The following is a 207,058-nucleotide window of genomic DNA, read 5'->3' as shown; positions in this document are numbered from 1 at the left end:
ATGGCGGATGGTTGGTTTCCCTTTTTTCCCGCACACTTCCACGGAGCGGGAGCTTTGCACGCTGTAAAAAATGTCATGTTGTTGCTCCTGTTGGGTTTATTTAACGTACAGTTCAGATCTGAATTGATGGTTTTCCCTCAAAATGAGACCCTTAGTCAGAAAGGAATGGACATCTCTAAACTGTTATTCAGCGTGGTGAAATTGGTTAGTTTATTCAAATGTGCATTAGTTATAAATTAAGACAAAACATATATATTTTTTACAGCACAGCCGCTGCCATTCGTTATAAAATCTCTCTGCAGAGGGGTGCTGACCCTTTCAAAAGTCACATTAATCACCCTTCATTGAAATTACAATATATGGTATAGTTATTAAAGATTGCACATATTTAATTTTGCAATAATCCAGAGCGGGAGAATTGGCCTCCCAGAAAGCACCTTTTTGTGCTGGAAATTATATTGTAAAGTGGCCATCATTAATCCCAATTTGAGATGTTCTGGTTGTACTAGTTCAACACTTTATCTTTTGGTAATTTATGAAGGATTGGTTTCACTTAAGTTCACGCGGGATGAGAACAGCCTCAATCACATACAAATCGAATGACTGGAATGCACAGAATACCGACAGTTTTTTTTTATTTGTTATGTAAAAAAATAATTGAGCCCCCATGATGATGTCTTTACCCAAGTGACAACTGATTAAAAATTGTTTGTGAACTGAATGTATCGGTTTGGAGCCAACGAAGTGTCGTCAGGAAAAACAAACAATAAGTGCTGACAAAGCCAAAACATCCTAAAGGCCTTTACAAGCTCACTTTAGAGGAAATAAAACAAAACCCCTCTATTTTAACGACTTAGGCCCAACAAAAATAAATGTAATTTATTGCCACTGTAATAAGCCCCACCGTTGGCTGAAACCGTGCCCCGATGTGCGCGCCCCTCACGTGTACGCGCGCAAGACTTGAGTTCAAGGGCAGACCTTTTCCACTCCAAATCCTACAAAGTGCTTTGAATCAATGGGATTTTGAACCGCATAATAATAATAATAATAATAATAATAATAACAACAGTAACAATAACAATAACAACAATGACAATAATAATGATAATAATGATAATAATAATAACAATAATAATAATAATATCCATAACGTATGAAGATGCATGATGCCTACTACGGGTTTTAAAATGACCACTCCTTTCCAAATGTGTTAATTTAATTAGGATCATGTGTATGGTGTCACGAAGCGTATTACCTATTTTTGAGGAGAAATACCAGTTTAGTGTTTTAGGATAATCATTTAAAAAAAAAAAAAAAAAGAGCATTTTACGGAGGAGCTATTCGTGTGACACTATAATGCTTAACAGAGTGTAGACTGCTAAATGTACTGAATTATTACTTCTAATTATTCATTCATCCATCCACCCAGCCATTAAAAAAGTAAATTAAGGAATTGGCCCATTGTTTGACTGGTAAATGCAAAACTTCAGTGAGCTAATGCAGTTTCGATACCATTGTGATTTACATATTGGCACATTGCACTTTGCAATTACCATGTAAAACAACAGAGGGGGCTCTTGCCCTTGCAGAAGCAGCATGGAATTTTTTAAATATGCAATCATATTTAATCATTGTAGCTTGTTGAACCTGTATGAGTCAGTCGTAGACATGCTTTAGGCTATACTACCCTCTAGTGTATGTTTTGTGTAATGTTTGAGATTGACGACCTGGAGATGAAAACAGGGCCGTAAAATGCAAGTTAATGTATATTGCAGCAATTCAATACGCATTAAAGCAATGGTTTCCCACAGTCTTCTGTTGTCACATTTTAAGATATAAAAACATTAAAACTGAAGGTTATCAAGTAGAAGGAAAGAACCATTTCACACACAAGGAGCTGGTACTGGAGCACCACATCTACTACCCACGCCCTGTAACTTTTTTACTACCTTTCTGCACCGATCCATAATGGATCTGCTACCCACATTTGAGTGGAGACCCATCAGTTGAGGAACGATGCATTAAAGTAAGCACATATTTAAAAATGTGGCATTGTTCATCTTACATGTATAGGTGAAATGTATTTTTTAGTGTTTGTAAATGATCCTACCAAGAAAATTTATAGAACATTTTGATAGTGTGTGGTAGTGGACGCGCGCACACACACACACGTTAAAAACTCATCCCCATCAATCTAGCTAGCTGATGCTCCTGTTGCATCAGCTCTGTGATCTCAGAGACATTTAAGACATGAAATCAATAAGACAATCGATCAGCTTTATTTACCTTCGTTTCCAGTAACAGAGCAAAGAAAAAATCCTAGTTAAATTCCCGGTTGCGGGCTAGTAAATACTACTTACAAATTGATGAGATACTTCCTGCAAAGAAGCTTTGTGTCACATCATCAGTGATTGATAAACACACAGAGGGTGCTAAAAAACATCTTCTTAATCAGAGCAGGGCATTCCGCCTATGTGACGGAGAGGTCCGTCTATCCGCCTGTGGCGGACGCCCGTTTTGTAAGCGATAAACGAAAGACGGTAACCTTAAAAAAAAATTCCGTCTGAATTTCCGTCTATGTCATGTTTAGCATCTATTTTCGCAGTGAGGATTCAATGGCCAGGGCGGGTTTCCTTTTCCCGTTGGCCGCAGCCGAGGCTTCTGGGTCCTAAAAGGAGCCCCTTAATCCGGCCGCGGATTACGCTTCCGTGCCGCGGTGAGTCTTTCGTTTCAAATACCGCTTGATGGCGGGAGTGCGAGTCTAAGTTGGTCAAAGTTTTTTAGCCTGAACCGCAAACGGAAGCTCGTTTAAAATGGTAGGCGGACCGGCCTATAGGCGATTACTATTTGTTCCGGCCGGACAAGAAGGCAGATAGACGGACGGCGGAAGGATACCCCGGCTCCAGGCGATTAACGGACCGGGAAATTTTAGTAAAATGCCCAACTCTTATTCTCTTCTTAATGAAGCTATTGCTTGCGTTTTGTTCATTGCATTACAACACAAAACATTTTTCACCTCTTGAGTGATACAATGATGGTCTCTAGCTATGTTTACAAATGACGGCAAGTAAATATTTGTACATTTTCGGGATTGGCTGCGACAGAGACACTTGGATGGTTGATGAAGTCCTTAGCAGAGGAGGCAAATGTCCTGTTCGCCACATTCTGCTTTTTCCGCTTCCTCAAATTCAGAGGCCAGCATTGCGGTAACTCAGTCCCTGATCCTTTTATTGTACCTCTTTTTGCCCTGCAAAGAAGCACATGATGGCTTTGCATCTAATATCAGATCATTACTGGGTCACGTTACACCCATGCCAAGAGTCACACTTACGTAGTTGTGGCGACAGGACCAGTCTGGATGCTGCTGGGCGTGAAGTCTCCTTTCTTCTTCAGCTAGCTCATAGTACTTGGCCTTCTCTTTATCAGGTAGCAAATGCCACTGCGTTCAAATGACACATTGAGAATGGAGCACAGAAATTATGTCAGGGAGGAATACTTTCCACATATGCTGAGATCTGTAATTACCTATTTGGATACAATGATATATATCTTTAAAAAAAAAAAAGGAAATTACTTGAGAGATGTTCTTCGACATTTTCACTCATTTTGAATACTTTATCGCCGAGGGGAATAGTCTTTACTCTGGATAGGTCTAGGGCTGGTTACAGCCGACAATCAGACCAAATTGAAGCATTTTCGCTCTTTTGCGTGGCAGACAACAGAAATGATGTTCAATATTTCCACTTGCAAATGCCTATTATAAGTGATCAACGCAAGAGTTTGGCCGACCCATGGACTGACTACACGACTGTGATGTGAAACGGAATAACAGCCAAATAGGAAGCAACCTGAAGCTCGCACTGTTGCAGGACAAAAATAGAGGAGCAACCAAGTCATTCACCTCAATAAACGTGACAAGGAGATGTATGTGTATTTTCAGATTTTGTATTTTCAGGTTTGGATGTACTGTTTCGCCATGCTGCCTTTCACAGGCCAGTCTTGGTATTACACATTACAAGAGCAGAAAACACACATTGGCTATTTTTTTTGCCTTGTTAAGAAATAAAAACATTATTATGTGTTAGCGTGATGAAGAGCAAGTTTATTGCAGTGTTCGTGCATTTTCGTTAACATAAAGGCTTGAAAATGCGGCCATCAAGGCCATAAGACTGGTCCTTACAGCCTGAGTTGCTGCCACTAGTGATGGACAAATGAAGCTTCATGAAGCAGTTGTGATCATTTTTGACTCCTCTAGATGGCGCTCTTGGTTTAAAGATGCCAGACTAGCCAGAGCACCATCTAGAGGAGTAAAAAAATATCATAAGTGATTCATGAAGATTCATTTTTTCATCACTAGCTGACACCCCTTAAATTTGCTTAACAAGAGTGTGAGCTCTTACCATCTTTCCTAAGGTCTCGTTTATAACAGCAATATTTGTTGAGGCAGACTTGGCTTTGACTGCTTGTCTATGTTCTTTTGAGAACAACATGAAGGCATTTAGAGGCTTCTTGACATATGTTTGCTCTGTGACGTGGTCTTCCACTTTTTTAGTTTTCTTCCTGAAATAGAGAATTACATTGTCAGATACATATGTAATGCAATGCTCAAACTAATAATTTCAGGCAAATAAAAAATGGCACAACTTTAAAAACTAAAAGTCTATCACAGTCATTGTCAATAGGTGGGTCACAGACCCATTTTAGGTGTGTCATGGACAGCTATTAAAAAAATTACATGTATCTGTAGTCTGATATTTTTCATAACAGTACTGAGACGGACCAAGTTCTCACATGTAACGTAGAATATCAGATATGTGTCGGGAAATGTTACACACTTGTGGCTTTACTCACTAGCTACTCTGTAAACAAATACATATTGTTTTCAGAGGCTGTTTTTAAACAACAACAAAAATGCTTTATTGTTCTTAAAGTTTATAAAATGGGTCACGACTCTGCAACAATAGAAAGATACGTGACAACAGTTGCTGGTCTAAAATTTTTTTTTTTTTTTTAAGAAAACCATCTAACTAACAGCCCTGGGGGAAATCCATTATAATATTTATATACAGGGCTATTATTGTATTTCCTACTACTAATGGCAAAATTATCTTACTTTATCTTGGGAATGCTGGCAGGAAGGGGAGCAGCAATGTTAGGAGGAGCTGTAACTTTGTACAAAAGCTCTCCATTCCTAAACAATGAGACACAGACACACAGATAACTGAAACGTTTGTCTAAAGCTGCAGTGACTATTTCAATACTGGTCTGTACTTACAGTAATCCAACAGGACGCATGTTCATGCCATTAGGCAGCAGCACCTCTGGTACGAAGTTAGTCTAACGGTATAACAGATATATAACAGGGTCATTTAAGCCCTTGTAAATATCATGAATTGTATTGTATTCCTTGTATTACCATAACACAAAATGTTAGATTAAATATTACCTGATGTCTCTCCAAATATATAGCACTAAAATGTGGAACATTAGATCCAGAATTTACAGTACGCTTTTTGCACGAATTGAAGTGACACTGCCCTCCTATAAGTTAGGTGTGCACAATTATTGCCAGAAAAAAAAGATCGTATCACATATGTTTATATAGAGTATACACTAAATATATGAATATTTACACTAAGAATTGAACCCAGTGCAGTTACATTAATCATGTATGTAGTAGTTAGTGAACATGAACTGATCAAAGCAATAGATATTGATGGTAATCAATTCCAACCACAGGGAAGACTGTGTAAACTTAAGTGGCAAAAAAGACTGTAAACTCATGATATTCACATTATTGTGACTGTCTCATAAAGTTTCAGTTCATTGGTTTAAAAAAAACCCACGAAGACAACAAACAACTTCCAGACATCTGCCTTCAAGCTTGTTGACGCTAATTTCAGCGCTTCCGCCATGTTGTTTTAATACATAGTGACGCGATGTCACGTGATGTAAGAGATCACATGAATTTACGGGAAAATATTGTTTAATAGTTTTATGATTCAACATCGCGCAATGAAAAGGAAAATCGATTAGATGTTTTTTTTAACCCAGCCCGATATAAAAGTGGATAGATGGTGACAAATAAACCTTAAAAGTGGCGGGACTATCACACGCAAACCTGCTGGAGAGGCCACCGCTTTAAGTAAATCAAACCGTTAGCTAAATAATGACATAATATTAGCATTCATGCACTAACCCCAGCTTTGTTGTCAAGCACGATATGTCAAACATATTTTGCTGTATACAAAATACTCTTACTAGTTACACACATTACCACGTGCATGGATGAATAGTACATCAATAGTGTATAAAGAAAACACATTATTAATCAGAATACCCTGTTTCAACATTCTTGAAAAAAATATGTTTGGGTTGAGTTCCACTTTAATGTGTAGTAAGGTAATGAGGACGGCGTATGTTTTTTCATATGACTCGCCTCAACATTAATTGTTGAAAGTGTATCCCCACGAGGAGGCAATGTTAGAATCACTCAGGGTAGAATTAGTGTTGTTTTGACATTAACTGAGTGATACATCTCCTTCATTTGCGATGAACGGATCCACAAGTCATATTTGCTCAGGCATCAACCGTCCCTGCCCTCCCTGATTGCACGATGCCTCCATCGTTCTACGTAGATTCACGAGTAAGTCACAGAATGCTACTGCTAAACTCAACTGACCTGATAAAGGAACAATTCCAACATTCCATTCAGTACATTTACTGAAAAGATTTGTCCGTTTGAACAAAACGTTCATGAAGGACAACAATACTAGCCATTGTGCATGTGCAAAGTCTCATAAACTGGTTTCTTCCCTCATCACTTAAAGCAGTGGTTATCAAGCCACTATTACAGGCATATTTTTCTCAGAAATGTATCTCCCATACATTCCCTAATACAAGGCCTCAGTGACATTAATCAATGATGTCATTTACGTTTTTACAACTTTAACAAGGACAATAGGGAAAAACTCATCTTCGGTGCACAGGCTGACAGATTTAAAATCACAACACTTTTCAAATCCCTAAAAAACTGAGGCACAAAATCTTAGTGTAATCATTGACAGCAAGCTTAATTCAAGGGTCATCAACTGCATCACAAAATCATAACTTTACCATCTGAAAAATATTTTCAAATTAAGGTCGGACTCAGCTTCAGAAAAAGTAATTCACACATTCAAACCAAGCAGATTAAATTACTGCAGAGGCAGGTAGTTGCCCATGACAGAAAGTTTGACACCCCTCGCCTATAGCATGTAGGTACTCGAAAAGATGCACATTTGACAGTTTGCCTTATGATTGCCTTATATTATCACATATACACAACACATTAATGGATTACGTTTGGACATCAGAAGCCAGTAAAAACAAAACAAAAACAACTTTCATTCTACAACTTTTCAATATAAAAGGGGTGTTGGTAACATGCTTGCAATATCTAAATGTTATTAAAAGTGAAGGGAATTATGGGTGTAGTGCAATTTATGTGCTATAAAACATAGCTATTAAAAAGCCAATACCGGTACTTTATCAATAAACTTAGTCAACTGGAACGGTCATTTTTTCTGTTAAGCATTATGCATCTGTTGTTGTTAAATATGTAATACATTTCCTGTACCCTCATTGATGTTTTTTCTGTCAACAGAGGATCCAACCCAGAGAAGCTGAACAAGCACACTGACTTACCAGAAATCTACAGAAAACAGAAAATCTCCTTCTCTGATGAACCTCCAATGAAGAAAGCAAAAAAACAAATTCCATCCGTTTTTATTTTAAATATTTTATTTATCATTAGTTAAATATTTGGACAATTTGTACATGTATTCTTTTTTTGCTCTGATGAAATAAACTATCATACGTTACTCACCATTTGCTCAGTACTTGAGTAGTTGTTTCACTGAGTATGTATTTATTTTCACTCAAGTAATTATTTGGAGCACTACATTTTACTACTACATTATTAAAAATAACACTACTCTTACTTGAGTACAATATTTGGCTTCCCTACCCACCTCTGCAGGACTGTAATGGTTTATTCACTGGACTCCCTAAATCAAGTACATATTCACAGCCTACAGTTAATTCAAAGTGCAGCTGCAAATATTCTCGCTGACCCAAAGAAATCGCAACAGATCACAGTTATTCTCAAATCACAGCTCTGGTTACCTGTCAAAACAAAAACCGATTAAAAAAAAAAATCTTGTTTTATAAAGACCAATTAAAAAAAAAACATCTCATTTTATAAAGCTCTATATGGCCTAGCGCCTCAGTACATCTCAGCTGATATTGTCATCAATTACACTCCACAAAGAACACACAGCTAAAGTCACAATTGCGGTCTATTCCGTGCAATAACACTTGGTAAGAGGAGGCAGCTTTCTGCATTCATGCAGAAAGAAACAGCCTGCCTGAGACGGTCAAACTGGCAAAATCAGTATCCACAAAAGCAAATGAAACACTTTCCTCTTCACAACTGCATTTGAGTAAATCTTACATATGTGTGTGATTATGCTCATGTACTGGGTATGTATGACGTAAAATGTGTATGCGATTGTTTTGCTTTGCCACGCCCCTTTTCTTCCTGTTTTTTTTTTTTTTCTTTCTTTTTTTGGAGAAGCTCTGAACTATTTTTGTTGTTTGTACTTTGAGGTCTGACTTTGCTTTGAGTCTGCTTGGTGAATGAAAAGTGCATCCTACAGTGATTTGATCAATTGATTAATAATAGTTTTATCAAACCAATCAATGTCTTCTATCTTACCTGGCCATGGATATGGGCAAGTGTCTCAATGCTCTGGGGAAGCGGCTGGAGATTCTGGTGAGTCATTGGTACAAAGTGCATGCTGGGAGCAGCCATCACCGGAGTTGGCTGCATATAACTGTTTTGTATGGGAACAAAGCCATTATAGTCCCTGTGCTGGCTGCCTATTGCCTGAGGGTTGGTGTTGTACCTTGGCCCATCAGGTCGTGACGGTTGAGCAGCATTTTGAGGAAGACATTTTGATGTAAACCCAGGCATTTCCATATCCCTGCAAACACAAAAAAACGCACCATCCCATTGTTAAAATGTTCCTTAACGTTTTACTCGGGAGTTTGGGTTGGATTGTTAACGCAACCCTACAATTTTCACTTATGACGTGTTACACACATTTAAAGTAAATGTATGAGTGCAGCATACAGTCTGAATGGACCTGTGAAGATTTGGTCACCCTGTGGTTACTTTGTCAAGATTACGTGGGAACAGACATCTTCATATTCACACCACTAACTCTAAATGGGATGGTGGCCTTCCAGTGAAACAATTATGTTTTGTTGTAGGTCACTGTCTTGTTTAAAGAAGACAAAAATCTTCACCCTAACCCCCGGTATATTTTGTTGACTGACTCCATTTGAGAAAATATATATGGACTTCTCGGTCTAATGAAATCACAACATTTCCCCACTTTTGTGTTATTAATAGCGGCTTGGATGTTATTCTAAAAGGCTTCTTTGGCACCATCATAGGCCACAGACATTGTTGGCACATCTTATACTTTCACATCTATCATAAAGTTTATGTCAGCCAAGGGGCGACATCTTTGTAAGTCTTAACTGCAGACAGTTTGCGCTCACCATACCACCCAACCCCCCCAAAAAATCATTCACAGCCTTCAGTCAGTATTTTAGCGTAATTAGACCAATTTCCAATTTTCCATCATAAAAAGACCAGATTTCTTTGTAAATGTATTTTCAAATATCACAAAAACATTGTCCCCCTCCTCCCCCCACAATGCTTCCAGAAATAAACGTTGTGACACTGCAATGAACAAACAAGCTCAGTGAGCCATTGAGCCATCACAGTTGGCCAGAACATTGTAGACTGCATATGCAGTCAACATCTAAGGCAGGCAGGTGACTTTCAATGCATATATTGCAACTCTGTAATGTTTTATCTCTTTTTATTGAATTATTTTCCTCTATTGAAATGTAATGTTCCCAAAAGGATATACCGACGCACGCACACACACATTTGCGCTAAGGCACTCATCTGAGTGGATCCTTTTGATGCTTTACATGTTCTTTGAACCATGCCTTTGTAAGATCCTATCACATCAGGGTGAAATTTACCCAAAACAACATAGGATTCCAGTTTGGCATTTATTTTCAATTCAATATGTGTGAGTCCTGAAATATAATCACCAACTTCTACAAACGGGGACTGCAATAATTGAGTGAACTGGGTGATGTATCCCATTCAAAGCAACCTATTTTTTACTTTGATTTAGAAACGTGTGTTTGATGATCACATGAAGCATAAACACTTTGCATACGCATGTGACCTCTACCCCAATCCTTGTGTCAGGTGTCATTATCGTTTAAGATTATTTGTCTTTCATTTCAAACAGTTAGATAATCGCAGACATTTCTGAGATTTGGTGCTTTGTTTTAGGATTGCTTCATTGTTTCGGGTAATTGCCAACATTAAGACAATTACAGAAATCCAGCAGAGGGACTATTTAGAGGTGATAAAATCTAAACGGAGATGTCAAGCGCATATTTATACATATTATGTGATAAACAGTTGCCGCATTTAAAGTACAACTGCTTGGACTGCATTTTAAAATTTTGAGGCATACATTTTCATTTCTACTTGCACTCAATTATCAGTAATTGTGAAGTGTCAAATGATTCTTGGAAGCACTTACTCTGGTAGTTCCCAATGTAAGCTTGGTACCTTACTTCAACTGTTGGATGACTTTGCCTGATTTGCCTCCAAATCCATCTGCTGTTGTGTTGCTGAGACTGTGCCTGGAAAGCCTACTCACTGATATCCAACACTGTCAAACTCAGACTGCCGTCAAAGGCTTCAAAGCAGTGATGGCCTTTCGTGTGTGGTCTTGGTGTACTTTGAGACATCATGCACATGATGCTACAATTCTTTACATAAGTATGATGTGCCACTTTCAAATATTTTTTTTTGTTGAGTTGGGGTCAAAAGGTTGCTTGCCGCTGGTAACCCGTGGATGGCTGAATTCATTTAATAATAACTCTCAGACGTTGCTCTCATTCAGATGCAAAGAGAGACAAATTGTGATTTTTTTTTTTTTCACAATTGAAAATAATCCTCAGGTGACTTCTTTAAATATCTCTGATAGTCTTTGGTAAAAATGCACAAAGGTTAAAGAATTAAAGCATGCTTATCATCCACCTTATTTCAAATGAGTCCGTTTTGGGTGGTTGGTTCTGTCGCAAGCAAATAGGCCCATGTTCACACAGACCAATATAAGGGGCACTTAGGCATTGTGACTATGCGAGCAGCTCAAACAGCAAAGAGTCTGAAATGCAAAGGCGAGTAGGAAAATAGTAGCTGAGGCCGGACATTTTTCCTTGTGAAGGCAGCAATTCATCACCAAGCCGCCTCACTGTCATGTAATGTGCTCATCCGTGCATGTGGAACATTAAGCCGACACATGGTTTTGATGTGCAGTGCCTTTGGAATTAATGATTGAAGGGGAAAATATATCTTCTAGGAGAGCATACGTTGTTGGGTCTCGTGTTTCATCTTTCTTTTGACAATACCGACTATGGTGTTGAGCTTTGGCAGGCGGCCAAGTCCTGCAAGAAAATGAAATCAGCATCTCCAGAAAAGAAAGAAGCATGGAGTGTTCAATAATTACCCGGTAGATGGCTGTGTAGACTGTGAGCTTCAGAAAACACGGTATCATGTTCTGTCTGAGTTGTTTGTGCTGTCAGCTGTTTCTCACTTGTACTTTTTCTTGCGTCCGTTAGGCGGTGCGGTGAGTTGAGCATGTTCTCCTCATGCCTGCATGGGCTTACTCCGGTTTCCTCCTACATTCCAAAAACATGAATGGTTGGTTAATTGGACACCCTAAATTGGCCCAGGGTATGGTTATGAGTGTGAATGGGTGTTTGTCTCTGTGTGCCCGGCAATTGGCTGGCAACCAGTTCCGGGTGTACCCCGCCTACTGCCTGAAGACAGCTGGGATAGGCTCCGGCACGTCCGCAACCCTTATAAGGATAAGCGGTTTGGATAATGGATGGATCGAAACATTGGACTCCCTATTCATGTAATTCCAATCAGTTCGGCGCGGCCCTGCATATCACCAATTATACAGAAATTGAAGTAAGTAAATACATTTTTGTATCATCATTCATACATAGGAGGGGTGTAAGATGTTGTTTTAACAGTTATTCAATTAGTTCAATGATTTGCGGTGGCCAGGACAATGGTTAATTTAGAACACAATTCAGTGGTTGGAAATCAGTTCAGTAAAATTTCTGCCAAAAATTCACTGTGATTTTGAAATAACTATTAAGAGTTCTGCCATGCCTCAATTCTATACATTATTTCCTCGTACCAATACGATACAATACATCCATCCATCCATTATCTGTACCGCTTCTCCTCACAAGGGTCGCGGGGCGTGCTGGAGCCTATCCCAGCTGTCTTTGGGCAGTAGGCGGGGGACACCCTGAACTGGTTGCCAGCCAATCGCAGGGCACACAGAGACAAACATCCGCACTCACAATCACACCTAGGGGCAATTTAGAGTATCCAATCAACTTACCATGCATGTTTTTGGAATGTGGGAGGAAACCGGAGTGCCCGGAGAAAACCCACGCAGGCACGGGGAGAACATGCAAACTCCACACAGGGAGGCCGGAGCCGGGATCGAACCCACGACCTCTGAACTGTGAGGCGGACGTGCTAACCAGTCGACCACCGTGCTGCCCGATACAATACAATACAATTTTATTTATATAGCGCATTTCATAACAGCTAGAGCTGTAACAAAGCACTTTACAAACAATACAATAAATCGAACAAAAACAAGAAAATGCTGTGATACATGTATTAATAAATATAGATATAAATAATATATAAAATATAAATAAAATTGGAAATAAATAAAGTCAATAAATTGACATAAAACACTATGTACAATTGACACCTGAAAAGAGACGAAAATTTCAGTACAAGGCACGTGATTGGTTCCCGGCACGAGATCGACCAATGAGAGCATGGTTAGATTTTTCCTGTGAACTGGTTGGCTGCGTATCATTGCAGCCTCACCCGGCATTTCCCTTGTTGTGTCTCACCAGTCTCGTCCACGCTAATATACGAACAGCATTTTTGAACAACGTTCTGTTCGGAAACTCATAACGACACACCTTTAAGGCTATATGTACCCATACTTTTCTTAAGCGATATTTATACGTTATTTTTCTGTGCTTCTGCCAAATTTTAAGTATTATTTGCTAAACATTGTATTTGTTGTTTCAGAATGGATCGACCAAAAAAAAAGAGCTCTTGATGGTCAAAGCCAGAGCAGTCAAAGGCCTCAAGTGGCAATTTATTGACAGCGGCAGTAAGGTCTCCATGACCTCAACAATGGAAAATACATCAGTGGTATTTTCAGATGGCACCGTTGTGTTCAAAATGGATTCATTTCCACCGCTATCCATGAGGGTGTAAAAGGGAAGGAACTATGTGCTATGCACCAACCTCCTCTTCAGCAGACCAAAGACTGAAATTTTTCAAGGAAAGAGGTATGACAAATTCTTTTAACTAACAGCTAGACTCGTTTTGACTAGTCATAATTAGCTGCCTTGAAAGACCATTCTGACCATTCTGACCAAAGACCATTCATACTGAAAATGTAATTTTAACTTGCAAGAAGGACATTGTTTATCTGCTAAATGTGGACAGCAAAACTTTGCTTTGAAATACTGATTGATGATTAGTTGATAAAGTACTGGCTGAGCCCACAGATGGACGGCTCATCACCATGGAGGGTTGCATAATTGCGGTGTGTTTTATTTTAATGTATTTCTGATCCAGATACTTACCATTCAACTTGTGGCACACCAGGGAGCCCAGCCGGTGCCATTACGTTCAGTCGTTGTAAAACAAGCATGATTCCTCAATTCAACCTAGATTGTGAGCTTCACACATCCATGCTGAAATAATTTGCATTTTTTTAAAGAAAGATTACATACTGGTAGGAGGTCAGTCTTGTGAATTTAAGAATGGACTTTCCCGATTTACCCACCTGGGGGAAAAACTGAGCGATTTGGGGTTCCACTTGACAAATTATTCTCAAATCACAGTGAGTAAAAAATTTTTACAATGTTTTTTTTTTAATGCCTAACTTCAAGTGGTGTAACAATTTTGTTATATCAACAATTTGACTTGTTTTTATGATTCTCAGTGTCTGCCATGCATCATTTCATAGTATAAATACAACTGATAGCATACTACAAAAAACATTTTACATGAATATTCTCTATCCAGAATGCCAACTTTTTGAGCACAGATCTATGTAATTGGATCATACACATAAATCTATCAATTATGCAGGTGAATTATACCTCGTTATAACTAGCATTGCTTTGTTAGACATGCTAAGTTTTGGGGGGGTTTCTGTTCAACAGGAATGCAGCACTACGGAGTGTATTCCATTTACGGGATACAGCGCAGACATGATTTTACTCACTACAGATGGGCAACATTGGTTAAACTGTGTGGAAAACATGCTTGCCACAGGACTCTGTCATCAGGAATGAGGGACTACAAATAGAAATGCAACATAAATATGGTGTATTTTGTTGCATCTCCAAAAAACGAATAAATAAATGAGAACATGTTTGCATTAGGGGCGGCACGGTGGTCGACTGGTTAGCACGTCCACCTCACAGTTCAGAGGTCGTGGGTCCAATTCCAGCTCCAGCCTCCAAGTGTGGAGTGTCAGCTACCTTGTATGTTGTGTAACAAACGACACAATTATTTTTTTTAAATATCCGTGCATTTGCAAATTTGCATGTACCGAACTTCGAATATGCATCAACTGTAGTTTTAAACTGTAATATCGCCATTCAGAACGAGATATGGATCTTCACAACGCATGTCTCGCCAGATGAACTGTGAGTGGTCTGTTCTCTGGTAGTAGGCGAACTTGATGAAACATTGCTTGGTGTTGAGTGGAATAAGAACACCAACTGATGAGGGTCTGGTTATTCATGGATAGCACCTGATGTTGAAAGGAACAGTCAAAAATGAAGCGTGGTTTATTGTTGAAATACGATATGGTGGGTAAAATGTGCATACTGCAGACTGCTCTACTTCTTCCGATTTAAGTACCTTCACATACCCGACTTCAATAATCTTACCAATCTCAGTCGAGTAGCTCGCTGCATTCTCCGGTTCCCTTGTGTGTCTGTTTCATGTAGCTCTTATAAGCCATTTCTGCATGTGAAGAACTGTTGACCTTAGGCGCTCCAATATTCCTTAATAGAGGGGTTGAAAATCGGTTGACTCACTCAACTGAGACGTTGTGTGTTCATGTCCAGCAGACTCAGTCTCCTGGTCCTCGCATGAACGGACAACCACTTTCTCATTCTGGAATTGTAAGACATTGAGTTTCCATTGCTTTTTAACATTCTGGTACAGATCTTTAGGATTAGTGACTGAAGTGAAAAGGCACTTTTGGGGTCTGTTCTTTACTATGCCCCTGTGCACCTTGCAGCGCCCAACCAAGGGCAGTTTGGACGAAAGGGATGCACCTTTGGCATCTCAGTGGGTTGGGTCTGTAGTAGTAATGAGGTGTACCTAATCTGAGCCAAGCAGCACCAATGGCCGTACATTTTACAGTGCTATTCCTTTCAGGTGTTTCTGAAGGGCCCTAATTAGTCTAAAAAAACATGTGAGAATAGCTCATTTAATGTGATTTGTCAATATATAAATTTATGTAGCAAGCATACAAAAATAAAACTTTGTTTTTCGACAATTTGTGACTGTTGAATTCACTATACATCAAACAAAAGACTACGATTAAACAGCAAAAATAAACATTTTACAAGAATTTAAAAAAATGTGGGTGGGGAGAGATGAGGTACACGTTGCATCAATTTGGCATTTATGGTGGGGTTTTTTGTTCCAAAGAGAATTGTTCAGTTGTTGAATCCACTGACAAAGAAGCAGGGCTTTCTTCGTCGTCACTGTCTAACTGTCCTGGTTCCTCCTGAAGTTCAGATGTTGATGTAGCTGTAGAAATCAAACTGCTACTTATATAGGGAATACATTTCACATAAAACATGTAAAGGGTCCTCTGTGACAGTAATAGTATATGATCAGCTAGTAGCATAATTCGTCATCATGCGACATAAAAAAAGCACGCTGTTACTGCCATCCTTACTTTTTTCATCTGTTTGTTTTTTATTTGTTTTTCATTCAGGTATTGTAATTATGACTACTGCTGTGTTAGTGTAGGCTAGTAATAGACAGAGGTGGGCATTTTACTCAATTTTGCCAATCCGTCATCCATCGGCGGCCTGGGTATCCGTCCGTCATTCATCCGTCCGTCATTTTTTTCAAGCCGAACCGAACTGTAATCGTCAGTTGATCAGTCTGTCAGTCCGTTGGTTGAGTGTCAGTTAGTCCATCAGAAGACCGTCAGTCCGTCCATCAGTCCATCCCCCCACCCCAAAAAAAACACATCAGCAAAAAAAAGCACTGATGGACTGAGAAATCCTTGACCCGGTTAGTGACATTCGTCAGTCATCAGGAAAACAGGCATCTGTCAGTGAGGGACTGGTCCGCCAGTCTAAAGGAATGCCCACTTCTGGTAATAGACTAACACATTTGGGTTTGTGATTGCGGTAGGAACAGTATTCCATCATAAAGCGATGATTCACAATAATATAAACTGTAACAGCTGCTATTGCACCACATTTTACTACTATTCTGGCCTAATCTGTAGACTCACTTTTGTCACACAATTGGATGTGGCCCATATATGGGGCAAAGAATCAAGCTTTAGTTTCTGATAACTGAATCAGGGCCCAAGTGCTTGTCTCAAACTCTGGATAGTCCCTGACATTAACCAGCAAATCTTGACAAGCATGACCTGGTGGTCCTACTGGTTGACCAAAAGAAACATCGCCATCTTTTTGCACACGTTCTGCATCCCCAACTCTTGCACACAGATGGTCTGCAGACTCCTTGTTGAAGATGGGCTTCTCCACTGCTTATATTCTTAGCTGTGTTGAGCATGACAGGCTATCCACAGTTGGTGTTACCATCCACCTCTTCACAACTGTTTTTGAAGTGCTTTTCATGATTCTTTGCTCCATGTTTGTGCCTCCTCCAGTTGTGTGAAAAATAAATCTAAAGGGATGTAACTCCTGGCAAAAATCATGGCATCACCTTGCATTCTCAGAGGATGTGTTGTTTAAAGACCAAGTGTGAAGTAAACTTGACCAACCATATTTTGAGTAATGCTAAAGGCTAAAACTATTTTAAGCATACTTTTGTTAGTTTTTATGACACAACCCACCCAGATAACGCAAATGCATACCCGTCAACCTGTTTTCCCCGTATTTTATACGTTTTTTGATCATTTCAAATGGTGTACGCCGTATAACAATTTTTGTATGGGGGAAAAAAAAAATAACTCGTTTTTTGTTAGACCAATCTCGTCTTGCCCATTTCGGCTCTAATCCGGAGCGTCCGCTAGCGATTCTGACTGCAAACTTCGGCCGACTTTCACAAGCAAATTTCACCACCCGTTGAGCGATAAACACTATGTAAGATTATATATAGATACTGTGTAAGATTATACACAGAAATGTATGGGCAAATTACAACTTTTGTGAGATTCAGTACAGCCCGGGGTTGACAGGTATGCAAATGTGCTGCAATCTCCGGTAGTTTTCGGCAAGTGATGATATTTGAAGAGATCAAGTCACCGGTCACCCATTGTACTGCATTGTTGATTTCAGTGCAGTGATAGCAGAATAAACAGACTAAGTTATCTATCATGTATAACTTACAGCACGACACAGCATCAAATTTAAAAAAATAATGCTAGGCTAATAACCATAGCCTATATAGCTTACCATTCTTACATTCTGAGTCTCGTCTCCACTCCATGTCCGGTCGATCGGGCACAACACGTACCTCATCCTGAGCATCTGGCTCGTACATGTATGGTCCAACATACATCATACCAACATCCTCCTCTTCCCCCAGCTCATCAAACACCTCGATCGCCTCAGATGAGTTTAAAATATTGCTTTCAGGGTCTATTTCTGATTGGCTTTGTACACTTTCCGTGTTGTGCACTGCTGTTGTTGTCCTGACATGACGTTACACTTCCGGGTTGCCGCTCGCCAGTATCAAACTTCGGAAAAACTATTACTTTGTCGAATATACCAAATAGAAATGATTTTTTCATGCTTAATTTTTTTGTATTATGTTTAATTACCTTACTTAGACTTAATTTGGCATTTTCTGAAATTACTTCACACTTGAGCTTTAAATTTGTAGAAAAAAAGCTGATCAATGACATGACACAGAGCTTAACTCATTTCATATGGAAACGTTCTGGCTTTAAGAAACACCAAAAGAAATCAAGAAAAAAAAGTGATTTGATCATTTTTGCTCAGGGTTGTACAGTAATATGCCATCCTTTAGTATACATTCCTCTCATATATTCTCTTGGCAGATTTCAATTACATTTAATTATATTATAAATATTGCCTTACCCTGCACACTACCCGTTGTTAAGTCCCGAATCCTTTTATTGTACCTTTTTTTGCCCTACAGTTGGGGGGGGGGGGGGGGGAACACATGTAACGATATAGGTTCAGCTACAGAGTGCAAGAATAAACCATGTTTAGTTTGCTAGTTTGGTATATTGGTGTATGCAAATGAGTCAAACCCACATAGTTGTGGCGACAGGACCAGTCTGGATGTTGCTGGGAGTGCAGTCGCTTCTCTTTTTCAGCCAACTCATAGAACCTGGCTTTTTCCTCCTCTGGTAGCAAATGCCACTGTGTTGATGTAACATCACATTTTAGAATTAACATACAAACAACTCCAGCATACTCGGTGCAGTCACATCTGAGTATTACATTTATTAACTGTATGGACAAACACAAATAAGTGCATGTTTTGCAAAGTTACGGGATCTATTTCATGTTGGGGTTTTTCTCAATAAAAAATCATCATTCATTTCATTTAAATCAGAGGTGCCCAATATACTCAACCGAAAGGACCGCACTACCTGAAGTCAGGAGAACAGATGTGCAGAACAGCTACAAATACTAAAAAAATAAAATAAAATATCCAGGAGGAAACAATAGGCCAACCCAACCTATGTCCCCCCGGGACAATCTGCTTAGTGAATGCTTCAGGCAACAGACATCCAGTAAGGAGAAGGAGCCAGATGGACCGTCATGGAAGAACAAGCCCCTGCATTGCTGTACGACCATTGACAAGTTGAAGTGGCTGACAAAGAGAAAACATACGTACCAGTGGCTGGAAAAGGCTAGACTTAAATATAGCACGGAGGCACTAATCAAGGCAGCACAAGAACAGGTACTAAACACAAGATCAATAGACGCTGGGATCTACCACATCAGGCATGACCCGAGGTGCAAGTTGAACCAAAAATCTCCAAAGACTGTGCAGTGTATCACAGCAGTGTGTAAGATACTAGCAGGAAAGGCATACATTGAGTGGCATGACCAGGAAGCAGGAATAATGAATAGCAACATCTGCAAAAGAGAACATGAAAAGCTTGAAAAATACCAAGGACTGAAGGAAGGACTAAGGAAAATGTTGAATGTAAAGGCAACAGTGGTGTCAGTAGTGACTGCAGCACTAGGGCAGTAATTCCCAAGCAGTGTGGATGGCTCCGGCAGATAAACAGAACAACAACGTGTAGAGAAGAGCAATAGTGGGAAGAGATAAGATCCTGTGCAGAACCCTCAAGCTCCCAGCCCTCTGGTAGCCCACCAAGGTGGGCGAGGAAATTTATATATATACATATATTTTTTTTTTCTATGCAATTTTAAAAAGAAGAGTTTATAGGTTCTTCTTGAAGGTCTCCCAATGTATATGATAAACAGCTCGCAAGGCAAAAGTGTGGTCACCCCTGATTTAAATGCAGTATCTTTTTTTTTAAAAAGCAAATTAGTGTCACACTTACCATCTTTCCTAATGTCTCATTTATAACAGCAATATTCGTTGAGGCAGACCTGTCCTTAACTGCTTGCCTATGCTCTTTTGAGAACAACATGAAGGCATTTAGAGGCTTCTTGACATATGTTTGCTCCGTATATTGGTCGTCTACTTTTTTAGGTTTCTTCCTAAAATAGAACATACCAATTTGAATTTGTGAGGCCATTATGAGAAAAATCGGTATGTTGTATTTCCACAAATTCAGAAAGCCAACCCAATTAACATTTCTTTTAAAAATGTCACCCCTCAAAAAGAAGCTCCCTGTTTTCCTTCACGGACTAAACTAACTAATGTTTCAACTAGTTAGACGTAATTACCTTTTACAAGTATAGGTATGTTTCCACTGAGCAAGTTCAGTTCGGTGTTAGGCCCTGTTCCATATACAGCACCCTCATTGGTTTGCATCCAGTTTGAAGGCATGACACAGTGGCACAGTAGTGCCATTAACATTTTAAATAGCGCCATAACCTAGCAGCATGAAGGTGTGTAATATTGGTATTTTAAACTTATTGGTATTAGAAAACTTGACCTGCAGTGCTTTATGTGGACATTATAACAACAAGAAACCCAAACACCTTTAAATTTACTTTCCTTAGTAAATCATGGTAATTTTCAAATGGTGCCCTTGTTTTTCCTCACATTATGCAGTGTAAAGTAACACACAAACCCAGTTTAAAAAACGGGGTTTATACTTTAGAGTAGGAGTATTCAAATACACACCCTAGAAGGCCGGAATTTTTTTTCCAGTTAGTCAAAGGTCCATTTATCGTGGTTGGTCAAGTGACATGCGAAAATGCTGTAATGTCAAAACCAAAATGTCCTTTTCATTCAAAACAGCAAAAATAAGAACCGAAAAAAAAATTTATTTGCATGTTGACATAAATTTAACATAAACAATTGAATAAAAAAAAAAAAAACATGCCTGACGATGCCTGTGAGAACAATACTGCGGGAAGGGAACGTACATGAAAAAGAGCACTCTACAGTATTGTGCAGGCTTAGTTATGGCTTCTCCGTGGTATCGCGTAAGATAACAGTGGCCTTTCTTTTTAAAAGACCCCAACACAACAATTCGGGACAAATTAAGGGAGGGATGAAAACCCACTTTTGTTCTTGCTTATTAGTCCGTCCTTTTTTAAAAAAAAGACTTCTCTTCCTCTGCCCTGCCGTCCACAAATAGGGCATCCGTCCGTCCACGGAATGACCATCTCTGGTGATTCTATTCTATAGTCTGGTACAAACGCAACTGACCGAGTCACAACCCTTTGCTTCCAGGCAGTCGCCGTCATGTGACTGCCCATGCACAAACGAAGTGAATTGGTACACTTGAATAACAAACAATAAACACGCCTTAACATATTAACAATGAATTAATTAGGGGACATTTCTACAGGATGTCTGTGTATTGTTTTCATGGAGACAAGTCCTGGTATAGACATGTTTAGACAACCAAAGCACATAGTGAAGGAAAACGGTTTTCAATCGGGACGCGCCAGGCACATGCTTGACATCAATCTCATGCCACAATCGTCACATACACAATGAAAGGGCTGGTAGACTGTACATGAAACGTGGCTAGGGGTCATACTATATTATGTGAACACCCAAGCTTGTCTGATCAACCGTCACGCTGATCCCTGCTTTTCGAGAAACCATGGCGTGAGAATTGGGTTGCAAAGAAGCCAATCTCTTGCACAGCAAACAGAATACAGATCACCATGGTTTTACAGTCATGCAGACAGTGCATACATGAATAGACGTAACTTTGCCAGAACACTTCCAACTGCCAGTCAGCGGAATACATTGTGTACAACTAAATGCTTCCTCTCAAATGACTCCTTGGTAATTACAACACTTGAGTAAAACACCCCGTCTTTTCGCTTGATATTGATATTGTTGCACAATGCAGTATGCCAATATATTCCAATTAAAACTTTCACCGAGGAATTTTTGAAAAGATATCTTCCCCGAGCAGTCAAACAGCTGCAAATGAAATAGCAAGATCTTACTTTGGCTTGGTGATGGTGGGTGGAAGCGGAGCTGTGAAGTTCGCGGTTGTAACCTTGTACAACAGTTCTCCATTCCTTCATAAATTCAGACAGTAGGTGTAATTAGCTAGCGTTCTAATATTTCAGTATTGGTACTGTACATTTGCATTACTTACAGTAACCCAACAGGACACATTTTCATGCCATTAGGCAACATAACCTCTGGTACAAAATTAGTCTAGAAACAAAGAGAGATGCAAGTTGCTTTTGTGAAACAATAACAAAACTGCAGGAGTATTTTTCCTTCGAGTGACTCTATTCTCTTAAAACTGCATAATTAAAATTGATTGTAATTTTACCTGTCCAGGAATGTGTGGACGTGTCTCAATGTTCTGTGGAAGAGGTTGAATATTCTGATGGCTCATTGGTACAAAATGCATGATGGATGGAGTCATTACTGGATTCGGCTGCAGGAAATTGTTCTGTAGAGGCACATAACTGTTTTGTATGGGAATAAACCCATTATAACCTCTGCTCTGGCCAACGGGCCGAGGGTTTGTGCTGTAGACTGGCGTCGCAGTTCGAGATGGTAGAGCAGCGTTTGGAGGTAAACGGTTGGAGGTGAAACCTGACATATCCTTGTCCCTGTAAAAAACAAACAAAAAAAGCGCAACCTCCCTTGTTATATGCAATTAAAACCGTTATACCATGCATGCTCAGTGCTTGTGTGATATTTCAACAGTTATAAACTTTATTCCAACACCTGAAGACAATGCCAGGGATTATTTGGCTCTTGTGACACATATTGAGAGGGAGACGATTTTCTGTTGGCAATAACACACAATAGTAGGGTCATTAACACCATAGTTTACTTAAGCACCAGTAATGTTCTTTAGATACAATTCAACTAATAATCATTTCAGCAAATGTTAATTCTTAATATTACATCCTCAATGAATTAGCTAGTAACTTTACTAACAAATGGAAGAATTAGCAGTACATTCTGAGCTCTACTGAGCACTATTGTAGTTTTACATGAAAATGCTGGCAAAATGGCACATTTATTGATGTACTTACTCAGGTTGTTCCCAATGTAAGGTACGTACCTTCCTTATATGTTGAAGCAATGATGATGGAAGTTTACTTTTCTCGCCTCGTCTCGTCCGTATGACGTGTTCAACGTTTTGATGCCCTCTGTATCACACATTGTACCGCACACTGTTCATTCAACACAGGCTGACACAGCTGTGATGTCAGAGACATCAAAACACAATTGGTCTTTTATGTGAGTTTTGGGATGCTTTAGGGCATCACCTTAGACGATGATGAACATGACGCATCACTTTACATGATCATGTAACTGATCATACACAACTTTGCGTGATGATTTACATGATGCATAACATTGAATTCATGATGCATCAGTCATGGGGCTAATTTGAAAAAAGGTGCACTGGAATAGTGTTAGCCTAATGCGTTGCTAAAGAGTAACCCGCTCAAAGCTAAGTCTTTCATATAGACTCTAGTGTTGAAAACAACAACGGTATGTTCCAGGGGACCCTTGGTCTGCAAAGGAGTTCCGTTTCTATGGTAACATCACCTGAATTTGTACGCAAGTAGCATACCTGTCAACCCACAGGTGTACTGAATCTTACAAAAGTTGTAATTTGCCCGTACATATCTGTATATAATCTGTATATAATTACACATTATTTTCTAATGGCAGCTGTCACATAATCGGAAATCAGCTTTAAAAAACACAAAGTAAACCTGATGTTGCGGATATTTGTGCCAGTTTGTGGGTGTGTTGTGCGCATGCGTGAGGAAGACCGCGGAAGACCTTTGTCTCCCTCTGACGTGTGTTGTTAGGCTACTGGGCTCTCCGTTTTCAACGACGGGCAACGGCCGCACTGGTTGGAGAAAGCTCTCCCCTGCATCTCCCGACTACGCTAAGGCAACAAAAACAGCAACGGATAAAATTGACATTGGCTGTACAGATTCGCGATGTACGGTGTACATATTTGAAAAAGTGTTTCCACCTGTACAAATTATGCCAAAAGCGTACAATTTGACAGGTATGAACTAGCAAAGTGACTTCATCATTGAACTATCACTAACCTACAGTATAACCTCCACTGACAGATATGAAAAGTCATAATTTCAGTTATTTGTATAAAAAAGAGTTCATCAGGTCATAAATATAAAAAAATCTAATTAAAAACAGTAGATCTGATTTTAATGTTGTCTAGTCTTCTGGGGCAGACATTCATGCCTAAATCTGTCTCTATCCATCATTAAAAAGATTGAAAGGAACTGTAAAAGGTCATGCTGATTGTTCACAAATGTATGACTAACCACAGCAAAGGCATACAATTCAATGCATTATGAAAAAAAAAAATTACAATTCTTGAGTTTTTATTCTTCTAAAACTTAGGTAGCCTTTGTTTGTTTTGGTGGTGGTGTTAATATGGGGCTCAAATCATAATACAGTACAACATACTCAACTTTATTTATATAGCAATCAACAATCACTGCTGCATAAAAGTGCTGTAGGCCTACATGGAGTAAACATCATAAAATAATGACATACAGTATAGTGATAATACAAATTTATAATTATTTTAAATAAATTAAGGCTCAGAGGGGATCCAGCCTTTTCCATTAAATGTTAGGCAAGCCCCAAGGTCGAACAACTTCTCCAAGTCGACAAAACACATTGGTTGGGCAAGGTATAAACACTTTCTCCAAATCAGGTATTCCTTTTTGAATATAAAAGTGATGCCTTATGAGCGTGCCAGTAGTTTCTCCATAACGTTCCATATAGTTGTATTGGCTATGATCAAGGATCTCTCAGTCTCTCTTGTGTGCTGATTCTTTTTTGACTTGACTTTCCTGCTGCTGATTTTTGTCATCTCCCAACATTGATAATTTTCTTGGCGCCCCCTACTCTCCAACCCTTTCACGGGGCTCATCTCATTTCTCTAACTGCACCAATTTAGATCCTCAGTCCTTGTTCCTGTTTGGATGCTAGCAACTCCCAACAAAAACTCAATTGAAGAGACGAGGAGATTAACAGAGAAGCAAGGCAAGAGGAGCAAATGTTTCTAGAAATGAGACAATCACGTCAGATTTCAGAGACAGCAACCAAAGATGTCACGTCATCGACTCATGTCACAAAACCATCTCTGTGGCTCAACTATTACTATCACCACAAATGTCCACTTTGTCTTATGCTGTATTTGAAATGGGATTACATTAAAATGAAATATAAATCAACACTGTCACTCTCCTTAACTTTGCATATGCAAAGATGATCGTGAGTGGTCCATCCCAGGTGCATCTCCACCCACTCACCAAACTCCTCGTGTGTTACGCGTATTTGAAGTGACTTGTAATCAGCTGAGCTCGTTTACCTGCCAGTTAAGTAGAAGCACCTGTAGCCAAAGCCAAACTGTGGCAGGGTTTTTACTTTCTGAACCTGGATTACCCACCTCTGCTTGTAAATATGTATGAAGTGTAGATATGTTGCTTTTTTTTTCTATGTTGAATGCAAAACTAGTGTTTAACCAACAAAATGCATTTTTTTTCCATTTGCCATTTTTTTACTTTTCAAACATTTGCATACAAACCAACAAAATGTTTTTATTTTCTTTGTGTGGCGAAATACATTTGACAAAATGACAGCCGAATTACTAAATTAGAAATGGGTGGTTGGTTAGGTGTGGTAACCATGAGCCAGTGTAAATTCAGTCATTTTGCTATCGAATACTACCTCAAATTAGTGATGGACAAATGAAGCTACATGAAGCACTTGTAATTGAAACTTGTAATACTCTTGGTTTGATGCAGTGGAAATGTATATTTCCATTGCACTAGCCTTTATCTTTAAACCAAGACCACCATCTCGAAGAGTAAACAATATCACAAGTGTTTCATGAAGCTTCATTTTCCCATCACTACCTCAAATAGAACAGACACAAAATATGTGTATTCATAGAAGCATGACAAAAACTAGGGATTAATTTGTTAAATTAAAGTCCTGCATCATTCACAATCCGGCTGGTACATACCCATTTTTGTGCATCACCATAACGAAGTTATAAGACATCCGCAGAGGATCAGGCCCCTCCTTTTAAGCAATCCAATGAGCCTCTTGCGATAATTGAGACCTTCCTTAATATGGCGTCATAAGATCAACTTCTGTGTTGATGTTTTGAGGAGCTAAGAGCTAGGAATGTTGCAATTAATAGACTTGAGAGGAACCCTAAATTTTGGTGGGCGGTCTCATCTCCAATTTGAATTTTCTTTTCACCACTTGTTTGCCTGAATGCTCAAGAGAGGCCAGACGACTTGCGTGCCCCTATTTCACACCACCTGTTGGCTCCCATGCACATACGGAATGAATTTATAAAGGCACCCAACTCAGAGGGCAAACGAGCAAGCCTTTCCTTTTTGCTTTTTTCTGCCTTTTCCGCTTCATACTGGTTCCCAAGACCACAGACAGGCCAAATTCGACCACCTCGGCAATCCACTCTTCGGTGTCAAGCTCTCATCTCCTTAATGTGAGGGTATATGTGCTGTTTACCAAGAGTGACGCTATTAAATACATAAAATTGGTATTAAAATATGTTTGCAAGTTTTCCTTTTACTTTTGTGTGTGCATTTTTTGGGGCTGACTGTATATAAATATATTTGTTCAAGCGTTTGTGAGATCGGAAGAATAATGTAGACCTTCCACTTCAAGCTTGCTATTAATCAATTACACGATTGACACTTTATAAACATTGTTTTATAAACATTTTACCACTGTATAAAAAAAAATGCTTGCAGCAGAAAAAGTTCAGGAGTAAATGTGTCCATATAGGGTAAGATATTGGCTGCAAGTCATTCAGTCAATTGTCTTCCAGTGGCAGAAACGAGGCTTGTGCATCAAAATCTCCCCATTGTTTGCTCAGGGAAGAACGTGCATAAGTTTAAGTCCATCAAGAAATCAACAGTCTGGAAGGAATCTTGACGACGAATGCTTGGGCGATCGGGACGGAGGGTGGGCAATCATCTGATTCAGGCCAGGTGGCTGTTTAAGGTATATTTGGGAAATATGCTCTTCGAGAGAGAGTTCTACTGTTGTTGAACTCAGAGACAATGAGTCAGGGTCATCCTCGAAATCTGTCTCAGCTTGTCCACTTCCCTCCTCTACCTCTGGCACCAGCGCTGCTGTACATACCAAAATGTGGCTTATTTCATTTCAAAACTTGTTTTTCGTACAAAAGTAATAGGAAAATATTAGAAAAATCTTTTTTTTTTTTCTCTCTCACACACACACACATACACCTTACCCTGCACACTGTTTGCATCTGGCTCCATAATATGATCACAGTCCTCCTTTTTGCCCTGCAAAAAAACATTATTAGCCAAATGTACTTATAGGATATAGCAATAAGTCACACTTACATAGTTGTGCCTCCAGGACCAGTCTGGATGCTGCTGGGAGTGCAGTCGTTTCACCTTGTCAGCCAGCTCGTAATATTTGGCTTTCTCTTCCTGAGGTAGCAAATGCCACTATGTATAGGTAACAAGATATTCTTTGTTAAAATTAGATTTTATACTGCATATGCTCTGATCTGAGCATACAGAACATCAGTATACCTGTTGTATTTAGTTCAAACATGCGTTAGATGAGTATACGACGATATAAAACCTCTACAGACTACCGTTCGAATGCAAGGTGTACGTGATATTAACAAAAAATGAGCCCAAGGTAATCATTTCAAACAAAATGTAGTGGTGGGAAAATGAAGCTTCATGAAGCCATTGTGATTTTTTTTTTTACTCCTCTATATGGTGCGCTTGGTCAAGGCTAGCTAAAGGCTAGTGCAATGGAATTGTATTACTTCATCTTTAAAGCGAGAGTGCCATTTAGAGTCAAATATGATCACAAGTGCTTCATGAAGCTTCATTTGTCCATCACTAGTAAAATGCGCTTTAGTTGACTTTTCCTCAGCAGTGGACAAGAGTGCGTCGAGGTGATTCCACATGCATGAGCCATCAGTAACTGGTATTTTGAACTTTTCATAATTTCCTCCACCTTGACAATCACAAAATCAGTCAAGCTTTAGAAAAACAGCCCAAAAGTATCATGCTGCTACCACCGCGCTGGTATACAGTAATTATTTTTTTCATATCCACTGCACTTTAGTGATAATCATTAACTTTTTTTTTTACATCGTGTGAGCGGTTACACTTACCATTCTTCCTAGGATCTTGTTTATATCTGCACTGTTTCTTAAATGCGAATGGTGCCTGACAGCTTGTCGATGTTCCTTCATGAACAACATAAATGCATTTGGCGGCTTCTTGACATACGTTTGATCCAGTTTTTTGTTTATCTTCCTAAAATTTGAAGAAAAAGAAATAACAGCATTCAAGGCATCTTGGTGAAATTGTGAGGACACACAGCAGCAGTTGCTGTAGAAAGTTATTGATAAACAAGACATTGGGTCTCATTCACTAACCATGCGTACGCACAGATCTGTGATTCGTCAATATATTCATAGTTGAATTTGTGCATACTCGGCAAACATTTTATTTCTACAAATCATGAGTACACACAAATAATGATGAATCAACTTTTGAAAAAACATCAAATACATGTTTTACCCAAGTTATAGGCTATTGATAGAATGTACTGTAGCTGCCTGTAAACGGCAGAGAATGAATAAAAAATTCAAAATGAACTCCCGCCTATCATCGCTGTGAAATTTGTCACTTGATTCATGTAGGGCATCCAGTCATACAAAAATTCGTACACATAACACACAAGTGTTATTACTTGATTCTCGGTATGGTGGGTGGAAGAGGAGCAGCATAGTTAGGAGCTGTAACTTTATACAACAGCTCTCCATTCCTGAAGAGTAGACAGAAACATATGACATACAGTTAATTATATATCTCTCTAATTCAACATTGAATATGGTTGACAAAACAACGTCAAATGTTTATGAACTAAATAAGGTCAAATACATGATTAAAAATTTCCCATTTGTTTTTTTTTTTTTTTAAATTTCTCATACCATAGCGTTCCAACAGTTCCGCCATTTGCAACTCATCAAATTCAATAAAGAGCCATTCGAACTAGTGACAGGCACGACTGTTCTTGTGCATGTACTGATCATTAGAATCAGTTCATTAACACGATTAGTTCGCCGTTCATTCTACAATGGTATTACTTACAGTAATCCAACAGGACGCATATTCATGCCATTAGGTAGCATCACCTCCGGTACAAAGTTCGTCTGAAGGTAGAAACACAGAACAGGCAGTGTATGACAAAAGCTCTGGATGATTGCTTCAACTGGCATCATGGCTTCATGGCTCCATAATGAGCATACTGTAGTAACCTACCACCCCCACCCATGGCTCATTCTTCCCAGACTCTTGACTGACTCAACAAATAAATGACTATCCCCGCATGAATAACACAAAGAAAAACAAAAAAAAACAGTGATTGTCAACTTACCTGGTCAAACACCTGAGCAAGTGTCTCTGTGTTCTGGGGATGTGGTTGCACATTCTGATGAGTCATTGGCACAAATTGCATTCTGGTAGCAGCCATCATTGAACTTGCTTGCATATAACAGTTTTGTATGGGAATAAACCCATTAAAACCCCTGCTCTGGCTGGCAACTGGCTGTGGGTTGGCGCTGTACCTGGATCCAGCAGGCTGAGCAGGATTTTGAGGTAGACCTTTTGATGCGAAACCCGACATTTCCATTTTCTGGAAAAGAAAAAACCCTCACTCGTTAAACGCACCTTGAGACTCTCTCCAGAAGGATGTATCAACAACTAGAAATGCATGGTCATAGATGACCGCATGGAATTGACAATCTTCCAGACAGTTAAATTGTTGTTGATCTATTTTGTGAAGTATAGTAAATTAGCACATGAAGCAACATTGGTTACATACTGTATTAGCGCTCTTTTGGTGGTTGGCAACATTGGAGGGATGATCATAAAATTTTGTTTTTTATCACTTACCAAAGATTTATTTCATTTTACGTCGTGTGAGTCATGTGCATATTTCTTAGTATACTTGTAATGGGGGAAAAAATGCGCTTCACTAATTTTAGTCACATTTTCTTGACTATTAAATATCACAGTTTGATTATGGATGCTATGGATGATTATCGATTAATTTGATGCAAAATGCTTAAGGCTTGGTGGTGATTGAACGTATGTGCTTGTCTTGACTGAGACCCAATTTATTATGCTGTGAAAGTGAAACAATCATGCGCTACTTGTACTTATGTGCAGCTTCTGCATTAATATCAAACATCCATTTTACGGCTTAAGCTCGTTCCAAGCCACTGGGAGTTCCAGCCTTTCCCGGTGGTCTTCCAGCGCAAATGGCTACTCCCTGGACTGACCAACAGTCAATCACAGGGCATATGTAGAGACATTCACTCTCAGATTGACACCGTCAGTGAGTGGGGACCGTACCTAAGGCGTCTGCACAGAAATCAGGCAAGTGAACCCCTACACCATCAGTGACTCACACTATATACCAATGTGTTAGATTCTAAACAGCTACTGCAATTCCCCATGGTTATTTGGGTTATTACACCTACTTACTCTGTTTCCAGTGTTGCTTTGGTATCTTACGATTATGTTCACTGATAGCTGAGGTTGTTTGTCTAGTCTGTGAATTCTAATGACGTGTAGCACCTCAAGTCGGGAAGCTTGGTGTCTATATTCATCACACGTTAAACACTCACCACCCTAAATGCAACAAATGCTGACACAGCTTTGTGGTCAAAGAAATCAAAGCATTGTTGGTCTTTCATGTGTGTTTTGGGGTGCTTTGGCACATCACCTTATATGATGATGTACACAACATGAATTCACTTTACATGATGACATACATTAGAATCATCACTTCACATTACATGATGCTAAGTTTGAATTTAAATACTAGCTCCTAAACCTCTCACCTGCTGTTTGTTTGAATAGGCTTTAGTTTCCACAACCTTGAACAGTCTGAATAGATGTCACTAGAATTTCACCTAAATGATTTTTGTTGTGTGCACATTTAAATAATGGAAGCTTCGTGGGCTTGTTAAACGGGACATACGGCAACAATTTGAATAGCATCTCACAAGCTCGGCAGAGTTCAAGGCTGTCGTGAATAATCCATACCTTGTCCACGATGGTAATTTAACATTTTGCTTGTCATGGCTTAAATCGTACCGTAAGTATAGGATGGTTACTAAAGAAGACGGCCATTGCCACATGAAGCAAGCCAGGAATGGTTTGTTTTTCCTTTTTACTTATTTAAATTGGGTTTCAGCAGTACAAGAATTGTAGACATGTAATAAGGAAATTACCATCTTTTTTTTTTACGAGTAATTGAACCTGTAGGAAATTAGATTACATCCAGCAGTTTACTTGCTCTTAGCATCGACTATAGTGTTGGTTTTTACCTTTTTTATTATTTTTTATTTTTTTTGCAACCAATGTACACGTTAAAATTAAATGAACACAAATTGCTTTTATTTCAGTATGGAATTAATACCACTAGGTGACAGTGTTTCTCTGCAACTACTTTCTTCTCCATTTCCACTGCTTCTAATAGTGAGTGCTTTACGAGAACATAATGATGATTTAATGAGTACATAATATATGAGTGGAACCTTTCAGCATTCACACGTTATTCTACACTGTCTGACTTCATATGTTATACTTATGTTTTATATATGTTATTATCATTTTTTAAATCATTTTTTTTATTCAACAAAACAAATTCACATTGTTCAAATGTGAAATTCAGAACATTCAGCTCATTCAATTCACTTTGTGAAAGATTTTCAATATGCCAAAATATTCCCTTTTACCACAATATTTTACCAAAAAGCTTGGGAATAATACTCAAAATGCTAAAAAAAAAATTAAAAAGAAATCCTATTTGGCAAAAATACAACATTTTCACCACTGAAATTTCCACAAAAAATTCCCTGTTCATTCTCAATCAAAAATAATTGCTAAAAAGATAAAATTGTTTCCCCTCTAATTTCCACAGTTTTGACTGATTTAAACTGTTCCAATTTTAAACTTTTCAGATTATCCATACTACATTTTTGTTTCAACATTTCAAAATAAAACCCTGAAAGTAAGATGTTTATGTTTGTTCTCCTTTTAATTTCCTTATTGTTTGTCCCATTCAACATATTCCAAATATTCACGGCATCCAGAATACTTTTTTTCCCTCATCCAATCCATCTTGGTGACTGTTCAAATTCACAGAAAAAATCAACATTTTTACTTATTCACCTCCGGTTCCCCCACATGTCGACTGATTCAAACAGGTTCTGCTCGTTCCAACTAATTGTTCATTCCACATCATTAAATATCATTTCAAATCATTCCATACTTAGTCATTAAGCATTTACAGCCTTCAAGCGCAATTTCTACAGAAATTGCATTCTCTAGTTGTATTTTATTCTCCTCATTTTTTGACACGCTTCTCCTTGTATATGTCTTGACTGATTCTCACTATTGAAACTATTCCAAAATTTCACTAAATCACAATCACAGATAAATATTGTATATCCTCCTGCGAAATAAAAAATAGAGCCCTTGCACTAAATAAATGTGTGACAAATTCATGACTCACATACTGAATGTAAACAGTCTCCTTTGTTACTATTTTTAGCAGTGATTAGATTTATTAGTTTACGCAGTCCAATTGTAGCTTAACCAAACCTCTGCAAGACCTTGAAAAAGAGATAAACATGTTGCCAAGGCAACCGCAGCCAGCAGAACAAATTAGACTTCACAAACATTACCATTAAAATGCCTGCAGTTGAAACAAAAAAAAAATCCTTAATCGTACTTCAGACCCATTTATCGTTGTTCTATTTTTGGGCACGTGTGTCTTCAGCCGACAGTGACACGAGCTTCGCATGACCATGCACCTGTTGGTGTTGTGGTGTCTACAGCGGGCTACCCGGCGGGATGGGTCGATCTAATTAAATCATGGCTCTCCTCTCCACCCTCTGTCTTAGTGAGATGGCTTTATGTGTGCTGTCAGAGCCGTAGGCAGGAAACAAGATCAATAACAAATAGTTTAAACTATAGGGTCTGATTATATTTTCCCTGCTTTTCTCTGGAAAACTGACCAGGTATATACAATTGTCTAGTCCGTGTTCTTTGATGAGGAATTTGAAAATTGAATTCAACTATTCATCATACTATGAGTTAGACTGAGATTGTTTAAACTAATTACAAGACCAGAATTGAAAACGAATAAAAAATAAAAAACAACTCAATGTCAGTGATGCTGTAGTGCACGCAACCCCAATGAGTGGACCGCCGGCCAATTGCGGCCGAAGTGACTGACTGGACTGTATTCATTACATTTACAAAGAGTGAGTGTGAGCTGTGGAAGTCATCCTGACTGTTTAGTGTTTCATTATGGGATAGCTAGCAGCAGGCTAGCCTGCACTAGTGATGGGAAAATGAAGCTTCATGAAGCACTTGTGATATTTTTACCTCCTCTACATGGTGCTGTTGGTTTAAAGATAAAGACAAGTGAGATGTATTACATTTCCACTGCATCTTTAAACCAAAAATTCAATCAAGATGAGTCCAAAATGATCAAGTGCTTCATGAAGCTTCATTTATCCATCAGTAGTCTGCACACCCGCATCTTAAGTAATATTTTACGATCCTGTTCTCAAATCACTCATAGTTTTACCATTCAAACACCACATTAGAAATCTAAGGTGCTAAACTCTTAATGGTTAATACTAAATGCAAAGGTTGCCTTCATTAGCTTAATTTGTTGTTGCTTGGCCCTCAGTGAGAACTAATTGGGGTACCCTGGTATAGAGGTTCACTCCTTGCCCTGGGATTGACAGGTGACCAGTCCAAGGTGTTGGTCGTCTGGGATAGGCTTTTTGTTATTTCAAAGGCTGACAACAATGCGAAAATATACACAAGTAGTGTTCTACACAGCTTCAGCCTCTGTTGTCCATTTATATCCTGATTTTCTCTTCTTGCTTCTCTCTTGTCCGCCCCCAGTCTAAAAAAGCTTCAAAGTAGTTTAGGCGTATCCCTCTCCATGGTAACAGCATCCCTCTCACGCTCTCACATCTCATAATTCTGCCCTACCCAACGAAATAATCACTGTACCCTTCCCCCATGTGCATTGCCTCCCCCCACACTCCCTTGCTCCCGCTCTCTCTCTCTCCTGCATTCCCTCAACCTCTCCTGCTCTGTCAGCCGCTGCACTGTTAATGCCGTGTTGACCGCTAACTGCAAGATGTTCACCCCAGCTTGCAAAGGATCTTCAGGGGAGGCGAGGTAAGGCATTGGCTGCTGGCGGCAGCAAATGGAGAGCCAAAACACTGATCGGGAAAAACAGGCGTTTTTTTTTGTATGATCAGTGTGAGAACTCCCCAGATGGATACAAGAGATGGAGTTGCTGGCTTTTTGTTCGACTCCGCAGCATTTGCACTAATGCAAGTGAAGTGGAGAGCTATTTTAAGGATTTTTTTGACTTCAGGGTTCTCAATATGCTTGAACTCCAAAGGAAATGTGTGGGTTTAATTCCGGTGTGTGTGTACAGTACATGCGCAAGTGTGAGTGGAAGCGTGATGGCATGCAGATTGTCTTCTGTGTACTGCTGCAATGTCTGGTCATGGTTGCGACGTTTTGTGTTGGTTTATAACACCATATGGCACGTGTGTATGTGTGTTGAGACTGGTGAGTGGCAGCATGAAGTTACCGGTAGGTTTCTGCATATGTGCGTGGGTGGTTAACTCATTCACTGCCAGACAGTTTCAGCCACTTTTACCCTAAGGTTTAATTTAAAATATATATATATATATATATATATATATATATATATATATATATATATATATATATATATATATATATATATATATATATATATATATATATATATATATACACAAATCAATTCAAGGGATTGAATGGCTGGACAAATAAATATGTGAATGGCATTGAATGAGTTAAGAAGCGTACCTTCCTATTTTTGTTCAATCAGCTGAAAGCATTGGTCGTTTAGTCAAGTTGTAGTGAAGGAAAGCAATGCCAAGGATGGAGAGAATGGAACATGTTTTGGTGATAGTAGTAGTATTTTTAAAGGTGAAGACTGGGCAGACATAATTTGTTGGCAAGCATACTGTAACTCTTGCGTGTCCGTTAATGAGTAAATGTCAGTTCATGAATGAACTGTCAAGTATGTGGGGGTACTTTTGTTTTCAATCTTGTGTCTTCATATGTACACTATGGTGAGGGAGTCCAAATCAAGCCTGTGGGTGTGCATTCCCTACTGTATGCGGTACAGAAAGGAACAGCGGGATGCAGCGAAACGTGCAGCTCTGAGTCTGTGTTTGAGATAATGACAAATATTCCTTCAGCGCAAAACAATCCACTGGTATTTTGCAGTAAAATTGTCTGAACCTTATGCATGCTTATCACAATACAATATATACACTGATTTAGAGGTACTACGAGCATTTCTTTTTAGGTCAAATATAGCGCTTGACTCGTATTGCATAACATGTCAAAATTGACAGATATTCTCTAGCAATGTAGGCAAACATTACAGAAGCAGCTTGACTCTCATATTAATATTCAAATCAAGAAAGAAGACAAAACATATATACAAGGAGTGGGTTGCTGGATAACAGGGGGGCAGTGTGTAAAAAAAAACACAGGGTGAATAATTCCCCAAATGCAAACATTGATTTTGAGGGGCAAAATCATCTATTCTAAAGGATCCATCTATCCATCCATTTCTTGTAGCATTTAATCTATTTGTCTGTCTATCCCAGGCCAGCTGACATCAGGTGAAAGGCAGACCACACACTAGACTGGTCGCCAGTCAATCACAGGGCATGGAGACAAACAATGCTTCACACTCACATTCACAGCATCACTGTGAGGGATTCGAAGCAATATTTTTTGGAGCTGTGTGAGTGAACCATTACGTACGCCCATTTGAAGCGTGAGGAAAAAAAAAAACAGGAAAAAAAATTCCAGAGTATGTCTTCCTTGACCGTCCCGTGCGTGTTGGTTGTGAGATATAGTTTGCAAAGTTGGATAGCTTTGTGATACAACATCTATGTTGTAATATTGTTTGACCTGGCAGAACTGGTGAATTTGAAAAACAGTAACTACTGATGAGGGAATAAAGCTTCAAGATGCTTGAGATGTTGTGTTTATTGAGCCCTCTAGATAGCACTCTCTGTTTAACATTGGGCTGAAAGCACACTGACTTGCCATTTCTTAAACCCTTTTCTTTAACCCATTAAGGCGTAAAGTGCCTGGCTCAACAGCTCCCTAAAACCGTCGGTCGCCTTTGGAATTACCCTTGAAAACCTGAAGTTTTCCCTGAAATTCAACACTTACAAAATAATTTTTATCTCAGCCCCTGTAGCAGACAGAAACATAATTCTATAAGAGTAAGAGAGCTTAGACATGTGGCTTTCACACAGGTAGAGTTTACTATTATTTATTAGTAAATAATAATATATTATCATCTTTCAATCGAAGATGTAAAAATAACGTGACAGTGCAAGAGAAGCACTATTTTAATTCGAAAAAAATGGAGTGGTAATTATCCTCTATTCTGTTTCGAAGACGTCAATATCGTCATTGTCTACAAACCATATCATATCACGTACGACTGGTTCCAAGTCGTCGTCTATATATCACTATATATATATATATATACTTATTTCAGAGCTCCCGGCGATCGACGGCGTCCGCCATTAGCCTACGGCTCGAAAAAAATCCGCGACATCATCCGCGGTCTCACGAGATCGCCACGTGTATATTCTAATGCATTAAATTGGCTAAAAGACTGAGAATTGGATTAAAAAAAGACACAGACGTATCCGCTCTCCCGGCTTAAAAGTTAGAAAGACGCAACAGCGCTCCCGGCTCTAGTGGTAGAAACGAGGTTATGCGCTCCCGTCCTTAATGGGTTAAACCAACAGTTCCATCTCGAGGAGTAAAAAAAAAAATACAACAACTGGTTCATGAAGCAAATTTGAAGCTTCATTTTTCCAGGAGGGCTCCTGAGGCAGCTGACAAGTACGCTTCTGCTGCTTCAGTGGTGGCTGAGGCAAAAACTCAGTGAACTCTGAAATTCACAGATTAGTGCAGCGCCTGAAGTGAAGCAGTCATAATCGTGGTGAAAAGAGCTGATCCAAAGGTTGATCTAAGTCCGTCTCCCTTGTCCATGGTCATGAGCTTTGGATAGCTCCCCCTAGAGCTGGAACTTGATCATTCAAGAGGTCATTTTGGTGACGAGTGATTGCGGTTTTCTGACATATTGTGCGATGTAAGCTTTTTAACCGTTATTTTATTCAAGCATCTTGCTAGCATCCTGGTGGCTACGGCCCCCTATGACCCGCCCATATGGACAGGTCTTACTAGCAGCACACAGATGTCAATTATTTTTAAAATTGTGAAACTCCAATCATACATTGTACTTCTAAGTTAGTCTATTTAGTAGGTAAAGAAAATTGCAGTTGTCGTTTTGTTTGTTTTATTTGCAGAATCTCAACGAAAGTTATTTTTTTCTGTGTGAAACAATTTAATTCCAGATTTTTTTTGGGCGGGGGGTTCAGTCCACTCTTTTCCCTCTCACTCTTCCAATCAGAATGAGACAGTGTGGACTTTGATTAGAGGGAGTTTTTATTTTAGACATTGCGATTGCAATGAAGTGATAAGAAAATTGCCATGTTCTCAGGGTACATTTGATGATGATGAAGCACCTATATGTGTGAGTTGATGATGGTGTGGGCAGAGTGTTGTTTGCCCCTGTCAGTGTTTGCCATTATGATGGGGAAAATATGTAAAATGGATTATTTGTTTCCAATGAACAATCCCATGTGCAGAAAAATTTGAAATAGCCTATGTGTGTGGCTCTCTATTCGCCACTGTCATAGCATGTTGATTTGCCTCCATGAACGATTATGTCAGCTTGTGTGAGTGCATCTCAATGTGCATTGGTGCATGTGGTAAATGTACGACGCTACGGTATGTGTTGCAGTCTATGATTGTGTACGTGAATGTATACTGTGCGTGCATGCGGGCGGACATGCTGTCACTTCTACTAAAATCCATCGAGAAGCAGAACCGTGAAAAGTGGATGGCTACCATTTGATCAAATTCTAAATAAATTAAAATCAGCTGCACTAAAAGATAAATGAATGGAATCAAACGTGCTTAAATATACATGTTAATAAGATTACATGAATTCTGATGATGCAAGAACAGGGTCTTTACAAATCTGACATTTGTCGAAAGTATACATTAGGGACAAGGAGGCAGTGCCCTCTTCATTTATTTTATTAAGACAGTGGAAACTAAGGTCAAACACAATCTTTTGCTGTGAAATGTGGTCCATGATTGCATTGCTGGGTCCATGGCTGGGTCAACATTGGATCACACACATGCATTTACAATTGTGAAATATTGAAAATGTTTCACATTCATGATTGCTGGCCCTCTAGTGCTTCGACACATGTAATGACATAGATTGCGACACGGGACGCCCATTTCCCTGGCGAGGATAAAGTTGGATAGCAATTTTGTTTTGTTAACTAACTGTTAACATTGAGCGCATACCTTATCCATTTGCATGCAAAATATGTCCTTGTCTGGGACATCTCTAGAGCGTAAAAATCTCTCCAAACCGTCATTCATGCTCATGCCAGCGCCGCCGCACACTTAAAGCTACGATGCGGGAATGGAAGTCTTTCGTTGTCCTCCTAAAATAACACTGCGTTATTTTGCAATCATTATTTTTTTATTGCAAAATAAATAAAATCTGAGAACTTATTGCTTTATAACGCAAACGTTTTGCAATAAAACGCAATAGTATTGCCTTATAATGTAATCTAAAATATTCTCGTGATGTCCCCTGGTGTCTCCGTTGTCTGGTGACCAATCGTGGTTGTGTTGGCGGATAAATGCTAGACACTTGAACAGTTGTAAAAATTCAATCCACTCACAATATATTCACAGCCGGTAAGTGGATATGAATAGGAAATTAGCCAGGTAATGAGATTTAAATAATGTTTATGAATTATGAAACCTCTTCCATCTCTCCCACGGCGTTATATACGGATATACGGACACACTTTTTTTTCCTGGACTGACAAAATGTAAGGACGGAAGCAATTTAAAAGGACGAGGACGGACAGGGTAGGAGGAGGGTTATTTTTACGTATAAGGACGGAGAGACGATGACGGAAAGGGTGCCCAGGTCGTGGACGGACCGGCGAAATAGGGTAAAGTGCCCATCTCTGCCAGCCGAGAGACACTTTGGCCGTAATATAATTTCTCAATCCAAACATACTGTTGAGTGGTGTATTAAAATACTATTTTGGAGGAAGGGGAAATGCAGTGTGGTAAACGTGTGGTACAGGCGCGGTACGTAGATGACAACCACCCAGTTAGTTTTAAGATAATGAACTTTATCATTTTTATGAAGCCTTATCTCAACTCAAGGGCTTCCGTTTGTGGTCAAATCGTGCTTAGAGTTAGTAGATTATGGCTAGAGTCAACCAAAGCCTCAACCTGTAAAGCACAAGCCTTTTTTGAGAAGACACCAGTTTTATTTCAGGTATTTACCGATGTATGTATTTCTTTATTTCTTGATATATTGTTGTATATAAATATATATATAATGTCTCCAAAGGCGAAATTCAGCTCACACTCCAATAGTATAGTTTGTGTTGCACACAATGCAAAGTGAAAGAGGTGAAACAAAGAGGGCTGCACTACTTGAGCTGGTTTATTAGTTGTGTGAACTCTTTGCATGAAGAGGAAGGGTGTCAGGAAGGACACTCCCTTTGGTCACGTCATGGGTGGTTGCATGTATCGCGTTTCCCTGTTGTACTTGTTTGATTCACATGTCACTCATCTATTACTGTTTTGTTATTTTGAAAGTAATCCAGTGTGTTTTGAATCTATTGGGGACACACATGATGCAGGCGGGATGTAACGATGGTTGTTTGCAGATGGAGCTCCACATCATTCAGTAGTTTCAAATGCACCTGCGGGCGTGTGTGGGAAATATACTCTCAGGCTCAGATGGGTTCTTGCGGCCCCTCCCTTACTTTGACCCTCCCCCCTCCAACCACCATGTATATTCACTGTACCTGTGTGTTTCAGGGAGTGTGACTTTGTATTTAAATTGCTGTGACAAAGCAAGCAGTGTTTCAGGAAACTGACTGGAGGGAGACCCAGTCGACAGAGTAGCCCGAATAAAGGAGCCGTAAGAGAGGTGGACGTAGAGAGAGAAAGAGGGATACAGATTGACAGCGGAGCACACATTTGCCAGCGGATACAGTGTGAGCGTGCCACCTCGGGAGTATAGTGGGACAAAAATGCTGAGAAGAAGGAGAAGCGTGTCATTTGGTGGTTTTGGATGGTATCGTACCTTTATCTTTTCATTGTATTGAAGTGTGCATATTACACACAGTTTATGTTCATATTGAGGTTTTTACATCAAGTTGAAGTGATGTTGCTGAAGTTTCGGTGTGTGGTCAAGGACTTGGAAGGAAGGAAGGGCGGGCGGGTGGAGGTCTCATGCTGTTTCAGTCCGCGCTGTCTCCATTCAGGGAGCTTTTGTAATCAGCAGCCACTTTTGTGTCTGCCTGCTGCATATTGTTTTATTGTTGCCTCACATTGGATTTGACCTAACTATTAGGTTTCCTGTTCTACTAGTTAGATAGTAATCTTCCCTCGATGCAGTGCAGAATAAGATCCCCATTTAGCCCAATTACTGTTGAAATTGTTGACACATTGGAGTGGAGTGTTTGTGGGCAACATCCTTGCTGGCTGTCATATTCTAACACTGAAAGCATCACATTGGGGCCATTTACCTCCCCACAAGGGCTGAGGCAGCACAACATGACGCATATGATGAAATGAGCTTGTTAAACCACAAGTGCACAGACAACTATTCGCTATACTGGATTTCAATTTCTTTAGAAACAACATGTCTTGTTTTTTTTTCAAGAATTAATTTAGACACATTAAGGAAGCGGCAACTGACTGGCAATCAGCCTAGGGTGCTGCTGCCTTTCTCCAAAAGTCAGCTGGGGTAAACTCAAGCTTACCTGCGATGCTCATGAGGGCAAGCGTTTGAATGGAGCTACAAATGAAAACTGCAAGTTACCTAATATACTGTACACTGGGGCCATTTTACGCCACTCATAAGCTCCATGTTGGCTATTGAGTCACAAAAGCCACCAACTGGACATGGTAAAGGAAAATACAAATGTAATCAACCTGTCCCTGTATAATAGACTGCAAACTGTTGCACACTACTATATACAGGTATCCAAATTAAATGAGATTTAAGAATTTGCATCACAAATTCCTCCAAGAAGAAAGAAAAGTACTGTATGTTTGATAGTTCTGGCTTTCTCTGCATTTTGCAAAAATGTGAACTTATGGCTGAATAGATCAATCCTGAGACAGCAGATCTGGTACGGTAGTTTGTGGTGGTTACCAATGCAATGAATATAGTGCAACATATGGATACGATGCGATGGAAAATGGGAATGGGAAATTGAATGGCATTGACAGAGCGCTCGAGGGAAACCCTGTGATGCGGAATTGAAGTTTTAAATCTCCCCGACGAACTCATTAATATTCATGGTCTTGGTCTCTCATGTCTCCTCAAAAGCGCTAAAAGCGGCAAACAGAACTGCTGCTTTCTGTGTAATTCTGAGATAATTGTCATCATTAACTTTTTGTCTCCCATATTTCTTACAGGATCGACAAGTCTACCTTGTCAGCATTGAAACCCCGGTGAGTAAATCTCAAAAGTGACCTCATATTGTATATCCATAGCATTGTTTTTCAGCTTCCATTCGATTTTCGAGGCATAATGATTCAAGGACTCTACGGATGCCATAACGAATACTATGTATATATATAAATCATCATCGGATTCTCACCAAAATTGAACTCAGCTTTATTGAGATAGGGCTTTCACATTACAACCACTGCAGCTGTAACGAAGCACTTTATAGAATCAATGATATAAATGGTGTTTCATTTTGTTCATATGCCCTGTTATTATAATATTGTGAAAATGTGTTTAGTTCAACAAAAGGACCATTAAAACAGTAACCATTCTGAATATGATAAAAGTGCTCCTGGAGATTAAGACATTGCAGTTTACCACATTACGGATCAAGTGAGACTGTGCCACAATGTCATCCAAACCGATTTTCCAATGCTGGAAACAAACAAAAAAATCCTCAATAATTAATTTGCTTTAGTGTGCATGAGATCAGATAATGAGTTAATAATTTAAATTCCCTTCAAGATGATATCGTGGCTATAGTGGCTTTGTGGTGTACATTAGAAAAACAATGCATGCTTGTGAGAAGGTCTCATGAGAACTTTGATTTAGGGAGGGATTCTGATGTCTTTGGAACAACTTATTCTGTTTGTGGTTTGGAGAGCATACATTGAAGCATCATTAAAAATCAGCTTCCCACTGGAACTAACCATGGGGATTGGACACATGGAGATGGATTTTCCGGTCAGGAACAATAGGGGCATAGTGAATCCATTGTTACAACATCACTTGAAAATTACAATTTTCTTTCAACCTCCACAGACATGTCTTGCCACATTACACAATGCCACACTTTGAAAGAATGTGCATGACTCTCGTATGCAAACATTGACATATTCGTCGCATATACGCCTGCATACCGGGCATTGGTTTCAATAAGTCCATGATTGGCTGTTGCACATAATCACACAAAAATGTCAATCAAACAAAAATGCCATCACTGTTTCTTTATATTTTTGTCTCAGTGATAAGCAACTTAACATTAGTGTTTCACGCAAAAATAGCTACTATGATCAAATAGAATGATAATAATACACATTTTATTTTTAGAAAGCCATGCCTCAAATGGGGGTGCATATGGTGGGCGGGCACGGCCCCCTATGACCCACCTTTGGTGATGGGTGTGCGTCTGGGACGGACAGACGGACTGTTCCGTCCTTGGGACGGAATGCTCATCTCTGATAGTTTGATCCCTCACAGAAACATGTTTATTGTTTCTGTGATCTGGATGTTGTATTACATTTCATCATGGCACTGTAATGGCCGAGGATCGTGTAAATTTAACATCTGTTTTAGCAAGCAAGTGTGGCATTTGATTTGTCATTTGCATGCTTTATTTCTTTTGTGAAATTCAAGTGCGAAGCCCAATCATGGTGTTTGCCGTAGCAATGAGAAGTGATGATTGCATGTGTTTTTGTCCTTATCCATCCGTCCATGTTAATTGTATCTGTATCCAGGCTGCTTTTTCCAGTATGTTCACACGTACAGACTCTGTAACGCTCTCTGACTCAGCCTTGTTGCTAAACTATGTGTGTCATCTACTTGCTATTTGTGTCAGAATTCAACTTCTCAAAGGCTGCTTCACAAATGACCCACAACACAATCACAGGTTTTCAAAAATAACAATTCAGACACAAATTACTGTACCAATAAAGGGTACTGGAAATACCCCCTCAGGGTCATTGATTTGTTAAGCTATATTTCAAAGTCACGCTATGATGAATCCAAAACGTCAATACACGCAGAAGAGTTGTTGACAGTGGTGACCTCTAATTACGTTTGGGTTTTTTTTAATTACAAAGGAGCTATTTAATGTGAAATGTACCGTAGGTGTTTAATTCATGTGTGACTTGTCTTGAAAATGTTGTGCTGTTTTATTCAGAGTAACTTGTTGCAATGTATGCCGCTGTCGGTTTGATGTGGCACAATGCTGTCTGTTCACAGTTTATGTGACAAACGTATGCCGTTTCAACCACAGTCAAAACGTGTTACAACAATGTGGTTTCATTACAAAGAGTGCGAGTACTAGACTGACCTGCCAGCAGTCCCGACCTGTGTCCCAAAAGCTTCAACAATCTCAGTTCCCAAACTCTTACTTAATGTAAAAAAAGGGTGATGTCAGACAGTGTAAACATGACCCTGTCCAAGCTTTTTTGGAACGTGTTGCAGGCATCAAATTGACAATGCTAGAACATTTGCCCAAAAAACTAAGTGTACCAGTTTGATCATTAAATATCTTGTCTTTGTAGTGGAGTCAATTGAATATAGATTAAAAAAAAATCTATATATTCTGTTTTGATCTATGTTTTACGCAACGTCCTAACTCCATTGGGGTTTGTACCATAATTGGAATACAGTACAGCAATGAGGTTTATGCTTTCCAATAGTGTGTATTTAAGCTTCAGTGAACTTGTAGTTTATGTAAAACAAATGTAGTGAGATGTGTCCAACAAAGGTTTGGGATTCATGTCAAAATAAAAAATGTTGCGCAAACCATATGAGCTGGTGGGAATACGTGAGATTACTGTTGTTTCCCTGGTTCGTTTGTTTGGCGGGCAACCATTTTTTTCATGTAAAATGTATACTATTGTATAGATTTTGCATGGTGTCATGGATACATACACAATCGCACCTGTCTCTTTCACTTCCTGGCCAGGTGTTGTTAGACTGCTGGCTCTGGAGTGGCATTGAATATGAATGACCGAGTCGTGACTCTTGCATGAAGTGTGTGCTTGTGTATGTGTGTGCGCGCGCCCTTTTGATCTAGGCGTTTGATTTGGGAAAAGGGCTCTTTGGAGCAGAGAGAGTAAACTAAATGTTAGGCTAGAATATCAATGTGTTTTGTGAAATGCATGTTTATATTGAATGACAGATACAAGACAGATAGATGGATAAATAGCCACATAGCACATATTAAAGAGATCAATGAGTGCTTTCCATCCCATCCCTCTTGCTCCCACTGTTATTAATCTCGGGTGCTCTACTACAAAGAGAACATCCCTCTACCTTTGTGTCTCATTAGCAAACACATGCATCTCTTTGTGGTTCTTGTCTTGGAGTAGTGCTGATGAATATTGCAAGTAGGATTAAGGGAGAGAGGGGATGAAGCACGGGCAGTTTTCAGCAGATCGCCATTCTAATATTGTGTGACGATGCCCCGCAAGCTATGGTGAGTAACTGCTGGCTGACTCTCTTTTTCTACGAATACACATATTTTTTATTTATTTTTTAAATAATTGTGGGCCTTCTGATGACTGTGTTTTGGATTGTTATTGTTTGTTTTTATACCCATTCTACAGTAAAGTAGGGAGTATTAATTCACAGCTCAGCCATTCAATCCCATGCAGGAATTTATATTTTTTTCTATTTTTTTCAAACAGTTAGAGTAAAATAGGGTCTGAAATTGTCTGGCAGTGAATGAGTTAAATACAAAAATAAAGGAGAATTTTGTCATTGTTCTCTTGCAATTTTGAACAATGTTTGGAATCGTGCATTTTTACAATACTGTATGTTTGTTCGCGCAATATATAACTTCCGTTTACAAAATGTGATCTAGTTTTGGACTTCAAAATGAATGTCCAATGCGTAAGGCACGCTGCCTTTAATCTAAAGTAAACGTAAGTAACATGCCATACGGAGCAATACGTTGCAGACTGCAGTTAAAATCTAATATTTAGATTGATTCAGGCGTATAACTTCATCAAATTTTCCGATGGCCTTTAAACAATTTCTCTTTGCATTTTGTACCCTTTCATTCAAAAACATACACGCGGCAATGTTGCAGAGCAGTTTTCTATTTGTTTTGTTTGTAATGCATCCGTACTTGTACAGCACTCAGATCTCACAACCATTTTGCTAAATGTGATCTTTCAGGGAAAGCGTGTAGATGCTGCAAGTTATCCCTCCTTCATGCCTTAATTTGATGCTTAAAGGGGAAATCTACCCAAACAATTTTTTTTTTTAATTCTACTTACGGACCAGCAAGCTGGGCCGCAGATTGTTTTACCCTCACATTGCAAATGTCGCCTTGCACTTTCCTCATTACGCATGTGCTGCTAATTAGCTAACAGTTGTCACACATGATTTACACGCTCCTCAGGCCCGCCTCAACTGAACTCTTTCCACCTCAGTTCAAACCAAAACTGAAGCTTACGCTGGGGCATACTGGGAGAGATTTATGAGCATGTGTGGTCTCCTCGTCTCTGCTTTTCAAGAAAGGATGCAATAAGACGACTTTTGCTCTGATGTGAATTTTAATAAGGCTTTTTGTTGGATCCATCACTTTGCATATGGATGAATTTTCTCAGGTGGGTGGATGGATGGAGGAATGGATGGATGGGTGGGTGGTTTGGGTGGGTGGATGGTTGGATGGATAGATAGATTGATAGATACGTATGGATGGGTGGTTGGGTGGATAGATAGATCGATAGATCTACGGACGGACGGATGGACGGACAGACATTGGGCATTCAAGTGAAATGAACCTAAAATGCACGATGACCTTCACATGTTACATTTATTTGACCTGCTCTAATCGTTTCGATGCACCTTTCCAGCTGATCAGTGTTCAGCTTTTTACACAAACCTCTGTTTTCTAATCCACGAATGCCAATGAGAATCGGAATTTAAACCTTATTAGGCCATTCACATTATGAGATTGTGAACAAGATGACAACTAAACCATCGCTTAGTTTTTTCACTTTCGGGAATGCAATTGTGCAAATCAGAGATCTGATGTTAAAACTAAGAGAGATTTAGGTTTATATTTATAAAGACTATTTAAAAAATGGATCAAAATATTGCCACTCCCTTTCAATTTGTGTGCAATAAGCTTGATCACAAGAATGACCATTTACTGAATTTTTGTGTTCAGCTAGACATTTAATCATCAGCCTACTTATGCTTTCCTGATATCGTGCTTTACCTCCCTCAGAGTTTGACAAGTGGGAGCAACATCACTGAGCCATTTAAGTTAACTTATTCCTTCAAATGCCCCCTGCCATCAACCCTCCTCACACGCACACACATCTGAAATGAGGATTTGTGATTTGCTGACTGTAGGAAGAGGATGTTTCTTCTTTGAAAACCTCTCACCTCAGCTTATTGTTCCCGAACATAGTTTTTTTTGGGGGGAAGGCGGGTGTAAATGTTATCTTCATGTTTGCATCATGGAAAAGAGAAAATGTGCTGCTGCTATTTCTGGAGCATGGCATTTACTCTGTGTCCTGGCCCACCTTCTGTATTGCATGGAATAATGTCAACTTATGGCCACTGAACAAACACAGGACTGAATGTCTACTGCTATCATGTTTACTCGAGCTTTAATAAAGCCCACGGCAAGCAACGCTTTCTTACACAGAGACTGTGTGCAGTCTTAATGAGCTGCCGGTTGTATTACTTTAGTTTATTTTGAGCTTTTGTGAAGACGGTGTACACAGTGCTTGACGTGCCAGATAGCATGAGAAGATGAACACATACTGGAGAACGGAGACAGGGTTTAGTATTATAAAATTGTGTTTAAGAGCCATGCTTTCACATATGCATCAGGAGATACTTTTCTAAAGTATACCAGAGGATTATTTAGTGTGGGAATTTGCCTCGTAATGCACTTGAGTACATGTGAGAAAAGGGTAGTGTAATAATGTGGTTTCAAGTTGCAGAGATCATTCTTGAAGTGTGTATGGGAAGTGGTAAAGCTCCACCCATCCTCAAGCGTCCAAAGGGAGGATGTTGCACTTCCTCTCCTCTCACTTCTCTTCTAACAAACAGAAAACATAATTGAGGAAATTTTAGGTTGACATTTAATAGCGTGGGTTTTTTTTCATTGTTGATATGCAAGTCACACTCAAAGTCATATTTTAACTGCAAAGCAGTGGTGTGCCTGTTGAGGTCCTCAGGGCACTGATATGCTGTACAGTTGGCTGAAGAAAACACTTTATACCACTAGAGGGTAGTGTTGACTAGTATTTTTCTTCCCACCTGTTGATGTTAATATTGCTTGTAGCACTGCACAAAGAGAAACTCACTCATTTTAACTGCAAACCAGAAAACCCATTACAATGCAAGTATTGTTTTAGAGGGTGTTTTATTTATTTTGAACGTGCTATGCTTCTACAGCACAAATACTTAAGCACAAATATTCCATCAAGATGGCAGTACTTAAATTCGAAAAATATCATCGTTATGGATTTTAATTACATAATAAAAGTAGTATTTTTCTACGGGTAAAAAGCTTTATTGAATGGAGCTATAGGGAGTTAAGTCTGTTGCCATGGCAGCAAGGACTGGCCGTCTTCTCGTATGATTCATTTCCATGGTGATGGGTCAGTTGCAGCCAGACTCTCTTAAAACATGACCATTGGAAAGGGACTCTGATTCGCAAATTCCATGTTTGTAAAATTGTGCTGCCTGTACATTTCCCCTCTTGACGGATTAGATTTTGTCTCGGTATGTGTGTGCGTGTGATTTTTTGTGCCACATGCCAGAGTCAAGACATTACCTCCTTTGCCGGTCCTGGGCCATGTTCGGTTCACATGCCATACGCCAGTGCCGACTGAATACCACCTGTGCCAGCTTCATGCCAGAACTGGCCCAAATGCCTTTGCTATGTGGGTTCAGATGATCAAAAATGCCAGTCATTTTGAACAGGCCATTTTTCACATCAATATTCAATATGAAAATAAATTTTGATCCAACTGGGTCTCTGTTCTTGTTCATTTGGTATGGAAAACAACTTTTCTCCGATTGGTAATTACCGATATGTGGGTGGCTTGAGGCTGCCATACCTTTTCATAGTGTTGGCTCCGTTTAAATTCAGCGGCCCGTCACCGGAAATGTTCTTGGCCGCCCAGTACTCTGATTAATTACATATTATATATATATTTTTTAATCCACAACACACCCCACAAACTCAAGGCCACAAAGAGAGCACTCTATGGTGTACCGACCAATGTACATTGTATGTATATGTGTGAGTGTGACTGTGTCGCAAAAACCCAGAAATGTATTTTTAGTATGTGTGATCGCTTTCATTGGCATAACCATGCTCCACGAAATGTGTCAGAACGCCACACAATTCTGGTTGTGAAATGCTTAGGAGTTTCTCTAAAAATAAATTGAAGCCATTTATTCCTCAGTTTTTGTGAGGTTTTCAGCTGATTGAAAGTTTTAGCTTTTCACAATACGCAGGTTTGTTGTCACTTTTTTGCTGGTCCATCCTCCGTCCGCGACCTCTTTACCCTTCCGTCCTCGTCCCTTTGTCCTTATTCATAAAAATAATTGTCCTCCAACCCCGTCCGTCCTCGTCCTTTTAAAGCGCTTCCGTCCTTACATTCTGTTGATCTGCCTGTTGAACGCCCAAATCTGACAATGACGTCAAAAATTAATCCACTCAACTTTTATCACATTGCAAACACTGGACAAACATAACTTAAACCATGTCACAGCAATTATGACTTATTTTTGCATAAAACATTGGAAAAATGGAATTTGACTACATGGGACCCTTAATAGTTTTATGATGAAAAATCTTATGAAAAAACAAAACAAACAATCCAACATAACAGAATAAACATACTGTACCTGTATGTGTACCGTCTTTTCTTTTACCCTAAACTGCACGATCACAACAATTGTGAACGCGCGCACAGGTTATTTGATTCTTGCTCCTCTCAAGTCACATGAAAAACCATCTGCCTCTCAGTGTTTGACAAATATTTACTCCTTGCCTTGTGCCTGACGCTGCTTGCACTCAGACAGAGGAGCTGATAAGCGGACCATCTGGTCAGAGTGCTCACTGTTAAGGGCTCATAGAGAAAGACACTCACAATGCAGCAGCATCACTGAAAAGTGGTCTATGGAGAGGGAACAACAGTAAGCACATGTTCATGTCTGAATTTTTATAAAATGCTTCAATATGCTTCGGGTGTGCAATGGGAAAAAAAATATTATTATAAACACATTTTCCCCATTAAATAAATACATTTTAAAAGGACGTTCAACTCAAAATGTCAAATATGGCCGTTTATAGTTTACAAACCCATCTTTAAGTTGGCAGCGTACCTCCTTATACTAAAACATGAATTACAAGGACATGAAGGAGTACGCCCTATCTAGTGCAAAGCAGTTTTGGATGAAAAAGCAAAAAGTCTTACAACAGCGTGCTATGCCATCAACGTCTGATTTATTAAACTTTGGAACTCCATTTGGCGTTACTAAGTAAACAACAATGATTGCACGATTAAAATAAGGTTTTATTTGGGATTTTTGGACACCTCTCTTTGTTTACACTATTCATTTGAACTGATCAGTGGTCCAGAAAAGTGTGTGTGTGCGTGTGTGGGTGCGTGGGTGTGTGTGTACACACACGTTTGTGTGTATGCATCACTATCTTATTTTCAATTTCCAGCCTTCTTCATCTGAATTTGTTAAGGCCTCAATATGTTGCCACTGGAAACAGAATAAAAGGTCCTTGCTGTGCTGTGCGCTGGCTGTTTGGTGCACACTTGAACCTTGCCGCAAATTACAGTCTTTTTAGCATCAGTGAGAAAAGAGGATGGTTGTACAGACTGAAGGAAATGAGAAACAGAATAAAATGTGACTGAGTGGGCTAGAGCAGAGGAAGGGAGGGGGGGGGGGGTTGCTTCCACAGCTGACAGATGAGACCAAAAAGACATAAGGCCATGTTCACACTGTAGGCAGATGCGACATGTTGATCAAACCCTATTTTGAAGCTTTACTGTCCACGCTGTCATTTGCTAGGGACCAAATCTGATTTGTTACATCTCAGCGCTCCACATTGATCAATAGTTGCTGTGGTAATGACGCAGGGTGCCAGTTTGTGGCGATGTAGGTTGCTGATGTAGAACAAAAGGGTAGTGACAAAATTCACGCCGACACAAAATGAACTTTTCCCAGTGTTGGTCCAAAGATAATGAGGGGAGCTTGTAACAATTGCATCTTAGTGTTTTACATGCATACACATTCATTTAATATTTTCTGATACACAATATAAGTGTCTTTGAGTGTACAAGTGTGTGTCCTTGAATTTTCAGTGACCCTTTTACTAGCATGCCATCCATCTTTACTCATGATAGCCTTTGATATACGGCAGAGCAGAATGGCACCAGTGCTTCTCAACACAGCCTTCTTTGTCTCTGCATAGTACATCTGTCTGGAGCGTAATCACAGGAAGGATGTCCTTTTGCCTTACTGTGATCCGAAGTAAATCTTGATATAACTGAAGGGATATATCTCTCCTGATTGTGTCTTTGTGTGTGCGCACACACAGGACTTCCATCCTATGAACACATCAGAGAAGGGTGGATAGTTTCGCTCCAACAGAGCTGAGCTCAAACCCAATTTCCTTATAGAGGAATAATGCATCTAAAGGTCCTCGGCTTTGCCTGTTTGGCCTGAAACATTGTCTCAAACAGAGAAGACGATCATTGATGAACATAGCGTAACTGCGGTCACAATAATATGATGAAAATGAAAACAACACACAGTAAATGTTAGTTATCTTTCCTGTCTTAGAAGGAATGACTGCTTTTGCTCTCTATGTCAATAAAAAAGTATATCCAGGTCAATAATCTGTGAAAATGTATAGAATGCAACATTTGATTTTGATGACGACAGTTATGTATTATTGTTCTTCATCTACTTTTGATACATTTCGGTTTCGTTTTACAAAATTTACAGTGGGAAATGTCAATAAAATCAAAATTGTTTTGTCAAATGACATTGACTTCCAGTCTGATCAGCTAAAATCAAGATTTGTATGGGGATATGAAGCGTAAAATCCAAAAGGGAAAGGGAAGAGAAATATGTTTTTAAAAAGTGCATATGCATGTGATGAGCAACAGTCAGCCAACATGGTTGTGTTGGTAATGGTCACACTTATGCAAAACATGTCAAGAACAGTACAATACAATACATTACGATACCATTTTATTTATATAGCGCATTTCATAACAGCTTGGGCTGTAACAAAGCACTTTACAATACAATAAATAAAACAGAAACAATAAAAGGTGCAAGACTCAAAGGCAAATAGGACAGTTCCAAAAAGACACTTGTTTAAGAGAAAGTCAACGCAAACATTTTTTTTCAAGATGTTCTATGCAAGCTCACTAGTTGGAACAGGGCATTCTGATAAATATTGCGTTTGTGGAATAAGTGCTAATCCACTTTTTAGCCATCTCTGGGGGCGGCCATTCTGTCTTCTGTCGACTGAAAATGACATCACAACTGCTCACAACGGCCAATCACGGCTCATATTCAGAAAACAGGTCAGCCGTGATTGGTCGTTGTGAGCAGTTGCGGTGTCATTTTCAGTCGACAGAAGACAAAGTGGCCGCCCCCAGAGATGGCTAAAAACGAGTGCCCCTTTAATAAACAGGCAAGGTTCGGTGCATGGGTAGGCAGCAGTGAAGGCAACAGTATCCAACATATCCAACGTTCCTGCCTTATCAGGGTCTAATAGAGGTTGGCGACACCAGTGCATATATAACAGTCAAGTCCAGTCATGGCTGACCTCCAGCAGCTTGTAGATTGGCTGCCATCAGAGAACTGTGTGCCATCTTTCAAACCGTGACTGCAAATGCAAAAAGACACCCTAATAAATGTTGAAAGGGTGAAGGAGCAGTTTTCTTGAGGCGTTGTCTTCTTGGAACGCCAACAGAGCAATAAATTGATCTCTGATATCCCCCATTTCATGGAATGTGGCCTTCAAAAATGAATATCCAAACATAGCGTGCCTTGAAGGCTCAAGTTACTAAACAAAGCATGATTGGATTGGATTCAGAGGTTTTGGATTAACTGGAACTATACGTCATCAAGTGAAGCCACATTCAAACCAGTGGGGTCAAATCAGTGGACATTCAACTGGACTCTACTTTTGTTGGGACCCAAGAGTGTAGAGGCTGGGTTTTTGTAGAAGGAGCCTTTTTGGTTCTACGTGCATTTTGTACATTACTATATGTTCAACATTTTGATTACTTTTCAGGACTTTCAAATGGTCAAATGTAACTTTTGGCACCAGGAGCAATTCAAAGAAGATCACAAGGTGCTGACATTGCCATTGAGTCTTTGGATAACTGGTACCTGGTATCTTCTCAATAATGCAAGGACTTCTTTCTGATCCCCATCATGCGCTTTGAATGTTTAATTCCAAAGATGTGAATTCACTTTGGTGTGTGCATGTGTGTGCGTTTGTCTCAGGATCAGCCGTCTTGTCACTCGACACAGAGTATTCTTCAGAGCAAATTGCGGATCAAGAAGCGGATTTACTAGGGTTTGACATTGGAGTCCTTAGAGGAAGGAATACGAAAGCAAAAGGGACAAATGAGAGGCAGACGAGCTCGCTCAAATGGTGCGATGGTATCGTCCAAGTGCAAACAAACATACGCCGGGATACTTTCTAATGGTCAAAAGGAAGAGGTTTTACGTTTAAAGCGGAAGTCAACCCAAACATATTTTTTCTCAAGAATACGTTCTATGCAAGCCCACTAGGTGAAACAAGGCATTCTGATAAATATTGCGTCTGTGAAATAAGAGTTAATCCACCCGTTTTTAGCCGTCATTGGGTGCGGCCATTTTGTCACTTCTTTCAACTGAAAATGACAACACAGCTGCTCATCACAGTGTCTCAGGGCTCAGATAAGGGCCAATCACGGCTCAGCTTCAGAAAACAAGTCAGCCGTAATTGGTCGTTACCTGAGCCCTGAGCAGTTGTGTTGTCATTTTCAGTCGACAGAAGTGGCAAAATAGCTGCCCCCCGACATGGCTAAAAACGGGTGGATTTTGATTCTTAACTCATATTCCACAAACACAATGTTAATCAGAATGCCATGTTTCAACTAGTGGGCTTGCTGGGAACATATTCTTGAAAAAAAAAAATTGTTGGTGTTGATTTCTAATTAACACGCCAAGATCAACGCACCACACAAAAACCGGTTCATACACGAATATTCTCATGTCAAATGAAAATCTCGCAAAACCCCTTGGGATTAAACGTGACTTCAGAGTAAACAAACATCGCGGACGAAGAGGCAGGGGGGGGGTGTCAGATCGTGTCTTGACAGTGACGCTAGTTTGTGGATTATTTTTAGCTGGAAAAAAAAGCGACACAAATAGAAAAGACGTTGAGCTCTGTTGCGCCATGACTGTTTGATTTTGGATTCCCACCGCGCTTCTTCGCCGCTCCGTCACCTCGCTTTCTGATTGGCTGCACGTCACTGTCAACTGGTTGCCTGCATGTTTGTCCTTGGGGCACACCACACATGATGCGAAACAGGGCCAAAACAATCCAATATGTTGAATATCCCCGATTTGAGTCAGACATCCTCCCGAGGGTTCGAGATCGGTCTAATCATACCACACACAGCAGGATTATCTGATAAGATTATCTTTGGAGCCATTAGAAGAATCGGGGCCGACCTAAAATTGTCGGGAGGGGCTAAAATCGGGCCGATTATTCTGCCGTGTGAACCAGGCTTTACTAACGTAACATCACCCTGGCGCAAGGCTGGGTCTTTGACAGGTTAAAAACGAGCAAAACAGATGGTAAATATTGGCGATGTGCCGATAACAGACACACCATTGTCCAGTGTTCGCGCTGGACATGCCGTAAGTAACGACGGAAGGTCTGCCTTTTTCCGTCACTGATGGACATATGGTTTGCTGGCGAATGACGCATCTCTTGGTGGTGCATGGATTTTTTTCTCAAATGCTGCAGTCCTGATTAATGATTTAATGAGCCACACATTTGTCTTGCCAATGATATAGCAGCCGCATCATTTACTGACTGATAGTGACTGTACTTTCTCACCAAAGATGACAGAATCCAGTTACACTGGCCGTCTGGCTTGTCTGTGTCACAGCATATCTGATGGCGACACCAATATTTCGATTGATGGATCATCCATCAGGTTTCACTTTGGCCAGTTCCATAGCGTGGCGGGCTGTTTGTATTTTGCGTGTGTGTGTACCCACTGAAAACAACCCTATTCCCTCGGCAGCTCCGTTCTGCTCGGAATCTCTCAAGACTGATCTGCCAGTACCTCTTCACAGACACTTCTCCTCCTCGAGCACAGGTTTCATAATCAGAACTTCTAATTTAAATCGACAGCAGTGGTCACTTTTTTTTTTTTGAATCAAGATCTAATTTCATGTTCAACGCAGCGAAGAAAAACGAAAACCCCTGAGATAGCAGGGTTTTTTTTTTTTTTTAATACACTCTTGTAGTTGTAAAACAATCTGACCATACACGTGTTAATTTACCTGCAAATATGGAAAGAAATGAGAAATGTCTTCACAAATGTGCGTGAATACAATTCTTTCCGATCTCAGTTCTCTCGCTTCAGTGTGATGACTGTTTGGGCCAGAAGCAATATTGATCGCTTGATTGTTCATAAAGACACAATAGCCTCACGCGTTAGCAAGATCAGACTGTTTATTTACTTTTGACTGTATTACTGTTAAAACACCCGCTGACTTTTACAGCATAGGAAAAATCAAGTGGAAACTGCAAGACCCCAAATGTACTGATTTTTGGCCTCCTCTATGCTGCACAGTGCAATATAGCCAGTGCACTTCTACTAAAGCATATGCATTTTTTTTACTTGCATGTGATTAAAATGGACTCACTCAGAAAGCGTCTCAAATTAGGTGCAAGGACACGTAGACTGTTATGGTGTTGGAACTGTACCTTCCACAAAAATAAGACCGCAAATAAATATATCACTATATTATCATTAACACCAGAAAAGGCTGCTTCTAAATTAAAAATCCTCGTAGTCCTGTGTTTAGAGTGTTGTTACGACCCCTCCTCGAGATGGCAAGGAGGAGGGGTCTAACATGAGAGTTGGAAGGGGGGTAAATGAAAAGTGCACTAACGAAAAAACCTGGCCAATGAAACACCACACTAAACTAAACTAAACTAAACTAAACAATAACAAAGAAATTTGGTGATCACCCCGAATTCCAACTGCCCTAGTGCACACACAAATGAATAATGGTTGACTGAGTGGATGGTTGAATTTATGGCGAAAACTAATGGTTAATGTGGCTACGCAAAAGGATAAATGAAGGTTATTGCGAAGAAGGTGCACTAAACAAAAGACAGTGGTAACAAACACAAAATACAAGGATTGACTGCATCACCCACAGTCAGCCCCAAATACCAGCAACCCAGTACCTCTCAAACTGATCGTTGGTGTCACACCTGAAGCAAATAAACTAGAGAGAATGATTTTGTGAGAATCTGTGTAGTTTCTAGTTTCCTATCGGGGGATGAGGAACACTGAGGGATCAGGATGAAAATCTTTTTCGAAACGATCTCGTAAACGTCGAACGTGCGCTCATTTCAATTTGTGGACTAAAAGCTCATGGAGCAACTTGCGCATCGAACTTGATACATCCGCTGGAGAATATTCACCTGGTGAATTTTTTAATTTAAAGATCGATCACAAGAACATAAGGTATAATTTCATGTGTGGAGCGGACACAGCACTTTAGTATTAGTCGGGCAACAACATGGAGTTTTACATTTTACTGAACAGTTCAAATATGGCACATGTTTGGACTGTTGCTGGTCGGTATAATCCTAAAAATGCAATAATTTCAGCACAGACAAACTTATAACATGACTTGTTTTTATTTATTAAGTTATGCACAGCATGTTCTATCACGGATTTTTTTTTTATTGTCTTATTTGAAAGGACACATTGTACAAAGAAATTACAAGCTTCGATTACTGGAAGAGTAACTTGAAAGCTGTTGGAGGCCAGCTGGTACTGATGGTTGGGAGTGTAAACTCTAGCTCGTGCACTTCAGAATGCTCACAGCTTTGTCCTCTGTGCCCTGACATGCTGCCAGAGTATTAGATCAGTCCGGAGAGACGCTGAGAGAACCGAAACCAAATATGATGTTCACAAGGAGCCAAGCATGAGGTTGGTTAGAGGAGGAAACATGAAAAATACCAAGTTCTTATCATGGGCAAGAGTCAGAACAAAACATTAAACCTCCAACAAGTGTGAGAAATGTAATAGTGTTAATTATTTGGGTGATAAACAGTGACTGTGTGTGATGACATTATCTGATAATTAATGCCATGTTTAAGTCAGTTTTCCTCTCACAACAAGCACTACACAGTTAAAATGTTAATGATGCTAATGTTGAGATTATCATTACATATTTAACATTGAGCACAACTGTATGAATTATTCATCTCTGAAAATCACAGTATGTTGTATTGTCAAGGTAATGTTTTTCTTTTTAAGCATAAATCTTATCTCTTTTTTTCTAAGCTTGATTCTATTCACCTTAGCATTCAGGTTAAGTTTTTGGTATTCTTTTTTTCGAAGTTCAATATAGAACGAGATGTATTCTGTACAAGATGTTCTCTTATCTTTCTTTAGTTAACATAACTGGAAATGGTTATGTATTAAATAAGGGTGGAACGGTTCACATAATCCACGGTACGGTTCGTACCGTTTTTGTGCTCACAGTTTTCAATTCAATTTGGTATTGGTTGATTCTTCAATCAATTAAGTCTTGTATAGTTAGGTTAAAAAGTGAAAGTATATGTTCACTGAATTATTATTCATTCATTGTATTTATTTAATTTGTTACCATTTTGCTTTTTTATCTATTCCAGCGGCATATAGTGGCAGACTTAAGAAAAAAATGCACTTCACTTAGATGGCAAAAGATACAATTAATCAGTGTAACCATCTGTTGCTATTCATACAATAGAATAATTCCCTCCCACCCTGCAAATATCAGATTTGCGTTCAACTATACAATCCCAGATTTCAGACAAAGTACATTTGTGACTAAACAGAGACAAGATTATTATTTCGGAATGCATACTTTTACTTTCTTTTCATACCTAGAGACCCACGTCCAGGCAAGAGAAAACATTTTCCAATATTTGTATTCAAAAGCCAGAACACAACTCAGCTTCTAGGATCATTGGGACACACAAACCCCTCCACCAAGACAAGGCGACGGCTCTGGGAGGGATATAAACATATACATATATTGGATAAGTTAAACAAAAACATGACTTTTATGCGTTTGTTGGATTCCACAAAATTATCCGAGTGATAGATTTCTTTTCTGTAACTGAGTAATAATATGTTGGCAAGCCTCTTCCATTAATGGATCACATGTAACATGCCCACCAACAGCAGGTGCAATCTGCTTGAGTAGGCAGCCAACTTGGCTAAACTTATGGTGTCGAAATGGATGACGTCATGTACATTAGCTGGGCTAGCACATCCTGTGTTAATATTTCACCTTTGTATTTGCATATTTTTTCACACAGTTCTTTTTGCTTTCCCTCAAGTCGGATCCCTGATCAACATTCGTCTTCATCTGTAAATCGTGATGGTCCTCAACTTAGATTTATACGATGTTTTTCGGGGGGAGTGCGTTTTGATCCAAAATCAATACAATTATGTGGCAGGATCCTGGCGGATTGATCATATTGGGGTCTGGGACTTCTTTTCTGTGACATTAGTTTTGTCTTATGATGATATGTCTGTTCAAAAACAATGTGCTTTACCTCATGTATGAGACACAATGTTTTGTAGTCACAGTAGGAAGAATGAGCATGGGCATGGATGAATCTGTCCATTCAATAGGGGTGTAACGGTTCACAAAAGTCACGGTTCGGTACGTACCTCGGTATGGGGCGTCATGGTTCGGTACGGGTTTGAGACAGCATCCATCCATCCATTATTGATACCGCTTATCCTCACAAGGGTCGCGGGGCGTGCTGGAGTCTATCCCAGCTGTCTTTGGGCAGTAGGCGGGGGACACCCTGAATTGGTTGCCAGCCAATCGCAGGGCACATAGACACAAACATCCACACTCACAATCACACCTTGGCAATTTAGAGAGTCCAATCAACTTACCATGCATGTTTTTGGAATGTGGGAGGAAACCGGAGTACCCGGAGAAAACCCACGCAGGCACGGGGAGAACATGCAAACACCACACAGGGAGGACGGAGCCGGGATCGAACCCACGACCTCTGAACTGTGAGGCGGACGTGCTAACCAGTCGACCACAGTGCCGCCTTCGAGACAGCAATAACTCTCAAATGCATAAGACTAGGTTTTTTTTTTTTCTAAATTTAGTTTTAACAGAGAGCAAGCTACAATTGAATTTGTATAAAGCAAAAAACATTCCCTGTTATAAAAGCACAAAATAGAATAAAAATTTGTCCATTAGGGTGGTTCATAAACAATAATAATGATAATAATGATGATAAAAAAAGATTAAACACAGGAAAACTACCTTTCTTGTTTGGATAGAATGAAGTTGCCGATAAAGTCAGGTAGCACTTGCCAACTAGTAACTTTAACTTCATTATAAGAACAGCAGAGGACGGCTCTTATGGTCCACCACGGCTCTTGCACGATTGTATATGACAGGGAGCACGGTCTTGCTAATATGCACCCAGGATGGAACATTGTAACAGGGCTCCAGCATGTTTGATAAACGTTTGAAGCCCGGCTCCTGGACTAAAGGATATGAGCGCTTAGATGTTGCTATGTGCCGATTTCTTCAGTAATTACTAATATCTTTGGCTCTGTCTGCTTTCATTTCTGCAGGCTGCTTAAAAGTATCGGGGATAAGTTGTTGGTGTTGAGCGGGTTTCTTTTTTCTACCCCCGGTAACTGTATCGGGGTGATGCCGTCTTACATTTGTTAGCATGTTTGAAGTGTTACCTGCAATATACCACACGGAGGTCGAACAACGATGACACACCGTTCTTGTCGCTCCACCGCTCGCACTCCATCGCCGTCGTACTCAAATCGGAAACCGAAATGTTCCCAAACGGTTGATTTGTATAGGGGCAGACGGCTCCTCTTGTTCCATGCTTTCTAATGGTACGGGACGCATACAAAAAACGTTACATCCATTCAACGTTGAAACTTTTATTTTCGCCATCCACTGTGACAAGAGAGCACCATTAATTTTCTCCATCTTCCACTCACTCGTGTCTAAGCCTCCGTTCCTTCTTTATTGCACCATTTTCTCCAGGAATTGCCAATTTCTCCTTCCTTCGATAACTCACATCTCACCCCTCTGATTTTTGTTTTCAGTCTTGCAATGTTTGAGCAGATTTGATTGTCTGAGTAGCATTATAAGGGATGCCGTGTTTGTCTGTCATACACAGTTTCGCTCGGTAGATACGCACCTTAAAATATCAGGTGAGACTAGCGTAAGTCTCCAAAGAGCTGCGTGAGTCAATCGACAAGTGTTTATTTAAAACAATTTGACAGATATAGGGTGCTATATCAAGGTACTTTCAAGATCACTGGTATAGTATAAACTATTGTGTTGATAAATGTCTATGTGTACTATGAAGCATTGTGATACTAGCTCATTCACTGCCAGACATTTTCAGACCCGAACGTTTGAAAAAATAAAACAAAATTATAAATACATTCCTGGGATTGAATGGCTGGACTGTGACAAATAAATACAATGGCAGTGTGTGAGTTCAATGTCCTGTGTTTGTAGTACCTTGTTCTGTTCTCTTGTATCCTATGTGTATTGAAGTATGATTAAAGCTTGAGTTATGATTATGAAATCCTAATTAAATGTCATCAACATCCAATGTCAAATGCAAGGTTGTGGGTCATCAGGAAAAGTATTCAATTCATATCAACGTTTTACACAGCCGATGATGTTGTGTTGTGTGAATATTAAGTATTGTACTGCATACAGTATGTAACCCTCTCATCTAATTAGAATACACACACACACATATATGTACAGACACACCCAAATATATCCATAGACAGCAATTACAGCCAAAAGAGGAACTGGTTATGATTGCACAGCAGTTACATGCAATTCGAGCTCATAATCCACCTCCATAAATCACTTCTTATGTGCACATGTATTTGAATGTAGACAATGTGCTATTATACTGTAACTTTCATGTGTATCCCTGTGTTTTGTCAGGCGCCCACACTCTGTAATAGCTAACTGGGAAAGAAAAAGAAGCGGAAATAATAAGATAAAATATACAAGGCACAAAGACATGGATGATCGGAATGAATAGGGTGTAATAAGGTATAATTTCAAATAAACAAATCAGCTGATTAGTGATTTATGTTTACTTGGGAAAATTACATCGAGGACAGGAAAACTAAAGCACCCTTATGGTATGAGGCAATGGTTCTGACATGACAAACAAAGGGTTTTTTTGGCGACTATCAACTCATTGCTATGCTCTCCTTTGTATTTTAGAAAAGAATCGTTGCAAAACATTAATCAGCACGTTGAATAGATACTTTTCAGTTTGGTTACGGTCTTTTGTATTCCACAGCTTGAACGACGTTTTGTTGACCTATGATTCTGAGAAATGTGCCACACATATTATTAAAAATCAAAAGTAGACAATTGCTCCCCAATTGTGAAATGCACTTCCATTTGAGCAAAGAGTTACCTGTTCAGTGGATTTTGTTTTCTTTCAAAAAACAGTTAAAACACATTTGTCAATGCAGGCATTCCAACCAGACTTGATTGTTTAGATGTGTGTGTGTGCGTGCGTGTGTGTTAACTGTACTTTTGTCATTTTTGTATATATGAAGCACTTTGTGAATCCGCTCTGTAATTAAATTTACATAGTCATTTATTTAGTTACTTAAAACAAAATTATCTGTATCCAGATACATTTTTAAATGTCAGCCCCTAAACGTGATTTTCATTTTATTTGTATGAATGTTTATATTTTGACACATGACGCAAATGTTATTATATTGCATACGTAATGAATGAAATACACAACAGATGACCTTTGCCTTTACAGTATTTACTTTGAGGCTTTGTCACACACATGGCATTTCAGTATTCATCAATTACATGCAATAACTGCCATTTTCAAATGATCTTTTCATAAATATTGGTGACTTGATTGTGAGCAACCAACAGTCCCCTTTCCCTTGCTCACACGCGCTCGTTTTTCAAGTATTTCCCAGCTTGTTTTGCTATCTTTGTGTGGTTGATAGAAAAAAGGTTTGAGTCGAAGACAGGAGAAAGTGAGCTCTATATGCGTGCGTTAGGTGTGTGTGTGTGTGTGTGTCTACTTGCGTGTGTGTCCTGGGAATATAGCAGTTACTCAGCAGCAGTTGTGAAGGTCACTTTAACCAGCCTGCATGCAGCTGGGCCAAGCACTTTCTCTCCGGGTGTGTCTGCGTACAAATCCATGCTGCTGAGTACGGTGACATGGCGTTATGTTTATGGGCTGTGCTGTCAGAGCTACAAAGAGAGGTGACGTTTGCACACTGGCATCTGTTTGTTTGGGAGACATTTGAGAGACTGTGAAGTGCCACGAGAGACTTGATACTTGAGCAGACAAGTGTGTGTGCACTGTATGCGTGTGTAGAGTGTGCACTTAAATTGGCCCCATGTGCATTCCTGAAATGGGTATTCCGTTTCAAGTCGGGTTGTGACTAACTAATTGTGACTCTATGCTGAAATACTCAAAGCGGTAATACAGTTTAATCCACTTACAATCATCTCTCTAATGTGGTTTGGGGCTGCAGCAATTTGACTGCCTAAAACAAGTGAAACACTGCTTGAAATAGACAAATTATGAAAACAGTCAACCATGTGCTCTACCTCAGATTTATATTTCTCGTTTAATCGCACAGTGGAATCCTAGCTCACAAACATCTTAATGCGGAAGTCAACCCAAAGATATATTTTTTAAGAATATGTTCTATGCAGGCCCATTAGTTGAAGCAAGGCAATATGATTGATATGAAATATGAGTTAAGCAGCAAAATCCACCCGTTTTTAGCCATCTCAGGGGGCGGCCATTTTGTCATTTCTGTCGACTGAAAATGACATCACACACCCTCAGGGCTCAGATAACAACCAACCATAGCTCAGCTTCAGAAAAGAGGTGAGCCGTGGAGAAAAATTTCCGATCACGTGATTTTCAGAGGAACCGGTGTCTGGTGAAAAAGATTATTTTCTGAACATTTAAAAGTCACAGAGCTACAAAATAATCCGAATGTGCAAATATATTGCCAAATAGAACAGCAGTAGCTTAGTTTTATATTACAATGATACTTTTTTTTTTTTTGTCGCAATGTAGTTCGTGTGACATGCACATCTCCTCCGCTGTGCATAGCTCTCCTGCAGGCAGAGCGGTGGGTTTGTCGTCGTAGCTTGTTTGGAGGGAGAGGCAAGCCGAAAGATTCACTCCTTAAATAAGTCTGCCTTGCCTGATATAAATAAGCTTCCTCGCTAAACGGCATCGTCAAAGAGTTGAGACAGCTGAGAGCTCGACGGACAGGTTAGCAATTGCGGCACGTCCAAACGACATAAGTTCTAATAGAAGCTTAACCGGTGTAAATTATTTGGTGACAACCAAGCTTGTTTCCCACTGGTTGCATTTAACGAGGTCATAAATCAATCGTGTCGTTTCTAGATAAGAGAAGTCACGCACGCACCCAACATACAGAGCTACGTGGGCCCTTCATTTTAGCCTACACAAACGATCTAAATGTGTTGGTTACCATTAGATAGATCAAATGTGTCTAGCAGAGGAAACCCTCATTCTATGATAATGCTTGAGCGCTTGTTTGGTGATTGCTTGGGGAATGTTTGACAGCCACCTTCATTTGAAAACTACTAACGCAGCAGATTGCTGACTGGTTAAATCCGAATTGCAGAACGCTTTCTAAAATAGGCTTCCGGATTTCAAACAACAAGGAAAACATGGTGAAAGATATTCCATTGAAACGTGCTTCTGGAATTCATCTTTACTTTAAGTTGACATTTAGTTGTTTTTACACAATTACTTATGCGTTTCCAGAGACAACCTGTCTGCTGATTTACAAAAGTCGCCTGTGTTTCCAATATATGCAAATGAGGCGTGATTACTCATCGCTCAAACTGCAACACTTCCAGTGCTCACCTGGTAATAGTGATAATAGGAATATGTCGAAATATTCTTACCAACATAAAAACTATATCTTGGATGACAACTTGCAGAATCATCCTAAAAATGTATTTCATTCCCATGCAATCATTTTGAGGAAAAAATTAAATCACATAACTGGTTTCACAAATGTCCACTGAAATTAATCTTATGTGCCTTTTTCCATGTTAGGATATTTTGCTCAAATAATCTGCATCTACTCGCTTATTTGTATGTCAACAATGGTGGATGTTTATTGAAGCTAAGTGCTGCACCTGAATGTATCTCACAGGAACACCGTCGCGTGTGGGTGTGCGTGCGTGGGCGTGCGTGCGTGTGCGGGGGTGTGCGTGTTTGTGTGTATGTGACTGTAAGAAAGAGCGGGAGGGGGTTGAAGGAGAACCACTAAGTGTTGATGAAGGCGTCTCATTTCCCCTCCTGATGACACACAATAGGACCCTAGTGTAATGTCCCAGTTGGTAGGAATGTGGGATAAAGAGTATACTGTTTTTATATATCTAGGATTCATTTTTAACAGGCGGTCCTAAGGTTGTGCTTGATATTTCAGTTAAGCTGTGTGCATGTTTGCGCACATTTCACCTGGGAAAGGCTGAAATTAATTTCCAATGTATGGCCAGGGTTACAATGTTGATCCCACACTTTGTGTCTTTTTTTTCAGTGAATTCTTCCGTGCAGTAAACAAAAGTCATTTTTCGTGGGCTGTTTGTCTTTTGTATCCTTACGGCAAATTTTGGACAAGCAAGTCTGTTGCTATGGTCCTGATAAGACACAGGTTAGGTAATGTATCAGTAAAGAAATGGGACCTTCTAATTGTCACATTTGCTTGTTTCCTGGGCTCCATCAATTCCATTCCCTGGCCACTGTCACATAATTACTGAAGCATCTCAGCTATTCAGGTGTCTTTGACCTTTTGTTGTATGCCAAATGAATGAGGCAAACCATTTAAGACATTCAACTAATTTCAACATTTCATTGTCACTTCTGCTCTCCACACAAGACACGCAATTTGATAGTTTTACGTGAATTAGAAATGAGGAAAAGAAAAAAAGGAGGAAATCTGGTTTTTTTTGTCCATACAAACAAAGCAAGAGATAATAGAAAAGTACAAAAAAGGGATGCCAAAGAATATGAACGTAATGTATCGACAGTCGCCACGTTATTAAATCAGTTCTTTACAAAACGCCAGGCAAAAAAACACTTCTGAGAGAGAACATGAACCAAAGAGGGCAAAAAGCGATGAGGGCAGCAATTAAAAGGTAAACGACCATCATTTTTATTATTTACTCTATTCTTATTTTTTTTTTTACATTATGCACAAATCTCATTTATTGTGCAATAATCTAATTGTATGTATGTGTGTGTGTATGTACACACACATATACATACAGTATACAGAGAGAGATAGAGAGAGAAGAGAGTTTATTCTTACATATTACCAAAGGTGGGTATTCTACTAAATTTTGCTGAACAGTCATTCGTCAGTCCGTCATTGTTTGGGACAAACTGACCACTAGTCAGACTGTCAGTTAGTCCGTTAGAAGTCTGTCTGACTGTCAGTCCCCCCACTGACGCCCCTCATGCCCCACCCACCATGGCCATGTATTTCAGAAAATTGACATTTTAGAAAATGGATAGATGATTACGATCAGGAACGTTTATAAATAAACTTGTCTCATAAAAGTGCTGTTTTTGGACTAATTTCCTTAGTGTCTGTATGACTTCCTGTTTCTGTCAGCTCTCTGATGGATGGATGGTTCCAAAAGTGGAATTGAAAATATTTGTTCACGCACTAGTAATCTACAGCAGAAGCGGTAGAGGAAAGGAATAGCATTCGCAAAATGGTATATCTCAATAAAATAGATTAATTAATCATGTCTCTTCATGTTTTTTCTAAAGAGGAAGTCAACCCAAACATGTTTTTCTCAATAATATGTTCTATGCAGGCCCACAAGTTGGAACAAGGCATTGTGAATTAACATTGCATTTGTGGCTGCCAGTGGTAGTTTATTCAAGTTGGTCTGGTATCAAAACGATAGTCGGTCTGGCCTATAGGCGATTCCCATATGTCCGGCCGGACAAAATGGCGGATAACGGACGGCAGAAGGGTGGACCGGCCTGTAGGCGGGAGGTGATATCGAACCGCAAATTTTTAGTAAAATGCCCAGCCTTGCAAACAGGCACACATTGGATTAAAGTTCAGACTGTGGTGAGAGTACATGTGGTAAATGTCATATCTGTAAATGTCATGTTGTCTGAAATGGTAGGTATACGTGAAAATAAGTGTGTATTTGTGCGCGTGTGTCTGCGTGTGCACGTGCCCGCATGTGTCTCCACAGAACAGGGGAGATTACAAAGACATTGCCAACCAAAAGGTAGAAGAGTGCAGGGGTAGATAGAGGGAAGGTCCTCCATGAAGAGGGAGGAGAAGTGGGCGGTACCTTCTCCAACTCCAGCCAATCAGAGAAAAGGGAATGGATTTAGAGGACAGTGAGTAGGGAGCAAAGCAGCAGCAGACAGAGGGAGAGGAAGGGAAGCATGTTAGCGAACGAGGGTGAGGAGTGGAGTCAGATGAAGGCAGAGAGATGCAATGCTACAGAGTCTGTGAGGCTGTCCGCTGAAAAAAAAACTCTTCCTTCTTTCATTAAGCAGCACATTGTGTTCTGGAACATCAGCGCATTGATGCATTGCAGGAGCTGGGAATGCAGATAGTTCACCTTGGACTGAAATCTAGGGCCAACAGTACCAATTTGGATCTTTTGGGATTACTACCACCTAAATAGGCTTCCTCAAAGAGCAGCATTGGATGTGACAGCTGTTCAAACGAAAAGTAGACAGCTTGTCTTGTCTCTCAAAATCTTACCGTATGTCTCTGAAAAAGAGATTCTCAAAGATTTAAGGTGCTGACTTTCACAGCTCACACTGGAACCCCAAAAGGCCACGACCAAGCCGTGCCATTCAACCAGGAGTACTGGAGCCAGCGTGACCTTGGAGCAATCGTCACCTGAATCCAGTCTGGAGGCACCCAGCATGTCACAGTCCAGAGGGCGCTTGCACAATAAAAAAGCCGGCATTCGGGCTGCGGTGATCCTGATTGGACTCCTGCACAAGTCTCGTAAAGCCAAGGAGAAGGAGAAGGAGAAAGAAGAGAGTGAAGGGTGGGTGAAGTTCATTGTCTGATGAGACTGGCCGGCTGTGCAAGTAGTTTAGATGAGTGAATGAGACGGTATGGCTCTGGTGGTTGTGTGCCACAACTGGAACACACACACACACACAAACACACGCACTAGTCCAGCATGGAGCATTCTTGTGAAGAAAAGTTTATTGGTTGCCATTTATGTTAGGCCACCTGCATGTACCACTTTGTGTGTTCTGTTTGGTTCAGTGGATTTATATTTACAGTTTTATGACAGGCTCTCTTTTTATTGCAGTATGCCAGTGTGTAGTGTGTTGGAGGGGGCGTGTGTGTGCGTGTGTGTCTGTGTCTGTGTGTGTTCACACGCAAGTGCATTTGGGTCAGTGGAAATAAAAAAGGGGAAAAGATGGAGAGGAAAAGCAGCAACAGAGTTAGGAGTGAACAAAGGTCCATTCTGAGTGGTTTTCAAGAGCAAACATTCAGTTCAGTACATTGAGTGAAGGGAAGAAACATTAGCCAAGCTGTAAAAGAGGAACATGGGAAAAATAAAGAGGTTGTAACTAGCTCAACAAAAGGAGCTGTTGAGCATATAAAGGTAAGCGTTCCCACTCATCTATTCCTGTACTGTATATCTGCTTCTTAACAGTTGTTGCTCTACCCTCAAGCATCTAGAGTGGGTACTCGTTGAATGCTATACTGACTACGTAGCGGTCTCTAGTTTTAGCGCAATGTGAACACATGCTCGTTGCCTAGACAAGCTCCAAGTTAGCCCGAAGCTTACACACAATGAATCCGTGCAATAGTAACAGCTGGTCTTGAATTAGGATAAAAGCTCCAAATGAAGCGTGCCAACGTCCGCTGTCCTTTTGAACAACTATGTAAACACTGAGCTGCTCCGGTAAATGAACAGTTTCGTACATATTATCTTAATGTGCAGTGCTTACAACCTCAGAGCACCTGCTGGAAACATACCACCTGTTAACAAACAGTTTTAGGATGTTGTAAATTTTTGAGGTGACTCACTTGTACAGTGGAGGAGGATTTAGATTTTTTTGGTGTGTGTTGTGCGTGTGTGCGTGTATATATATTAGGGCTGTCAAAGTTTACAGCATTAACTATGGAGATTAATTTAAAATTTATAACGCATAAAAAAATTAACTCCGTTAACAGAGTTTTATTTCATTCCTGTGCCAGCCGACCTCTGCTCACTTTGCAGCCAAATTTAGAGGATACTCACTGTCCCAAAAACAAACCTTTACATAGTTATACTTTAAAAGTTGCTCGATACCTCATTGGAGGAATCCAAATGATTTGCGCACTTTGCAAAGCCAAATTCAAATACCATATTAGTTTATTATTATTATTTCCTGATTAATTCCAAGATTTTGCTCAAGTAAGTATTGGTTTCATGCTTCGTAACAAATTGTAGTCGAAAAATATGACTAATTGAGATCAATTATGGAAAATTGTGCCATTAATTAGTTAACATTTTTAATTGCTTGACAGCACATATATAAAACAGTGGAAATAATAAATAATTTTCCATTGCAATAGCATTTATCTTTAAACCAAGAGCACCATCTAGAGGGGTAAAAATATCACAAGTGCTTTATGAAGCTTCATTTTCCCATCACTACTTTGTACATCAGTGAAACCCCACTTCATTCCACTTAAATATAAAATAATGTAAAAATCAGCACAAAAGAACAGTGTCTCCGTGTGTCGATGCCCCCTGCTCTCAATTCATTTGCCACAGTGTATGCCTTTGATTTGTGTTGTTTTTTTTCTGCTTCATAGCCAATGACAACCATCTAAACGATCTCAGGAAAATTTAAATAGCCTGAAGCAGTCACATAAAACATAGCACAGCTGTCATTTCTATTGCTGTGGTGGTGTCACATGAGGATGGCAATTTTAGACAGTTTTAACTTGCTGTTGTTGTGTGCATGATTGCACCCTTTTCAGGCTTTTATATCACCGCTATTTGTCTTCCTGACTCAGTCAGTGGCAGCATTTCCTGACCTGTGCTTTTCCTGACCGTGAATGCGGAAGTAAATTACATTCTGATTGTATTATATCAGAACAAGTGTAATAAACATAGGTTCTGTATGCAAATGTGCTTCTCTGTGTCTCAAGCGTGTGCTCACCCTTTTTATCCCTGTTCTGGTAGGAGTGTGTGACGTGTTTGCTCTCCATTAAGTCCAACAGCATGAGGCCAGCTGCTTGTATCTCGATGAATTAATGTCTTCCACAGATCCTTGTTGTTGTTCTTATTTGTGTGTGTAGGTGCGCATGTGTGTGTGTATGTTTGTCTGAGCTTGTTGCTTTACAATACGTATGTAGAAGTTCTTTATCCTGTTCTAAGTGAAGCCGCACATTGTCATGTCCATTGCTGGTTCAAAAAGGTACTTGCGTTTTGGTGATCACATATCTGTTGTTGTTTTTACAGAAAATAATTAGACCTTAAAGACCTAGAGTGAAGTAATTTTAGAAAATGCCAAATGAAATGTAGGTAAATTAATTGAACATTGTACAAAAAATAAAGCATGAAAAAAATAATTTCTTTCGTATTTTTGACAAAGTAACTATTTTTCCGAAGTGAGAGGCTGGCCAGCTCAAAACCGGAAGTGCCTCATCATTACATGAACAACAATAGCAGCACTCAATGTGGAAGGTGTGCAAAGAAAAACACTTCGTTTCTAAAGGTGACATATTATTGTTATGCATTGCCGCAATTCTTGAGGATAAGCGGTTCTGATAATAGATGGATGGATGATACGTTCCAGACCAGAGACCATTCAAAACATGTTTTTAAATAGCTTTACCACTCCCACATTGCTTAAACACATTTCATGTTAAAACACATTTAGCATACTTTTTAAAGTATTTATCTGTTTCACTCTGGCTCACGTAGTTCTCCAAATAAGAGCTGTTTATTTGTCACTCCCAGTAGAAGTTTACTGCAAAACAGACACATAAAAAAACAACAACAACAGTAACAATGTACATTTAAACAACGAAATATTCAACCAAACCATATCATTTTGTCTAACGAAAGTGTGCTAGCGCAATGCTAACATATAAAGCAAAACGTCATAGACGTAGGACTGAACGATATGGACAAAGTTTCATCCTCAATATTCATGCCGGATATGTCTATATCGATATATTAGGAATATGGTTTCACTGAAATGTAAGCTTTTTTTTTTTTTAAATTGTCATGATACAAAATAAGGTGCAGTCTAATTAATTAGAACTCACTTAATCAACAATCAACTTCTACTTGAAAACACACATAGCAACAATACATACATGCACAGCCTACAATAATACTCACAGGCATACACAGTATTCTCTCTGCTATGTGGAAATGTCTTTTTATTGGTCCTTAAACCATACTTGGGGATCTTCTCTGCCTGTTCTTCTTGCTCTAGTTTACACTGCATATCTTCCAGTAGACCTCAATGCTGCCTGTCGTGTTGAGGCACAATATGGTACAACAGTCAGCACTAAGTACGTACTTGCCTGTTTACTGTAAAAAGTTAAACCCATGAAAAGTCCCTGATATAGCAATGCAGAACAATTGACAATATACAACAGTGCCAGGTGTCCGAACTTGTTTGTGCCATGCTTTAATTAAAACACCCGAAAGCTCAAGAATTATATACATATTTAGTCAGTATTTTTCTTGTCTTGCCAATATCAAGGCTGCATCATGTAGGTGAGCATGCCCTTATCCCACCCTACATACTGCTCAGGGCCAATAACGAGTCAGGCTCTTGTTCAATAACGACCAGCGGGCTTGGAACTCGCCAGGCGAGTGTGGCGGCATTCCAGCCGGTGGGTGTGTGCGCTCCGTCCGGCTGCTTGCTACTACTTCTGGAAGCAGAGCCCAGATTGTGAAAAACAAGCAAACAACCCAAGACAATGAAAGCATGTTTGTGGCACGTAGACATATTGCCACGCAACTGCAAAACAGACAACCCCGCAATCCTCCACGCCAACAATTTGACTGAGCAGTGCCGTTTATCAGGAGCTAACGCTGTTATGTAATGGCATTTTGTGAACCCCAGAAAACTCAATGCAGCTGTGCTTACCTTGTGCGAAGCCATCGTTGGCTATTTCAGCCATATCCAGGCACCAGAGACCCAACTACTTGTATACTTACCTTAAAAGCAAATTTTCCATCATACGTCCTTGCTAAAGTATAGCTTGCAATTATTGATGCTATACTGGCTTTTAGTAGAAACAATAGCAGCTGTGGCATTGTTGTGACAACTACACATCACCTACTTTAGTGCTCTTTCAAACGGATGGACCAGCTCAGACACTTTTCCTTTCCTTGTCTTTAATTTCCTTTGTAGTTGTTGTGTGCGTGCGTGTGAGTCACACCAAGTTATTCATTTAATTCCTGAAAATATACTGTATAAGAAACACATCCAGCTGAAAGTATGAGCTCTCCCAGTTTCTTGCAATATCTTTCTATTTACCATATTGAGGGATCTCAGAAGTTACTTCGTAGAAAACTCTTCCTTGCTGGAAGGCTTTAGAGGAAAACACATTAGCAGAATGGAAAAGTGTTCTGTAGTGCATAGTGTAATTCAATATTGCATAGTGCATACTGTTCTTTTTTTATCTGTGTTTCTTCCAGTCTCATTTAAAGTTACAAAGAACTGTGTTATTGTGTGTGGTGAAAGCAACGACCCCCCCTGCCCCCCTCCTTTGGCAAAGATAATATTAAACCAAAACATACCTTTGAAATAAGAAACTAAATAAAAGAATGAAAAAACTATAAATGTATATAATTGGAATCACTTATGTTATAATAATACTTTTATAATATTATAAAACAGAAATATTTAACACTTTCACTTTCCCCTCCCTTTACGGTGGCAAAATGTAAAACGGCTCTTGTGAAATGATGCTGTGAAGTACTACTAGCCTGCAAACCATCAGAATAATAAACCCAATTATTAGATCAACACATAAACACACTGTAGCTCTAAAGACAACCAGTCCTGATTTGATCTCAATGTGGTAGCATTTTCTTTGTGTTTGAGATATCAATGTGTTATGCTTGTCTGGTTCCTTTTGTTTGCTTGTCCCTGCCGTATGATATATTTGTTCTTGTCTTGTTAAAACCTAGCAACACAAGATATATTTCCCATCAGGAAAGAAAGGCTCATTCCATTTAAGCAAGTTTCTTGACAGTTGCAGAACTTTGAAAGAGATTTCAAACATATTCCATCAAACAGAACATTGCAAGCTAATTCCATCCCTTGTCACGGAGATGTTCAAATGTCAAGAGATTTTTACATATTTAGACACAAATATAGAAGAATTGGTGAACATAATGTTGCATTCAGAATTTAATTCTATAAAGAAACTGTCGCAGTAATAAACAACAGTTTAAGAACCATTTAAAAAACAGAGGTGAACATTTTACTAAAGTTTGCCAGTCAATCATTCGTCCATCAGCAGTCTGGGTACCCGTCCGTCATCCGTCTTTTTTTTTCAAGGTGGACCAAATTAATCTTCTGTCGGTCAGTCCCTCATGTTATTTTAACCCCGCTTCCGTCAGTAAAAATCAAAAGTCCGCCAGTCCGTCTATCGTCAATCGCCCCCCAAAAAAGGTCCAACAGATGAAAAATCCATCCATCCATTATCTGTACCGATTTGATTAAAATGGTATAGTTTTGCTTACCTTAAGCAGAATCCCGTGTCACACTGTTGCCAAAGGTACAAAGGTTAGTCCGTCTATTTCTTTTAAAGTTTCCCGTCTAACGTCTAACGTCAGCAAAACGGAGCGTCCGTCATAGACGGATAGACGGACCGGTCCGTCGGTCATACAGAATGCACACCCTCTGTTAAAAACTCTCCAGTCAGGCAAAAGCCTAACAGAGGGGTGGATAGATCTCGACAGTAAGTTACACAGTCTTCCACCTGCATCACATTCATGTTCTTGCCCCGGTTACAGATCATTGAAAAGCAGCAAATATTTCAGTCTGATCGATTCAACATCAATTATTTAAAAACGAATGTCACCAACATGTTTTCTTACAGCTGCATTCACATTTATATCTTTTATTATATGATTCCAAATATAACATTTAAATACATAATTGCAATGAGGGGAAAAACAGGATAAAGTGTAGGTAATGTTTGAGTCTGCCTTTCTTGGCCAACTTAACACTCTTTTTCCCTTGTCCCGTATTCTGCTCCTGCAGTTTTTTTTTTTGTTCTTTCTTAACTGACTCACTGGTATTTCCATCCCACTGTCACTCGATTTTTCCTCTTCCAATGCTCAATTATTTTCTTTAAACTGCTCATGCCCTTTTATGTGTCTTACCACATTTGTAAGGAGGAGTTACTGGGTATCCAAGTATGGTGACAGAAACATGAATATACTGTATGTATTCAATTTCACTTAAACCAACACTCCCTTTGCTGTAAAAAAAAAAAAAAAAGACATAATTGTTGACGTGTGTTTGTTAACAACAGTCAGCTTTGTCTCAGGGTGTAATGGATGGGATACCATTGTCTATAACAAGTGTCCAGAGGACCCCCCCCCCCCCCCCGCCCTCCAAGACAACCCTGGTCAGGGGATTGAAAGCTCTATTTTTAGTCTCCAGATTCATTTATTCACTCTCCATAGCTTGCTCTCTTTCAGCGATCTGTCTGATGTCCATTCACTCGGTGCCTCTCCTTCTCTCTCAATAGCGCTCTCTCCCTTTTTGCAGGACCTTTTTTGCTCAAATGTGCTTATCAGCAAGTCTGAAGTAGTGGGGTGATTTGTGAAGAGAAGCATTCAATGTCCACTGACAGATTTTTTTGTACTTGGTAAGTCATACAGAGCGAAATAGTGCAAAAAGAAAGCTCACTGAAAATGAGCAGAATTTGATTGGTTTTATCGGCGCTCAAGTGAAAATTTGAAAGACAACGCACCCTGGGCATTCAGTCAAGGATACAAGATTTAAGAAAAAAAAAAAAAAAAAAAAACAATAATAATCTAACAAAGTATTTAGATTAAGTGTATACTCACACTCGATGTCAGCCATGCCAGTTATTGTGTTTTAGAAATAATAATACTGTGTTTACAATCTTGAGATTTAAAGCCTCGAATGGTCAAGCTTCCGCCACAGTATATGTATCTGTGACCTGTTTACGCCCTTTGAGTCTGTGTTGAGGTCTGATGGGACTCTACAAAAAGTTCCTGGGGCCAACCTCGTCATTAAAGCAGCCAGAATAGTTGCTGTGGGGCTCCCCAGGCTTTGGCGTTCCCTCCTGGGAGATCTCAGGCAGCCGAACTCAGTGACTGCTTTTAAATCTTTTCTTGAGACTCACTTTTGTTCAGGTTTAAGGTGTCCCTTCAGTCAGTTCTATTCTTCCATGAGACTAGGCTACAAGTTCAAATGAAAAGTCCTATCATATCGTATTTCCTTTTCATCCATCTATTTTCCATATCATTTGTTCTTATTAGGGTTGCGGGTGAGCTGATACTTACATGGGGCTAGAGGTGGTGTACGACATTAACCTTTATATGACATTGAAAAGGTTCTGCCAAATGGCTTCTGTTACTTATTTTGCAGAGGAGCTCCCTCACTTACCCTACCTAGCAGTAGTGTATTCTGTTCTTCTATTCTGGTCCCTACCATTTCTTTTTGCAGCAGTTTGGGAAGACGTAAGGCAAATATTTTGTCGCTAAACCAACCTGGTTGCTACGGGTGAAAAATAATGACACACAGTTTCCTTGGCTGGGACCGTACATGTGTGCTTGGGATGGCGAGACTTGTACTTTGTGGCTTGAGTCTAATACTTTCCTTAATTGCTTGAACTATATTCTGGAATGTGAAAGTGTTAAGAATCAACAGGTGATTATGAAGTGATGACTAGTCACGTTAATTGTAATTTATTTATTCACTTGTTGCCAGAATGCTTACAACATGACCCAATCCCTTTGCTATACCATTATGGAACATCTCACCAGGCAAAGAAAGAAGGTGGACTAAACACGCAGACTAAGGCTACATTCAGACTGCAGACAAATGTGATCTATATCAGATTTTTTTTTTTTTTTTTTTTTTGTACGGCAGTCTGAACAGCTCCATTCTGATATTTTTCAATTCTGACCTGGGTTGCTTTCATATGTGGTACTAGCCTAGATATATATCAGATGTTTTGCAATGTGACCGCAGTATGAACGAACACATCACATATGTGACCTATACTTCATCAAAAGTTCAATATGTACAGGTGGGCGACACTGCTCGGCAGGGAGATTGACAATTGTCCATGTATCTGCCAAGTTGTTTGGAGTATTGGCTTTATTTTAATCCCACTTGAAACTGAAGCATAAAGTTGACATATGTGCTGACAGAAGTAATTCAGCCACATAGGCAGTTCATTTATTACGCGTGACAATGACGTGACGTCATATTTAGTAGACGTCTCCATGAAATGAGGAGATCAAAAACGCCTTGCCTCATTTCCCCAAAATATGTCTACCTCCTCCCGCATCGCTCCTCTGTAAATATGAGATGATAAAAACATGATCCCCTACAGGCCGGAACATATTTACTTCCGTAAACACTACATGTAACTGATGACGGTGGGATTAAGTTTTTCTTCTTCCCATACATACCTAAAACAAATTATACTATTTGGTGAAAATAGGGCCTATGTACAGTGGAATGAAAAATATGTGATGTAACTAACTCATCTGCGATGCATAAAAATAAATGGCATGTAGTGAGTTGTCAATCAATTACATACATTTGCACGGGGGGTTCTAGATATACGATCAAGTTCTGTACCTACGACACTGGCGAAATTGTACCTTGGTAGGGGTACATGTAGCTTCTAGGCTTGGGAGATATGGTTTTAAAATAAAATCCCAAGTTGTTTTTTTTTTTTAACTTGTAAAATGTAATTGATTGCCCAATAATGGGATCGGGGGTATAGAAAATGGATGGATGAAATTAATTTGGATTTTTCTCCAGTGAAATTGTTCTAAATTTATTAAATGACTACATTTCATGTCATTAAGTCATTAAGGGTTGTCCAGTCGGTCTGACAGTATTATTTATATTGAGTAACAGGCCACTGCCCCTCCTTAAAAGCCAGCATCAGCTTCTTAAAGTGCTGATCGAGCTGTAACTGTCATGTCTGATATCTGATGAATCACTCGCATGCAAACACACACATACACGCACAGATACATACACAAACACCCCCCCACATGCATATACGCACACACACGCAGTCTGGCAACAGCCTTTGTCTCTTTCCATTTCCTTCTCTTATGCTTTTATTAACTCATTAGAAAAACTACCAGTCGCATAATTGGCCAGTCAGTATGAGGATCAGGCTTCTTATCAAGCTTCATAAGAGATATTAGGCCCAAATTGAAACAGAAGCATGGCTAAAGCCCAAAGGATAAACTTCATGGTCACGGTTCACACTCTGAGTCCATGTCCTTAAATTAACTAAATTTGCTCCTACTTCAACCCCACATTGTCAGTGTGTATCCATCTCCTGATCATCTTAGTCCAAAAAATGGCACAAAGAGGGGGAAAGTAATAGAAATACCCCCGAATCTGAGAAAGTAAATCTGAAGACCTCTACAAATGACAATCACTTTTATAAACATTATTGTTGGGGATGAGAGGCTAAGGATGGAATGTTAAGGCGATCGATTCAATTGAAGTGTGCCACGTTGGTCCCCGGGATGGGATCAAAACTAACAATAGAGTGAAAATATGGTTTAGCAGCTTTAATCACATTGCAGGCACAAGCAAGGAACAGTACAGGTGTTACAGTGTGTGCACGCTATTATGGGTTGTTTCCCAAACGCTCTCCCTCACCCACGCAGAGCGCATATTTGGCTTTTAATGACGTATAGGTCGCAACCTGAACATCCATACTGGAGACGCATCGGATACATATACGATTTATATCCACATACAAAAGGTCAAATATAAACCCAGGTAAAATCCATCCATCCATCCATCCATCCATCCATTATCTGTACCGCTTCTCCTCACAAGGGTCGCGGCCCAGGTAAAATATAAAATTAAAAAAAATATACAAAATTTACAGTTCACATTGCATGAAAACAAATCAGATACATGACACACATGGGCAAAGTTATAAGAATTGACCAATAGTGTGAACATAGAACATTTCACAGAAATGACACACACAGTGGCGCTACAAATAAGTACAATGTAAAACTAAACAGTGTACTCACCACAATACCAGTAAGTTAATACCTCTCAAACAGTGTTGTTCACAGTTCAACATTATTATATTTGGAAAGGTAGAATTTTTTTATATACCTAAAGTAGTTGGTGTAAATTTATTGAATGTCCTGCACTATTTCTAAATCAAGAAAGGGACAAAGGGTGAAATGAAGTCACGCATTTTTGTCAGGGGGGCAAACAGAGCTATGGTAGGCTATGACCTAAACTACTAAAAAGAAAGTGGGTGAATGAATATTTCATGTAGACTTCCTGGTTTCCTTCAATTCACACGTTGACCTTAAATGTGATTATTCAATTCCTCAGTGTTAGCACTCACACTTTACAGAGCCAACACTGAACCACTGAAGATGCACAACATGGTAGTCACCGCCCTCCAACAATTTTCTGACTGGTTCTGGTCGGTTTGTTTTCTTTTTTTTTTTTTTTTTTTTTTTTTTTTTTACATTTTGGAGTTTTTCTATTCAAATCTTCAGAAATTTGATGAATGAAATTTACATTTGTAAATGGCCACACGTGTCTCAAGTGTTTTGTGTGTGTGTGTATGTGTGTGCTTTACAACAAAACAATACTGTGCTGCATTTATGTTGGCGTAACTCAATAAAATGGGTTTAAAGACGCTTGTATAGCAAAGTGCACATTTACTACACAGTTTCTACATCGAATGGAGCCACACCGTTAGATATGGCAAATTTGTAACCAACATACAAGTACATGCAAACAAAGGGTATTAAAAATACACCTATGGATAAGACTTGGGAAAGACAAGCAATTGGTGTGAATTAACCAGGTGACATCAGAAAATGGCCTGCCATGTGTATTACAATGTTTTCAGTTACCCACATGAATACAAATTACAAAAGACGCTTCTTGGAAATGGAATAAACATAGTGCGATACTGTATAAAAGCTCACAATACTGTGTAAAAGCTCACGATATTGTAAAACAAATTGCTCATATTAAAAAAAAAACCACGATATTCTGTTTTTGTACATTACAGCATTCACAAAGAAATAGGCTTGACCAGTCATGGACTGCTACTGGCGATTAGCGTGGGTCTTAAACGTAGGTGGCATCAAATTAAACTGCACTAATAACTAACCACCAGAGGGTGCTGGAACTGCACGAATGGAAATCAACTTGGGCTTTTAAACAGATTTGCTGCTATTAATATCGTGGCATGACGACAACGATGCATTGTGGCAATTTTAATATCGCGATATTGCAACATCCCATGTATGTATGTATGTGTGTATATATATATATATATATATATATATATATATATATATATATATATATATATATATTATATATATGCTGTAGTTTTTTGGCCGGGAGCATTTGGTTGCTTTCTTGGTTGGAAAATGGATTTATTTCCTCTGAATACATGTGTATGACCTTTACCAAAATGATAAAGGTCATGTGCATGTGTTTAACCGTCTTTCTACCCTTAAAGCCTGGAGCACTGTTGTGTCTTTCTACCCTTAAAGCCTGGAGAGCATATATGTCATTTTCTTCTTTTTTTTTAATCAAATTTTTGTTCTCTTAACCAGTAAAATGCATCAGAATATACACGTGACAGTGTCGTGAGCCTGCAGAGGATGTTCTGGAATTCTTTCGAGTCATAATGCCGGACGCCATCGATCGCGAGAGCTTTGAAATGAGTAACGGCAGTGATATAGACGATGCGCTTGTGGACTTTGAACCAGTAGAACAAGTCAAACGTGATTTATGGTTAAGATGTATGTTTGTAGACAATGACAATATTGACGTCTTTGTAACAAAATAGAGGATGGTAATTACCACTTGATTTTTAAAATAGTGCTTCTCTTACACTGACACTTTATTTTAACATCTTCGAATGAAACAGTAAAGATTAATAAACTCGGGCCTGTGTGCAAGCCACATGTCTAAGATCTCAAAATCATTTGGAATTATGTTTCTGTCTGCTACAGGGGCTGAGATGTTAATTATTTTGTAGGTGTTAAATTTCTGGGAAAACTTCAGGTTTTCAAGGGTAATTCCAAAGACGACCGACGGTTTTGGGGAGCAGTTGAGCCAGGCGCTTTAGACTTTAACGGGTTAAACGTGTTAGAATTGTACAAAACAACTTTGTAGAGGTGTGGGGCAAGGGCCATGGACGAAATTAATCATATTTCTGTGTATATCCACTATCCAGATAAAAGTGCAGATTCTGTTATTTCTTCACCCTTTCATTTTGACTTGAGCCTTGACAATCTGATAAACTTTACACTCGAATCCTTTGATGGCCACAGTACTCGCTGCCTTCTGTCACCCTTCATCTAAATTTGCATTTACTTTATCATAAACATCAATAAAATGACTTTTTTAAAACCTCTCTGCAGGAAACAGGAACTGTTGAACATCTCCAACGTTCCTCTAGGAGAATGTCCCCCATCACCGCCCCGCACCGCTCCCCCCAGCATGAAGGTAGGATGCGTGCACACAGTCACACACATTTTAGCTCAAAATCAAAGTCTTTGCTTTCCCGTTGACATCTTAACCCACAAGACATATTGAAAATCTATTGTGTTTTAGTCCCATTGACGCAGCTTCTCAGTGTGGAGCAAGAATTTCATTGATGTTGATGAATTGTGATTTTCAAAGCTTAAAATGTCACATCTTATATGATCACATTGAAGTTCAGATGACTACAGGCCAGGAATGGTCAATCCCATCAGTGAGATTTTTTGTTCAGTCCTACTCATAAATTTACACTAATGTAACCACGGACTAATAAGCCATCAAAACTGTGTATGGGGGCTGAATGCGGCATTTTAGGTTGCTTTGTGTGATATATTTTTTTTGTGGAAGAACACTCATGTCTGCCTATTACAGTTCTTTTTGTGACTGATACCTTTTTTTCGTGCTAAAACATGTTGGGAAAAGATCCGTTGCAATCAATTCACCCATATGAGAAGGATTAATCATTTATTGTTTTGGCCGATGGGATTGTGACAGTGGTACATGTGAAGTTCCATTTGTGCGTGACTCAGTATTTCGGGGGGGGGGACCACAAGCCAATTCAAACATAGGAAGGTATAAATTGTTTTGAGTGTGATGTTTTATTTATCATTTAATGAATTTTCTTTGTCACAATATTCCCATTAGATTTTTTAAGGCAGATTTGCAGAGCAATACATAAAGAAACAGTATCCACAGAAATCCATCTTTGGCTTGAGACCATGTCACCTTGAACAAAGCTGTAATTTCTGATAGTGTGGAAAGGAGGAGCAGAAGTGAAGAATGATTTGTTCTCATGGCATCAAACACAAAAGACTGACTTAGTGAACTGCCTTCATGGTGGTTAATGCGAAACTGTGATATTTGACATGTGAATAAATTGAAATTCACTGAAATATGGAGAGTTTACACATACAATAAATACAGACACGTCCTGCAACCCACATGTGACCCATTTGAGGCATTACCCGATCCAACCCGCAAAAATAAAAGCAGTGACCTGACCACAAACCTGTAAATAAATGGCTGATTTAATGGTGTTGTCAAGAAAAATGTCAAATGTTGTTTTGATTTCAGTATCTATAAAATGCAGCGTGTAGTTAGTTATTAAATCCACTTATTCCCAGTGCTACCATAGTGCCTGACAGTTGTTTACATGTATGTTCACAGATTAGATGCTAAGGGAAAAACTAAGCTAAACAACACTGTGTGCTCATCTCACCTGCATGTATTTTATGAAGAAAGATGCACACCGGTACAACCTGTTTTATGCTTTGGAAAGCACTTAGTCAACTGCCAGACTGGACTTTCCTGTTAAAGACATACTTTATAAGATTAGACAGGCATTAAACATGGGCAAGAGAACGCGACTTTGTGCGAGATGGAGCCAAACAAATGATGCTGCAGGGATGTACATGACCTGTTTTAGCAGCTGCTGTCTTTGAGGTTAGCCGCCATTTGGACTCAGAGAAACCAGGTACTCAATTATTGGAAAGAACTCAAAGGGATTAAGGTCGTCTCTTTCTTTCTTCTTTTTTTTTTTCGGGGGTTCACCCTTGTGTTACTTGATTGGTATGTGAAATATTTAACAAGGTGGATCACAGATATACAAACAACGAAAACAAAATGTTGCCCTACATGCATTGCCATATTTATACTTGATTAACTTGGGACTCTTTCAAAGCAGTCTCTTTGAGTGAAGTATCACATTAACACAGTTGGGGTTCTTGCTCAGGTATCAGTGGTTGTGAGTCTGGCATGCTACTACACCGGAGACACATGGATGAGATCAGCCAGAGTGCTTGGTTTCTGTGGCTAGTCAATGGTTATAACACCCGGTAATGCAAAGATGATGCTATATTTGGATGTGGTATTTTCGAACAAGCCTTTGTGAAGGTGCAAATAGAATAGAATTGCTTTGGATGCAGGAAGATGAAGAAAGACTAATGCTTCTGGGGGGAAAACAACAGTGTCATTCCTACTCGCCTCCCCGTCGGACCTCAATTGGAATTTTCCATCACGCTGCTGTTTTCCTGTCAAGCTGGCCTGCTATTAGCTGGTACCAACGTTAGCTACTCCTCCGCTAACATGACGCCTTAGAACAGGGGTTGGCAACATACGGCCCGCAGGCCAAAGTTAGCCTGCCGCCAATTATATCTGGCCGGCAAATGATGTTGATGAAAGGTGCCTTGCTATTGTTGTGGTCTTGTTTGTAAAATAATGAGCAGTTCTGCTCAATATGTAATTTTCTATGCCATGTCACTTGTAAGCGTTTTGTATTGGCTGCATAACCCAAGTGACGATGCGGCCATCGGTGAGACGGGTCACTCACACCAGTATACTTGTGGCTGTAATGTGTCATCGTCTGGCCGGGGACAGTGGTCCTTGTTGGACCTGTGCTTCGTGTGACTTTCAGCCCTTGCCTAGAACCTCCAAATTAAAGCATATCAGGAAGTACAGAAAAATAAACTAACAATGTTAGTTGAATAGTTTATTTATTGTTACTTGTTTTTTTGTATAACAGTGTTTCTGACTTTTTTGGACTGAGGCAAAGGATAATTTACAGATTTACAGACAAAAGCTCAGAGAAAATGCACAGGCCATGTACCGTGGACCTTGCAAAACAGTGAGGCTTACTGCAATACCATGATATCGCAATTAATATACTGTGACGGCAATACTGCCATAAAATGAAACCGTGAGCTTTTGATATTGTTACATTCCTACTGATAATAACAGATGATTTGGGGGTTTTCCTGATGAAAATGTAATATCAGCCCAAAATGGAATTCCTAGGTGAAAATTTGCCCAGTGGTCAAACAAAGTTGCCTACCCCTACCTTGCATTACATATTTGGGCAGGGCTTGGCCCTCTTCCCACCACTGTGCAGGAGAAGGTGAGAGGTCTGTCTTAGGGCATCCAAAAATAACAAAAACATATGCATATACTGTAGGTGTGAATAATGAAGTTGTATTTTTCGCCAAATTTTAAGTAGGTGATTTGCCGTGGGGGTTTACTGTGATAATATTGATTATGGTATTATCACTTTTGCATGTTGTTTAATGCATTTATTAGAACTGTCAATGTTGCTATTATGTGCATTGCTCATATTAAGATCTCTTTCATCTCTTCAATGATAGGAGTAGCAGGTTCCGAACTAAAACTGCTCCACTTTTGCTGTGCTCTATAAATGAAGCTGAGCTGAATTGACATGCAGGACCATAGGCAGCTCTGTGATATACCGTAATTGCTCTACATGACATGAACATGAATTGCAACAACCAGTGAAAATCATCCAAGCTGGCAGATGGACAAATTTCCCTTTTGCCTCAGCAGGGTGCCAGGTTAAATAATAAAAACATTAATATGGGTGGAAACTGGAAGCAATAGAAATGAATGACAAATCCATTGGACTTGGTTCATTCATTTGAAATGTTGTGGAGTGGATGAACATGTGTAAAGCCACAACCTTTTATCGTGAAAATTCAGAACTCTCCCAATAGCCTTTTTTTTTTATGCGCTTAGAATGAACGTGGAAACACCAAAGAGGCATGATTCACAGACAGCTGAGGATGGCTTCAAATGATGGGTTCGGGTTAGATAAGCCAGTAGTTGTAAACAAGCTGTTTTGTTTCACGCCTTTATTGAACGCTTGAACACTACTAAAACCTAGTAATAGCTGACTCTTTCAGTCTCTCTACTATCTTTGATGGCTTTGTGGGAGTAACTTATGTGTGGTGGAGTACATAGAATACTGTAAAGTGCAATATGATGTGTCACCTTACAGTGCTGTGGACTTGGTAAAGTACACTACAGACCATATTTCACAGGGAATACACCCATTTTAGGGTTGCTCCACCCAGAGGGCAGCTGACAACAAGGCCTGTAAATGGAAGGGAAGACTTAAATCAACCCAAAAATCTTCTTTGCAAGAATATGTTCTATGCAGGCCCACTAGTCGAAACATGGCATTCTGATTAATATTGCATTTGCGGAATATGAGTTAAGCAGTCAAATCCAACCGTTTTTGTCCATCTCAGAGGGCGGCCATTTTGCCACTTGCTGTCGACTGAAAATAACATCACAGTTGCTCAGGGCTTTCTTTGCTAACGACCAATCATGGCTCATCTCCAAAAACAGTGGTAAAAACTGGTTAACTCATATTCCACAAACGCAATATTAATCAGAATGCCATGTTTAGAGTAGTGAAGGCACAGAGAACATATTGCAAATAATTTTGTGGGGTTGACTTCCCCTTTCACTGGGCGGGAGGATCCAGCTAGATGAATGCTCGCCGCCCAGATCCCCAATTTTGGTTCACTCACAAAGGAACAATTTCTTTAGCCCCAGAATTTAAGTGGTAACTTCCTGTCTCATCTTCACAATTTATGTAACTCTACAAGAAAGTATTCTGATGTACAAACAAAGTAAACTTGCCCTTTGATTAAAGAGATGTCTTTTGTGTGTGGTGTTACAAGAGAGGCTGTTCATTGCATCTCGTAAGACAAACTCAAAATACAGTATTGTTGGTGTTCTTGTTTTACCTCACGCTTTAACCTTGGGAGAGGTATGAAATCAACGGATTAAAAATTGCACTCATACAGTACACAACCATAAACAAACCAAATTCAATTCATAAATGTTCTTTATCTATCTCGTGAGGGAATTTAACAGAAGGCACAAATGGGTTTGGACCCAGGATGATAGCATTTGAGGTCAACTATGCCTGAGCACCATGTTGTGATTAAAAGCTTTATCACAATTTGACTAGTTATCTTTTTTATTTAGTTTTCCGTACTGACTCCAATCTCAATCCCGTGTGTCCTGTTAATATTAACCCTGTGATAAGGCTGGCAGGAGTATGTGCTGCTTGAAGGTGGTGGGAGGTAGATTTATGAGTTTTCATCTCAAGTAATTTCAGGTAACACTGGTTTTTATTAGTAGGCCTACTCTCAAAATGTTGTAATCGACAGGTTTTTTACTGCTAGAGTCATTCAAATGGCTGTAAAATGTATTTGAAGACGTTTCTGTCTTGAGAAGCGATACAGTTCGAGGGTATGACTTATTTTACTGTCACATGCTTCTGTACTTCAGAATGTGAAGTGTGGAATGATTGCTCAAAAGCAGTGCGCGACTGCAGTGTTTAAGGTTCACTATGAGGAAATGCTTTAGTTGATTTTGGCCTGTCAGAAGACTTAACAAGTTTAATTTCTATCCCCACATTTTTTTCACAAGCGATTGCGAAACAAGTCTATTCTTTATGCACACATCACACATGCCGTATGTGCCAAAGCATGCACAAACACAAGTGTGCGGGCCATATTCACCCTCACAGCTTGATTATGTGACAAGGTGGAACCCCTGGGAGGAAGATGTGTAAATGCATTTATGGAAGACATTCATACTTGTTTATGTACCTCTCTGAGGAAGTGGTTGCTTATCGCACTGTGTACATGGGTGTGAGAAAAGGGTGCTGCCCTGTTGATTCACTCACACTGCAAAAACAACTTGACCTTGAGTGGCAGAACTGCAGCCCATGTGTGAATGTACAGTAATATATAAAATGCAAAACTTTCAATTCGTGTTTGATGTCAAGATACCAAACCTTTGTTGAATGGTCAATTCACTGTCAGTTTTTAATTTTTTTTTTTTTTCTTTTTTAGTCTGCAGAATTCTTCGATATGCTGGAGAGAATGCAGGTATGAGATCCTACCATCGTAATTTCGTTTTGTACGTCCAGCCTAATTTGTAAACCACACAAAATGGACCAAGGTATTGGGAAGCACCTCCATATAAATGAATTAATCAGACAGGGGTTGGAGTGGGAACCTAAATTTCCCTGATTCATTTTTTAAAGGGGAAGTCAACCCATAGTCTATATAGTGTATGCATCATCCTTCAATTTCTTTTCATCTGTTTGCTGCAAATGTGCAAAAGCAGGAACTCACCTCAAATTAGCTTAAACATTGACTTGAACACGGATTTAAAATGTGTGATCATGTCCGACTGTTGCATCTCACTAACAAAAATTTAGTCAAACATCTAGAAAGATGAGCCAAACATTGATCAAATTAGTGGTTGTCCATCAGATGGATGCAGTTGCTTGCTTTTATTGGACAGTTAGCATGCGGCAAGTAAAGGATAGCACTACCAGATACCTTCTCATTCTTTGTATGGAATTCATTGATTTTTTTTTTTCCCGCCCTTTCTGTGACCTCTTTGTTCCCTCCCCTGGCTCCCAAGGGCACACGCTCTGAAAAGTATGAGCGAAGATGAGGGTATAAGAAAGGAGAGGAGGAGGAGAAGAGAGATGGTGGGAGGAGGCATGAATAGCACAAAGAAATATACTGAAGGAGGATGGAACATAGATGTAATGTTTAATGGCTGAAGCAGTGTCTGACCTCAAAGATGCTTAAAATAGTCACTGCTCACATTCATATGAATAGAAGCATCTTCTACACTGGTAAACTGTTACCGTACATTAAGGTGAATGTACTTCTCACATGGACAATGTACAGCAAACCCATCGCCTTGTTTTTTGTTACTCTATAAATTTAGCCTTACATAAATCCTTATAGAAAGTCGACAAGTCTAAATATCACATCACCCTGCCTAAATACCAGACAAAAGCACGTAAGGTAAATAAGGTTATTATGCAACGTGTCATGACAGTGTTGCGATTACAAATTTGTCTCAGTAAAAGTACTCCTCTAAAAGTTTGAGGCACAATTTCCCCACACATTTAAATCTAAATATTTTTTATGAATACTACTTATTATTTGAAACAGACATTAGAGTACAGTACATTGTGAAACAAACAAATCTATGTTTTCATTTTAGTTTTTTTTTAAATTATATGAGTAAGATTATTTGCAAATCTGCCATATATTAACATTGTGTGGAGACAAGCATGCTTAAAGATGTTCATGGTGGAAAGTACGAGAAAAAATAAGTTTCTCATCGAATGAAATTACATGCCATTATACATGCCCGTGCATAGATTCAGTGAAAGTGTAGTGGTACACGTAGCCGAGTTGTGTGCGGGCAGCGTGGGATTGATTCCCGCTCAGTGATGGTGTCTGCGTGTGCGCCCTGCTAATAGGGTTGCGTCAGGAAGGGCATCTGGCGTAAAATGCTTTGCCAAATCGATGATGCGAATCAAGCATGCACTTGATTCGCTGTGGCGACTCCTGAGGGGATAAGTTGAAAGGATAACAACATACATGCCCGTGCATAACATGAATACAACAGATGAATACAGTGCTCGATGATTTATTCATTTTTACTTTTGTATGATCCCATCATCATCTTTTTACACTACTAGGAAGTAACAGCATATGGATAGACAGACAAATACTTTTTTTTCACTTTTGTCAACCTCTTCGAAGGATTGGAGTGTCATTCTACTAATCATTGTTTTTTGTCTTTGCTAAATTGCTAGTAGAAATTAGTTTGTTCTGTGCAGTGCCGCTTTTGAATGCTTTAGTTAACAAGATGCTCGCTCGCCCAATAAATGGTCATGTGAAGTAGAAAAGACGTGCATCGCACTTTCAAAGTATTGCTTAGTGAGGACATCATAGAGACATTTTGCAAGCACAATCGAAGAATGACAGCCAATCAATGCAGCCGAATGATCAAATAGTCTGTTACACACCAACAACTGTGCCCCTCATCCATCTTCTCTGAACCTTGGCTTGCATCGATCTGTTCTTGGGCTCCGCCACCAAAAACTCAGCAATGAGAACTGTGTGTTTAAAGTCTGCTTTGTCGTTGTGAAAGATGGTGCCGATTGAAGGTCACGTTTTTGTACCTCATCCCCCCCCCCTCTTTTTTTTTCAAATTCCCTCACGTTCCACCTCTTCCTCACTCCTCTTTGTCTATCTGAAAAAGAAAATTGAATCCTCGTAGGCGCGCCTTTGTGATCAGTTTTCTGTTGTGGACAATGGCTCGAATGTAACAGTTGCACCGTCAGTATGCACACAGAAAGACACAAGACACACCGTTACTGACATGCAAGCAAGTACTTTTATGCATGATTTTGGTGGCAATGATTGATGGTGAAGTGCCTGCTTTCAGAACTCACTTTGTGTTCATCTAGGCCAAATGTTCCTCTCAGCAAACTGCCAGATTGGAATTTCATGTGCTTGTGTATTATCATGTATTCATCCATATACACTTACCAGCCACAACAGATCACTACAAGCTGACGCAATATATGAGTCATATCATGAACTCTGCATTTACGGCAAATCTAAAATAAAATGTAGATTACGTGTATATACGCACACGATTGACAGGTTGATATGCCTTTGTGTTTCTGTGTCTCAACAAGACTGAATCAATTGTCGAATGCTGAAAGAAACATTTATCTGGATTTAAACTGGATACTGATCTGAGCGTGAGAGGATGACTAAGTGTCTGTACTACCTTGCATGTGTACTTGTGTGTGGTGAAAAGAACATCATGTGTGACTCACTTTGTTTTCATTCAACTAAGAAAATCCGAACAAACAACTTGTGTAAAATAGAAGATTAGACCACATCACTTTGCTTCACCCAAGTCGGCCCAAGTCTGAAAAAAAAATAATAATAATGATAAATGAAAATAACAATAATAAGTCCATGCTAGCTTCATGAAAATTTCTTAAACGTCAGAATCATTCACAGCCATGTCTTTTTTAAGTGCAAGCAACCACCAGCTGGTCCTGATTAATAGAAGTTAACCCCGATTCGCCACAGAAGCACGTGTGCAAATGACAAAACAAACTGAATCAGACACACGAACAATCAGTGTAGAATTAGGCAGCAAGCCAACAAGAAAATGTATACAAATCTCAAAGAGAAATATATTTTTGGACCGAAACCTGTGCATGAACGTCATTGGTGAAGTTACCATTGGCTGTAAACACTAAATGTAAAAAAATCTAATCAAGTTTTACTTACCGGTATTTTAACTGAACAATTTTTTTACATTCACCGCAGCTCTATCTGTCAGACTCTGAGTTTCACGAAACCTGCTTTGTGAAACGGACCCGAGGTGCTTGCAATTTGAACATTGATTTACACTGCATGGTTCAAGTGACATAATTCTATTTTTTTTGTTAGTTTGTTTGCTCTAATGCCCTGCAATTGGCTGGCAACCTATTAAGGGTAACCCCTGCCTACTGCCCGAAGACTTCTGGGATAGGCTCCAGCACTCCCCGCGACCCTCGTGAGGATAAGCGGTATAGATAATGGATGGATTGTGTTCAGTTAATGGCCACTGGAGTACTGGTGGGAGTCAGCCCAGACCAATTCAAAGATATGCAACATGCAATTTTGGCATCTGCACATCGTTGTTGTTATATGTGTTCATCGGAAGTTAGCCCTATCAGACAATACATGGAAATGGAGTCAGATCGAGGCATTAAATTGAGCACTTCAACTTGCAGTGTAAATCCAGCCTAAAAACTCTTCTTGAATGTGACGTCGACTTTTAAGAACAATCTCTTACAAAACAAACTTCATAAAGCTATTCCAGATCCATTCTTGGCATTATTACAAAATTAACTTTTGACCCATGTGCTTTTCCGTCCTCATGCTGCTAATGGATTCAGGTCCCTAAAGTTGAAGAGACCAAAAAATGGAAGGTGTGACCAGACAGCAGACGCACTCACACTCATCAGCTTGTGTCGTGATGTCCCTCCTCGGTGTCTTTGTCCTCTCTCTGTCACCTCTCAAGGCTTTCGCATTAGAAAATCAATTGCCGCCTGAGCGAACTGATCATAAATTGAGGGAACTCCAACTGCATATTGATCTGCACTGGCTCCTGCTACTGCAGGGTCAAAAGGATTAGCGGCTGGGCCTCAGCAGTTTTTAGAGGTCGTGCTCTGTAATTGTGTCACACTATGCAAACAACTACAGGGCTCGAACAACCTTAAACTGCTACAACCACCTTATCTGATGTTTGCTGGAGAGTGTGTTTTCTGTTATTGCATCATTGTCTGAATCTTAGTTTACCTTGCATGTTAGATTTTAGCCGTCATTTCTTATATGTGTTGCCTCATCAGTGGTAATTGAAATTGATCAATGTGCACCATGTTTTTCACAGGATGACTATATTCCCTACCCACGGATAGAAGATGTGAGTATCTCATTCACTTCATGTATTTGATGTAAAGAAGGTGAGGATGAGTGCATGATCACAATTTGTTCACGTTTTTGTTGTTGTTCTACCTCCAATTCCAAGGTCCTTGAGAAAGGTGGTCCATATCCCCAGGTAATCTTGCCACAGTTTGGTGGCTACTGGATTGAGGATGCGGAGGCACCGGCTGGGACACCCTCCTCTTCAGAGTCCAGTTTCTGTGAAGAAGAGGATGGAGGAGAGGGTATGAGTCCCGGTGAGGGACACAGCTACCGTCTGGAGTGCAACAGCACAGCCCGGGCCTACCGCAAACACTTTCTGGGCAAGGTGTGTTTGTTCTCAGAATGTTTGAGGGAATGTTTCAATATATGGACCACCAAACATACAACCCTGTAACAAATATGTCATTTGTTTGTACACGTGCTTTTGTGCAGGAGCACATGAACTACTACTGCACTGGCAGCAGCATAGGCAACCTCATCATGTCCCTGAAGCACGAGGAGGTTGAGGGCCAAGAATTATTGCGCATCATGCTCAGGTACAGAAATTCATTGGGTTTAATCTACACCAACCAGCCATTACAAAATGACCGCCACAAAGAGCCATATTCAAATATTCTGCCTTAACAAAGATAATAATGCTCAGTTTTAAATGACACTATATGAGAGGTATTATTTCAGCAATGTATTTAATGACTGAATATTGTGGTTTGAGTTTGCAGGGGTGAGAGCTCCCTCTATCATTTTATTTGGTTTCCATGAGTCTAATATTGGCTTTTGGCATGATAAGGTATACCAAGCCACACGCTGACTGTGTGGATCAAAACTGAATATTATTAAGGCATATTTGATATAGCTCTTGTATTGGATATCATGCTGTGCTACTGGTCATGAATAGTCTAATCCAGCAGTCGGCAACCTGCGGCTCCGGAGCCGCATGCGACTCTTTCATCCTTCTGTTGCGGCTCTGCGTGGCTTGGGAATATAAATTATAAGTGTCCGATTGAAGTGTATGTTATTTGTATCAAAAACGTATATCATGTCTTCTTAGTCAAATATGTTAATATAGGTTCCTTTTTTTTTTTTTTTTTTTTATGAAGTACCTGTTAGTCTCCTTTAAGAAAGGTTTCTGCCACTCTGTTGCAGGTCAAGGACCAAAACAGTCCATGATAGGATATCCTTAGCAGGCATTAACCAGCTTCCCAGTGTACCTCAGATTGCAAAAGTAAAATACACACATTCATCTATACTTTGAATCCAGAACGCATGTGTCATATATATGTCAGCTCTTCACAAGAAAATACAATTACATTCATGTGCTTGGTATGTTTCAGCTTCTGTGTGACGATGCCACAGGATTAAAATTCAACCCAGCTCTTTACCCTCGAGTAAGTGTATTCCAGTCTTGCATCACAACCTTAACTTATGCAGCTAACCATAGAATAAAATCAGATGAGCCAATATTCTATGAACTGTGTTGATGCTAACACTTTGTATCGTGTTATGATTGTGTAAAAGCCATTGTTGAAAGTCTGCCTATAGGTCCATACCAGCCTTTTTATTCTTCGAAATGCAGCCCCTTCATTAGCTTTTTTCAAGGCCGCAATCAGCGCTTTTCTGACTTAAATGGAGGCGGAAAGTCAACATATGCAATTCTCGATGAGTGCAATATTCTAAAGGATTGATGGTCCAACAAAAAATATGGACATGGTGGATTGACTTCATCATCATGAGAGTCTCATTCAGGGCTCCGACGGCGTTTTGCCTTTGGCCAGTGCCTCGGGGAGGGAAACATACCATCTGCGTATTGGTACGCAAGAGGCTGTGATGAGAGCGCTGGTCTGGCTGGGGGCTGTGAGAGTTTGCATGTCAGCCTGACGCAACAAGAGCCAACTAAAGCTGCCCTAGAGACATGTTAGCGAAGACGACAACATGTTTTCTTCAGTGATGAATAACGGTTTTGTTGTCGCACAGGGATCTCAGTTGATCGTAGCTTTCGATGAGCACGAGGTCAACAACACCTTCAAATTTGGGGTGATATACCAACAATTTGGACAGGTAAGTGATTGTTTTGATAGCACAGCTTCATTTGTGTTCAGTTATATGCTCCTTTGTGTCACTGATACTCCTCTTCCAATTTAGACATCTGAAGAAGAGTTGTTTGGGAACAATGAAGAGACTCCAGCGTTTAAGGAGTTTCTCAATATACTGGGTGACAACATTGAACTTCAGGACTTTAAGGGGTGAGATGTGATAGAAAGCACTTGAACAGGAGGCAAGAGGCTAGGAAATAAGCACAAATGTGCCTATAAAGCTGAAATATCACCTAAAGAAGGAACATGATCGCAAAGAATGTAGGATTTGATTGCAGTACAGAAAACAGGGTTTAATGACTATAACCATAAAAGTGCTATTTTGGCCTCTGTCCGCAATCATGAAAAACTACTTAGTGAAATAGGGGGGGCGGGGGGTGTTGCGGCGGGGCTCAGTTGGAGCAAAGCGCATGTAAATGTCATGAATGTTTCCATAATGGTTTTAATGAACTCATTCAATCCCAAAGACATATTTATATGTCTTTTCACAGTCCAGCCATTCAATCTCAGGAAATTATTTGTATTTTTTTTCAAATTTTTTCAAACGGTAAAAGAGTCTGGTACAGTACATACAGTAATTGCACTGTACCTGGCATGGTCCATTAAATTACAATATTTAAAACATCTTCTGGGAATACTTTCTACAAAATTTTAATCGAGGAGGAGGTTTCAGATGTCAAGAGTCGTTGGGGTTGATAAAGATGCTCACAACTTTGCTTTATTGTCTGGGACAAAGTCATTCAGGAACAGAAAGGGCCTAAGCTCTTCACACAACTGGAAGCATAGAAATGTCTGAAATTTCTAGATAGGGTGTAGAATTTAATGGTATAAGCAGGTTAAGACCAATGTCTGATTAAATAATGAAATAATAGAGTTCTCACACCTGTATTTATATGGCCAACATAACATTTTGAAAAATGCTTTGTAATCAAGACTGACATGCCTGTCTATGCTGTTGCAGATTTCGTGGGGGGCTGGACGTGTCCCATGGACAGACGGGGACTGAATCAGTCTACACAATTTTCAGACAGAGGGAGATTATGTTCCATGTGTCAACCAAACTTCCTTTCACTGATGGCGATGTCCAGCAGGTAGTTGCAACCTTTCAGTCTCAAGGCATGAACTTTACACATCACTCTGTTTGAGAACCAATATTTCATCGTGTGCCCCCTCAGCTTCAGAGGAAAAGGCACATAGGAAATGACATTGTGGCAGCAGTTTTTCAAGAAGAGCCCACACCCTTTGTTCCTGACATAATTGCCTCCAACTTCCTGCATGCCTATGTGCTGGTCCAGGTTGAGAACCCTTGCACGGAGAACACAACGTACAAGGTAAAAACTATGTTTTCGAATAATAACTTCCTGTTTCAAAATGGTTAGGTCTTTGTGCTTGTAAAACCAAGTCCTACCCACATAACCTATTATTAATCGTCTCAACAGGTATCTGTCACTGCTAGGGAGGATGTACCTCCCTTTGGACCCCCCCTCCCGAACCCAGCTGTCTTTAAAAAGGTGAAAAAAAACCCACATATGACTTATATTTGTTTTAAAGGAGGGCTTCCCAAATGTATTAAGTTAGAGAAACAAATTAGAAATGTTGTTCCTCCCTGGAATTCAAACCACAATAGGCATACAGTAGTATACAGTATATAGAGTACACATAAATGACTGGTGAATAACCCAACTGTTGATCTATTAAAACATGTGAATCAAAAGGCCATTTGCCAAGAAAATGCATGCTTGACAATCAATCTAATATCTTAATAGCATTGCAAATTAGCATTAGCTACAAATGCTGTGATGCTGTGCATCAGCGATTGTTTCTCATTAGTCTATGTTGTGCCATCTGTCCCTATTCAAATAAACATGAAGCAAAATTAAATCAACACCCAAAGAGCTATTGGCTTTCATTTAGAGGAACATGAACTGCATACCAAAAAGACTTTGGACAAGGTGTTAATCTTCTATGAGTATTTATAGATAGACTCCTTCAAAAACAAAACTGTTACGCTTCTTTATATGCTTGTTTCTTAAAGCGGAAGTTAACCCAAAAACAACAATATGTTATTTGTTGCCCCACTAGTCTAAACATGGCATTCTAAGTAATTTTACGTGTGTGGTATGTGAGTTAAGCAGTAAAATCCACCCGTTTTGTCCATCTCAGGCTCGGCCATTTTGCCACTTTGTTGACTGAAAAATGACATCACAGTTGCTCAGGGCTCAGGTAACATCCAATCATGGCTCAGCTTTAGCAAACAGGTCGTTACCTGAGCCCCGGGCAACTGTGATGTCAGTTTCAGTTGACAGAAAATGACAAAATGGCCATCACCTGAGATGGATAAAAACAGGTGGATTTTTCTGCTCATATTCCACAAATGAAATGCAGGCACATACAACATATTATTGTCAAGCACATTTTGGGGTTAACTTCTTTAAATGTACAGCATTTTAATTATGACCCCAAAAGCTTCAGTTTTGTAGCTTGATTTAGTTCATTTTTTTTGCACGTTGGAAAAACGGATAATAGCTAATTATTTCTACAACAGATTCCGTTTCATCTTTCCTGTCTCCGCTCACTGTCTTCTCTCTCTAGGGCCCAGAGTTCCGAGACTTCCTTTTGACAAAGCTGATCAATGCGGAAAATGCCTGCTACAAATCTGATAAGTTTGCCAAACTAGAGGTGACACATGAAGGCACACTCCGAATACCAATGTCATAACCCTCTTTCTGTACAGCTATTTAGAATCTGTTTTCTGTGTGCATGAATGTGAATTTATCCCAGGGTCGAACGCGAGCTGCGTTGCTTGACAACCTCCACGATGAGCTTCACAGACAAAGTCAGGCCACTCTGGGTTTAAGCCAAGCAGAAGAGGAGGACAAGCTGGAGAATGGTGGACATGGAGGTCTTCTGGAATCATTCAAGGTGAATACAACAAATCATAATTGGTCAGTAACAACGCTGAGGTAAACAACTGGTATGAAGGGGACCAAAATATGCCTGCCACAACTAGCAAGATGAATCACTGATATAATCAATCTAAGCTTTTATATTTTACCCACCACATTCAGACCCTACCATGCAATTCATCAGATAATGCCACCTGTCCAATTTTTGAGAGACTGCAGTCAGAATTTTCTGCGTCTGCATAGCTTCTTACGAGTGATTTTATTTGCCTGCGAGGTTCCACCATGGTTTGATCTTCCAAAAATCCTAATTTTACTTTTCAATATGAATGAAGATTACTTATTTGAACACGATTAGTGAGGCACATATGTTGGGTGCTGGATATTGGTGGATCAATGCTTGTGAAATTAACTGTAAATTCATTTATTTTATATAGTTATATATTTTTATTCCATGTTATTGTGTGACAATCATTACTCTTGATCTTAACAGGCACTCTGGACAGCCACATTGCAATTTTTGGAGTCGCTTCCAGCGTCCGCTTGTCTCATTGCAGCTCTGGCAGTAGCCATGTATTGTGTGACGACAATGCAGCGGATGATTGCCTCATAATGAATAAACATTTTTAATATGCAGCTTTTGTCATCTATCCATCCATCCATCAATATTCTATAGTGCTTACAGCTTATCCCAGATGACGTTGGGTGAGGGTACACCTTTAACTGGTTGTCATTCCCAATTGCTTGGCATATCTACAAAAGCAACCATTCAGAATTCTTCATTTTAACATAATGTTCATGTTCGGGAATGTGGGAGGAAACTGGAGAACATACAAACGCCACACAAGACTGCTGAATCAGAGATGTGAACCTAAGGACTGTGAGGCAGACAGACGCATCAAGGTTTCACTGCATAGAAGATGGATTCATGCAAAATGCATCATACATGCATGACAAATGAAATGAAACAAATTCTGCATATCAAGTCATGTGAAGTTTATCTGTCTGAATTGGATCTTGAATATTACAACACATTTTCAATGATATACCTTAACACAGTAATTTCCAACCAGGGAGTCATAGCACACTAGTGTGCCATCAGAGATCATCAGGGGCCCTGTGGGAAAATATCAATTTCGCTTAGTTTTAAAAATGATTGCAAATTTACCTTTGTTTATTTATATGCCAACGAACAAGTAGATACCATTAGATAGCGGAGAGTACAATAAACGTGTATCCTAGTGTTGCTATTCATCCAATAGAATAGGTCGTGGTCATAAACTCTATTAGTGCTGTGTTCAATTGATCTTTGATTTTATATTGTATTTTTCTAAATATAATTGAAGGAATTAAGAGATTATTTCAGTATTTATACTTTTTGTAACATTTTTATTTGGTAGTGTGCTGTTATATTTTGCAAATGTAAAACCTTGGCTTAAAGGTTGGGAAACACATGACTGAACTGAAATGAAGCTGAGCATGATTCTTTTTATGGGGAATTGCTCCCTCTAGTGCTTGGTTCGTGCAACTTAACTAATCATTGATTTTCAATACATGCCTTCATTTTGTTTACTGATTGTTAACTTAATATAATTTACCAGTATGTATTCCTCCTGTTTATAGAGGGCCATGCGTGTGAGGAGTCACTCAATGGAGACTGTGGTGGGGTCTAATCGCCTTAGGAGCCCCGGCGGTGGAGGTGGTGTGCCAGCCAGTTTGAGTGGAGGAGCAATGCCACAGAGCACCAGTGAATGCACGAAGAGCACCTACAATGTGAGTATATGCGTGGAAGGAGAGAGCGGGCGATGTCATGTCTTGACATTATTTTGAAAGGCATTTTGAGGACTTTTTGTCACTTTTGATCTTCTAGCCTCCAGCATTGTCAACCAAATCTTCCTTGAAGAGCCCAGTAAAAAGGCGATCTGGACTCTTCCCTCGTCTCCACTCCAGCATCGAAACTCCATCCGAAAAATGCAATCGAAGGTTGGCCTTCATTTCCCAGAGACAAATACAGTCTCTAACTTTCAGTCGAGGGTCTTCTTGACTTTTTTTTTTTATTGTATGTAGTGACCAAAAGGCTACAGAGACCTGCCCGCTGTCCCAGGAAGTGAGGTCAGAGACATTATCCAACCCCAGCTCACCTGAGATCTGCCCTAACAAAGAAAGGTGGAATACGCAACCCTTCTCCCTAATGAGCACAAGCGCTGTAGAAAATAGATGTGGATTGAAATATAAGTAAGCTATCACTTGGAAAACTGACGTCTGTTTCCTCTTACAGGCCTTTCATTAAACTGAAGGACAGCGCGAGCAGCAGGCCGACCATCTCTCGGTCTTCATCAAGTACCAGCAGTTTCAGCAGCATTACAGGAGATCCAGAAGCTTTGGAAGACCTCGAGACAGTGAGTATGACCCTCGAACACAGCTTGTCCTTGTGCTGAAATCTACAGGTGACATGGTACATGGTTATGTGGTGGGATGCAACTAAGACTTCCTGACAGCACCACTCGTGAGGGGTATTTTTACCTTTAGGAAATTAATGATTCTAAAATCAAATCTAGTTATCAGTTCTTACTTTTTTAAGTTCACGCAGGTGCAACAGGATTAAGGCACAAATCTGGTTTCCATAATTGTACACATTTTACAGTGTAGTAGTATACATCTAAAACTCTGAAAGGACAGTTTTTATGAATGTCTTTTATTTTTAAGAAAAACGTATATTTTTCATTTTATTATGAGCTAAAATAACGGGACAGCTTGTTGGACTTGTGGTGTCTGTCTCACAGTCGAGAGCTACTGATGAAGCCTTTCTATGTGGAGTTTGCAGCCATTTTGTCACTTCTATTGAGTGAAAATGACATCATAGTTGCTCAGATCTCAAATGAAGACCAATCATTGCTCAGCTTCAGAAAGCAGGTGAGCCGTGATTGGTCATTATCTGAGTTCTGAGCAACTGTGATGTCATTTTCAGTCGACAAAAGTGACAAAATTGCCGCGCCCTGAGATGGCTAAAAACGGGTGGATTTTGCTGCTTAACTCATACTCCCTAAACACAATATCACATAATAAGAATGCCATGTTTAGACTAGTGAAGGCGCATAGAACATATTATTCCAAATAAGTTTGGGGGGTGACTTCCCCTTTAAGTGGCCGTCAGTCTGCCGCAGTTGGTTTACATTTATGTTCTTTCTTCTTTATGAATTATCCGTGATTGAGATTGAGATCAACCTCCACTTCTTTGTATTCTTTCATCTTTAGGTATTTTTCTTATGTACAGTTTCCTCCATTCTTCATCCTTGTCCACCCAGGCTAGCCATCCGTCCATAGCATCATCCTCTGCCTTCAGTCCTTCAATCAGCATTGACAGCCCCGTGTCAGGAACTCCTATCATCATGTGTCGCAGTTCCACAGGTAATATCTGTGCTGCTAGAATTTTCACCGCTTTTAGCCTTTTGATCATGAGTTGTTCATTCTTCCTTTTCCTGTCTCTGACTCTGCAGATGGGAAGAATAGGACATCGCCCAGGTCTAACTTGAAGTTCAAATTTGACAAAATCAGCCACTCGTCCACAAATGTAAATCTTTTATTTTTGTTTCCCTTTTTCACACAATTTCCCCTTCCCCCCTGGAAAGAGATATCAAACTCTCAAATTTTGAACAAAAATGCAAATAAACAACCTCTTCCCCAAGGCCATCAAAGCCATTATTGTTTTCTTTCTTTTGATGTGTGCAGTATATTCTGTTATGCAGTTTACCATACCAATTTCTGGAGAGCTGCTGAAACGGCATTTCACTGATGCACGCGGTCTGCTGTGCACAGTGATAATAAAGAATTGTAAAGTTTAGGGGAAACTAAATGTTTGACCCAATATTTACAGTAAATAATGTTTCTGTAAAAATTGTCTCAATGCTGTTGTATACTGTTTTTATAGCGTCAAATTCCATTAGTCTGTGTTTAGTAGAGTATTTTTTAAACTTGAAGAACATTTTCTTGTTGAAATAATGTCAATCTTTCTTTCACTCACATATCAATGTCTCTACATTTCTCTTTCAGTCGGAGTAACTTGATGACCAGACTGGAGAGGGCCCATGCGGGTTGAATGGAGCTGTGCAAAACAAAACCACAATTTCAAAACTACATCATAGTAGAACCACACCTCTAAACCACGGTTGATCCAGCATGACTAGCAAGGGCACCATATTCCAAAAAATAACTCAATACTGTGAGTTTATAGTGCGCAGCTGTATTTTTTTTTTAGTTCTTTTTGACAGACTATTGCAGACAGAAAGTAGTTCATATTTTACTGATGCTCTGTGCATTTATGTGATAAATTGTTCATACCTGTTTCATGAACTAACCCTGGCCAGGCTCTAATACTGTGTGACTCTCGCCAAAGCTTTTCATCCAATCATAGTCTGTTTTAGCTTAACACTCTACCCAGGTTTAATGGGAACATGAGCTATAGGCTTGTTAGTAAAGGCTTTACTTTTTAGCTTGTCAGCTGCTGGCCAGTAAAGAAGTTAAGGTGTTCTCCATGTCTCTAAATGATCTGGGAACAGCTCCTATTGAAGTAAAACCATGCGTTCATTAGTGAGGTTTTGGAAGTCTAACGTGTAATTAGCTTAGGATTTGAATTTGTTGTGTCTATGAAATTGTTCTTTTGTATTTCATAGTCTTTTGGTACCTTGCTAGCTGCTGCACTACGGACGCTGCTGGAATGCAATAGTATATCTGTTTTTGTCAGGATGTCAAATTCCTGAACTCATTTGCTTGTTTTACTTAAAAATGATTTGCAGTATGTGGTACTCCATGAATATTTCACCAATGTTTCTCATACCTCAGCAGCGTACTACTTTGATTATGTGTCAGGATGAAATTACTACAGATAGGTTTAGCACCCATATTTGTTTTAAAACATACTTTTGCACTTCAGTATGTCAAACAAAAAACATTTCACCCGCTGATACCTCTCATTGAGGCTTGCTAGTGCACCCTACTATGTGTATGATATATATTTTCTTGTCATAACTTGATGACTTGAAAAGGCTGAATGAACCTTTAAACCAGTTCTGGCAAAAACACAATGAATGTGAATTTGTAGTTATTCTTTTTTTGTTTTTTTGTTGTTGTTGTTGTTGCTGCTTTTCGTATGCCGTCCATTAGATGTGCAATGCAAAGGTATAGTAGTTGCTTACATGCACAACAAGGCGAGACTAGTTTAAAATACGGCATGATGGGGCAACAATTTGATAAAAGGGAGTGAGGAAAAAGACAGAAGAACATCCATATCTCCTGTGACTAAACCCATTTTTGGGTAAAGTTATTGTTATTCTAACTTTGTGGAGAAATGTTCTTTTGATAGAATGAATATAATTTTTTTTATAAATATTTTTAATTTATAAACTGAGGGGGAAGTTTATCTGTTGAATGATTATCTGGGGGAAAGAAAATAGGGACACATAGAGACACAAGTTAAAAATAGTATTTGTCATTGAGTTTGCAGCAGCCTAAATGCCTTGCAGCCTTTTCACTGTTAATACACTTAATTTATTGAAAGATATTTTTTTTAGCATTGTAAAAAAAATAATTGAAAGGTACATAAGCAAATAGAGTAACATGATGGGAAGATATATATGAATTTCAAAGCTGTCTAAATATGTACATGTATATTTCGTTACGTAATGTGCTGCTGGAAATTTATTCAACAAATAAAATGTATTTTGTGTGAGTTTTGCATTTGTCATTTTTTCCATTTTAACAATATTAGATTGAATGACATTGGCGTTGATGAACGAAGAAACAAACAAAAATATCCCAAACTTTTGTGAAGCTTATTCATTCATTCATTTTCTTGCTCAGCATGTTCACGGTCACAGGTGAGCTAGCGTCTATATAGCTAAGTGCAAGAGGCAATAGTATGTTATGTACTACTATGTATTGGTCTTTTGTGGATTATTAAGTGATAGTCAAAACATTGGATTTTCAACACGGCCACCATCTTAGGTAAAACTACTTTGAAGGAATAGGAATGTAGAAAACAACGTGTGACAAAACATCAAGTTCATTCCGATTAATTTCTTTCACTACTGGTCCAGGCAGGCTGGACTGACAGGATTTGAGAGAATGGCCGTAACCGCACGGCGTGTCAGCATGGGGCGGGGAGCAACTCACTCACGGGTTTACACCTTAAACCCCACCCAACTCCATGTCAAAGACGAGCTGGGATTATACAACGAGCGCACCCTGCTTTCCGGTTGACATACGTCAACAAAGAACCGGTGGTTTTGGTTTTGTTTATTTGAAATCGCGAACCACCCAACACACTTCAAGGTCCAAGAAGATATGGAAGCTGGTTGGTTTTCTGCTGTTTTCTCGCGTTTGCGTGCCGATGAAGCTTCTTTGACGGCAACTGGCTTGACAGTTTACGCATGACAACTGAGGAAGCTAATCGGCTACGTTAGCATGCTTCGCGCTAGCTTATCTTTGAAACACGGTAGCTTTGTCTTAGTTGAGTTCTCAGCTTTGTATTGGTAAGGTGAATATATCATTTTAAAAATCATCTCCCGTTAATATAGACGGAGTTGAAAACAAGAACTGCTAGCGTTTGTTACTAGTGGAGTTGTAGCGCAGGTGTCGATCTGTGAATTGTGAAATGAACGAAAATCCTTCAGGGGTTCACGATTATGTCTCAGACGTGCCTGACTGAGTTCATGCATGAGAACGCATTAGTCATCTTTGTTTGTTTTTAACTTAGCCCCAGTAAACGAATTGAGATGGCCGTTCCAATGAGGCGCCTTTAGAATTAATTTCAATTTACTTAAGAAGTTTGCGTCGTTTACAGGCCCTCTACTAGATCATTTGGCGTTACCCTTGCTCATAAATGTATGTTTCTTGCTGGGCATGATCTTAGCCTTGTTCCACCCTGCATGGATACAAGCTGAGATTCAAATGTGGAAGTGTTAAATCAATTTTCTATTGCGCTTGTCCACATTAGGATGAGCTGGAGCTTATTCCAGCTGACTTTATCCTAAACTGGTCGCCAGCCATTTGCAGGGTACTTACAGGGAGAGGAGAAACATCCCTTTCTTTCACAGTTTTCTACATAGTGTCCAACTATATCAAAGCAGTGGAAAAACTTGTGTTGGTGGAAGTTGCAAGTCATTCTGCAGCCCAGTGCTTGGCCTCCATTGTAAACAATTTAGATGTCAGTTCATACCGTCACATGTTGTTTTTGTCGTTTATAAGATGGAGAGTGACAGTGCATTTCTCTGATTGTGTTTTACATTAACAGAATGTAGCTGACAGATGGGCATATCCCTGGCAGCACACATGACTAGTCAATGTTCCCTTCCATGTTTAATTTCTTTGCACAACGTATATTTGTGCAATCCTCCTCCCTTTTTCATTGGCTAACTGGGTGTTCTACTTAAAGTCCCTCAGCACTTTAAAGTCTTATGCTAGCACCTATACTACCATTATACTACAATGATACTGTTGTTAGTCGTCTGTTTACAACAGTTTCGCACTTTGCTATGCCTTGCTTTATTATGTAATGAAGCCTCAAATTAGAATTGTCTCCAGTGTACATCTTAATATCCGCCATAATGTCTGTATAGAGTTAGGAGATTAGAACCACTAGATAGTTGGAAGAACTCATTCTGGAGTGATGTTTATTTATGACTATTGACTGGACATTTTCCACGTATTATTGTGCCGTCTTGAGTGCCTGAGTGATCCTTAACTACATCTGAAGTGGAGAGTGTGCATCCCTTCACTGTTCAGATGAGAAAGGCTTAGGGGTTTTTGAATATCGAGAAATATCTCCTCCCTAATTATACAACATTGGTGCAGTGATTCCTCCCTAAAATGATATTTGTGTTCTTTTAATCATTCTTGATTTTTAGTATTTTCTCATGCACTTTATCTGCTCCTCTTGTTACTGTTACAGGTCTCAGTCAGGAGAAGGTTGCCACCTTTTTAAAGCGCCTGCAGGCAGAGCCCCGCTATCTGTTAGCCCAAAATGTGTCAACATGCATCGACCCGCTGGAAGTTTGCCTACACCGGCAGACGGTCCAGGATACGGTACACATCTTTCAGCATGCTATCCCCACAGAGGGAAAGCCTGTCACGAACCAAAAAAGCTCAGGTAGTTATTCCATTCTATTCTTATCTTGGTTTTTGTTTTATTCACATGGAAAGCTTGACATAAGGAAAATTGCAGTGTTCTTTTATTAACGTGGCATGAAATGCTTTGAGTCATAAAAATTATACCTAATTGTATACTCCCCCTTAACTTTGTTGGCATCTATCGTATAGGATTGTGCACTCCAAGGGCTGCTGGCACTGTGTGTACTTAATCCATCACGCTTTTTAACATTTTTAACAGTCATATAGGTGTTAAAAACGGTTCACTGTTGTAGAATAACAAAAGTTGTGTACTCGCCAAGTTGAACGCATGATGGGCATTCCCATGTTGTTTTAGGATTTATGCCTGTATAGTGTTGACTTACCATACTGTACTGAGTAGCCGCGCTAGAGATGTGTATCCCACTTTTCTTCAGTAAGGCCCCACCACACTTAGACACGCGTCAAATCTCTTAATGTGCACTGAGCTGAACTTCTTTAATGAATTCCATGGTATGCGGGAATTTAATTATATACTTGACGATTTTCTTTTGTAATTCTATAATTTATTATAGGAATAAATAATGCAATGTATAATTAAATACATTTTAGACCTTGTCACTCAAATGATATATCAGCATGATGTGAAGTAATTGGACTTGTGTTTGCGTCATCACCTAACTAATGTGTCTGTATACTTTCTCGTTCATCAGGAAGATGTTGGATCTTTTCATGTCTCAATGTCATGCGACTTCCCATCATGAAGAAGTTTAACATAGAGGAGTTTGAATTTAGCCAGTCCTACCTCTTCTTCTGGGATAAGGTGAGATTTTGAGGTGCATGCATTTTCATTTTCTCCACATTATGACAGGATAATGCAACTCTGGGGTAAACTTTCTTCCATTATTATGTTATTTTGGTCTTTCTGCTGTTTCTTCTCGGCAGATTGAGCGGTGTTACTTCTTCCTCCATGCCTTTGTGGAGACGGCACAGAGGAAAGAGCCGATGGATGGGCGCCTGCTACAATTCCTTCTCTCCAATCCAGCTAATGATGGAGGACAGTGGGATATGTTGGTCAATCTCATTGGTGAGTTGTAGTTCGCATAGTCAGTAACTAGTTTTTTTGCCATGGTATTCAGCAAAATATCCAAGAATCCAGAAAATGTTGCGCGCGCACAAAAAATCCAGATGCGTGAATCCCTGCGTACGGATGAAGCCAAGCGCATTCCTTATCGTACATCTCAATAAATACATATATGCTGGCTCCTCCCTCTCCACCGTCGTCACTCTCAGAGAAAACCAGTCACACGGCTGTACGAAGATGTATGAATATAAACACTGCATAATGTTTGTCTTTTCTCCAGAGAAATACGGTGTCATACCAAAGAAATGCTTCCCAGAGGCGCACAGCTCGGAGGCCTCTCGCAGAATGAATGGCATTCTCAATCACAAGGTGTGCATGTATTCACTTTCACTGCCAAAATTGGATATGCTGACTTTTGTGTATGTCCAATTGTGCCTCACAGCTTCGAGAATACTGCTTCAAACTGAGGAACATGGTCGACAGTGATGCAACTCAATCGGAAATCTCCGACGCCATCCACGCCATGATAGAGGAGGTATCTACTGTATTTGTTTGATAGCCGCAATCTTTTGGGGAACATTTATGTTACAAAACGATTAAAGAAGGCTGAGTCATAGTTGAAACAAGTTGAATGGCAGAGAAATTACACTTCAGAAAGATAATTGTAAGAGCCATTTAGCCTGTGTCTATGGCACAGTCTACAAAGCTTTTTTCTAGTCCACGTGACTGTGCCTAGTAGGGATGGGCAAGTACCAATGCCAGGTATCGTTTCGGGACGATACCCAGCCTTATTTCAAGGTGATCGAGTTCTCTTGAAGGCTGCCCATGCCAGTCACCGGTACCTATGGGGCCCTCTTGTGTTTTACTATTAGGAAGTAAATGACATGCATATCTGATAGAACGTTTTTCAAAATAAACTGCATCCATGTCAGTAATCATACTTAAAAACAACAAAGTTGCATTTCGCTTTCATTAAGACCCTTAAGTTAATAATGTCCTATACCTGAGTCTGGGCTCAAGTCCCCCACTCATCACAATTCCCCTGTGGTGGACTGGGGATTACCGGTAGAGCTGGGTGTAGTTCGCAACTTCACCCTCAGTCAGCTGTAATAGACTCCTGCCCTACTGTAACCCTGAACGGGGTAAGCGGACAAAAGATTGGATGGATCGTTAACTATTGCTGTCAAAACAAATGACCTTGGATACCTTGCATAGAGTGTGAATAGAGCACCTTATTGCCTTTGTTTCCCTGGGTCTTTTTCTATCCTTGTGCATATTTGCAGCCATTTATGGACTCGTGCCCAAGAAAGGGGTTGAATCCCACCACAGCAATGTTTAATGTTAACCAGAAGAGGGGGCTGTTAAATAATACTTGAAGGGTAGCGTCGTTTGCGGTTTTAAAAAGGCCTTCATTAAAACAATAATTACAGGTCAAGAGGTTTTTACTGTTTTATTTCTTATCAGAGAGGCATTTAAACTGCATTTTTTTTCCCTAGCTCATCACGTTCTCAGTCAATCAGTCTCCAATTGAGACATTTTCCCAATGCAGCATCTTGTTAAGCAACCTTTGTTGATACCTGTTTTGTTGTGTTCTGCCGCTGGCGTGTTTGTTTAAACACACACACACATTTTTTGTAACAGCAAAAGTTGCAGATGAAGTGTCGCGTGTCTGGTGAGATGGGCCTGGTCGTAGTCAGTGTTTGTTTGTCCACCTGGAAATGGTTTGTTTTGTGAAACACTCTTCACTCAAGGCCAGCTGCGATGGAGAATTTGCTCATGTTAAAAGTATGAGTTAGATAGCATGGCTGTAGTACAAGTACATTTGATGAGTATCATAAAAAAAAAAAATAAATAAATTAAATCGGTTATCATCCAGTACTACCGGGTATACACTTTTTTTTTTTTTTTTGCCATTTGTAGTCAGTACTTTTTGAGCCTACCGTTTAGGAGTCATTGAGCGAAAGTTATTGTTTTTTTCTTCTCATGCGGATGTTATTCAAGGATCGTTTCTTTGGTTTGAAAACATTCTCCTATGCACGTGTGTGGGAGGGGACGGTGTCATATGCATTTGCATCAATAGGCACACATGTTTCACAACATCAAAGTGCCCCGTCAGTCCAGCTTTGGAAAGTGTTTAAGTGACGCTATCCACCCATCTGTTGTAGTGTCTGTGGCTGGACTCTGGTCTTCATCACGTGTACATTACATACTCGCACATGACAAGCGGCTGGGATGCATGCATCCCTTGTGTTTCTAACCCTGATCACACCAAACACGTCTATTTAGCAGCATTACCAACTTTAATACTCCAGAACAGGAAGTGACAAACACAACATTTCGGGCAATGCTAACTAATATCCACTCCACCCTCTGTAAAATTAACTCGAATTCACACAAATCAGCAGTTCTCCACCTTTTCCCGTGTTACCTCATGCAGTCAGACTCACCACGTGGGCTGGTTTGAATGATGAACATGATGTAATAAATGACGTTGTCATCAAAAAGTCAGCATACATACAGTACATGTTTCCAATGTTTTAAGTTGGTTAGTTATCTGGTGTAGGATGTCGCTCACACGTGATCCTGAACAGGATAAGCAGTTCAAAGTGGACGGATGGATCGAGGATTTGTACTTATTGTTGATTGTAATGAGCAGAATCATTTACTTTATTTTTAGAGCTATTTTCTAAATGAATCCTGCTGATTGATGGTACCATTGCATCAAATAGGTATAGTTTTTTCTAAAGCTTACCGGTAAATTTGTGTTTGGTATGGTCTGGAAATACTGAATGTGATTTTGAAAGCGGAACATGCAAGAGCAGAGACTGTGAATAATGGATACATTATGAGTTGCTTGAGTGAGACTTTCTGAAGTTTACAAAAATAAAGAAATGTTAAGGAATGTTTTCATAGAGTGTATACGCGACTGTCTGTGATTCATTGTTGTTGTTCTTAAGGTTTGTTGTTCAGATTTGTTTTGATAAACAAGTAAACACGGATGTCAAACATTTGTTGTTTTTAAATCAGATAGCATGCAGTTCATTAGCAAATTGTTTGCAGCAAGAAATACAGTTTACTTGGGGTCACAGGCAGCACACACTTGACACGGTTGAGTTCAATAATAACCCAATTTGGGGCAAAAAGGGACCGACCTGCTTCTTGGGTCAATTTGACCCAGCATTCTGGGTTGTTTTGTACAAAACAGCCTTATTGTTGTTATTATTATTATTGTTGTTATTTTTATTTTAATGGTTTCCCGCCAGGGGCGGCACAGCACGGTGGTCGACTGGTTAGCACTTCCGCCTCACAGTGTAAAGTAATGGATGGATGGTTTACCGCCAATTGAAGGGCAAACTGCTGCTTAACGTGAAGTTGTTGCCACCGTCCTGCACTTGTAACTTCGATTTGTGCGTGCAACTCAAGACAAAAAAAAAATCTCGAGAGACCCGTAAATTGAGTCAGTTTTTCCCACTCATGGGATACGGCATGGCTTCTTGATTGTTTAGTTACTTTTTATCATTCAGGATGTCAGTTGCATATATTCAGTCTTAGGGGAGGAGAAAAACAGGACGGGAGAGGTGCAGAGCATGAGGGGAAATTCCTGAGAGCTTTAGCAGAGGTTAGAAGGGTTAACAGACAGCCTAGTCCAAACAGTCCAATTTAGCCCACAGGAAATAATTCTTTCGGACAGCAGGAAGACGCACATAAAGAAAGGTTGCGGGGTACAAAAAGGGAAATGAGAGAAATCACTGAAGGGAGGGAAGTGGTGTATAAAGAAAAAGGAGCTAAATTTTTAGCAGTGGTGGTTGACAAATATTTCTTGGGTCAGACCACAGGTTCAGCTTTGCGCTGTTGATTAAATTATGAGGGGGTTGAAAAAAGGAAAAACATCCTGCTAGCAACACTTCTACAATGAGCTTTTGTGGGTAAATTAATGGGCCTACTGTGTGTTTGTCGTGAAGGTGTTCCGAGTGGTTAGCGTTTGTCTCGGCAGCCCGCCTGAGACCATCTGCTGGGAGTACAGGGACAAGGAAAAGAACTTCCACCGCGTGGGACCCATCACCCCTCAGGAGTTTTACAGGGTGCACGTTAAACCGCTATACAACATGCAGGACAAAGTATGTGGGAACATAATACTATTAAAAAAAAAAAAAAAATGTAACTTGCTGATTTCACTCTCTAAATTCATTTCTTTGTGAACATCAGATCTGCCTTGTGAATGACCCTCGACCCCAAAACCCTTACGGGAAGCTGTACAGTGTGGAGTACCTAGGTAACATGGTTGAAGGCCGCCAGACGCTCTACAACAATCAGCCCATCGAGCTTCTCAAAAAGGCTGCTGCAGAGTCCATCAAAGACGGAGAAGTACGTTGAAATGAGCCATCAAGTTCACATTCATTGTCTCGTTTTAAAAATGCTAACACGTTTTTTCTCTTTTTAGGCTGTGTGGTTTGGCTGTGACGTTGACAAACATTTCCACGGCAAGCTGGGCATTAATGACATGAATGTGTGAGTTTTATGCTGATCCTGTGCATTGTACTGCTTCAAATTGATGCATGTTGGGAATACATCCGTGTTTTTTTTTCTGGGCATAGGTGCAGATAAACAGAAAATATTGAAGTGAATCATCTTATTGTTTTTGAGAGTTTGAACTATGTCAAGATCAAGAGGCATGTAATAACAGGAAAATCCGATATCGGTGTAAACCAGACTACCTCAATTTTACGACGTTGCATCACCGTGGTGTGTGTACGACGTCACAGCTTTGCATGACAAGACCAGACCTCTTTTTCCTGCATGAGGCAATTTGTCTTTCCACGGCAGAACAATTCTGATCCTCGCCCTTCAGGTGCACTGCCATTTGTCTGAGTTACTGGCGCCATGCTAAAATCTACCCACTGAACTGAGCCACACAGAAGATAAACTTTCTTTCCTGTGGCTGTGAAAAACATTTCCGATGTCAGAGTCAAAAACTGGAAAAAAAAAATAACATCTGAATTTTTGTGGAATATGTGAGTAAATGCCACCCCCTTAAAAATGTTTATAATTGCCTGTGGTTACCACAATATGGTGGCAAAGCACTACTTCTGTCAAATTGAAGCTCCTCGACTCACTTCAAAATGGTTCCTTGGCACCAGGATCACACAAAAAGGACACAAAGCAATACTTTTATTTGTTTGACTCGGTACAAGAATGGTGTATGGATGGATTTTTCAGCTAATTTTAAAGACTTGGTTCCAAACAAAAATAAAATCTCTCAATATGTGAATTTGCGAATGCAAATCTGCGAATATGTGGGGGGTTTCCTGTACTTACACTTTTTTCTTTTGATAAGATAATTATTAATGCAGAGGGAAATGGCCCAGTCACAACAAATATTTTGTTGTGAACATCCAAGGAGGTCATTCTTAAATTTGTGTTTGTCTCTGTGCAGCTTTAACCACGAGCTGGTGTTTGGAGTTTCAGTAAAGAAGCTGACGAAGGCAGAGCGCCTGGTATGTGGAGACTCTCTCATGACCCACGCCATGATCCTCACTGCTGTCACGGACAAGGTAGGCACACACAAACGCATAGGTGAGGGTTAAGGTGTCCATTTTAGACCCAGACTTTCATGGATATAGCTTGGCGTGGACAAAAGGAATTGTGGAAAGACGCTGTGGATTATTGCATCCAACTTTACCTTTTGTTAATTGGCTGTAGTGATTCATGGCGCTGTCAATGGCCACTTTAAAGAGGGAAGTCAACCCATACATATTTTTTTCAAAAATATGTTCTATGCAAGCCCACTAGTTGAAACATGGCATTCTGATAAATATTGCGTTTGTGGAATAAGAGTTATTAATCCATCCGTTTTTAGCCATCTCTGGGGGCGGCCATTTTGTCACTTATGTTGACGGAAAATAACATCACAACTGCCCAGTGCTCAGGTAACAACCAATCACAGCTGACTTGTTTTCTGAAGCCGAGCTCTGATTGGTCGCAATCTGAGCCCTGAGCAGTTGTGATGTCATTTACAGCCGACAGAAGTGACAAAATGTCCTCCCCTCTGATATGGCTAAAAGCAGGTGGATTGTGCTTCTTAACTCATATGCCACAAACGCAATATTAATCAGAATGCCGTGTTTCAACTAATGGGCCTGCATGGAACATATTGTTGAAAAAAAAAAATGTTTGGGTTGATTACCCTTTTAAGGGACACCAGCTGTCAGGACACTTTCTCTCACGTGTTCCCTGCTTAGCTCTAATCTCTACATTGTCTTCTCTTTCTGATTCGTTCAGGATGGAAAAGAGGGTTATGAAAAGTGGAGGGTGGAAAATTCCTGGGGAGATGACCGTGGGAACAAAGGTAACCAGGACTCTTACTTTTTGGTATGATGATGATGTTTTTTTGCCAGTATTCCCTCAATCTCCTTCCTAGTACATTATTAATTTCTGACTGTGTCAGCCACTTGAAACAAATTAAGACTTCCCTCAAAATGACAAAATAATAATAGATTTCACGTGTAATGATCTCAGTTCATAGATGATGTCCACATGTAAAAGAGGTAATAACTGCTTAGCCCATTTGAACTTGGTTGCTGAGCAAAATAGCAGCACCTCACCCGCAAAGAAATCAGGATTCTCATAAAAGGCATTTATTGCCATATTTGAGTTAAATGAAAACAAAGTGAGAGGTGCGGGGTGTGGACTAAGATTCAGCATGTTCTTCACTGCTTGTTTGTGGTGAATTTACAGGGAGTCCACACGTATGTGTGACTTTTTTTCAGAGTGCCTCACAAGATGCTTTTCCGACTGTAAATCCTTAATTAAATCAAGCCCTATGTTCAGTATTGGCCGGGATACTAACGAGAGACAGTATGCATCATGTTCAGAAGTCTGTATTATTATTTTTTTTTTTTAACGGGCCGCACATTCCAAATGCTTCTTCACACTACCACACCAGACTTTACTGTCTTGTTGTTGTTATTCTTTCATCCTATCAACCCCGTGGTTTATCTTCCTGTGAGGCCCGTCATCTTCTTTGTATCTCGGCGCAGCATTCCACTGCCAATTTGTTCATGCGTCATTAGGCAACACACACATAAAGTACAGCGCAGCACTATATACAGAGAGAGAGTGAAAGACACTTTCACAATATTTGTCTTAACCCACAATCCAGTGACTGTTTGGGAAAATGTGAAAATTCATAAACACCAGCAGACGAAGAACGACAAGACCTCCAGCCTTTCGGCGGCCAAATTAATAAAGCTTTGACAACAAATGTTTGGGGGGAGTGTAGTTCTCTTGGGAAACTGGGGTTATCTGCCTTGCTGACAGAATTTAAGGGGGGAAACAGATGTAGTGAGATTTGGGGGTCTGAATGAATGAGAAGGTGCAGGACTGGCCACATTGTTCAGGTAAAATCCAGTGAGGGAATAAAAGCAGTGGCATGTACCGGTAGATGAGAGCTAATTTTGGAAGACGGTGAATGAACAAATAGGCAGTAAAGCCTGTGGAGTATGTTTATGAGGTTGACATCTCCCTTGAGGCCTTTTCATAATCTCTCTAAACCCAAAGAGAGAAAGGAGAAATTTAACTTTGTTTGTCCCCCATATTAAAGCTTTCACATCTGCAACTGCTTATACTTTTGCATAGTTTTGGACCAAAGCTTGGCAACGCTTTGTTATCATCATCATTTTTAATTTGATGGGATGTTAGCCTCAGGTGGACTTTGTAATTTTTACTGCATGTCATAAATTAGACAGTTAGGAGAGAAAACAATACTGCCTTCTGATATCCAAACATGATCCTTTCACCTAGAATGACTGATATTAGGAAGGGGGGGAAAAAAAAAAACAGTAACTGTTCCCTCAAAACAAATAATGACATCCAGCCAGCACACACAGCCGTGTGCCACCCAACATGCGGGTTTGCATTGGTTTGCGTCAATGACAATCAAGGCAACGTGCCAACTGTGACTTGCGTTCTTGGATGAACACTCAGATGAAACACACACACACACACACACACACACACACACCACCCTGAAGCATTGTATTGAACTACCGTGTCCTTGTAGTCACTGATGTCTTTGTTAACTCGACTGTGTGTGGGATTCTCCGCTCCGAGCATGAGAGGGGACGGGAAACAAGAGAAAATAAATTGAACGCCGCGTAAAGTCTCGTTCCTCAGACCAAAAGCTCTCCATCAGGTTCACACGTCTTGAACGTTGGGGTTCATCCACAAATCACCCTCTTCCACTACAAGGCACTTGCGTTTATCCATGACAGTCAGTCAAAGAAATTCCCAAACCGCCACGACTGTAAATTTGAAGAAATTTTCCTCTCCGATAAAACAAAGTCTCTTACAAAAGAGCTATTCTGGCAAAAGGTCCACAGATCCAGAGCCTAACTGATAATCCAAAAGGTGCCTTATTTTGATGTTGTTACTTCTGTGTCTCTGCAGGTTACCTCATCATGACCGATGATTGGTTCTCAGAGTATGTGTACGAGGTGGTAGTAGATAAAAAGTTTCTCTCTCCTGATGTCCTGGAAGTCATGAATCAAGAGCCTTTTGTACTTGCTGCCTGGGACCCAATGGGCTCTCTGGCCTAAGTGTGGACGCCCATGTTTTTAACCTCAACCTCTCTTTTCTTTGACTCCTCCCTCTTGCTCCTCTGCTTTTACCTCGGATGCATTGACTATAAAAAGTCCACACACACCTGTTCAAATGCCAGGATTTAATACTCTAAAAAGATGAGACCAAGATCATCCATCCATCCATTATCCATACCGCTTCTCCTCACAAGGGTCGCGGGGCGTGCTTTAGCCTATCCCAGCTGTCTTCGGGCAGTAGGCGGGGGACGCCCCGATTTGGTTGCTAGCCAATCGCAGGGCACACAGAGACAAACAAACAACCGCATTCACAATCACACCTAGGGGCAATTTAGAGTGTCCAATCAGCTTACCATGCATGTTTTTGGAATGCGGGAGGAAACCGGAGTTATCGGAGAAAACCCACACAGTCACGGGGAGAACATGCAGACTCCACACAGGGAGGCCGGAGCCGGCATCGAACCCACAACCTCTGAACTGTGAGGCGAACGTGCTAACCAGTCGACCACCGTGCCCCCCCCCCCCAAAAAAAAACATGTTGATGTCACCACGTTGCTACATTTGTAGGTTGTTTCTTTTGATGAGGAGTAGTGTTGTCTTTGCGCCAAACCTCACGTATGGAGTTAAGGTCAAAAAGTCCAACCATGATTTCAATGGACAGTAACTTGTATTTTTGAGATTTCAAGTGTTTGGGGGTTTTTTTCCCCAGAATGTAGCCGGGCTTGGATGTCCAGCCCAGACATATGAAGAAGACGGCATATTGTTAAAACGTGTATTCAACAGTCAATACATGGCTGAAATTCCTGAAGCTCCCTCAGTGTACAGTGCCTTAAAAATGTATTCATACCTCTTGAACATTTTCATTGTGACCTTGAATCCAAAAGTCAAACAGCCATAACAATCACAAATGTGAATATACAGTACTTTGCTTTGTGATAGACCAACACAAAATACAACATAATTGTGAAGTGGAAAGAAAATAAAATGCGCTTTTTTAAATTTTAAGCAAATATAAGAGGCCCATTGTCACTCACTCTGGAGGAGCTGCAGAAATCCACAGCTCAGTTGGCCAAAGCTGTCTACCGGACAATAAGTCGTGCATTCCACAAATCTGGCCTTTGTGGAAGAGTGACAAGAAGAAAGACATTGTTAAAAGAAAGCCATATCGAGTCCCATTTGAGTTGCACGTGTTACAGATCAAATTATGGGTGGAAAAGATTTTCGACCTTTGCATCTTATATATCACAAAAAAACTGGCATTTAAACGGAGTGTGTAGACTTTTTGAATCTATGTCCCCTGTTTCTTTGAAACATGACAATGTTCTAGATAAGAATAAATCTCACTTTTTAACAGACTGCTTGTGTCTTCTGAAAATTATTTAGGCCTTGAAGATTTCACTAGATTCAGTCAGCGGTGTGGTATACACAATATTGTCTTTAGGCCTGCCTGACGTTTGCGTAATCTCTCTTAACAGCTGCGCTGTTAATAACAACAACAATACAATGTTATTTGCCAACAACCACAATCCAAAATAATAACTAGCTAAATGAGTGTGTGTGTATTTGACTTATCTCACATGTATCCCAAATTGTCCGCTTTTCTGAGGAACACCAAAAGCAGAAAACACATTTCGATTAGAACACATTTATTTCTCATTTTGTCAAGTGCCTCTCCAGAGCCCTGACGATGCAACTTATGCAATTTATGCAACTTAAAAGGGAAATCAGCGCACACATTTTTTTTTCTAGAATATGTTCTATGTAAGCCCACTAGTTGAAACAGGGCATTCTGGTAAATATTTAGTTTGTGGAATAAGTGTTAATCCACTCTTTTTTAGCCATCTCCAGGGGCGGCCATTTTGTCTTCTGTCGACTGAAAATGACATCACAACTGCTCACAACGACCAATCACGGCTCATATTCAGAAAGCAGGTCAGCCGTGATTGGTCGTTGTGAGCAGTTGTGATGTCATTTTCAGTTGACAGAAGACAAAATGGCCACCCCCAGAGATGACTAAAAACGAGTGCATTTTGCTGCTTAACTTATATTCCACAAACGCAAAATTAATCAGAATGCCATGTTTCAACTAGTGGGCCTGCTAGGAACATATTCTTGAAAAAAATATGTTTGGGTTGACTTCCGCTTTAAGTGGATTTTTCAGGTAAGTACTTGTGCTTTTTTTTTTTTTTTTTTCAACTCATGCTGTTTAATAGAGAATGTTGACATCTCCAAGTAAATAACTTGCAGGCGATTGTGTGGAGTTAACATAAAATCTAAGTATTTCAGTGAGAAGTTAAATTTCTCCAATCTGATTTTGTACTTTTAAGTGCTCCTGGTCAGTTGGGGTCCTGCTGAGGTCCAGAGTACGGAATTTAGAATTAATTGCTGCATCAGCCCTTTGGGGGTCGCTGTTTTGTGGAAACGGCCCTCACTAATTTCACTGTCGCTGCTAATTTCTGGCCTACATGTAAGTAGCATGTTCAATACAACCGGTTGAAATATGCCAAAGTGGGATAATAAAAAGCATGTCAGTTTCAAGGAAGTAGAATTCTGGTTGTTAGGATCTGGTGACCCCTCCAGCAGTCAAGTTTATGCAACTGTTAATGGAGATGGAGGGGAAAAAAAAGAAAGCCCATTGTTGACCTAAGCACAGTGTAATTCTTCAATACATTTTATGTCCTTGTGCCCTTGCATTTGTTCGCTTTTCCCTCCTGTTTTGTGTGTGTGTGTGTATGTGTGTGGAATTGTGTGGAATGAGGATTAACCTAGTGCCTCAGCTGATGCTGATTGGAATGACGTTCAACACATTTGCAAAGTCTGGATTTGAAAGAGAAGGAGACACTGGTAAGTGAACACACTTTCATTGGATATCATCTTTCATGTCACATCTGCCTCGGTAGACACTTGCACACACATACAAACACAAGGCCGAGTCTCCTGGTTGTGCTCCGGTACTTGGCGTGGTGCCTTTTGGCCCAGACGGTTGCAGGTGTCTGTAAACAGGTTAGTTAGGCGAGGACACAGACAACCTGCGACTTGTAAGCTCTTGCTGGCCAGCACACACTTTACACTGTTCTACTCTGCCGAGCTACATGCGTGACTTGATGTTTACATCCACATTTGCTTCTTTTAGGTCCTTTTTTTTTTTTTTTTTTATAAATGTGCATCAGAGTCTTGGAATAGGAGCTCAGTGTATGTATGTGGAAATGAGCGCATCGCATGCATCTTAAGACAGACGCCGCACAATGACGTGTGATTGGGTTTGGACTGGGTGTGATAAGGCGACGTCTTTCATGTGAGATGACCACATGCTTTATGACCTGCTCAACACACAAAGGTAAGAACACACAGCACTTTTTTTTTTTTTTTTTTTTCCCTTCTTTTTGAGCATGTCTTGACAACTGACCATACGTTTGTTTTCTTTTACATTTGCAATGAAACTGTACGAGGCCATTCCTTGGCCACAGACAATATCAGATTACCCCATTTTCCTCCCAGTGAACTGTTTCCTTAAGGCGTTGTACTCCTCACCTCCCAGCCTTTGTGTTTTCATAGATTACGTAGAGAAGGAAATAAAAGTTGACATTTCCGGAAAACACTGACATTTGCCAGAATCTGATGATAAGTGTAATTTACACATGCCGATGGCGGACGAAAGGGTGTTGTTTTGTTTGCCCGTGCTCTGAAAGCGGGCATAGAGCCCAACGTTTGCTGAGCAAGCACCTTCTGTGGATGTATTCTGCTCACCACAACTGCCACAACCATGTGCTGTGCAAATGTGTTGTGTGTCTGTGAGAAGATATATGGTGTGTGTGTGTTTAATGTCAAAGATTGTATTTCTTTTTGTCATACTAACTTTTGCTGCGTATTAACCTTGTTTTTCTTTTCAAGCTTCCCGCGTATTGGAAATCGTTCAGTTGGAACTATGGAATAAAATTTAGTCATGACTTAGTCATGATTTAGTCAAAACTGCCACTGTCGTTATTTCGGGAGGTTTTAGATTTTTACACATACAGCAAGATCCTTTTTGTGATGTAGCCTATTGTCGCTGTCCTGTGAAAAACACGTCCATTTTTTTTTTTTCAACTTTCGTATTTTTACGTGAAAATTCCAATTTTTTACAAAATTGGACATAAGGGTTTTTCACAGGGACGATATGTAAAGCGCCCTGCTGGGTGTTTCTTTGGGAAATGTGGAGGGTCATGCGCAGTACACCTAAAATATGTGCATTTTTACCAGAAAACGCATGCCTGCAACTGTTTTTGTGAATACCCTCAAAAAGACAATTAATTTCCCAGAATGATGGTAAGAAGGAATAACAACCGTGAGTGATTGGGGCCTGCAAATAGCTCAGACAACCAAAAATATGCAACTGATGTAAAGTGTCAACAATGTAGCAGATGTCACACATTTGCACCACATCTTATTGCTAGGCAGAGTTCAAAGAGTTCATTCATACTGTAGCTGACCCATACGAAATGGAAAAAATATTATAAAGTGTGCTGTTCGAATGGCAGACTGTACTATACATATTTTTTTCAAGAATATCTTCCCAGCAGGCCCTTTAGTTGAAACACGGCATTCTGATTAATATTGCGTCTGTGGAATATGAGTTAAGCAGCAAAATCCACCCCTTTTTAGCCATCTCAGTGGCGGCCATTTTGTTATTTCTGTCGACTGAAAATGACATCACAAGTGCTCAGGGCTCAGATAACAATCATGGCTCAGCTTCAGAAAACAGGTCAGCCGTGATTGGTCGTTACCTGAGCCCTGGGCAGCTGTGATGTAATTTTCGGTGGACAGAAGTGAGAAAATGGCCGCCCCCGGACATGGCTAAAAACGAGTGGATTAACTCTAATTCCACAAACGCAATATATATCAGAATGCCTTGTTTCAAAAAGTAGGCTTGCATAGAACATATTCTTGGGAAAAAATGTTTGGGTTGATTTCCCACTTTAAAAATGTCCAACATGTTTAAAGCTCAAATAACCTCATGTCTGAAATGTAACAATTTGCTAACATGAAAGTATATTTGAGGAGGAAAAAAGGAGACACGGAAGTGAGAGAATACCACCTGTTGTTTGTACCAATAACGGAGTGAACCACAATCTAGTTCCTATTGTGTCAATCATCACTAGATTCTACATCAGAATAGTTCCCTGCATGCACAACCTTTATCCAATATCAGTTGTTCATGTGCATGCATCATCTCTGCATGACTTTGCTGCTGTGCGTCTGCGTGCGTGTGGGGGTGTGTATGTGTGTGGAGGTGAGTGTGTGTATGCGCGTGTGAGTTGGTGAGGGAGGGGAAGAGACAGAGAAACAAGAGAGGTTCGAGAGCTCAATGGGCAGTTGGCTGTCCCCATGTACTAGTCTACGCACTTTGTTTCCTTGGCAAGGATTTTCCCTCATTTTTATTTGCTGCTGCCACCTCTTAACAAATTCACTCAACAGGTAATGCCGGTGTGCTACGGATGGTTAAATATTGATGGGATCCCTGTCGTGGTGGAAGTTGTTTTATTTAATTTCAAAGTTTCATTGTCAACATTACTTATTTGTTAGACTGTATTTTATCATCGTTTGGCAAATTAAGTACAGGAATTCGGGTCGCTAGGTATTGGAGAGAACATTCAGGTTTCCATTACATGCTTTTTTTTCACATTGAAATGCTTTATTTTGGTCAAAGGTTTTCATGTATTTCTGAAATTAGGTCATTGTCGATTAATAATAGTTTTCTACTGCTTTGACCGGAGGTTGAGCGTTCAGAGTCACAGACTATAGTGGGGGTGACTAAAAGGATGCAAACTGAGTCGGACTAATTGAAATAAGTCACCTTTAAATAACCCTGTTGGTCCATCAAGAAGTATGTTTATGTCATTTGAAAATATGTTTACTTTAGGTTTCAGCAACATACAAGTGGATATTTACTTACACATGTACAACAATGCACATTTAATTTAAATTGAAGTTCATTTACTTTTTTAAAATGACTATTTTGTAGTACATTGAGAGGACATCTGTATCCATTTTCTCAATGTTGATTTGATTTAAATTGGCGCTTATTCCTGTTTCTCATGTTTATTCTTTTTCACCCCTTCTCTGCGTCTGTGTCCGTTTAGTCTCCTCACACGGGACAAACGTAATCGGTTGAACGAATTGTGGTGATTTAGTCTGATGCTTTTTTTGCTTTAGTTACTTTTTAGTACTCATACTTAAAACAATATTGATGAGAAATGTTTTGGCAGCATGCGCTGGTGTTCCAGGTGCTTATTCTTCCTCTTCTGACTATCAGCTTTTGGTCAGATAAGAATCCAAAGTTATGCAACTTTGATTCATTCCAAATGAAATTGGATTCACGAGGAAATTAAGTGAATCAATGTGTCTTTTCTGAACCTCTAGCCGCAATGCATGCTTCTTGTATTTTCTTGGGAATGCAGCAGCTTTTAAAATCGAAAAAAATGAGTGTAAAAGTTCAAAGTTGAACCTAGAGTGCACTGTTGTTTCAATCATTCATTTTTATCGATGTTCTTGTGTCAATAGTTGATGGGTTTTTTTTTTCCTCTCCACAGATGATAAGCATTTAACCGAGAAGAGCCAAAATTCTCTGCACTCAATCTTTCTTGGTGCACAAACCCGTCACATCCATTTTCTTTAAAATCGTCTGTCCAAGAAGGACACAGTCACCATTTCATCCCATCATTCCCTTTCTCTCCTCGCCCTTCTGCTCACCATATTTGCTCCCCTAATGGGCACCATATCGGGCACCAAGACCATCTTGCGTTCACCGACCTCTTCCCAGCCATAACTACCTCACCAAAACCCAAACACAGCTACAAGCGTGACCCAATGGAGACAAAAGATCTGACGATGACAAGCATGTTGACAAAGGACGAGCGGGAGAGCGAGGCCGAGCGAGGCAAAGAGAGCGAGGAGGTGAAGGCACAAGAGGAGGGCACGCAGGACGAAAACTGTCGACTGATGCTGGCTGACGGTCATGCGGAGCGAGGACCCAAGAGTCCGACTCCTGGCCAGCAGGTGTCCAATGGCTTCACCACGTCCGGCCCTCAGAGCTCCAAGGAGGGAGCGGGGCTTACCGCAGGTTCGACCTCAGGGCCCGCAGGCAGCTCCGGGTCCGCCGCGCCGCTGGGAGGTCTCAGGACTCTGGTGGTCCAACAAACCAGCTTGGAGCGGCCCAGAGAAACTTGGAGCAAGAAGGTGGACTTCTTGCTCTCTGTCATTGGCTATGCAGTGGACCTGGGCAACGTGTGGCGTTTCCCCTACATCTGCTACCAAAATGGAGGAGGTGAGGCTGTGTGAAGGATGTGCCAAAATCTGATATTTGATTTTTGTTTTTCATGCTGATTTAAGATTCAAATGAGACAATCCACAATAAGTAACACTGACTCCATCGTGGATTCCAAAAATTAATCTTCCGAAGTTGCACAGCAATATGTGCATCAAACAACTTATTCACTGCCATTGACGTATTTACTTGTCTTTTCACAGTCCAGCCATTCAATCAGGAACTTATTTATATTTTTTTCAAACATTAGCGTAAAAGAGCGTCTGAAAATGTCTGGCAGTGAATGAGTTAAGGACAGTGTTTTTTACCAATGTTTTTCTGCTAAAGACAAATTAGGAATTAGGTTCGTCTGCCGGGTCTAAATATATGCAGTGCTTAGGGCATTTATTAGACAACCACTTAATCTAAAATTTATGTCACAGATGCCCTAAATTCACGGCATATTGTGTGTTTCTGTAATGGCTCATACATCAATAAGTAGAAGCTAATTAATTCAAGAAGCTCAATCATTCATGAATTTTCAAATGTAGTGTTTAAGAAAAATAGACGCCAAATTAGAGTTACAGTATTTACCTGAATTTCTTCTTTTTTTTTTTTTTATGTTTTTGTTGTTGATTGTTATTCTTGATGAACTTGGGACTTCTTGGGCTAGCATATAGTGGTTAGTTCAAATTGTGATATAAAAAGCTCAATTCAAATTCTTGTTCAAAATGGTAATGTGTTGTGAGTCTGCATTAAAGCACTTCGTAATGCTGGATGTTTCTGAGACAAAATACCAATTCTTAAGAACTGTATTTACACCATTTAGCTAGTAAAATTAAGGGATTCTGCCTGTGTCACAAAATACCTCCTACAAAACACAGTCTCCCTATCCACTTTTTATGAATCTGCGATTATAAAGTCCATGCAATTTCCTGTGCTGCGTGTGAGCGTGCGTTAATGTGTATGTGTGAAGCAGAGATGGGCTCAAGGAGACACTTGATAGAGGCAACAGTTATAATTGTGAGGGTTTTTGTTTTATTGGAATGGCCTCGGTCCACTGCTTGCTTAATAACATGTTGCTTGGCCAGGTGCTCAATCAACTCTTATCTTTGACAAAAAGAAAAAACACGCATGCGCACACAAATAAGCACACGGTCCCATGATGTAAACTGATGATCAGATAGGAGGCAAAGGGGATATGTGATATGAATAGCTGCATGTTGAAGTCTAAGTTTGTGGTCTTTAACTCTTCTTATGCTTTTATTCTGTAGTGCTTGTACTCATTAGCATCGCGGGTGAGCTGCAGCTTTTCCCAGCTGATTTTGGACAAGAGGCGGGTTACATCCTGGACTGGTCGGCAGTCAGTTGCAGGAACATGGAGAACACAAACACACTCAAATTAATACAATTTAGATTCTATAATTTCTAGTGCTGTCAAACGATTAAAATCTTTTAACTAATTAATCAGCAAATTTTCCATAATTAATTGGAATTAATTGTATTTGTCAACTACAAACTACTTTGTTTTACAAAGCTTGGAACTGATATTTACTTTAGTAAAATTTTGGAATTAATATGGTAAAAAAATTAAAGTATGAATGAAAGACTGTTCTAATAGGTTTTTTTTTTTTTTTTTTGCGATGCTTTTCCTGTAAAATACAAATGTTGAACAATACACCAAAGACTTACAACTAATATGGTATTTGAATTTGGCTGTGCAAAGTGCGCAAATCATTTTGGATTTCTGCAATGAGGTATCGAGCAACTTTTAAAGTATAACTCTGTCGAAGTTTGTCTTGCGACAGTGAGTATCCTCTAAGTTTGGCTGCAGAGTGAGCAGAGGTCCGCTGGCACGGGCAGTAAAAACTGAGTTAACTGAGTTAATTTTTTTAAATGCGTTCTAAAATTTAAATTAATCTCCATAGTTAAAGCTTTAACTTTGACAGCCCTAATAATTTCATATAATAAACGTTTTTGGAATGTGAGATGCAGGTTTGATTGTGCTGTTTTTTTTGTATTAGTAAGTGACTTGTGTTATGTCACGATTTTCTGCTTCCCCCATCCATCCTCATCTCATCAATGGCTTCGCCTTCTGTTCACCATGTCCTCAATTCAGGTGCCTTTTTACTTCCCTACCTGTTGATGGCGGTGTTTGGAGGTGTGCCGCTCTTCTACATGGAGCTGGCTCTCGGCCAGTTTCACCGCAATGGCTGCATCTCCATCTGGAAACACATCTGCCCCATCTTCAAAGGTAGGAGCAGATGGAAAAAACAAATGTTGCACAATTGCTTCAATTGGAGGTGGGCTGGCAGTGGGAATGGTGCCAACATGAGAGAACTAGCTGAAGGGGCGGGGAGGAAAAAAAAAAGCACAGTGTGAAGATCTCAGCAGATTCATTTAAATGAACCTGCTGAGTCCAGAAGCTCTGACCCCTTCTTGAACATTGACAGTGATGTTCTGACTGTGTTATGGAAATTGTCACATTTCCATGCCAAATGCCAGGTGTTTGGAAATTGGTTGGTAAGTAAATTGTTGAGGCTGCGAAATGTCAGCCACTAGAGCGTGAGTTTGAAAGAGTCATTGATCTGCGTAGGAGGAGTGATATACAAAATAATCATTTAGAAATGGCAGAGTATTGCATAGGTCCGCTTTGTGTTGGCCAGAACTTTCCTAGTGTTGTCAAGTATTCTTTCTAACAGTCATTTGGTTCCTTCATCCAGGTATCGGCTTTGCTATCTGCATCATAGCCCTCTACATTTCCTTCTATTACAACACCATCATGGCGTGGGCCTTGTACTACCTGTTGTCGTCGTTCCAGTCCACCCTTCCCTGGACCACCTGCACCAACAGTTGGAACACGGGCAACTGTAACAGCTACATGTCCACCGACCACAATGTTTCGTGGTCCAACTCCTCCACCTCCCCTGCCGAGGAGTTCTATACGTAAGTGCATGTAAGTGGGATGTGGAGGCATAGGGGGGACTTTACAGGATGGAGATGACGAGTAGGGAAGGATAAGAGCTGCAACAATATCAAAATTTCACAAAGCCAAACAAAGTATCCATGATTTATGATAACATTTAAAAAGTGTTACTGTGTACAGTTCAATGAGATGTATGATTTATAAACATTATATTCAGTTCACATTGTAGATATTCTACTACTAAATTTGTGATTGTTTAAAAAAGAAAAGAAAAAAGTCAGCATGCTTATTACGAATATATTTGCATTTCTTGACAAATTGCTGTCAAGAACAGAATCTCATGACAATGTGTAGCTATCTACATGACATGATATACTGCTGTATATTTTCTTAACATTAACTGAGACCTTGTCTACACGTAGCCGGGTATTTTGCAAATGGGAGATATTTTTATGCGGTTTGCCCTGTCATCTATACGTCCACGGAGATTTGTTTTTTCCATTTAAAAACGAAGGTTTCTGAAAATTCAAAGTGGGGATTTGCGTATATTTCAATCCGTGTTTGGCTTTGGACACTCGGAACCGGAGATTTTTCTTTAAAAAAATGAAACACATATTGACCATCTAGTTGATAATTAGTCATTAGAAAAGTCAGAGAAATGTGCCACCATTGCCTACTTCCCGCGTCAGTTTAAACATGTCACAGGTGCATGCGTCCTGTGTGCGTAAATGAGAGAGTGTGTCCAGCCTCCTAGCGCTGGACTCATTCGTTCTTTTTCGTCATAAAACATAGAAAGATGCAAGGCATATTAATTTGTGTTTGAGTACAAAATATTTACTTTCTGTGCTGTTTAAATATTTGTTATTAGGGCGAGGTCGTTTATGTGGAAGATGCTGAATAAATAAGCAGCTTTTTTTTTGTTTGTCTTTCTTTTTGATTTTTTTTTTTCACCTACACAAGGAGGAAAAATGGACCGACTATGTGTAAAAAAGGCCCAAGATTGTATGAAAAGTGTTTAAAGTGGAAGTCAACCCAAACATGTGTTTTTCAAGAACATGTTCTATGCAGGCTCACTAGTTGAAACAAGGCATTCTGATAAATATTGTGTTTGTGGAATATGAGTTCAGCAGTAAAATCTACCCGTTTTAGCCACCTCATGGGGCGGCCATTTTGTCACTTCTGTCGACTGAAAAGGACATCACAGTTGCTCAGGGCTCAGATAAGGACCAATCATGGCTCAGCTTCAGAAAACAGGTGAGCTGTGATTTGTCATTACCTGAGCCCTGAGCAGCTTCGATATCATTTTCAGTCGACAGAAGTGACAAAATGCCTACCACCTGAGATGGCTAAAAACGAGTGCATTTTGCTATATTCCATAAACGCAATATAAATCAGAATGTCCTGTTTCAACCAGTGGGCCTGCATAGAATATATTCTTGAAAAATAATGTTTGGGTTGACTTAAAATCTTATCAGTTTTAAAATCTCAGGATCCGTTTTTTTTTTAATGAAACACATATTGACCATTCTAGGCTGTAAGTAGTTGTTAGATAAGTCAGAGAAATGCGCCTCCATAGCCTACTTCCCCCATACCAGCGTCAGTTTCAACAGGTTACAGGTGAATGCATCCTGTGGGCATAAAGGAGAAAAAATGTCCAGCCTCTTAGCACTGGACTCATTTGTTCCTTTTAGTCATAAAACATGGAAAAATGCCAGACATATTAAATTGTGTTTGAGAGTACAAAATATTTGCTATCTATCCTATTTAAATATTTGCCAAACAGGCTGGTCTAGTGTCGTTTTAGCTGTTTAACATTAGTTTCGCTTTATACACTTAATTATACCTGCCTTTAATGGAATCCAGTAAGCAATGGAAAAAAGGTCACAGTTTGGCAACCGCAGTGATAAACAAAATTACATCCATGCTTCTTTTACCCTAACCAAGTCGAGCATGGTTCTCTTTGCAAATAATCACAATCGATAGTTTTTTTTTCATTAGATCTTTGAGCGCAGTTGTACCAAATGTAGCAGCCGGTCAGTACATTCACCAATGTTACTGTGTACATGCAACCAATATGTCTACTTTGCGTGTAATCAAACCTACTTTGAGCAACACAAGGGTGTGTCAAAATGCATGCGATTTCAAATGAGGGTGGGTTTTTAATTCGACTGCATTTGTTTAGCTCACCTTTGTGTCTTTCCATCTACATCTCAACATCCTCACACCGGCGCCTTTCTGCAGTCGACATGTGTTGCAGGTGCACCGCTCATCAGGTCTGCACCAGTTGGGCTCTATCAGCTGGCAGCTAGCCCTTTGCTTGCTCTTCATCTTCACCATTGTCTACTTCAGCATCTGGAAGGGAGTCAAAACATCTGGAAAGGTTAGCTGACCTTTTCACCAGTACGGCTAATGGGCGGAGGGTGCCGCGTAGAATGGATGGATAGATGGTTGTATTGAGGAGAATGGTCATCATATATCACGCTCATTATCATTCATCATTGCTGTTGGACAAGTTGATTAGAGAGAAATCTTCTGCGGTTCACCAGTTAAGCCAGTGAGCACACAAACCAGACCTGAAAGTCTTTTTTTAGCAGCTTTACTTGATTCGATTTCACCAAATGAAACCGATAACTGTGATGACATCACACTCCATCCATGCTCATCAGCGTACACACAAACATTGAAAGAAAAACAGCATATTATTCAAAAGCATCATCAATATCAAGTTCATTTATTTACTGTTTTAGGTGGTCTGGGTGACTGCAACGTTTCCTTATCTGGTGCTCCTGGTGCTCCTCATCCGGGGGGCAACTCTACCTGGGGCATGGAGGGGTGTGGTCTTCTATCTCAAACCTGATTGGGAGAAACTGCTTAGCACTACGGTAAGATTTTTTTTATTTAACCACTACGTGGAGGTTGGCTATGGCAGAAACTTGTCACATGCTTCGTTGTCCTGTCATAGATGTTTTTGTTTATACCACTTACAATGTGTCCATCATGTTGTGTTCAAGGTGTGGATCGATGCAGCAGCTCAGATCTTCTTCTCGCTGGGTCCGGGCTTTGGGGTTCTCCTCGCCTATGCCAGCTACAACCCATTTCACAACAACTGCTACAAGTGAGTTTAACAGAAAGCACCTGATAGGACAAGCCAAAAATAGCAATGGGAATCTACAGATTAGACTCGTCAGACACACTTCAAAAATTCAGAATTTCACACACATACATGCCTCTTTTCTGCCCCTTTCAGAGATGCGTTAGTCACCAGCTCAGTGAACTGCCTCACCAGCTTTCTGTCCGGCTTTGTCATTTTTACTGTCCTGGGCTACATGGCTGAGATGAGGCAGCAGGATGTGGATACTGTTGCCAAGGATGCTGGTAAGAAACTACAATGACCATCTCCCTTCAATATCACATTTTTGAAGAAAAATCCCTTCTCACAATGACGTGTATTTTCCCTTAAAGTGGAAGTCAACCCAACATTTTCCTTCACAGTAATATGTTGTATGCACTCCCACTAATCTAAACATGGCATTTTGATATTAATGTTGTGTTTGTTGAATACGTGTTAAGCAGCAAACATGCACTTTTAGCCATCTCTTGGGGCAGACATTTTGTCATTTGCTGCCAACTAAAAATGACATCACAGTTGCAAGGTAATAACCAATCACAGCTCACCTTTGTTCTGAAGCTGAGCCATGATTGGCTGTTACCTGAGCCCTGAACAACTGTGGTGTCATTTTCAGTTGACAGCAAGTGAGAAAATGGCCGCTCCTTGAGATGGCTTAATTCATATTCCACAAACACAATATTATTCAGAATACTAAGTTTAGACTATTGGATAGAACAAATTATTGATGTCCATTTCAGAACAGTCTTCTCCTTTAACCTGCTTGTTATTTCCCCCCCCCCCCCCCCGCCCCCGCCCCCCCCCCCCCTCTAGGACCCAGTCTGCTTTTCATCATTTATGCAGAAGCCATTGCGAACATGCCAGCTGCAACCTTCTTTGCCATAATCTTCTTTCTCATGATCATTATGTTGGGTCTGGATAGCACAGTAAGTTAACTCCTTGTGCTCGTGAATCAACTGTCCTGTGCCATATGTCGATCCCCTCTAAATCCACGCCACATATTTCATATTAGCACAGCCATGAATGCAAACAGCGTGCTCTCTATGACTTGAGCATGCCACACTCCCGCCAACTTTTGGTGAACTGCCATTGACATATTTATGTCTTTTCACAGTCCAGCCATTCAATCCCAGGAACTTAATTATATTTTTTTAATTTTTTTTTTTGTCAAACGTTAGGGTAAAAGAGGGTCTGAAAATGTATGGCAGTGAATGAGTTAATAGTAAACAAAACAATGTAACTGTGCCCTTATATCAGCGCAGTGATCTTTTCCCAATAAGCCTGTGTTCATCGGTGTCCAAGCAGCCAGCTTTAGAGACCTGTGAAGCGCTTATTGCGTACTGTTAATCAGTGTAGAATCAACATCAGGGATGCTTTGCTCCTCCTTTTCATGACTGAGGATATTACTGCTAATGTGTTGCTTTGTGTAACCTATACGGTCTCACCTTGTGTCACCCATGTATTTTCTGTAAGGCATCTAGAAAATGGAAATTTAATAAGGAAAATATCCTATTTTGCTGAATATTGTTTAGCCACCAAATGGTTCCAGAGGTTCACAATGAATATTCTAAAGTGTTGGAAGTAAGTCTTCCAAAGTCAGCTGGGATTGGCTCCAGCTCACCAAGTACAAAAAAATGGATGGATGTAAATATCATGTATACTGAGGAGTTCAGTTCTTATCTACTCGTATCTTGTTCCCTTTTCCAGTTTGCCGGTTTGGAGGGGGTAGTCACCGCCATGCTTGACGAGTTCCCCAATGTCCTGGTTAAGAGACGAGAGCGGTTCGTCTTTGGCCTCATTTGCGTCTGCTACCTCGGGGCACTCTCTACCCTCACATATGTAAGTCGCGTTTTAACTCTACGACAGTATGTACAATTTAGTCTGAAAATAACACTATGAATGCAGCTGTCCATCAATGGGTCTGCTTTTAATTACTTAACCTGAAAAGTTATTGTTTTCAATATTTTTAAAGTTCCAAGTCGGTCAAAAAATTGCCTCAAAAAACTTACTAAGCATCTAATCAAATTGCTCCATTGTCATACTGTACTGTTTACAGTCCCGAGGGTGCACATACGTATTAGCCTCCTATCTGTGAATTGCTCTGACTATGCTGTGATCTATCATCTATTACGATAGTCCTCAGTTCAATCTATTTCCTGGCATTTCTCACCATTTCTCAACTATTTATGTAGGTTCTAAGTATATACTCTAAATATGCTTCGTGGTGTGTGGCAGCTTCATTTAGCTAATGTAATTAGCTGCAGTTTACAATTACATGGAAATCAGATTCAAGTAGTAATTCCTTTATCTCCAGCCCTCAATTAAGGTAAGGGAGTAATTAACGACTACGCTCTACACATGCAACATGTTATCATCATCATGTGGGGACAAGGCCTGTTACAAAGGAGTGATTAGAAAAGGGATTTTTCGCGAGACTCTTATTTTTCTCCTTGGACCAGGGAGGAGCTTTTGTGGTGAAGTTGTTTGAGGAGTATGCCACGGGCCCCGCGGTTATCACTGTGGTACTGCTTGAAGTCATCGCAGTTTCCGGGTTCTACGGTTAGTTTGGACCTCATTGTATCAAGAAAATGAATACTCATGTATAATTTGATTGGCATTTCATTCCAAATGATTTTGGGCACTGATTGAAGATTAAGGTACTGTGTGTATTTCAGGCATCACCAGATTCTGCAACGACATCCAGGTCATGCTCGGTTTCTACCCGGGATGCTTCTGGAGGATCTGCTGGGTCGCCATCTGCCCCAGTTTTCTCCTGGTGAGACACTCAGAAATCACCTTTCCCTACATCTGTATTTCTCTCGTGCAGTACTTCCTTGCACTATATGCTTCTCTTGCTGACATCAGCCACAGAACCCAAGGTCACTGCTAAAAAAACGCACGAATATCTCCTCACGTTATGTCATCCCCACACTGCAAGAGAGCCCTATGACACAACTGCGTAAACAGACTTTTTGTACACACGCACTGTATTCAACTTGTTTCTATTTACAGTTCATCATCATCAGCTTCCTGGCCTTCCCGCCTGAGGTCAAGTTGTTTGACTATCAGTATCCACCTTGGACCACAGCCCTTGGCTACAGTATCGGGGTGTCCTCATTAATCTGTGTGCCTGCTTACATGGTCTACCACCTAATCAATGCCAAGGGCACATTCATGCAGGTACGCCCTTCACACACACACATTTTTGGGGTCATTTTCCCCTTTCAGAATTAGTGAATGAGCCAATTCCTTGTCTTCCTCTGATCTCTCCAGGCAGCTTCTCACTAGCATTTCTCACAGTTTCTCATGCAAGCTAGCATCAAAGGAAAAAGCACAGGCTAGCGGTTAGCTCAGGGAAAAAAAAAACCAACACTAATTCAAGAGGCACAAACTACACACACATGTGTGATGGAAGTAGCCTATCACCTGACTACACTGACTGGGAAATGGGAAGTCTTTTCATTCAAGCCGATTGAATGCTCACTCATTGCTTTGTACAATCACACACCTGCCATAGTGTAATGATAACAAAACACTTTCCTTTCATCATCAACACCATTATAACATTGCGACAAGCTGTAGTAAGGCCATATTGTCCATTATTGACACAACTGCCGAGGCGCGCAATGACACTGACACAGACTGTCACCATGCTGCAGTGTAAACATACATGATAAACACATGGAACTTCTATGAGAGCGTAAGCAAGGTCAAAGTTTGTGTACAATTTTATTACTAGCGGGGTTTTCTTGACTACATACAGTTTGGAATTTCTTAAACTGGTGACACAAAAAAGAATGATATTTTGTAAATTTGTATTTAATACTCAAAGACATTGTCAGAAACTAGAGATGCCATGGCAATGAAGGATGTGTTCAGTACTATATAGTACTTGTGTCATCAATGACATCATCGATGAATGTTCTGATCGTGCCGCTGCACACATCTCTAACCAGCCAACAACACTAAACACTCATGTTAACTAGAGGTGCCCCGACTGGTCCGCCACTACTACCAAGAAATGTTCTGCTCAAGACCCCCCAAATTAGCCAAAAACATATTCTCAACAAAAACAAAAAAATACATGTTTAAAAAAAAAAAAAAAAAAAAAAAAAAAAAAAAAAAGGATCATTTATGAACAATAACACAGAGGCTTGTTTTCAGTAGGTCTACAAAATTGCAATTTAACATTCAAAGATGAATGCAGTGGCCTGGGTATGGAAAGTATTCCGACCCCTTGAAATTTTTCACTTTCTGTGTCACTGCAGCCATTTGCCAAAATCAAAAAAGTTCATTTTATTTCTCATTAATGTACACTCAGCACCCCATCTTGACAAATTTTTGCATATTTATTAAAAAAGACTCCAATAAAAGAGCAGAACCATCTCAAGGAGGATCTGAAGAAATGTCCAACATGTGAGTTAAATCTGAAGGTTGCTGCAAAGGCTCTGAAGACTTATGTCCATTTGATATTTCAGTTTTTCTCTGTTCATACATTTGCAAAAATGTCTACATTTCAGGGGTTTTTTTTCTGTCAAGATGGGGTGCTGTACATTAATGAAAAATCAACTGAACCTTTTTTGTCTTTGGCAAATGGCTACAATGACACAGAACATTTCAAGGGGTCGGAATATTTTTTCTGCAGCTTCTTTCAGTTATTTGTTTTGGGGTCTTACTACCTTCAGTCTCCTCTTTCTCAGGTGAAATGCATACTCTATTGGGTTTAAATGTAGAGATTAACTTGACTAGTCTTAAAACCTTCACATCTTGCCCCCGATGAACTCCTTTGTTATTTCGGCAGAAAACCTGATCCGGAACCTGTTTTGGGTTTGGTAAAGTGATCGACATGGCAATTACCATTGCGGTTCTCCTAATTTTAGGCAAATGTATCCCAATAATTTCAATGTGAGGCTTGTGTGTGCCAACAATTTGAAAATTGATATTTAAAGTAAAACAAGAATGCCAAAGAACTGGATGATGTACATCCCTTGGTAGGCTGAGAATAGTGATGACATGATAGCAATCTGATGAGAGTGACAAGTATGTCATGTATACATTTTTTTCTTTCCAGCATCACATCTTTAATGGAAAAAAAAACTCCCAATGTTTTGGAAATTAAATCATGTCTCAAACACGTTTTTGTCAGATTGAATGAGAACAAATGAATGCCGTTTTATTCAACATTGACTGTCAATTCAGTGCCTCAGTATCTTGTATATTTCTTTGCAGCGTTTATCAAAGAGCATCACTCCGGAGCCCAGCAATGACCAACACAGAGGCTTCATTGTCACCAATGCAGTGTGACCTGCCCCTCCTGTGCCAATTCAAGCTACTTAGAGTGCCCCCTTCTGGATCCCTTGCAACACTACAAAACATGGAGGCTACCTTTCACCACATTTGCCTCTTTTCATACATCTCTAGCACCCCATGTCTTTGTCAACCTGAAATCTCGAAGTGTTGGTGGATTTAACGTAGGTGAAGACAAGTTACATCAATCTTATTTCGCTTGGTTGAGTTCGGGTTGGCTCAGTTTGCGAGCAGGTTTTACAGGCACTTTCCATTTCTCTAATGTGCATCACTGCCTTTTTCATTGGGTAACGCCCATTTTGTACAATTATTTGGATGTAGTCATGTAGGTTATATAGCTTGCATTTAAATTGTACATATCTACTGATCATTTCAATTAGACAGTGCCCACATGATGAATTATCCCTTCCTGCCCCTTTCATTGTATCATTTTAATACTATACAGTACGGATAAGTTATGCATTCTAATATGTAGCAAAATTCAGGTATTCTCTCTCTTATGTCATTGAAGCCAAATATGTGATATTTTTTCTGCTCATATTTCATGCAATGTGACAGTATTGTTGTTCCATCTATGTTGGACTACAAGGACACATTTGCTAAGAGTTCTACACACTGTGAAGCAGTGTGTGTGCTTGTATGAATTTGTATTGGGTGCGTGTGTGCGTGCGCGTGTGTGCGTGTGTGAGTGACAGAAAGACTGTTACGACGCCCCTAAAAACGTTCAGATGAAATGTTTTCCTTCTATAAGTGCAAAATGAAACGTGCATTTAAGTGTCTGCATTCTGTCACTTTAACCGTCCATATTTTCATATCTTCGCGTTACGTACTGATGATGCTTATTCAGTCACCTTCTGAGCTTGTAGTAATGTCGCAGAGCCGTCAGTAATAGGAACCAAATATGGACTTAATACCATCAACAAGGTCATCATCTAAAAGTCGACTTAGCATCTCTTTCCTCACTCCCAAAAAGAGAGAGTGAAAGAAAGCTAGACTTAAGACTTCAAATATGGTAAGTACTGTACATCCACATGTGTATTTCCTTGTCAGTGTGATACTGTTGTAATCTACCCTGTGAAGAAAATGTTTCCTGCCCCTCATGGACGTGTGAATGTGTGTGTTTCGTTAAGTGTGGGTGAATTTGAGTGTGTGCTAATGCGTGTGCGAGTCTATGGGTAGGTAGGGATGGTCAGCCTTTGTGTGCATGCCGTGATGTGTGTGTGTGTGTGTGTGTGTGTGTGTATAATGTACTCAAGGTGTGTGAGAGAGAGAACGTGTGTATGTACAATATGGTCTCTTGTTGTTGTCAACTGCCAAATTATCTAATGAAGGATGTAAACTCCCTCTAGTACCTCTCAAGCTTATAGATCTATGTATTATGTCTACAAAAGACTGTATTGACAACCCTACCTGTATAGAATAAAGCTATAGAAATATATGAGAAGAATCAGATAATAAAGATATATGGAGAAAAAAAAAGTGTTTTGAGTCTTTTTTCTTACATAGCTGTGCCAATGTTTTATTTTCTTTATTGTAAAAACTGCCATTTTGAAATATGAACACTTGTATAATCAAGCAAGATCCAGTTTAAGTGCTATCACACGTACCATCCTATTAGTTATAAATACTGAGTTTTAGTCAACCGTCAGAGGTACATACAATATTTAGCAATACTGTACTTTCTTTGTTGTTTTCTTTTTCAGTGGAGAACTGCATAGAAACATACCAAGAGCCTTTTTTTACAATATTTGGACCTCATTTAGTGTATGACTGACCGTAATATTTGAAACAGAGCTCACTTATGGTGCATGTTCTACAGCTCTAAAAATGGATACAAGCTTGCCTATTAGCATCAGTGGGGCTACTAGTTTTGATTTATGTTAGTTTTTTTGTGGAATAAATATTGGGAGCATCTAAAATGAAACTAGGATTCTTGAAAAAGCTGTGTCAAAATTGCATTGCTGTATTTAACAGCCTTTAGGAAAATAATTTGAAAAATGATATTTTCATGGGGGCGCCCATTTTGTCACTTCTCTCATCTGAAAATGGCATCACTGCTCAGGGCTAAGGTAACGACAAAGGTGACAAAATGGCCGCCCGCAGAGATGGCAAAAAATGGGTGGATTTTGTTCCTTAACTCATATTCCACAAACACAATATTAATCAGAATGCTGTGTTTCAACTAGTGGGCCTGCATAGAACATAATCTTTAAAAATACATGTTTCGGTTGACTTCTGCTTTAAATAGGCTACTGTACGAGGAAAAGGCTGATGTTAAATTGGAGAGGACTGCATGCAATGTGTGCAATATGTGCATCAAGGTATCAACTGCGCTGCGCAAAGTAAAGGCCAACCTGTATGTTTCCTTCTGATTACAGAATAATCCTCCAAACTGAAAATTGGGTTGCAGCAGTCATCACTGTTAGCAAATATTTTGGGTTTAAAATGCAGACCAAAAAAACCCCTGAAAAAAAATGAACAAAAGTTCATAAACGTATGTTTAGTTTTGGTGTTGTTGCTTATGTTATGGGTTGAGAATAAAGCCTTTTGTGTAAGGTTGCACAGTACAGAAGTCATTATGTGGGTGACTGTGTACCGATTTAATGTAAGGTTCGCACTTTCATTGTGTACACCCACGCAGATAAATGCACAGGTTTGTGTGTGCTTCTTTCTTATGTGTGCCCTTTATTGTGGCAATTTCCTCTGCGCTCGCTTCCACTGACTGACGGACGCATCCTGTGTTCCCGGGCCCGGCTAATCGCTGCAGATCTATATTAAACAGTGGAGCGAAGCCAACGTGTCCCTCCTCCTGAGCTGTACCTGACATCTCAGCATCTCCCTACCAGCCTGCCTCACTATCAGGTGTCTATCAAGGCCTCCAGTTCATTTCATCTCCCCATATCATTGTCCATTTCTTTCTTAATGCTCGGGGATCGTACTCACCTCTCAAGCGCTGCCATTTTGACTGGTTATGTTTGGCCTCCTGCACTGAGATAACCCAGATGGCTTACTTTGACTGACTTTTTCCACAGAGCAGCTCGGTTTGACATATCTTTGAACTCATTCTGTCCGACTCCTCTCGGTTCCAATCTGAAGGGTGACTTTTTTTAGGGTGAAGATATAAAACCCTGGCATTTACCTCTCTAACTTGCTCCGTCTGTCCTCTCAGGCGCTCGCCATTTCTCTCCACAACCGAGGCACTCTGCTGATGCTCTGATACCGCCGCTGTCTCTGAAGAACAGGAAATGAATTTTTTTCTTCCCCCGCCTCCAATCAGTTGCTCCAGTCCTTTATCATTCGACACTGAATCCCCGCAACGGTCGTCTTTCACTTCTCTAATGAACTCATTTTGCAAGAAGGGAGAATACCATCTTATCTTTGCAGAGGAGGCCTTCTGCAACACACACACACACGCACACACACCTGGCTTCAAAGGGGTTTTGGCTATGAAATGCAACAAGACTCTAAAGGTGTGAATGTGTGTGAAGGCTTGGTATAGATGTGTCAGTCCTGTCCTAACCACTCCAGGTTGTACCCTAAAGTTACGCTTGCATGACAGCCACCTAAGGTTTAAAAAAAAAAAAAAAGTCTTGCTTTTTTCAGGTGCGGACCAAAACATTTCAACTACTAATTTGAATTTTCCCCATAAAAAGAATACAAATTGATTAAATCCTTATCAGGGTGGTCGACTGGTTAGCTAGTCCGCCTCACAGTTCAGAGGTCGTGGGTTCGATCCCGGCTCCGGCCTCCCTGTGTGGAGTTTGCATGTTCTCCCCGTGCCTGCGTGGGTTTTCTCCGGGTACTCCGGTTTCCTCCCACATTCCAAAAACATGCATGGTAAATTGATTGGACTCTCTAAATTGCTCCTAGGTGTGATTGTGAGTGCGGATGTTTGTCTTTGTGTGCCCTGTGATTGGCTGGCAAACAATTCAGGGTGTCCCCCGCCTACTGCCCGAAGACAGCTGGGTTAGGCTCCAGTACGCCCGCGACCCTCGTGAGGAGAAGTGGTTGGGATAATGAATGAATGAATGAATCCTGCCGCCATTATAAAACCCGTCCTGATCCGACGGACATTATTTTGTGTGAAATGACTAAATGTCATGCAGGTGTAAAAAGAAGTTAACTACAATAATACATGATGCGCAACAAACACAGTGATGAATCTAGAGGCAGAGGGAGGATGTAGTTCTCCTCTTAATGGCTGGACATGCATTTAATAGCAATAGTCAATTATCTGCTATGGCACCTGGGCGGTCCAACCTTATTTGTGGGGGGCAGTGCCCCTGCGGCCCCACCTATTGCTCTGCCAATGGGAGTGATTTTGATCTCAATTTACTCATAAATTGACTTAATCACTGTGAAATTTAGAGCACAAATGGATGAATATAACCCTCAGTTAATAAATATTGCAAAATATATTATTATTATTATTATTATCATTATTATTATCATTATGGTGATGATAATGATGTACTCGAGAAAAAGAGGGCAGTTTCGGAATCAGAGCAAAAAAAAAAATCAAGAAACATTTATTGCGTCTCTGATTAAAAAAAAAAAAAATCTGTCAACATTTGTGTTATCACCAAATTGGACAACGGACAGTCAGACATCATCAGTATAAAGTGGAGTACATACTGTGTACATTTCCAATTACCCTTGCAGTCAAAAGATGATTAAAATGGGGTTGCGTCTCCCCCTGTTGGTACAACAACATGTTGTTGTAATCCAACAGCAACCTGTTTTGACCAACACTAACCACTGGGGAGGACTGAAGCTCCATGGAGAGATGAGATCAGGGATCAGGGCGTGACACTGGCAAAGGTGCTTTCATTTTGTTGTCTAAAACCCTGAAAAGAGATGAACTAAATAATCTATTGATTGGTGCATCATTAGATTTCTCTGAAAAACCTGTGCTAATTATATTTGCTTTATTTTACCATACATACGTAGATACCTCTTGCCCGGCGGACACACACACATTAATCTGATGCAATCTCTAATGCCGATCGAGCAGAGCTTTAATTAGAAGAGGATTGTCTTTCATCTATAGCTTCTGTGGTGTCACTATAAAGTCCCAAAGTAGAATTAACCTCGACGCTCTAATCCTAATCTTGTTTTCCCTGGCACACTTGATTCTCTGCGAGCACCTTCTTTGTGGCGTCTTGTGTGCAAAGGATGTCCGGCCCTCGTCCATCGTCACCTTCGTTTAGTCTGTCATTTGTCTTCCGAAGAGTCGTAATGTGGCTCTCACATGGTTTGCATACTGAGTGATCCAGCATGAAGAAGGCCAAAGATGGCCTCTATGCTTGAGCACTCACATTCATTATAAAAGTGCATGTGCAAAAGGGGAATATCCTCAATCATTCTGACACTCCTCTTTTTACAAGCATATCTGTATTTATCTCTTATTTCCAATGGAACCGTCAATTTCCACTCAGTTTCATCTGCATAGAGACCATGTGATCATATGATCACTGGTATTTATGTTTAAGATGCTTCTAATTTTCTTTATCATTATTGCATGATCGATAAAAAGGAAATACAGGAAGGGTGGGGCATTGGGAGGGAGCGGTTAGGGGTGAAGATGCAATAGCAATGACCTAGATAATGCAATGAATCCGTTGCTTCACACTGACTCCCAGCTTCTTTTTAGACGCCCTTGCGCGTCTGTGCATTTAAATGAAGTAATCGTCTTTAAATAAATTTAGCTGTGACCATGACAGATAATTTGCTGTGTGATGTGGTATTGAAAACACACTACCACCTGCTTTCATAGACCCACACCCACATGTCATGTCCCAAGAGATTGTTTGGGGTCAGGTCATCTCCTGAAGCAATTACAACAGTCAACAGACATGACCACACATGCATTCATGATCCTCCATGACCCCTGTCCCACAAACACATTAACCCTATGAGTGCAATAATCCCATTCATTCATTATATTACTTCATTTATTCGGGGGGAGACACATGTGCCTAGATCTAAGTTTTCAAAAGACAGCCTTCACGCCCTTTTGACAGATGGGCATTTGAACGCATGCGCACAACATCAGTTGCTGATGCCCCCCACCCCCCAAAGAAAACAAAAAAAATTCTCGGAGGTATATAGAGCGGCGGGAGGAGGTTCAGGTTCCATCTTTCAAAATAAAATTTGAACATTTTAAAACCGATACACAGTGCAATAATAAAAATGGAGGAGTTGTTTAGCATACACTTCACTTCACTACAAAAAATAAATAATTCAGTAAACAATAGTGTTCAGGAACTCCAGAAAGAAGATAACAGTACGATGACTTCATTGAAACTATAGTCAGCGAAAAAGTAACTTTACATTGAAACCCGTATCGCCGGATGTCGCTACTGAATCCATCTACCTACCTTTACTACGCCGGGTACTAGCAGCGACCAGACTTAACCTCAAGAGCTAGCCGTAGATTATATTTTATCAAAATGTCCGGTATTCCGGCTTTTTACGCTTCTAGGTGACCGAGGTCTTAGCAGGTGTAGGAAGGATGGCGCTGGTCACCGTCCAGAGGTCACCGACACCGAGCACTACCTCCAGCCCGTGTGTGTCGGTGAGTATGCGTTAACTGTTTTGACATCTGGCGGAAAGCTCCGTCCCTATCCCTCGTATTGCTCGCTTTTTCCCCCTTGCTGATTGTGCACATGTAGCACGAACTTTGCAGCAGATTAGACGCTTCGGAAAGTTATTATCCGTCCCTATTATCTGTCTCCTTATTAGAAATACCACGCTTTGAACATGTACAGTAATTTTTGAGATATCGTTAGCAGTTTGCTAACTTACTTCCTCTTGAGTCTATTCAGGAAGACGCCTGACTAATTTAGTTTGGATAGTGACACTATAGTATTTTGTACGGAGAGTTGCTAAACTATGTGGTTGTCGTTCGAGCAGTGTTGTCAGCATCCATTCTGCTACATTGACCTCCATTGGGGCGACTAGGCAGAGTGACAGTGAGGAGAAAGGAGGTTAGTGTGACAGGCATGTCAGACCCTTCGAGGGTCCTCTTATCTCCTGCGCCTCCGACATTGGTTCTTAAAGCTGCTGACACACTGAGACAAGCTTTGGTGGTGTGGCTTCCATAGATAAAAAGTGCCGTAAAAGCCTGTGGTCAGTGTTGGCTTCGGGAGGTTATAGATTTTTATAAATTGTACAGTAATGTTGTTGTAGTTGCAACACAAGTGCATTTATTTAAGAAGAAAAAAATAAAAATCAATGGGGGTTCTAGTATTTATTTTTGGTGTGTTTTTGTCATCAAAAAAGTACCCATAAGAATACAGTTGGGGCACCGGATCGATAAGCAGTATCGTTATGGGTAATAGTATCGATAAAATCTTATCGATACCCAACCCTACCCATCATGTTTTTTATTTTTTTTATTTACAAGTTTCACTTTTAAACATGTTACAGTATTTAGTGTTTTAATAATACATTTTAACCTTTGGAGATTGTTAAATTTGTCATGGAATGACGTTAAGGCGGGCGCAGAATTTCAAAGCGCTTCCTGTAGCTCCCTCTGGCAAGCTGTGTGATGATGGTGATGGTGGTGGTGGGGAAAATGCATTGTCATCCAAAATTTTTCATGTCATTCTTGTATTAGAAATTTACCATATCGTCGCTGTCCTGCGAAAAACACCCATGCCCAATTTTGTAATTTTAAAACGTTTGTCACGTTAATGGGACGTCTGTAATGCGGAAACGCCATTCACGTGTTAAATTTCAGGGCAAAAGTATTCACACTCACGTTCACACCTATGGACAATTTAGGAAACCAAACGTGCATTTCTGCAGCAGAGACGCAACCTCGAAGTTGGATGGCTGGATGTTATTTAATGTACTAAATATCATTTTTTCTTATAATGATATTCCAACAATTCTCTTAACAATAAAAGCACATTGCTCAAAGACCGCAGGACCAGAAACTTTCACATTCAAATGCAAAAGCCAACTCTAATTAAATGAAGTAAGTCCAGCCAATGATATTTAACCATGTGACAGTCCGACAACTGAATACAAGGTGTATGAAGTTGTGGTCAGATTAGGGCTGCTTGATTATGAAAAAAATATTCATCATGATTATTTTGGTCATAATTGAAATCACATTTATTCAAACGATCATTTATTTTTTGGTACAACACAAGAAAATGTTTAAATGTATAAAATATAAAGACAATTAAATGCAAGTAAGTTCCTTTTGGACAAAACAAAATTGATAAAATTAGTTATTATAAAATTTTTAAAAAGGTGCAAATGTATAAATTCAAGTATGATTTCCTTGTGTAAAAATTGGATATAAATGAGTATTAATAATCTCTTATTTTTTTACAGTTGTGCCAATTTTGTAATCGTGGAGTGTAATAATCGTAATTGTAATTGAATTTATATTAATTGCACAGCCCTAGGTCAGATTCCCCACAGGAGGGAGAGAAGAGCTGTATGCTAATTTATGCTTTTCTGAATTGATATGGGGCTATGAAAAGGAAAATTGATTCGATTAATTGTTTTTTTTGTTTTGTTTTTTTTTAAACACAACCCTACGACATGCATATTCACTTGGTTGTTTAATTTCCTATTTAACAGACTAGAGAACCAACTATTTGAACACTCAAATAAAAAGTACATTTTCCACAATTATCTCCCCTTTAACCACCAATAAAAACAATAGTCTGTTCTGTTCCACCACAAATTAAGATCCTTAGAAGAATGGTAAAATGCACTTTCTGTGGCAGCATTTGGGAGGCCTGACATCAAACATAATCCAGCACCTTTTGAATTGGATGAGACACGCCCATATGTATACATACTTTTCGAGTGTTTTGCCATTGAAAACATCTTCCAAATGATTGACCCAGCAGTCATCCCAGTTTGCGTTACTCTCATTCAGCACAGCAGGGAGCGGCCACCCTTGTGTGCAGTAATCTGCATAGCAGCCCAACCAAATCCCCTCTTCTCATTGGCTATAATGCCACTCCCTTCACATGCATGCTGCTGTGGTTACCATAGAGATGATCTTGTACATTATACCGCATTGCTTATTATGGTATCGCAACATCATTGCCAGGATGTTATGGCCACTTGTACAGTAATGATGTACAATACAAGATCTACAGTATCTGAGATACGTATTGTTGTACATTTCAATGTCAGTGTCCAATTTAAGAGGCTCTATCATAATATCAGCAGCGTAAAAAAATGTTAACATTCTTCATGATAGTTTGGCGAAAATATATTGTCCTAAAACAGTGGGTTTTTTTTTTCAGAGGTCTTAAGTGAATGACCTCCACCCAGCAGGTATAGAATGGAAATAGATGTGGATGAAAAGATGCTAAGAACGATCGACAACTTCTTCTCTTAAATTAAGGCCCAATATGTCCAAAAGTCCTAACCAGCACGTTCACACAGAACACTTCAAGCACCAATACTTGAGTAAATTAGCTGTCTTGTGGAATTGTGATTTAAAAAAAAAAAAAGAACTTGATCACCTGAAAAAACAGGCAGTCATTTTGTTTAAAAAAGGAGTGAATCTATAAAATTGCAGTCTTGAATGCAATGCAGTGGAAAATTTGGGTGCGCCTAAATGTTATATTGGTGCGCCAAAGAAAAAAAGCTGGGCGCACCATTACAACCGGTGCAAAAAAATTAGTCTACAGGCCTGTGTATATCACATCGTCTGTCTTTACAGAGATTATAACGTAGAGGGGTAGAATAGATTCGGTATTCTGGCCGGATTTAATTGCAACGTGATAGAACGGTATAACATCATCCTGAGAGGTGTTCATAATATTTTTCACTCTCTTATTTTAAGGTAACCAAAATATTGAAGCAGATGGGTCTTTCTGTCCGTCTGTCCATTTGTCATAGCTATGGGACGGCTGATTCGGAGAACATCCCTCAGCCTGGCAGCTGTCCACTCAGCTGATCAGATCCGTCGGATTGGACTGGGTGTAGTGGATCACGCTAACCGCACCGATTTGACACCTGCGTCATCCTCCATCACCATTATTTATCAGCATCCAATTGCATCTTAAATCCAGTTCTTCCATTGTTTCCATTCCCTTCCCAGTGTGTACATATTGTAGATTTGGACCAAACATTCACCAGGGATGACAGATTGCTGAAGAGAAAGTTCCTGAATTTTGGGGGGGGGATTACCACAGGGATTAAAATGTTTGTGTTTGTGGTGGACTGGTTCCTGTGGTGGGGGAGGATGATTGCATTTTGTGGGTGGGGGTGAGAGGGGCAGAGGAGCGGGCGAAGAGCATAGAGTCTATTTAAGCTTTATCCCTTCTGTCTGTTCCGAGGAGAGTGCTTGATATCACAAAAGTCACTTTTTTTCCACCTGTAACGTAGGGTTAATTGACTCTGCCTCAGCACGTGATATGATCAGCCATCATGGCCTGCCTGATACAGTGAAGTGTAGGGATACTGGTATCAATATGTTGTTTTGTTTTTTTTCTTTTTTCTAGGAGTCGGGCAGTGGAGAGGATGACTGTCGCTCCCAGCCCAGAAGGTGAGACCACATCCTGTTTAGTCAGCCACACACTCACTCATTCCCCTGGTATCTGTTCTTCTGTGGATACTGCAGTTTGCGGGTTGCGCCGCTAGGGGGAGGTTGCTTATCAATATTCAGACAGTTGTTACTGGACTTTCTTTCCAGCATGATGACAACGTTCCTCCCATTTCATCACTAAAGTTTGAACATACTCTAAGTAAAATCAGTGTAACACTCAGTTGAATGAATGAATTAATAGCAATTAGGTGTTATTCACACTCAAGAATACAACAGAATATAGAATTACAAAAAAAAAAAAATGTCTTATGTGTTACTTTATCCTTGCTGGTTTTCTCATGGAGATTGAATTCGAATTTTGTAAAAAGAAAATGGTAAAACTTTAAATGATTAATTCCTGGTCAAACTCCCCATCATAAAACCTTTGTTGTGCAGGCTTCTTTTTTAAAAAAAATAAATTTAAAGTTACATGCATTCCTAACTGTCATTAATGTAGAAAGACGTACAAACCCCAATTCCTGTGAAGTTGGGACATTGTGTAAAATGTAAATCAAAACAGAGTGCTGTACATTGATTTGCAAATAATTTTCAAACTATATTCAATTGAATGCACTACAAAACAAGATATTTTATGGTCAAACCGATGAACTTTGTTTTTGCAAATATTCACTCATTTTGAATTTGATCCATTTATAATGTAATATGAACGCTTACACAAAAAAAAGCAGATTTTTTTCCAAAAATCCGAATTGAGCATTAAAACCTGCGGTGTGAACCTAGCCTCATTATTGAAGCTTTGTAGGCGGAATATCGTTCCCATCCTTGCTTGATGTGCAACTTAAGTTGCTCAAAAGTGTCCGTTGTCATATTTTGTGCTTCATAATGTGCCACACGTTTTCATTGGGAGAGGTATGGACTGCTGGCAGGGAGGCTAGTATAGTACTCACACTCTTTTACAATGAAGCCACGCTGTTGTACTACGTGAAGAATGTGGTTTGGCATTGTCTTGCAGAAATAAACTCCTGAAAAACGCGTTGCTTGGGTGGCAGCATAAGTTAGTTCAAAACATGTACAGTATGTACCATTCAGCATGACTGATGCCTTCACAGATGTTAAAGTTACCCAAGAAATGGGTGTGCCCATACCACCACAGAGACTGGCTTTTGAATTTGGCACTGTTATAAGTCTGGATAGTACGTTTCCTCTTTGCCACAGAGGACATGATTTCCAAAAACAATTTCAAATGTGCACTCGTCAGACCACTGTTTTAATTTAATTTAACCACAATGTCCCAACTTCATTGGAATTGGGATTTGTAATAGTTGTTAATGCACCAAGTGACAAAGGTGTCATTTAAGTTGTCGTTAAAAAGCACTGGTCAACAGCAGATTTTAGTGAGCGATGGCGTTATGTGTCCCTTTTTTTTTTTTTTTTACACGTTTTTAAAAATGCCTTTACTTTGTCTTGCACATCAGGTTTTTAAAACATACATATTTTGTTTTTAAAAATGGATATATACGGATTTTACCATGCGTTGTAATTTATAGCTATGACGTTTCAGAAAAGAATTCCACCTGTTGCTTAACCTAACCCTTAATTCATAAATATGACACTTTAGACCAGTTTAGAATATTTTTCTTCTCATGCCCGTTGTTGAAACAGGCCCATGTTTTCGGGGAACAAAAATCTAAACTCACATCCACACCCAGTTAATTCTTCAAGACAGACCGAACACTGTTTCTCATGAGCTGAATTGAGGTCTTGCGCAGTATGCTGACACTTTGTGTAATGTCATATATGATGCAACTTGATCTTTAGGTATAAGTCTGTGTATAATGCTTTTATATTATAATGAATAATAAGTAGATTGAGTTAAAAGCCAAAGTAAAACACAAACAAACCTTCACTTTTGTATTCACATGTATTTTTTATTTTTTTATCTTTGAACACAATGTCAGTTCCGCAGTGTTACGTACCGGTAGGTTTTATTTTGCAGAATTGGTTACCTTTGTCATCAGTCACTGTTTCTTGTGCAAGATAGTTGTGGTTGCATGGCTTTTTGAGGTCTATTAAGAAATCTTATGGTGGACTGTGGTTTTGTCACAGTGCTGACTGAGCCACTGGCCTCAACAACACGAACTGACAATTGGTGTGAAAAAGAATCAAACACAAAGTTGTGTTTTACTCGCGTTGTGTTACTGTTGAATTATCGGCAATGTACGTACGCCATAGTTTTTGAAGGTCAAATTGTGGATGATTTCTGTCTATGCGTATGGAGATTGCAGCTGTGTGTAACGCGGAAACACCATTCGCCTAAAAATACGAAAAATGAAAAAAAAATGGCCGCAAGTGTTTTTTACAGGACAGCGATGATATGCAAAAATGATATATGAGGATCAATGTAGCTTTCATACTGTGCAATTCTTGGAATGTTCAACCTTTCAACAGGCTTTTGGTCTCTTACTGTGTTAAAACAATGTAAAGCATTTGTAATAGATCCCAAACACAACAAATAGAGCATTCTCAAAGTCAAACAGATCTGTGTACCAGCTGTGTCATTTCCATTTCCTTCATTCTTCTTCACCCTCTGGCGTGGGCGCTGTTTGAGATTCCCTCTCACATTTCAAATATGCGCATTTTGGACCGGTTCACCCTCCCATGAGTATCAGGAGTCAACTGTGACCTTGCCTGGTCAATTTTGGCTACCAGTGTACAGGTTAATGCACATAATGCTTTGAATTCAGTTGCCAATGTATGACAACTGAATGAGTCACGTACTAAAAAACAGCTACAATTGTTGGAATTACATTTGTGATTGCGGATAGTGAAAAGAACATATTGGGTATGGCGTGCAAAATGTTTTCACAAATAATATAAGTCATGTTTTTGTTTCTGAATATAAACACCAAGTCTTGATCTGCTTGAAACTGATAGGACTTGTTGGTGCATCAAATTATCGCCGAGCCAAACATTCTGTCCGTTATTGAGGAAAAGTCGGAAATTGCAGAGACAGTGATGAATTGCATTGAACATAACGGAAAGATGAAAGCCCCAAAAAAAGGGTTTGCTGTGTGCACAGTTTTGAATTTGATCCCGAGGTCAGATATGCTAGTGTTGTATCTCACAAGTTTTTAAAACATGATGGCATCTCTGAACCTTCAACACACGCCCCAATCGTACCTAAAAGGACGTATGTTCCCCATTATCTGTTAGGTAATACTTGAACGTTGCAGCAGCTGGTGAAGTCATAGCCAGTGTCAAACGCTGTACGTATTCCCTCCTGCATCATCAACGTCCCCTTTCACCATTTGGCTCACAGCTCACCATTTGCTCAGCATTGCTTAACGTACTAACAAGCCCGGGACCTTCTTGAGTGACCTCTAATGTGTATTACATAACAGCCGTGGTCCAATTAACTTTGTTGCCCACACTGCGCGTGGATCCAAGGCCAGTGTATTGTGGAGGGGCCACAGAAACTGAAGAGGGGGCTGCAGTAATGCTGTGTTTTTTTCTCCAAGACTAACTTCATGCATGATCACGCAAATTGTAGTGAAATGCCCACCTCTTGAAACTACCGTACAACTTTCGTCGCTAGACTATCTCTTAGTCGTAATTTCTTGGAAATGGAGTGGCATGTAGAGTTTTAACATCTCTTTTCGGGGTGTGTGTGTTCATTTTGTCCAAATAGAAGTCTCAACATTTTTGGCTCAAGTAACCTGCTCTGCTTGTCAGCATCAATGTGACAGCTGACAAACTCAAAGCTTGGATCCTGGAACTTGTAATGAGACTTTTAACACGCGTGACGCAGATGGACCAAATGTACTGTGTGTTTGTTATATCTGCGATCTGTATTTCAGTGGGTCCTCTTTCCACACTAATCCTGGACAGGAAATTAAAAAAGACTGAGGAAAGTGCTTCATGTTATTAAGCCAAGCAAACTTGCAATATTTACAGTGGTTATATAAAAACACTGCACAGTTGAAAATACCAGAGTTTGTGAATTGTGAGCAGAAGCCCATCTATGAAAATATAGGGTAAACAGGACTATTACTTTATATTACATACAATACAACAACATTGAACAATAAAAACAAACTGTCAATATCAAAAAAGCAAATAACAAGCACAGTTGGATTTTTTTTTTTGTGTGCAGGTGCTTTCTTAACCTCAATTTCTTTTGAAGACTACAATACAATTGACCACAACTGACCCACCCACCCAGTTTAATACGAGCACAAAACAGCAGAAACATTATGAATTCAGTACTATGGGATATGCTAAGTGCTTGCATAAATATTTGGAACTATTGTACAGATAGTACCAGTACTTGAAACTTCAGAGCTACTGGAATTAGTTCTAAGCTTCCTTGAAGATGAAGCCACGCAATTTACATAATCAACATGCAGTACTACCACAAATGTATACATGTCATGTACAAAAGGAAGAGGGACAACAGACACTCTTAAGTTATAGACAGATGTGATTTTCTCCATTCCCCTCGCACACTTGTTTGTTAAGTCCTGACCAGGGTGGATATGTCAACAAGGAAATTGTGGGGTGCTACTTGTTTGTAGTTAACTGGTAGTCTGTACATTTCACACAACTCTGCAGAGGCCATCATTTAAAAATGGCAGTATATGGTAGGGCTGTGCAATTAATCGAAAGTAAATTGCAATCACGATGATTACACTCGATTTACACACGATTACAAAATTGACATACTCGTAAAAAACGATTATTAATTTGTATTTACATCCAACACACTGTTTGTTTACACAAGGAAATCATACTTGAATTTATACATATGCACTTTTTTTTTATAATATATTATAATATTTTATAATAACTAATTATATACATTTTGTTTAGTCCAAAAGGAACTTATAGTGTTTCACAGAAATGTATTTCTTTATATTTTTTACATTAAACATTTTCTTGTTTTGCACCAAAAAATAAATGATCGTTTGAATAATCGTGATTTCAATTATTACCAATTACCATATTTATTTGTTTATTTATTCATTGATTTATTTTATCAGCTCATCATTCAAACCATGAGCTGAAGGAGTTGATTTTAAAATTTGTGAACTGAACTTTGAACTAGTTCGCATAGGAAATGAATTTTCCTAACACTGTTATTCATGTTGAACATGAAAGGAAGTGTTTGAAACGTGCCCCTGCGCCCACTGGTAATTGGTTTTCAATCCGGAATCTATGTCCCTAACCCCCGACTAGTTGCTAGGTCATGTCCATATCGTCTAGTTCTTACAGAAGGATCTCCCGTGGCCCTGTGTAACCTGACCTAATTGAGTTCAAACTTCAGCTCATCTTTGACCTCCATGTGTCTGTTCCTTTGCTCAAAGTCCAGTTGTGTAACTTTTCCAGAGCTCAGCTAAACAACAAACAACATCACTCTCATGTTACCAGTCTGCAATCCAGGTTCCCACCAAAGGCCAGTTAATTTGACCGCACTAAACTGAACCTCATGACTAAAGCATCAGAGCAGCTGTGTTTGGGTTGTGTGCTAACAGGATAGGACACTAGCTAAATGACGCTGTGATGCAACAGTTGTACATAGGAAGGTGAGTCAAGGTATGGTGTAGCGTGACGAAAGCAGAGCGGGTGCTGGTGTGTTTGTGTCGTTTGTTGTGTAATCAGTTATGCTCTGAGCAGGTCACATGAAGAGCGCAATGTTGAATATCAACATTCGTCATGAGTTGTTCTGGTTGACATTTAGTGCAGGTGTCCCCAATCACCTGGCCGTGGCGGGCTGCACAGATGAAAGGAAAAAAAAAAGAAAAAAGTACAGTATTTCCGGTTTATTTATTATCCGAGGCTGAAAAATATTTTATTTTGAATATTTTACTCTCTCCGTTACATCCATTTATGACTGACTCTTAACACGTCAAGTTGTCTCCGTTGCTTAAGTGCACAAGCTCGCAAATTAGTAAAACAAACAGACATATTTGTTTCTTTTTTTTGTTGTTGTTGTTTTTTCACTGGTTAAAAAAAGATCTAGCTACAGTATGTGTGTTGTTTAATTTTATCATCTCTTTAATTCAACATCACTTTCATCACTCAACATAAGTTACGTGAATTTCCGGTCACACACATTCAGCCAATCACAGATGCAACCACTCTGTTGTTGTTGTCGCTGAAACCATGATATGAGATATACTGCGGTCATACTGGACATGAGTTGAGATTTTCTCGCAACTCAATTACATATGAAGTCAACACAGTTTCCGAATCTGTACAGCTAAACCGGATCCAAAGTATGTCACATACATGCTAGGTAAAAAGTAAAAACAATGTAGGACACAATAATCATTGCGGTCTGTGGGCACCGGGACTTGTACCACACAGCCAGCTTCCAATACGATCCAAAAAGGAGTATCTTTTTTTCTTTCTTTTTTTTTTTTAACCTGATCGCTGATTGACCCCAAAAATCCTGATCACGTAAAGTCCGCTATTTAATAATTTTTGCATATTCATCATACATTGCACTGACTGGAGAAATAATCATTTTTTATACTCCATGAACATGTGAGCAAATGCACGGCTTCCAACATTCCGCAGTCTTTTTTTTTTTTTTAACATTTCACAACAAAGTCAAGCAAGACTAATGCATAAAATGTTGGATTTTCATTTAAAAAAAAAACCTGTCCATTTCAGAGAGATGACATAACCACATTTACTTTGAGGAGGCCTGAATTACACAATTGAGTTAAACAGTGTGTCTGCCAGAAGGTTTGTTGGGAAAGTGGAAACAGATAACAGCTTGCATGCAAGGCAATATTTGTGCATGTATTTCATACAAAAACACTTGATTCCTATTATTACATAAGCAGCTAAAAGAAAGACTTCTTTTCAAACGTATACATGCAATGGACAAGCTAACAACCGTTTATTAAATAATCAAGTAATACGAAAATATTTCCTTGTTGATAACAGCTGACGCGTTTATATTTCCTTACATAAGAGTTTTTGAACAAGATAACGCCACTCCATGAAAGGTATTTGCTGTAGAAGATTTCAAAGTGTTTCAGTTAACTTGGCATGAGCTGGTGTCAAATTTGACAAGGTGGGCGGCAGTTTTACACTGTTTCAAATTGTTGACAGTTTGCATATGGCTCTAGTTGTTGTCATGGCAGCAGAATGTAAAAGGTTTAAGAGGTAATAAAATGAGGTAAAACGTCCCTCTTCTCACAGCATGGACCTGCATGAGTTGCATGCTGTGGAATTGCTACATGTCATACTTTCTCCAGCTTAAACTTACTTACAAACAAACAAACTTAGCTGAGAAGACAAGTGCGAGTGCATCTCCACTTGGGTCACATTCCACTAAAGCAGCGGATCACTTCTGCTGTCTAGTTCACATGTGGTTTGCTCCTTATGTAACAAGCACAAGATTTGGATGTGGCGAGGGTACAAGTCATCTTCAAGGCAAATCAAAAACTCATGAAGATTCATCTGCTTCTATTACATTAGCTCACAAGACTTTTTGCTTGAAGATTTTCACCTTTCACGATTGGTTTGGATTTACAAAAGTTTAGTTTTTTTAACATCACGCATTGTTTACAGTAATATAATAACGTCTAAACTCTAAAGCATCCGTGAAACACTGCTTGACTTCTAACGATAATGACAAATGAGGGAACGATTAAGGCGTCGTTTGTCACCTCACGAGTTGAATTTCTTTAACTGTCAAACTAGTGTAAAAATAAGTTAAACCGAAATTTGAAAATAAAAATAGGTCAAGGTGGAACAGTATCGCCGTTAACTGATGTCTTCTTCACTGTCGCATCCTCTGTTTCCTCTGTTATTTTCCACTTTGGTTTGCGTCGAGTTCCTTCTCTGTTTGCCATTGCGGCGTGCACCCGACTCGACAAGACGACAAGTACTAGTGTCACAGACACTGAATATGGTGGTAACGATGCTAATATTAAACGTAAATGCTTTCACGGTTTATGGGTTACATTCTCACTATGCTGGCTCATCCCCATGGGTACTGGCGGTCAACATTTTAACAAAAACAAAACGATTTGTTAGTTTTGGAATTTTACAACCTTTGGAATATTTTTATTTGACTTATTCTTTACTTTTGGGGGGAGGACTTTCAGTTGTATCATCCTTTCTTATTGATTTAGTGGCTCTTATATTCCACTTTTCCCATTTCCCATCGAAATGTAAATTTATCAAATGAAAAAAATCTAATAAACAAGTACACTACTATTTTGTTTTTCAAATAAAGCGTCTACTTTATTTGACCTCTTAAGTCGTTTTGTCTTCATGAGGTTAGTAGGGTCCCATCTGTCTATTTGGAGTTCCAAGACTCATGCCGTTGTACTGAGTATTATTTATAGCAAGCCATGCGGTGGCTGGACAGTCAAACACTCGAACCACTGCCAGTAAATACTTGGATAAACACACGTCCAGGCAGAGAAGAGCATTGTAAACAGTTGTCAGCTGCTTCGAATGGATGCAGAAATTACTCTCGCGTAGCTTGTTCTTCCTCCCTCGTGCCCTGATTGGCTCCACACTTGGGCCCGCCTACCTCGTGGTGTCATTGGCTCCCTTTTTCAGCGGGCCTGCCTTCTTCGTGTACTGATTGGCTCTCCCCCTCATCGTCCCTCCTACATCTTACTCATTGGCTGCCCTCGTTGTGCCCGCCCAAAGCACATGCCTCGCGGTTCTCCCTCCTGCGACCGGAATGAGGTGAACCCTGTCACTGGCTCTTTACTGTACAAACCGGTCGGAGTGGCACACCAGAGTGAAAAAACATCATGTTTTAGGAAACAGAATTTTAACGTTTTACGAAGGACTTTGAAAAATATTGTGTAGTAGTATTGTGTGCTAATCTCCGGGTTATATTAGTCAGTCGAGGGGCAAACAAACTTCGCGTCTACTTCAACTGGTATTCTTTTTTTTTAATTTCCCACGGACTGCTACTCTATTGTTTAGGGAAGTGGTTCGGAGCGTGTCCTTTTGCCATGGCGGAGCACACGCGCGGGTGAGCTCAGTAGAAGTTTTTCCTTCTCCGGAGAGCACCTGACATCCGTCCGCTCCCTCGTGCCTGGGCTCCACAAAACTGCCGACATGACCCTCGGCGCGGTGTCCAGCTCTGGCGGCTCGTCGGCGGTCAGCTTCTGCTCTTGTTGCGGGGCTAAAATGGTGCCTTACTTCAGTGACGACGCAGCGGTGTCAAATAATGAAATCAACCAACTGTAAGTGTTTTCTTATATAACTAGTTGGTAATTACGTTTATTCCTTATTGTCCTTAATTATGTACAAATTAATCACCCGATTTCAGTGTATTTATATTAAGGCACGGAGCACGACACTTTGGGTATGATAGTTCATATTTGGAGATTTTGACATTTGTAGAGTTTTGCAATATACTCCGCATGCACTCAGTGTACTTCCTGTCGATTTAACTGCGAGGGGTCTTACTCATCATCATCATCGCGTCGTCATCAGATCATCACTGATATTTGACCTTATTGAGACATAGTAGCTGTACAGAGCATGCGTCTGACAGGACCATACATGTGGCATTGAGTCAATGTCAGATCACCTGAGAATAGATATTGGGAATTTTCGTACAGTGTAATGTAGTGTGTTTTAGTTAGATAAATAGTACCAATGTTATTTTTGTGAAACCCAAGTCATAGTTAGAGCCTGGTCCAAAGAGGGTTTTTTTCCTCCCTACTGTAAAAACAGATCAGTTTTGTTACATTGCGTGTTACTTGGAGAAAAAGGGAAAAAAGTGCCCACATATTACACAGGGGTGCACATAAGTGGTGTGCAGGATGTTGAAAATATTCATAGACTTTCCAGATTTGATTGGGTCAGTGTGCATTTACATACCAAACATTTCACAGTGTGACTGCGGTTGGGCCTGCCTCCAGTCAAAGTCAAGCCAGCCACCACAACAATTGCTTACAAGAGCTAACTTTAAAAAAAGAAAAAAGCCTAATAAGTCATTGATATCCATGTACATTATTGCTTGTTGATTGGGAACCAATTTTAGTTTTTCAGAAAAATGTTGAGCGAAAAATTTGGTAGTCCAAGAACTGAAAAATCCAGTTTGATCATAATGGTAACTGGTAAATTAACCAGTGCACTTATATAGCTCTTTATCTACACCATATGAATACCAAACAACATCTGGTGCTCATTCGAGAACCACACCAAACTGACTGTATATTTACACTTCCTATACATGTACAGGGCATTTATAGTAATTACTGTACATATTCTGATTAGATACAATCGATAATCAATAACGTTTTGTTTGGATTGGCACTTTCACAAATGTTTTCATTTGTGTGTTTGTAGTGGCAGAGAATTGTTGTTCAAAGCAAAATAAGTCATGCATGCATGTCCAAAGGGATCATTTGAATGCTCATTGTTAACTCTAAACTTATGTGGACCAGATAAAATTTGCAAACGTGAAAAAAGGGAAAGACAAACGAGGATTGAAAATGCTTGATTCATGGGTGATTAAATCAACTTTATCCACTTGTCCAGGAAACCAAATCATGCGTCTCCCGTCTGTGTTTTGTTGAGTGTTTCGTAACATTTTTGTTCAGTCAGCAGTTGGCAGAGCTCTCCGTGAGAAATTGCCTTCTGTCATGGTTTTGGGGAAGTCGAGGGTAGCTCGAGGTTTGATTGCAGTGTTTTTTTCACTTCTCTTACGCATGAATGTACCCTGGGGCTATTGAGTAAAGCTTGAAGTGAGGTAGAGAGGTTGCATGTAGTGTCAAAAAAACAATGTGTACTGTAGTTAATATCCAAATTGCTTTCTTTTGATAAATGCTGCTTGAATCCTGTCGGCTTTGAGGTGAAGAACAACAGAAGTTATGTTCACATCTAACAGCATATCTGTACATGTTTAGTGTTTCTAATGCTATGCCTGTGTTCACTACAGTGTCCTCAAAACTCTAATTAGATTAGATAGATTAGAGTTTAATTAGATGTTCAGTAATTACAAGACTCAATTATATCAGTGGGAGTAATTAGTACTAAATGTCTTAAGAAAATTGGACAGGTGAAGTCCTCTCTTCTGCTCCAAGGAAAACAGAGAGGAGTTACACACTGAGGTGTCTTGTGAAACAGCTGGATGTACAAGTCACCGCTATGTGTTTGTAGGTAGATGCCATGCATCTAAAGTCAACTCTCTGTTGTTGATGAGATACAGTCTCTCAGAGTAGTGAGTACAGCCCTTACATTTTTGGAATACGATACCTTCTCAAGGTTTCTTCCTTTTTCCCCAAATGGGTTCTTGAGCAGACAATGGCGCCAATCTTTATCAACTGTGGGCCTGTGAAGCCCTTTGACTCTTTTGTGATTTAAGGTGCCCTTCCATCATAATCCATTTTGCCCACTGTTTATCAAAATGGGTTTGTCACCTGTTCGTAGTGTCACATCTGTGCAGTTTGTGGATTGATTGCAATATCCGATGAAAGGCAAAAGGCTTTCAAAACGCTCTCATTTGAATTTGGTGTCTTCGTGATGTACGATTTTTGACTCATTATTCAAGTACATGCCCACTTTGTGGTTGCTATATGGCCACTCAGGTTAAATGACTGGCGGCGCCAATGCACAGCATCTAAAACTTTGCATCAGCTGACATTTTCAGAGGAGTTGAGGAAAGAACAAGTTTAAGTTAAGCACTTGCTTTAAATGATTACACGATTATTAAAATAGTTGACAATTAATCTTAATTTTGACACCTTAAATGCAATATAAAGTAGTTATTGTGTGCAGGGGTGTCAAACTCCTTTTATCATGGGCCGCATTGTAGTTATGGTTTCCTCAGATGGCCATTATGAAAACCGTGTAAATGTTCTCATTATATTATTTCATACACTCTACACAGCAAATTGATAAATACCTAGTTATAAAATCAGAAGTCAAAGAATATACCACAGTTTATTCTGCAGTTGTTCGGTTTATTTTAAAAGGGGTTTGGTGACAAACAATGTTTGCACTATTTCAATATTATTTGAAGACGGTTTGAAATTTGGACAATTTGTTTTTGCAAGAAACATGAAGTAGATGAAAATGTTTTGTTTAGCAAGCCTTACAAAATGATGTGTTGAGTCAGATCTGGCCCCTGGGCCTTTAGTTTGAGAAATGAGGTTTACAACTCATAACAGTTACTGTCCCTTCAAAATAACTCCACACATTGCCATAATTTCTGAACCGCTTGCAACAATAGTTAGTACACCACAAGTAGAAATGTGCAAAGTGTCTATATTTTGTCTGCTGATTATTATTTTCCAGACCTGCCTGGCATGGACTTCACCAGACTTTAACAGGTTGTCATCTCTTCCACACCAAATATTGGTCCCAAGTGCCAGCAGCACTCATGTTGTCCCAGACCACAATATCCATACCACCATGCTTGATTGTAGCCAAGACACACTATCATCTAAACTGAATATGTTTATCTTGGTCTCATCAGACCACATGACATGGCTGCTGTAATCCATGTCTTTAGTTTGCTTGTCTTCAGCAAACTGTTGGTAGTCAAGAGTTAGTGTATGAATACTATCTTATAGATGAATAGATAGATGGATAGATAGAATGCCCAACTCTGTAAGTTGTGCGCTGTACAAAAACTGCCCTCATCTGCTGCCCCTCCCTAAGTCCTCCTTTTGCCTAGCATTCTGCTGTCAGTCTGGAATTAAACTTGACATTGGTGTTGTGGGGATGGATAACAGAGCGAGGCTGAAATGAAAGGTTTTCACATTCCTCCATTTGGCCACAGTGCCTAAAGAACGTCACTGTCCTTCAGCTGAAAGTGCATTTTTCCACAGTGACCCCTCCAAGCAGCAAGGCTTAACATACACCTATGGTCTTTCTCACATGGTGCATGCAGCTTCAAGCCTTATGAGCCTGCGCTGCATTGAGCACAGCCCTAAATTTATCCACCTCACAGCGACTAATATGGGCACAGGCTGGTTGGGGCGGGAGGGTCACTTATCTGCCTGCTATGTCTAGTGGTCCTTACATAGTGATGATTGTGTCTCCGACTGATGGACTGCTGCCCTGCCTCTATTCTTCAACGGCTGGAAAAAAAAAAATCCAAAGATCGACCCAACTCACATAGACTCTTCCTACTTTACCTGCCCTCCTAAATAACCCTTTCACCTCGCATGTCAATTCAGCTTTATTTATTTCGCAACAAATTACAACAGATTTTATTTTAAGTTACTTAATACGGAGCAGGTCGAGAAGCGCACTTGTCACACAACAAAGAAAACAAGGTGAACCCTGTATGAACAAGCCATTTGGCAACTGAGGCAAGGAAACATTCCCTCGTAGGTGTAGCATGGAACAGAACTGGGTCAATGGTGGCAATCTGCCCTGACTTGTTGGTTGAGATGGTGAGACAGAATAGAGGGCAACTCAATATTTAGTTCATCCATTACTCATTTTCCAACTTGTACTTCTACGTACTGTTAGCCCCAACAAGCCACTTGCACCGATTGTCTCACCAAACCAAATAGTGAGTAATGTGTGTTAAGTACATGCTACAATACAATACAACTTTATTTATATACGCGTGTCGGACTGAGTTGTGTTTCAACATAAGAAATTGCAGTTTAGGCCTGGAGGCTAATGTACTGCATACATAGGCAACAGTAGTAGTAGTAGTAGTTAGAGGGCTTTGCATAAGTTCAAATAGCTTTAGTCTCCATACAGTCACTCATTTGCATATGCAGGCGACCCATTTGAACTTGGAGGATTTCATGTACAGTAACTGACTGACACTAACTGAATGCCATCTATCAATAGCTGTCACTTTTAAAGGACTGGTCTGTTTTTAGCTGCCGTCCTTAACATACAACCTCTCCAATTCTCAAGCTAAGATACCATTCTCTGAGCAGGTTGGAAAGTGTGTGATTGTGCACGTGCACAGCCTTCTGTTTCCGACTTTCAGTGAAGATTGTATTACTGATGACAGTGTACCGTAGCGCAGCTTTACAAGGTCATTGTTGTAGAGTTGAATATAGTAACCAAATTCAAAAACTAGCAGACGTGGGGATTGCGGAAAAGAGGACGTGATGAAAGGGGGAGTGAGAGGAAACAGCTGGGTCAAGGGTGGCTAGATTGTGGGAATGAGCACTGCACAGGGCTGTCGTTTTGTGTTTTTCTTTCTTGTCCTTCTTGTCTGTTCATCGCAATTGTATGCTGCACAACCGTGGTCTCAGGAAGACTCGGGAAGGAAGATTGAATGGCTGGAGGAATGAGGAGATTACGTTACTGAGGAAAATGCGGCAGGCCAGGCTGCCTAAAAGTTCAGTTGTACACAAGAGAAATAGACCAACTCAAGAACCCTTTGAACTGTGCCCACTAGGTTCAGTCAGTGGAGAGTAGAAGCGAGAAAACCTTAGTTATAATGAAAACCATTAGTATTTAGTGCTTCCTAAGACTTTTGACGTTTCATGTTGACACGTTAGTGAGTTTGGGTGTTATCAGCATGTTTCTATTGTCAGTTCCTCATCTTCATTTAAAACCCCAGAGGTGATGAAACCGCCCTTGTATGAGTTTAGTAGAACAGGTTTGCCAAGTCTCTGTGTATTCTCTGAATATTCCCTATTTTTCTTACTATTTGTACAGGTCATGAATCACAAAATCAGGTTCTCGCATAATCTGATGACATTCATTGGCAAAAGCCCTACCAAAATTATTTACAGTAATTATTTAAAATGTTTTGCCCCATCATATACTAACATAAAACAAATGGCTATCAGGACTGATGTGCTGCATACAACAAATAAAAAGTTAAAAAAAAAGAATGTGAGTGTTTAAGTCATTAAAACTTAAGATTTTCTTTTGTTGTTTAATTTGATGCCTTCAACACATTCCAAAAAAGCCGTGACAGAGGCATGTTTACCACTATGTTAGGTCCTCTTTCCTTTTAACAACACTCAGTAAGCATTTGGAAACTGAGGACATTAATTGTTGAAGCTTTGTAGGAGGAATTCTTAACTATTCTTGCTTCATGTACAACTTCAATTGCTCAACAGTCTGAGTTCTCCATTGTAGTATTTTGTGTTTCATAATGTGACACACATTTTCAATAGGAGACGGGTCTGGACTCCTAAGAGCCTCATATAATGCTCACACGCTTTGACAACAAAGCCATGTTGTTGTAACACTTGTAGAATGTGGCTTGTCATTGTCTTACTGAACAAGACGTTGCTTGGATGGGAGCATAAATCCAAAACCTGTAATTATCCCCCTCGTTTGATTATGTTTGAGCATTCTCAACAAAAAATATCTTCATTGATAGTGAATGTCATTCTTAAACTTGAAGAAAAAGTCAAACATTAAACCTAAACTTAGGTTTAACATTAAAGTAAGTGTTAAGTACTTTACACATTTGACTATTTTTTTAGAATCTTTGAGAGAAAATTGGCTGTTATTAGACTATAGAGTTGTATATTGCGTATGATAGTTTCTATACTGTTTCTTAGCTGTTTTAATCAGTATAAGCACCATTGGAGGGTTGTATGTTCCTTGCATCTGTAGCCACATAAAAACATTATGCCTTTGGGTGCCATGAAAATAGTTGATGATTTTGGCAGCATGTGTTAATTGTCTTATTATTAATGTGTGCGCAAAGGCGGAATCAGTATGTTTTTGTTTCTTTGTATCATATTTTCCAACTGATTTGTTATACAACTTGTTTAAAGAAGCACCATATGATTACGCATCCAATGAGCACAATGCAACCTGGCTTGACAGCTGTGTTGTTTTGGCAGAGTTCATGTATCATTGTCTGCTTTCATATTCACCAGATTTAAAGCGGAAGTCAACCCTAACATATTTTTTTCAAGAATATGTTCCCAGCAGGCCCACTAGTTGAAACACGGCATTCTGATTAATTTTGTATTTGTGGAATATAAGTTAAGTAGGAAAATGCACTCGTTTTTAGCCATCTCTGGGGTCGGCCATTTTGTCTTCCTTTGACTGAGAATGACATCACAACTGCTCACTATGACCAATCACAACTGACCTGTTTTCTGAATCTGATCCGTGATTGGTCGCTGTGACCAATTGTGAGGTCATTTTCAGTCGACAGATGACAAAATGGCCGCCTCCAGAGATGGCTAAAAACGAGTGGATTAGCACAAACGTAATATTTATCAGAATGCTCTGTTTCGACTAGTGGGCTTGCATAGAACATATTCTTGAAAAAAAAAATGTTTGCGTTGACTTCCACTTTAGGTGTAAATTTATTTTGACTTTGGATCCCGCCTGTATGGTGATAATGACTCTGACGGCAGTTTCTGTGAGTTGTAGTTTTGCCCACCTTGCAAAGCTGTACACTCGTCCATCTCCTATGGGTGTGCAAATTGCTAATACATATTAGGTCAAATGGTTGTTATTCAAGTGACACCTGAATGCTGGAGGGCTGTCACCTGCCGTGTCGCCATTATTAAGGAGGTTTGCTGGTCCTTTGAATGTCATTTGAAACAGTCCTTATTGACTGCAGAATCTCTCAGGTTAGTGGGCCACATGGTGTCTCTAAACAAAAAACCCAGTGCCTCACACTACCACGCTACAGCGGCTGAGAATAGTACACACTACACACCCTTGTGTTTTCTCCCTCAAGACACTGACTTCACTTTTTTAATGTATCATCCTCAATGCAGTGACCTCAGTTCTGCTTAATACGATTAAGTGTTATAAAGTGGAACAAAAGATCACCTTTGGTCCATAGATTTGGGTGCTGGCCAACGTTTATCCCTATCAAACATTGCGGAGGAGGGGGGCGGGCTCCATCTTCCCTCTCAGACCCTCTGTCCCCTCTCAGTCCCGCTATGCCTCTTTGCTCGCAGCTGCTACAGTGAATGCGTCCAGTGTGAGTAATCCAGCTGTGCGGAGGAGCAGAGAACATTGTGTTCTGAGTTCACATTTGGGCTTGTTTTGTTCTGATTTGGGGTGCCTCTTGCCAAACCAGCTCGAAATGAGAACTGTGACAGTGACATAATCCTGTGACCACAACACTTATACTTGTGGGATAAATCCAATGACATAAGTTAATTGAACAGTCAACTGTAATTAGGCATCTTGGTTGTCTTTTTTGAGCTGGCTCATCTTACGAGTTCCCATGCCTGGTTGAAGATTTAAAAAGCTACAACTTAAACTGCACGCATTAAAATTGAGAAATATGATGTGTGTGTATGTATAGTGCTTGAGGTGTATGAACCCATTTTTCTTTCCCTTACAGTATCAGTGAGAGCTTCCTCACGGTAAAAGGTGCAGCCCTTTTCCTCCCAAGAGGAAATAGTCCCACGCCAAACTCTGCACCTCATATCAGCCAGCGCTGGAACAAGCACACAGGTGAATGATGCATACACGGCATTAACCGTTACATTTAAGTATCGTCTTGTCGTTAACTCTCATAGCCTTTTTCAGAATCTCACGTGTTTTTTTCGTGGAGTCTGTTTGCTTCTTAAGATATGTGCTGGATGATGAAAATCCATGTGCCACATAACGTTCATTGAATTTAGTTTCTAAAAATGACACCATGTTTTTAACCAAGGAAGTGCTGCCTGCTGTATTTAGAGATGGGCAAAATGAAGACAGTGTAGCCGAAACTTGCCTAAGGCGAAATGACACAGTATCTTGGTTCTGATGTTAACGTTTAACTGCCAAGAATGCCCAGACAAACTGAGACTAAATGCGTCTGGTTTTTGCTAGGGGATCTCCAGAAACATCTTCAGACTATGTTCACTGTGCTGCGGCCAGAGGACACAATCCGACTGGTGAGTATCACTGAGAAACACTGACACACTTTCCTGCAATGTGGCAAATGGGACAATGAAGTGGGACTCGATTGACATGATCTGAAGCATGTAGCATGAATCAAAATATAAAATGAGTTAAATTTTGCATAAAACTGTGGCAAGTGATTGGTAGGGGCTTGCACCGTTACTTTGGGTTTTTAAAATCATACATTAAGCAAACAATGAAATTATCCTTGTTTGTGTGAAATTCTGACAAGATGAGTAGAAGGTGAATATATTATTAGTGAGAAGAGCAGTGTGGTCAGTAGAATAGGTCATGTACTTCAGCAGTCACTTGTTTTTTTTTTTCCCTGAATGTGTTTGTTGTGGAGGATTTTAGAGGAATTTGAAGTGCTCATTTGGAAAAATCCCCCAATTCTCTCTCTGATCTGTCAAGGCCGTGCGTCTGGAGAGTTCCTACGCTCAGGTAACCCGCTACATGGTGGTGGTCTCCACCAATGGTAGGCAGGACACAGAGGAATGCATCGTTCTTGGCATGGACTTCTATTCCTCTGACAGGTTGGTAGTACCATCCTATTGATAGGATGTGCATTTCCCATTAAATTGTACACAAATTACGTAGATGGTTCCAGCCCTTTTGAGATTAGCAATGAAAAACATGGGCCATCCCAAAAAAATGTTCTTGCATTTGCTTAGTTTTCTGAAGCAAATCTACAATGAAAGCAAAGAAGTTGATATTCTTCTCTTTTAATCTGTGAAGCCAGTTTCTCTCATATTTGACATGCTGAATCTCCCTGCTAGCTGCTGTACGGTGGGCCTGGTTCTACCTCTGTGGAGTGACACTCTGATCCACTTGGATGGCGATGGGTATGTCCTGGTTTACACCTCAAGCTTTGACTTGGTCCGTATTTCTCAATCTGAGCCTCTTTCCCTTTGCAGAGGTTTCAGCGTGTCAACTGTGAATCGAGTTCATGTTTTCAAGCCAGTCTCGGTCCAGGCAATGTGGTAAGCATCATTTGGCTGTTTGCTCTGAATAAGCATTTTTATGGAAAACAGCAAGACCTTTCTGTGTGTTTTCATGCTTTCGTTTCTTGTCTTGTTGTTGGTTCAGAAATATGTTCTGTTACTCCCGTACCCTTTCCACCCACTACCCTGTAGTTAGCCCCGCTCATTTAACACATCTCCCTTGTAAGATGCCACATAACGACTTTTTCAAGAAGCTCCGTAATGCTTGGGAATCCTTGTTTTTGTTGCCCATGCCAGGTCCGCTCTTCAGTCACTCCACAAAGCGTGCGATGTTGCCCGCTGCCACAATTATTACCCAGGCAGCCTGTTCCTGACATGGGTCAGCTATTATCAGAGCAGGATCTCCTCCAACCAGTTCTGCATCAACGAGTGGAACGCCATGCAGGATGTTGAGTCACACCGTGCCAATTCACCTGTTCTCTTCACAGATCTGTGAGTAGAAGAGGAGCTTTTGTTGATTTACATTTTTGATTATGACTATCATGGAACTTTTGCTGTTTTCCAACATCTGAAATATATATTTTTTCCCCACTGGGTGGTTCATGCATGCATATTATACAGTACTGAGTGTTCAGAAAATAAATTTACTATAGTCAGTGTCAGGTTCACACCAAGTGAGACATTACAACGCACACAGTGAGGGGAGAAGACACTCGACACAATATTGTCTTTTTACTTGCAAGGAGAGTGCAGGGAAGTGTACGATTACAGTTCCTAATCCTTTTATTTTCTTAGGAGTCCCTGATTACAAAGGTGTTTCAGCTCTAAGGGAAAGGGTAGCAAAAGCAGCTCTTTGAACTTGTTTTGTCTATGTGTGTGTGAGCTATTATCATACATATGTGGAAGCAAAGCACACCAAGCAAGTTGGCCCTAGATATGGAAAAAGCTAAAGCTATACCCACGAGCTAATAAAGCTAACAAGCCTAATCATGAAAAATCTAACACATGAATCATGAGATACATTATTATTCTTACAGTCAGAAAACATGAAAGTTGAAACGTCTCTCTCACGTGTACTGAAAACTATCTCCAGGTGGTTGTGTGCTCAGTCAGACCATCACATCTCAGAGCATTGCCCAACTACTTCTCATATTCAGATAGCGTTGCTTCATTTTCCACAGAACACTAAAGCAAGAGCGTCCACCTGCTTGCTGTAACCTTAGGTCAATGACAAGGCGACATAGGCGAAGACCAAATATCCAGGCACGTGAGCTAAACTATATACAGTATGTACACTTAAACACAGTTGCTCATTGGCACACCTTAGGACAAAGTTGTCAACAGTCCCATAAGGAAGCACTGAAAATACTGGGATTGACAATGATGGATTTATGGCTTTTCCAAGACCAAGGAAATTTCCCCCCCCCCTTCTGCCTAGTCATGTAGTCATGTGCCTCTTGCTCCACATTTGGATCGTGTGTGTGTTTTCATTGAGATTCTGGAGTGTCCAAAATAACTGAGGCTTTAGCTGTCTTGATTTACATTTGGAAAAGTAGAGTCCACACACATAGATAGGTAGAGCGACACTGGACTGACAGAAGCAGGTGGCAGGCAAATACTAGCACACATTTGTTGGCAGCGGAAGATTTAAATAGAACTCTTCTAACACAAGGTGGGGGACCGTGGCTGTCCAAAAAAAAAAAAAAAATCACAGGTACAAGCTGCCCTCCTGGGAACATAAACTCGTCACTCTTTCCCAGCAAGGGTTATGTTTGCGTTGGAGTGGACTTATTAATAAGGTGTCCACCCTTGTTTTATGAGCACTAAACACACACGCATCAGTCTGTATCTATTTTCCAGCACAAGGTGACCCGGCATACTGCTTACTGACAATGAAGCTTATAATTTCGTCTTTTTCTCATAACCACGATGTGATATCAGAAATCCCTCGGTGTGATTCTGTTCACACTGTCAGCCAAGACAGAGAATGGGATATCTGTCATGGCGTTGTCATACATCTGTCATACATATGAAAATGACTTCTTCTCTGCCTTTCTGTGGTCAGCTGCCCTCAGGCTTTTTGAAGGCGTCACTCATGACTGTATGCAGTGTCTTTGTTGGCTAAGAAGAATAGCCACTCTCATGACTGAGGAATTATTCTGTAGGGGTCAAGAACATGTCCTGCACTAAGATAAACAAGCCAAGTGACTAACAATTGCGCAGCACGCCCTCAGTTTGACCCAATGCTTAGAGCAAAGGGGGCGTTACCACAAAGAAGGAGCTTTCAAGATGGTAATTAGGCCACTTGAAGTCATCAGTCCAAAGGCAAAAATTGTTCCTCAGCATAAATGTCTAAAACAGCACCAGACGAGACGACAGGAGTGTTCTACAAGGGAACTTTGTTGTGTCTCACGCTCACATTTTCTCTTCCCACTCCACTTTCGGAGAATTGGACAAAGCGGTACTTATTTTGTGGAATAAGTCATCTCATTGGCATTCAAACAATTCAGTGAACAGAAGCCATTAACAGGACAGGCATGCCACTACTTTTTATGCTTGATGAGTTTGTGATTTTTATTTTTTTAATGTGCGTTTATTTTTTTCCACAGGCCCACAGAAAGGGAGCGCACGGAGAGACTGATCAAGATGCGTCTGAGGGAGATCATGATGCAAAAGGACTTGGAGAATGTTACCTGCAAGGAGGTGAGAAGCCAGATATCACATGTAACTGTATTTGCAGGTGCAGCACACCAAGGGTTTTTGTCTACCAGTCATCATTTCAACTCACCAAAGTTCAACTCTAACACGACGTACATATTCATGTAGAATGCATCACCCAATGAAAGGTTTATGCTTCAGCTGCCCCAAATGAACAGCATTTGTAACCTAAAACATGTTGTCTTGAGTATGTAGAAGCTCATTAACCAAAATCATTTTTTAATGCCAAGATATACAGTAGTATTGTCCTATGCTTGTCAAAAATTAAATGTATTTTTTTTTTTATCAGTTTCATAATGAAGACAAGGCCGATTTTCAGGAATAAGATAACTCACTTGGGGTGCTTCTGAATTAAGATTTTACAGATACAATTTCGAACGATTTTGCTCAGGTGTAATCATTTATTCTGACCGCCGTGCATACCGCATTTTGTTTTACTAGATCCGCACAGAGCTGGAGATGCAGATGGTGTGCAATCTGAGGGAGTTTAAAGAGTTCATAGACAATGAGATGATTGTAATCCTTGGACAAATGGACAGCCCCACAGAGATCTTTGAACATGTTTACCTGGTAAGAACCCCAGAGCCTTTTTGTTATTCTTTGACCACGAGACTGGCTGCCGTTGCATCATCTTCTAGTTAATGATTCATAAGACTTGACTCAGTCAGAGCTCGTCACAGCCGACTGTGTCAAATATGAGCTTGTAGGACAACATTGGATAGCTTTGTATTGACAAAAGCTGTGCCGTCTCCAGGGCTCCGAGTGGAACGCTTCCAACCTGGAGGAGCTGCAAAACAGCGGGTAAGACAACTGTCACCACAGTTTACTCAGACTACACACAAGCTCTGAAATTCAATCAAAACATTCACTCTGCACATGTGTTATTATTACTTGATTCTTTTTTTATGATTGTTAATGTTCTTGAGCTCAATATTATATATCTACATATCATGTAGAGAATATGAACTGATGACAACTTTTAAAGATTATCTTCCCCTCGCTTGTCTAGCGTTCGTTACATCCTGAATGTGACGAGAGAGATTGACAACTTCTTCCCGGGAACGTTCGAGTACCACAACATCAGGGTGTACGACGAGGAGGCCACCAACCTGCTGGAATACTGGAACGAAACCTACAAGTTTATTACCAAAGCCAAGTAGGCCTTCACTCACACACAAATACACGCGCACTCCCGTTTCCCAGCGGGTGGCTAAGAATTACGCTGTCCGTTTCGTTCCTAGGAAAGCCGGTGCCAAGTGTCTAGTTCACTGTAAGATGGGCGTGAGCCGCTCGGCGTCGACGGTGATCGCATACGCGATGAAGGAGTACGGCTGGTCGCTGGACGCCGCCTTTGAATATGTGAAGGAGAGACGAGCTGTCACCAAACCGAACCCTTCCTTCATGAAGCAGCTGGAAGAATATCAGGGAATTCTGCTTGCCAGGTGGGATTTTTATGCAAATTCCTGCACGTAATCTGAAGTGGTGGTCATGTCTATTTATTCATGATTTATTTGTCATTTCCCAGTAAACAGAGGCATAATAAACTATGGCGCTCCCACTCTGATAGTGACCTATCAGATCGCCCGGAACAATTGTGTAAATCCTCATCTCACTCCCTGGGACGCTCCGACTCCCAGACCAACAACAATAATTCCTCCCCTGCCTTACATCACATCCTGGGTGTGGCCGTGCTCCAAGCTCTAGTATCGGAACCCGATGACGCCACCATATCAACCTCTGACCTCCGCATGCACTGCAACGATGCGTGCGACTCCCCAGTTGAGGAGGCGGTCGAAACGGATTGCGACGACACGCTCCCGCCTCCCTCGCCACGTCCGCACGCAGCCACGCTCGTCCCAGAGGAGAAAGTTGCCAACGCGGTCGTCGCGACACCTGCCATCATTCCCGGTCCTCCCCCCTTGCTCCACATCCTCCCCGCAACTCCTGAAGCCCAGCGTGCTCACAAGGGTCACGTGACGCCGTTGGCCAATGTCGAGAACAAACCGCTGGAACTGTTTCTTCACCTCGCTGAGCAAAGCAGCTGCGGGGACCTTTCGCCCATCACCCTGATGTCCTCGGACACCTCAGAACAGTCGCCATCAGATTCGCAGTGTGAGAGAAATAGCCCGGCCGACGACGCCCCTCTCCGCGCGCTCCTCGCCTTAGCAGGGCGCAGCGACGACAACAACAACCCCAGCGAGTTTCACGATGACGACGTGGACGGCCGCAGTGAAGCAGACGGCTCGTCCAACCACAGCTCGGACAGTATCGACTTCTTCAGCGCCAGGGAGAAGTTTCTGGGCTTAGCGCAGGAGGACAGAACACAGAAACTATCAGAGCAAAGCACCCCCTCCCTGGACGGTGACGACAACACAGCAACTGAGGAAGATGAGGAGAGTGAACACAGGAGAAGTCAGGTGACAATCAGTTTTTATTTTCCTGTCCCCATACAAAAAAGGTTTTATTTTCATCTGTCTCCATACAGCAGTATAACCCGTTTTTATTCTCATCTGTCTCCATACAGTAATATAGGTTTAGTGGTTTTTTTAAATAGTCTTTATTTTCTTGCGTCTGGGTTTGGAGTCAAAAGAATCTGTTTATTTTCATTCTCTATACAGCAGTATCGGTTGAAAGTAGGTTGCGCTTCAAGATTTGTCATCCTTATTTCTAGTGTGCCTCATAACATGACCCATCCAACCTGAAAAGACATAAAAACAGGGTCAGAGCAGCAAGGCTTTGGAGCCTGATATTGCAAGCATTTGGTAACGCGTCTCAAAGCGGCCATTTTTGAAAACTACACTATTATTGTTTCTGTGCAAACACCAAAAAAAATGTGTTTTGAAGGTGGTTTATTGGCCTTTAAAAACTCATTTTTTTTAAAGTGGACTTGACAAAACTCTGCCTTCTGGGTGGGCTTGTAGAGTCTTGTCCATCATTTTTTGAAAGATGTTTACGACTGTCTGCAATTCTTAAACTTCTTTGGTTTTTTTTTTTTTTTTTTACTACAGTTTTTAACAAACTGTTCGACATTTTTTTAATGTATTTTCAGTGCCACCTTTTTCCTCGTATTACCTGTAAAGCACAGCCTTTCTACAGCTAGCAGACACTTCCACTTCTTAAATTAAAGTATAATTTTTGTTTCATGGTCAGCGCAGGGTTTCTCCACTTCTAATCGAAGTTGCATCGTTCAATTGCTCATTAAGTCATTAAATGGAAACTAGGAATATTACATGAAATGGCTCTCTTGTCCAACAAATGATAAATGATGTAATTTGGCAGAAAACACATACAAAAAATACAATCATTAAGTATTGCATCTAGAATGAAACTGTAAGGAACTAAAAATTAAGTTTTGCGGGCTTTCAGTCACTCGAAAGTGAACGCAATAGAGCCAAAAGCTACAATTAGATGTCAACAGTGTATAACTGATATATTTAAAGAGCTGAAGTTAGAAATAACACAAAAATCCTTACACTTGAGAAATGTGATTACCTAAAGTGGTTGAACAAAGGCGGCCACAAATGGCCAGCATGGAGCAAGCCCAGAGTGTTAACGACACAACACGTCTAATGACTTACATGTGCTGACTTGTGGCACGAAGAGCTAGAAAATCACAACGTGTTCAGTTTTGGATCAAACCTGGCTCGACGAGAAGCGATTGTTTTCATGACAAAGTTGCCTTACCTACTGACCTGTCATTTACTTGGTCATTGTCATATCAGTAAACATGTTGCTTGGTTCTGAAACCCACTCACAAAACGCATGTTTCCTTCTATCTTTCCGCAGTCCAAGCTTAGCGATGACAAGCTCAGCCCCGGCACTCTAGCTCTGCCTCAGCACGACAACGGAATATCAGTCCGCCATATTGTCACTGAGCTCGAAGCCATATGCCACCCGACTACTTCATTAACCCCTCCCACCCCCTCCTCTCCGTCGCCCGTCCCTCCACCCTCGCAGGGCCTTCCGCTTGTCCGGTCGGACCCTCCGGACGGGACGGAACCCGAAGTCCCACCGCGGCCGACGTCCCCCTCGCCACCGCCGTGCGACCTGCCGGCCGGTTCCGTGCGGCGGGCCACCGAGCAGCTGGAGCAGAAATTGAAGCAGGAAATGGAGGTGGCGACGGCGCAGCGCTCCCCGCTGCCCTCGCCGGGCAGCGAACACCCTCCTGTCCAAACGTCTGAACATCCAAGCCGCTCCAAGGGCGAGACCGCCGGTGAGGAACTGAACTGCTCAGAAACAGCCAACCTCCCCAATGGCTCTATCAGCCACATGTTTGGTGCTCTACCACATCCTCTAAGCCATATTACATTTGATACTCAAACAGCAGACTCATCTCTACATACCTCAGCCCAAACCCAAAGAGACAGTGGGCTCCAAATGAGTCTGGATGGGGTCACAATCCAGGAGTCTAACCCCGATGAGAACTTGGAGTCCCTCGATGTGCGAGGGAATTGCCGTCCTGACTGCGCCGCACAGAAGCGCTTGGCACGCGGAAGCCAGGAGCTGGAGAGGATTCGCCAGACGTTGAGGGAACTGCAGGCGTTCCTCCACGAGGGTGGCGGCCTGGAGATGCCGGACACGGGGCAGCCTAACCTCATGGACGCCGAGCCCCCTCCCAGGCCAGATGCGGCGCAGCGGCTCAGGCAAGACGGGAAGAATCTCCTCGAGCCGGCCGGGTGGCACCGCGCCATCGAGCTGGAGGCTCGCATCCGCCAGGCGGGCCTCACCCCGCCTTCTCTCATGAAGAGGTCGGCCTCCTTGGCTAAATTGGACTGCCTGGAATTGTCAGCTAACGACCTCAGCGACCTCGACCTAAGGCAGCACACTCGGACGACGGCGGCGGCGGCGCCGGCGATGCACTCCCACCGCTCTTTCCCCGCGTCGCCATCTCACTCGGACGACACGTGGAAGAAGCAGAAAGTTCTCACACGGAACAACTGCCCCGAAAAGACACACTTGTCCCGTGAAGACCTCTCCCCATCCTGCTCCCCCGAGAGGAGCGAGCGGGAAGAGGCGGAGGGCGGCGGGGGCGGCTCGCTCGCGCCGTCGTCGTCACGGCAACAGGGGCGGGCTCACCCTTCCAGACGTTCTCGGAAAGCCAGCGAGAGGAAGCAGCGCGCAGCCGCCGCCGCCGCCACACTGCTGTACAACACCATGTGACCTCACTCGTGCACCATGTGACCTCACTGGAACGCACACAAGTGGACTCAGCACCGAGTGTGCCGATGGAATGTGTAGCAGGTGTGTTGGCAATGAGACGCCGACTGTGTGTGTGAGGAGTCGTTAGTGACATGATTCTATGGAAAGCCATTTGAGCATTTAGTCAGTATCTTTAAGGGCCATGTTTTAGTTCTCTCTGTCCTAACTAGCAAGACAATCCAGCTAACTATTAAAATAACTAGGCCATTAGTAGTGGGGGGGGGTAATCATTATTAGTAAGGCACACTTGTTCTACTGGTGCACGCTCGTCGTTCTAATAGTACAGATGGATGAAGACAACCTTAAACTTGATATTGATGAGTGAATAAAAGCTTTAATGTCTTTCCACTGAAGTCAAGATTGCCTCACAAGCAACTGAAATGTTTCCATGTAATATACTGAAATGCTCTCACACATTGCACTGAAATGCTCATATATAATGATATACATGTTTTCATACTGTTTGTGAGAACATTTCAGTAGTGTGTGTGAGAAGTAATCCTGAAGTATGTTCCTAACAGCACCTCCTCATGTCAACTACTGGATGTGTTTGAACTGGACTGACAACCTTTCATGCACACAATGAACCACGCACTCTATGGCTGAGTTGCTTTTTTGTTGTTGTGTGTGGGTGTGTGTGTGTGTGTGTGTGGGGGTGTGTGTGTAATGTCCTGTGTTTGTGCGTGCGTGACCTTCACTGCAAAGTGTATAAACTCCAACAAGAGGGCTTTTCTCAAAACATGCACTTTACTGTTTTGATCATTTTCTTTTATTTCTTAAACTACGAGAATGTTTTTGCACTGATGTCAACAGAGGCTCGATAGTCTCGTCATTTTTGTTTTTCCACAAACGGACAAATGTCTTTAATTCATGTTTTAATTAATCCAGGATAAAGCGGAATATGTTCAATACTTGTTTTTTTATTCAATGCTTGAGCATTTAATAAATACAATTGGCTTGTTTTGACTGGAGTCTGACTTTTCTCACTACGTACACATACGCGATCTCTACTGCCATCTGCTGGACAGTAAATGCACTTCACCGCGCTCGTCAGAATGGAGAATGCAGTTTACGCGTGAACTTCAGCCACAAAGTCACAGTGAGGAGTCTGTCAGTGCTGACATTTTATTTTACCTATTGCTTCATGTGGCTAATTAAACACTGATGGAGGCCGCCAGGGCCTCTCTCGCGCTCGCTCTCGCTCAATTATTTAAGCAGGAGAGTGTGACATTAAAGTACCTCATAAAGTAGATTTAAAAAAGACATCACAGGCTCTACTTGGTATTTTTTGTAATTAGAACGTCAGGTTTGAAGTGGGGGGGAGTGAGGAGCAGATGGAAGTGGTTCATTAGATTTTGCTAATCAAATCTACATCAGTGGACTAAAAGTGTGTAAAAGGACTTTTAACTATTCGTTGTCGACCAGGTTGAGTTGAAATTTGCAGGCTTTCTCTCCATGTCTGTGAGGCACCTTATGGGTAGTAAATGATTTTTCTTTTTATTCGAGCAGATCTGTGCAAATTACAGAACGCTCGACTGCAGCTCAAGGATACACTTAATGTTGCTCACACTGTTGGCTATTAGAGATAAATGGCAGCTAATTTTACAGCGCTGTCGGATTCCCAACACACATGGAAGGAACATGCATCGTTCGCACATTTCCAGATTAAACTGCATACATTTTACGATAATAATAAAAAGCACATAAAGTGACACACTTATTAAAAGATGTTCCTTTATTTGACTAGCATACCCATAAAAACAGTTGAAGTGATTAAAAAAAACCTTTCTCATCAACCTGATAAGAATACTTGTGAATTAAAGAGGAGCAGGATGACTCTCCTCAAGTTGTGCTGCTATTGGTGAGAAAAAAAATTACTTAAAATGTATGTATCTGTATCAAAACTGTAGTTCTGCCGTTTCCGTTATTTACATTCAAGAACATCTCATTGTCATTTTGGATCCGAACAATCATCAGAAATTTCCTAAGGTACGCCTCTAATGAGATCAAATAAAGAGTTGCATCTCAAATTCTGCCTTTACAAAAAATAATTCATTGTCACACTCATTTAGCTAACATTGTGCGAGAGGCACGATACAAGCCATACGCCATTCACAGCTATGGACAGTTTGAAATCTTCAGTGAACCTAACATGCATGTTTTGGAGAGGTGGGAGGTTAGAAGGTCAAATAAGCATGACTGACTTAAAGTAAAGGCAGAATGTTTGATACAACTCGTGTAATTGTCTCACATCAGATTGCAGTGCAGTACACCGAATGTAATCGAGAAATCATATCAGCACTCCTGCGGTTCATTTGTGCTCCAGCATGTCACCTCCACATCAACAACCAACCACAGTGTAAATACAGTACATTTGGATTTTGTGCAAGTAAAAACACATACATACAACTACCTAACTACAACTCAGCAACTTCACTTTCCTTTGTTTTTTTACACTGTCGTTATTATGGAACAAAAGGGTCGACATTCATTCACGTCACTTCCACCAGCTGATCGAGGCCTTTTTCTAAACAGGTATTGGGTGCGATTGGTTGTAAACCGGCACTGGGGAAGAAGTGCCATGCAAGAGAGGAAACACGTGGTGTCAATCATCCTGACATCATCATCACCCTATGGCTTTACGAGAAAGCTGAACCATGGATGGCTATGAAAGCACAACAGTCCTTTTTTTTGTTTGTTTGTTTGTTTGTTTCATTCATTTCCGAATGTGCTTACGATATTTGCAAACCGGCCCATTGGCCGGCTCACTTCTCCATGAGCGACAGCTGGATGATGTGAAGCAGCTCTTCCTCTTCCTTCCGTCGCCGCAGCTCGGCTTCCTCTTGCTCCCGAGCCGACATTTCCATGGCGATGCGCAGCTGCTCGTCGTAGCCGCAGCTGGACGACTGCTGCTTCTTGGAGGGGGTTGAGGAGAGGCTGGAGGGGGAGCGGGGCTTCGTTCGGGGGATCCTGGGCAGGACGAGACGAGAGACGTTACCTTCTCGATGTAGAAGATTTTGTGATGAGTTGCCTAAAATATTGACTTGAGTTGTACGAGAAAGTGAGAAGGAGGAAGAGGACGTTGTGCATGCCCATCCACTGGTCTCCAAACAGGGAAGAGAGCGACAGAAAAGATAACAAGGCAAAGTCAACAGATAACAAGGCAAAGTCAAAGACTGTGAAAGCAGGAAACTGTCATCTCCCCCACTCGCTCTCCAAACACGCACGTGCGCGTTGGACCGGAGTGCGCGACGAGGAGGAAAAAAAAAAAAAAATACAGGATGTGAGTCAGGGATGGAAGGAAAGAAGAAAAGAGTAAGAGGAGAAAAACAATCGAGCAAAGCGGTGACAGGAAGTCGGAGACAATGTGGGTGAGGGAGCAGGATGCAGTTTGTTTACCCCGAAAGCTTTGAGATGAGTTTGCTTTGATTTTGTTTACTAGCTCATAGCCTACTTCAATCTCATGCGCTGATTCGCTCGGTGGCCTTGGCAGCCCCTTGTCACTCTTGTAGTGATGGAAAAAATGAAGCTTCGTGAAGCACTTGTGATATTTTTGACTCCTCTAGATGGTTCTCTTGGTTGGAAGATAAAGGATAACGCAATGGAAATGCATTACATTTCCACTGCATCTTTAAACCAAGAGTGCCATCAAGAGGAGTCAAAAATGATCACAAGTGCTTCATGAAGCTTCATTTGTGATATTTTTTACTCCTGAAATGATCACAAGTGCTTCATGAAGCACATGCGATATTTTTGACTCCTCTCAATGGTTAGAGGAATCCAAAATGATCACAAGTGCTTCATGAAGCTTCATTTGTCCGTCACTACCCTGTAGCTCCGCCCCCGAACGTAAGGCTGACCTCTCCAGGCGACTTGGATCACAAGACAGGGGGTGTGTTCCTGGCTTGCTATTGGTCAGTGCCTCCCAGATGGTCACCTTGGAAGAAACGACAGGAAGTCAGGAGGCAAGCAGAAATCTTTGAATAATAAACCAATTTAATTCTGAAGGAAATGTGTATTAAAAGTTAAAAATTCTGAGTGAATCTAAATTTTCAATTAGTGTGACGGTATGTGCTTTATGATTGACTGGCAATCAGTCCAGGGTGTGCCCTGCTTCTCGCCCAAAGTCAGCTCCAGTAAAAATTGTACACCTGCATTCTATTTTCCAGCAACATGATAAACTGCCCTCATGTTGGCTCTTTGCACATAATCATGCTTGAATTCACTTCTAAAAAGGAGAACAGCAAACCTCCCCCGAAGGCTAAAATAATGTCAGACAGTCAAAAGTTCATCCCTCCTGTACTTTGCTGCTAGTGTAATACTGTACGCGAGAGAAATGGAGCAGAAAACATCCAAGTATGTGGAAAAGGGCCAAGGCATCATATCGCCGCGTCAGCAAATCTCGCAGGATTGCAGCGTGCCATAGTTCAGCAAGCATCAACGTCATGGCATTTTCTGAGTATCTCAGTATCACATGTATATGGACAAAATATGTCTGTTTTTCATTGAACCACACATCGCAATATCTTAATATATTTCATGCTCAATACACGTATCAATGATCCAGCTTTCACCAGAAAAGTGTTTGCACAATCAAAACATTTTTTTTTTCAGTGCAAAGGGCTCTCATGTGTAAAAATGACCATTCAAGGGTGGCACAAACCTACTAAACAGCAAATCAACATTAAGTGCAAGAGCTCTTTTTGTGATTTTTTTTTTGATTTTTTAAAACTAAAATCAACTCACTCAAAATGTTGATATTATTCAGGTACAGGTACTATGTCATTCGAAATCAGTAAAAGAATATTAGGCCTACACACAATGTAGTATAAGACCTGGTGCTCGCGCAGTAAGCGATGTCACAGTGTGCCAGTTCACTAGTTGAAACAAGGCATTCTGAGTTAATTAAGTGTTAATCCACTCGTTTTTAGCCACCTCAGGGGGCGGCCATTTTGTCACTTCTGTCGACTGAAAATGACATCTCAGTTGCTCAGGGCTCAGATAATGACCAATCGTGGCTCAGCTTCAGAAAAGAGCTGATTGACTTCCGCTTTAAGGCAGAGATTTGCCCCGCTTTTCAGTTCAAATGGCTTTAGTGCTCAGTTTTTAAAGTACCATAGTTAATTGACACCTAAAAGTTGTCACGTTGCCTCCTCCACACCGTACTCCTGCTTGCTCCGACTTCGAGGGAGGATGACCTGCCTCAATCAACCTATTTTTATTTGGCCTTGTCTACACCTGGAGGAAAGCCAAGGACGACGAGGACCGCGGAGCTTTGGGATCTCGAAAACGGCGCCCGATCTTTGCAATCGATTCCTCTTCTTATTGATCCATTTGACTGTTTTCATGCTGACGCCGGACACTTTTTTTTTAAAGACCTTCTTTGACTGCAGTCCTGTCATTTGCACAGGCAAAATTGACTTCTTACTTTTTGAAGTTTGCATAAAAGAAAAGGGTCAAGATTTAATACAGCTTGCGTGTTGGATCCGTGCAGGCCAACACAAATGTGCTGAAACATTGAACGTGCGCGTTCAAAAGTTTAGCGAAGGTCAAGAGTGCTTTTTAAAGCACACAAATGAATCTCCGGGGAGCGGCGCGCTCACGCGTAGTCACCTGATCGTATTCCGAGCCGGCCTCCAGCAGACTCTGTTGAATGGCAAACTGCAGCAGGTCCTCCTCCTCCTCCCTCATGCTATCTCTCTGTTTGCCTCCAAGCATGGTGTATCCAGAGGGGGGCTCAAACACGCAGGGGGGGATCTCGCCGGCTCGACATGACACTGCACATACGGGGAAGGCGAAAGGGCAAAGGATGGGAAGGTGTTATCGGACACTGATGGTCGTCTTACATGCGAGTGGGAGAGCAGGAGAGGGAAGGAAACAGCAACCCTGAGAGAAAGAGGACAAAAATGGTGAACATAAAAAAAGCAGGCACGTACTTGTCCCTTCAAAGTCCCTGTACGACTCAGATGGGTGATTTTCCATTTGGAAGATGAATCACCCAAAAAGCAGCTTCAGAAAACGTTTGGTGGTATATTGCTTGTATTTCAAATAAATAAATAAATTGTGTTACTACGATCCTAAATATGTCCGATGGGACTCAAAAAGATGACGTCCCAGGTGACTCCACTCCAGTCCAGTAGGTGGGGGCGATGTGCAACTAGCGACCAACGATAACAATGGATGGATGACACTGAATCTGCAATTTCATTTGTTCCATAACCACCCTGGTAACTAAAAACACTCGTCCTTTTCCATTGAAAATAATGCAAATGCCAGCAATCCATTCTAACCGCATGTGCCCCTTCTAGTGTGTGCGTATTGGCCACCAGGGGACAGTATGATATTGACATAGAGACACACACACACAAAGAAGAGTTTCACAAATGGATATGTACGATGCAGTTATATTAGTTGTTTTTCACAGCGGATAAAGAATATCTGTGAGTATTGTTGTATTGTCTGTCCACATGTGTTGCTACACTGTTTGTGTTCAAACAACCAACAAGGGGTTATATCACCGCAACAAGCTATTCACTATCCCCTCTATAACATTTTAGATTGTGTTTTAGCATTAAGCTAGTGCACATTTCCTAAGGCAAAGAAACAAGGGGTTGTATCACCGCAACAAGCTATTCGCTAGCCCCTCTATGACATTTTACATTGTGTTTTAGCATTAAGCTAGTGCACATTTCCTAAGGCAATGTTGTCTGGTTGTTTGAAACACAACAACATGTAATTCACTTTGTTTTATGTTTAGTTTGACAGTAATCTCCAACCGGGAGCGGCACCGCGGCATTTTATATATCATCCGGTCACCCTTTCACAACAAAAGTCTAATATTTCAGAACTTCTTATGAACAATTACATCCCACCCATTCGGAATGAACTGAACATTCTGTTCTTTGAATCCTTTGAGACATGGTGATTCCATCACGCCTCATTAAAACGTTTTTTTTGGTTCCAAAATAAAAGTCAATGCTCGGCTGAGCATTAGCACAATGTGTATGAGTGAGTGAGCGAGCGAGTGAGGGTTCTCACTGGTGGAGCTGGAGCTGGAGACACTAGAGGAGTCGCTGCCAGGAGAAGGGGTGTCCGTCCTCAAGTTATACCTTTGTCCGCCCCCTTCCACTGCGGCTTCGTTGTCAGGACGCACGCTTGCCCCCTCCTCACAGCCGTTCAGGTTGCTGAAGGTAATCCTGGCGTTCAGGATGTGGTAGAGAGGGATCTCTGCTCGGGGGACAACATTTGACGCATTTTCATGCTTTCACCTTTATTCCAGCAACCCTCGGTTTTTCCACCCGGCTTCCTCGGCACTCACCGATCTTGACGGGAAAGCCGGGCGGCAAGCGCAGCATGATGAAGTCACGCAGCTTGGCAAACAGGGTGTTGGAAATGGCCATGAGGTCGATGATAGGCGCCACTTGTTCCGCCAGCGAGAGCGGATGGGACTCGCACAGCCACAGCTTTGCTTTGAATCTGGACAAAAGAGGTTGACTAGTAATTACTTCTCTTTCAAATGGGTCAACACTTAAGGTTCTCATTTGTGTGCTTTACATCCGGAATCCTGAGTAATGCTTACATAGACATAGATCAGAGAATCTGTTAGCATTGGCAGTCGACGAGTCTCCGAGTCCCGTTTGGCCGATCGATGCCTAAATTGGAAATGGATCTTTTAATGAGCGTGGCATTGAGAGCGGCCTTACAGATTTCCCCCTCATCATGTAATGTCGCCTTGAATTACGCAGCGATGAACAGTGAGCTGAATACTAAACATGACAAAAGAGGCCAATGCAGTCAAACAGACGACATGCAGTACCTGAATGCTGCTTGTTGTAAGCTCCCTTATTAAAACCGATTGCTTTTATCACGGCTATCAGTCTAGCAGTGGAGGGCCTGTCGTATATTTACAACCTAAATTCTAATATTTGTTCGCAGAGCTACGTGACGGAGAGGTCCGTCTATCCGTCACTGACGGACGCCCGTTTTGCTGACGGCTGACGAATGACGGGGAAAATTTTGAAATAGACAGATGAAGCATGGACGGGAACCCGAATGGCAATACAAGCCATTCGTCTGCAGTCCGTCACTCGTCTATTTTTCGCGCCGAGGCTTCGATGGTCGCGGCGAGCGCGGGCAGGAAAATTATCCAATGTCAATTATTTCTACAAAAATAGATCATTTCCTAATATTTTTTTGTTGATTTATGTAAGCCAAGCACGTATAGCAACAGGCAATAACAATTAAATGCTCTTCCACTAGAGGTAAAGTGATACAATTAACCTCTACATCCACTTTTTGTGAATCGTTTTGCAAAGTGGTGTGCCGGGAGTTTTTTTTTCCCAGGTGAAATATGTGCCTTCGCTCAATAAAGGTTGGGAAACACTGCTCTAAATCATTGGCCCTCAATAGCCAACCTAATTGTGGCCCCTGAACTATTACGTCCTTTTCTGAGATTAGACGAGATTGGGCGTTTTCTGAGTAGTACGAGGCCGTAAAATCCACTGAATTGTGTATGTGGGGATGGCGGCACACCAAGAGATGAATTGAAATGTATTCCTTCACTTGTGTTTTGGTTGGGTCAGCACATGTATACAGGGACTTGTCACCGTGCCAACAACATACAGACAATCTGTTGCTGGGTCACGGAGTTCACTGCTGCGAGTGCAATTTTGAACTGTCACCGACACGTTGTCGATTGCATGAAAATGGCGTGTTCTCAGTTTGCTGGCAGAAGAAAAGAAGAGAGTAAAAATCAGCAATTCAAAGAAGAATGGACTGAAAAAAAATTGTATTCGTTGTCCCGACAACAAGCACAAAATCCATGTGCTATAAATATGCAAGGAGGCTATAGCGGTGTCAATTTGAAATGGCCTTTTGAGATGAAGCACAGGAATTTTGAAAAGACATTTCCTCAAATGTTCAAAGCTAAAAAAAAAAAAAAAAAAAATGCACCAAAGTATTCATGTCAAGATTCAAACAGGATTTTTGTCACATATTTGTCACAACAACAATAAGCAACGCAAGAGTGTGAATTTTAGGTAAGCACAAGAGGCCAATCACTGAAAGCCCGTTTTGGATTCCACAGCAACCAGATGCATTCAAGCACTGGCTGGTGATCTCGATAAACAGCCGTGTGACGGTATAAAAAATGCAACGTGATTTGCGGCATCGATGAGTTCACTAACGCCACTGCACCACTAATGCTCAGTGTTGTTATGATGAGTTAAACGGGGAGTTTGTTAAGCATGGCAAAATAGAAATGACATTTTTGTTGTCTTTGTGAATGAAAAGGACATTTTGTTTTGAATATTACCATCGCAAGTGGCCTGATATTATAAATTCTTAATGGACAATAAATGGACCTTAACAATAAATGCCTCCCATTTTTAGCGACAAACGTCGAACATTAGAAATGACTTGACACGCCCTGCAGGAATAGTTTAAAAAAAAAAAAAAGTGGAGGTGGGTAGATGTCTTAAAGATAACACAATTATCTTCAAAACACTATAGTGAGTAAATATAATGAAATTTTAGAAGCAAAAATATTTTCTTCAATTTCTGCTTTGGGTCAAAGTCCGATTTATGAACAGATCACATTAATGATCCTCAAGTAATCCACACCAAAATCTTGAAAATCCCTTAACTATTTGACTCACCACTTTTAACAGAAAGCTGTTGTAGCAGTTTGTCAAAATAACTACAACATATCATCGCTGTCATGCGAAAAACACTTATCTCCATTTTTTTTTTCATTTTCTTATTTTTACATGAGTCATATTTCAGCATTACAGACATCGCATTAAAGTGAAAATTAAAAAAGTTTCCAAAATTGGAGATACCCGGTAAGTGTTTTTCACAGGACAGCGACGATATATACAATATACTTGCTTACAGTTTGGAAAATGGATGGATTGATTGTAGCATGTTTAATTAATTAAAGTGGAAGAATTCTAAAGTGGCTCTTATCATCCTTCATTTTTTTATATGCAGCCCTTAAATGAAATCACGCTAGCTCTAGATTGTCCATAGATGTGAATGTGAGTCTGAAGTAGACCATTTGTCTACTGTTCAAGTGCTTTGTGATTGGCTGGCAACCAGTCCACAATCAGCTGGGATTGCCTCAGATCACCTGTAACTGTAATAAGGACAAGTAGTATAGAAAATGGATGGCTGGATCATAATTACCATCACCAGTGACATTATTTGGTGCTGCTAAATAAGCCCATGACAGCTAATGAGAAACCAAATTGGCCGATAGAGCCCCCTAAATCAAATCAAGGCACAAATTAACAATAAATAAAGCATTCAGCCGATTTGCTCCTCGCCTCTGGAATGCTCTCCCATCTCACCTCAGAAACATTGACTCATTATCTCGTTTCAAGTCCAAACTTAAAACACATACCTTTAAAGAGTAAATTGATCCAACCTGAATTTTTTTCAAGAATATTGTCTCAGCAGGCCCACGGCATTCTGATTGATGTTGCATTTGTGGAATATGAGTTAAGCAACAAAATTCACCTCCTTTTAGCCATCTCAGGGGGCGGCCATTTTGTCACTTCTGTTGACTGAAGATGACATCGAAGTTGCTCAGGGCTCAGATAACGACCAATCACGGCTCAGCTTCAGAAAACAGGTCAGCCGTGATTGGTCGTTACCTGAGCCCCGAGCAGTTGTGATGTCATTTTCTGTCGACAGAGGTGACAAAATGGCCGCTCCCCAGAGATGGCTAAAAACGGGTGGATTAACTCTTATTCCACAAACACAATATTTATCAGACTGCCTTGTTTCAACTAGTGGGCCTGCATGGAACATATTCTTGAAAAAAATATGTTTGGGTTGATTTCTTCTTCTAAAAAAGCATATTCGTTATAACTCTCATCCATTTATGTAATTCCAGCCTATTTTGATTTATTTTAAAAGCTCTCTTTAGTCTTTTAATGTTAGTTTTCTTTATTTTAATTTCTCAATTCATTTTTGTACGGTAACCATGAGTGACAGAAAGGTGCCTTGAAATCAAATATATTACTATTATTATTATTAAATGACAGAAAGTCCCACTCTATTTGTAGTTTTGTCAGCTTGGCAGCATCTTAGCGGCCAGGTTTGCAGGGCAACGTCGTCATAGGCATGTCAGCTTTTGTGTGAGGCTATCTGTCAGCTGCCTCACCTTTGCGTCTTGGTGGTGAGTTGGCACGGATGGCCGATGTCCCTCAACGTGGGAGAAGAGCTGGGGTTGAAGTATTCCTCGGCGCTCAGCGCAGCAGGGTTGGTCACCGCCGGAGTTGACATCTGGGTCACCAGGGCCTACAGATCGAGCCGAGACACATCCAGTAAAATAAACATCCAAACAAATACAAGCAGAAAGGAGAATTCAGTTCAGAATGTTCTACTTTTTACACCGATTAAAAAAAAAAAAAAAAACACTAATAAAATACTGCGAGTTGTGAAGGATAGAGCCGGCAGTAAATTTAAACATCATTTTATAATGATGTGAAATCCTATTTAATCTGACAGCCAACCTTCATTTTTTAGACGTGCCTTACAAGCAATAGAAGCACGTGCTTTTCAAGCAACGTGAATCAACTCAAGACGCTACTACTCACCCCGTTGTTTGGGCCCATGTGTTGCTCTGCAATCCCAAGGAAGTTCTGCAAGGGAGTCTTTCCACCTGCTCAGACAAAAAGACAATGAATGACTTGAAAAAAAACTGTCCATACATACCATATATAGACATAAATATACTCAAATGGTCAACAGTCAATTGCAGGAAAAAATGAATTATTACTTAGCGGTAGCACTTAGCAGACTGGACTCTACTTTGAAAAAAATCCATTGTTTACATTGCGATGTAAACAAGTGTGTGATGTTACCTATTGTTAATGGAACAAGTACTTCAATATGTTTTGGTGAATACTGAATACATAACAAACCTGTGGCTTGCAATAGTGTTTGCTGTATTTTTACTCTATGGGCTCTACTTAGTCTGGCATTTGTGCGCTCGGCTTAAAAACTGCCGCGTTTTCATGTTGCGTGCCAGGGCAAGTCTGGTTTAGCGTGTTGAGCAATTTGACCGTGTTGCTGGGTGTTCTGCCGGTTCGAGGGGGTTTTCTTTTACAAGCCTCCGGGGCACCTGACAATTTGGAGATAGAAAGTAGACTAAAAGACTAAAGTAGACTAAAACCAGCTAAAAACACAAACGATCGGGGTGAAAGACGGTCTCCAGGTGACCACTTCGCAGCGGTGATCTGTGATCGTACTGGCCAACTTTACAACATCCGCAAGTGGAGCACTTGCACTTTTGTCATTTTCAGTTGACAAAAGTGACAAAAAGTTCATTAATACTACCGCTAACTGAATTTCAAAAACAAAAGTCAAAAAGAAATAAAATCCCAAACTATGTTGACAACATTTAATATTAGCTGATAAATTATAAGGAAACCTTTAATCTTGTTCTTGTTCTGGTCTGACAGGTGATCCGTTCTGGTCCTGGTGATAAGCTCCACATTTGACGCAGCATACACCTAAAAAAGGAAGAAAAGATGAAAATGACGGTGATGAGCAAGCAAGAAAGTACCAAACGACTGCTTGGCAGGATGCAGAATAACGACTCGTTTTTATTACTATAATAAAGATGTAAAAAAAAATAAAAATAATACATTAACCCCACAACAATACACTATAACAATTCGGCCTATCACTCTATAATGTTCAAGTAGCGTCAGCAGGCTACGCTCCACAACGGGAAAGTCAAATATGCCAAACAACAGCAGCGAGGAAAGTAGCTCAACCGAGCGTGCCCATTTATGTTCCAAACTCTAAATCAGAGACGTAGAAAATAGCAATTACTGCTGAGGCCTGTCGGAATTGCTTTTAAAGCACTGGTGATTGATGGTCCTCGATATGTGACACTTGTCTCCGATCGATCTCTCGTGGCCCGTGAGCAAACAAATGGAGTCGAGGGTATCTATATTCTTTGTCTAAGTCACAATAGAACAATTTTCTCTCGGTTTTGTTCGAGGCCATTAAATGAGGACAATGCCGAGGTGCATTCTGGTGATAACATCAAGCAATAGGCGGGCAATGGTAGAGTATAAAATACATTCTGAATTTTTCTGGAAATATCAACTGAGTTTTGACGTCCTTGGATTGTCTGGACAGTGTGAGAGACTCGACAGCCTGTCGGTGCTCTCTCTACCTTGGCTTCATATCCGTTCACAGTCTCGGTCTTTTCGCTCCTCCAGCCCAGAATGCCTGTCTTGTTCCTGAAATCAACAGACTTTACATCAATATAACAGCTCTGGAAAATATGTAGCGTCATTTTTTCTTCTTAGCTCATTTACTGCCATTGACGGATTTATTTGTCTTTTCAGCCATTCAAACCCAAGAACTTATTTATATTTTTTTTCCAAAATCTTTTAAACATTAGCTTAAAAGGGGGTCTGAAAATGTCTGGCAGCTGAATGAGTTAAAGGATTTATCAAATCCTCATTTTGTGCTCAATTATACTGCTCAATGCTATGATTTGTTGAGGTATGACCGTTGTACACAAGTTATTGAAGAATGTTTCATCTTTTTACAAAAGAAATTGACACTCAAATAAAGAGTAGGGTTCATTTTTTCTTTTGTTTTTCTTTCAATGTCCCTAAATTGTTGCTCATGTGCAAAACTGTTGGGTGATTTTGCACAGTTAACATGGTCCTAATCCTTCTCGATACTAAAAGAATGTCAAATATTTGGTGTGGCGTGACACCATTATGTCATTGAACTCATTCACTGCCAATGACGAATTTACTTGTCTTTTCCCAGTCCAGCCATTCAATCCCAGGAATTGATTTGTGGGTTTCTTTCGTTTTTTTTCATACAGTAGGGTAAAAGAGGGACTGAAAATGTCTGTCAGTGAATGAGTTAAATACGGGCAAGGAATATTTGTCTTCATTTATTTTGTTGAGAGTAATGTAAGACAAAAACAAATCCATCCATCCATTTTCTACAGCACTTCTCATCATGAGAGTTGCGCAACACTCAGAACACAAAACAGAAACAGTAGATGCCTTGCAAATGATTTGATTTATAAAAAGTGCACTGGAAATGCATGTGTGCATTCCGCAAAGACGCTTCCACTAACAACCCAGGCTAAAGATGGCTCCTGCCTCACATACACGATGTTGTTCTTTCAGTCGAAATATACATTATCACTTTAACATAGTTCTTTGACACAAATTACTACTTTCCTAGTAGCAAGACCATGAGTAGATGGGGACTCACAATATAATCAAGTCTTTAAAAAGTGGACTGTTGCTATATTTACTGTTCCTGGCCGACTAAAGATATTCAACCCATGTGTGGTGCTTCACAGAGTGACTTGCTCACATGCATTCCAAATAAATAATTTGCATGTAGAAAGGGAGCACACAGGCAAAATGCAAGGTTGACACTTTGAGTCACACGCCTGACAAAATGCTCACTTTCACCTCACCACCTTGCCGCATAGCTGCACATTGCTTTCAGTCTTCTCGCTCTCTCTTTGAACTTTTTATTCTGCCCGTGTACAAGTGAGACTAGTGTAAAGAAATCGGTGCCATGAAGCATTACACTTAAAGACAGCAAAAGTCAAGTGGGCAGTAATAAATTACCTCAGTGTCAAGAGGGGATTCGGGAGATAAGTTTAATTTATTACCTCGTCTTTTTCATTAGAACTTGCCTCACATTTTGAAAAACTTTTTTTCTTTCCTTAATTGAAGGTTTGAGTCCGAGGCTGCTGAGTTGACTTCATTTCTTGTGCATGTTTCAGATTCCAATTCAATTTTAAGTTGCTCTAATATTTGCCTAGAAAGATGCAGTGAGGAACATTTCATATTTCTGAGGTGTATTTGTCTTTAAGGCACTGGTGATGAATACAAACATATGCTATGCACGCTGAGCCAATGAATTTGCACTACGTGTGAACCATTAAACCTGGCAGTGTTATCGCATCATTAGCACTAATTCTGGCACTAAAACAACATCCGATTTGATCTGATCATGTATACAGGATGTGACCGCAATGGCGAAGATTCAAAATCCAATTCTCCTTTATTATTAACTAATGCAATATTCAGGTAGGTTCGAAGCTGTCTTTTAATTTCACTTCAAATTTTCTTTGCGGGTGTCAGCACGGAGACTCGTCAAGCTAGGTCGGTAGCAAACTGCCCACGGGACGCCAAAGAAGAAGTGGGTGAGAGGAGGATGTTTAAAAAAATGGACATCAATCATGCATGACCTCTCTCACCCTCTGTATGAGACAGTGGGGGCTTTAAGTGACTGCTTCAGCAACAGACTGCGACAGCCACAGTGCTACTGCATGGATGTCAGGCTACAAAAGCAGTAGCGGTGGGTTTGTTGTGTCATACATGTAAAGTAAACTGAAAAGCTACTATCAAAAACTGCAATAGCAGAGCTGTTTTATCTCATCCGTCTATCTTTTTATGCACAGACTGTATATACAGTACTGTACATAACAGAGTTGGCCATACTGTCTATGGCGGTTGACGAATGACGGGTAAAAATTTAAAATAGACGGACTAAGCGTGGTCGGAAGCCCATGTATTTAATCCGTCTTTCGTCTCTAGTCCGTCCGGTCCATTTTTCACGGCGAGGCTTCGATGGCCACGGCGAGGAACAGTAGTCGGGTTGTTGCATGGGGTACAGATTTGAGTGAGGAAACAGGAAACACGGTTCAGAGAGTCACTGTGAGTCACTCTTTCTGTTCAAATATCGGCCGTGGGAGGGCCGATGATGCTATTGAAGTTTGCGGTTGGAATCGTTTAAAATCTGAGGCGGACCGGCTTATAGGCAGGTACCATTTTTTAACCTCCCCCAAAAAAGGCGAATGATTGACGACGGAAGGGTACCCATGCTGCAGGCAGATGACGAATAACGGACGCTCAATTTTTTGTAAAATTCCCAGCTCTGGTACATAATACACACCACAAACAGTAAATTGTCTGTGTCATTATTTCTGTACTTAGTTCTATAACACTGTACACTCTAAAAAACGTTGAATTAAAAATAACACAATTTTGTGTCATAAATGGATCAATATACACTAATTGGGTCATTTGACCCACCTTCTTGCATTGTTTTGTACAAAACAGCCCATGTTAGGCATTGTTTTGTACGAAACTACCCATTTTTTTTGTTAAAAATTGACCCAACTAGTGGGTCGGCCCATTGTTGACCCAAAATCGTGTTATTTTTAATCCAAATGTTTTTAGAATGTATCCTACTGCTAAGTCCTTAACCAATGCCCATCACAGCAAGAATGCTTTCAGTTTGAATTTGTGCGGGCCTTTTGTCTGGTGTGTATCCTGTATGTCCTCTAAATAATATTCGCTAAAGACTCTAAATATGAGTGTCAAGTCTCTAGTGTACAGTATTTGAGATAGCACAGTGCTCCATGAAGTCAAAAATGTGGCATCTGTTGCATCTGACCTCTCAAAGGCGATGTTGCGAGTGTCCAGCTGAGTGGTCACCACGGCGGCAGAGAGTCGGGCGGCCACCTGCTCATCACTTGGCTGCACTCCCCCTAATAAGCCCAAACCGGCGGCCGTACCGCTGCAGGCGCCGCCTTTCCCCCGGCCAGGTGAAAGCGCCGCGAGGGACGAGACGCACAAGGTCTCACAGAACACCAGCTGCCTGTCGTGGTCGACCTCGATCACCTCTGCGTTGGCGCCTGCGATGTGAGATGATGATAGCAGAGGGAAGTTAGGGACGTTTAAGCGTGCAAAACGAATGACATTACATATCTCCAAATGTACAAATGGCGTGTCGGTTTTCGATTTGAAGAGGGAGGTTATTATAGGCTCACACGGGCAGAGGAAGAGTGGGAAAACATTGTGCAGAGTCTAAGATGAGTCCAGGGAAAAGTCGGATGAAAAATGATTTAAAATGTAAGAGGAACAAATATAAATATAAAATGAGAACTGTGGAGCCACGGGAGAAGAATGAGCGCAAGGAATTGTGAAGTAATCCCAAAGAAGGGAGCTGGAGAAGCATCGTCGAGGAAAAATACAGACACAGTCACGCTTGCATTACTTTGGGATGAGTTTCATTTCGCACTTACATGCTGTGATTGACAAATATCAGAAGGTGCTTGGCAAACTTTGCTGATTTATGTGTGGAAATATCGGCTTACTTAATAAATGGTCACACTGACATATTAGCAACTGCAATGTCATTCGAACATTGGGGATGATCTTTCAGAGCGTAGGCCAAGTCGTGCATTTGCAAATATGACCGAACATTTTGACCTTGTCCCCTGAAAATGAAGCTCCGATTTCCTCTCTGCCAGGTCATCTGCTCAAATCCGGTGAGAGTGGTGTCCACGCGGAGACACTGACCACTCTTCCAAACCCTGTAGGTGTCGCTGGGGCAGATGCGAGACACCAGGGGCACTGAGGACAAATACCGGTAGATTAAATCGGATGGATGGATGGATGGATGGATGTCAGTGACCAGAATGAAACACAGTGTACTGACCCCAGCTGGTAAACTCCCATTTCATCTCCACATAGAAATCCTGGGCCTGCACAGACAACAGAATGCAACTATGGGTGAAAACCAAGCAAAAAAAAAAACCCACTGAAAAACAGAGAGAGCCGGCGAGGTAATGGCTTTATTTACAGATGGCCATTAACCCAACGGGCAGGAAAAGATGGAGCGTGAATAAAGTCATTGATGCCTGCCAAAGGTGTTGTGACTGGCACAGAGCGTTGCTTGTGTATTACGTGCGTGTGCATAATAGCACATGATGGATGAGGATGGATGCTTGAGAGAGCGGTGGAGGAGGAACCCTGCGTGATGGTTGTGACATTTGCAAGTGTGTGCTTGAGTGCATGTTGAACATGTGGGAGGGGCTAGTGTGCACCACATGAATATGTAGCCGCCAGCGTGGTGGTAGGCTACCGAATGTATATAAAGATGGCATATGATGATATAAAAATATAAAGACAGCCAAACGTGTATCGCAATAGTCAGATTAATTAATGTGTTGAATATTTTGAACATTATAAAGAGGCTAAAATGTACTTGTGTTTTTGTGATTTACACTGAGACTACATTTCTTTTTTTTAAGCCCAATATAAGTCTATTCCAAGGTATACACTGAATGGATCCCAAATTCAGGTAAAAAAATAAATGCTATGAAAAAAAGGTTGTGAAGACACAGGACTGTTTATGAATTAGAGGACATTTCTATCCATTAGTATTGCATTAGTGTGCAAGCCTGACAAAAACTTGTTTCCACACAAGTGATTTGAGCGACTTGGGCCTTGAGCCAAGCTCAAGTAAATCCACCTAAAATTGTTGGTTTTCTCTCTCAAAGGGTGGAGAAGATATTTCAGATTCCATTGTCAAGTATGCTGAAAATATCCAATGAGAAAACCTTACACAAGCGTATTGTAAACAAGTGCACATAGCTGCACTTCTGCTCTGAGTTAACATTGGCAAAAAGAAGAGCAGCTGTTCGCTAAAGACGCCATAAAAAGAATACCAGATGAACTGGGAGATCCTCGTACAAAGAGAAATCTGTTCTCGGCACATATTTATTTTGAACATCTAAATGAAATAACGAAAAAATGCATTTCTCTTTTTGCCAATAATGAAAAAAAGAAAAGTAATAAATAACAATATAACACATATTTGAAAAGTTACATTGTGGGAAAACATGGCTGTGCACCCCCAAAATAAATCCACCCCCAAAATTTGAAAGATTTTATGAACTGGACGTCGTTTTTTTAAAAAAGCTCGAGAAGTGCTAAAAAAACCCCATAAAGAACTTGGTAAAAACATTATGTTTTTTCAACAAAAATATAGTTCTTACAACATGCACAAAGAAAGAAAACTCCACCCATGCGCACAGTTAGGCTGCGCTTTGCTCTACAGTAGACAGAACAAAAATGGGGCTCATTGATTCTGTTTTTAGAAGAGTATCCTACTGAGACCTCCCATGACTTTCCCCTTGGAAGGGGAGAAAGAATATTTTTTATTCATATCTAAGTTGTAACAATATTTCGCCACTCTTTTTGTGTCTTTTCCAGCCAAAAGATAGCTAGTTAACAAATCCCAAATTCAGCAAGGTTCCATAAGCGGGCAATGCATGTCATGTATTGACAGTGTCAATAACATTGAGGGCAAAGATTGCAAAACACGAAAATACATAAAAATCAAGTCAAAATAGGAAAGCATGTCAGATAGACAGTGAATTCCGCAAGTTTATCCCCCTAGATTAAAAATGTATTCACGGTTTTAAAGAAAAGAGATAGTAATACTCAATTTTCATCTGAAAAATAAAGATGTAAAATAAAAATTCATCTATTATTCAAATGAAGTCATCACTGCTTCAAAGCCTCTTTTGATGTGCAATTGTTGAGTTTTTTTTTTTTTGGGGGGGGGGGGTGTTGCATGTGTTGAGTGTGAAATCCCACTTGGCGCAGTCGTTCCAGCAGGACGGGGATGCCCGCCAGTCTCTTGGCAGTCCTCTGGTAGTCACGGTAACGCAGCACAAGGCGCACCAGCTCCGGATCTCTAGTACTGACTGCTTCCTGAAGAACTGTGAGATAGCGAGACAAGGCGTGACAAGAGGAGCCAATCACTCAGAGCTCATCTAAAATTGATGTGCATGAGCAATTTAAGGCAGCAGCCAGAAACTGATGTAGGTTGAAGGAAAATTCAGGATTATGAATAAGTGCATTTTTGAATCCATTCATCAGGTGTCCACTTTGCTACTAATCTTGCAGTTTGCTTCCAATCGAAATGATAAATTGTCCCCAAAGGCCGACGACATTTTGCACAATGCGACCAATGGCTCAGTCATTCAAATCACATCCAAAAAGCACAAAGACAAAAAAATCTCTTAATTCTTCACAATTCTAAAATGTATTTGCGTGAATGTAAGATTTATTTAGTTACTGATTATTGTAATTTTTTTTTTTTTTATGATTTCTTTTATAATTTATGAATAGCACTTTCTTACGGCTGCTGTTGTTGTGCCGTGCTGTATAAATAAAGTGAGTTAAGTTTTTAACTAAATGATTATATGACAGTTGAACTAAAAGGGGTTTAAAAAACTTTAGGCCAAAAATAATTGCATACACTGATAAACTGGGGTGTTGAATTTACTCAATTTTATTTCATTAACTGGTTGCATGTAATAAAATCATGTGGATTCAGATACATTTATAGTATATTATGCATCCACTTAAAAAAATGAACTCGATCCAGATAATTTTACAAATAATTTTGCGCAAACACTTGACAAAATAAAATTTTGTAAATTCAACAAAAACTTTTTTCAGTGTAGGTAGTCCATCTGGGATCAAAGTCATACCAGAAAAATTCCAATGCCATCATCTATATAAAAACAGCATTCTCACTTACTGTGTTATGTGCTTCTGAGGAGCACATTAATGAAAAAAAAAAAAGGTTTTTAGATGAATATGTGCTTTTTGAAGAAACGAGCCTCCAAAAGTAGATGGAATAATACATGAGATTCAAGCTGCATGCGCAACCTTTTTTGGCCATGAAAGAGAGGACCATAATGGTGAGTTCTTCAACACATTCGCCCCCAATAATACATTAAGCACATCAATGAAATAATTACACTCACCAGTCCAGCCGTTGCGGTTCTCCTTGCTGACATCAGCTCCGTGCTGCAGCAGAACTCTGGCACAGTCCAGGTGGCCCAGTGTGACAGCTAGGTGCAGAGGAGTTCGACCCCGGGGATCCACAGACTCCAAATCAGTCTGGGTGGAGAAAAAAAAAAAAAGAGGTAAAAAGATAGAACAAGAAAATAATGTGACATCAGATAGCAGGCTATATCTGGAATAAATGCATAATAGTGTGCCTCCCAGAAGGTTGGAGAGAATGTAAATATAAAAAGATACATCAGCAAGATGTTGACAGCAGAGAGGTGGAGAGGGAAATGGTGACAGTTGCTAATTGATCTGTCTAATGATGATTGTCGCTACACTTCTGTAGCATCTTCATTTTGGGACTGTTTTACCGGAAACATCTGGTTCAACCAGGGACCCTCCTCGTTTTCCAGCTCATTTCCTTAAAACCGTTCAAAAATCACTTTAAAAATCAATTACTTTTTCCATAATTTGTGCAGCGTGCAAAGGCACAAAAAGGCACAATAACTTAAAGCTGAATTACTATATTTAGCCGCATGTCAACATGACTTCATCTGCTAGTGTGAACCTATTAGCATTTTTTTAAAACACATTTAAAGAGCTCTTTCGAAATCTATATTTCCAACAAAAGAAAAAAACCTGTTTAAAAAAAGTCAGTAAAAAAAAAAAAAATCACAGAAGCAGAACGTGTAGAAATGATTCAGGGGGGCAAACTAGAGACAAATTCCCCACACATTGTGTAACAATCTGAATCGGTGTGATTTTAAATACTTTAGAAATTATTAGGTATCAGGTTTACCCTCAAAATATTGTCATTATTGTGGCCTTTACAGCATGAAAAATACATAAACAAACAGTGAAGGAATGTGCATTCATCTCTCAGGGGTTGTACTGGACCCCAAATATGATTTATTATTCCCAAGATCCATAAAGTCATGATGGGATGACTTGGGGTGAAACTTTGAATCCAAGCTCATCAAACACCTTTGGGATTAACTTTAAGAAAGATTGTGAGCCAGAACATCAAAATAGTCCATCTGGATGTGTCATGTTTGGGTTTTTCTAGTTTTGTTTTCTCAGTATTTCTGTCTGTCTCGTCAATGATTGTGTCCACCTGTGTACATTCCTCCCTATAGTGTTAGCATATCAGCTCCTTCCTACCTCGTGTGTCTCGTCCAGGTGTTTCTCGTTGCCTTGTCAGTATGCCTGTATTTAAGTTCCTAGTTTTCGTTCAGTCCTTGTCGGGTCGTTGTCATGTTTTTTTTTTTTTTTTGTTTCTCCTGGTGTTGCGTTTTGGTTCTCTAGTGTTTCGTTGCTACTTTGAGTTTGGGATTTTTGTTAATAAATATTTTCTTCAGTACGCCCTGCTTCTCCTGCCTCCCTGCATTTGGGTTCTCTACCCCGCAACCATGACAGGATGAATGGACCTGCAGTGCGGGAGGAGGGTCTAACTTCATATTTTCACATATTTACATACCGTGGCTGTATTGCCCCGCGCTCCATACGGTGTATGTTGAGTGTCCGATCTGGTGGTAAAGTGAATTCAATGGCCTATCAAATATATTTCCCTTGATTTACAAAAGGCAAATGAAAAAGCAGAGTCCATTTTGCTTCCACAAACACAAGAGTAAGCATCTTCATTTAGTGAGGATATTTAACAAGTTGGCACACAGTGGGAACAGCTTCCTGAAGGCAGGCTCAAGTGGAAAATCATTAAATGAGGCTGAATTATATGTCCACACACAATCTAAGAAGGGTGATATTGCCAAGCATCTAGGTCTCAATTCCACCCAGTAAATCACAGGTGCCAAACTCAAGGCCCGGGGGAGCCAGCTCTGGCCCACCACATCATTTTATGTGGCCCGCGAATGCAAATTATGTGCATCCGCTTCATGTTTCGAAAATACCCAAATTGTCTTCACTTTTAAAAACGTTGCACCATTCCCCAAACGCTGCGATGCTGCCTTCAGATTTCAACCTTCCGAATCTCTGGAACATCACATTAGGTGCGCTCCATCGCCTTCCACCTTTTAAAGCCCAAGTGAAACCATTCTGGTGTGCATCTGAATGATCCATTCTTTATTCTATTGACACATTTATCATACATTATAGTTTGGCATGTAACTGTAGGAGGTTGATATACATTGGAGGAATTTAGGATTTAACAGCATTTTTAGGCTTTCCATCCATCATCTATGCTGCTTATCCTGATTCGGATTGCGGTTGAGGTGGAGCCTATCCCAGCTGACTTGGAGTAAGAGGCGGGGTACACCATGGACTGGTCACCAGCCAATCCCAACTTTTAGATTAGAATTATGAATTCATGAGGCAGCTCTTGTGTTTTGAGATGAATTAAGTGGCTGGCGAATGTACTTTAAGCAGCTGTGATCATGATGCAAGCTACGCGCAACGTGAGATTAGAAATACTCTGCTACTGTCAGTCGAGCATGCCGTGATTGAGAACAGAAAATGATTAAAAAAACAAACAAACAAAACATTAACCATTAAACCAGCAAGACAGTGATGTCCCGCCTAGAATCAAATACTGACCAAGATAGGCAACTCATAAAGTACTATTCATAACGCTTTGTTCAATATAACTCGATAGAACATATCTATTTACGCTCTATATCTATTCACTCGGCGCTTAAGCGGCCACCGTGGAGACACGTCCGGAGATAGAAAATGTGGATGGCATGCTGCTGCAAGTGATGGAAAACATAGAATGGGAGGAGTAGGGAGCTGAAAAGTGGAGCATGCAGCGAGAGCGAGGGTGAGGGAGGCTGAGAAGTGAGCTGAAGGAGAGAACAACAACAGAGACTCCCTCGGGTGCCAATGCCGACCGGGGAATAGGCGGCGGAAGCGTCCTTGCAATGCAGGAGAAGCAAGACAGACGTCAGTTTGCTTGCATGTGCTGGGCAACAACATGTGCAATATGCAAATGAAGCCACTTTCCCTGTCAGCTGTCGTGTCTCGAAGGACACTGCGGAAATCATACGGCTGGGCTGCTTGAATGTGAAGAGCTATCAAAGTCACAGGAAGCATTTTACAGCCCAAACTACGCCTTCTTTTGTTTAACAATGCAGCTGGATATTTATAGCGAGACTTGGAAATGTTACCATTCAAAATGGAAATGGTCTCAGTGCAAGGAACTTCCATACAAGCTATTTTTGGGATGCATGGAACTGCAAATGTTTGACTGGCAACGCGCGAGCATATTCAAACGTCTTTGCGAGTACGTTCAAACCTACTTGCAAATACGTTCGAACGTACTTGCAAATACATGCGAGCGCTCTTGTAGGCTAAATGCTAAAAACGTAGCATTTTTTTCCCCATAATGCCGCAGGCATGCGCATTCGCAAGTTAAAAAAAACAGCCATTTTTAGCATTTGGCCTACCTTATAACAATACGTCTGAAAATTAAATACGTAAACATTGTTTATTCATGATTTTTATGATTTATTATTGTCTGCAGCGCATGATTTCCGTTTCCTATTTTTTCTCATAATGCCATAAGGTACAGGTATGCGGCATTATGGGAAAAAAACACTGAATGGAAATCATCCACTGCAAACGTCATAAAGTAACGCACAATGTTTACTTATTTAATTTATTAATTAATTAATTGGTATAATGTAGGCTAAATGCTAAAAAAATAGCTTTTTTTAACTTGTGCATGCGCAAGTCAATACCCTGCGGCATTATTGGAAAAAAATGCTACTTTTGTAGTATTTAGCCTCCAAGTATGTTTGAATGTACTCGCAAATACGTTCGAACGTACTCGCAAGTACATTGGAGGGATTTGCCAGTCAAAACTTTTCACTCCATATTGGCGGGCCAAGCTGCCATAGAACAGAGCCGACAGATATGAAAATATATTGTAAATCACAGAAGATGAAGAGCTTTGGTTTCGTTTATCTTCTATTTTTGACATCTAGTTTTCCAACTCATTTTCGTAAAACCCCTCAAAATCGATTTTTGTCTTTACATGCCACTTGATTTACCAAGATTCCAAATAGCAGGCGCTAAATTGCATGTTCACTCACTCTTTGTGCAATGTTGGCAACAAGTGTAAATGTGGTACAAAAGAGGGTTTTGTGCTTTAGGTGGCTCTGATCATTTTTGCAATGGAAAATTAGAAGAGATGGAATTGGAAGTGCTCATGGAACACAAACAAACTAGAACAGAAAATAAATCTATTACTCTGACAATTACAGCGGTCAACAAGAAATGTAGAACATTGTTGGCCAGTGTAATTTTGATGAAGCCTGCTAACTCATAAAAATCATATTTTGTTTCATGAGATGGAAATTGGAAGTACAGTATATGCCCATTTTGCATTTCATTGTGTTTAACACTTGAGGCAGCACACCCGTAAAAGTACTCTGGGACAGGCCAGCACCAATTGTCACCAAGTGCTGAAACCAAATGACCAGGATGCACAGAATTGCAGACTAGAGTTGAAAAGATATTTTTTCATCTTGCAATTTGCCTCTGGTTTGATAAATCCACCCTATGCATGCTAAATTAATCGACTTGCACAACTCCTCCAATTTAGTGCGTTGATCAGATGCAATTCTGAATGCGCCTGGTTAGTAGATCAGTAGATCAACAATCAAGTTTGCACCTGTTTTTGCACGCTTAAACCTTTTAGTAAAGCAAGCAAGTGTCTCACAGCCAACCATTCATTCAATGTCCTCCCCTTTTAAGCACGTCTGTAATTCTGGTGATTATCAGTTTAAGCCTATTTTATAGCTGTACTTCATTTCAATTACTATGGATACCAAAGTGGAGGTTGACGGCTGAGCTGGAGAGACACAAGAGGAGCCCGAGGGCGAGCGCAGATGAGTGGATGCTGCGAAAGGATAAACAGAAACGTGGGAAGGCGGAGGCAGATGCAGCAAGTGCCATATGTGTATCATAGAATCTTGTTTTATGTAACATAAAAAAGGGTGAGGGCAGCACAGTGGACTACTGTGTGCCTGACAGCTATTATTATTTTTTTTTCTTTCTACTAATACAGTATTATTAACAACTAATAATTAACCCATCATTTCACATCAGTTTATTGAATACAAATCAATAATGTAGAAATGCATTTCATTTCATCAACTCCTGTTGATGAAATGAAATGTATTTCTGCATGTCTAAATTAATGAAAAAAATATTTCAATACTCTTGATATTGTAAATACTCGGTGGGCAAGGTTAAAAGAACGCAGCAGGCTGTATCAGGTCCTCTTTTGTGCACATTGTCCTTGGGTATTGAATGTGGATTGCTGTACGTCTATTTGTGGTCTGGACCTGTCCAGGGTATAGCACTCAACGCTCCTACCCACCCATGATGCAAATGAGGAGGCAAAGAAAATGTATGGATCAAAGGAAAATGGTTTTAGGTCTGCTTTCCCATAGCCTACTACCAGAACTTTAAGATAAAAATGCACCGGTCTGTGCTGTTGTTGTTGTTACTACCACTTGCTCATAGAATGAACAAAAAAAGATGGAGGGGAAAAAATATCTTTTTTTTTCCTTTTTTTTTTTACACCTCAGAAAGAATTGTTTACAACATCAAGTGGAACGGAGACATATTTAGACTTGAAGCATTATTTGAGTTCATGTCAGCTCTTTGGTGTCTCACAAATAACCACGTTCTTATTTTTAGCAAAGGATGGCACAATTGGCAGAGAGCAGGACACACATGCATCGGTTCCATTGAAGGTATCAATCGAGATATATATATATATATATATATATATATATATATAATATTCTATAAAATAAAAAAAAAGACCACTAGACACTAATTCAAAAATAATTTAATAATTGACTAAAATGTAAAAGTATATATATTTTTCATGAATCTCACTGGGTGGGCAGTCTGTCAATCTGAGTGGGCCTGTGCATACCCAGGCCCACCCATGGCTCCGCCCCTGATATATATGTACATCTAAAGATATGAAGTCAAGATTTTGTCCCTTTCTCGATGGCACACAGGTGACAGGCTTGCATAGAGAAATATGAATTGGTAAATTTAATGACAAAACGATTTGGACACATGGCCATTGTATTTAGGTACAGAAAGTGAAAATGGAAGAAAATATACAGTTCTCATGATGAAAAGTGGTGCTAAAAATTCAAGAATGTCTTCACTTGACAAGGCCAAACCCTATTAACTCCTCATTAGTGATCTTGATTGACTGCTGCTAGCAGTTTCTCTCTCGCCAGCATAAAAAGGACTCATCTAATCGACCAATACACAGAACTACGGGAAAGTCCAAGGAATGTGAACACTATAAAAGGAGAATTTGATTTGCAGTACGCAAGTCTTTTGGAGGCATTTATATTTGACTGCAGATTCCAAGATCATCAATCAAAACAATCACTGTCATTAAGCTGTGTCACCACTTTGCCAAGGTGTGGATGAAGACCCAAGCATGCTGAAAGGAAATTGTTTAAGATATGTAGAAACACCCGAGGAACCACCAAGGCTGAATCCCGACGTGAACTGGAAACGGCTGGAACACTAGTGTCACTGTCCACTATGAAGCAAATTAATATCATTATGGACTAAGGGGGTGTTGGTTGACATTTATGGACTAAATGCATAAAAAGCCGGGTCTGTGCAAGGAAACCAACCGCTTTAAATGAACCCAGCCAAAGAGAGCCTACAGGCTCATAATAACTGTTATAGTTTGGTGTTTGATGATGTCACATAAAAGTCATTCAACCTTGCTTTGCCTTCCTAAGAATGATCCCTAAAGTTATGAGAGTGGAATTGGCTGAATAGTCGAACTGGGTTCAAACATATTACCTGAATGAGGCTTTATTTAAATAGGTCCTTAATAGGCTTTAGACCAGCACTTCATTCCATTTTTTATCAAGAGCGGTCATTACTGTATGTATGACTTAAAGGAGAACCCCCCCCAAAAAATCTTTGGAATTTTATGTTCTCCCCGCCTTCCCTTGTCTAAACATGGCATTCTGATTAATATAGCATTTGTGTTAAATGAGTTAAGCAGTAAAATCCACCGGTTTTTAGCAATCTCAGGGGCGGTCATTTTGTCACTTCTGTCAACTGAAAATGACAAATGACATCACAGTTGGTCAGGGCTCAGGTAATGACCAATCACGGCTCACCTGTTTTCTGAAGCTGAGCCATGATTGGTAGATGCCTGAGCCCTGAGCAACTGTGATGTCATTTACAGTCGACAGAAGTGCCCAAACGGCCGTCCCCTGAGATTGCTAAAAATAGGTGGATTTTACTGCTTAACTCATACAACACAAACGCAATATTAATCAGAACGCCTTGTTTCAATTAGACATTAACTCAATTTTTATAAGCACACTCGAGAGCAAAACCACGCTATGTTGTAGAATCCTGCAGGTTTATCCATTTGCGAAACGTCATGGGAAGCTAACAACAAACCAGGCCCCTAAAACACAATTTGTTGTGCTGCACACAAATATTATGTTGGTTGAGTCAACCATGTAAAATCTCAGTTAGACCGTAAGGTCGGCAAGGTGACAGAGAAACATCAATTTGTGCTCTGTCCTCATTCGGGATGTCACTTATTAGGCCTTTTAATAAGCTCTTATTGTTTGAATGTGCAGTGCACTGCAGTTAACATCTACTGCTTGCCACAATATGACGGAGAGACGGAGACATCTTTTCATGCACATATACACATTAACACTTATAATTACAAGAGCAGCACTTAAGGCTGCCTAAGTGCTCATGTCCAGTCCACCCACTATTACACACCGACCTGTGGAAATGACATGGGGAAAATAACTCAAGTTGAAACGCAACCACTAGCACGCGGCACTGGGGAGAAAACATCTACAGTGTGTACTGTATGATAAATCATCTCGAAATTAAAGACTTTAGAGATTTTGTTTATGTTCCGCTGCTACATTGAAAAACATACTGTACATTTGTGGTTCCATTTGCTGCATAGCCAGCAGTTTGCGGATGGTATATTTATTTTTGTTTATACGTGGCGGTTGATTAGTTCCCGCCATATTCACACTGTACTATCTTCAATCTTCTTTTGAGTGACTCCTTAACTGTGCTTCACAGTCAAATTCTGTCCGAGGAATTCTTACCGCGTATGGTCCATTTTTGTTCACCCCCCCCCCCCCCCCCCCCATCTCAGTGGTGAGCTCAGAAACTGCATTATTGATATGCATTTCTTGCTATGGCATCTGCTCCTTCGCTCAACACTGCCCCGCACCCCTCTTTCCTCACTCAATGTGTTCGTGGCCCGATGCAGCTTGGCAGGTACTTAGGCCAGCATCAATCTTTCATCCAAAAGCCACACGCGCACACACACGCACAGTGCCACATACATGCGTATCGAAAATATAATTTTCCCCCAAATGTTTGTGCACATGGGGGGGAGAGAGTGGTGACAGAAAGAAGAGTACCAAAATAAGTTTTGCTTTCCCCAACACAGATGCCAGACTGCCGTGAAAAGCTGATTTGTGTCGCTTCAAGCAGCAAATAACTCAAAGAACAAATTGACAAAACATCACAGTTGAAATTTATTTGCACTCGGGGCTGTGAATTGGAGTGCTGGAAATAAGAGAAAAACATACTGAAACTCAAAAGTGCAAACGCTGACCTACATTTCAGAATATTTTGTGTTTAGACATTTCACTGCATTTTAGTCCCTGTCACCCCTAATACCCACAAAGGCAGACACTAACGTAAAGGAAGCGTATCCAAAATAATGCAGATGGACAAAATAATCCAACAAAATCTGAAAGTTTCGCTGATGCTTATCTGAAGTTGACGACACCTGTATAGAACATGAGAGATGCACACACTGCAATACTCTTTCTTGACATATATTGTCATATTCATATTAAATAAAAGCCTTGCTTTAGTTTCCTGTGAAAAACATGGAGCAAAAAATGCTCCACAGTTAGAAAGTTGCCCCTCAAATTAAGTCATTAAATTGCAAAGCTGCACTGCAAAGAAAAAAAACATTCCTCTCTATCTACTTTGATTGAAGTAAAAGGTAAAAAAAAAAAAAAAAAAAGATAAAAATGCAGCAATATAACTACAATCATCAAAGAGACAAATTCTGATTAGTGACAAATAATCACAAGATTAATTGATGCCATCTTGTCATGTAAAAACTACCCTGCCGTTCACATTCCTTGTGGAATGTTTCAGTTGAATCGGCGTGCAATATATTCTCCTACTTTCCAGTTGCTCAGGAATGAATTCTGGCGGAGACAGTTCCAAACTTCTTGACTTACGTCTTCAAAATGCTTACAAATATTACTCTCATCCATTTTCAAGCACAAACTCTGTTTTGCCTTTCAAGCAAGTATTTTAGAGGAGAGCTCCAAAAATGAGCAAATGTTGAAAATGAGGCTGTGCGAAAAAGTCATTACTCTTCATGCATACAAAGTGGAAGGCACAATAACCTCAGTTTTGTTTGTATGTTGTTTTAAAGTTCATCGCAAAACATGCCAAAGGTAAACACATATTGTACTGTAGTGTATTTGGCATATATGGATCAAGCCTGGTTGCCATTGTAGCGTTACTACAATTAGAGTATTTGGTTACATTTCCTTACACATAAAATCTCCCGTTTTTATGTAACTGCTTTTTGAATGTGTCTTGTTATTCAGTTTTTGCAGAATGGTGTCAAAAAACAACCGAAGAACAACCATCGAAAGCGTATCAGGGCACCGTTGGGCTGTGCAGCAAACGGGTGGAAATTTACCGTCTCAATAACCAGAATATTTGGATCTGGTTCTCCTGTCTCAGGGTCAGGAGTCATTCAGTCAAAAACTCTGTAAATCAACAGGAAGCATGAATAAAACGCTACATAAAACCAACGGTCACACATAAAAATGGAAATAAAAGCTTCTGAGGAGAGGTCGTATATTCTTAAATAAGATCACTGATGCGGAATTTGAGGAGTTATCCCACATGAGGCATACGTCTAGTGCCTAGACTTTCACTTTCAGCTTTTTAATCTACTACATCTTGTTTCGACTTCAGTCTCTTGCTAAGCTTGCTTTCTTTCCCCAATCGAATATCATTTGCATTTCCTTTTATCATTCACTGTCAATCTTGATCTTGTCCTGTATCCTTCTGTTAAAAGCTTTCTGCAACTTAACTAAATCTGACCCCGACCATAGTTGCTTCTCTTTGTGGCTTCTCTCCACTGAAATTAGGACTTGGGTTTCATTACACCAAGGAAAGTACCATAAGAGGGCTGAGGGTGGGGTTAATCAATAGGGAAAGAAGGATGGTAGTAGTCGGAGAAGAGGAAAGAAGAGGCCGCTCACAGACAACTTGTGAGCAATAATTAATGGCTCTTTTCCCTTAGGTCATCTGATAAATCGTGTGCTGATTAACCATCAACACCTCACGGGTTGTATCGTGAGCCATGCTTCCATTAGGTAGTCTTTTGCTTCAGTTTAGTACACAATCCAATCTATGACAGAGTAATAAGGTTGTAAAGGGTGTAAAAATAATCAATTAACCTAGCATATTCCGTATTTTCCAGACTATAAGCTACTACTTTTTTCCTAGGTTTTGAACCATGTCCGGTGCGGCTATTCTGTGGATTTTTCTTCCACCGCTTGGGGCAGCTCTAACGCATTACACTACTATTCAATACACTACATGCGCCATTAACAGGATGTGACTGCAGGTGGAGGAGTTCAACAGGCGAGGGCGCTATGCACTAGGTTATTGCATTAGGTGTTATGTAGTATGTAGTAGAACAATAAAAAGTGGTCATTAACTGACAAACTGGAGCGGCAGCCGGCAGTGAAATGACGATAAGTGCGGTTTATTTTCGCTTGATTCTGTTCCGTTTTAATCAGCAAAGTTGCTTCCGTGTTAAAAGGCACTGGTAGGAAAGAATCTGTTCAGGTACATTCATGTACATTCACAGTTCAAAATCGTTTTGTAAATGCAGTAAATATCTAATTTTTCAACATAAATAGGTGCGGCTTATACAAAGGTGCTGCTTATACAAAGGTGCGTCTTATAGTCCGGAAAATACGGTATATTGGATTACGGAAAGAAGGCTGAGTGCCTGGTGAGAAAACACACCAGCACAGAACGTGCAAACTCCAAACAAAGACCCAAGCCAACGTTTTAACACACAACTTTTTGTTGTTAGGCAACAGTTCTACGCATGCTTAAACCATTTGTAAAGTAAACATTCTTACAAACATGTTTTAGGTACCTTTCTGTTGGAGCCAACTGCATTGGTCAGGTAGCAAAAGGGAGCTGGATGCACCGTGGCCCGTTTATTGGTTGATAGAGGATTAACAGGAAGTGAACACTTGCCAAAAAAAAAGAGAAATGAAATGAAGGATGATGGATCCTTCAGTGCTGTCCTTGGTATTCATTTCTCTCTTTTGTGGCAGAGTACATTATAGAAAAATACAGTAGAGCCAGGATTTTTCACAACCAGATATTGTATAACAGTACCTGCACAGGACAGCGAACTGGTAAAGGTTGAGAAAAGCTGGCCCATGTGTTAAGGGTGCTGTCACACTAATTACGTTGGTAATACAGCTATCAGCATTTCACCTACACATCTTGCCATGGAAAAACAAGCCCGTTTAATGTTCGACACCATTCCATGGCGAGCTAAATTGAATTATAGTGACACAGTGACTGTGAAAAAAAGAGAGCTGGATGAAAAACTGCAATGGAAAGAGCTTGATGAGATCATAGGGTCATTTCCTGACTTTGTCTTGAGATAACCCATCAGTCTTTACTGTGCTTTTTAAGCCAGACAGACTCTGCTCCGGATCAAGCCAGCCTTCTCTTCATCACCATATTTGTGCCTCCTCTCCTTCATTCTTTAAATGTTGCCCGCTTTTACTTTTCCACTGCTTCTGCCAACTGTGTTATTTACACAGGAGAGCACAGCTGAAGATTCATCTCCGAGAATTTTTTTTTCTCTCACCACAGCACATCCTTCAAGTTGGACCTCTCTCATATCACCTTGTTACTCGTCTCCAACCGTCTACTGTTAATAACATCCCTTTTTTTTTCTTCTTTTTTTTTTTTAGCTAAAGTCTGTCGAGGCAGCGATTTGCCACATAAATAAAGTAATGCGCTTGCATAGATCTGATCTGTGTAAATAAATGAGAGTTTGATCAGAAATAGTATGCCAGTGCAGAGTGGAAATAAATTCCACACGGGCCAGCCTTGATGTAAAAGTAATAGTTATAAAAGACATATAGATCTATTTTATCTACTGCAGTTTCCCCCCTGCTCAGTTGGACAAAGAGTGTAATATCATTGGAAATGACAAGTCATTGGATTGCTATACACTTTGTCATGCAAGAGGAACGATTTTGATATTCTTCCTCTTATGCGTACCCGTTTTTCTTTTTGCCTTTGATGCTGCTAACATTAGGGTTCTTTTTTCTAATTTTTTTTTTAAACTTTAATTGACGCGTCAATTACCACCGTGGTTTCGGTTTGTTTGGCAACATCTCTATTAGACATAATCTACTCAAGTTTACACCCCCCCCCACCTCTCCCAAAGAAACAAACATGTTGAAAAATATGAAACAAAATTTGAAAAAAAATCTGCGCATATGAAAATCAGTACATGCTAAACCACGAGTATGAGGGGGTCAATTGTACTGTAAAATGAGGCCTCAAAATCACAAAATACCAAGCCTGTCTGCTCAAAGACGCTACACGTGTCCACTGAAAATGCTGAAAGCAAGCCCAGCCCAATCATCAACTGTCAATCAAATGCCCTGCTACATTTTTGAGCATACACAGTAGGCTATACAAAAATAGATCCTCTTAAAGCCTCTGGAGGCTGGAACATATCTCAACCAGTCACGACAACGAGGCACTCTAAAGCAGCAATGGCAACCGCAGTAAACACACAGGCTGACACATCCGATTTTTTTTTTTTATCCTTGCCCCTCCACTTTTCTCTATGTGAGTGTGTGCACTCCCGGCCGACAATGAGGCACTCTGAGGCAGCCATGCCAAGTGGGCTACCCAAACAGCTGATGTATTTTTGGGATGTAGGCAAAACCTACGTAATTGCACATTGCAACGAAGGTGCTCAAGTTCTGATACAGTGGGGGAGGGAAGGCTCATTATTTCCTCAAATAGGGTCTAGGCTTTTTAATTCAATCACTTGTGAGGTTTATGTGGCTTTTAAACAACAGTTACAGGTGGATATAACTATTTCCTTTTTTAGTTCCTCATTGTCACTTATCAGTCACACATTTTTCTGAACTGTGCGGCCAAAGTAGTTTCAACAAATACGAACACTCTGGTTGAACTTTGAATTGTTTTTTGTAATTGACCGGCCAAGCTACACAATGCCGTCCTTCTTCTGTGTCATACTAGACTATAATATATTGTCATACAGCTAATTGCTGTGAAAATAAGCGATCAGCTCCACACCCTTTGAGAATATGGGTGTGAAAAAAGGGTGTCGAGTCGAGTGTTCTGAACTGTGCCAATGTGAACTGTGCTGCTTGGTACAAATGTGGCTACACTTAATAAATAGCTCTGTTTTAAACAAAAAAAAACCTCTGACCTTGTTTGAAAAGCGATATTTATAGATGACATGTAAGCAGAGGAACAAAAAAAAAACAGGACAAAGAAGGGGAAGTGTTTGTTCTGCTTTCCCTACCTGTCTTCCTGCCTCATCACACCTTGCTCTGATCTGACGACTGATTTAACAGGATGACTACTGAGATTTAGAATCTGAGGGTATTTTTCTGAAGTTAATGATAAAGGAACATAAAATGTATATGTGTGTTTGTGTGTGCACGTGCGTTGATTAAATGGCCTATTTTCGCTATTATCACTCTTGCATTTTGTGCCGGTTTTAGTGATGCTCTTGACAGAGTTTTGGACCGAATATTGCAGTACCTATAGGAAAACTGCATCGTGACTGAGATGATAGAATACTGAAGGGCTCAGGAAAATTTGGTCCCCTACAAAGTAACAAAAAAAAGCATAATGACACGAAGAAAAAAAATATTATTGATCATTATCATAGTTAAAATAATAAATAAAATAAACAAAATGACAATTATTATCCGAATTATTTTGTGAACTGTGGTCCAAATTATTACTATTTCATTACTGTTACTTTTTTTGGTCAACTCCTCCTAGATCTCGAGCCATCTTAAGTTTGAAGGGTTATTTTATTTCTCTGCACTGTATGTTCCTGCCACAAAGGTTCAATAGGTTCTAGAGCAAGGTCCATCGAAGGCCACTTCATTCTTTGGTGAGTTTAGCAGTATGTTTTGAGTCCAATCTTTCTGACACTGGGCGATAATAAATTTCACTCCACAATACCTCGATAATCTCGAGATTTCACTACATAGGTTCAAGACCCTTCTTCAGACACAGCTTGCCGCCCCAGAACATAAATGAGCCTCCTCCATTTTTCACATTTGGTAGGGCGTTCTTTTGTTTGCATGCTTGATTTTTATCTCTCAAACATAAAATTGATGTGACTCGATAAAAAGGTTCACATTTGTCTCATCTGTCCATGTGATTCTTCCTGATGACAAATTCCAATTTCGTCAGTTTCGTGTTATTTGAGTGACAACTGTGTTCGTGCTTTCTTTAGCATGAAGGGTACCACCAACTTTGACTAAAACGACTATACAGATGTAGTCCCACTTGCAAAGTAGGGCAAAATCCTTTACAATTTTTTTTTATCAGAGCTACGACAAAATCTCAAAGACCAGTCTGTGTTAATTAGTTAAAATCATAAGTATGATATATATGTCAAGAGTTTTAATGTACAGCAGAATACAAGTACTGTAGACATATACTGGTAAAGTGAGATTTGACAGGGGTCTCCAAATCTGGTCCTCATGAGCCCCTACCCAGCCTGTTTTGTATGTAACCCTGCACCACTCACTGCACAAGGTTGAATGTTGTTGGACATTTTAGCAGTTAGAGCAATATCATACTCAACAAAAAGATATATACAAATGAAGAGCTCTTTTCCACAACGCAGTAAAAGCCAGTTTTAAGTAATTGATTTTGCCATTTCGCTCTATTGTGTACACACTCTATTATCTACCATGTCAAGTATGAGCCCAGCTACAATATAAGCTTGTTTTTCTCTTTCTTGTCCTTCGCATTTGCACTATATACAGTACTCCAGGGATTTGGATAATATAACAAGAGGTTTTAGAGTTTGTAGACTAAAAATTTCCACAGGTATGAGTGTGAATGGATGTTTGTCTATTTATGCCCTGTGATATACTGGCGACCAGTTGAGTGTGTAGTCCGCCTTTTACCCAAAGGCAGCAGGGAAAAGCTCAAGGTCCCGGCGACTGTGAACAGGATAAGTGGAAAATAAAAAGAGATGGATGGTTTTTCAGAATTTAGGGGCAAAAAATTTGGGGGCAAAACAATTCTAGGATACAGACAATGCAAAAGTATGGACATTTAAATGCGGACATTACTGTAAAGTTGACTTATTTAGAGCTTATGATTCATGTAACATTGTTTGTAATAGTGTTTCCTGTAACTAATTGAGGTAACCAAAATGTTAGGAACACCTGTTAATATGATTTTTCAGAATTTAATACATTATTGTAATTGTGCTAGTGTTGTGGCTGGTCGATGTACGCAACTGACGTATCAGGCAAAGAATGCAAGAGCTAAATAGCCACAATAACTGCAGTTTGGCATGGGGAATATTTGGTACTATATTTTTGCTTCAAATAGATAGCTTCATGTTTTGCGTGTGTTCATAGTGTGCACAAAAGTCTGTAGAAGTGTGGCACCTTGATGCTGATGCATGCACTCAAAACATATCCTGTAGAGCATCTCTTATGTAACGACACTGAGTGTTAGTGCATTTGTTTAAAAAAAGAAAGTGGATTCACACGTGTGCTCTTCAATGTCGCTACAAACATGCATGCACTCCATCTCCATCACCAGATTTGCAATAAAGACATCTGTCACATGCATTTAGGATACAACTCATACAACTTCACACACAAAAATATCTAGATTTCAGTCTACTAAATGTGTCATCCTTCACTATACGGTGAGTATAGCAGTGTTCAGAGCAAGAAGAGAGCACAATGAAGCGAAGAAAATGGTTACAAGTGCCCTACTCACAACAATTCTCAGCACTACCTCCAATTATTGAGCAGCTAAATGAAGTGGTCCGCGGTGCCACCTGCACCTCCTTATAAATCTCCACTGGCGTGCACAAAACACGCCCAACAGACGCCACAAATAAAGAATGGGGCCCATGTAGAGACTATGAAATAGATGTGTTTTAAAAGGCTGCTCTGGCTCTCACCTGCTCGTTGGCAGTAAGCTCTTTTTCCAGCTGCCGGTGCTTGTTGTGCCACACCAGATAGTGGATAGGATAGCGACTCTTCTCCGGAGTTTTCTTAGCAGAAATCATCCTCGTTCATAGTTTGTCTCCTCCTCCGTCTTCACTGTGAATGGTAAGGATACTTTGTTAGTGATGCTCGCTATACAATGAAGCTAATCATCACGTCGCTATCGTCCAGAGTCCAGACGCGTGTCTTGCTTTGCGTTTGGAACGCCAGAACCCGCTGATAACGGTTGCTTCGGTCGCGCAGCGAAATTTGCCTGTGCGTTTATTTCCGAAGCACACGCTTGGCTACCTCTTTCTCCCTCCCCTGCATACTCCAGTAACACATCTCTCCTCCTCACCCTGCTCCCTCTCTCTCCTCCCATCCGTCTGCTGACTGAGATGCGCTGACAAGCTGCAAGCAAATGTGCTCATACGCAGCCAATCCGCTCTGAGGGATGCTGTGATTGAACTTATGTCTCAAAATAGGCTGCACAAATAATGAGCAGACACTCAGAATGGACCTGCACCGACCCAAACCCCGCGGAGGAGGAAGTTCGTATAGGCTATATGCTTGTACTCATGGAATGAGTAAAGAGCATCAAGCAGCAGAGTACACTTGATTTGGATGCGTATGCATATCCTTATGATTCGTTTTTCTTTTAAATAGAGGCCTAATTTCTGCGTGCAGACACGGGCAAAACTATTTACTTATTCATCAATTTATTGAGACACTACTCCTACTTATAGTCCAATTCATATGTATTTCTAATGCACATTTAAGGGGGAAGTCAATCCAAAAATTGTCTTTACTATAAGTTCTATGCGCCTCCACTAGTCTAAACACGGCGTTCTGATTAATATTGTATTTGTGGAATTGGAATATGAGTTAAGCAGGCTTTCATTTCATTGTTCATGGTTCTAATCTAACATGAGGCAGACAAATCTTTGAGTAGCACTTGGAGATATACCACATAAGAGAACATTTGTAATTCCATTGTTAAGATATGAAATGTGCATGTAACGCTTCTCCCAGACTTATTGTTACAACCGTACGCCACACACTCTGGCATTTTCTCCTTAGAGACAAACATTTAAATTAAATTAAATGTATTAGTATTAGTAATTATAAGTTGGGTGCAGTTAGCAAGTGGCAACGTATGATGTCCGCCAGTGGCTTCCTACGGTGAGTAAGCAGCATTGTTAGTCAAGTTTTATATAACAGGGTAGTCGAGACAAGCAAGCAGCCCCTCCTTTTCCATTGCAGTTCTAGAAATCATGCTACCAGACTCCTCTGGCAAATGTTTACCTCATCTTCCCAAAAATGGCTGAAAATGGTGAAAAATCTTTTCACAAATGTAAAGGGCAGACCTGTTTGTCTGCGCTATATCAATTGCATTGTATAGTATTGTATTGCATTGCATTGTATTGTATTGTATTGAATTGTATTGTATTGTATTGTATTGTATGCGGTGCCAATGTGGCTGTAATGAAAAAATATAACATAAATATAGACGCTC

The 207,058-nt window shown here is 40.3% G+C and overlaps 8 protein-coding genes and 1 long non-coding RNA gene across 17 annotated transcripts; 5 read left to right on the top strand and 4 right to left on the bottom strand.

Annotated features, from left to right (window-relative positions):
* Positions 1-2,256: 2,256 nt before the first annotated feature.
* LOC147144596 (transcription factor 7-like) lies at positions 2,257-10,840 on the bottom strand. Of its 2 annotated transcripts, XM_086036794.1 has the most exons (8): positions 10,683-10,840; positions 8,949-9,026; positions 8,759-8,876; positions 5,276-5,337; positions 5,114-5,191; positions 4,401-4,560; positions 3,332-3,439; positions 2,257-3,247 (listed from the first exon to the last, which is right to left on the bottom strand). In XM_086036794.1, the coding sequence occupies exons 2-8, from the start codon at positions 9,020-9,022 to the stop codon at positions 3,212-3,214; spliced, it is 636 nt and encodes a 211-aa protein (XP_085892920.1). In that variant the 5' UTR covers positions 9,023-9,026; positions 10,683-10,840; the 3' UTR covers positions 2,257-3,211. The 2 variants fall into 2 exon arrangements, with proteins under 2 accessions (XP_085892920.1, XP_085892919.1); XM_086036793.1 differs by having other exon boundaries at positions 8,759-9,026.
* Positions 10,841-15,744: 4,904 nt separating this feature from the next.
* On the bottom strand, positions 15,745-23,207 carry LOC147144595 (transcription factor 7-like 1-B). 2 transcript variants are annotated; one of them, XM_086036115.1, is made up of 9 exons: positions 23,118-23,207; positions 22,775-22,835; positions 22,371-22,656; positions 22,188-22,249; positions 22,033-22,107; positions 19,992-20,151; positions 18,724-18,831; positions 18,544-18,598; positions 15,745-16,042 (listed from the first exon to the last, which is right to left on the bottom strand). In XM_086036115.1, the coding sequence occupies exons 2-9, from the start codon at positions 22,813-22,815 to the stop codon at positions 15,915-15,917; spliced, it is 915 nt and encodes a 304-aa protein (XP_085892241.1). In that variant the 5' UTR covers positions 22,816-22,835; positions 23,118-23,207; the 3' UTR covers positions 15,745-15,914. The 2 variants fall into 2 exon arrangements, with proteins under 2 accessions (XP_085892241.1, XP_085892243.1); XM_086036117.1 differs by lacking the exon at positions 23,118-23,207 and adding an exon at positions 23,089-23,116.
* Positions 23,208-25,768: 2,561 nt separating this feature from the next.
* On the bottom strand, positions 25,769-30,738 carry LOC147144594 (uncharacterized). 2 transcript variants are annotated; one of them, XM_086036014.1, is made up of 8 exons: positions 30,640-30,738; positions 29,528-29,785; positions 29,242-29,303; positions 28,841-28,915; positions 28,257-28,401; positions 27,463-27,570; positions 27,348-27,402; positions 25,769-27,225 (listed from the first exon to the last, which is right to left on the bottom strand). In XM_086036014.1, exons 2-8 carry the CDS (start codon positions 29,780-29,782, stop codon positions 27,002-27,004), a joined length of 924 nt encoding a protein of 307 aa, XP_085892140.1. In that variant the 5' UTR covers positions 29,783-29,785; positions 30,640-30,738; the 3' UTR covers positions 25,769-27,001. The 2 variants fall into 2 exon arrangements, with proteins under 2 accessions (XP_085892140.1, XP_085892141.1); XM_086036015.1 differs by having other exon boundaries at positions 25,769-27,222.
* Positions 30,739-66,431: 35,693 nt separating this feature from the next.
* On the top strand, positions 66,432-100,632 carry LOC147144593 (rap1 GTPase-activating protein 2-like). Of its 3 annotated transcripts, XM_086035586.1 has the most exons (23): positions 66,827-67,066; positions 79,673-79,757; positions 85,454-85,489; positions 89,386-89,418; positions 89,880-89,912; positions 90,018-90,239; positions 90,347-90,450; positions 91,058-91,136; positions 91,246-91,299; positions 91,886-91,969; positions 92,054-92,154; positions 92,966-93,095; positions 93,180-93,335; positions 93,444-93,515; positions 94,597-94,683; positions 94,786-94,926; positions 96,531-96,680; positions 96,778-96,890; positions 96,975-97,073; positions 97,186-97,306; positions 98,213-98,315; positions 98,405-98,478; positions 98,958-100,632. In XM_086035586.1, exons 1-23 carry the CDS (start codon positions 66,939-66,941, stop codon positions 98,964-98,966), a joined length of 2,214 nt encoding a protein of 737 aa, XP_085891712.1. In that variant the 5' UTR covers positions 66,827-66,938; the 3' UTR covers positions 98,967-100,632. The 3 variants fall into 3 exon arrangements, 2 of the variants coding, with proteins under 2 accessions (XP_085891713.1, XP_085891712.1); XR_015087446.1 differs by lacking the exon at positions 98,958-100,632 and having other exon boundaries at positions 66,432-67,066; positions 98,163-98,315; XM_086035587.1 differs by lacking the exon at positions 89,386-89,418 and having other exon boundaries at positions 66,432-67,066.
* Positions 100,633-101,094: 462 nt separating this feature from the next.
* blmh (bleomycin hydrolase) lies at positions 101,095-114,062 on the top strand. The gene is made up of 12 exons (XM_086036602.1): positions 101,095-101,256; positions 102,853-103,050; positions 103,742-103,851; positions 103,974-104,115; positions 104,393-104,481; positions 104,555-104,647; positions 108,075-108,230; positions 108,319-108,477; positions 108,554-108,621; positions 109,547-109,664; positions 110,392-110,458; positions 112,558-114,062. The coding sequence occupies exons 1-12, from the start codon at positions 101,247-101,249 to the stop codon at positions 112,704-112,706; spliced, it is 1,359 nt and encodes a 452-aa protein (XP_085892728.1). The 5' UTR covers positions 101,095-101,246; the 3' UTR covers positions 112,707-114,062.
* Positions 114,063-115,560: 1,498 nt separating this feature from the next.
* slc6a4a (solute carrier family 6 member 4a) lies at positions 115,561-132,122 on the top strand. 3 transcript variants are annotated; one of them, XM_086035994.1, is made up of 15 exons: positions 115,561-115,744; positions 115,840-116,043; positions 119,276-120,009; positions 122,108-122,242; positions 122,712-122,934; positions 125,156-125,294; positions 125,662-125,796; positions 125,926-126,029; positions 126,162-126,289; positions 126,855-126,967; positions 127,749-127,880; positions 128,501-128,600; positions 128,717-128,817; positions 129,054-129,221; positions 131,271-132,122. In XM_086035994.1, exons 3-15 carry the CDS (start codon positions 119,553-119,555, stop codon positions 131,343-131,345), a joined length of 2,010 nt encoding a protein of 669 aa, XP_085892120.1. In that variant the 5' UTR covers positions 115,561-115,744; positions 115,840-116,043; positions 119,276-119,552; the 3' UTR covers positions 131,346-132,122. The 3 variants fall into 3 exon arrangements, with proteins under 3 accessions (XP_085892120.1, XP_085892119.1, XP_085892121.1); XM_086035993.1 differs by having other exon boundaries at positions 115,561-116,043; XM_086035995.1 differs by lacking the exons at positions 115,561-115,744; positions 115,840-116,043 and adding an exon at positions 118,029-118,160.
* Positions 132,123-137,723: 5,601 nt separating this feature from the next.
* On the top strand, positions 137,724-169,502 carry ssh2a (slingshot protein phosphatase 2a). Of its 2 annotated transcripts, XM_086036008.1 has the most exons (15): positions 137,724-137,925; positions 141,836-141,879; positions 159,134-159,246; positions 159,607-159,671; positions 160,090-160,211; positions 160,455-160,520; positions 160,593-160,658; positions 160,917-161,111; positions 163,229-163,322; positions 163,779-163,907; positions 164,092-164,138; positions 164,347-164,493; positions 164,579-164,779; positions 164,863-165,754; positions 167,124-169,502. In XM_086036008.1, exons 1-15 carry the CDS (start codon positions 137,863-137,865, stop codon positions 168,495-168,497), a joined length of 3,618 nt encoding a protein of 1,205 aa, XP_085892134.1. In that variant the 5' UTR covers positions 137,724-137,862; the 3' UTR covers positions 168,498-169,502. The 2 variants fall into 2 exon arrangements, with proteins under 2 accessions (XP_085892134.1, XP_085892133.1); XM_086036007.1 differs by lacking the exons at positions 137,724-137,925; positions 141,836-141,879 and adding an exon at positions 150,566-151,106.
* Positions 169,503-170,077: 575 nt separating this feature from the next.
* Positions 170,078-205,915, bottom strand: ankrd13b (ankyrin repeat domain 13B). Its single transcript, XM_086036123.1, has 15 exons — positions 205,518-205,915; positions 189,181-189,316; positions 188,000-188,124; positions 186,054-186,099; positions 185,825-185,968; positions 185,007-185,247; positions 181,732-181,798; positions 180,976-181,057; positions 180,140-180,204; positions 179,704-179,840; positions 175,855-176,012; positions 175,575-175,763; positions 174,150-174,313; positions 172,397-172,473; positions 170,078-171,506 (listed from the first exon to the last, which is right to left on the bottom strand). The coding sequence occupies exons 1-15, from the start codon at positions 205,623-205,625 to the stop codon at positions 171,302-171,304; spliced, it is 1,944 nt and encodes a 647-aa protein (XP_085892249.1). The 5' UTR covers positions 205,626-205,915; the 3' UTR covers positions 170,078-171,301.
* LOC147144589 (uncharacterized) lies at positions 175,490-178,491 on the top strand. Its single transcript, XR_015087504.1, has 2 exons — positions 175,490-175,726; positions 175,816-178,491. It is a non-coding gene; the product is annotated as an uncharacterized LOC147144589 (long non-coding RNA).
* Positions 205,916-207,058: the final 1,143 nt, after the last annotated feature.

Source organism: Filicampus tigris, chromosome 7 (assembly GCF_054856515.1).
Source record: "Filicampus tigris isolate MCC_2025a chromosome 7, RoL_Ftig_1.0, whole genome shotgun sequence".
NCBI classification, from domain to species: domain Eukaryota; kingdom Metazoa; phylum Chordata; class Actinopteri; order Syngnathiformes; family Syngnathidae; genus Filicampus; species Filicampus tigris.
The sequence above is the reverse complement of the archived record's forward strand: the minus strand, read 5'-3'. Positions and strand labels throughout refer to the sequence as shown.

What these genes read in the sequence shown, in the direction of transcription:
- LOC147144596 (XM_086036793.1), bottom strand. Translation starts at nt 9,022, where the DNA reads ATGGAAATGCCTGGGTTTACATCAAAATGTCTTCCTCAAAATGCTGCT. An exon ending in ACGAGACCTTAGGAAAGATG is followed by an intron (nt 3,440 to 4,400) that starts GTAAGAGCTCAC and finishes ATTTGAACGCAG; the next exon opens with TGGCATTTGCTACCTGATAA. An exon ending in GGTCCTGTCGCCACAACTAC is followed by an intron (nt 3,248 to 3,331) that starts GTAAGTGTGACT and finishes GCTTCTTTGCAG; the next exon opens with GGCAAAAAGAGGTACAATAA.
- LOC147144595 (XM_086036115.1), bottom strand. Translation starts at nt 22,815, where the DNA reads ATGTGTCACAAGAGCCAAATAATCCCTGGCATTGTCTTCAG. An exon ending in GTCCACACATTCCTGGACAG is followed by an intron (nt 22,250 to 22,370) that starts GTAAAATTACAA and finishes CTTTGTTTCTAG; the next exon opens with ACTAATTTTGTACCAGAGGT. An exon ending in ATGAGACATTAGGAAAGATG is followed by an intron (nt 18,832 to 19,991) that starts GTAAGTGTGACA and finishes ACATCAACACAG; the next exon opens with TGGCATTTGCTACCAGAGGA.
- LOC147144594 (XM_086036014.1), bottom strand. Translation starts at nt 29,782, where the DNA reads ATGGAAATGTCGGGTTTCGCATCAAAAGGTCTACCTCAAAATCCTGCT. An exon ending in ATGCGTCCTGTTGGATTACT is followed by an intron (nt 28,916 to 29,241) that starts GTAAGTAATACC and finishes TCTACTCTTCAG; the next exon opens with GAATGGAGAGCTGTTGTATA. An exon ending in GGTCCTGGAGGCACAACTAT is followed by an intron (nt 27,403 to 27,462) that starts GTAAGTGTGACT and finishes GTTTTTTTGCAG; the next exon opens with GGCAAAAAGGAGGACTGTGA.
- LOC147144593 (XM_086035586.1), top strand. Translation starts at nt 66,939, where the DNA reads ATGTCACAGTCCAGAGGGCGCTTGCACAATAAAAAAGCCGGCATTCGG. An exon ending in ATCTGCCCTAACAAAGAAAG is followed by an intron (nt 97,074 to 97,185) that starts GTGGAATACGCA and finishes TTCCTCTTACAG; the next exon opens with GCCTTTCATTAAACTGAAGG. An exon ending in CATGTGTCGCAGTTCCACAG is followed by an intron (nt 98,316 to 98,404) that starts GTAATATCTGTG and finishes CTGACTCTGCAG; the next exon opens with ATGGGAAGAATAGGACATCG.
- blmh (XM_086036602.1), top strand. An exon ending in ATGGCATTCTCAATCACAAG is followed by an intron (nt 104,482 to 104,554) that starts GTGTGCATGTAT and finishes TGTGCCTCACAG; the next exon opens with CTTCGAGAATACTGCTTCAA. An exon ending in TCACTGCTGTCACGGACAAG is followed by an intron (nt 109,665 to 110,391) that starts GTAGGCACACAC and finishes TGATTCGTTCAG; the next exon opens with GATGGAAAAGAGGGTTATGA.
- slc6a4a (XM_086035994.1), top strand. Translation starts at nt 119,553, where the DNA reads ATGGAGACAAAAGATCTGACGATGACAAGCATGTTGACAAAGGACGAG. An exon ending in CTGCTACCAAAATGGAGGAG is followed by an intron (nt 120,010 to 122,107) that starts GTGAGGCTGTGT and finishes TCCTCAATTCAG; the next exon opens with GTGCCTTTTTACTTCCCTAC. An exon ending in AGAAACTGCTTAGCACTACG is followed by an intron (nt 125,797 to 125,925) that starts GTAAGATTTTTT and finishes GTTGTGTTCAAG; the next exon opens with GTGTGGATCGATGCAGCAGC.
- ssh2a (XM_086036007.1), top strand. Translation starts at nt 150,979, where the DNA reads ATGACCCTCGGCGCGGTGTCCAGCTCTGGCGGCTCGTCGGCGGTCAGC. An exon ending in GTCTCGGTCCAGGCAATGTG is followed by an intron (nt 160,659 to 160,916) that starts GTAAGCATCATT and finishes TGCCCATGCCAG; the next exon opens with GTCCGCTCTTCAGTCACTCC. An exon ending in AGAATGTTACCTGCAAGGAG is followed by an intron (nt 163,323 to 163,778) that starts GTGAGAAGCCAG and finishes TTGTTTTACTAG; the next exon opens with ATCCGCACAGAGCTGGAGAT.
- ankrd13b (XM_086036123.1), bottom strand. Translation starts at nt 205,625, where the DNA reads ATGATTTCTGCTAAGAAAACTCCGGAGAAGAGTCGCTATCCTATCCAC. An exon ending in AGCTTACTGCCAACGAGCAG is followed by an intron (nt 189,317 to 205,517) that starts GTGAGAGCCAGA and finishes TTCTCCACCCAG; the next exon opens with ACTGATTTGGAGTCTGTGGA. An exon ending in CTCCAGCTCCAGCTCCACCA is followed by an intron (nt 174,314 to 175,574) that starts GTGAGAACCCTC and finishes CCGTATGTGCAG; the next exon opens with TGTCATGTCGAGCCGGCGAG.